This window comes from Salmo salar, chromosome ssa05 (genome assembly GCF_905237065.1).
Source record: "Salmo salar chromosome ssa05, Ssal_v3.1, whole genome shotgun sequence".
Classification (NCBI taxonomy): domain Eukaryota; kingdom Metazoa; phylum Chordata; class Actinopteri; order Salmoniformes; family Salmonidae; genus Salmo; species Salmo salar.
Window position 1 is genome coordinate 13,477,645 of NC_059446.1, and position 288,358 is coordinate 13,766,002.

The window sequence follows — 288,358 nt, forward strand, 5'->3', positions numbered from 1 at the left end:
TGGTGCGTCTATACCAGGAGTATAGCTTGGTGCGTCTATACCAGGGGTATAGCTTGGTGTGTCTATACCAGGAGTATGGCTTGGTGCGTCTATACCAGGAGTATAGCTTGGTGTGTCTATACCAGGAGTATAGCTTGGTGTATCTATACCAGGAGTATAGCTTGGTGTGTCTATACCAGGAGTATAGCTTGTTGAATAGCTTGTTGTGTCTATACCAGGAGTATAGCTTGGTGTGTCTATACCAGGGGTATAGCTTGGTGAATAGCTTGGTGCGTCTATACCAGGAGTATAGCTTTGTGTGTCTATACCAGGAGTATAGCTTGGTGTGTCTATACCAGGAGTATAGCTTGGTGCGTCTATACCAGGAGAATAGCTTGGTGTGTCTATACCAGGAGTATAGCTTGGTGTGTCTATACCAGGAGTATAGCTTGGTGAATAGCTTGGTGCGTCTATACCAGGGGTATAGCTTGGTGAATAGCTTGGTGTGTCTATACCAGGTGAATAGCTTGGTGCGTCTATACCAGGTGAATAGCATGGTGCGTCTATACCAGGAGTATAGCTTGGTGTGTCTATACCAGGGGTATAGCTTGGTGAATAGCTTGGTGTGTCTATACCAGGAGTATAGCTTGGTGAATAGCTTGGTGTGTCTATACCAGGTGAATAGCTTGGTAGGTCTATACCAGGTGAATAGCTTGGTGCGTCTATACCAGGTGAATAGCTTGGTGAATAGCTTGGTGTTTCTATACCAGGAGTATAGCTTGGTGAATAGCTTGGTGTGTCTATACCAGGAGTATAGCTTGGTGCGTCTATACCAGGGGTATAGCTTGGTGAATAACTTGGTGCGTCTATACCAGGAGTATAGCTTGGTGCTTCTATACCAGGAGTATAGCTTGGTGTGTCTATACCAGGGGTATAGCTTGGTGTGTCTATACCAGGAGTATAGCTTGGTGCATCTATACCAGGAGTATAGCATGGTGTGTATATACCAGGAGTATAGCTTGGTGTGTCTATACCAGGAGTATAGCTTGGTGTGTCTATACCAGGAGTATAGCTTGATGAATAGCTTGTTGTGTCTATACCAGGAGTATAGCTTGGTGTGTCTATACCAGGGGTATAGCAAGGTGAATAGCTTGGTGCGTCTATACCAGGAGTATAGCTTGGTGCGTCTATACAAGGAGTATAGTTTGGTGTGTCTATACCAGCGGTATAGCTTGGTGTGTCTATACCAGTAGTATAGCTTGGTGTGTCTATACCAGGAGTATAGCTTGGTGTGTCTATACCAGGAGTATATTTTGGTGTGTCTTTACCAGGGGTATAGCTTGGTGAATAGCTTGGTGTGTCTATACCAGGAGTATAGCTTGGTGCGTCTATACCAGGAGTATAGCTTGGTGTGTCTATACCAGGGGTATAGCTTGGTGTGTCTATACCAGGGGTATAGCTTGGTGAATAGCTTGGTGTGTCTATACCAGCAGTATAGCTTGGTGAATAGCTTGGTGTGTCTATACCAGGACTATAGCTTGGTGTGTCTATACCAGGGGTATAGCTTGTTGAATAGCTTGTTGTGTCTATACCAGGAGTATAGCTTGGTGCGTCTATACCAGGGGTATAGCTTGGTGCGTCTATACCAGGAGTACAGCTTGGTGTGTCTATACCAGGAGTATAGCTTGGTGCGTCTACACCAGAAGTACAGCTTGGTGTGTCTATACCAGGAGTATAGCTTGGTGCGTCTATACCAGGAGTACAGCTTGGTGTGTCTATACCAGGAGTATAGCTTGGTGCGTCTATACCAGGGGTATAGCTTGTTGAATAGCTTGTTGTGTCTATACCAGGAGTATAGCTTGGTGCATCTATACCAGGGGTATAGCTTGGTGCGTCTATACCAGGAGTACAGCTTGGTGTGTCTATACCAGGAGTATAGCTTGGTGCGTCTACACCAGAAGTACAGCTTGGTGTGTCTATACCAGGAGTATAGCTTGGTGCGTCTATACCAGGAGCACAGCTTGGTGTGTCTATACCAGGAGTATAGGTTGGTGTGTCTATACCAGGGGTATAGCTTGTTGAATAGCTTGTTGTGTCTATACCAGGAGTATAGATTGGTGTGTCTCTACCAGGAGTATAGTTTGGTGGGTCTATACCAGGTGTTTAGCTTTGTGGTTCTCTACCAGGTGTATAGATTGGTGCGTCTATACCAGGTGAATAGCTTGGTGAATAACTTGGTGCGTCTATACCAGGAGTATAGCTTGGTGTGTCTATACCAGGAGTATAGCTTGGTATGTCTATACCAGGTGAATAGCTTGGTGCGTCTATACCAGGAGTATAGCTTGGTTAATAACTTGGTGCGTCTATACCAGGAGTATAACTTGGTGTGTCTATACCAGGAGTATAGCTTGCTACGTCTATACCAGGTGAATAGCTTGGTGCGTCTATACCAGGTGAATAGTTTGGTGTGTCTATACCAGGAGTATAGCTTGGTGCGTCTATACCAGGTAGTATAGCTTGGTGTGTCTATACCAGGAGTATAGCTTGGTGCGTCTATACCAGAGGTATAGCTTAGTGAATAGCTTGGTGCGTCTATACCGGGTGAATAGTTTGGTGTGTCTATACCAGGAGTATAGCTTGGTGTGTCTATACCAGGAGTATAGCTTAGTGAATAGCTTGGTGCGTCTATACCAGGTGAATAGTTTGGTGCGTCTATACCAGGAGTATAGCTTGGTGTGTCTATACCAGGAGTATAGCTTGGTGCGTCTATACCAGGAGTATAGCTTGGTGTGTCTATACCAGGGGTATAGCTTGGTGTGTCTATACCAGGAGTATAGCTCGGTGAATAGCTTGGTGTGTCTATACCAGGAGTATAGCTTGGAGCGTCTACACCAGGGGTATAGCTTGGTGTGTCTATTCCAGGGGTATAGCTTGGTGCGTCTATACCAGGAGTATAGCTTGGTGTGTCTATACCAGGGGTATAGCTTGGTGTGTCTATACCAGGAGTATAGCTTGGTGCGTCTATACCAGGAGTATAGCTTGGTGTGTCTATACCAGGAGTATAGCTTGGTGTGTCTATACCAGGAGTATAGCTTGGTGTGTCTATACCAGGAGTATAGCTTGGTGAATAGCTTGTTGTGTCTATACCAGGAGTATAGCTTGGTGTGTCTATACCAGGGGTATAGCTTGGTGAATAGCTTGGTGCGTCTATACCAGGAGTATAGCTTGGTGCGTCTATACCAGGAGTATAGCTTTGTGTGTTTATAGAAGGAGTGTAGCTTGGTGTGTCTATACCAGGAGTATAGCTTGGTGAATAGCTTGGTGTGTCTATACCAGGAGTATAGCTTGGTGCGTCTATACCAGGGGTATAGCTTGGTGAATAACTTGGTGCGTCTATACCAGGAGTATAGCTTGGTGCGTCTATACCAGGAGTATAGCTTGGTGAATTGCTTGGTGTGTCTATACCAGGAGTATAGCTTGGTGAATAGCATGGTGTTTCTATACCAGGAGTATAGCTTGGTACGTCTATACCAGGTGAATAGTTTGGTGTGTCTATACCAGGAGTATAGCTTGGTGCGTCTATTCCAGGGGTATAGCTTGGTGCGTCTATACCAGGAGTATAGCTTGGTGCGTCTATACCATGGATATAGCTTGGTGTGTCTATACCAGGAGTATAGCTTGGTGAATAGCTTGGTGTGTCTATACCAGGGATATAGCTTGGTGTGTCTATACCAGTAGTATAGCTTAGTGTGTCTATACCAGTAGTATAGCTTAGTGTGTCTATACCAAGAGTATAGCTTAGTGTGTCTATACCAGTAGTATAGCTTAGTGTGTCTATACCAAGAGTATAGCTTGGTGTGTCTATACCAGGAGTATAGCTTGGTGTGTCTATACCAGGGGTATAGCTTGGTGTGTCTATACCAGGAGTATAGCTTGGTGGGTCTATACCAGGAGTATAGCTTGTTGAATAGCTTGGTGCGTCTATACCAGGAGTATAGCTTGGTGTGTCTATACCAGGAGTATAGCTTTGTGCTTCTCTACCAGGAGTATAGCTTTGTGCTTCTCTACCAGGTGTATAGCTTGGTGCGTCTATACCAGGGGTATAACTTGGTGCGTCTATACCAGGAGTATAGCTTGGTGCGTCTATACCAGGGGTATAGCTTGGTGAATAGCTTGTTGTGTCTATACCAGGAGTATAGCTTGGTGCGTCTACACCAGGGGTATAGCTTGGTGTGTCTATACCAGGGGTATAGCTTGGTGCGTCTATACCAGGAGTATAGCTTGGTGCGTCTATACCAGGGGTATAGCTTGGTGTGTCTATACCAGGAGTATGGCTTGGTGCGTCTATACCAGGAGTATAGCTTGGTGTGTCTATACCAGGAGTATAGCTTGGTGTATCTATACCAGGATTATAGCTTGGTGTGTCTATACCAGGAGTATAGCTTGTTGAATAGCTTGTTGTGTCTTTACCAGGAGTATAGCTTGGTGTGTCTATACCAGGGGTATAGCTTGGTGAATAGCTTGGTGCGTCTATACCAGGAGTATAGCTTGGTGCGTCTATACCAGGAGTATAGCTTTGTGTGTTTATACCAGGAGTATAGCTTGGTGTGTCTATACCAGGAGTATAGCTTGGTGCGTCTATACCAGGAGAATAGCTTGGTGTGTCTATACCAGGAGTATAGCTTAGTGTGTCTATACCAGGAGTATAGCTTGGTGAATAGCTTGGTGCGTCTATACCAGGGGTATAGCTTGGTGAATAGCTTGGTGTGTCTATACCAGGTGAATAGCTTGGTACGTCTATACCAGGTGAATAGCTTGGTGCGTCTATACCAGGAGTATAGCTTGGTGTGTCTATACCAGGGGTATATCTTGGTGAATAGCTTGGTGTGTCTATACCAGGAGTATAGCTTGGTGAATAGCTTGGTGTGTCTATACCAGGTGAATAGCTTGGTAGGTCTATACCAGGTGAATAGCTTGGTGCGTCTATACCAGGTGAATAGCTTGGTGAATAGCTTGGTGTGTCTATACCAGGAGTATAGCTTGGTGAATAGCTTGGTGTGTCTATACCAGGAGTATAGCTTGGTGCGTCTATACCAGGGGTATAGCTTGGTGAATAACTTGGTGCGTCTATACCAGGAGTATAGCTTGGTGCGTCTATACCAGGAGTATAGCTTGGTGTGTCTATACCAGGGGTATAGCTATGTGTGTCTATACCAGGGATATAGCTTGGTGCGTCTATACCAGGAGTATAGCTTGGTGCGTCTATACCAGGAGTATAGCTTGGTGCGTCTATACCAGAAGTACAGCTTGGTGTGTCTATACCAGGGATATAGCTTGGTGTGTCTATACCAGGAGTATAGCTTGCTACGTCTATACCAGGTGAATAGCTTGGTGCGTCTATACCAGGTGAATAGGTTGGTGTGTCTATACCAGGATTATAGCTTGGTGCGTCTATACCAGGAGTATAGCTTGGTGTGTCTATACCAGGAGTATAGCTTGGTGCGTCTATACCAGAGGTATAGCTTAGTGAATATCTTGGTGCGTCTATACCGGGTGAATAGTTTGGTGTGTCTATACCAGGAGTATAGCTTGGTGTGTCTATACCAGGAGTATAGCTTAGTGAATAGCTTGGTGCGTCTAACCAGGTGAATAGTTTGGTGTGTCTATACCAGGAGTATAGCTTGGTGCATCTATACCAGGAGTATAGCTTGGTGTGTCTATACCAGGGGTATAGCTTGGTGTGTCTATACCAGGAGTATAGCTCGGTGAATAGCTTGGTGTTTCTATACCAGGAGTATAGCTTGGTGCGTCTACACCAGGGGTATAGCTTGGTGTGTCTATACCAGGGGTATAGCTTGGTGAATAGCTTGGTTTGTCTATACCAGGAGTATAGCTTGGTGCGTCTATACCAGGGGTATAGCTTGGTGAATAACTTGGTGCGTCTATACCAGGAGTATAGCTTGGTGCGTCTATACCAGGAGTATAGCTTGGTGAATTGCTTTGTGTGTCTATACCAGGAGTATAGCTTGGTGAATAGCATGGTGTGTCTATACCAGGAGTATAGCTTGGTACGTCTATACCAGGTGAATAGTTTGGTGCGTCTATACCAGGAGTATAGCTTGGTACGTCTATACCAGGAGTATTTCTTGGTGCGTCTATACCAGGGATATAGCTTGGTGTGTCTATACCAGGGGTATAGCTTGGTGAATAGCTTGGTGTGTCTATACCAGGGATATAGCTTGGTGTGTCTATACCAGTAGTATAGCTTAGTGTGTCTATACCAGTAGTATAGCTTAGTGTGTCTATACCAGGAGTATAGCTTGGTGTGTCTATACCAGTAGTATAGCTTAGTGTGTCTATACCAGGAGTATAGCTTGGTGTGTCTATACCAGGAGTATAGCTTGGTGTGTCTATACCAGGGGTATAGCTTGGTGTGTCTATACCAGGAGTATAGCTTGGTGGGTCTATACCAGGAGTATAGCTTGGTGTGTCTATACCAGGAGTATAGCTTGGTGTGTCTATACCAGGAGTATAGCTTTGTGCTTCTCTACCAGGAGTATAGCTTTGTGCTTCTCTACCAGGTGTATAGCTTGGTGCGTCTATACCAGGGGTATAACTTGGTGCGTCTATACCAGGAGTATAGCTTGGTGCGTCTATACCAGGGGTATAGCTTGGTGAATAGCTTGTTGTGTCTATACCAGGAGTATAGCTTGGTGCGTCTACACCAGGGGTATAGCTTGGTGTGTCTATACCAGGGGTATAGCTTGGTGCGTCTATACCAGGAGTATAGCTTGGTGCGTCTATACCAGGGGTATAGCTTGGTGTGTCTATACCAGGAGTATGGCTTGGTGCGTCTATACCAGGAGTATAGCTTGGTGTGTCTATACCAGGAGTATAGCTTGGTGTATCTATACCAGGAGTATAGCTTGGTGTGTCTATACCAGGAGTATAGCTTGTTGAATAGCTTGTTGTGTCTTTACCAGGAGTATAGCTTGGTGTGTCTATACCAGGGGTATAGCTTGGTGAATAGCTTGGTGCGTCTATACCAGGAGTATAGCTTTGTGTGTTTATACCAGGAGTATAGCTTGGTGTGTCTATACCAGGAGTATAGCTTGGTGCGTCTATACCAGGAGAATAGCTTGGTGTGTCTATACCAGGAGTATAGCTTAGTGTGTCTATACCAGGAGTATAGCTTGGTGAATAGCTTGGTGCGTCTATACCAGGGGTATAGCTTGGTGAATAGCTTGGTGTGTCTATACCAGGTGAATAGCTTGGTGCGTCTATACCAGGTGAATAGATGGTGCGTCTATACCAGGAGTATAGCTTGGTGTGTCTATACCAGGGGTATATCTTGGTGAATAGCTTGGTGTGTCTATACCAGGAGTATAGCTTGGTGAATAGCTTGGTGTGTCTATACCAGGTGAATAGCTTGGTAGGTCTATACCAGGTGAATAGCTTGGTGCGTCTATACCAGGTGAATAGCTTGGTGAATAGCTTGGTGTGTCTATACCAGGAGTATAGCTTGGTGAATAGCTTGGTGTGTCTATACCAGGAGTATAGCTTGGTGCATCTATACCAGAGGTATAGCTTAGTGAATAGCTTGGTGCGTCTAACCAGGTGAATAGTTTGGTGCGTCTATACCAGGAGTATAGCTTGGTGTGTCTATACCAGGGGTATAGCTTGGTGTGTCTATACCAGGAGTATAGCTTGGTGCATCTATACCAGGAGTATAGCATGGTGTGTATATACCAGGAGTATAGCTTGGTGTGTCTATACCAGGAGTATAGCTTGGTGTGTCTATACCAGGAGTATAGCTTGGTGAGAAGCTTGTTGTGTCTATACCAGGAGTATAGCTTGGTGTGTCTATACCAGGGGTATAGCTTGGCGAATAGCTTGGTGCGTCTATACCAGGAGTATAGCTTGGTGCGTCTATACCAGGAGTATAGCTTTGTGTGTTTATACCAGGAGAAAAGCTTGGTGTGTCTATACCAGGAGTATAGCTTGGTGAATAGCTTGGTGTGTCTATACCAGGAGTATAGCTTGGTGCGTCTATACCAGGGGTATAGCTTGGTGAATAACTTGGTGCGTCTATACCAGGAGTATAGCTTGGTGCGTCTATACTAGGAGTATAGCTTGGTGAATTGCTTGGTGTGTCTATACGAGGAGTATAGCTTGGTGAATAGCTTGGTGTGTCTATACCAGGAGTATAGCTTGGTACGTCTATACCAGGTGAATAGTTTGGTGTGTCTATACCAGGAGTATAGCTTGGTGGGTCTATTCCAGGGGTATAGCTTGGTGCGTCTATACCAGGTGTATAGCTTGGTACGTCTATACCAGCAGTATAGATTGGTGCGTCTATACCAGGGATATAGCTTGGTGTGTCTATACCAGGAGTATAGCTTGGTGAATAGCTTGGTGTGTCTATACCAGGGATATAGCTTGGTGTGTCTATACCAGTAGTATAGCTTAGTGTGTCTATACCAGTAGTATAGCTTAGTGTGTCTATACCATGAGTATAGCTTAGTGTGTCTATACCAGTAGTATAGCTTAGTGTGTCTATACCAAGAGTATAGCTTGGTGTGTCTATACCAGGAGTATAGCTTGGTGTGTCTATACCAGGGGTATAGCTTGGTGTGTCTATACCAGGAGTATAGCTTGGTGGGTCTATACCAGGAGTATAGCTTGGTGAATAGCTTGGTGCGTCTATACCAGGAGTATAGCTTGGTGAATAGCTTGGTGTGTCTATACCAGGAGTATAGCTTGGTGTGTCTATACCAGAAGTATAGCTTGGTGCGTCTATACCAGGAGTATAGCTTGATGCGTCTATACCAGGAGAATAGCTTGGTGTGTCTATTCCAGGAGTATAGCTTGGTGCGTCTATACCAGGAGTACAGCTTGGTGTGTCTATACCAGGAGTATAGCTTGGTGCGTCTATACCAGGAGTATAGCTTAGTGTGTCTATACCAGGAGTATAGCTTTGTGCTTCTCTACCAGGAGTATAGCTTGGTGTGTCTCTACCTGGAGTATAGATTGGTGTGTCTATACCAGGAGTATAGCTTCGTGTATAACTTCGTGCGTCTATACCAGGAGTATAGCTTGGTGCGTCTATACCAGGGATATAGCTTGGTGTGTCTATACCAGGAGTATAGCTTGGTGAATTGCTTGGTGTGTCTATACCAGTAGTATAGCTTAGTGTGTCTATACCAGTAGTATAGCTTAGTGTGTCTATACCAGGAGTATAGCTTAGTGTGTCTATACCAGTAGTATAGCTTAGTGTGTCTATACCAGTAGTATAGCTTGGTGTGTCTATACCAGGAGTATAGCTTGGTGTGTCTATACCAGGGGTATAGCTTGGTGGGTCTATACCAGGAGTATAGCTTGGTGGGTCTATACCAGGAGTATAGCTTGGTGAATAGCTTGGTGCGTCTATACCAGGAGTATAGCTTGGTGAATAGCTTGGTGCGTCTATACCAGGGGTATAGCTTGGTGTGTCTATACCAGGAGTATAGCTTGGTGCGTCTATACCAGGGGTATAGCTTGGTGTGTCTATACCAGGAGTATAGCTTGGTGCGTCTATACCATGGATATAGCTTGGTGTGTCTATACCAGGAGTATAGCTTGGTGAATAGCTTGGTGTGTCTATACCAGGGATATAGCTTGGTGTGTCTATACCAGTAGTATAGCTTAGTGTGTCTATACCAGTAGTATAGCTTAGTGTGTCTATACCAAGAGTATAGCTTGGTGTGTCTATACCAGTAGTATAGCTTAGTGTGTCTATACCAGGAGTATAGCTTGGTGTGTCTATACCAGGAGTATAGCTTGGTGTGTCTATACCAGGGGTATAGCTTGGTGTGTCTATACCAGGAGTATAGCTTGGTGGGTCTATACGAGGAGTATAGCTTGTTGAATAGCTTGGTGCGTCTATACCAGGAGTATAGCTTGGTGCGTCCTATACCAGGAGTACAGCTTGGTGTGTCTATACCAGGGGTATAGCTTGGTGTGTCTATACCAGGAGTATAGCTTGCTACGTCTATACCAGGTGAATAGCTTGGTGCGTCTATACCAGGTGAATAGCTTGGTGTGTCTATACCAGGATTATAGCTTGGTGCGTCTATACCAGGAGTATAGCTTGGTGTGTCTATACCAGGAGTATAGCTTGGTGCGTCTATACCAGAGGTATAGCTTAGTGAATAGCTTGGTGCGTCTATACCGGGTGAATAGTTTGGTGTGTCTATACCAGGAGTATAGCTTGGTGTGTCTATACCAGGAGTATAGCTTAGTGAATAGCTTGGTGCGTCTAACCAGGTGAATAGTTTGGTGTGTCTATACCAGGAGTATAGCTTGGTGCATCTATACCAGGAGTATAGCTTGGTGTGTCTATACCAGGGGTATAGCTTGGTGTGTCTATACCAGGAGTATAGCTCGGTGAATAGCTTGGTGTGTCTATACCAGGAGTATAGCTTGGTGCGTCTATACCAGGGGTATAGCTTGGTGTGTCTATACCAGGGGTATAGCTTGGTGAATAGCTTGGTGTGTCTATACCAGGTGAATAGCTTGGTGCGTCTATACCAGGGGTATAGCTTGGTGAATAGCTTGGTGCGTCTATACCAGGAGTATAGCTTGGTGCGTCTATACCAGGAGTATAGCTTGGTGAATAGCTTTGTGTGTCTATACCAGGAGTATAGCTTGGTGAATAGCATGGTGTGTCTATACCAGGAGTATAGCTTGGTACGTCTATACCAGGTGAATAGCTTGGTGTGTCTATACCAGGGATATAGCTTGGTGTGTCTATACCAGGGGTATAGCTTGGTGAATAGCTTGGTGTGTCTATACCAGGGATATAGCTTGGTGTGTCTATACCAGTAGTATAGCTTAGTGTGTCTATACCAGTAGTATAGCTTAGTGTGTCTATACCAAGAGTATAGCTTAGTGTGTCTATACCAGTAGTATAGCTTAGTGTGTCTATACCAAGAGTATAGCTTGGTGTGTCTATACCAGGAGTATAGCTTGGTGTGTCTATACCAGGGGTATAGCTTGGTGTGTCTATACCAGGAGTATAGCTTGGTGGGTCTATACCAGGAGTATAGCTTGTTGAATAGCTTGGTGCGTCTATACCAGGAGTATAGCTTGGTGTGTCTATACCAGGAGTATAGCTTTGTGCTTCTCTACCAGGAGTATAGCTTTGTGCTTCTCTACCAGGTGTATAGCTTGGTGCGTCTATACCAGGGGTATAACTTGGTGCGTCTATACCAGGAGTATAGCTTGGTGCGTCTATACCAGGGGTATAGCTTGGTGAATAGCTTGTTGTGTCTATACCAGGAGTATAGCTTGGTGCGTCTACACCAGGGGTATAGCTTGGTGTGTCTATACCAGGGGTATAGCTTGGTGCGTCTATACCAGGAGTATAGCTTGGTGCGTCTATACCAGGGGTATAGCTTGGTGTGTCTATACCAGGAGTATGGCTTGGTGCGTCTATACCAGGAGTATAGCTTGGTGTGTCTATACCAGGAGTATAGCTTGGTGTATCTATACCAGGAGTATAGCTTGGTGTGTCTATACCAGGAGTATAGCTTGTTGAATAGCTTGTTGTGTCTATACCAGGAGTATAGCTTGGTGTGTCTATACCAGGGGTATAGCTTGGTGAATAGCTTGGTGCGTCTATACCAGGAGTATAGCTTTGTGTGTTTATACCAGGAGTATAGCTTGGTGTGTCTATACCAGGAGTATAGCTTGGTGCGTCTATACCAGGAGAATAGCTTGGTGTGTCTATACCAGGAGTATAGCTTAGTGTGTCTATACCAGGAGTATAGCTTGGTGAATAGCTTGGTGCGTCTATACCAGGGGTATAGCTTGGTGAATAGCTTGGTGTGTCTATACCAGGTGAATAGCTTGGTACGTCTATACCAGGTGAATAGATGGTGCGTCTATACCAGGAGTATAGCTTGGTGTGTCTATACCAGGGGTATATCTTGGTGAATAGCTTGGTGTGTCTATACCAGGAGTATAGCTTGGTGAATAGCTTGGTGTGTCTATACCAGGTGAATAGCTTGGTAGGTCTATACCAGGTGAATAGCTTGGTGCGTCTATACCAGGTGAATAGCTTGGTGAATAGCTTGGTGTGTCTATACCAGGAGTATAGCTTGGTGAATAGCTTGGTGTGTCTATACCAGGAGTATAGCTTGGTGCGTCTATACCAGGGGTATAGCTTGGTGAATAACTTGGTGCGTCTATACCAGGAGTATAGCTTGGTGCTTCTATACCAGGAGTATAGCTTGGTGTGTCTATACCAGGGGTATAGCTTGGTGTGTCTATACCAGGAGTATAGCTTGGTGCATCTATACCAGGAGTATAGCATGGTGTGTATATACCAGGAGTATAGCTTGGTGTGTCTATACCAGGAGTATAGCTTGGTGTGTCTATACCAGGAGTATAGCTTGGTGAATAGCTTGTTGTGTCTATACCAGGAGTATAGCTTGGTGTGTCTATACCAGGGGTATAGCTTGGCGAATAGCTTGGTGCGTCTATACCAGGAGTATAGCTTGGTGCGTCTATACCAGGAGTATAGCTTTGTGTGTTTATACCAGGAGAAAAGCTTGGTGTGTCTATACCAGGAGTATAGCTTGGTGAATAGCTTGGTGTGTCTATACCAGGAGTATAGCTTGGTGCGTCTATACCAGGGGTATAGCTTGGTGAATAACTTGGTGCGTCTATACCAGGAGTATAGCTTGGTGCGTCTATACTAGGAGTATAGCTTGGTGAATTGCTTGGTGTGTCTATACGAGGAGTATAGCTTGGTGAATAGCTTGGTGTGTCTATACCAGGAGTATAGCTTGGTACGTCTATACCAGGTGAATAGTTTGGTGTGTCTATACCAGGAGTATAGCTTGGTGGGTCTATTCCAGGGGTATAGCTTGGTGCGTCTATACCAGGTGTATAGCTTGGTACGTCTATACCAGCAGTATAGATTGGTGCGTCTATACCAGGGATATAGCTTGGTGTGTCTATACCAGGAGTATAGCTTGGTGAATAGCTTGGTGTGTCTATACCAGGGATATAGCTTGGTGTGTCTATACCAGTAGTATAGCTTAGTGTGTCTATACCAGTAGTATAGCTTAGTGTGTCTATACCATGAGTATAGCTTAGTGTGTCTATACCAGTAGTATAGCTTAGTGTGTCTATACCAAGAGTATAGCTTGGTGTGTCTATACCAGGAGTATAGCTTGGTGTGTCTATACCAGGGGTATAGCTTGGTGTGTCTATACCAGGAGTATAGCTTGGTGGGTCTATACCAGGAGTATAGCATGGTGAATAGCTTGGTGCGTCTATACCAGGAGTATAGCTTGGTGAATAGCTTGGTGCGTCTATACCAGGGGTATAGCTTGGTGTGTCTATACCAGGAGTATAGCTTGGTGAATAGCTTGGTGTGTCTATACCAGGAGTATAGCTTGGTGTGTCTATACCAGGAGTATAGCTTGGTGCGTCTATACCAGGAGTATAGCTTGGTGCGTCTATACCAGGAGAATAGCTTGGTGTGTCTATTCCAGGAGTATAGCTTGGTGCGTCTATACCAGGAGTACAGCTTGGTGTGTCTATACCAGGAGTATAGCTTGGTGCGTCTATACCAGGAGTATAGCTTAGTGTGTCTATACCAGGAGTATAGCTTTGTGCTTCTCTACCAGGAGTATAGCTTGGTGTGTCTCTACCTGGAGTATAGATTGGTGTGTCTATACCAGGAGTATAGCTTCGTGTATAACTTCGTGCGTCTATACCAGGAGTATAGCTTGGTGCGTCTATACCAGGGATATAGCTTGGTGTGTCTATACCAGGAGTATAGCTTGGTGAATTGCTTGGTGTGTCTATACCAGTAGTATAGCTTAGTGTGTCTATACCAGTAGTATAGCTTAGTGTGTCTATACCATGAGTATAGCTTAGTGTGTCTATACCAGTAGTATAGCTTAGTGTGTCTATACCAGTAGTATAGCTTGGTGTGTCTATACCAGGAGTATAGCTTGGTGTGTCTATACCAGGGGTATAGCTTGGTGGGTCTATACCAGGAGTATAGCTTGGTGGGTCTATACCAGGAGTATAGCTTGGTGAATAGCTTGGTGCGTCTATACCAGGAGTATAGCTTGGTGAATAGCTTGGTGCGTCTATACCAGGGGTATAGCTTGGTGTGTCTATACCAGGAGTATAGCTTGGTGCGTCTATTCCAGGGGTATAGCTTGGTGCGTCTATACCAGGAGTATAGCTTGGTGCGTCTATACCATGGATATAGCTTGGTGTGTCTATACCAGGAGTATAGCTTGGTGAATAGCTTGATGTGTCTATACCAGGGATATAGCTTGGTGTGTCTATACCAGTAGTATAGCTTAGTGTGTCTATACCAGTAGTATAGCTTAGTGTGTCTATACCAAGAGTATAGCTTAGTGTGTCTATACCAGTAGTATAGCTTAGTGTGTCTATACCAAGAGTATAGCTTGGTGTGTCTATACCAGGAGTATAGCTTGGTGTGTCTATACCAGGGGTATAGCTTGGTGTGTCTATACCAGGAGTATAGCTTGGTGGGTCTATACGAGGAGTATAGCTTGTTGAATAGCTTGGTGCGTCTATACCAGGAGTATAGCTTGGTGTGTCTATACCAGGAGTATAGCTTTGTGCTTCTCTACCAGGAGTATAGCTTTGTGCTTCTCTACCAGGTGTATAGCTTGGTGCGTCTATACCAGGGGTATAACTTGGTGCGTCTATACCAGGAGTATAGCTTGGTGCGTCTATACCAGGGGTATAGCTTGGTGAATAGCTTGTTGTGTCTATACCAGGAGTATAGCTTGGTGCGTCTACACCAGGGGTATAGCTTGGTGTGTCTATACCAAGGGGTATAGCTTGGTGCGTCTATACCAGGAGTATAGCTTGGTGCGTCTATACCAGGGGTATAGCTTGGTGTGTCTATACCAGGAGTATGGCTTGGTGCGTCTATACCAGGAGTATAGCTTGGTGTGTCTATACCAGGAGTATAGCTTGGTGTATCTATACCAGGATTATAGCTTGGTGTGTCTATACCAGGAGTATAGCTTGTTGAATAGCTTGTTGTGTCTTTACCAGGAGTATAGCTTGGTGTGTCTATACCAGGGGTATAGCTTGGTGAATAGCTTGGTGCGTCTATACCAGGAGTATAGCTTGGTGCGTCTATACCAGGAGTATAGCTTTGTGTGTTTATACCAGGAGTATAGCTTGGTGTGTCTATACCAGGAGTATAGCTTGGTGCGTCTATACCAGGAGAATAGCTTGGTGTGTCTATACCAGGAGTATAGCTTAGTGTGTCTATACCAGGAGTATAGCTTGGTGAATAGCTTGGTGCGTCTATACCAGGGGTATAGCTTGGTGAATAGCTTGGTGTGTCTATACCAGGTGAATAGCTTGGTACGTCTATACCAGGTGAATAGCTTGGTGCGTCTATACCAGGAGTATAGCTTGGTGTGTCTATACCAGGGGTATATCTTGGTGAATAGCTTGGTGTGTCTATACCAGGAGTATAGCTTGGTGAATAGCTTGGTGTGTCTATACCAGGTGAATAGCTTGGTAGGTCTATACCAGGTGAATAGATTGGTGCGTCTATACCAGGTGAATAGCTTGGTGAATAGCTTGGTGTGTCTATACCAGGAGTATAGCTTGGTGAATAGCTTGGTGTGTCTATACCAGGAGTATAGCTTGGTGCGTCTATACCAGGGGTATAGCTTGGTGAATAACTTGGTGCGTCTATACCAGGAGTATAGCTTGGTGCGTCTATACCAGGAGTATAGCTTGGTGTGTCTATACCAGGGGTATAGCTATGTGTGTCTATACCAGGGATATAGCTTGGTGCGTCTATACCAGGAGTATAGCTTGGTGCGTCTATACCAGGAGTATAGCTTGGTGCGTCTATACCAGAAGTACAGCTTGGTGTGTCTATACCAGGGATATAGCTTGGTGTGTCTATACCAGGAGTATAGCTTGCTACGTCTATACCAGGTGAATAGCTTGGTGCGTCTATACCAGGTGAATAGGTTGGTGTGTCTATACCAGGATTATAGCTTGGTGCGTCTATACCAGGAGTATAGCTTGGTGTGTCTATACCAGGAGTATAGCTTGGTGCGTCTATACCAGAGGTATAGCTTAGTGAATATCTTGGTGCGTCTATACCGGGTGAATAGTTTGGTGTGTCTATACCAGGAGTATAGCTTGGTGTGTCTATACCAGGAGTATAGCTTAGTGAATAGCTTGGTGCGTCTAACCAGGTGAATAGTTTGGTGTGTCTATACCAGGAGTATAGCTTGGTGCATCTATACCAGGAGTATAGCTTGGTGTGTCTATACCAGGGGTATAGCTTGGTGTGTCTATACCAGGAGTATAGCTCGGTGAATAGCTTGGTGTTTCTATACCAGGAGTATAGCTTGGTGCGTCTACACCAGGGGTATAGCTTGGTGTGTCTATACCAGGGGTATAGCTTGGTGAATAGCTTGGTTTGTCTATACCAGGAGTATAGCTTGGTGCGTCTATACCAGGGGTATAGCTTGGTGAATAACTTGGTGCGTCTATACCAGGAGTATAGCTTGGTGAATTGCTTTGTGTGTCTATACCAGGAGTATAGCTTGGTGAATAGCATGGTGTGTCTATACCAGGAGTATAGCTTGGTACGTCTATACCAGGTGAATAGTTTGGTGCGTCTATACCAGGAGTATAGCTTGGTACGTCTATACCAGGAGTATAGCTTGAGTGCGTCTATACCAGGGATATAGCTTGGTGTGTCTATACCAGGGGTATAGCTTGGTGAATAGCTTGGTGTGTCTATACCAGGGATATAGCTTGGTGTGTCTATACCAGTAGTATAGCTTAGTGTGTCTATACCAGTAGTATAGCTTAGTGTGTCTATACCAAGAGTATAGCTTAGTGTGTCTATACCAGTAGTATAGCTTAGTGTGTCTATACCAAGAGTATAGCTTGGTGTGTCTATACCAGGAGTATAGCTTGGTGTGTCTATACCAGGGGTATAGCTTGGTGTGTCTATACCAGGAGTATAGCTTGGTGGGTCTATACCAGGAGTATAGCTTGTTGAATAGCTTGGTGCGTCTATACCAGGAGTATAGCTTGGTGTGTCTATACCAGGAGTATAGCTTTGTGCTTCTCTACCAGGAGTATAGCTTGGTGTGTCTATACCAGGGGTATAGCTTGGTGTGTCTATACCAGGAGTATAGCTCGGTGAATAGCTTGGTGTTTCTATACCAGGAGTATAGCTTGGTGCGTCTACACCAGGGGTATAGCTTGGTGTGTCTATACCAGGGGTATAGCTTGGTGAATAGCTTGGTTTGTCTATACCAGGAGTATAGCTTGGTGCGTCTATACCAGGGGTATAGCTTGGTGAATAACTTGGTGCGTCTATACCATTAGTATAGCTTGGTGAATTGCTTTGTGTGTCTATACCAGGAGTATAGCTTGGTGAATAGCATGGTGTGTCTATACCAGGAGTATAGCTTGGTGCGTCTATACCAGGTGAATAGTTTGGTGCGTCTATACCAGGAGTATAGCTTGGTGCGTCTATACCAGGAGTATAGCTTGGTGCGTCTATACCAGGGATATAGCTTGGTGTGTCTATACCAGGGGTATAGCTTGGTGAATAGCTTGGTGTGTCTATACCAGGGATATAGCTTGGTGTGTCTATACCAGTAGTATAGCTTAGTGTGTCTATACCAGTAGTATAGCTTAGTGTGTCTATACCAAGAGTATAGCTTAGTGTGTCTATACCAGTAGTATAGCTTAGTGTGTCTATACCAAGAGTATAGCTTGGTGTGTCTATACCAGGAGTATAGCTTGGTGTGTCTATACCAGGGGTATAGCTTGGTGTGTCTATACCAGGAGTATAGCTTGGTGGGTCTATACCAGGAGTATAGCTTGTTGAATAGCTTGGTGCGTCTATACCAGGAGTATAGCTTGGTGTGTCTATACCAGGAGTATAGCTTTGTGCTTCTCTACCAGGAGTATAGCTTTGTGCTTCTTTACCAGGTGTATAGCTTGGTGCGTCTATACCAGGGGTATAACTTGGTGCGTCTATACCAGGAGTATAGCTTGGTGCGTCTATACCAGGGGTATAGCTTGGTGAATAGCTTATTGTGTCTATACCAGGAGTATAGCTTGGTGCGTCTACACCAGGGGTATAGCTTGGTGTGTCTATACCAGGGGTATAGCTTGGTGCGTCTATACCAGGAGTATAGCTTGGTGCGTCTATACCAGGGGTATAGCTTGGTGTGTCTATACCAGGAGTATGGCTTGGTGCGTCTATACCAGGAGTATAGCTTGGTGTGTCTATACCAGGAGTATAGCTTGGTGTATCTATACCAGGAGTATAGCTTGGTGTGTCTATACCAGGAGTATAGCTTGTTGAATAGCTTGTTGTGTCTTTACCAGGAGTATAGCTTGGTGTGTCTATACCAGGGGTATAGCTTGGTGAATAGCTTGGTGCGTCTATACCAGGAGTATAGCTTTGTGTGTTTATACCAGGAGTATAGCTTGGTGTGTCTATACCAGGAGTATAGCTTGGTGCGTCTATACCAGGGGTATAGCTATGTGTGTCTATACCAGGGATATAGCTTGGTGCGTCTATACCAGGAGTATAGCTTGGTGCGTCTATACCAGGAGTATAGCTTGGTGCGTCTATACCAGAAGTACAGCTTGGTGTGTCTATACCAGGGATATAGCTTGGTGTGTCTATACCAGGAGTATAGCTTGCTACGTCTATACCAGGTGAATAGCTTGGTGCGTCTATACCAGGTGAATAGGTTGGTGTGTCTATACCAGGATTATAGCTTGGTGCGTCTATACCAGGAGTATAGCTTGGTGTGTCTATACCAGGAGTATAGCTTGGTGCGTCTATACCAGAGGTATAGCTTAGTGAATATCTTGGTGCGTCTATACCGGGTGAATAGTTTGGTGTGTCTATACCAGGAGTATAGCTTGGTGTGTCTATACCAGGAGTATAGCTTAGTGAATAGCTTGGTGCGTCTAACCAGGTGAATAGTTTGGTGTGTCTATACCAGGAGTATAGCTTGGTGCATCTATACCAGGAGTATAGCTTGGTGTGTCTATACCAGGGGTATAGCTTGGTGTGTCTATACCAGGAGTATAGCTCGGTGAATAGCTTGGTGTTTCTATACCAGGAGTATAGCTTGGTGCGTCTACACCAGGGGTATAGCTTGGTGTGTCTATACCAGGGGTATAGCTTGGTGAATAGCTTGGTTTGTCTATACCAGGAGTATAGCTTGGTGCGTCTATACCAGGGGTATAGCTTGGTGAATAACTTGGTGCGTCTATACCAGGAGTATAGCTTGGTGAATTGCTTTGTGTGTCTATACCAGGAGTATAGCTTGGTGAATAGCATGGTGTGTCTATACCAGGAGTATAGCTTGGTACGTCTATACCAGGTGAATAGTTTGGTGCGTCTATACCAGGAGTATAGCTTGGTACGTCTATACCAGGAGTATAGCTTGGTGCGTCTATACCAGGGATATAGCTTGGTGTGTCTATACCAGGGGTATAGCTTGGTGAATAGCTTGGTGTGTCTATACCAGGGATATAGCTTGGTGTGTCTATACCAGTAGTATAGCTTAGTGTGTCTATACCAGTAGTATAGCTTAGTGTGTCTATACCAAGAGTATAGCTTAGTGTGTCTATACCAGTAGTATAGCTTAGTGTGTCTATACCAAGAGTATAGCTTGGTGTGTCTATACCAGGAGTATAGCTTGGTGTGTCTATACCAGGGGTATAGCTTGGTGTGTCTATACCAGGAGTATAGCTTGGTGGGTCTATACCAGGAGTATAGCTTGTTGAATAGCTTGGTGCGTCTATACCAGGAGTATAGCTTGGTGTGTCTATACCAGGAGTATAGCTTTGTGCTTCTATACCAGGAGTATAGCTTGGTGTGTCTATACCAGGGGTATAGCTTGGTGTGTCTATACCAGGAGTATAGCTCGGTGAATAGCTTGGTGTTTCTATACCAGGAGTATAGCTTGGTGCGTCTACACCAGGGGTATAGCTTGGTGTGTCTATACCAGGGGTATAGCTTGGTGAATAGCTTGGTTTGTCTATACCAGGAGTATAGCTTGGTGCGTCTATACCAGGGGTATAGCTTGGTGAATAACTTGGCGCGTCTATACCATTAGTATAGCTTGGTGAATTGCTTTGTGTGTCTATACCAGGAGTATAGCTTGGTGAATAGCATGGTGTGTCTATACCAGGAGTATAGCTTGGTACGTCTATACCAGGTGAATAGTTTGGTGCGTCTATACCAGGAGTATAGCTTGGTACGTCTATACCAGGAGTATAGCTTGGTGCGTCTATACCAGGGATATAGCTTGGTGTGTCTATACCAGGGGTATAGCTTGGTGAATAGCTTGGTGTGTCTATACCAGGGATATAGCTTGGTGTGTCTATACCAGTAGTATAGCTTAGTGTGTCTATACCAGTAGTATAGCTTAGTGTGTCTATACCAAGAGTATAGCTTAGTGTGTCTATACCAGTAGTATAGCTTAGTGTGTCTATACCAAGAGTATAGCTTGGTGTGTCTATACCAGGAGTATAGCTTGGTGTGTCTATACCAGGGGTATAGCTTGGTGTGTCTATACCAGGAGTATAGCTTGGTGGGTCTATACCAGGAGTATAGCTTGTTGAATAGCTTGGTGCGTCTATACCAGGAGTATAGCTTGGTGTGTCTATACCAGGAGTATAGCTTTGTGCTTCTCTACCAGGAGTATAGCTTTGTGCTTCTTTACCAGGTGTATAGCTTGGTGCGTCTATACCAGGGGTATAACTTGGTGCGTCTATACCAGGAGTATAGCTTGGTGCGTCTATACCAGGGGTATAGCTTGGTGAATAGCTTGTTGTGTCTATACCAGGAGTATAGCTTGGTGCGTCTACACCAGGGGTATAGCTTGGTGTGTCTATACCAGGGGTATAGCTTGGTGCGTCTATACCAGGAGTATAGCTTGGTGCGTCTATACCAGGGGTATAGCTTGGTGTGTCTATACCAGGAGTATGGCTTGGTGCGTCTATACCAGGAGTATAGCTTGGTGTGTCTATACCAGGAGTATAGCTTGGTGTATCTATACCAGGAGTATAGCTTGGTGTGTCTATACCAGGAGTATAGCTTGTTGAATAGCTTGTTGTGTCTTTACCAGGAGTATAGCTTGGTGTGTCTATACCAGGGGTATAGCTTGGTGAATAGCTTGGTGCGTCTATACCAGGAGTATAGCTTTGTGTGTTTATACCAGGAGTATAGCTTGGTGTGTCTATACCAGGAGTATAGCTTGGTGCGTCTATACCAGGAGAATAGCTTGGTGTGTCTATACCAGGAGTATAGCTTAGTGTGTCTATACCAGGAGTATAGCTTGGTGAATAGCTTGGTGCGTCTATACCAGGGGTATAGCTTGGTGAATAGCTTGGTGTGTCTATACCAGGTGAATAGCTTGGTACGTCTATACCAGGTGAATAGCTTGGTGCGTCTATACCAGGAGTATAGCTTGGTGTGTCTATACCAGGGGTATATCTTGGTGAATAGCTTGGTGTGTCTATACCAGGAGTATAGCTTGGTGAATAGCTTGGTGTGTCTATACCAGGTGAATAGCTTGGTAGGTCTATACCAGGTGAATAGCTTGGTGCGTCTATACCAGGTGAATAGCTTGGTGAATAGCTTGGTGTGTCTATACCAGGAGTATAGCTTGGTGAATAGCTTGGTGTGTCTATACCAGGAGTATAGCTTGGTGCGTCTATACCAGGGGTATAGCTTGGTGAATAACTTGGTGCGTCTATACCAGGAGTATAGCTTGGTGCGTCTATACCAGGAGTATAGCTTGGTGTGTCTATACCAGGGGTATAGCTATGTGTGTCTATACCAGGGATATAGCTTGGTGCGTCTATACCAGGAGTATAGCTTGGTGCGTCTATACCAGGTGTATAGCTTGGTGCGTCTATACCAGAAGTACAGCTTGGTGTGTCTATACCAGGGATATAGCTTGGTGTGTCTATACCAGGAGTATAGCTTGCTACGTCTATACCAGGTGAATAGCTTGGTGCGTCTATACCAGGTGAATAGGTTGGTGTGTCTATACCAGGATTATAGCTTGGTGCGTCTATACCAGGAGTATAGCTTGGTGTGTCTATACCAGGAGTATAGCTTGGTGAATAGCTTGGTGTGTCTATACCAGGTGAATAGCTTGGTAGGTCTATACCAGGTGAATAGCTTGGTGCGTCTATACCAGGTGAATAGCTTGGTGAATAGCTTGGTGTGTCTATACCAGGAGTATAGCTTGGTGAATAGCTTGGTGTGTCTATACCAGGAGTATAGCTTGGTGCGTCTATACCAGGGGTATAGCTTGGTGAATAACTTGGTGCGTCTATACCAGGAGTATAGCTTGGTGCTTCTATACCAGGAGTATAGCTTGGTGTGTCTATACCAGGGGTATAGCTTGGTGTGTCTATACCAGGAGTATAGCTTGGTGCATCTATACCAGGAGTATAGCATGGTGTGTATATACCAGGAGTATAGCTTGGTGTGTCTATACCAGGAGTATAGCTTGGTGTGTCTATACCAGGAGTATAGCTTGGTGAATAGCTTGTTGTGTCTATACCAGGAGTATAGCTTGGTGTGTCTATACCAGGGGTATAGCTTGGCGAATAGCTTGGTGCGTCTATACCAGGAGTATAGCTTGGTGCGTCTATACCAGGAGTATAGCTTTGTGTGTTTATACCAGGAGAAAAGCTTGGTGTGTCTATACCAGGAGTATAGCTTGGTGAATAGCTTGGTGTGTCTATACCAGGAGTATAGCTTGGTGCGTCTATACCAGGGGTATAGCTTGGTGAATAACTTGGTGCGTCTATACCAGGAGTATAGCTTGGTGCGTCTATACTAGGAGTATAGCTTGGTGAATTGCTTGGTGTGTCTATACGAGGAGTATAGCTTGGTGAATAGCTTGGTGTGTCTATACCAGGAGTATAGCTTGGTACGTCTATACCAGGTGAATAGTTTGGTGTGTCTATACCAGGAGTATAGCTTGGTGGGTCTATTCCAGGGGTATAGCTTGGTGCGTCTATTCCAGGTGTATAGCTTGGTACGTCTATACCAGCAGTATAGATTGGTGCGTCTATACCAGGGATATAGCTTGGTGTGTCTATACCAGGAGTATAGCTTGGTGAATAGCTTGGTGTGTCTATACCAGGGATATAGCTTGGTGTGTCTATACCAGTAGTATAGCTTAGTGTGTCTATACCAGTAGTATAGCTTAGTGTGTCTATACCATGAGTATAGCTTAGTGTGTCTATACCAGTAGTATAGCTTAGTGTGTCTATACCAAGAGTATAGCTTGGTGTGTCTATACCAGGAGTATAGCTTGGTGTGTCTATACCAGGGGTATAGCTTGGTGTGTCTATACCAGGAGTATAGCTTGGTGGGTCTATACCAGGAGTATAGCTTGGTGAATAGCTTGGTGCGTCTATACCAGGAGTATAGCTTGGTGAATAGCTTGGTGCGTCTATACCAGGGGTATAGCTTGGTGTGTCTATACCAGGAGTATAGCTTGGTGAAGAGCTTGGTGTGTCTATACCAGGAGTATAGCTTGGTGTGTCTATACCAGGAGTATAGCTTGGTGCGTCTATACCAGGAGTATAGATTGATGCGTCTATACCAGGAGAATAGCTTGGTGTGTCTATTCCAGGAGTATAGCTTGGTACGTCTATACCAGGAGTGCAGCTTGGTGTGTCTATACCAGGAGTATAGCTTGGTGCGTCTATACCAGGAGTATAGCTTAGTGTGTCTATACCAGGAGTATAGCTTTGTGCTTCTCTACCAGGAGTATAGCTTGGTGTGTCTCTACCTGGAGTATAGTTTGGTGTGTCTATACCAGGAGTATAGCTTCGTGTATAACTTTGTGCGTCTATACCAGGAGTATAGCTTGGTGCGTCTATACCAGGGATATAGCTTGGTGTGTCTATACCAGGAGTATAGCTTGGTGAATTGCTTGGTGTGTCTATACCAGGGATATAGCTTGGTGTGTCTATACCAGTAGTATAGCTTAGTGTGTCTATACCAGTAGTATAGCTTAGTGTGTCTATACCATGAGTATAGCTTAGTGTGTCTATACCAGTAGTATAGCTTAGTGTGTCTATACCAGTAGTATAGCTTGTTGTGTCTATACCAGGAGTATAGCTTGGTGTGTCTATACCAGGGGTATAGCTTGGTGGGTCTATACCAGGAGTATAGCTTGGTGGGTCTATACCAGGAGTATAGCTTGGTGAATAGCTTGGTGCGTCTATACCAGGAGTATAGCTTGGTGAATAGCTTGGTGCGTCTATACCAGGGGTATAGCTTGGTGTGTCTATACCAGGAGTATAGCTTGGTGAATAGCTTGGTGTGTCTATACCAGGAGTATAGCTTGGTGTGTCTATACCAGGAGTATAGCTTGGTGCGTCTATACCAGGAGTATAGCTTGATGCGTCTATACCAGGAGAATAGCTTGGTGTGTCTATTCCAGGAGTATAGCTTGGTGTGTCTATACCAGGAGTATAGCTTGGTGTGTCTATACCAGGAGTATAGCTTGGTGCGTCTATACCAGGAGTATAGCTTAGTGTGTCTATACCAGGAGTATAGCTTTGTGCTTCTCTACCAGGAGTATAGCTTTGTGTGTCTATACCAGGAGTATAGCTTGGTGTGTCTATACCAGGAGTATAGCTTGGTGTATAACTTTGTGCGTCTATACCAGGAGTATAGCTTGGTGTGTCTATACCAGGAGTATAGCTTGGTATGTCTATACCAGGTGAATAGCTTGGTGTGTCTATACCAGGAGTATAGCTTGGTGCGTCTATACCAGGAGTATAGCTTGGTGAATAACTTGGTGCGTCTATACCAGGAGTATAGCTTGGTGTGTCTATACCAGAAGTATAACTTGCTACATCTTTACCAGGTGAATAGATTGGTGCGTCTATACCAGGTGAATAGTTTGGTGTGTCTATACCAGGAGTATAGCTTGGTGCGTCTATACCAGGAGTATAGCTTGGTGTGTCTATACCAGGAGTGTAGCTTGGTGCGTCTATACCAGGAGTATAGCTTAGTGAATAGCTTGGTGCGTCTATACCAGGTGAATAGTTTGGTGTGTCTATACCAGGAGTATAGCTTGGTGAATAGCTTGGTGCGTCTATACCAGGGGTATAGCTTGGTGTGTCTATACCAGGAGTATAGCTTGGTGCGTCTATTCCAGGGGTATAGCTTGGTGCGTCTATACCAGGAGTATAGCTTGGTGCGTCTATACCATGGATATAGCTTGGTGTGTCTATACCAGGAGTATAGCTTGGTGAATAGCTTGATGTGTCTATACCAGGGATATAGCTTGGTGTGTCTATACCAGTAGTATAGCTTAGTGTGTCTATACCAGTAGTATAGCTTAGTGTGTCTATACCAAGAGTATAGCTTAGTGTGTCTATACCAGTAGTATAGCTTAGTGTGTCTATACCAAGAGTATAGCTTGGTGTGTCTATACCAGGAGTATAGCTTGGTGTGTCTATACCAGGGGTATAGCTTGGTGTGTCTATACCAGGAGTATAGCTTGGTGGGTCTATACGAGGAGTATAGCTTGTTGAATAGCTTGGTGCGTCTATACCAGGAGTATAGCTTGGTGCGTCCTATACCAGAAGTACAGCTTGGTGTGTCTATACCAGGGATATAGCTTGGTGTGTCTATACCAGGAGTATAGCTTGCTACGTCTATACCAGGTGAATAGCTTGGTGCGTCTATACCAGGTGAATAGGTTGGTGTGTCTATACCAGGATTATAGCTTGGTGCGTCTATACCAGGAGTATAGCTTGGTGTGTCTATACCAGGAGTATAGCTTGGTGCGTCTATACCAGAGGTATAGCTTAGTGAATATCTTGGTGCGTCTATACCGGGTGAATAGTTTGGTGTGTCTATACCAGGAGTATAGCTTGGTGTGTCTATACCAGGAGTATAGCTTAGTGAATAGCTTGGTGCGTCTAACCAGGTGAATAGTTTGGTGTGTCTATACCAGGAGTATAGCTTGGTGCATCTATACCAGGAGTATAGCTTGGTGTGTCTATACCAGGGGTATAGCTTGGTGTGTCTATACCAGGAGTATAGCTCGGTGAATAGCTTGGTGTTTCTATACCAGGAGTATAGCTTGGTGCGTCTACACCAGGGGTATAGCTTGGTGTGTCTATACCAGGGGTATAGCTTGGTGAATAGCTTGGTTTGTCTATACCAGGAGTATAGCTTGGTGCGTCTATACCAGGGGTATAGCTTGGTGAATAACTTGGTGCGTCTATACCAGGAGTATAGCTTGGTGCGTCTATACCAGGAGTATAGCTTGGTGAATAGCTTTGTGTGTCTATACCAGGAGTATAGCTTGGTGAATAGCATGGTGTGTCTATACCAGGAGTATAGCTTGGTACGTCTATACCAGGTGAATAGTTTGGTGCGTCTATACCAGGGATATAGCTTGGTGTGTCTATACCAGGGGTATAGCTTGGTGAATAGCTTGGTGTGTCTATACCAGGGATATAGCTTGGTGTGTCTATACCAGTAGTATAGCTTAGTGTGTCTATACCAGTAGTATAGCTTAGTGTGTCTATACCAAGAGTATAGCTTAGTGTGTCTATACCAGTAGTATAGCTTAGTGTGTCTATACCAAGAGTATAGCTTGGTGTGTCTATACCAGGAGTATAGCTTGGTGTGTCTATACCAGGGGTATAGCTTGGTGTGTCTATACCAGGAGTATAGCTTGGTGGGTCTATACCAGGAGTATAGCTTGTTGAATAGCTTGGTGCGTCTATACCAGGAGTATAGCTTGGTGTGTCTATACCAGGAGTATAGCTTTGTGCTTCTCTACCAGGAGTATAGCTTTGTGCTTCTCTACCAGGTGTATAGCTTGGTGCGTCTATACCAGGGGTATAACTTGGTGCGTCTATACCAGGAGTATAGCTTGGTGCGTCTATACCAGGGGTATAGCTTGGTGAATAGCTTGTTGTGTCTATACCAGGAGTATAGCTTGGTGCGTCTACACCAGGGGTATAGCTTGGTGTGTCTATACCAGGGGTATAGCTTGGTGCGTCTATACCAGGAGTATAGCTTGGTGCGTCTATACCAGGGGTATAGCTTGGTGTGTCTATACCAGGAGTATGGCTTGGTGCGTCTATACCAGGAGTATAGCTTGGTGTGTCTATACCAGGAGTATAGCTTGGTGTATCTATACCAGGAGTATAGCTTGGTGTGTCTATACCAGGAGTATAGCTTGTTGAATAGCTTGTTGTGTCTTTACCAGGAGTATAGCTTGGTGTGTCTATACCAGGGGTATAGCTTGGTGAATAGCTTGGTGCGTCTATACCAGGAGTATAGCTTTGTGTGTTTATACCAGGAGTATAGCTTGGTGTGTCTATACCAGGAGTATAGCTTGGTGCGTCTATACCAGGAGAATAGCTTGGTGTGTCTATACCAGGAGTATAGCTTAGTGTGTCTATACCAGGAGTATAGCTTGGTGAATAGCTTGGTGCGTCTATACCAGGGGTATAGCTTGGTGAATAGCTTGGTGTGTCTATACCAGGTGAATAGCTTGGTACGTCTATACCAGGTGAATAGATGGTGCGTCTATACCAGGAGTATAGCTTGGTGTGTCTATACCAGGGGTATATCTTGGTGAATAGCTTGGTGTGTCTATACCAGGAGTATAGCTTGGTGAATAGCTTGGTGTGTCTATACCAGGTGAATAGCTTGGTAGGTCTATACCAGGTGAATAGCTTGGTGCGTCTATACCAGGTGAATAGCTTGGTGAATAGCTTGGTGTGTCTATACCAGGAGTATAGCTTGGTGAATAGCTTGGTGTGTCTATACCAGGAGTATAGCTTGGTGCGTCTATACCAGGGGTATAGCTTGGTGAATAACTTGGTGCGTCTATACCAGGAGTATAGCTTGGTGCTTCTATACCAGGAGTATAGCTTGGTGTGTCTATACCAGGGGTATAGCTTGGTGTGTCTATACCAGGAGTATAGCTTGGTGCATCTATACCAGGAGTATAGCATGGTGTGTATATACCAGGAGTATAGCTTGGTGTGTCTATACCAGGAGTATAGCTTGGTGTGTCTATACCAGGAGTATAGCTTGGTGAATAGCTTGTTGTGTCTATACCAGGAGTATAGCTTGGTGTGTCTATACCAGGGGTATAGCTTGGCGAATAGCTTGGTGCGTCTATACCAGGAGTATAGCTTGGTGCGTCTATACCAGGAGTATAGCTTTGTGTGTTTATACCAGGAGAAAAGCTTGGTGTGTCTATACCAGGAGTATAGCTTGGTGAATAGCTTGGTGTGTCTATACCAGGAGTATAGCTTGGTGCGTCTATACCAGGGGTATAGCTTGGTGAATAACTTGGTGCGTCTATACCAGGAGTATAGCTTGGTGCGTCTATACTAGGAGTATAGCTTGGTGAATTGCTTGGTGTGTCTATACGAGGAGTATAGCTTGGTGAATAGCTTGGTGTGTCTATACCAGGAGTATAGCTTGGTACGTCTATACCAGGTGAATAGTTTGGTGTGTCTATACCAGGAGTATAGCTTGGTGGGTCTATTCCAGGGGTATAGCTTGGTGCGTCTATACCAGGTGTATAGCTTGGTACGTCTATACCAGCAGTATAGATTGGTGCGTCTATACCAGGGATATAGCTTGGTGTGTCTATACCAGGAGTATAGCTTGGTGAATAGCTTGGTGTGTCTATACCAGGGATATAGCTTGGTGTGTCTATACCAGTAGTATAGCTTAGTGTGTCTATACCAGTAGTATAGCTTAGTGTGTCTATACCATGAGTATAGCTTAGTGTGTCTATACCAGTAGTATAGCTTAGTGTGTCTATACCAAGAGTATAGCTTGGTGTGTCTATACCAGGAGTATAGCTTGGTGTGTCTATACCAGGGGTATAGCTTGGTGTGTCTATACCAGGAGTATAGCTTGGTGGGTCTATACCAGGAGTATAGCTTGGTGAATAGCTTGGTGCGTCTATACCAGGAGTATAGCTTGGTGAATAGCTTGGTGCGTCTATACCAGGGGTATAGCTTGGTGTGTCTATACCAGGAGTATAGCTTGGTGAATAGCTTGGTGTGTCTATACCAGGAGTATAGCTTGGTGTGTCTATACCAGGAGTATAGCTTGGTGCGTCTATACCAGGAGTATAGCTTGATGCGTCTATACCAGGAGAATAGCTTGGTGTGTCTATTCCAGGAGTATAGCTTGGTGCGTCTATACCAGGAGTACAGCTTGGTGTGTCTATACCAGGAGTATAGCTTGGTGCGTCTATACCAGGAGTATAGCTTAGTGTGTCTATACCAGGAGTATAGCTTTGTGCTTCTCTACCAGGAGTATAGCTTGGTGTGTCTCTACCTGGAGTATAGTTTGGTGTGTCTATACCAGGAGTATAGCTTCGTGTATAACTTCGTGCGTCTATACCAGGAGTATAGCTTGGTGCGTCTATACCAGGGATATAGCTTGGTGTGTCTATACCAGGAGTATAGCTTGGTGAATTGCTTGGTGTGTCTATACCAGTAGTATAGCTTAGTGTGTCTATACCAGTAGTATAGCTTAGTGTGTCTATACCATGAGTATAGCTTAGTGTGTCTATACCAGTAGTATAGCTTAGTGTGTCTATACCAGTAGTATAGCTTGGTGTGTCTATACCAGGAGTATAGCTTGGTGTGTCTATACCAGGGGTATAGCTTGGTGGGTCTATACCAGGAGTATAGCTTGGTGGGTCTATACCAGGAGTATAGCTTGGTGAATAGCTTGGTGCGTCTATACCAGGAGTATAGCTTGGTGAATAGCTTGGTGCGTCTATACCAGGGGTATAGCTTGGTGTGTCTATACCAGGAGTATAGCTTGGTGCGTCTATTCCAGGGGTATAGCTTGGTGCGTCTATACCAGGAGTATAGCTTGGTGCGTCTATACCATGGATATAGCTTGGTGTGTCTATACCAGGAGTATAGCTTGGTGAATAGCTTGGTGTGTCTATACCAGGGATATAGCTTGGTGTGTCTATACCAGTAGTATAGCTTAGTGTGTCTATACCAGTAGTATAGCTTAGTGTGTCTATACCAAGAGTATAGCTTAGTGTGTCTATACCAGTAGTATAGCTTAGTGTGTCTATACCAAGAGTATAGCTTGGTGTGTCTATACCAGGAGTATAGCTTGGTGTGTCTATACCAGGGGTATAGCTTGGTGTGTCTATACCAGGAGTATAGCTTGGTGGGTCTATACCAGGAGTATAGCTTGTTGAATAGCTTGGTGCGTCTATACCAGGAGTATAGCTTGGTGTGTCTATACCAGGAGTATAGCTTTGTGCTTCTCTACCAGGAGTATAGCTTTGTGCTTCTCTACCAGGTGTATAGCTTGGTGCGTCTATACCAGGGGTATAACTTGGTGCGTCTATACCAGGAGTATAGCTTGGTGCGTCTATACCAGGGGTATAGCTTGGTGAATAGCTTGTTGTGTCTATACCAGGAGTATAGCTTGGTGCGTCTACACCAGGGGTATAGCTTGGTGTGTCTATACCAGGGGTATAGCTTGGTGCGTCTATACCAGGAGTATAGCTTGGTGCGTCTATACCAGGGGTATAGCTTGGTGTGTCTATACCAGGAGTATGGCTTGGTGCGTCTATACCAGGAGTATAGCTTGGTGTGTCTATACCAGGAGTATAGCTTGGTGTATCTATACCAGGATTATAGCTTGGTGTGTCTATACCAGGAGTATAGCTTGTTGAATAGCTTGTTGTGTCTTTACCAGGAGTATAGCTTGGTGTGTCTATACCAGGGGTATAGCTTGGTGAATAGCTTGGTGCGTCTATACCAGGAGTATAGCTTGGTGCGTCTATACCAGGAGTATAGCTTTGTGTGTTTATACCAGGAGTATAGCTTGGTGTGTCTATACCAGGAGTATAGCTTGGTGCGTCTATACCAGGAGAATAGCTTGGTGTGTCTATACCAGGAGTATAGCTTAGTGTGTCTATACCAGGAGTATAGCTTGGTGAATAGCTTGGTGCGTCTATACCAGGTGTATAGCTTGGTGAATAGCTTGGTGTGTCTATACCAGGTGAATAGCTTGGTACGTCTATACCAGGTGAATAGCTTGGTGCGTCTATACCAGGAGTATAGCTTGGTGTGTCTATACCAGGGGTATATCTTGGTGAATAGCTTGGTGTGTCTATACCAGGAGTATAGCTTGTTGAATAGCTTGGTGTGTCTATACCAGGTGAATAGCTTGGTAGGTCTATACCAGGTGAATAGCTTGGTGCGTCTATACCAGGTGAATAGCTTGGTGAATAGCTTGGTGTGTCTATACCAGGAGTATAGCTTGGTGAATAGCTTGGTGTGTCTATACCAGGAGTATAGCTTGGTGCGTCTATACCAGGGGTATAGCTTGGTGAATAACTTGGTGCGTCTATACCAGGAGTATAGCTTGGTGCGTCTATACCAGGAGTATAGCTTGGTGTGTCTATACCAGGGGTATAGCTATGTGTGTCTATACCAGGGATATAGCTTGGTGCGTCTATACCAGGAGTATAGCTTGGTGCGTCTATACCAGGAGTATAGCTTGGTGCGTCTATACCAGAAGTACAGCTTGGTGTGTCTATACCAGGGATATAGCTTGGTGTGTCTATACCAGGAGTATAGCTTGCTACGTCTATACCAGGTGAATAGCTTGGTGCGTCTATACCAGGTGAATAGGTTGGTGTGTCTATACCAGGATTATAGCTTGGTGCGTCTATACCAGGAGTATAGCTTGGTGTGTCTATACCAGGAGTATAGCTTGGTGCGTCTATACCAGAGGTATAGCTTAGTGAATATCTTGGTGCGTCTATACCGGGTGAATAGTTTGGTGTGTCTATACCAGGAGTATAGCTTGGTGTGTCTATACCAGGAGTATAGCTTAGTGAATAGCTTGGTGCGTCTAACCAGGTGAATAGTTTGGTGTGTCTATACCAGGAGTATAGCTTGGTGCATCTATACCAGGAGTATAGCTTGGTGTGTCTATACCAGGGGTATAGCTTGGTGTGTCTATACCAGGAGTATAGCTCGGTGAATAGCTTGGTGTTTCTATACCAGGAGTATAGCTTGGTGCGTCTACACCAGGGGTATAGCTTGGTGTGTCTATACCAGGGGTATAGCTTGGTGAATAGCTTGGTTTGTCTATACCAGGAGTATAGCTTGGTGCGTCTATACCAGGGGTATAGCTTGGTGAATAACTTGGTGCGTCTATACCAGGAGTATAGCTTGGTGAATTGCTTTGTGTGTCTATACCAGGAGTATAGCTTGGTGAATAGCATGGTGTGTCTATACCAGGAGTATAGCTTGGTACGTCTATACCAGGTGAATAGTTTGGTGCGTCTATACCAGGAGTATAGCTTGGTACGTCTATACCAGGAGTATAGCTTGGTGCGTCTATACCAGGGATATAGCTTGGTGTGTCTATACCAGGGGTATAGCTTGGTGAATAGCTTGGTGTGTCTATACCAGGGATATAGCTTGGTGTGTCTATACCAGTAGTATAGCTTAGTGTGTCTATACCAGTAGTATAGCTTAGTGTGTCTATACCAAGAGTATAGCTTAGTGTGTCTATACCAGTAGTATAGCTTAGTGTGTCTATACCAAGAGTATAGCTTGGTGTGTCTATACCAGGAGTATAGCTTGGTGTGTCTATACCAGGGGTATAGCTTGGTGTGTCTATACCAGGAGTATAGCTTGGTGGGTCTATACCAGGAGTATAGCTTGTTGAATAGCTTGGTGCGTCTATACCAGGAGTATAGCTTGGTGTGTCTATACCAGGAGTATAGCTTTGTGCTTCTCTACCAGGAGTATAGCTTGGTGTGTCTATACCAGGGGTATAGCTTGGTGTGTCTATACCAGGAGTATAGCTCGGTGAATAGCTTGGTGTTTCTATACCAGGAGTATAGCTTGGTGCGTCTACACCAGGGGTATAGCTTGGTGTGTCTATACCAGGGGTATAGCTTGGTGAATAGCTTGGTTTGTCTATACCAGGAGTATAGCTTGGTGCGTCTATACCAGGGGTATAGCTTGGTGAATAACTTGGTGCGTCTATACCATTAGTATAGCTTGGTGAATTGCTTTGTGTGTCTATACCAGGAGTATAGCTTGGTGAATAGCATGGTGTGTCTATACCAGGAGTATAGCTTGGTGCGTCTATACCAGGTGAATAGTTTGGTGCGTCTATACCAGGAGTATAGCTTGGCGCGTCTATACCAGGAGTATAGCTTGGTGCGTCTATACCAGGGATATAGCTTGGTGTGTCTATACCAGGGGTATAGCTTGGTGAATAGCTTGGTGTGTCTATACCAGGGATATAGCTTGGTGTGTCTATACCAGTAGTATAGCTTAGTGTGTCTATACCAGTAGTATAGCTTAGTGTGTCTATACCAAGAGTATAGCTTGGTGTGTCTATACCAGGAGTATAGCTTAGTGTGTCTATACCAAGAGTATAGCTTGGTGTGTCTATACCAGGAGTATAGCTTGGTGTGTCTATACCAGGGGTATAGCTTGGTGTGTCTATACCAGGAGTATAGCTTGGTGGGTCTATACCAGGAGTATAGCTTGTTGAATAGCTTGGTGCGTCTATACCAGGAGTATAGCTTGGTGTGTCTATACCAGGAGTATAGCTTTGTGCTTCTCTACCAGGAGTATAGCTTTGTGCTTCTTTACCAGGTGTATAGCTTGGTGCGTCTATACCAGGGGTATAACTTGGTGCGTCTATACCAGGAGTATAGCTTGGTGCGTCTATACCAGGGGTATAGCTTGGTGAATAGCTTATTGTGTCTATACCAGGAGTATAGCTTGGTGCGTCTACACCAGGGGTATAGCTTGGTGTGTCTATACCAGGGGTATAGCTTGGTGCGTCTATACCAGGAGTATAGCTTGGTGTGTCTATACCAGGGGTATAGCTTGGTGTGTCTATACCAGGAGTATGGCTTGGTGCGTCTATACCAGGAGTATAGCTTGGTGTGTCTATACCAGGAGTATAGCTTGGTGTATCTATACCAGGAGTATAGCTTGGTGTGTCTATACCAGGAGTATAGCTTGTTGAATAGCTTGTTGTGTCTTTACCAGGAGTATAGCTTGGTGTGTCTATACCAGGGGTATAGCTTGGTGAATAGCTTGGTGCGTCTATACCAGGAGTATAGCTTTGTGTGTTTATACCAGGAGTATAGCTTGGTGTGTCTATACCAGGAGTATAGCTTGGTGCGTCTATACCAGGGGTATAGCTTTGTGTGTCTATACCAGGGATATAGCTTGGTGCGTCTATACCAGGAGTATAGCTTGGTGCGTCTATACCAGGAGTATAGCTTGGTGCGTCTATACCAGAAGTACAGCTTGGTGTGTCTATACCAGGGGTATAGCTTGGTGTGTCTATACCAGGAGTATAGCTTGCTACGTCTATACCAGGTGAATAGCTTGGTGCGTCTATACCAGGTGAATAGGTTGGTGTGTCTATACCAGGATTATAGCTTGGTGCGTCTATACCAGGAGTATAGCTTGGTGTGTCTATACCAGGAGTATAGCTTGGTGCGTCTATACCAGAGGTATAGCTTAGTGAATATCTTGGTGCGTCTATACCGGGTGAATAGTTTGGTGTGTCTATACCAGGAGTATAGCTTGGTGTGTCTATACCAGGAGTATAGCTTAGTGAATAGCTTGGTGCGTCTAACCAGGTGAATAGTTTGGTGTGTCTATACCAGGAGTATAGCTTGGTGCATCTATACCAGGAGTATAGCTTGGTGTGTCTATACCAGGGGTATAGCTTGGTGTGTCTATACCAGGAGTATAGCTCGGTGAATAGCTTGGTGTTTCTATACCAGGAGTATAGCTTGGTGCGTCTACACCAGGGGTATAGCTTGGTGTGTCTATACCAGGGGTATAGCTTGGTGAATAGCTTGGTTTGTCTATACCAGGAGTATAGCTTGGTGCGTCTATACCAGGGGTATAGCTTGGTGAATAACTTGGTGCGTCTATACCAGGAGTATAGCTTGGTGAATTGCTTTGTGTGTCTATACCAGGAGTATAGCTTGGTGAATAGCATGGTGTGTCTATACCAGGAGTATAGCTTGGTACGTCTATACCAGGTGAATAGCTTGGTGCGTCTATACCAGGAGTATAGCTTGGTACGTCTATACCAGGAGTATAGCTTGGTGCGTCTATACCAGGGATATAGCTTGGTGTGTCTATACCAGGGGTATAGCTTGGTGAATAGCTTGGTGTGTCTATACCAGGGATATAGCTTGGTGTGTCTATACCAGTAGTATAGCTTAGTGTGTCTATACCAGTAGTATAGCTTAGTGTGTCTATACCAAGAGTATAGCTTAGTGTGTCTATACCAGTAGTATAGCTTAGTGTGTCTATACCAAGAGTATAGCTTGGTGTGTCTATACCAGGAGTATAGCTTGGTGTGTCTATACCAGGGGTATAGCTTGGTGTGTCTATACCAGGAGTATAGCTTGGTGGGTCTATACCAGGAGTATAGCTTGTTGAATAGCTTGGTGCGTCTATACCAGGAGTATAGCTTGGTGTGTCTATACCAGGAGTATAGCTTTGTGCTTCTCTACCAGGAGTATAGCTTGGTGTGTCTATACCAGGGGTATAGCTTGGTGTGTCTATACCAGGAGTATAGCTCGGTGAATAGCTTGGTGTTTCTATACCAGGAGTATAGCTTGGTGCGTCTACACCAGGGGTATAGCTTGGTGTGTCTATACCAGGGGTATAGCTTGGTGAATAGCTTGGTTTGTCTATACCAGGAGTATAGCTTGGTGCGTCTATACCAGGGGTATAGCTTGGTGAATAACTTGGTGCGTCTATACCATTAGTATAGCTTGGTGAATTGCTTTGTGTGTCTATACCAGGAGTATAGCTTGGTGAATAGCATGGTGTGTCTATACCAGGAGTATAGCTTGGTACGTCTATACCAGGTGAATAGTTTGGTGCGTCTATACCAGGAGTATAGCTTGGTACGTCTATACCAGGAGTATAGCTTGGTGCGTCTATACCAGGGATATAGCTTGGTGTGTCTATACCAGGGGTATAGCTTGGTGAATAGCTTGGTGTGTCTATACCAGGGATATAGCTTGGTGTGTCTATACCAGTAGTATAGCTTAGTGTGTCTATACCAGTAGTATAGCTTAGTGTGTCTATACCAAGAGTATAGCTTAGTGTGTCTATACCAGTAGTATAGCTTAGTGTGTCTATACCAAGAGTATAGCTTGGTGTGTCTATACCAGGAGTATAGCTTGGTGTGTCTATACCAGGGGTATAGCTTGGTGTGTCTATACCAGGAGTATAGCTTGGTGGGTCTATACCAGGAGTATAGCTTGTTGAATAGCTTGGTGCGTCTATACCAGGAGTATAGCTTGGTGTGTCTATACCAGGAGTATAGCTTTGTGCTTCTCTACCAGGAGTATAGCTTTGTGCTTCTTTACCAGGTGTATAGCTTGGTGCGTCTATACCAGGGGTATAACTTGGTGCGTCTATACCAGGAGTATAGCTTGGTGCGTCTATACCAGGGGTATAGCTTGGTGAATAGCTTGTTGTGTCTATACCAGGAGTATAGCTTGGTGCGTCTACACCAGGGGTATAGCTTGGTGTGTCTATACCAGGGGTATAGCTTGGTGCGTCTATACCAGGAGTATAGCTTGGTGCGTCTATACCAGGGGTATAGCTTGGTGTGTCTATACCAGGAGTATGGCTTGGTGCGTCTATACCAGGAGTATAGCTTGGTGTGTCTATACCAGGAGTATAGCTTGGTGTATCTATACCAGGAGTATAGCTTGGTGTGTCTATACCAGGAGTATAGCTTGTTGAATAGCTTGTTGTGTCTTTACCAGGAGTATAGCTTGGTGTGTCTATACCAGGGGTATAGCTTGGTGAATAGCTTGGTGCGTCTATACCAGGAGTATAGCTTTGTGTGTTTATACCAGGAGTATAGCTTGGTGTGTCTATACCAGGAGTATAGCTTGGTGCGTCTATACCAGGAGAATAGCTTGGTGTGTCTATACCAGGAGTATAGCTTAGTGTGTCTATACCAGGAGTATAGCTTGGTGAATAGCTTGGTGCGTCTATACCAGGGGTATAGCTTGGTGAATAGCTTGGTGTGTCTATACCAGGTGAATAGCTTGGTACGTCTATACCAGGTGAATAGCTTGGTGCGTCTATACCAGGAGTATAGCTTGGTGTGTCTATACCAGGGGTATATCTTGGTGAATAGCTTGGTGTGTCTATACCAGGAGTATAGCTTGGTGAATAGCTTGGTGTGTCTATACCAGGTGAATAGCTTGGTAGGTCTATACCAGGTGAATAGCTTGGTGCGTCTATACCAGGTGAATAGCTTGGTGAATAGCTTGGTGTGTCTATACCAGGAGTATAGCTTGGTGAATAGCTTGGTGTGTCTATACCAGGAGTATAGCTTGGTGCGTCTATACCAGGGGTATAGCTTGGTGAATAACTTGGTGCGTCTATACCAGGAGTATAGCTTGGTGCGTCTATACCAGGAGTATAGCTTGGTGTGTCTATACCAGGGGTATAGCTATGTGTGTCTATACCAGGGATATAGCTTGGTGCGTCTATACCAGGAGTATAGCTTGGTGCGTCTATACCAGGTGTATAGCTTGGTGCGTCTATACCAGAAGTACAGCTTGGTGTGTCTATACCAGGGATATAGCTTGGTGTGTCTATACCAGGAGTATAGCTTGCTACGTCTATACCAGGTGAATAGCTTGGTGCGTCTATACCAGGTGAATAGGTTGGTGTGTCTATACCAGGATTATAGCTTGGTGCGTCTATACCAGGAGTATAGCTTGGTGTGTCTATACCAGGAGTATAGCTTGGTGAATAGCTTGGTGTGTCTATACCAGGTGAATAGCTTGGTAGGTCTATACCAGGTGAATAGCTTGGTGCGTCTATACCAGGTGAATAGCTTGGTGAATAGCTTGGTGTGTCTATACCAGGAGTATAGCTTGGTGAATAGCTTGGTGTGTCTATACCAGGAGTATAGCTTGGTGCGTCTATACCAGGGGTATAGCTTGGTGAATAACTTGGTGCGTCTATACCAGGAGTATAGCTTGGTGCTTCTATACCAGGAGTATAGCTTGGTGTGTCTATACCAGGAGTATAGCTTGGTGCATCTATACCAGGAGTATAGCATGGTGTGTATATACCAGGAGTATAGCTTGGTGTGTCTATACCAGGAGTATAGCTTGGTGTGTCTATACCAGGAGTATAGCTTGGTGAATAGCTTGTTGTGTCTATACCAGGAGTATAGCTTGGTGTGTCTATACCAGGGGTATAGCTTGGCGAATAGCTTGGTGCGTCTATACCAGGAGTATAGCTTGGTGCGTCTATACCAGGAGTATAGCTTTGTGTGTTTATACCAGGAGAAAAGCTTGGTGTGTCTATACCAGGAGTATAGCTTGGTGAATAGCTTGGTGTGTCTATACCAGGAGTATAGCTTGGTGCGTCTATACCAGGGGTATAGCTTGGTGAATAACTTGGTGCGTCTATACCAGGAGTATAGCTTGGTGCGTCTATACTAGGAGTATAGCTTGGTGAATTGCTTGGTGTGTCTATACGAGGAGTATAGCTTGGTGAATAGCTTGGTGTGTCTATACCAGGAGTATAGCTTGGTACGTCTATACCAGGTGAATAGTTTGGTGTGTCTATACCAGGAGTATAGCTTGGTGGGTCTATTCCAGGGGTATAGCTTGGTGCGTCTATTCCAGGTGTATAGCTTGGTACGTCTATACCAGCAGTATAGATTGGTGCGTCTATACCAGGGATATAGCTTGGTGTGTCTATACCAGGAGTATAGCTTGGTGAATAGCTTGGTGTGTCTATACCAGGGATATAGCTTGGTGTGTCTATACCAGTAGTATAGCTTAGTGTGTCTATACCAGTAGTATAGCTTAGTGTGTCTATACCATGAGTATAGCTTAGTGTGTCTATACCAGTAGTATAGCTTAGTGTGTCTATACCAAGAGTATAGCTTGGTGTGTCTATACCAGGAGTATAGCTTGGTGTGTCTATACCAGGGGTATAGCTTGGTGTGTCTATACCAGGAGTATAGCTTGGTGGGTCTATACCAGGAGTATAGCTTGGTGAATAGCTTGGTGCGTCTATACCAGGAGTATAGCTTGGTGAATAGCTTGGTGCGTCTATACCAGGGGTATAGCTTGGTGTGTCTATACCAGGAGTATAGCTTGGTGAAGAGCTTGGTGTGTCTATACCAGGAGTATAGCTTGGTGTGTCTATACCAGGAGTATAGCTTGGTGCGTCTATACCAGGAGTATAGCTTGATGCGTCTATACCAGGGGAATAGCTTGGTGTGTCTATTCCAGGAGTATAGCTTGGTGCGTCTATACCAGGAGTGCAGCTTGGTGTGTCTATACCAGGAGTATAGCTTGGTGCGTCTATACCAGGAGTATAGCTTAGTGTGTCTATACCAGGAGTATAGCTTTGTGCTTCTCTACCAGGAGTATAGCTTGGTGTGTCTCTACCTGGAGTATAGTTTGGTGTGTCTATACCAGGAGTATAGCTTCGTGTATAACTTCGTGCGTCTATACCAGGAGTATAGCTTGGTGCGTCTATACCAGGGATATAGCTTGGTGTGTCTATACCAGGAGTATAGCTTGGTGAATTGCTTGGTGTGTCTATACCAGGGATATAGCTTGGTGTGTCTATACCAGTAGTATAGCTTAGTGTGTCTATACCAGTAGTATAGCTTAGTGTGTCTATACCATGAGTATAGCTTAGTGTGTCTATACCAGTAGTATAGCTTGGTGTGTCTATACCAGGAGTATAGCTTGGTGTGTCTATACCAGGGGTATAGCTTGGTGGGTCTATACCAGGAGTATAGCTTGGTGGGTCTATACCAGGAGTATAGCTTGGTGAATAGCTTGGTGCGTCTATACCAGGAGTATAGCTTGGTGAATAGCTTGGTGCGTCTATACCAGGGGTATAGCTTGGTGTGTCTATACCAGGAGTATAGCTTGGTGAATAGCTTGGTGTGTCTATACCAGGAGTATAGCTTGGTGTGTCTATACCAGGAGTATAGCTTGGTGCGTCTATACCAGGAGTATAGCTTGATGCGTCTATACCAGGAGAATAGCTTGGTGTGTCTATTCCAGGAGTATAGCTTGGTGCGTCTATACCAGGAGTACAGCTTGGTGTGTCTATACCAGGAGTATAGCTTGGTGCGTCTATACCAGGAGTATAGCTTAGTGTGTCTATACCAGGAGTATAGCTTTGTGCTTCTCTACCAGGAGTATAGCTTTGTGTGTCTCTACCTGGAGTATAGTTTGGTGTGTCTATACCAGGAGTATAGCTTCGTGTATAACTTCGTGCGTCTATACCAGGAGTATAGCTTGGTGTGTCTATACCAGGAGTATAGCTTGGTATGTCTATACCAGGTGAATAGCTTGGTGTGTCTATACCAGGAGTATAGCTTGGTGCGTCTATACCAGGAGTATAGCTTGGTGAATAACTTGGTGCGTCTATACCAGGAGTATAGCTTGGTGTGTCTATACCAGAAGTATAACTTGCTACATCTTTACCAGGTGAATAGATTGGTGCGTCTATACCAGGTGAATAGTTTGGTGTGTCTATACCAGGAGTATAGCTTGGTGCGTCTATACCAGGAGTATAGCTTGGTGTGTCTATACCAGGAGTGTAGCTTGGTGCGTCTATACCAGGAGTATAGCTTAGTGAATAGCTTGGTGCGTCTATACCAGGTGAATAGTTTGGTGTGTCTATACCAGGAGTATAGCTTGGTGTGTCTATAGCAGGAGTATAGCTTAGTGAATAGCTTGGTGCGTCTATACCAGGTGAATAGTTTGGTGCGTCTATACCAGGAGTATAGCTTGGTGTGTCTATACCAGGGGTATAGCTTGGTGTGTCTATACCAGGAGTATAGCTAGGTGTGTCTATACCAGGAGTATAGCTTGGTGTGTCTATACCAGGAGTATAGCTTGGTGTGTCTATACCAGGAGTATAGCTTGGTGTGTCTATACCAGGAGTATAGCTTGGTGAATAGCGTGTTGTGTCTATACCAGGAGTATAGCTTGGTGCGTATATACCAGGGGTATAGCTTGTTGAATAGCTTGGTGCGTCTATACCAGGAGTATAGCTTGGTGCGTCTATACCAGAAGTATAGCTTTGTGTGTTTATACCAGGAGTATAGCTTGGTGTGTCTATACCAGGAGTATAGCTTGGTGTGTCTATACCAGGAGTATAGCTTGTTGAATAGCTTGCTGTGTCTTTACCAGGAGTATAGCTTGGTGTGTCTATACCAGGGGTATAGCTTGGTGAATAGCTTGGTGCGTCTATACCAGGAGTATAGCTTGGTGCGTCTATACCAGGGGTATAGCTTTGTGTGTTTATACCAGGAGTATAGCTTGGTGTGTCTATACCAGGAGTATAGCTTGGTGCGTCTATACCAGGAGAATAGCTTGGTGTGTCTATACCAGGAGTATAGCTTAGTGTGTCTATACCAGGAGTATAGCTTGGTGAATAGCTTGGTGCGTCTATACCAGGGGTATAGCTTGGTGAATAGCTTGGTGTGTCTATACCAGGTGAATAGCTTGGTACGTCTATACCAGGTGAATAGCTTGGTGCGTCTATACCAGGAGTATAGCTTGGTGTGTCTATACCAGGGGTATAGCTTGGTGAATAGCTTGGTGTGTCTATACCAGGAGTATAGCTTGGTGAATAGCTTGGTGTGTCTATACCAGGTGAATAGCTTGGTACGTCTATACCAGGTGAATAGCTTGGTGCGTCTATACCAGGTGAATAGCTTGGTGAATAGCTTGGTGTGTCTATACCAGGAGTATAGCTTGGTGAATAGCTTGGTGTGTCTATACCAGGAGTATAGCTTGGTGCGTCTATACCAGGGGTATAGCTTGGTGAATAACTTGGTGCGTCTATACCAGGAGTATAGCTTGGTGCGTCTATACCAGGAGTATAGCTTGGTGTGTCTATACCAGGGGTATAGCTTGGTGTGTCTATACCAGGGATATAGCTTGGTGCGTCTATACCAGGAGTATAGCTTGGTGCGTCTATACCAGAAGTACAGCTTGGTGTGTCTATACCAGGGATATAGCTTGGTGTGTCTATACCAGGAGTATAGCTTGGTGAATAGCTTGGTGCGTCTATACCAGGAGTATAGCTTGGTGCGTCTATACCAGGAGTATAGCTTGGTGTGTCTATACCAGGGGTATAGCTTGGTGTGTCTATACCAGGAGTACAGCTTGGTGCGTCTATACCAGGAGTATAGCTTGGTGCGTCTATACCAGGAGTATAGCTTGGTGCGTCTATACCAGGAGTAGTTACCAGGTGTAACTACGCCATTCAATCCTGGACAGATTTGTTTGGTGGAAAATTCTCAATTTGGGTAAAAACACACTCCAGGCCACTCTGAATATCTAAAACTAGATAGACAGTATGTAATTATAATGGACATATATAACTAGATAGACAGTATATAAATTATAATGGACATATATAACTAGATAGACAGTATGTAAATTATAATGCGGTAATCAGTTTTGAAATAACTGCCCTTTTTTGGCCCGCAAATTGATTTTGTCAAACAAATTGGAAAACCAAAATTCTGTGTGGATCTCCATTGAATTTTGAAATCCCGATTTGGCCCTCAAGCCCAATGGTTTGCCCACCCCTGCTCTACACAAAGAAGCAGTTTTCTGAGAGCAACCTCTGACCCTCCTTTCCTCCTCCTCTCCTCTGTGTGTGTGTGGGGGGGGGGTGACCTTAGTTCCAGCCCTGACCTCTACCTCTGTTCCTCACCTCTCCTGGACTTAAAAACCTCACCTTGGCCTGTTGTGGTGACAGGATCCATTCACACACTAGTCTCTCTGCCAACCTTACACAAGGACAAGAGTGGCTAGTGCCAGTTTCACTCATTTACCAACTACAACGTCTAACACTCGTTCAGTCAGTTGTTCACCACACCTTCCTTCACTCTAGCACTCCGTCACTTACAGGGGAAAATGACAGGCAATCAAGAGTGGGCTGAACACACCACACCACAGGGTTCCCACGGCACAATATAGTTAGAACAGACATACCGTGGAATCCCTGACCTCTTTCTGCTTGTCTTCATACTCCGTAAAACCACCTCTCTTTCTCTAATGAACAGAAATGCATTGATTCTTAGATTTAACATCCCCGTCACGTTTAACATCGATCCTCTGATCCACAAAGTTTTTCTTTTCTAATCCGATAGATGTTTTTTTGCTTGTTACATTTTTTTTTTAAAGTTATTAAATGACTCTATAGGGTACTTTCCATACCTGTCGGTCTGCCAGTCTGTCTGTGTAAGGCCAGAGGAGACTAGTGAATGAATATTCTCTTATCTCTGCCCTGACATCCCCAGCGAGATTACAACTGATTACTTCATTAATGATTTAACCAGGGAATTAGAATCCTATGGATTTAACTCTTTGAGGTGCAGCCTACAGACAAAATGTTAAAGGCTTTGTTTTAACACTAACAGATTCTAATCGATGATATTACATAACGATACACATTGAACAGTTATTTACGGAATAGAACAGCGATGGGAGTAACTGACAGGCAGGTCTAACTGAGCCCTTACTTAGACCAGTTCTCAAACCTCCTGCTTTAGGTTCAAACATCCGTTAAAGTCCACTGGCCAGTGCGGCTTCAGATTGCTGGTCTGAAGGGCTGCATCACAAATGGCACCCTAGTTTTTATATATTTCCTATGGGCCTTGGTCAAAAGTATTGCACTAAATAGGGAACAGGGTGCCATTTGGTATGGAGAGGGGGCCCTTAGGTTATCAGGAGTAAATATTAGCCATATCTCTGGCCTCTGCAGCTGGAGGAACTGCCAGGCTGAGATTTAACCTCTCAGCCCTGACCCTGTCAACACCTACTAGAGCAGGGCAATGAGAGATTCTAGATGTACACACACTAGAGCAGGGGAGTGAGAGATTATAGACGTACACACACTAGAGCAGGGAATTGAGAGATTCTAGACATACACACAATAGAGCAGGGGAGTGAGAGATTATAGACGTACACACACTAGAGCAGGGCAGTGAGAGATTCTAGACATACACACACTAGAGCAGGGGAGTGAGAGATTCTAGATGTACACACACTAGAGCAGGGCAGTGAGAGAGATTCTAGACGTACACACACTAGAGCAGGGCAATGAGAGATTCTAGATGTACACACACTAGAGCAGGGGAGTGAGAGATTCTAGACGTACACACACTAGAGCAGGGAATTGAGAGATTCTAGACATACACACAATAGAGCAGGGGAGTGAGAGATCTAGATGTACACACACTAGAGCAGGGGAGTGAGAGATTCTAGACATACACACACTAGAGCAGGGGAGTGAGAGATTCTAGATGTACACACACTAGAGCAGGGCAGTGAGAGAGATTCTAGACGTACACACACTAGAGCAGGGGAGTGAGAGATTCTAGACGTACACACACTAGAGCAGGGGAGTGAGAGATTCTAGACGTACACACACTAGAGCAGAGGAGTGAGAGATTCTAGATGTACACACACTAGAGCAGGGGAGTGAGAGATTCTAGACGTATACACACCAGAGCAGGGCAGTGAGGGAGATTCTAGACGTACACACTCTAGAGCAGGGGAGTGAGAGATTCTAGACGTACACACACTAGAGCAGGGGAGTGAGAGATTCTAGACGTACACACTCTAGAGCAGGGGAGTGAGAGATCTAGACGTACACTCTAGAGCAGCGGAGTGAGAGATCTAGACGTACACTCTAGAGCAGGGGAGTGAGAGATCTAGACGTACACTCTAGAGCAGGGGAGTGAGAGATCTAGACGTACACTCTAGAGCAGGGCAGTGAGAGATCTAGACGTACACTCTAGAGCAGGGCAGTGAGAGATCTAGACGTACACTCTAGAGCAGGGGAGTGAGAGATCTAGACGTACACTCTAGAGCAGGGCAGTGAGAGATCTAGACGTACACACTCTAGAGCAGGGGAGTGAGAGATCTAGACGTACACTCTAGAGCAGGGGAGTGAGAGATCTAGACGTACACTCTAGAGCAGGGGAGTGAGATGGCGCCGAAGAGGATGGCTGACGTTTTACATGCTCCTGACCAATTGTGCTATTTTTTTTAATATTTTTTTTCGCGTTGTTTGTAACTTATTTTGTGTATAATGTTGCTGCTACCTTCTCGTAGGACCAAAAATAACTTCTGGACATCAGAACAGCGATTACTCACCACGAACTGGAAGAAGCTTTTTCCTTTAACAAGTCCGACGAGATTACATTCCTAAAATCAGTTTGACCAAATTTGTACCAGCATGTCACATGCAACCAGAGGAAAAAAAACTCTAGATCACCTTTACTCCACACACAGAGATGCATACAAAGCTCTCCCCCGCCCTCCATTTGGCAAATCTGACCATAATTCTATCCTCCTGATTCATTCTTACAAGCAAAAACTAAAGCAGGAAGCACCAGCGACTCGCTCAATAACAAAGTGGTCAGATGACGCGGATGCTACGCTACAGGAGTGTTTTGCTAGCACAGACTGGAATATGTTCCAGGATTCATCCAATGGCATTGAGAAGTATACCACCTCAGTCATCGGCTTCATCAATAAGTTGTCCTCACAGTGACCGTACGTACATATCCCAACCAGAAGCCATGGATTACATGCAACATCCGCATCAAGCAAAAGGCAAGAGCTGACGCTTTCAAGGAGCGGGACACTAATCAACGAACCATCAAACAAGCAAAGCATCAATACAGGATTAAGATTGAATCGTACTACACCGGCTCTGGCGCTCATCGGATGTGGCAGGGCTTGAAAACTATTACGGACTACAAAGGGAAACCCAGACGCGAGCTGCCCAGTGACGCGAGCCTACTAGACGAGCTAAATGCCTTTCATGCTCGCTTTGAGGCAAGCAACACTGAAGCATGAATGAGAGCACCAGCTGTTCTGGATGACTGTGTGATAATGCTCTCGGTAGCCGATGTGAGCAAGACCTTTAAACAGGTCAACATTCACAAAGCCGCGGGGCCAGATGGATTACCAGGACGTGTACTCAAAGCATGCGCAGACCAACTGGCAAGTGTCTTCACTAACATTTTCAACCTCTCCCTGACCAAGTCTGTAATACCTACATGTTTCAGGCAGACCACCATAGTCCCTGTGCCCAAGGAAGTGAAGGTAACCCGCCTAAATGATTACCTCCCCGGTAGCCAGTAGCCATGAAGTGCTTTGAAAGGCTGGTCATGGCTCACATCAACAGCATCCTCCCGGATACCCTAGACCCACTCCAATTCGCACACTGCCCCCACAGATCCACAGATGACGCAATCTCAATCGCACTCCACATTGCCCTTTCCCACCTGGACAAAAGGAACACCTACGTGAGAATGCCGTTCATTGACTACAGCTCAGCGTTCAACACCATAGTGCCCACGAAGCTCATAACTAAGCTAAGGACCCTGGGACTGAACACCTCCCTCTGCAACTCGTTCCTGGACTTCCTGACGGGCTAACCCCTGGTGGTAAAGGTAGGCAACAACACATCTGCGATGCTGATCCTCAACACTAGGGCCCCTCAGGGGTGTGGACTTAGTCCCCTCCTGTGCTCCCTATTCACCCACGACTGCGTGGCCAAACACGACTCCAACACCATCATTAAGTTTGCTGACGACACAACAGTGGTAGGCCTGATCACCGACAACGATGAGACAGCCTATAGGGAGGTCAGAGACCTGGCAGTGTGGTGCAAGACAAAGGAGCTGATGGTGGACTACAGGAAAAGGCGGGCCGAACAGGCCCCCATTAACTTCAACGGGGCTGTAGTGGAGCAGATCGAGAGCTTCAAGTTCCTTGGTGTCCACATCAACAACAAACTATCATGGTCCAAACACACCAATACAGTTGTGAAGAGGGCACGACAAAACCTTTTCCCCCTCAGGAGACTGAGAAGATTTGGCATGGGTCCCCAGATCCTCAAAAGGTTCTACAGCTGCACCATCGAGAGCATCCTGACCGGTTGCATCACCGCATGGTATGGCAACTGCTCGGCATCTGACCGTAAGGTGCTACAGAGGGTAGTGTGTACGGCCCAGTATATCAAGCTTCCTGTCATCCAGGACCTATATAATAGGCGGTGTCAGGGGAAAGCACATAAAATTGTCAGAGACTCCAGTCCCCCAAGTCATACTGTTTTCTCTGCTACCGCACGGCAAGCAGTACCGGAGCATCAAGTCTAGGACTAAAAGGCTCCTTAACAGCGTCTACCCCCAAGCCATAAGACTGCTGAACAATTAATCAAACGGCTACCAGACTATTACATTGACCCCCCCATTTGTTTTGTACACTGCTGCTACTCTGTTTATAATCTATGCATAGTCACTTCACCCCTACCTACACATACAAATTACCTCAACTAACCCGTACCCCCGCACATTGACTCAGTACCGGTACCCCCTTTATATAGCCTTGTTATGTTATTGTGTTACTTTTTAGTTTATTTGGTAAATATTTTCTTAACTCTTCTTGAACTGCACTGTTGGGTAAGGTCTTCACTTGTTGTATTCGGCGCATGTGACAAATAAAGTTTGATTTGAGACAGATTCTGGACGTATACACACTATAGCAGGGCAGTGAGAGATTCTAGACATACACACACCAGAGCAGGGCACTGACAGGGATCATGGACACACATGTTTGAGTAAGTTCAGAGCTGAGAAAGGAACCTTTTTAGTTTCCCTACACAGCGGTACTTTGTCATTCTGAAAGGAGGGATGACGAGAGTCTGATGTGAGGATAGACCTCTCCAGATCTTTCAGACAAGTAGCGTATTGAATGAAACCCTTCCCTTCACATCCCTCTATTCCGCTCATCTCTTCACCTCTTTCCTTCTCTGCACCATTCACCAGATCACAGGCAGCAGCCGTAGTGAATGGTGCTGAATGGATCCCTTCCCTTCATCCCTCTTATTCACCCCTTCCCTCGTTCCCTGCACTATTCTAACGAGCAGCCATTGATTGGAGGTTCTCTTTAGCGCTGTGTTTAACATAGAGGCCTCCACAGTCTTTCATCTACTGCCAGAATCTCCTATAAACAGCCATGGACTCCATCTCTCCCTCCTTCTCTAGACAGACAAACTGATTGCTACCAGCATGGGGGAGCTGTGCCCTGCATAACTTGTAACAGTAGGTAGAAGATAAACAATGTAGAAAGAAGATGGGAGTGATATACGGAATGATACACTAGTTAGAATATCAAAAGTGGAATGGAAGTTGTTCTTTGATTTTCTATTGTTGATTCGATAGTCTGTTAACAGTGGCTACGCACTCACAATATATACACACTCTACACAGGCTGCGCAACCCATTAACAGTAAGACACCAGCTATATACACTGAACACAGGCTGCGCAACCCATTAACAGTAAGACACCAGCTATATACACTGAACACAGGCTGCTCAACCCATTAACAGTAAGACACCAGCTACATACACTGAACACAGGCTGCTCAACCCATTAACATTAAGTGTATAAAGCTGTTATCTTAAAGGCAAAGCAGCTGTGACAGTGTCCTAACAGGGCCACCCTTCCAAACTTCATCTTGTTGACTCATGAGAAGAACAGAACGTGAGAAGCCTGCACTTCAAAGGCTACTCTGACTGACACTTGATATGCAACAAGAGAACCCAAACATGTTGGTGTCTGGGATTTATGTGCCTATATAGTTCATGGGGCCCTGGCCAGTAGTGTAGGGAATAGGGTCTTTCATTTCTAAGGAAACAACACCCCCTTGTGGCAATGAGTAGCTGTGGTTAAATAAACTAAAAATGGTTTCATTTCAAACAATGTGAACTGATTAAATAAAAATCACAGCACTCATGTCGAGTTGGTTTACTTTTATTCCAAAAGTGACTGTCTCCAGACAAGTAAAAATCTGACTGTGAGTGACAATAGGATGGGGAACAAACAATACCACAGAAGAGTGTGTGTGTGTGTGTGTGTATGTACGTACGTACGCACGCGAAAAGATTAACACACACAAATGGCCAAAAAGGAAAAACACAAAATGAAAATAAAGCTTGATGTTTGTTTTATATACAGGAAGGTTCAAATAAAGGAATTATACCAATGTAGTGGTAGTAAGTGACAAAACAAAAGCCACAGTCATTTTTACTCCAAAATATTTACTTACATAAAATAATAATTAGGTAAAACACACACAGGCTGTTTGTATCTACTTCATCGACCTCACATCTGGACCATCTCGAATGTTCTCTGTCGTCATAACAACCCCAATAATCACCTTTCATGGCTACCTCTGACATGGAAGAAAGTTGTGAGAGAAAACAAATGTAGGCCCTTTCCAGAAACAACCCCAAGCACCCTAGTGTCACGAGGCCCAACCAAATCTCATCTACATAATCTTTCCGGGGCTACCTCAAGCCTAACCCCTAGGTGCTAGTGTAGATCTATAGTAATTTGATGGGTATAAGCAATACGATAGTAGCTTCACCATTTACCTCTGACAGACTAGTTGGGATGAAGCCAAATTGCTTATACCTTACCCATTCCTATCAGATATACACAGGCGCCTTAGAGAGTCTAGGTATATAAGCATAGAATGACTAGAATGGGAAAAAGTGCCCCTTAGGAATTACTAGAATGAAATTGATATTGTCTATTTCTATGGGGCTGGGGCAGTTTCTGGACAGGGCAGTTGATTTCCTTCCACTATAGCATGTTTAAGGCTCAGGCATGGAATGATTACAAAGTAGATAGATTTACCTCAGTAGACAAAACATTTAATTAAAACTTATGGACGACATAATAGTTCATGTCACATTTAAGCTTTGTCTAGCTGCCAGAGTGCTGCTACTGTTGAAAAGTGTCCCAAATGGCACCCTATTCCCTATATAGTGCACTACTTTTGACCAACGCCCATTGGGAATATAGGGCCTGGTGAGGGCACTAGGGAATAGGGTACCATTTGGGATGAAAACAATCTCAACCTTTCTATAGGACTATAATGATGACTGGTTTTTAGTTACACAGTTTTATATTGTTTCGCAACAGGTCATTATTATTACTCATGGATGTTGAAAACCTTAAAGCTGAAATTTCACAAGCCAGATTTATTTTCTCATAATGAGTCTCATCCAAACTAATTTACACGTAGGAAAAACGGTAGAAACCCCAAGACATTAAGAAAAAAATAATAATACAAATGTAAAAATCTTCCGCCACCTGACTACCCATGCTTTTCATTTGAAACAGTTTTACACATTTCTGAAACATTAACTTTTTAGGTTGAACATTTTAATAAAAAAAAAAAAAAAAAGCACAGTTATAAAATCAGCACCGATTCATATATAACTTTATTTAAAATTTAGAGATAGCTATTTCAACACTAAATATGCTGGATTTTCTGGAGATGGAGAAATGTATTTTCTGTGTATTAACGTGCTGCTTGCTTGTCTCAGTCAGCACAGTGGTGGAACTACCAGAGAGAAAATCACCTCGCTGTCCATTGGGAGAGAAAACTCTTTGGGTAAGCTTCAGGACTTGTGTGACAGCCTAGTTCCTTGTTAAAACACTTTTCGCTGCATACCAAATGGCACCCTATAGAGCACTATTTTTGAGATGCATCCTGGGCCTCTTCACAGGAACTACTGGGGTCCTCAGTCAGACTGTATCCAACAACCACAGAATGGAAACAGTACCCACACATTTAGATGTGACGAAGAGACCTTACGGTCCAAACGTTGCAAGAAACTATACTGAAGCATGGTGTTATATCTACTTGTTTCGTATGAAGGAATCTGCTCTTGGAAAATGGTTGTGCCCTTTACTTAGGCCAACGGTTGGATGTGTGTTTCTACATCCACGACTCATACAGCTGATCTATTCAACAGGTCACCAACTGAACCACCAGCAGTCATCATCACAACCACAGAACCAACAGATTCTGACAGTCCAACATGGAGGAAAGGAAAAGTAAAAAACTGAAAATAGCATAAAGACCATGTCCATCCACTACTACTACAGCACAGCTAGCTAGCCACCTTTCCTACTAACAAACTGTTTATAAATTACTAGACCACACCGGGTTACTGACTATACTAGCATAGAGACAGGGTTAGAAGACATTTAAAAATCTCATTCCATCTCCATTTGGAAGAAAAATAAAACATTCTAGAATAATGGAACTTTCTTCAGACTAAATGTCGAGGATTCCTTTAGGTTTGAAACTGGTTTGCCACTAACTGAAAGGGGAAAAGCTTACCCAAGGATTATAAAAGTATTTTGTTTTCATTCAGTCCCCTCTGAGCAAGCAACACTGTGTGTGTGTGTGTTAGACCATGGAGTATAAACCAGAGAAGACTTCAGATCCGCATCTTAACTTCTCCATAAATACAAAATGCCTCTCCTCTTCGTCTACAAATACCAGTTTAAAACATGGACACTCCAAGGACCTGCAGAGACAAAAGTGATCATTACACATCTGTAAAAGCACTTAGCAACAACATGTCTTACGTGTTACTATAGTGAGGCTAAACCAACCTCCCAGATCTCATGTCGACTATTGGAAGTCTGGAGAACTTCAGTATTGGATTGTGTTTTAACGTAGCGCTGGCAGTCAAAGCTTGTGTTTGATTAGCTCGGAGTAGAAATTAAACATTGGATAGACTCGGAGTAAAATTGTGTTTCCCCTAAAGAGGCATTTCCTTGATTTAGCTTATTGTTTCAGTAGCCTATGAGGAGTTAGTTTGTATGTTATGCATACTAGCTTGTTGCATCACTAGACCACTGTACTCCACCCCTTTTAATCGTCTTCCTGAGGAGAACTTCCCCAGGCTTTCCAACAGAAAAAGCTCAAAAGGAATGTATTCAACCAAATGATCTTCCACATTTAACCCAAACCCTCTAAATCAGAGAGGTGCGGGGGCTGTCTTAATCAACGTCGGCGCCCGGGGATCAGTTATTGGGGGTCGGCTCGTATTTTCGGACCAGCAAGCTTTTGGTTACCGGCCCAAAAGTTCTTAACCGCTAGGCTACCTGCTGCCCCAGAATGTGTAAAGCCTGGGCTTCCAAGGCTAATATTACTATAAAATCAGAGGTTGGAACCTAAATTATTTTCCAATCATTCAGTTCTGAACAGAACCATAATTGTTTGTTACGTTCCACTGTTCTGACCAGCAAAATCAAGTTCTGAACCGGTTCAAAACCTAAACTAAGTAACGGTTTATATCGCTCCTTTCTGAAATTCATTTATTTTTACATTTAGTGAGACATTAAATTACTTCACCAATCATGCAGTGCGGACAGAGCAGCTTGCTATGGAGAAATGAATACATTAATCTGAAAAAGGGGCTTCCGCATTTAACCCAACCCCTGAATCAGAGGTGCGGAAGGCTGCCTTAAATCGACATCCACGTCTTCGGCACCCGGGGAACGGTGGGTTAACTGCCTTGCTCAAGGGTAGAACAACAGATTATTACCTTGTCAGCTGAGAGATTCGATCGAGTAACCTTTCGGTTACTGGCCCAACACTCCTACCCGCCAGCCTACACACGCAATGATTTACAGCCGGCAGACACACTGGGTGCCAGCTGGAATTGTCAATGTAATGCATCTCAATAGGAAAATTATGATTGTACATAATATAGAAACCTAATAATCTACAAAATGACTTTGTAATTTCAATGAAGTGTATTCATAACATCTTAGCTTTTATAATAAATTAAATGTAATTACAATGTTACATTAGTTTCTTTTAGTTGTATTATTATTTTTTTATTCTGCAGCTTTTTTACCAGATTTTTACCTTGTCAGCTCGGGGATTCGATCTTGCAACCTTTTGGTTACTAGTCCAACGCTCTAACCACTAGGCTACCCTGCTGCCCCAATAAAATAGAAAAACTCTTATTTTCTGGTGCTCCTAAATTTAAGTTGAGAGCACCAGTACAACCAATGAAAATGTTTCATTTAGAGCACGGTGTATGTATAAGGAAGAGTATTACTATAAAGTAATAATGGTTGAGTAGAAGAGAAGAGTTACTTACAGACTCGTCCATGATAGAACCAGGGTCAAAGTAGTCTGGTTTCAGCTCTGATCTCTCTCTCCTGTTCTTAGAGGGGGGCTGGAGAAAGGAGAGAGAAACAAATATGAAATGATTTCAATTCTGCTTATATGAGCCGATTGTGATAATTACACACTGAATAAAAAAAAATAACGCAACAATTTTAAAGATTTTACTGAGTAACAGTTCATATAAGGAAATCTGTCAATTGAAATACATTAATTAGGCCCTAATCTATAGATTTCACATGACTGGGAAAACATATGAATTTGTTGGTCACAGACACCTTGAAAAAAGGTAGGGACGTTAATCAGAAAACTATTCAGTATCTGGTGTGACCACCATTTGCCTCATGCAGTGTGACATCTTCACATAGAGTTGAACAGGCTGTTGATTGTGAGCGTTGGAATGTGGTCCCACTAACGGCTGTGCGAAGTTGCTGAATATTGGCGGGAACTGGAACACACCGTCATACACGTCGATCCCAGAGCATCCCAAATATGCTCAATTGATGTCATGTCTGGTGAGTATGCAGGCCATGGAAGAACTGGGACATTTCTAGCTTCAAGGAATGGTGTACAGATCCTTTCAAAACATGAGGTGATGGATGAATGGCATAACAATTGGCCTCAGGATCTAGTCACGGTACAGTGCATTCGGAACGTGTTCAGAGTTCACTTTTTTCAACATTTGGTTACGTTACAGCCTTATTCTAAAACGTATTTAAAAAAATGTTTCTCAATCTACCCTATGATGACAAATCAAAAACTGCTTAGAAATTTTACCAAATGTATAAAAAAAACAAATATCACATTTACATAAGTCTTCAGGCCCTCCTGTTTCCATTGATCATCATTCAGATGTTTCTACAACTTGACTGGAGTCCATCTGTGGTAAATCCAATTGATTGGACATGATTTGGAAAGACACACACCTGTCTATATAAGGTTCCAGTTATTTTTTTTATGTTGGTAGTTTTACCCCCTTTTTCGTGATATCCAATTGCGATCGTCTCATCGCTGCAACTCCCCAATGGGCTTGGGAGAGGCGTCCTCCGAAACATGACCCGCCAAGCCGTGCCACTTCTTAACACCCGCTCGGTTAACCCGGAAGCCAGCTGCACCAACCTGTCGGAGGAAACACCTTTCAACTGACGACCCAAGTCAGCTTACAGGCGCCCGGCCCGCCACAAGGAGTTGCTAGAACTCGATGAGCCAAGGAAAGCCCCCCGGCCAAACCCTCCCCTAACCCGGACGACGCTGGGCCAATTGTGAGCCCTATGGGACTCCCGGTCATGGCCAGCTGTGACACAGCCTGGGATCGAAACCCAGGCTGTAGTGACGCCTCAACACTGCAATGCAGTACCTTAGACAGATAAGGTCCCACAGTTGACAGTGCATATCAGTGCAAAAACCAAGAAACTGATGTTCACTGACAGAGCTCCAGAGTTTCTCTGTGGAGATGGGAGAAACTTCCAGAAGGACAACCATCTCTGCGGGACTACAACAATCAGGCCTTTATGGTAGAGTGGCCAGACGGAAGCCACTCCTCAGTAAAGGGTACATGAGAGCCCGCTTGGAGTTTACCAAAAGACACAAAGAAACAAGATTCTCTGGTCTGATGAAACCAAGATTCAACCCTTTAGCATGAATGCCAAGCATCACGTCTGGAGGAAACCTGGCACCATCCCTACCATGAAGGATGGTGGTTGCAGGATCATGCTGTGGGGATGTTTTTCAGTAGCAGGGACTGGGAGACTAGTCAGGATCGAGGGAAAGATGAGCGGAGCAAAGTACAGAGAGATCCTTGATGAAAACCTGCTCCAGAGCGCTCAGGACCTTAGACTGTGGGGAAGGTCCACCTTCCAACAGGACAACAACCCTAAGCACACAGCCAAGACAACACGAGTGGCTTCACGACAAGTCTCTGAATGTCCTTGAGTGGCCCAGCCAAAGCCCGGACTTGACCTGATGAAACATCTCTTGAGACCTGAAAATAGCTGTGCAGGGAGAAACTCCCCAAATACAGGTGTGCCAAGCTTGTAGCGTCATACCCAAGACGACTCGAGGCTGTAATCACTGCCAAAGGTACTTCAACAAAGTACTGAGTGAAGGGTCTGAATACTTCCGTTAAATGCGATAGTTTTATTTTTAATACATTTGCCAACATTCCTAAAAACCTGTTTATGCTTTGTCATTATGGGGTATTGTGTGTAGATTGATAAGGGAAATGTAAAAAAAAATATATATATATATATTTTAGAATAAGTAACAAAATATGAAGGGGTCTGAATACTTTCTGAATGCACTGCATCTCTGTGCATTCAAATTGCCATCGATAAATTGCATTTGTGTTTGTGGTCCGTAGCTTATGCCTGCCCATACCATAACCTCACCACCATGGGGCACTCTGTTCACAACATTGACATCAGTAAACTGCTCGCCCACACGACACCATACACACTGTCTGCCATCTGCACATTTGAAACAAGGATTCATCCGTGAAGAGCACACTTCTCGTCTCCAGTGTGCCAGTGGACATGGAAGGTGAGCATTTGCCCATTGAAGTTGGTTACGACTTCCAAATTCTCTATAGCTGGGTGTACACTACACAATTTCATTCCCGATTTAGCTGTTCCAGACACGTTTTCGAGATCAGAGACAAAAAAAAAAAAACATGTTGCCCACTCCGGGAGGCGCGGCCCACACAGACGCTCGTTTAATGTGAGCAGGTTAGAGACGCAATCCGAGGGCTATCGATCTCGACTTTCAGCTGTGCCAGACGTCCCAATATTTTCAAATGTTTTGATTTTATCAGCACAAAATCTTCCATGCTCTTGTAGTGTGAGATGTGCAACGGAAATGAGCAATTGCCAATAAGAGATCGCCAGAGAAGAACCCAGTGAGATGACGCTGCTTCATATCACCCAGAATGTGTAGACTCTCGAAGGAGCCATGACTACTACTAAACTCAGCAAAAAAAAAGGTCTCTTTTTCAGCACCCTGTCTTTCAAAGATAATTTGTAAAAATCTTCACAGATCTTCATTGTAAAGGGTTTAAAAACTGTTTCCCATGCTTGTTCAATGAACCATAAACAATTAATGAACATGCCCCTGTGGAATGGTTGTTAAGACACTAACAGTTTACAGAGGGTAGGCAATTAAGGTCACAGTTATGAAAACTTAGGACACTAAAGAGGCCTTTCTACTGACTCTGTCCCTGCTCATCTGCGTGAATGTGCCTTAGGCATGCTGCAAGGAGGCATGAGGACTGCAGATGTGGCCAGGGCAATAAATTGCAATGTCCGTACTGTGAGACGCCTAAGACAGCGCTACAGGGAGACGGGGTGGACAGCTGATCGGTCTCGCAGTGGCAGACCACGTGTAACAACACCTGCACAGGATCGGTACATCCGAACATCACACCTGCGGGACAGGTACAGGATAGCAACAACAACTGCCCAAGTTACGCCAGGAATGCACAATCCCTCAATCAGTGCTCAGACGAGGTCGACCGATTAATCGGAATGGCCGATTAATTAGGGCCGATTTCAAGTTTTCATAACAATCGGAAATCGGTATTTTTGGACGCCGATTTGGGCGATTTTTATTTTTTTGACCTTTATTTAACTAGGCAAGTCAGTTAAGAACACATTCTTATTTTCAATGACGGCCTAGGAATGGTGGGTTAACTGCCTTGTTCAGGGGCAGAACGACAGATTTTTACCTCGTCAGCTCGGGGATTCAATCTTGCAACCTTACGGTTAACTAGTCCAACGCTCTAACCACCTGCTTTACATTGCACTCCACGAGGAGCCTGCCTGTTACGCAAATGCAGTAAGAAGCCAAGGTAAGTTGCTAACTAGCATTAAACTTATCTTATAAAAAACAATCAATCATAATCACTAGTTAACTACACATGGTTGATGATATTACTAGTTTATCTAGCCTGTCCTGCGTTGCATGTAATCGCTTAGGTACACGTTGCTCCAACCATAAACATCAATGCCTTTCTTAAAATCAATACACAACTATATATTTTTAAACCTATATATTTAGTTAATATTGCCTAGTAACATGAATTTCTTTTAACTAGGGAAAATGTGTCACCTCTTGCAACAGAGTCAGGGTATATGCAGCAGTTTGGGCCGCTTGGCTCGTTGCGAACAAATTTGCCAGAATTTTACGTAATTATGACATAACATTGAAGGTTGTGCAATCTAACAGGAATATTTAGACTTAGGGATGCCATCCGTTAGATAAAATATGGAACGGTTCTGTATTTCACTGACAGGAAAAACGTTTTGTTTTCGAGATGATAGGTCATTGTGGTCGAATCCGGAAACTAAGGCTTGTGTTTCTGTGTGTTATGTAATAATGAAGTCTATGATTTGATAGAGCAGTCTGACTGAGCGATGGTAGGCAGTAGCAGGATCGTAAGCGTTCATTCAAACAGCACTTTCGTGCGTTTGCCAGCAGCCCTTCGCAATGCATTGTGCTGTTTATGACTTCAAGCCTGTCAACTCCCAAGATTAGGCTGGTGTAACCGATGTGAAATGGCTAGCTAGTTAGGCGGGTGCGCGCTAATAGCGTTTCAAACGTCACTCGCTGAGACTTGGAGTAGTTGTTCCCCTTGCTCTGCATGGGTAACGCTGCTTCGAGGGTGGCTGTTGTCGATGTGTTCCTGGTTCGAGCCCAGGTAGGAGCGAGGAGAGGGACGGAAGCTATACTGTTACACTGGCAATACTAAAGTGCCTATAAGAACATCCAATAGTCAAAGGTATATGAAATACAAATCGTATAGAGAGAAATAATCCTATAATTCCTATAATAACTACAACCTAAAACTTCTTACCTGGGAATATTGAAGACTCATGTTAAAAGGAACCACCAGCTTTCATATGTTCTGAGCAAGGCACTTAAACGTTAGCTTTCTTACATGGCACATATTGCACTTTTACTTTCTCCAACACTTTGTTTTGCATTATTTAAACCAAATTGAACATGTTTCATTATTTATTTGAAGCTAAATTGATTTTATTGATGTATTATATTAAGTTAAAATATGTGTTCATTCAGTATTGTTGTAATTGTCATTATTACAAATAAATACATTTTATTTTTAATTATTTTCTAAATTTTATTTATTTATTTATTTATAATTAAATCGGCCGAGTAGTCGGTATTAGCTTTTTTTGGGGGGGGGGGATCCTCCAATAATCGGTATCGGCGTTGAAAAATCATAATCGGTTGACCTCTAGCTCAGACTGTCCGCAATAGGCTGAGAGAGGCTGGACTAAGGGCTTGTAGGCCTGTTGTCCTGGACTGAGGGCTTGTAGGCAGGTCCTCACCAGACATCACCGGCAACAACGTCGCCTATGGGCACAAACCCACCATCACTGGACCAGATAGGACTGTCAAAAAGTGCTCTTCACTGACGAGTCGCGGTTTTGTCTCACCAGGGGGGGATGGTCGGATTTGCCTTTATCGTCAAAGGAATGAGCGTTACACCGAGACCTGTACTCTGGAGCGGGATCGATTTGGAGGTGGAGGGTCCGTCATGGTCTGGGACGGTGTGTCACAGCATCATCGGACTGAGCTTGTTGTCATTGCAGGCAATCTCAATGCTGTGCGTTACAGGGAAGACATCCTCCTCCCTCATGTGGTACCCTTCCTGCAGGCTCATCCTGACATAACCCTCCAGCATGACAATGCCACCAGCCATACTGCTCGTTCTGTGCATGATTTCCTGCAAGACAGAAATGTCAGTGTTCTGCCATGGCCAGCGAAGAGCCCGGATCTCAATCCCATTGAGCACGTCTGGGACCTGTTGGACCAGAGGGTGAGGGCTAGGGCCATTCCCCCCAGAAATATCCGGGAACTTGCAGGTGCATTGGTGGAAGAGTGGGGTAACATCTCACAGCAAGAACTGGCAAATCTGGTGCAGTCCATGAGGAGATGCACTGCAGTACTTAATGCAGCTGGTGGCCACACCAGATACTAACTGTTACTTTTGATTTTGACCCCCCTTTGTTCAGGGATACATTATTCCATTTATGTTAGTCACATGTCTGTGGAACTTGTTCAGTTTATGTTTCAGTTGTTGAATCTTATGTTCATACAAATATTTACATGTTAAGTTTGATGAAAATAAACCCAGTTGACAGTGAGAGGACGTTTCTTTTTTTTTGCTGCGTTTAGTATGCGTTTGTACTTGCCTTTAAATCAGAGCCAAAGTGTCAAACTGTTACAGCTCTGAAGTTCACAAGCAATGTTATTCAATTCAACTCAGTATGGCAAGCATGAATGTCTGACTGAAAATGTTTGAGGTTGCTTTGAGCCAGATTGTTGTAACTACTTTAAATCTACATCACATCATGTTTTTGGCGAGACAGCGTGCTATGGAGAATCCTCACGACCAAGTGAAGAATCCTGCAGTGTGTGACCTACCGTCCGTGCCACATCGTTCAGTGTGCGCACCACTACGTCGGCAAGACAACAACAAACTGGGGAGATTAATGTGAGAGGTTTAGCGATGTTAGGATTTTTAAAGTCGTGTTGTGTACACCTGGGTTAAAACGACGTTTGAGGTAGCTTATTGTACAGAAATGAACATTAGATTCTCTGGCAACAGCTCTGATGGACATTCCTGCAGTCAGCATGCCAACTGCACACTCCCTCAACTTCAGACAGCTGAGGCATTGTAGAAAATTACAGAACATTTCTGGGATCTTTTATTTTAGCTCATGAAACCAACATTTTACATGTTGCGTTTATAATTTTTAAATATTGTTTTTTTCAGGATATTTCGGGTTTCTTGACAGAGATCTTTGTGGATCACCACATAATTCGCTGTAAAAGGTTTCATAAACCAAATGCCATATTTGTAGTAAAAGGTCAAAGGTCTCACCAGGTCGATGTCCATGGTGTCAAAGTCCATGCCCTCGTTGAGGTCTTCCATACGACCCTCTGACGACATCATCACATCCTCTACGATAGGCTCCTCATCCTCCTCCATCAGCCCTGTACCACGCCGACTACACACACACCATCATTAGTACAAACTACCATCAATTTAGAGTAGCTGTACATCAACAAATGGTTAGTCCACAAACAGATATGGAAAGGAAGTAGCTCTTATATGGCCTGTTGCAGGTTGGTCCTGAGCTCAGGGTTAGGGAGGGATGGGTATGTGTGTGTGTGTGTGTGTGTGTGTGTTCTTACATGGCCTGTTGCAGGTTGGTTCTGAGCTTGGCGTAGTTCATGGCTCTCTCCTGCTGCTGACGAACCTCCTCCTGCTGCCTCTGAGCCAGCATCCACGTCACCTGGGTACTACAAACACAGACAACAATAAGTTAAATAACCACACTGGTGGTTCAGGTAGCTATACGCCGAGAGAGAGGAGAAAGAGAGAGAAGGAAAAAGAGAGAGAAGGAAAAAGAGAGAGAAGGAAAAAGAGAGAGAAGGAAAAAGAGAGAGAAGGAGAGAGAAGGAGAGAGAAGGAGAGAGAAGGAGAGAGAAGGAGAGAGAAGGAGAGAGAAGGAGAGAGAAGGAGAGAGAAGGAGAGAGAAGGAGAAAGAAGGAAAAAGAGAGAAGGAGAAAGAGAAAGAAGGAGAAAGAGAAAGAAGGAGAAAGAGAGAGAAGGAGAAAGAGAGAGAAGGAAAAAGAGAGAGAAAGAGAGAGAAGGAAAAAGAGAGAGAAGGAGAGAGAAGGAGAGAGAAGGAGAGAGAAGGAGAGAGAAGGAAAAAGAAGGAAAAAGAGAGAGAAGGAAAAAGAGAGAGAAGGAAAAAGAGAGAGAAGGAAAAAGAGAGAGAAGGAGAAAGAGAGAGAAGGAAAAAGAGAGAGAAGGAAAAAGAGAGAGAAGGAGAAAGAGAGAGAAGGAGAAAGAGGGAGGCGAAAGAGAATCTTACTTGTAGTCGATGGGTGTCTGGTGGAGTTGTGGGGTTTGCGGGAGTGTGTGAGGGTGAGGATGCTGCTGGGAGTCTGAAGGGAGGGCATACACTCCCATGTAGCTGTCGTCTCTCCCCCGTTTGGCCTCCTCCCTCATGTCCCCTGGTCCTCTCATCATGGTAGAGGTGAGGTGGGGGGAGGGCATCATCACGGGAGTCTGCATGCTCTGGTGCTGCCACGACATATCTGTACTGCTGCTACTGCTGTCCTCAGCTAGAGAGAACACACACCGTTAAACACACACACACACACACACACACACACACACACACGGCCATCCTGGTGCTGTAGCTACCTTCAGGGAGTTTCCTCTTGGCTGCAGCGACGGTAGCAGTGGGAGTAGCAGCCTTGGTCTTCTTGGATCTGACCGACGACCCTCTGGAGGAGTAGCCGGAGACCACAGACATGGTGTCATCGTCCCCGCCAGCCTGCAGGGAGTTCCTGTAGGAGATGAGCGGTAGCCAGCAGTCGTCTCTCTGGAGGGCCATCTGGAAGGTCATGAACCTCTCCAGATACATGTGACTACAGGGGAGAGAGGAGAGATGTTACACACACTGAACAAAAACATAAAACGCAACATAAAAAGTGTTCGTCCCAGGTTTCATGAGCTGAAATAAAAGATCCCAGAACAAAAAGCTAATTTCTCTCAAATTTGTTTACATCCCTGTTAGTGAGCATTTCTCTTTTTCCAAGATAATCCATCCACCTGACAGGTGTGGCATATCAAGAAGCTGATTAAAGAGCATGATCATTACACAGGTGCACCTCGTGCTGGGGACAATAGACTACTAAGACGTGCAGTTTTGTCACAGCACAATGCCACAGATGTCTCAAGTTGAGGCAGCATGTAATTGGCATGCTGACTGCAGGAATGTCCACTAGAGCTGTTGCCAGAGAATTGAATTTCTCAAACATAAGCGCCTCCAATGTTATTTTCCAGAATTTGGCAGTACATCCAACCGGCCTCACAACAGTAGACCACGTGTAACCACGCCAGCCCAGAACATCCATATGCCTTTTCTTCACCTGTGGGATTATCTGAGACCAGCCGCCTGGACAGCTGATGAAACTGAGGAGTATTTCTGTCTGTAATAAAGCCCTTTTGAGGGGAAAAACTCATTCTGACCGGCTGGGCCTGGCTCCCCAGTCATGTGAAATCCATAGATTAGGGCCTCATTTATTTAAATTGACTGATTTCCTTATATGAACTGTAACTCTGAAATTGTTGTGTTTATATTTTTGTTCAGTATACATAACACACACAACTAAACAAAGTCATCTGGAAGGTCCTTATGGTCATGTGTCTGGGAGGGGACAGTCCCCGTATCCTGCCTCGTGACATATCATGAGTCATCACTTACACAGACATCAGTTACCACACACACACGTCTGATTAGGAGAGGCAGAGGCGTGTACTCACACAGTCCTCTTGTCCTGCCTCATTAGTTTGGAGGAAAACTCTGAGAGGATGTCTAGGAAGGCCAGGTGAAGAGGAGGGTTGCCCTCTCCCTGAGGACTGGGCTCCTTAAATGCAAACTCTATACCATCCCTGAGGGGGGGAGGGGGAGGTAGGTAGGGAGGGAGAGGGGGGGAGAGGAGACCATTTTAGTTCAGAAAATGGGAGGTATCTAACAGCATATACATATACACATACATACATTAACTAGTCCTATGTACAGCTCACATTCATCATATGCTAATCATGTTCAGTAATTGTAATCATATTAAAAAGCTGAAGTATTTCTTATCTGCTGGTTATGTCAGTCTTGTGTACAATAAAGCTACGGAGAAAGAGATCAGAGGAGACTGACTTGTGCAGCATGGCGATAGCGTCTCGTGTTTTGACCTGGTCCAGACCGAAGGTGAGAGAGAAACGTCTGGCCAGCTCCTTGATCCCACAGAACGCTGAGGACGAGCGGTCAAAACCTGTCCCCAACTCTGACAACATCTCATGGAATAACTGGAGGAGACAGGGAAGAGAGGGCAAGACAGGGAAGAGAGGGCAAGACAGGGAAGAGAGGGCAAGACAGGGAAGAGAGGGCAAGACAGGGAAGAGAGGGCAAGACAGGGAAGAGAGGGCAAGACAGGGAAGAGAGGGCAAGACAGGGAAGAGAGGGCAAGACAGGGAAGAGAGGGCAAGACAGGGAAGGGTGAATAAATGTGTGGAATAAAGACATGGTTCTTTCAATCTGATTGGTTCCACAAAGGCTGGCCTGCAGTCTGGAGATCAGGAGATCTAGCTTGACTAAAACAGTGTGTGTGTGTGTGTGTGTATAACCCACCTGTTGTAGACTGAGGATGAGTGTCTTGGCACATTGGATCTTGTCTATCTGTCTGGTCTTAGACATGGTCTCCTTGATGATGTCACCGTAGTCATTATAATACTAGAGAGAAGAAGACGGTTCAGCCACAAGTCAGAGTCTCTTACAGGAAATAAAACAGGACTTCAGGTCATTTGCAACCAAGCAGTAGACGGGATGTCTCCGGTAATGATCTGGTGTTTAATGAGTGTCGTAGGCAAGGAGAAGTGATAACCATATAATCTATGGAATGGGCGTCCCTATTCCAGTCAACCATGGGATAACGTGTGGACTGACAACCATTGCGAGTGTACCCATGAGTTTAACAGTCAAACTGCCAGGGTTAGAGGCCCTTTCTAACGATTCTATTTCTCTGGTCGTAACTGTGTAAAGCGTTTCTCCATTCTCACCCTCATGTACTGCTTAAAGATGTCAGCGCCAGTGTTCATCTCTACTACGTTATAGATGATAAGTTTACAGTAGGCTGCCAGGAGGTTACGTCTCTTGTGAAGAGCTTCTATCTTCGCTGCCTCGTCATCCTGCTGGCCATCTGTACATTCAACATAACAGATAAATAGTTAGACAGCCAGTCACAGAGCTCTTATCTAGAGCTTCCACCTGGCTGACCATTTAAAAAGGTAGAGCCAGGTACACACATCACAGGACCAGACAGTAATGTTTAGCAGGGTCTCATTTGGCCATCGCTAACCAACAAGAGCTATTTTCAAGTGAAAATAAGCAACCTGCTAGAAAAGACTGTAGCGGTGTGTGTGTGTGTGTAGTGGTGTGTACCTGTGCTGCAGTTGTCATCGTCCTGGTCTATAAAGACATGGTGCAGTATGAAGGACAGTAGTTCTGTCTGTAGCGAGTCATCAGGACTGTAGACCAGAGGCTCCAGCTGCTCTCTGCCTCCAGAGACCATCTGATGACTAAAGACCAGCAACACATCACACAGGATGGTGAACGCCTGGGGAGAGAGAGATGGACTGTTGGTTATCAGTGGTCTGCCTCCCGGGGATTCTGAGCATTTAAAATCACTAGGATGTGAATAGCTACAGGACAGTACCTGTTCCTTTACGGTTGTGTTGACGTTGGTGAGGTAACGCTGACACATCAGACAGAACATCCGCATCTGTTTCCTCAGGCTCACCAGCTCCTCCTACAAAACAATCTTATGTGATCAACACATCATCCGAGGGAACATCCCTCAAAAGACTTGCTGTATAAACCTTCACTGCCTCCCCAATGCCATTTTCCTAGCTACCAGATAACACATAAATGAATGAGAAGGTTCTGCATACCTTTCTGTGGCTGCCCTCTGAGACCTTGGCCAGGTGCCACAGGACAACGTAGTGGGTACACTGTAGAGCATGGACCACTATCTGCTCTGGCATGTCACCGTTCTCAATACCCGTGTTGAGCAACTTGAAGTTACTGCTGAACAGATCCCACTGGGACAGGTCATGGGCACTGGGGGAAGAGAGTTAAGAATGTCAGGAGAGCCAGAGAGAGAGAGAGCCAGAGAGAGAGCCAGAGAGAGAGAGAGCCAGAGAGAGAGAGAGCCAGAGAGAGAGAGAGCCAGAGAGAGAGAGAGCCAGAGAGAGAGAGAGCCAGAGAGAGAGAGAGAGCCAGAGAGAGAGAGCCAGAGAGAGAGAGAGCCAGAGAGAGAGAGCCAGAGAGAGAGCCAGAGAGAGAGAGCCAGAGAGAGAGAGCCAGAGAGAGAGAGCCAGAGAGAGAGAGCCAGAGAGAGAGAGCCAGAGAGAGAGAGCCAGAGAGAGAGCCAGAGAGAGAGCCAGAGACAGACAGACAGACAGACAGGATAGAGACAGAGTTTTCTTTACTTGTGGAATGCTGTGATTCTCTTGAGAGTAGACAGGACCTGGTAGGCATCATCATCATCAGGCTCCTCACCCTGAACACAGAGAGACCAGTATCATTATCAACCACACACAGAGACAGATCAGTATCATTATCAACCACACACAGAGACAGATCATTATCAACCACACACAGAGACAGACCATTATCAACCACACACAGAGACAGATCATTATCAACCACACAGAGAGACAGATCATTATCAACCACACACAGAGACAGACCATTATCAACCACACAGAGACAGACCATTATCAACCACACAGAGACAGATCATTATCAACCACACACAGAGACAGACCATTATCAACCACACACAGAGACAGACCATTATCAACCACACACAGAGACAGACCATTATCAACCACACACAGAGACAGACCATTATCAACCACACACAGAGACAGACCATTATCAACCACACACAGAGACAGACCATTATCAACCACACACAGAGACAGACCAGTATCAACCACACACAGAGACAGACCATTATCAACCACACACAGAGACAGACCATTATCAACCACACAGAGACAGACCATTATCAACCACACACAGAGACAGACCATTATCAACCACACACAGAGACAGACCATTATCAACCACACAGAGAGACAGATCATTATCAACCACACACAGAGACAGACCATTATCAACCACACAGAGACAGACCATTATCAACCACACACAGAGACAGATCATTATCAACCACACACAGAGACAGACCATTATCAACCACACACAGAGACAGATCATTATCAACCACACACAGAGACAGACCATTATCAACCACACACAGAGACAGACCAGTATCAACCACACACAGAGACAGATCAGTATCAACCACACACAGAGACAGATCATTATCAACCACACACAGAGACAGATCATTATCAACCACACACAGAGACAGACCAGTATCATTATCAACCACACACAGAGACAGACCAGTATCATTATCAACCACACACAGAGACAGACCAGTATCAACCACACAGACTGGTCCACTCCCCCTAATTGATGTAAAATGAAGACTGGTGGTAGAAAGTCCCTCTCTGGCCCAAACAGCTCTCACACCCTCTGAGCGCTCTCCCTCAATCCCCTCTCACCCCTTGTAGGAAGTCCTTTAACAGTCTGTTGATTGTCCACCGGTTCATTCTACCATCCCCTCATCACTCCCCCTCTCACCTCTTGTAAGAAGTCTTCCAGCAGTCTGTTGAATTTGTCCACCATTTCATCCAGAAGCTGTGACCTGGCGATGTCCACTCTGTTAAAGATGGTGAACTCCTCGTTGCAGAGAGCGTGGTAGGTCTTCGAGCACACCTCCAGCACCTCTATGTCTGTGTGTTTCTCCACGATCTCCCTGATCTGACGCAGCAACGCCTCCAAGTGCTAGAAGAAGAGGGAGTCAGGAAATATGTTTTACAGACGTCTTGCAGTGTTATGTATTTCATATTTCACAGTTGTCATTGTGCTGCACAGTGTTTTGAATTAGACTACAGCGTAGGGCCGGGGGTTAGAGTTTGAATTAGACTACAGCGTAGGGCCGGGGGTTAGAGTTTGAATTAGACTACAGCGTAGGGCCGGGGGTTAGAGTTTGAATTAGACTACAGCGTAGGGCCGGGGGTTAGAGTTTGAATTAGACTACAGCGTAGGGCCGGGGGTTAGACCTTCTCTAGTCGTCCTGTGGTGTAGATATCCAGGTCGAAGAACTGAGGGAGCTGCAGCAGGTTGGTCACCTTCTCTGTATCTATGGAGTACTGAAACAAAGAGAGGCAGCACACTCACACACAGTACTGCATGCAGGGGAGACACGTTTATTAGAGAGGGTGAAGGTGTAGTGTCCTACCTTGGCCAGCAGAGGGGGTAATGTCACAGCAAACAGCTCTGTCATTCTGGTCCTGTCATCAAGCTGGGTCTTCTTCTCCTTCGCTGTCATCACCTGGCGGGAGAACAAACACCATTGTAAATACAACCCATGTTTATTTATTTTCCCCTTTGTACTTAAACTGTTTGCACATAATAAAACTTTACATAGCCATGACATTTAAAATGTCTTTATTCTTTTGAAACTCGTGAGTGTGATGTTTACTGTTCATTTCTTATTGTTTATTATCCATTTCGCTTGCTTTGGCAATATAAACATACCTTTCCCATGCCAATGAAGCCCATTGACTTGAGAGACAGAGAGAGTTCCCTTTTCTGACCAGTCTAGTGTCTTACCCTCTTCCCAGTTCCGCGGCCTACGGGTGGGTGGCACTCTGCAGCCTGGCGCACCGTACACAGCATTATCTCTATGAGAGCCGTCTCCTGTCTGTCTGTCAGGGCTACACACACCAGATATATTACAGACAAGATATAGAGGTTATGGGTCAGAGGTCAAGTATAGAGGTCAGAGGTCATACCTTCCTCCCCTGGCACAGGGTCGTCCAGTAGCAGGCTGGTCATACACTCCCAGTCCTTCAGTAGGTCTGCTCCACTCTCCCACAGAGAGTCCACCAGGTACGCAGCATGCTCATGAAGCTGGAATACACACGGGAGAGATAAGCAGGGGAAAGGTATTTCTCCCAGTGAGTCTTATAAGTAAGCAGCATGTTCATAGAGGTAGAGACAGGGTTGTGTGTGTGTGTGTGTGTGTGTGTGTGTACCTCGCTCTCCAGGAAGAAGAAAACAGTAGTTTTGATGAGGTTGGCGTTGGGGCTTTGTCTTCCTCTCCTCTTGGGGGCGCCCTCCTCTTCCGGCTCCCGCGTACTGAAGAGTCTGGAGAGCAGAGTCACGAGTATTAGATTTAGAAAACTATATCAAAGGACCCTAAATATACAAAAGTATGTGGACATCCCTTCAAATTAGTGGATTTGGCCATTTTAGCCACACCCGTTGCTGACAGGTGTATAAAATCGAGCACACCGCCATGCAATCTCCATAGACAAACATTATGGTCTAGTGCTACAAGGAAAGACCTAAAACTGTAGCTGGCCCAGAACAGAGCAGCACGTCTTGCATTGTAATCAGAGGGCTGATATAAATACTATGCATGCCAGTCTCTCTTGGTTAAGAGTTGAAGAGAGACTGACTGCATCACTCCTTTTTATAAGAAACAATGTGTGGAAAATACCTAATTGTTTGCATAGTCAACTTACACACAGCTCTGGAAACACACACTTTCTACACCATACATGCCACCAGGGGTCTTTTCACAGTCCCCAGGTGCAGATCAAATTCAACAAAGTATACAGTATTATATAGAGCCATTATTGCATGGAAATCCGTTCCATCTCGTATTGCTCAAGTGAACATCAAACCTGGTTTCAAAAAACAGATAAAGCAACACCTCACAGCACAACGCCTCTCCACTATTTGACCTAGATAGTTTGTGTATAGACATGTAGGCCTTTAAAAATAAAATAATTGATGTAGTTCTGTCCTTGTCTATTAATGTTCTGTATTATGTCATGTTTCATGTGGACCCCAGGAAGAGTAGCTGCTGCTTCGCAACAGCTAATGGGGATCCTAATAAAATACCAAAGCGTCCGCTGGAGTGGTGTAAAGCTCGCCACCATTGGACTCTGGAGCAGTGGAAACGCGTTCTCTGGAGCGAGGAATCACGCTTCACCATCTGGCAGTCCGACAAACTAATCTGGGTTTGGCGGTTGCCATGAGAACATTACCTGCCCCAATGCATAGTGCCAACTGTAACGTTTGGCGGCGGAATAATGGTCTGGGGCTGGGCCCCTTAGGGTTCAGGCTAGGCCCCTTTGCTCCAGTGAAAGGAATTCTTAATGCTACAGCATACAATGACATTCTAGACGATTCTGTCCTTCCAACTTTGTGGCAACAATTTGGGGAAGGCCCTTTCCTGTTTCAGCATGACAATGCCCCCGTGCACAAAGCGAGGTCCACTCTGGTTTGTCGAGATCTGTGTGGAAGAACTTGACTGGCCTACAGAGCCCCCTGACCTCAACCCCATCAAACACTTTTGGGATGAATTGGAACGACCTCACCAATGCCCTTGTGGTTGAATGGAAGCAAGACCCCGCAGCAATGTTCCAACACCCAGAAGAGTGGAGGCTGTTATAGCAGCAAAGGGGGGGGGGGGGGTACTCCATATTAATGGCCATGATTTTGGAATGAGATGTTTGACGAGCAGGTGTCCACATACTTTTGGTCATGTAGTGTATATAAACCTCACTTATAGGCACTAGCCCAGCCTAAATAAAACAGACAAGGAATGTGTCCGCGCCAGAAAACCATACCCCAGATCTACCAACCTCAAGTTCCTACTCTCTCCTTCTCACACCCCTTTCTCCCCCTGCCTGCCTCGCTCTTTCTAACCCATCCACCTTCCTCTCTTCAGCTCTGCTCCCTCTCTCTCTTGCGGTTCCAGGGAAGAAACCAGACATGGGGTTTTAGCATCACATTTGATTGATTGATAGGACTTAAGAGAAAATAAATACATGATAGAAGAATGTGTGACAACAGATTAAATAAAAAATTAAATGAAACAAATCCTACTTCTTGAAGAGGAACTCCCCGGCTGCTATGGCGACCGGTCGGTGGGCGGAGTAGACCAGGTGATAGACGCTCTCACAGTCCTCCGGGCTCAGTACCTCATCTGTACTACTGTAATACACATACAATCCCCCGGGCTCAGTACCTCATCTGTACTACTGTAATACACATACAATCCCCCGGGCTCAATACCTCATCTGTACTACTGTAATACACATACAATCCCCCCGGGCTCAGTACCTCATCTGTACTACACACACAGTATAGATTAAACACAGATAGCTGAACTGTAGCAACTTACTGTAGTACCAGAGTGAGCAGTTTTATTGCTTGTACTGCGACATCATACTCCTTGTCCAAAGTCATGGAGACAATGCGGTCCTGTGAACAGAGGAAATTACAAAGATTTCAGATACTCAAAATCAACAGGGCATAGTAGTGGTTCAGCCAGGAAATACCTCTACTCAAAACCGCTGGGGCCACCCATATGAAAACTCATCAATGTACTACTGGTAAGTCGTTTTGGATAAAATAGTCTGCTAAATGGCATTTGTTATGAAAATTGAGCCTTGAGGTAACTAGTTGTAGTGTGTTGATGTGTCCACCAGGTGGCGCTCTGACCTTGAAGCGGCTGGTGAACAGCTCCAGTCTGGTGTTCAGTTCTCTGTTGTAGTAGAGACCCTGCAGCGCTGTCAAACATTTCAGACGCACCTCGCCTTGCTACACACACACACACACACACGTTGGAATTACACACACTTCTAACACACACATACAAACTCATTAGAATTGCACACACTCCTAACTCAAACACAACACCTTGCTGACAAGCGCGCACACACTCTCCCTCACCTTGTCGTGCATGGTCCAGCCTACGTATTTCAGGTAGCTGTCGTTGAGGAAGGCGTCACTGTACAGCTTCATCCACATTCCAATCTCCTCTATAGTGATGGCTCTGATCTCTGCTATCGCATCACTAACACAACACACAACCTTCATCATCCTCATCATACCCTCTATACAAAGGGATAATGTATCTCAAATGAAATCCATCCTATTTATGATCATTACTATGATGGGAACAATGGACAGGCCACGTACCGATATCGGTGTACAAACACACCCTTGAATATAGCATTCATCATGTTTTCAATTTCGTCCTGATTTTCTTGAAGCTGAAATTAGAACAAGAAATCAGGTAAGATAACATTGATCAGGGTTCATCAGGCTGAACTTACACCAACAAAATCAAGATAACCAAACATTACAGAGAGATAGCTAGTATAGTTAGGAAGGCACTGAGGAGAATAATTACACAGTGGTTCATGTGGTTCTGGTGGGGTGGTATTAGTAGGAGGAGACAGCAGTGGTTCATGTGGTTCTGGTGGGGTGGTATTAGTAGGAGGAGACAGCAGTGGTTCATGTGGTTCTGGTGGGGTCGTATTAGTAGGAGGAGACAGCAGTGGTTCATGTGGTTCTGGTGGGGTGGTATTAGTAGGAGGAGACAGCAGTGGTTCATGTGGTTCTGGTGGGGTCGTATTAGTAGGAGGAGACAGCAGTGGTTCATGTGGTTCTGGTGGGGTGGTATTAGTAGTAGGAGACAGCAGTGGTTCATGTGGTTCTGGTGGGGTCGTATTAGTAGGAGGAGACAGCAGTGGTTCATGTGGTTCTGGTGGGGTGGTATTAGTAGGAGGAGACAGCAGTGGTTCATGTGGTTCTGGTGGGGTGGTATTAGTAGGAGGAGACAGCAGTGGTTCATGTGGTTCTGGTGGGGTCGTATTAGTAGGAGGAGACAGCAGTGGTTCATGTGGTTCTGGTGGGGTGGTATTAGTAGTAGGAGACAGCAGTGGTTCATGTGGTTCTGGTGGGGTCGTATTAGTAGTAGGAGACAGCAGTGGTTCATGTGGTTCTGGTGGGGTGGTATTAGTAGGAGGAGACAGCAGTGGTTCATGTGGTTCTGGTGGGGTCGTATTAGTAGGAGGAGACAGCAGTGGTTCATGTGGTTCTGGTGGGGTGGTATTAGAATGAATGATCGGGCAGATGGAAGCCCAGTGGGACATAGTGTTATGTAAACTAGGACACAGCCATTGATGCCAGCTCAACCACAGGGCCTAGTAGAACCCTTTAACTCTCCCTGTCTGATTGCAGGCTAACTGACTCGTTAAGCTCCTACAGCATGTCTTCAAGCATCCTCATCTCTAAATGTAATACATCATCTGATTGGAAAACAACTCTCACGAAGCTCCTGCACCTGGGTAACTTGTCTGTGAAGAGAGAGTGTTTTAGAAAGCACATTCTGAGAAGCAGCGAGAGCAGACAACCCTAAGGAAACCGTGAGCCAAACTAACCTTAAACCAAAGGCCCAAGAAGCCTTACCCAGTTCCCCAACACCAACCCAGGAGGAGCCTAACTCTGACCTCATCCCTCTCACCTCTTTGCGTTTCTGCAGCAGTAGCTCTAGCCGGTCATTGGCTCTCTTGGCGACATTCTTGTTTCTCTCTGTCTCGTACTGCCGCTGTGTGTTGTCCATGTTGATGCTCAGGTTCAAAGCTACATTCACCAGGGCTGTCATCAGTTTCATGGCTATTTCACACACACACACACACATATACACAGTTAATCAGCGTACCCGTGTGCCCAGGGAAGACAGAAATAACCGACTAACACAGACAGACATATCCCCTCACCTCACCCACTCTATTACCTGCCAGGGTGCTGGTGTGCCTGAAGGCTCGGACCTGTGAGTCCGACAGTCCGGTGAGGAGCGATATGACCGTGTCCATGAGGTACTCATCATAGATGATGCTGTACTGACACTGTCTCACCAAGACAGCAATGAACTCACAGAAACTGCCCTTAAACTTCTTCCACAGTGGACCTGCCATGGTCAGAGGATAGTCTCCGCTGTCCTATAGAGGGGGGGGAGAGAAGGTTTATGGGAGTTATGGCTTCACTATTGCATGCAACTCAAAGGGTAATGACATCTAAAACTGAACCAATCAAATGGTACATTTCAGGTGACCGACTAAACTTTAACCCAGAGTGATGCACCTACCACGTCTCACACACACACACAACCTACCTCGTCAAACTCCTCTGTCATCCTCCTGATGATCTCAGAGTTCTGCATGTTTCGGAACATCTCTCCACTGACCACTCCTTTACAGCCAGAACACTGGATGAAGAAGTTGATCAGGTCTAGCAGAGCCATGTCCCTGTCGTTTTTATACGCCTCAATCCAGTCATCCACCACAGACTGCAGCCAGGACAAACAGCAGCAGAGTTAGACAATAAATACAACTAACATACAGTCACTGTGTTTCAACTCTAAAAAAGCTGTTCTGGTCATTAGATAATCAAGAAGTGTTGATAATCAAATAAACTATTGGCCTGTTAAAGGCAAGCCACTTCTGTGTGTAGGCTCACAGATACACTATGTGTTTCACACACTGTAAACGTTACAAACACTATATATATATATAAAAAATATTTTTAAAAATTAAAATATATAATAAAAAAATAAATACAAAATAAATAAAAATAAAAAATAAAAATCGGGCACACAGTCATGTAATCTCCATAGACAAAGATTGACCATATCCATAGCCTTACTGAAGAGCGCAGTGACTTTCAATGTGGCACCGTCATAGGATGCCACCTTTCCAACAAGTCAGCGCGTCAAATTTCTGCCCTGCTAAAGCTGCCCCGGTCAACTGTTATTGTGAAGTGGAAATGTCTAGGACCAACAACGTTGCGAAGAGGTAGGCCACACAAGCTCACTGAACGGGATCGCCAAGTGCTGAAGCATGTAAAAATCACCTGTCCTTGGTTGCAAGACTCACTACCGAGTTCCAAACTGCCTCTGGAAGTAACATCAGCACAAAAACTGTTCGTCGAGAGATTCATGAAATGGGTTTCCATGGCCGAGCAGCCGCATACAAGGCTAAGATCACCCTGGGCAATGCCAAGCGTCAGCTGGAGTGGTGTAAAGCTCACCGCCATGGGAACAATGAATTGCGAGCCAACCCTAATCGCCCAGCGTCAGTGCCCGACCTCACTAATGATTTGTGGCTGAATGGAAGCAAGTCCCCGCAGCAATGTTCCTACATCTAGTGGAAAGCCTTCCCAGAAGACTGTAGGCTGTTATAGCAGCAAAGGGGGGTCCAACTCCATATTAATGCCTAAGATTATGGAATGAGATGTTCGACGAGCAGCTGTCCACATACTTTTGGTCAAGTAGTGTATACACACACACACCTGCATGGCGCTTTTGCCCATCTTGACAACCTCGAACAGCATCAGGTTCTCCATGCCATTCTCCTGGTAGTGGCCGTTCATCCTCCCTGCACCCCCCACTCCCTTCCCTCCTTTACCCTTCTCTCCTGCCGCCTTCTTCCCCTTTTTCCCCCCCTGGGATGGAGGGAGTGGTGGAGAGAAAGAGAGTTGAGAAAAGTCAATAAAGGTGTAAACAGCATAATACTTACTAATATTACGTGGTGTGTATACAGTAGCTTGAGGATGAAGTGAATATTACGTGGTGTGCATTGATGGGTTGCATGTTATGTCAGAATATTGTTTTGAACGTTCATTTTGGACTGATGCCCGACTGAGCACTCTACTTAATGCATCATCAAAGAGCACTGATGAAGATTTCATAAAAAATGCATTACATTGGCTTGGAAATACAATGACATTCCAGGGGGGGGTCAAATAATTAGTAGGAAAATCTTTTGATGATACCAGATTGACTTTAGATGCAGTATAACGTTAGCTAGCTAGCTAACATTGAGGGGAGGCCATCAGATTTCAGCTCGCTAACGTTAGCATTGCTAGCCATTTTTGGCAAACTTTTCTAGCTAATAACATTGCCATCTGTTTAAAGTAAATTTGACGACATGATAATGCTGGAAAAGTTGTTTCCTAATATATTTGACTACTTTACCAATGTCATGGTATTTCCAGGCACTATAGTGTAATTTAGAATAAACAGTAGTTAGCCTCTATCCAGAATGACTGGGCTTATCACCACTTTAGGACACCGCCGATAGAGGACAGCTTGTGAACATTCATAACAATGGCATGACCAAGACAGAGGCGGAACCTATGAATAGTGTGAGGAAGAGGTCCTAATATTATGTTGAGGTGTATAGAGAGAGGAAGAGGTCCTAATATTATGTTGAGGTGTATAGAGAGGAAGAGGTTCTAATATTATGTTGAGGTGTATAGAGAGAGGAAGAGGTCCTAATATTATGTTGTGTATAGAGAGAGGAAGAGGTCCTAATATTATGTTGAGGTGTATAGAGAGAGGAAGAGGTCCTAATATTATGTTGAGGTGTATAGAGAGAGGAAGAGGTCCTAATATTATGTTGAGGTGTATAGAGAGAGGAAGAGGTCCTAATATTATGTTGTGTATAGAGGGAGGAAGAGGTCCTAATATTATGTTGAGGTGTATAGAGAGAGGAAGAGGTCCTAATATTATGTTGAGGTGTATAGAGAGAGGAAGGGGTCCTAATATTATGTTGAGGTGTATAGAGAGAGGAAGGGGTCCTAATATTATGTTGAGGTGTATAGAGAGGAAGAGGTCCTAATATTATGTTGAGGTGTATAGAGAGAGGAAGAGGTCCTAATATTATGTTGAGGTGTATAGAGAGGAAGAGGTCCTAATATTATGTTGAGGTGTATAGAGAGAGGAAGAGGTCCTAATATTATGTTGTGTATAGAGAGAGGAAGAGGTTCTAATATTATGTTGAGGTGTATAGAGAGAGGAGGGGGTCCTAATATTATGTTGAGGTGTATAGAGAGGGGAAGGGGTCCTAATATTATGTTGAGGTGTATAGAGAGAGGAAGAGGTCCTAATATTATGTTGAGGTGTATAGAGAGGAAGAGGTTCTAATATTATGTTGAGGTGTATAGAGAGAGAAAGGGGTCCTAATATTATGTTGAGGTGTATAGAGAGAGAAAGGGGTCCTAATATTATGTTGAGGTGTATAGAGAGAGGAAGAGGTCATAATATTATGTTGAGGTGTATAGAGAGAGGAAGGGGTCCTAATATTATGTTGTGTATAGAGAGAGGAGGGGGTCCTAATATTATGTTGAGGTGTATAGAGAGAGGAAGAGGTCCTAATATTATGTTGAGGTGTATAGAGAGAGGAAGAGGTCCTAATATTATGTTGAGGTGTATAGAGAGAGGAAGAGGTTCTAATATTATGGAACCTTGAGTAAGGTTACTCTTAGTCGTGATATATTGGCGATGTAACAAAAACCCCCGGAGGTGCCTTATTGCTATTATAAACTGGTTACCAACGTAATTAGAGCAGTAAAAATAAATGTTTTGTCATACCCGTGGTACACGGTCAGCCAATCAGCATTCAGGGCTCAAACCACCCAGTTTATAATATGTAGTATATAACATGGGGAAGAGGTTATAATATGCTGTGGTGTAGAGCTTGAGGAAGACGAGGCCTGGTCGTACCTTTCCTTTGGTTGGGTTGATACTGACATCAGGAGCCTCAGAGAAGTCTGTGTCTGAGGAGAAACGGGTGTCCGAATCCCTGGCAAAAACACACACACACACACATTAGAAACAGTCTGCTGAATGCCGGTTGACTGACACACACACGGAAGTAGCCACTTACTGAGGATAGTGGAACTCTGACGGTAACTCTGGTGCTGCTATCATTTCTCTATCATGTCTGACCCAACTCAAATAAGAACAGACCTCAGATCCTCAGTGTCCACAAGGCAGTGGAACGGTAGCATAGGACCTGGAGGAGAAAACAGAAGGGGAAGAGAATACATGGGTATTGGAGTTACATTCAGAGAAGAGAGCATCCTGACTGGTTGCATCACTGCCTGGTATGGCAACTGCTTGGCCTCCAACCGCAAGGCACTACAGAGGGTTGTGCGAACGGCCCAGTACATCACTAGGACCAAGCTTCCTGCCATCCAGGACCTCTATACCAGGCAGTGTCAGAGAGCGGAAGGCCCAAAAAATTGTCGAAGACTCCAGCCACCCTAGTCATAGACTGTTGTCTCTGCTACCACACGGCAAGCGGAAGCGGAGCGCCAAATCTAGGTCCAAGAGGCTTCTAAACAGCTTCTACCCCCAGGCCATAAGACTCCTGAACATCTAGTGAAATGGCTACCCAGACTATTTGCAGTGACCCCCCCCCATTTCTTTACACCACTGCTACTCTCTGTTGTCATCATCTATGCAGTCACTTTAATATCTCTACCTACATGTACATACTACCTAAACTAACCGGTGCCCCCGCACATTGACACTGTGTCAGTACCCCCCTGTATATAGTCTCGATACTGTTATTTTATGGATGCTCTTTAATTACTTGTTGCTTTTATCTCTTATTCTTATCAGTATTTTTTTTTTTTACTGCATTGTTGGTTAGGGTGCTCGTAAGTAAGCATTTCACCTGTTGTATTTGGCGCATGTGACTAATACAATTTAATTTGAGAGGAGTTGTATGATAACCTGCTGCTGAACTTCTACAACATACACATTGCATCCCCTGAACAGGCCTCAGTATCAGCCAGTGGCTCTTCACACAGACCAAAAAACGAAAATACTGCTTTCACATGGTAACACGGGGCGGGCTCTATCCCTCCTGTGAGCCGATTGGCTATCTCACTCCTTGGTTTACAGGAAACATCACCCCAGGGCTTGACATTGGAACGGCCCCCCATGACCATATAAAGGAGAGTTCAATTCATCCTCCGTTAGAGATCCTAACCAATCAGAACAAAGTATTAACACTAGTGGACATATTACAAAACAAACAGCAGGGAGCAGAGAGTGGGATACTCAACCAAATTACGACATTAACAATACATATTATCTAATAGTTCATTTTTATATATAAAAATGAATCAACAATATTGTTAATACTAGCATGTCGTCAGGACTGGTTTTGGGCTACAGGAGGCCAAAATGAGCCTAGCAGCGACCGTATCCTGGGTGTGTCTTAATTACGATCGGGACATACTGTACTATGGATTACAGTAGGAGGTGTGTCAATCAGCTAATGAATTGTAAGGACCAACGAGGAATCAATTGCATTTGACTGTACAATAAAATTGCTCGTGTGTGTAAGTAACCGGTTTATGCTTTTTTGCAGGTTGTAAAAAGCTTTTTTGGGGGGAGAAGTGGGGCATCTTTACCCTCATCAACCAGTGAGATGTAAGGAATGGGAAATAGATGGATTCAAATCTCAACTTTAAAATGCCACATAGCTGAGTACTTTATCCCATGGTCTTGAATTAGAACGCGTGACTTCCAATACACATTCGACAATTCCAATGGACATTCGACTTATTTCATGTTATCTAATTGCCCAATGCCACTCTTGCAAGCTAAATTCATACATAATGTGTTTGACATTGGCTCAGCTACAACTGCATTGCCAAGCAATAAAACAGCATCAGCAAGCAACATCCTGTGTTTCCTATTGCACAAGCGGAGACACTCGCGAGACAGTATTCGCTCTGGCTGGTTGACTAGAGAGGAAGCCTTGAAGATGGGGACTGAAAAAGTGGCGCCAAACCCGGGTGCCTGGGCAACACAAAGCACGTTAAAACTATATTAGCGATAGCTAACAACGTCGAAATAACCGACGGAGAGCATCCTGAACAAGGCTAGCTACCGTTGGCTAGGTAGTATGACAGCCGCTCTCTTGGGCTTGCTCAGTGACGGCCACTGTCCAGAATTGACACCAATATTATGTCGAGAGGTTGTCCGGACTGGCTTGCCAAGGAGCTAGCCAGCCAACGAAGCTAGCTAGCTTAACATCATCAGCTGTCATCAGAACGTCACCCTTTACGTACATGAAAATAACAACTTGCCTTCTATGGCTAACATTAAACCAAGAGTTAAAATTGTATCCTTCAAGTAACGGTAGTACCCACTTTTCTGTAAACTAACTAGTTACAGTTCAAACAGGGCAAAAACACTCGGGAAAATCTCAATTTTGACTGGATAGCTAACTAACTAACGTTAGCTTAGCATAGCTGCAGATTAGCTACCATTCTCCATCTTGTTATGTTAGCTAGCTAGTTTCCTGGCTAGTTAGCTAATTAGCCATGGTAACATTAGCTATCCTAGCCCGTTACCTGCAATCGAACGGAGTTCGGATAGCCAGCCATATTATCAATAAAACGGTTGATATTTAGCTAGCTAGCTAATACGGAGTGGCCCTCAAAGTTCATGTAAATATCTAAATTAGCTTGTTTATACAACATACTTGTTGTGGAGCAACAATACAACCATTTAGTTACATAAAAACACCTCGTCCCTACGTCCTCCATCTTGCCTCGGGAGTTCCGATACGTTACCTACCTAACGTTAACTCCCCAACAGAACAACATTTATTGGATGTAAACAAACAGTTTGTTATATATTAGCTTAGCTAACTTGCTAGATACGTTTCAGTGAAATGGGTCTACTTTCGGCTGTGTAACACAGATTCACGATAAACTAGACAAAAAAAGTAGCTTACAGCGCCAGCGGCTAGCTTACGACTTTCCGTAGCTAGCAGCCTCCGCACTTCTAGCCTATGTTAGCTAGCTAGCATAAGAAGCTAGCTACCAACAAAATTGCTACAAACCAACTAACTTCGAGATTCCACTCCGCCATTTTATAACTTACCCCGTTATTCAATTTATTTCCAAACGAGACACTACTTTGTTGAGTCGTTGTCTGTTCTTGTTTTGATATTACCACGATTTCCGCAAATGAGTTTGAAACTGGCGGTCAGAGGCGGTTTTGGACGCTCTCTCACCCCGCCACTTGCTCCGTAGTAGGGTTTGTTGTTTCGACGATGAGGGGGAAGGAAAACTCTTGGTGCACAGCTGCCCCCTAGCGGCCAGATGAAATACTTCCGATTCCCCGTGACCGTAAGTGATCTGACATCTAGCGGTTATTTACAAGCTGTGCAGCTGCCAGCTACCAGTAAGTACGTGACAGATGGGGGTTGGATGGCCCTACTGCTGAGTTTCTAAACATAAAGGCGCAACATCGTAAGACTTCCGGATACGCTTGCAAAGACCAAACCGACCAGGCCAGGGTTTGGGGTTTGATACAGGGGTCATGTCCCCACCACATTCTGAAATTGACTTTTTGCCCCCCCACAGTTTTATCATTGCAATTTGATACAAAAAAACGGCAATGGTGTACTTTAGGACCATGCGGACGCCTCCGAGCGGTCGGGTAGGCTGTTTGGAGTGGTCAGCAGGCTGTATTTAGGATGAAACAGACACCACAGAGTTGTCTGACAGGCTGTGTGAAGGCAAAGCTTCTGGAAGGCTGGCTGGACCAGCACAGGAGAGTTGAGCTTAGGTCAGTGTGTATGTGTTGCGCTCATTCACCGAGTTGTAAAAGCAAGCAGAGCAGAAACTGGCTGCTCATTAGTTTACTGATTTAGCTGTCAAGGTAACTGCTGTTTAACTTAACATACATTTTTTAAACTATTGTTTATTTGCAGCGCTGAGCTAGTATTGTAACTGCCATGTAATGTTACCTAATGTTTCATTCCCTCATAACTGAGGTAAATATATAAGCTACACTAGCTAGTAACTACCACAGCCAGATCAGCTTTAGCCTCTAGTTATCTGTCAGATAGTAATAATCGCCACCTCATATCGCTATCTAACAGCTGTTGTTTGTATGGAAATGTTTTGTAGCCTTTGTTTTGTCCCGTTTCAGAAGTAAATGAACTTGGCTAGCTTTCTCCAGTTGGTGTACTGTTAGAGAGAGCTGGCCAAAAGTTGGCTAACTTTAGCTATTATTTTTGCCTCAATCACACTAGACCTGAATCAAACGATGAAACCAGATGGCCAAATGATTGAAGACTGATATTCTGACATTCTTTTCATTGCAGCGTGAGTTTTATTAGTATTTATTATTAATGTTATTGATCTGTCAGTTTCCCTAGCTAATTCCCTACTTTTCACACTGGCACAGTAATAAACAGCTCTAACATTACAGGCTTCACTGTCATGGTGCACAGTAGAGATCTGCGCAGAACTGATTTCTTCATCCTGCTCCCACCACACCCGCTGGCTTTCGGTCTGACTCCTACCAGCTACTGCAAGAACTGGTCCCAAAAACAACCGAAGTCCCGCAATATAATTTTTTACATGCTGTTTAGACCAGGCACAAAGATGCATCCGTGTGTTGATTTTGTACATCCACACCAGACGCAATCCAGACACGCAGGTTGAAATATCAAAACAAACTCTGTCCCAACTATATTAATTTGGGGACAGGTCGAAACAAATTCAACATTCATGGACATTTAGCTAGCTAGCTTGCTGTTGCTAGCTAATTTGTCCTGGGATATAAACATTGGGTTGTTATTTTACCTGAAATGCACAAGGTCCTTTTTTTCTGTATCTTTTTAGAATTTGGACCCATTTTGAGTCACACAAAATAGTGTGTTCTCTACTCAGACATTTAATCCACAGATAAAAGGGGAATCTAATAGTTTCTAGTAAAATCTCCTCCTTCAGTAGTTGTAGTAGTAGCAAAGATTTTTATAACTAAACCAAGATAGACCACAGCCTGTTGTTTTAAATGGGAACAAATGAGTCATAGTGGGCAGAACAAGCAAGGAGGTGGGCAGAGCCAAGCACAAGCTAGCGAGATCCTATTGGCGCATTCTAGCATACATTTGCATATTTCAGTTAGGGAACGCCTACTCTGTGAAGTGTGTGTGTGCAATAACTCAATTCTCCTTTGCACGGCTCCTAAACAACCCAATTTTTAAAAACTTTGGCAAAGGGTAAAGTCTACAAAACTTAGTCCACTCTGTTCATAACAGATTCTAGTTTTGGGAACAGAAAACGCTATTGAGATGAAATGTTTCATCGATGAGAAAATTAGCAGAATGTTGGCCAAAATCCATCTCTTTCCATCTTCTCCCCACTGCAGGCCACTGGGCTTCCTCTCACTACCAAATATGGTAGTGAGTGGAAATGCCAAATGGATGCTTCACATTTATACATCCGGGGAGTGAAATATCTGTCTCATTGTTCTATCTGTGGTGGTAGTTTTTTTCTTCTTCTGTGGACTTTATATGTCAGTTGGCAACCAACTTTAAGTTGCATTACCACCACCAACTAGATTGGAGTGTGGACCTCAAGTTCTATTTTAGCGCCTGCCTACGCAGACTGTCTTTGACACGCTCGAGCAGTTTAGATGAAACGATTGAATAACATGTATGTGTACATTTATTTTGCAACACTCCCATTGTGGTGGGGTCACAGCATGCTGACCACACCACTCTCGTTACATGTGTGAGTGTTGCAAAATAAAGGTACACATACATGTTTTCAATAATTTCATCCAAACTGCTCGCTCAAGTCAATGAGCGTCTGCGTAGTCAGTGAAACTGAGTTACATGCACTCAGAAATGTCATTCCTCAAATAAAGGTGTAAAACACAAAATGAGACATATTTGCATATAGTCTTGTGAAGGCTGGCTGAATTCTGTCAAAGAGTTCTTTTATCTCATCATGACTACAGATTCTCCCTTCTCCCTGTTTTTGTTTGCTTGAAAATGTTGATACTGGAGAATGTTATCTGAAGAAACTGTAACCAAGCATTTATAGCGGCTAAGTAATGGATTGCCATTAATTGGAAGGTTGGTTATCCTTCCACAGTGTCAACTTATGTATCATTAGATTTAATTTGTTACAAGATTAAGGGTAACTGGGACACTTTCATAAGGTCTGGATGCCTTATATGGAATACAGTAGGATTAAAGGACTCTGTATTGAAAACATGGCCACGTCAGGGGAAATACCTATTTAGGCAATACCTAGCTGCTGGGCTGCTCAGTCCTGGCCCTGGGGGTCTGCCGTCCTGTGGGTTGTCACTCTGGCCTGGGCCTAACACACCTAAAACCAATAATGAATGTTTCACTAAGATCCTAAAGCTGAGTAGGGTGTATTGGGTTGGGGCGCTGCAGGGTGGTGGACCCCTAGGGACAAGACGGGGTGACCCAGCTAAATTGTGTGCAAGTAAAAAGACCTCTACAGTACTATTAGTCCTATGAGATTAATTATATGGAGGATTGCTGTTTCTGTGTTTTAATATATATTTGAGGTGTATGTGTGTTTTTTTGTTTGTAAACCATTTCCTTGGGAATTAAAACAATTAAAGGTGTGAACTGGGAAGGAAATTGTGTTGGGAGAGAGTTGAGTTATTAACTAGACTGGTGGGGGTTGGGCGTGCAGGCAGCTCGGGCTGGCTGGTCGGTCTGGCTGAAATTTGATATAGAGGATGTCTTAATAGAAATAATCAAAAGTCTGTATTTTTTCAAGAATCGTTAATCTTTTAGGCTATTGGTTAAAGGTGCAACACAATATTTTTTTTTGTAATTATCTTTGATCTAGTTTAGTCTTATTCATCACTTAAACATATTTAATAATGAGCTCTTACCTAGCTTGATGACTGTGGGAATTTTTGCTTACTTTTTGTTCTACATAGAGACGGCAAAAAAATGTAAAAATGTTTTAAAAAAAAAAAATGTAAAAAAAATGTAAAAATTCAGGAAATAAACTTTAGATGCCCCAAAAAATTCTGGGGGAGGACCCTCAGAACCCACACCAGGTTATGTCCCCTCCACTTCTAAAACCAAAGTGGCACCCTTGGTTTGAGAAGTCAATGAGAGAAGTGAACAATTCTTCCTTAGTTGTTCATTTTCTCGAAATCTAAAGACACAACCTAGATTTGAGCCAATGTCTTGAGTAGTTGAACATGTTATTACTCCAACCTCGTGAAAGTGACAAACTGACACGTTTTCATTTTCGTTAAAAAAAAAGTTAAATCGAAGGAATGCCTTTGATTTGACGGCCTGCACTTACGCAGTTCGGCTCGAGACGACCGTTAGACCCAATGACGGGTTTTTGTGCATGAGTTTAGCTTACCAATGTCGCCATGACATCACCTATACGTACGGATTTCTATTGGAGAAGCAGTTTCTGCCTATCTTCATACTGTACTATCTTTGGCCCTGCAGTCAATGCAGTGGTCGCATCTCAATATTAGGTGAATCTCAGTTGCATTTCCTTGACTCCCCATGTCCTCTCTTCTCACCTCAAAATCCATTGGAGAAGGTCAGAAGGGAGGACATGTGGAATCAAGGAAATCTAATTGAGATTATCCCATTGTGGGAGGAATAATCTTCCTCCTTCCTTCCTTTCTTTTCTCCTTTATTAGAACTGTTTCAGATTCTGAAGACACATATAGTGTAAGACAGTGTTTCCCAACCCTGGTCCTTGAGTACATCCAACAGTACACAGTTTCGTTGTAGCCCTTGACAAACACACCTCTTAAACTCAGTGAGGGCTTGATGATAAATTGAATCAGATGTGCTTGTCCAGGGTTACAATAAAAATGTGTACTGTTGGGGGTAATCGAGGACTAGGGTTGGGAAACACTGGTGTAAGAAATGGCAGAGACCTATTTTGGGACTTTCACCTATCTGTTTCTTTTATAGAAGTGGGGATGAAGGAAAGCAGACAAGGTGAGGAAGTCATTTTAGACGATTGACATGTACCCGAAGAGGGTAGTCACTAATCTAGATACCAGTATCTCTGCCTGGTGTTCAAGAAGATCACAACCGGCCGTGATTGGGAGTCCCATAGGGCAGCGCACAATTGGCCCAGCGTTGTTAGGGTTTGACCTGGGTAGGCCGCCATTGTAAATAAGAATTTGTTCTTAACTGACTTGCCTAGTTAAATAAAGGTTAAATAAATAAAAAAGTAGTGTTAGTAATGTTAGTAGCCTTAGTAATGTTAGCAGTGTTAGTAGCATTAGTAATGTTAGTAGCGTTAGTAATGTTAACAGTGTTAGTAGCATTAGTAATGTTAACAGTGTTAGTAGCATTAGTAATGTTAACAGTGTTAGTAATGTTAGCAGTGTTAGTAGCATTAGTAATGTTAGTAGCATTAGTAATGTTAACAGTGTTAGTATCATTAGTAATGTTAACAGTGTTAGTAGCATTAGTAATGTTAACAGTGTTAGTAGCGTTAGTAATGTTAACAGTGTTAGTAGCGTTAGTGTAACAGTGTAGGTTTCGTCCCTCTCTTCGCCCCAACCCGGGCTCGAACCAGGGACCCTTGCACACATCAACAACTGACACCCACGAAGCATCGTTACCCATCGCGCCACAAAAGCCGCGGCCCTTGCAACGCAAGGGGAACAACCACTTCAGGTCTCAGAGCGAGTGACGTCACTGATTGAAATGCTATTAGCGCGCACCACTGCTAACTAACTAGCCATTTCACATCGGTTACATTAGTAATGTTAACAGTGTTAGTAGCATTAGTAATGTTAAGTGTTAGTAATGTTAGTAGTGTTAGTAGTGTAAGTAATTTTAACAGTGTTAGTATTATTAATAATGTTAGCAGTGTTAGTAATGTTAGTAGTGTTAGTAATGTTAGCAGTGTTAGTAGCATTAGTAATGTTAGCAGTGTTAGTAGCATTAGTAATGTTAGCAGTGTTAGTAGCGTTAGTAATGCTAGCAGTGTTAGTAGCATTAGTAATGTTAGTAGCGTTAGTAATGTTAACAGTGTTAGTAGCATTAGTAATGTTAACAGTGTTAGTAGCATTAGTAATGTTAACAGTGTTAGTCATGTTAGCAGTGTTAGTAGCATTAGTAATGTTAGTAGCATTAGTAATGTTAACAGTATTAGTATCATTAGTAATGTTAACAGTGTTAGTAGCATTAGTAATGTTAACAGTGTTAGTAGCGTTAGTAATGTTAACAGTGTTAGTAGCGTTAGTAGTGTTAGTGTAACAGTGTAGGTTTCGTCCCTCTCTTCGCCCCAACCCGGGCTCGAACCAGGGACCCTTGCACCCATCAACAACTGACACCCACGAAGCATCGTTACCCATCGCGCCACAAAAGCCGCGGCCCTTGCAACGCAAGGGGAACAACCACTTCAGGTCTCAGAGCGAGTGACGTCACTGATTGAAATGCTATTAGCGCGCACCACTGCTAACTAACTAGCCATTTCACATCGGTTACATTAGTAATGTTAACAGTGTTAGTAGCATTAGTAATGTTAAGTGTTAGTAATGTTAGTAGTGTTAGTAGTGTAAGTAATTTTAACAGTGTTAGTATTATTAATAATGTTAGCAGTGTTAGTAATGTTAGTAGTGTTAGTAATGTTAGCAGTGTTAGTAGCATTAGTAATGTTAGCAGTGTTAGTAGCATTAGTAATGTTAGCAGTGTTAGTAATGTTAGCAGTGTTAGCAGTGTTAGTAATGTTAGCAGTGTTAGTAGCGTTAGTAATGCTAGCAGTGTTAGTAACGTTAGTAACGTTAATAATGTTAGCAGTGTTAGTAATGTTAGTAGTGTTAGTAGTGTTGGTAATGTTAGCAGTGTTAGTAGCATTAGTAATGTTAGCAGTGTTAGTAGCATTAGTAATGTTAGCAGTGTTAGTAGCATTAGTAATGTTAGCAGTGTTAGTAATGTTAGCAGTGTTAGTAGCGTTAGTAATGTTAGCAGTGTTAGTAGCATTAGTAATGTTAGCAGTGTTAGTAGCATTAGTAATGTTAGCAGTGTTAGTAATGTTAGCAGTGTTAGTAGCGTTAGTAATGCTAGCAGTGTTAGTAACGTTAGTAACGTTAATAATGTTAGCAGTGTTAGTAATGTTAGTAGCGTTAGTGTCATTGTTAGCAGTGTTAGTAATGCTAGCAGTGTTAGTAGCATTAGCAGCGTTAGTAATGTTAGCAGTGCTAGCAGTGTTAGCAGCGTTAGTAATGTTAGTAGCGTTAGTAATAGCAGCGTTAGTAGTGTTAGCAGCATTGTTAGTAGTGTTAGCAGCGTTAGTAATAGCAGCGTTAGTATAATTAGTAATATTTGTAGCGTTAGTAATAGCAGCGTAAGTAGCGTTAGTAATGTTAGCAGCATACATGAAAGTACAGATATTTTTAAAAACATGATTTATTTTCCACTTTTGGTCAAACAGGAGTTGCACTGAAGTGCAAAGGAAAGATTAATTTCAAAATAACATGATTTAAAGAGGTACAATATTTTGATGTGATCGCCACAACTAAATCACATAATGAAGTGGATATCAGTTATGCCATTATACCTAAATAATGGAAATTGATCAAAGTATACAATTCATCCATTTATTCACAGAGCACACATAATGAATCATACAAGTGAAAGCATACTAGTTGGCCTAAGGAACCTACGTTTGGGAACCCTCAGGACTTCTATTTCAGAAACCTGTAATTTGCAAACTAACGAGAAACGCATGATTTGCAAACCAATAAGGAAAGCCCAGTCAACAACTTCATAATATTAAGAGAAATGACAAAAACATGGAAATGGCATAATAGTCTGAATAAAGAAAATATACACACAATAAGTAAATGAAACTATTTGAAAAGGCACTGTTGATAACTGCAATGGTAGATCATGGTCCTGTACAGCAGAAGTATCAGAACTGTGGGTAGATGGAGTACAGCCATGGACAAAAAGTTGCATGTTTGACTCACATCGGGACAACAGTATCATTTTAGCTAACCCTATCCCTTTTCTTAACCTTTACCTTGTTTTCCTAACCTGCTACGTACATTTTCCTAACCTTCGTTAGTTCTGCTAACCTGCTATGTAAAGTCCCTTCTGTCTGTAGCTGTACTCCATCTAGTCTCAACCTTAGTTTCTCATCTTGGTTCGAAGATTCAGAGGCCCATTGCCTCTTGGGTATTGTATCAGTGAGCGAACACTACATCACATAACAAGGAAGTGTCTGTCATTATCTTTAAAACAATAATTGAAAAATAAAATCACCACACCTCTCATGATTCTCTTATTCATATTTACAGTGGTCCTCCTCAAATATAATATATCTTTATGTACATTTGTAGTAGGAAAGCATGTGTTAATAAAATAATTGAGAAGGTAAAGCAGCATTGCCATTTAAAAAGAGTCTCATCCTCTTGGGCCCACATTCATTAAGCATCTCATATTAGGTGCTGATCTAGGATAACTTTTGCCTTTTAAAACATAATGAGTAAGAGACAGGACCTGGTCCTAGGTCAGCACTCCTGCTCTGAGACGACAATCCCTGACACCAGGTTGCATGTTAGGAGATGTAGGTCTTGATCTTCTGTGTAATGGCTCTACAGCAGATGGGACACTTGTCAAGGGCCTGGGAACACTCCTTGCAGACGACCAGGTGCCCACAGGGGATGAAGACGATGCAGATGTCTCTGTCCATACACACTTTGCACTGTTTCTCCCTCTGCAGCTTCCGTAGCTTCTCAAGGGGATCCTCGTCTGAAATAGGGGAGAAACAGCAGTTGGTAACCGAGCACAATGAAGTACTTAGAACACTGACCAACACAGCTCGATTATGTTTTGGGGGCGGCAGGTAGCCTAGTGGTTAGAGCATTGGGCCAGTAACCGAAAGGTTGCTAGATCGAATCCCCGAGCTGACAAGGTAAAAATCTATCTTTTTGCCCCTGAACAAGGCAGTTAACCCACTGTTCCTAGGCTGTCATTGTAAATAAGAATTTGTACTTAACTGACTTGCCTAAATGAAGGTTAAATATTATATATTTTTGTATTGTTCCTTCTATAGCCAAGCCTCATGTAGACCTACAGTGTGAATAGCATTGTTACTGGATAAACAAGGTCAAATTGCAAAATCCTGTGGAATAAATTCAGGAATTTGACTTACACTGTAAACCTCAATAACAGTTTTAATAGACCAGTGCCCTGATAAAATGATACTAGCAAGCAATGCTAAGAGTTTCCCCCTTATGAGACACATACCATGGTTCTCTGCTGTCCCTGCGTCGCTGTCAGGGTCTCTGTTAAAGCAGTCCTGCAGCAGAGTTTCCATGGTGGAGTAGCCTGTCCCATCCCTGCGTATCCTCTCCTGTATAGTCCTCTCTACCAAGGCAGGCTCCAGACCCATCTCCACCGCCTTCTGGGCATTGGCTGACTGCAGCACCTCTGTAGAGAGAGGGAGGAGACTGAGCATGTACTAGTAGGTGATGGAAATAGCACCCTGTGAGAGAGAGAGAGATATAAGTACCAGTCAAACATTAGGACACACCAACTCATTCAAGGGTTTTTCTTTATTTTTGCTATTTTCTACATTGTAGAATAATAGTGAAGACATCAAAACTATGAAATAACATATGGAATCATGTGGTAACCAAAAAAAATTAAAAATAAGTGTTAAACAAATATTTTATATATTTTATATTTGAGATTCTTGAAAGAAGCCACCCTTTGCCTTGATGACAGCTTTGCACACTCTTGGCATTCTCTCAACCAGCATCATGAGGTAGTCACCCGGAATGCATTTCAATTAACAGGTGTGCCTTGTTAAAAGTTCATTTGTGGAATTTCTTTCCTTCTTAATGCGTTTGAGCTAATCAGTTGTGTTGTGACAAGGTAGGGGTGGTATACAGAAGAGCGCCCTATTTGGTAAAAGACCAAGTCCATATTATGGCAAGAAGAGCTCAAATAAGCAAAGAGAAACGACAGTCCATCATTACTTTAAGATATGAAGGTCAGTCAATCCGGAACATTTCAAGAACTTTGAAGGTTTCTTCAAGTGCAGTCGCAAAAGCCATGAAGCACTATGATGAAACTGGCTCTCATGAGGACCGCCACAGGAAAGGAAGACCTAGTGTTACCTCAGAAATTGCAGCCTAAATAAATGCTTCACAGAGTTCAAGTAACAGACACATCAACAGTTCAGAGGAGACTGCATGAATCAGGCCTTCATGGTCGAATTGCTGCAAAGAAACCACTACTAAAGGACACCAATAATAATAAGAGACTTGCTTTGGCCAAGAAGCATGAGCAATGGACATTAGACCGGTAGAAATCTGTCCAAATTTGTTCCAACTGCCATGTCTTTGTGAGACGCAGAGTAGGTGAACTGATGACCGCAAGTGTGGTTCCCACCATGACGCATAGAGTAGGAGGTGTGATGGTGCTTTGCTGGTGACACTGTTGGTGATTCATTTAGAATTCAAGGCACACTTAACCAGTCTGGCTACCACAGCATTCTGCAGCAATACGCCATCTCATCTGATTTGCGCTTAGTGGGACTATCATTTGTTTTTCAAACAGGACAATGACCCAAAACACACCTCCAGGCTGTGTAAGGGCTATTTGACCAATCACTCAACCTCAACCCAATTGAGATGGTTTGAGATGAGTTGGACCGCCGAGTGAAGGAAAAGCAGCCAACAAGTGCTCAGCATGTGGGAACTCCTTCAAGACTGTTGGAAGAGCATTCCAGGTGACGCTGGTTGAGAGAATGCCAAGATTTTGCAATGCTGTCATCAAGGCAAAGGGTGGCTACTTATAAGAATCTCAAATATATTTTAATTTGTTTAATACTTTTTTGGTTACTACATGATTCCATATGTGTTATTTCATAGTTTTGATGTCTTCACTATTATTTTACAATGTAGAAAATAGTAAAAGTGAAGAAAAACCCTTGAATGAGTAGGTGTCCAAACTTTTGACAGGTACTGTATATATAATCTAACAATACCTTTAGCTAAAGTTCCAAAACTCTAATGAATAAAAAAAAAAGTGAAAGGGGAACAACTTTACAATGTTACATCAAAAAAATGGTTTTACCTGTCTCATGACTTGAACATCCATTTAAGTGACTTGAAGCCTGGGAAATCAATAGAAGGAAGGAATTTGATATGGTAGGAGTCATGCAAGGATGGGTGCAGTTTAATATGTTTGACCACAAGTTTAGGGGTTAGAGGTCAGGGTTAGGAGGATGAAGTCTTGGAGACATACAGCATTGTTCCAGCCTGAACCTTGTAGCTGAACGCTGCTGACAAACTCCTGTCCTTTCTCTGCCAGTAGAAAACTGCACCTGGATTAAAACATGACACGCAATGTTAGTGACAGGGAAAAGAAGCATGCATATGGTTGTTTACTTTCTACTTGTGAGTGTGTGTGTTTTTACCCAGGATAGTGTTTGGCGTGCTCCTCCCAGGGATCCTCGTCCTGCTGCCAGCCCTTCAGACCTCCACCACAGCGGAAACAGCCCACATGGTCTGGTGTACCTGCACCAACACACCAACACACACACACGTTAGGATATATACCCGGTCCTTTCCATATCAACTCCTCCCTGGCCCTTTTACCATAGCAAGTAATAGTAAGCATGGATTGTATATATGAATTGTACTTTTCTCACAGCCAAAGCTCTAGTCTACACCGCTCCCAGGTCTCACCTGTGTTGTAGAAGCCTGCTCTGGCCAGCCTCTCGTGGTCAATAGGGTGCTGGATTCCTGCAAAGCTGCCTAGCCTCTCCTCAAAGCTCTGCATGGATGCCTGAGGACCCGGGCGTGGCCTGGTCTCCCCCACCTCCCTCCCCCCCTGAGAGGGGAGGTTCCCCACATCATGCCCCAGGATGAAGAAGCAGTAGGGGTAGTGTTTGGAGTGCTCTCCCCACGCAGTGTCCCCGGCCTCCCAGCCTTTCAGCATCCTTCCACAGCAGAAGCACTGCACCTGGTCTCCCTCCCCCAGATAGAAGAGCCCCGCCTGGGCCAGCTCTCTAGGTCGGACCGGGGATGTGGAGGGCCACGGGCCGAAGGTGTTGAACCGGGAGTCTTCACTGGCCATGTGCGGGGCCATGGGGTAGGTGGTATCGTCTACCACCTCTCCCGTCCTCAGGCGGAACTCCATGTCCTCAGCGTCTTCGTTGTAGGAGGTTTCATTGGTCATCATGGCACCTTGAAGAGAGTTAACCCTGGATCGATGGGTGCAGCTCAGGAACTTACAGGTGGGGGAGACCTGAAACGTTGCAACAGTAGTATGATAATTTGGCAGAAACAAGAGATAATGAAAAAATATATATACAAAAAAGTTTTGGGCATCATCGTCATCCCCCTTTCATCCTCACCTCCACGTGCCTCTCCACGGGTGCGTCACCTCCACACCAGTTCTCTACAGTCTTGTGGCAGCTGAAGCAGCGCACCTTGTCGGCCTGTCCCGTGAAGTAGAACCCAGCGCGGGCCAGCCTCTCCGCTGACACCTGCTGGGCCAGGAGGGAACCCCGGAACGAGTCCAGCCGCATGTCCATCATGGACCAGTCTATTGCATGGTCCGACTCCATATCACTGTCTCTCCCGGGGCCTGACATCACGACACAGGGCTGGGCTGGGCTGCCTAGGATGAATGAGCTGAAAAAATAGATATAAAGTCATTTCCGGAGGCGCTAGTGAACAAGCTATCAGGAATCTGAACAGACACCATGTAAATGCAGAAGTTTGACAAGAGACAGCATTGTATTTCCTAGAGTACCACTAGATGGCAATATGCACATTGCTATGGTCACATGAAGGCGTGGCTGTTACATGTGAGGGGTGGAGAGGCAGGAACAGGCTCTGGAATATGTTCTCACACTACCAGGCCGCCCTGCTCACCACAGGAATACATAGACCATAACACATACACAAAGTGAGCACACAACGACACACACAGCTAAATGTAACGAACACTATTTTAAGTGAGCACTGGCCTCAGTTTTCCATTCGTTCCTATGATCAACAATGCTCAGCATTTCGTAGGAAAGGAGTTACATAACGCTTACTTTGTGAAGTGAATCAATCAGCCCTCTTTGAGTAGTGTGTTGCAACACAATCAATACCCAGCCTTATCAATGTTGGGCTACTGTAGGCTAGGCGTTATGCTACTTTCACACCACACATCCCCACCAACATGGAGGATCAGGAACCGTTGTCAGAACAATCAGGTATTTCACCGCAGGCTGTATTCACCAATCAAACCATGATCCAATCCCATCATTGTTCCTGCTATCAACAGTAATGCAATCAATTACATACAGTACATCGTTGCCATGCCTTGTGTTAGGATAGATAAGTTGGCTAAAGCAGCAACAGACAGCCACCCAGGCTACCAAACATAGAACGATCATTCCTATGGAATAGAAATTGGCTACTGTCTATGCTAACAATCAACCAACCAATATTGGTCATGCTGGTTTTAATATTTTGTATACCTGCCATGTCCATCGCAGCAAGCAAGGCAAGTTTCAGACTTAAACGTTCAGTTAGACTGGAGGTTGTCATGGTTTCTCAGGCAACACTCTCACACTAACATGAACCTGCCATATTGCTGTGAAAACAGATGAGTAAATATGTGATGATGTCCTAGGAAAATGTTCTGTACCCACTCATCCCATGCTCTCCCTGACAGCTCCAAAAGGCATCATGTTCATGCCATCATCATAAACAGGGCCCTGAGCATAACATATTCTTGACTATGAACTGGCTAGCTTTTCATGATTGTATAACTATAACTACAGTTTAGTACTTTTATATGTCGCCCATCTGTTACTGATCAGAGCTAAACTGAACCTTAAACCTCAATGCACAGGAAGGATAGATATGGATGGATGTGGCACCACTTGGTTGAACGACAGCAATAGGCTGATCATACATGTGCAAAGTGCATGCCAAGGGGTCTGGATGACCTTTTCCGCACACTAGCGCCGTGCCATTGGTTCAAACTCCAATCTGACTCACCGTTCCCACTCAATCGCAACAGTCAGATGGACACATTGGGGGGGGGGGGGTCACGTAAATTCTGGAAAGTTCACAGGCTCTTGTTTGTGTCTATAGTCAGACAAAAGCGCCAAACATAAATATAGGTTGACGCGGATCGCAATGTGCTGCCGATTGTCCTGTTTGACAGTTGAGTATTTATTCTGCTGGGCATGGATGCGCGCTGTCAGGGATTACCACTCTTCCAATGATATTTAGGACATAGTTAAATAAAACAAAAACATTGTCTAATAACGAAAACAAATAAAGCCAACGTTAAATGTCTATAATGCACTTTGATCAGTCGATATTGAGCTGTTTCGCCATAGACAGTAACGTAACACGACCGACGAGCTGTCAACCGTAACAGTTGAAAATGCATGCAAAGACATACCCAATACAAATACCTTAGAAAAGCTTGGATGTCACCTAGTGCCTCTGAGGTATTGGATGCTGCCCGTCTCCTTTCCAAATAAGATAGATCGCCAATATTTTTTGACCAGACTATTTAACCATGGTTTGGGGAAGTCAGTTCAGCGTCGGTGTTGTTCTGCGCACCAGTAAAGGGGCGGCCCACCTGACCACCATTGTGGAAATAGATCGTTTATGACGTAGGAAGAAAAGGGGGGAAGTATGGGGAATTCGTGCTAGTTTTGCTGCGTTCAAGCTGAAATCAGAACTAGGAAACTCTGACATTTCTGACTTGCTAAATGGTTGAACGGAGCACGTGTATAACTACAACCAAATTTATAACTACAACCAAACGTAACTGTCAAACTTATTCCACAGAGGACAGAGTGTCTGTGGGGTTTCGCTCCTCCCTTGTACTTGATTGATGAATTACGGTCACTAATTAGCAAGGAACTCCCCACACCTGGTTGTCTAGGGCTTAATTGAAATGAAAAACCTGCAGACACTGGGCCCTCCATGGAATGAGTTTGACACCTCTAAGTAGGCAAGTTCTAGTTCCCACTAGTACTTGAACGCGGCATTTCCATTACATTGGGGTCGAAACCCATCACTGCGACCTGTATGCTCTTGTTGGCTGGCCCTCACTACATATCGTCACCAAACCCACTGGCTCCAGGTCATCTATAAGTCTTTGCTAGGTAAAGCCCCGCCTTATCTCAGCTCACTGGTCACCATAGCAACAGCCACCCGTAGCACCGCTCCAGCACGTATATTGCACTGGTCATCCCCAAAGCCAACACTTCCTTTGACTGCCAATCTTCCAGTTCTCTGCTGCCAATAACTGGAACGAATTGCAAAAATCTCTGAAGCTGGAGTCTTATATCTCCCTCTCTAACTTTAAGCATCAGCTGTCAGAGCAGCTTACTGATCACTGTACCTATACACAGCCAATCTGTAAATAGCACACCTGACTACCTCATCCCCATATTATTACTTACCCTCTTGCTCTTTTGCACTCCAGTATCTGTACTTGCACATCATCATCTTCACATCTATCACTCCAGTATTAATGCTAAATTGTAATTATTTTCGCCTCTAGGGCCTATTTATTGCCTACCTCCCTACTTTTCTACATTTGCGCACACTGTACATATATTTTTCTATTTTTCTTTTCTTTTGTGTTATTGACTGTACGTTTGTTTATGTGTAACTCTGTGTTGTTGTTTTTGTCTCACTGCTTTGCTTTATCTTGGCCAGGTCGCAGTTGTAAATGAGAACTTGTTCTCAACTGGCCTACCTGGTTAAATAAAGGTGAAATAAATAAAATAAAAAATTATAAATGAGAAATGAGTAATAGGCTGTTTTGATGAAAGTGGATGTATGGACAGGGATGTAGGCTATACCAGAGAGGAAGAGGCGAAGCGAGAGGGTTTAATCCAACCAAAACTGAAGTGAGGAACTTTTGTATGAAGATCAATGAGTGTCGAATTTGGTCAACAAAAAAATGTAATTGCTAATTTGCTAGGTGAGGCTTATTTGATAGAATATATGTTTCATAATGGCTAGGTTGTTATGACTGCACAGTTATAAGTGGACGCACGTGGCGTCTCGGGAAACTTTGAAAAAAATATATATATTATTGGAGTTGTGCTTGTTGTTCACACCTATTTGCCCTCTCATTGACTAGAATGGTCACACCTCGCCACCCTTCCATGTTTGAGGACATGTATTTCCATTGTTAGAGCAGTCACTCGACCATCTTGTCAATATAATAGATACTTTGACTATACATTGACTTTCAATAAGGGAGGCAAAAGGGCCAGGGCTGCTTTTTATTTTATATGCTCAATCCAATTATCCACCATTTGTTTCTCCCAAGTCTACACACACAGAGCGAGAGAGATTTTGTAAACCCTGACCAAAACAAAAGTGATATGGGAAGAATATGGGCATTTCTGTGGTTTTAAAGGTGAAACGGCACAGATCCTTCTTTCTAAACCACCCCAGACTTTCTGTGAAGTTTACACATTAGGCCTATGTGACATCGGAAATGTGATGCTGTCATTTATTTCCATTTTTGGAGTTGTTCATTAATCCAAACATCCTTCTACCCAAAATGTATTTTTATGTCCGATTCAATGAACTCAAATAGCCTTTAATAATTATTATTTATTACATTTCTACAGTGATTTTCATAGAATCTCAAAGCTCTTCAAGAGCAAAAAACAAACAAGCTGTCACATCCTGACCATAGAAGGGTGTTATTTTCTATGGTAGAGTAGGTCAGGGCGTAACAGGTTTTTTTCTATGTTTTATATTTCTATGTTTAGGTTCTAGTTTTGTATTTCTATGTTGGGGTTTTATTTGGGATGATCTCCAATTAGAGGCAGCTGGTCCTCGTTGTCTCTAATTGGAGATCATACTTAAGTAGGTGTTTTTCCACCTGGGTTTTGTGGGTGATTCATTTTGAGTTGTGTATGTGTTCATCACTGCGTCATGTTTTTTTTATTTTTATATATTCAATGTATTTATGTATTGCATAGTTTCACAGTATAAATAAAATGTGGAACGCTGCACTTTGGTCCTCTTCTCCTTTCGACAACTGTGACACAAGCAATATTTCATGACAGGTCAACCAATAGAGGCCAGGTCTTTGAAAGCTGCATCCTCAGAAGAGCGGGTCAGTTTATTTATGGCTTGAGTGGAGACAGCTGGTCAGAGGACGGTAGATGATGGAGTCTGCTGATGATCTTGTAGAGGGCAAGTCTGGGAACCAGCCTGAATCTTATACAGCGCTCGACTTGGACTGAAATAGGTGCCGGTACTCATTTTGGGTGTCGGTACTGTTTACAGTTTAGGTGCAGGAGCTCAACAATACGTTTGAGCTAATATTCTACAAGAGGAACAGGAGCTCAAGCAGTAGAACATTTGAGGTGCAGTTATTCAGCTCCTGCCCAAGAAAGCACAGCTCTTATAGCCACTGGAGTTCTCCTCTTCCACTCTGTATCAGCCACTTGGGTGATGCCTCAGCAGCTCTGTGTGCCAGAAAACTGATACCTAGTCAGTTGTACAACTGAATGCCTTCAACTGAAATGTGTCTTCCGCATTTAAACCTCTTAAGGATCTGAACCTTTTTTTAATCTTCGCCTAAAATGACATACCCAAATCTAACTGCCTGTAGCTCAGGACCTGAAGCAAGGATATGCATATTCTTGATACCATTTGAAAGGAAACACTTTGTTTCACAAGTTTGTGGAAATTTAGATTTTGGCTACTAGATGGCAGTAGTGTATGTGCAAAGTTTTAAACTGATCCAATGAACCATTGCATTTCTGTTCAACATGTATCAAGACTGCCCAAATGTGCCTAATTGGTTTAATACATTTTCAAGTTCATACTTGTGCACTCTCCTCAAACAATAGCATGGTATTATTTCACTGTAATAGGTACTGTAAATTGGACAGTGCAGTTAAATTAACAAGAAATTAAGCTTTCTGCCCATATCAGATACGTCTATGTGCTGGGATTTATTTTGTTACTTACTTAGAACATCCGCACATCCAGGTACTTTCCACAAGTGCTGGAGTTGTAGGCAAACTCATGGAAAACACCGCACACTGCTTTTCATTCTCCCAGGTGAAATGTATTTACAACGTTTCGACCCTTAGGTCTTCATCAGGCATCCATATCCCAGGTGGGGGTGGGAGGTCCTATATATAGGGTCAGTACTCAGTGACGTCACTTCCTGAAACAGGAGGTAAAAAATGTATAACATAGTTTTTCAATATTAACATTCAATGTAGCAAAATATGTGATCATACACAGAGAATGTGATCAATATTTATAGTAATATACATACACATACAATATTCAATTAGGATTTAAAAAATTATAATAATTTGAATTATCGAAACTATAAAAATGGTTTCAAGTCAAACTCCTCATTAAGGCCAAGAGGAGACAGCGTGTTCAGCCTGTGGATCCAGAAAGATTCCCTTTGAAGAAGTTTCCTCTCTATGTCCCCTCCCCTGCAGGACATCTTGACCATTTCTATTCCAATGTATCTCAGAGAACTAATAGGAAGTCCAGCTTGTACAAAATGAGTTGCAACCATATTTTTTGTCTCACCTGTCCGTATATTTCTGCGGTGCTCACTGATCTGTGTCTTAAGGCTTCTACAGGTTTTCCCTATTTAAGACAGACCACAAGGACATTTCAACATGTAAATAACATTGGTGGACATGCAAGTAATCAGGCCCTTGATCTTAAATATTTGTCCTGTGCGGGGGTGGGTAAATGAGTTGCATTTGTACGTAAAGCTGCATTGAGCACATTGGCCACATTTGTAATTACCCTCGGGAATCCAAAATTGTTTTCCCTTTTCTCTGGAGGGTAATCAGATTTAACCACAATATCTCTCATGTTTGGAGGTCTTTTAAAAACCATACGTGGGGGATATTTAAAAATGGGTTTCAATTGTGGGCCAGTATCAATAATGTACCAGTGCTTCCTGATAATGTCCTTAAATGCCTTCCCCAATGGTGAGTATTGGGTAAAGCATGATGGGACATGTTCTACTTTTTCTTTTTCTTTTGGTTTTAGGCTTTCCAACTGTGTTAGTCCTTCAAAACGATCATTGGCATGTTTTACCCAATTGTCTTTGTACCCCCTTTCCTTAAACCTTTATGTGAGGTCCGTTTCTGATAAGAGGCATCAGAGCTGCATATTCTTCTGATACGACTGAATTGACTTATAGGGAGTCTTTTAATTAATAAGTGGACGTGGATGAAAGCTGTCACCTCTAAGGAGGGTATTCCTGTCCGTAGGTTTCCTATAGAGATCTGTAGAGAGGGAGGTTTGTCCTTAATAACCATCACATCAAGAAAACTGATTTGTTATAGGTCATAGTTAATGCTGAAATGAAGGTGTACATTCATAGAGTTTAGATAAGCATGGCATTCCAAAAGTTCTTCCTGGGTGCCACGAAAACGTCACCAAATATCTCAGAATTAGGAGAATATTGGAGAGAAAAGGGTTAACCCTTTTAGCTAACCCTTACCCTAACCCCAACCTTAATCCTTTATTCTAACTCCTACACTTAACCATAACCCTAACCCCTAGCCTTGCTAATGTTAGCCAGCTACCTCGCTATAACGTAACAAATCCTACATTTTGCAAATTTGTAACATATTGTATGTTTCGCGAATTTATAACATATTGTATGTTTTTCGAATTCGTAAGATATTGTACGTTTAGAAAATTAATACATACCATATAAAGGGCAACATATAATATTAAATGGGGCACCTCGATTTACATACATAATAATACGAAATGCTCTGAGACCAGGTTGCCAGCCTAAGCACAGAGCTCCTGTAAATCTGTACATATTGAGTTATTTTGTCGGTGTTTTTTACATTTATTTTTAACAGTGAGTTTTTATTGCATATACAGTGCTTTTGAGCCACGGATTTACAGATTGACTGACAAGTTAACACTTTTTGGCTTGGCTAACTAGCTTGCTGGCTAATATTTTTGTTTGAAAAATGCATCTGGACAGTACCAGCTTTTTTGTTTCACCTGGCTGCCAATTCCTGATCTTCTGAGAACATCATTTGAGGAGTTGCCTGAAGTGTGAGAGGAATGAGAGAGAGAGAGGAATACAGCAGTGCTGATGCAGAGGGATGATAGTGAGGATGACTAGCAGGTAGCCTAGTGGTTAGAGTGTTGGGCCAGTAACCGAAAGGTTGCTGGATTGAATTCCCGAGCTGACAAGGTAAAAATCTGTCGTTCTCCCCCTGAGCAAGGCAGTTCCCCAGATGTCGATTAAGGCAGCCCCCCGCACCTCTCTGATTCAGAGGGATTGGGTTAAATGCAAACCTCTACGGGTCGGTGTCCCCCTAATGCTCTACCCAGCACCAATTGTATTGTGGACTTGGCTGAACTTGTACTAACCTCCAACTATTTTCTCTTCAGAGGAGACTTCTTCCTCCAGACCAAAGGGACAGCAATGGGACCACTATGGCTCCTAATCATGCTAACCTATATCTAGGAATGTTTGAAAAACAGGTGGTGCTGAATCCAGAACTTAAGTAACCATCGGTCTTATGCAACCATACCAAACATAACATCATACTAGTTTCAGTGTCCCGGATGTACTTTTACTATGTTACGTCTAGTCTATTAGACCAGGCTGAGGCTGCTACTAGGGCACCATGACAACTACAGAACTCTTGTTTTTACATATGGAATCAAATCAAATCAAATGTATTTATATAGCCCTTCTTACATCAGCTGATATCTCAAAATGCTGTACAGAAACCCAGCCTAAAACCCCAAACAGCAAGCAATGCAGGTGTAGAAGCACGGTGGCTAGGAAAAACTCCCTAGAAAGGCCAAAACCTAGGAAGAAACCTAGAGAGGAACCAGGTTATGAGGGGTGGCCAGTCCTCTTCTGGCTGTGCCGGGTGGAGATTATAACAGCACATGGCCAAGATGTTCAAATGTTCATAAATGACCAGCATGGTCAAATAATAATAATCATAGTAGTTGTCGAGGGTGCAACAAGTCAGTAACACAAGAGTAAGTGTCAGTTGGCTTTTTCATAGCCGATCTTTGAGAGTATCTCTACCGCTCCTGCTGTCTGTAGAGAGTTGAAAACAGCAGGTCTGGGACAGGTAGCACGTCCGGTGAACAGGTCAGGGTTCCAGCAGGTCTGGGACAGCAGGTCTGGGACAGGTAGCACGTCCGGTGAACAGGTCAGGGTTCCATAGCCGCAGGCAGAACAGTTGGAACTGGAGCAGCAGCACGGCCAGGTGGACTGGGGACAGCAAGGAGTCATTAAGCCAGGTAGTCTTGAGGCATGGTCCTAGGGCTCAGGTCCTCCGAGAGAGAGAAAGAAAGAAAGAAAGAGAGAATTAGAGAGAGCATATTTAAATTCACACAGGACACCGGAAAAGACAAGAGAAATACTCCAGATGTGACAGACTGACCCTAGCCCCCCGACACATAAACTACTGCAGCATAAATACTGGAGGCTGAGACAGGAGGGGTCAGGAGACACTGTGGCTCCATCCAAAATAAATGGAATGTTGAATCATTTACATATACATTTACGTCATTTAGCAGACGCTCTTATCCAGAGCGATTATTTAATCTTCTGATTTAATCAAGCTCATTGTTTTCCTTTTCAATTTTGGAAATAAGTTTAGGTGACAAGCTGATGGGTCAGAACCTCTGCTCAAATATCGACTATATTATAACGCACCTTAGAATTTGTAAATGTGCGCCAGAAGCGCACTCAGACCTGAGACCTATCCAATAGGCCCGAAGATGCGCCTCAAGCAGCAGATCCTTCTGCAGTTGATGTGGAACAGGAGATCCTACAGCGGGCCTCAATGTGTACCATACATCCGCGACATCAGACAGCTGCAAGTTGAGAGCTTCAAGTTCCTTGGTGTCCACATCACCAACAAACTAACATGGTCCAAGCACACCAAGACAGTCGTGAAGAGGGCACGACAAAACCTATTCCCCCGCAGAAGACTGAACAAATTTGGCATGGGTCCTCAGATCCTCAAAAGGTTCTACAGCTGCACCATTGAGAGCATCCTGACTGGTTGCATCACTGCCTGGTATGGCAACTGCTCGGCCTCCGACCCCAAGGCACTACAGAGGGTAGTGCGTACGGCACAGTACATAACTGGGACCAAGCTTCCTGCCAACCAGGACCTCTATACCAGGCGGTGTCAGAGGAAGGCCCTAAAAATTGTCAAAGACTCCAGCCACCCTAGTCATAGACTGTTCTCTCTGCTACTGCATGGCAAGCGGTACTGGAGTGCTAAGTCTTGGTCCAGGTGGCTTCTAAACAGCTTCTACCCCCAAGCCATAAGACTCCTGAACATCTAATCAATTGGCTACCCAGACTTTTTGCCTTGCCCCCCCCTTTTACCCTGCTGCTTCTCTCTGTTATCTATGCATAGTCACTTTAATAACTCTACCTACATGTACATACCGGTACCCTCTGTATATAGCCTCGCTATTGTTATTTTACTGCTGCTCTTTAATTGTTACTTTTATTTCTTATTTTTTTAATTAACTGCACTGTTGGTTAGGGCTTGTAAGTAAGCATTTCACTGTAAAGTCTACACCTGTTGTATTCGGCGCATGTGACAAATAACATTTGATTTGATTCTACCTTTGTAGGTGAAACCGAGATTCCCGAGGGTCTGATCACCGGTGACATCTCCACGGCAACGGGCATCTCGCACAGCAGACACACCTGGAGCGTCATTCACGCAGGAGGTCAGAGAGGATGCGTCCCCTGGAATTACAAACTACTGTTCTGCTGTAGCGGTGTCTCCTCACTGCAGCCTTCAGGGGAAATATTTGAAGAGTGGTGTGGCAGTTTGATGGAAAACTATGGGAAATGTTCAATAGTGGTGAACATTCAAAGCTGGAGGTCGCCAAGAAAAGGCAACAGTTGTAACTCGAGTTTCGCGGGGTATGTTCGACACCTGCCTGAGGCCTCGGAGGATCTCATGCCCATGACCTGCTGCCTGGCAGTGGCGCACACCCACACGCACGAGCTTCTTCAAATCCCATTCCAGTGCACACACCTGAGCCCTGATATGGTTTCCGACCAATGACCGGCCCTCTACAACTGAGGCACTCTACATAAATACATCTTTTGGAACGAGCTATTGGAGAGAACTCTGAAGATCAGCAAGAGGAAATGAGAGGAAGCCTCGTCTCGAGTTAGGATGAATGAGAATCATTACCTAAATGACAAACGGTGACAAGGGGTTAATTCAGACTATATAAAACAGATGCACATTACATTGATAATGTACAGTAGTGATTGAGGAGGAGCAGGAACCGTGCTTGAACCAATAACCTTGCAGTATGGGGTGAGTGCACTATCCTGTGCCATAAAGGTTCAGACCTCTTGGCAGAGACCATAGCACTAACATCACATACTTTTACCAAAAAAAGTCCCTTAGCCAAACACTGACACGTTCAGATTCACAACCAAAATAGGAATTTAATGTAACTTGTTACAGATTATCAATTGAATTGGAATCAAATGAATGCAATGAACTTACTACAAAATCACATTACACATCCAGACAGTGAAACATGTTTTAAATAGGCCTGAATATTAACATATGTAGTTGAGGTGATTCATTTAATCAAGTTGTTAAGACACCAACTTATTACATCTTTTTTTTTTAAAAGCAAGGTTTAAGAAGCTGAATTTCTAGAACAGTTTCAAACTTCATACAACATAGGTTCCTCTGGTAAGTAGCTGTAGGGTATTATCATGGTCAGTCTCTGAGATACATCCAGTCCAGTCAGAAAAGCTCTTTCCTCCAACAAAAATGCTGCCATACAGACTGCATCTCAATAGTTCAGTGGCCTCCTCTCACTCATCTACACTGATCTGGAACTGGACTGGTGGAAGTAACCCTCCCCCCGGACTGGAATATAGAGGATAGGTCAAAGCAATATGGAAGAGTTTATCCTGTTTTCTCAAATCAGTGCAGATGAAGGTGAGATGAGAAAGGATGGAGAGATGAGAAGCCCATTTAGACCACGTCGACTGGATCTTCTCGCTGCTTCAGTGTGTAGTCAGATGGATCAGACGTTTCCTCCTACGATCCTCCGCAGCAGAGTGGCCAGACCTCCTTTAGAGATCTGTAATGGCGTCTTCTCCTCCTTGTTCTCTATGTAGATGCTGGCTCCGTTCTCCACCAGGAGTTTAGCTGCCTCGACACGCTCCTCGTCACACGCCAGGTGGCTGGGGGAGACAAATATTTAGCATGGTGTAAAAAGTGTAGAAAACAGCATCATCAACACACAGACACAAACATTAAGCACAGTAAAACACACAGCATCTAGAACACAACTTCAATACACACACACTCCAGTGCTTACAGTGCAGTGTTTCCCTCCGAGTCCTGTATGTTGGTAGAAGCGCGCTGTTGAAGCAGCAGCTTGATCAGACGGCAGTTGCCCTTGCTTGAAGCTCTGTGTAGGGGAGTAGACTCCAGTTTATCTGTGACATTAGGGTTCGCTCCACTCTCCAGCAACAGGAGGGCGATCTGTGAAGAAGACCAACCATTTGCATTATCACTCAACATAACGTTATACCGTTCTTATTTTCTGCTTTAATAGCTGCAGAACTATTGTAGCCAGGGGAACATAGTTGGTTCTGGCAGGGATTGAACTAGCAACACTCAATCCCTAGACGGAGCTAATGGCCCCTGTGCCAACTAACTAACCCACTTGGTATTGAGTAAACCAGATTACTTCAGAACAGTATCTGTCTAACATAGTGGACCCAGTGTTGGTGTACCTCATATCTGTCCTTGGAGGCAGCATAGTGCAGAGGGGTGCAGCCGTTCTGGTTGACTGAGTTCAGCTGGGCTCCTTTGTTTATCAGTGACTTCACTATCTCCTCCCTGCCTGCAGATGCTGCGATGTGGAGGGGAGTCCAACTGACCTGGGGACAAGGACAAGAGATGAGACATCACTTTCAGATGGACAGTAACAACTTATTCTTCTAGGATAGTCATGTAGTGATAGAGGGAGTAACTGAGCAGGCATGAACCAGAGGCTCAGTGGTTAGAGTAAGTGTGTCTCCTGTAACATACAGGTCCAGTGTCTCCAGACCTCTTGGCAGAGGCCGTAGAAATAGATTTGTGTGTTGGGGAAACTACTACCACCTGTTCATCTGTACTAATACACTATAGTGATATTCAATAGATCAAACATCTACAGTACTTACAAGATCAATTTAAGATACAATTATTGCAACACAGCAAGTCAATATAATTGTACAATGTTGCAGACAATGACTTTTCAATATTTACATCATCTTGTGGGTTGACTTCCACCCCCAAATCCAACAGAAACTCAACGATCTTGACGTGTCCAGCCGAGCAGGCCCAGTGGAGAGCGGTCCTTTGGTCCTGGGAAAGGGGAAGAACACAGGCGACCAGATGAATAAGGAGGGGGACATGTGGATGTATTAACAAATGTACCTAGCTAATTGACTGACTGCTGCCTGAAGCAGATAGCTCTGGTAATGTATTTCAAGTGATGATCATTTACCTGGTCCGTTTTGCAAGCGAGCGATTTATCCGTTAAAATACATTTCTTTAATTTGTCAAATTCACCAGTGAAGGCTAAATTACAGACTTCCACATTTGAAACAGTTTGCTCCATCATGAAAGATCTAGCTCAACTCACTAAGCGGTAAATTGGACTGAAATAAACATCAACATGACTCAGGAAATTTACCTAGGTTCTATTTCCGGTGTAAATGCGCGTAATTTGAGCTTTCAGAATAAAAGCTCCCAGCAGCATGGCGGGAATTTTGCTCCATTATTGTTAGAGGGATTGTTAATTTTTTAAAGGAAACGTCACATCTGTATCAAGTAAAGAAAAAGCAAATGTCCTAGGTGGTGCATTTACAGTGGTTCATAGATGTGAGGAGGAGACGGGGAAAATTTCAATGAGTATGGAGAGTCCGGAGAAGCTATGGATGCAGAGTTCTTTATGTTTTAGATGACAAGGGTGTTGGAGGGCTGCGGCAAGACAACTCCTGGAGAAGATAGTGTGTATTCTGTGATGTTTAAGCACGCACCAGACAGTGTGTTGGAAGCAGTGTTAGGGTTGTATTTTAAAACAAAATTATTTAACTAGGCAAGTCAGTTAAGAACAAATTCTTATTTTCAATGACGGCCTAGGAACAGTGGGTTAACTGGGGCAGAACCACAGATTTTTACCTTGTCAGCTCAGGGATTTGATCTTGCAACCTTTCGGTTACTAGTCCAACGCTCTAACCACTAGGCTACCTGCCGCCCCGAAAGGTGGTGTGGAGGACTGGGGGGATTCCTGCTGGGTGGACACGTGCGGTTGTGTTACCGTTTGTAAAACCAGGTAAAGATCCTGCTAGGGCGGGCAGTTATAGGCCTATCGCTCTGACATCCAACATGTGTTCATTTATGGAAAAAATGATAGTGAGTAAAATGGTAGAATGGTAGAATGAGTAGAATGGTGTACCTCTTGGAAGTCAGGGGTTTGATGAGCGTAGTCAGAGTGGGTTCAGGAGAGGGAGGTCTGCCATGGATTTCCTGGTTACAGTTAGTACAGAGATAACCAAAGCCCTGACAATAAAAGAGGTGATGAGTGTTGTGTATTTTGACATTGAGAAAGCTTAAGATGCCATGTGTAAGGAAGGGTTGTTGATCAAATTGAGTGCATTGGGGGACGTCTGTATAACTGGATCATGGACTTCCTGTTCGATCGAGCCATAAGGGTGGACTCAGAACTGTCAATGGAGTATAAAGTGGACAATGGTATTCAGGAAAGTGTGGTTAGTCCGGTGTTGTTCACCCTGATGACAGATTACATATTTAAGGAGGTGGGACAGGAAGTGGGTGTGGCCTTGTAATCCGATGATCTGGCTGTATGGAAGAGAGGTGGAGATGTCAAATATGTGATGAGGAAGATGCAAGAAGCTGTCGGAGTTGTGGAAGATTGGTCTAACATGGGGGCTTAGGATGTCTGTGGCCAAGTCCTGCTTTATGGTGTATTCTAGGAGGAAGATTAGGATGTCTGAGTTTAAGTATATAGGTATGTGGTTTGATAAGAGGCTTACATGGAAGAGACATGTTGAGCATATTGAAATGAAGTGTAGGAAGGTGCTGAACCTCATGAAGGCAGTGGCAGGATATGATCGGGGGTCAGATAGACAAACACTGTTGTATATGTCTCAGGCATTGATCAGCTCATCTTTGAATTATGGGTGTTTTGTATATGGATCGGCAGTCAAAACAGTACTACAGCGCCTGGATAGATACAGTCAAGGGCCCTGAGATTGTGTGTGGGTGTCTTCAGGATGACACCTGTTGAGGCATTGCAGGTGGATGGTGGGGAACTGCCACTGAGAATAAGGTGGGACTAACTTGGCTTAGTGTACTGGGCGAGGTTGAAATGGAGTTCAGAAGGACATCCTGTGGTCATGGCAACTGGGGAATGCTGGGAGTGAGGAGTGGGGTTAAGCAGAGGGCGTACGGGTGGACAATTGGGCAGAAGATGGTTGAATATGGACTGGGGGAGAGAGAGAGAGGGTCGGCAATAGCATTGGGGAACGTTCCTCTGTTGCTTTTTCCGAAACCAAGTGTAGACGTGGACATGATTGAGGGCAGGAGAGAATGGGGTGAGGACGTGAGAGATATATAGAGACTATATATATTTAGTTTTTTAAGGATATATACAGATGGTTGAACGGATCCAGTCAGTGGAAGAGTGGGGGCAGGGGTGTATATCCCAGATTTCAATGTTAGAGCATGTAAGTGGTTAACTGATTATGTGTCAGTGTGTGCGGCCGAGTTGATGGCCATGATTATAGGTTTGAGATGGGTGAAGGAGGTGAAACCACTCAGAGCGGTGATCTGTTCCGATTTGGCTGCAGTGTCGAGTAGTGAGCTGAGTGGGGATAGATATTCAGGTCCTTGATCCAGGAAAAAGGCTTGATCTTTGGCAAAGGAAGTGGGATGCTAGCAGTAAGGGGAGGGAATTATATTGCATGCACCAATCAGTAATGAAAGAAGTGGGGAATATGGGAAGTAGGAGAGAGGAAGTTGTGTGTAGTAGATTACAGTTTGGGCACACAGATTCGAAAGCTAGGTTGTGGATGATAGGGAGACATGAAACAGGTCTGTGTGATGAGTGGAGCATGTCTGAAGTAGATAGGGAGAGATTCTGTGAAAGGGTTTGAAAGGCTGCACGGGGTTTGGGTGTTGTAGTGGAAGGAGGGAAGTGGATTTCAGGGCTCTATTTCACTTTCTTAAAGGAACAGGACTAATGAAGCGAATTTAATGAAGGTTGGCTGTGACTGGCCTGACACTCCAGTACAGTAGGTGGCGCTGTAGACACCTTAAACGTTGGATGCGATCTGCCAACCCAATCCCAAAGAAGAACCCCCCTAGCAAAAGTAACGTTTACCGCAAATGACTTTTATTTTGATGAAACATTATCTATGACCAGGGGAAGTAATTACATCACACGCTCGTCGACCCAAAAATATTTTGAGTCACACACATTTTCATAAACATCGTGCTTTTGAAGTTGAATGCTGTGGTATTTTGATATCCCTTAAATGTAGAAATTGCCTTTTGACGACGAGGAAAGACAACAAAAAGTCTACAGCGATGGCTGCAACAGTTGTAAGTTTATCTTCTAGCTATCTAACTACAATAAGCTAACCTCGTGTTCTTTATTGTAGTTACGTTTTTAGTCGTTGGGTTATATATTTGTAGACGCATAGCTACACTACAAACCCTACATGTGAACAGCGGTGTACTGATCACAAAAGCCACTGGGGCAGCCAACGAGATTGGACAGTGAAACTGGGTTTGAACCAATGAATTATATATACACCATTGGTTAGAACCAGCAACACTGTCAGTTATGATATACTTTGTCCCTGAGGGGTAATTTACATTTTAGTCATTTAGCAGACGCTCTTAGCCAGAGCGACTTACAGTAGCGAATGCATACATTTCATACATCTTTTTTCGTACTGGTCCATCGTGGGAATCGAACCCACAACCCTGGCGTTGCAAACACCATGCTCTACCAACTGAGCCACACGGGACCACATAACAGAGTGCTGCTGCTTCCACATAAATTCATAGAATCAATTGATACAGCGTACACCCCCATCCCTCCCCACCCACACAAAAAGTAAATAAATTCATGCCAGGCAAGGCTGCAGTTTCACATGGTGAAGGCCTACAGGCACTGGAACGGCCACCTACCTACAGGCCTTCATCATGGTGAACTGCCACCCACCTACCTACAGGCCTTCATCAGTGAACTGCCACCCACCTACCTACAGGCCTTCATCATGGTGAACTGCCACCCACCTACCTACAGGCCTTCATCATGGTGAACTGCCACCCACCTACCTACAGGCCTTCATCATGAACTGCCACCCACCTACCTACAGGCCTTCATCATGAACTGCCACCTACCTACAGGCCTTCATCATGAACTGCCACCTACCTACAGGCCTTCATCATGAACTGCCACCTAGTGACAGCCTTACAGCGCAAGCGCACTATTACCACCTGTGCCATCATTTTAATTAGACCTGAGGATGACTGGTCTCCCTGTAACCCAGGGGTGGGCAACCATCAAGTCATTTCAAAATTCAGCAGAGTCAAAATCAATTTGTGGGCCAAAAAAAGTCCCATTATAATTTACTAGTCTATCTAGTTTTAGACATTCAAGAGTGGCCTGGAGTTTTGACTGAATGTGCTCGCTGGCTGTACATTGCCCTCCCTTGCTGTAACACAGCGGCAGGATCGCTGTGGTCTGACTCAGATTCTATTGAAGTAAATGATTTCTAGAATTACATTTTATCTGACTATTCCCCCCCCAAAAAAAATCTAAGGCATATCTCTATTGACCAAGTTGTCAATGGCTGTCATTCAATCACACCTCTTGTCCCTTCTCTAGGATTTCAGGACCCACGTTGATGCGTCATGCAGGTATTCAGAGGAGTTTACCAACATATATTATGACTGCATGGACAAGAAAAGAAGGGTAGGTACTGAACCATACTGGTTACACAGGTACAAACACCTCCCTTGGTGTCCCTACTTTGGAAAACACTTCTTTGTGGGTTCCTTAAAAAAAAAAAAAATCTGTAGATAAACAGTTGGCTATCTTTCCCCAGAACTTGATGCGGCTCTACCTGGACAAAGCGACCCTGGTTTGGAACGGGAATGCTGTGTCAGGGCAGGCTGCTCTCGGAGAGTTCTTTGAGTCACTTCCCTCCAGCGAGTTCAGTATCCAGACTCTGGACTGTCAGCCAGTGCACGGTGAGATTCTTTCCCACAATTAGAATTTTCAAAACTGGGATTTATTCAGTTACAATGTAAACAATGATTGACTCATTGCATTATACATTCAATTAAAACATGGGGAAAATGTTTAATGGAGGTAAATAGACCCATAAAATATAGAAAGATTATAACATTGACGCTAAAGAGCATGTACTTCTCTATATGATATCACTTAGAAATACTTTGATTTATCCACCATTTGGCAATTACACTAATCCTGTTTTTTGATAAGCTTGGATTCATTGAGATGTTAAATTGACCTTGCTGCCTAAAAATTTATAATACTGACATTTGCAACCCAAAATGTATAGTAGTCCAACTTTTGCCTCTTTCCACCATCCTGAAAACACAATGTGATCTTGCGTGAGCAGGTTTGTGGAAAGAGGCCAATACCATTTTCCCATACAGAACAGGCAACCCAGGGCCAGACCACGCTGCTGGTGGTGACGGCAGGACAGGTGAAGTTTGACGGTCAAAAGCAGCGCTACTTCAATCAGAACTTCCTCCTCACAGCCCAGTCCTCACCCACCAGTGACCAGCCTGTCTGGAAGATTGCCAGTGACTGTTTCCGCTTCCAGGACTGGAATAGCTGAGGGCTACTTTAATCTACTTTCAGGGTCGTATTCATTTGGGCACACAATAGCAAAACAAATTTCAACGGGCTACAATGACAAGTTTGACGAGTACAACCCTGCTTTAAGATTTAGTTGGTAAATCTGCTACAGCCCACTTTCTTCAAAGTTATTGTATGTTAATGAAGGTACTCTTGTAATAAAAATAAAGACTTAAGCACAAAGTAGTCAAATACAAAACATTTTTATTCACCACAATGTCCTTTAAAGCATGTGACCCCCAGAACTGAATAAGTAACCATTTTTCACACAGTAGTTAGAGAAAGAAAATGGACTCCTAAATGTTAATTAGGCCTTTTTGTTATGAGGATACTAATATTTTCACATTGCTTTGAGTATTCAGGTAAAAATAGTCTATCCTCCTGGCCAAATAATCTATTAAATAGCTGCTATTTTAAGTTTCCTGAGTGACGTTTGGTGCGACAAAAGCAAAACAATACAACATTTTTGGGAAAAAACGAATTGTTAAAGTCAATGCTTATTTAGTCTTAAAATATACCTTGGCTTTTCTAAAGCAATGGATGGCTAACATGCTTCTAAATAAATATAACCAAACTTGAACAGACACTGGGAAGTGAGAGCAGGGAAAGGCACAGTAATGTCAATACTGCCATCTTACCACTAGAGGGCAGTACAACTGTCTCAACTACATAACATGAGAAATAGATGGACTGAGGAACAAAGTATTTACAGAACACACAGCGAGAAATACATCCGTTACAAAACGGGTACAAAGAGCTTAGGCTGGAATGGCAGGTAAGCGTTGACTGTTTCCCTTTCCGCAATGTTCCATTTGTTTGTCGGTGAAAGTAGTGGAGTTTTCTATAAACACATTTCTATAAATGCTGGATCAGCTTCAAGTTTGATTTCCCAATAAATAATTTACCATCTACAGTTCAGACTCAGTGTCTTCTAATGACAACAATTGGAGGGCAGAACTGGACGTGCTTGAGTGCAATGTTTTTTTACAAGTACATTATTAGCACAAATAACTGTCTAATAGGGATATTCTTTACACACACACTAAGAACAGTAGCCTGGGTATCGAACAGTTTCTGTTGAACAACACTACAGCTGCATCCCAAATTACACCCTATTCCCTTTACAGTGCACTACTTTTGACCAGAGCACATAGGACTCTGGTCAGAAGTAGTGTACGACGTAGGGAATAGGGAGCCACAAGACAACAAAGTAAGCTGAAGCAGAAACATGACTGGCACCGACTGAGGCTACATAAACTAACAGCAGACTGTTGGCGACTTTGGCTTAGGTCAGGAGTAGCCAACCCTACTCCTGAACAGCTACACAGTGTGGATGCTTTTGCTCCAGCCCTACTCTAACTAACACCAAATTCAACTAATTGGCTGCTTGTAACCAAGACCTTGATTAGCTGAAATCAAATGTGATACAGCAGGGCTGAGCAAAGGACTGCACACCCTGCATCTCAAGGCTTGCACCCCAAATGGAACCCTATTCCCTATATAGTGCACTACTTTTGACCAGAGGCCTATGGGCATTAGATGAAGTTGTAGGTCATTACATTACGGTCTCCCATACATCCTCTCTATGTGCTGGAGATAGTGGTTCTTTAACTCTTTTCTCTTCAGCTTGAAGGCATCAGTCACCAGTCCTGTCTCAGGGGTCCAGGGCTCTGGGCTGAGGTGGACCTTGACTGGGATCTCAAACCTCTGGAGTTTAACTAGGAGGGAGAAGGAAGGGGAGGTAAAGAGAGTGAAAGGTCATTACAAAATCTGTTTTCCATTAACTTGTCCATTTCTTTTTTTGTCAACATTTTTGAAGTTTGCATAGAAACTTGTTGCAACAATTGTCTGCCATGATGCATTTCCCTTAATGTCACACCTATAAAAACAGTTGTCAAATACAAATGTGGTTAAAGTGTTTCAATTATCCTATTAGGCAAATTGGCATTCATAAAGTGGCAACATCCTGTGTAGAACCCCCACAAAACCTAGCGGTCAAACAGTGAAATGGTTCCAAGCCTTCATTTTTCCTAAAGGGGATTTTAGAAACACTTAATAAGGGCTGTGTTTTGTGTAGACTTACACGGTTATCAAAACGTCACACCAGGGTAACGCTCTCTCGGACAAGGTGACTATCTATATTCTTTATGATAGCCACATTAGCATTACAATTTTGGGGGGATAAATACAGGCTACTATATTAAGTCACCTTGTCCTAGAGATTCAGTTCTCAAAATGTCCTCCCAGGGTAAGCCTACACGAAACACAGCCCTTGTTTTAATTGTTTCTAAAATCCCATGTGGAAAAACGATTGGAACCATTTCCCCGTTTGACCGCTAGGTTATGGGTATTATGACTCATACTGTGGTACTCGATGCCCTGCCCACCTATCTTTAACATCTCAGGGACCCTGAAAAAAAAATCAGCATGGCTAGAATGCAAGAATTGACTAATATTTGCCATATTCTAATACAGTAATTCTCATGTGCCTACTTACACCGTGGCTATAACTTGCACTCACGCAGGCCTAGCTGGTCCGAAACAATTTGATGGTGAAACTTGAAATTGCAGTGTGAAGCAATTCAGGCATTCTTGAAAGTCAAGAAACACATTGTTGAAGAAATAGATTTTTCAAGCAGTAGGCATTTAGAATGAAATAAGTTGTGCTTTAAACGGTCAGTGACGTTTAAGATGAAGGAGGACACTTTCAGGAGCATGGCCTTATTTCTATTACAGCATATTGGATGACTCATTCATATTCCATTCACCCAGTTCAATGTAACATTGATAGGTTTAGGCTACTACATGACTCTTATTTTCCCTATACCCTGCACACTGGTCAAGAGAAATTTGAGGCAACAGTGACATTCAATATCACATTGCACACTCTTGCCTGCATCTAGCTGATCTAGGATGTAATCATTAGTCCAACAGTTGCAAACGAGAGTTATTGGACAAATTCAGGTCATGTTTATCCCCGTTTTGTTACGTTTGCGTCCCTTTATGAAAAGTCTTAACAGAATTCGTGGAATGAATACACCCTTGATCACTCAAATGCAGTTCACTTTCATAGCAGCCATGTTATATTCCTTCTATGCGCTCCTCTCCTCCTTCACTTGAGGACTTCAATGCACAGCAGCTGTATGTGACCAGGCGGAAAAAAACCGTTCCAAGCCAAACCGCTACACACAACCTACATCGTTGTCACCATAGTATTGTTGACAATGTGCATGCTGCTGAAGTGGCATTGGAGGGCCAGTAGGAGGCACCCTTTCCTCTGGTAAAAAATAATTATATCCCAATGCACCAGGGCAGTGATTCGGGACTTTAACCGGGTGTCCTGACTCTCTGTGGTCACTAAAGATGCCATGGCATTTATCGGAAGAGAAGTAGGGGTGTTAACCCTGCTGTCCTGACTGAATTCCCAATCTGGCCCTCATACCGTCAGTCATCTTATCTTCCCCAGCTTACAATTGGTTCATTCATCCCCCTCTGCCCTGTAACTATTCCCAGGTCATTGCTGTAAATTAAAACGTTTTTTTTTTAGCTAAAGTAACATAGTCAGCTAATAGAGCTAACATGTTAGTAAACCCACTACAATCATGCAGTAACGTTAGTGTACAGTCAGTAAGCGGTTGCACCGGCGGGCCCCAGTGGCAATAGATTGGTATTACTAAAAACTTACCTTGACTTGGAAGATTCCCAGTGTTGTGTTGGATAGTCATAGACAGCTAACATATCATCCCTCTGTTTGAGCAGGGTGTTTCAGTGGGCTAAACTAAAAAATCTAAAAAAATCTTTATTTAACTAGACAAGTCAGTTAAGAACAAATTCTTATTTTCAATGACGGCCTAGGAACAGTGGGTTAACTGCCTTGTTCAGGGGCAGAACGACAGATTTTGTACCTTGTCAGCTCGGGGATTCTATCTTGCAACCTTTCGGTTACTAGTCAAATGCTCTAACCACTAGGCTAGAGCTAGCTAAGTAAGTGAAAGAAGCTTATGCTTTCAGTACTAGATTCATTCTCTGATCCTTTGATTGGGTGGACAACATGTCAGTTCATGCTGCCAGTGCTCTGATAACTTCCGGAGGATGACCTCCAGCCCGTCATAATTAATGTGTAAGTCTATGGAATGGGGAGAGAACCATGAGACTCCTAGGTTTTGTATTGAAGTCAATGTACCCAGAGGAGGACAGAAGCTAGCTGTCCACCAGCTACACCATGGTGCTACCCTACAGAGTGCTGTTGATGCTACTGTAGACCTTCATTGCCAAATATATGTGTGTTAATCAATTGTTTGGTGACGTGATTATATTTAGTATAGTTTTATCTAAAGGATAACTTTAAATGTTATACAATTTTCATTTTTATGAAATTCACTGAGGATGGTCCTCCCCTTCCTCCACTGAGCAGCCTCGACTGGTGTACTCAGTATGTATCCTGCCATCATAATTTATTAGAAAAACAGTTTCATTTGTCACAATAAAACAAGTTCGACAATAAAAATCTGTTCTTTAGAAAATGTATCCATTATACACCGCAACCTTTTTTTGACATTGTCGCATGAACCTAGGTCGCTGGAAACCTGCCCAGTGAGACGAAAGCAACCCGAACATCTAAATCTAATGGACATCAGGGTTGTGTTCACTAGACCAAACATAAGAAAACAGACTGAAACCTTTCCCAATAAGAAACCCTTGTTTATGTTGCCAAACGGTATGGCCTAATGAATAGGACCCAGGGGTTCTTACTTGAAGTGGCCACCTCTTTGATCTCCTTCAGCACCTCCTTCTCCATGGCAGGGTGAGTGCACACCTCCTCCCAGCTCCCCTCCACTCCCCTCTGTCTAGCCAGCTTAGTCAACATCTTCTGGTTGGGTACCACAACACTGATCACATAGTTCTGCTCACTGCAGGGGTTAGAGGTAAGAATGGATCCAATGTCAGAGTTCATGGGTTAGAAGCACCCCTATAGACTGAGAACTGGAGTTACATGTTGCCAGTAAGCACAGATCTAAGACCAGTTCACACTCTGCAAATGTAAACCACAACCACTAGAGGCTGAGAGGTAAAACTGGGCTAGGGCTCACCTGTTAGCGTAAGCACAGATGTTGTCGATGAGGGAGCAGTTCTTCAGAGCAGCTTCTACTTTCCCCAGAGAGACGTATTCCCCAGCCTGGAGCTTCACTAGGTCCTTCTTACGGTCTAACGAACAATAACACACACACACAATGCAAGATATTGCTTTAAATTAATTTACAGATGCTTTTCATTTTTTAATATTTGGCCACTAGATTAGAACGTATATGCCAATGATGGAGAAGGAGAAAAATCCTCCAACGCACACCCATTCCACACCCACATTACACACCCACTATCTGCAGACATCCGTCAGGGTGGATCTCTCCTATGTCTCCTGTACAGAACCACCTCTGACCCTTCTCGTCCACAAAGTAGTCCTGGCCGTTACTCTCGTTCCTATAGTAACCCATAGTGATGTTAGGCCCTCCAATCAGAATCTCCCCTCGGGGGTGAGGTTTGTCCTGATTGGTGTAGCCTCCCTCCAGCCAGTCCCTGAGTCGGATCTCACAGCAGATGACAGGAGCTCCAACTCTACCCGTGCTGTTGTCTGCCACTGGACAGGGGGAATAGAGGAAACAACCTTTAGTTATGCAGTTAAAGCAAAGGCTTTCCATACTACCCGCCCTCCTCACTCCATACCCTCCCGGGGCGCCGAAGACGTGGATGTTGATTAAGGCAGCCCCCTGCACCTCTCTGATTCAGAGGGGTTGGGTTAAATGCTGAAGACACATTTCAGTTGGACAACTGACTAGGTACCCCCTTCCCCTTACCCTCGGTGATAGTGCCAGCTCCACAGGTTTCGGTCAGTCCGTACCCCTGGCCCACAGGACAGCAGAAACATATGTTCATAAACCTCTGTGTGGCGGAGGAAAGCGGAGCACCTCCAGACAACATCAGCCTCACCCTGCCGCCCAGCAACTTGCGCACCTTACTGAACAGCAGCCTAGACACACAGAAAACTGTAAACACACTAATACACTAACTTAAAGTACTTCTGTTTAATGTATGATTCCCTATCTGGATACATGTGTTGTTATTCTAGGTGATTTACACTGAATCATTTAACATGCGAATAATACTTATTCTCCAGGTTAATGTGATCGTCAGAAAACACATTTTACTACATATCACATGTTAGTAAGGTATAAAGTGTTGTTACACGTTGCAGAGAGGAGCATCGTAACCCCTCTTGACCTGCTCCAGTTTGTAGTTGTATCCCAGGTTGAACAGCGTCCTCTGAATGTAACTCATCTCCCCAACCTTACTCATCACATTCTTATTGATGCGGTCCAGGATTTCCTGTTCAAACAAACAAACAACCGGTACAGTAGACCACAGAGCAATATGTGTTGTCTTACCGGTACAGCAGAACACAGAGCAATATGTGTTGTCTTACCGGTACAGCAGAACACAGAGCAATATGTGTTGTCTTACCGGTACAGCAGAACACAGAGCAATACGTGTTGTGACAAAAAAAAATGACTAGGTTGTTATAATACTGTTTATGCATCAAATAAGGGTTGATGAGCACCCTCTCATGTGTCTTTGGTTTGAGCTGACAATTGATTGACTTGGTGATAGAACTAACAGCTGGCATTCCATAGACAGGATGTGGAGTGGTTGTAACTGGGACAGAGAGGAGTAGAACAAAGGCCACAATGGTTCTTAGACATCCTGGCATCTGAGAAATTAGGCCAGGGTCGGGAGTTAAGATAACACCAGGTGCAGATAAAGACAGAATGAGCCCAGGGTGGCTTATGATGCCCCTTGATCTTCATGACTAAGCATTTTAGTAATCCTATATAAGATGTCTGTTTTTTCATTATTAGTTAGGCTCTCAGCCTAACAGTCAAGACTGTTGGGCTGACGGTTTCATTATTGCAATAATTAAATCGATATTAAATAAAGATGATTGTTCAAAGAAATGACCAAGTCTCTCTCAGTACTGAATTTCCACGACAGTCGTCTTACCGGTACAGCAGCCATTAGAGTTGGTTTCAGCACAGAGCTGTCTCCTCTACTTCCTCTCTTTATCTTAGTGGACTAGAGAGAGAGGAGAGGACATCAACATAGGACTGGATGAAGAGGCTTAAAATATCTTCAGTGACAGTATGGAGACAGAATAACAGGGGAACCACTGATTAAATCAAGCGTTCATTACCTGGTCAGAGAGTGTCTGAGGGGAGGAGTAACCGATGGGACAGCCGTACGCCATGCAAGAGATTTCTGCTGTCATTTCCAAAACATGGGCCAGAGGCAGGTAGGCTATGTAGGTGTCTTTAGGCCTGAGGGAGAACATGGTTAGCATTAGGGTCAGAGGTTTAAGGGCAGGTAGGCTATTTAGGAGTCTTTTGGACCGAGAACAGCTACATTATAATACTGCATGGGGTCAGGGATTTGAGTAAGGTTTTTAGAGAGCAGGTATGTTATGTATGTGAAGTTAGGTCAGGGGCAAAGAACAGGGTTAGGAATACAGTTAGAGCAGGGGTTCTCAAAGTGGGGTCTGCGGACAGGTATACGGTACCAGTCAAACATTAGGATACCAACTCATTCAAGGGTTTTTCTTTATTGTTACTATTTTCTACATTGTAGAATAATAGTGAAGACATCAAAACTATGAAATAACATACGGAATCATGTATTAACCAGAAGAAATAAAAAGTTTTAGACAAATCAAAATATATTTTATATTTTTGAAAGTAGCCACCCTTTGCCTTGACAGCTTTGCACACTCTTGGCATAAATGTTATTTTATTTAACCAGGTAGGCTAGTTGAGAACAAGTTCTCATTTGCAACTGCGACCTGGCCAAGATAAAGCATAGCAATTCGACGCATACAACAGTTACACATTGTTACGTTCCCCAGTTTCTGTGTTGTGGTTTGTGTATTTTCATGTATGCATTTCAGGAAATGGCTTCCTGAAATTCTCTCCAAGCAGCTGATTGGTCGGCCCCTATTGCTGATTGGAGAGCTGACCCCGCCCCTGGACGCAGCTGTCTCCAATTACCAACTCCTTCTGAAGCTATATAAGCCAGTGTTCTGTTCCTCAGAAGGCAGAGGATTGCTGAGACAGAAGGCTGATGGATCAGCAATGATGGGAAGTTTGAGAGCACTCGATTTAATCTAAACAGTAAACAAAAAAGTTTTGACCTTAACCCGTTCGGCAATTTCATTGGTCTAATGAAAGCTTCATGCCGCCAAAAAAACTGAGTACCTCACAGAATGTGTTTTTTTTTAAGAAAAAAAAATTGAAAGTGGGAAAAATCCATATATTAGCCACGTCATTGTTTAAGCCGCGAGGTTCAAAGTCTGGGGAAAAAAGTTGCGGCTTATAGTCCGGAATTTACGGTACGTGTGTTATTCTGTTTCATTTGTTCCCAGGGGGGAAGGGGAAGGCACCTAGGGAGTGCTTAGGCAAGAGGCCCACGGGCATACATAACCCATAGTAGTTTACCATCTATGCACACTAGGAAAGACCTGGGCGGACCATCCCGTCTTTTGGTTAGTGCACCAGGTGGTGCTAGTTAAGTAGTGGGTAGGCAGGTAAGGTAGGAAAGGGGGCTTGGATATTTACTTTCTTTGGTTCCGTCCAGCCCCTTTTCCCCAAAAATTACCGTGCGACGGAATAAATTCCCTGTAAACGGTAATTCTCTGCCTTTTGTCATCCTTACTCACACCTACAGTCCATACCGTTTTCACACCACGGAGAGTTGAGTTGTAGCAGGGTGTTGCGTTCCCTCTTACTACAGGCGTGCGTAACACACATGGAATAAACAAAACATAGTCAATACAGTAGAAAACAAAAAGTCTATATACAGTGAGTGCAAATGAGGTGAGATAAGGGAGTTATGGCAATAAATAGGCCATGGTGGCGAAGTAATTACAATATAGCAATTAAACACTGGAATGGTAGATGTGCAGAAGATGAATGTGCAAGTAGAGATAGTGGGGTGCAAAGGAGCAAGATAAATAAATACAGTATGGGGATGAGGTAGATAGCCCATCTATGTACAGGTGCAGTGATCTGTGAGCTGCTCTGACAGCTGGTGCTTAAAGCTAGTGAGGGAGATATGAGTCTCCAGCTAATTAAAAAAAATAAAAAAAATTGCAGTTTGTTCCAGTCATTGGCAGCAGAGAACTGGAAGGAAAGGCGGCCAAAAGAGGAATTGGTTTTGGGGGTTACCAGTGAAATATACCTGCTGTAGTGCGTGCTGCAGGTGAGTGCTGCTATGGTGACCAGTGAACTGAGATAAGGCGGGGCTTTACCTAGCAAAGACTTGTAGATGACCTGGAGCCAGTGGGTTTGGTGACAAGTATGAAGCAAGGGCCAGCGTACAGGTCGCAGTGGTGGGTAGTATATGGGGCTTTGGTGACAAAACGGATGGCACTGTGATAGCAAATTGGATGCAGTCTGAGTAGAGTGTTGGAGGCTATTTTTTAAATGACATCGCCGAAGTCGAGGATCAGTAGGATGGTCAGTTTTACGAGGGTGTTTGGCAGCATGCGTGAAGGATGCTTTGTTGCAAAATAGGAAGCCAATTCTAGATTTATCTTTGGATTGGAGATGCTTAATGTGGGTCTGGAAAGAGAGTTTATAGTCTAACCAGACACCTAGGTATTTGTAGTTGTCCACATATTCTAGGTCAAAACCGTCCAGAGTAGTGATGCTGGACGGGCGGGCAGGTGCAGGCAGCGATCAGTTGAAGAGCATGTATTTAGTTTTACTTGCATTTAAGAGCAGTTGGAGGCCATGGAAGGAGAGTTGTATGGCATTGAAGCTCGTCTGGAGGTTAGTTAGCACAGTGTCCAAAGAAGGGACAGAAGTATATAGAATGTTGTCGTCTGCGTATAGGTGGATCAGAGACCCACCAGCAGCAAGAGCGACATTGATGTATACAGAGAAGAGTCAGCCCAGGAATTGAACCCTGTGGCACACCCCATAGAGACTGCCAGAGGTCCGGACAACAGACCCTCCAATTTAACACACTGAACTATCAGAGAAGTAGTTGGTGAACCAGGCGATGCAGTCATTTGAGAAACCAAGGCTGTTGAGTCTGCCGATAAGAATATGCAACACTGTTGATGACAACGATGCAGTTGTCACTTTGCTTCTTAATATATATCAACTAGCATTCTATAATTACACTAGCTTGTTTCTTACATCTGCAAACAGCTAGTTTGTCTAGTCTTAGCAAGTTGTTCCTAAATCTTGTTAGCCGCTAATGCTAATCGCTAGCTAATAAAATGTACTGAGTAAGAGCAAGCGTAATTAGCTTTACAGCCTGATAATACCAGTGATTGTGTAGACCTAAATCAGCATGTTTGTGCAACAGTGTCTTCTAAATTGAAGAGGTAAACGCAAAGCAAGAATTTGTTAGCTACATGAAGTAGCTAAGAGAAAACATTAGGTGTTTCCTAGGGGACCCTATATCGACACATTAGTTCCTACCCTGTCACAATAACTGCTCCCTGGCATTTTCATTCGTTGTCATATTAAAAGTGCCCAGTATTATATTCTAACTATATAATTACAATAGAAATTCTATTCCCATGATTCCAACAGTTAACCCAAGTGTATTGCTCTAAATCGCAAGTCCAATTGCAACATTTGGTTAAAAATAAGGCCCAGATTACTTGCCCATATCATGCAGCCCTACATGGCAGCAAGGAAATGATCTAAAATGCAGAAATGGAAAATTATTACTTTTTTGGGGTTGAAGTTGAACAGTATAAAACAATCAGAATGGAGAAAGACCCGTTGAAATCACTTAGAATATATGTTTTCCCACCCTAGGGTCATGCACTACTCACAAAACAAATGTAGAAATTGTATTATTAAAAAAACATAAGTCATACCGTCAATTTTTTTTCAAAACACTATGATATAATATTTTGGTCATGTCGCCCAGCCCTAAGTGGGACTACCATTTGTTTTTCAACAGGACAATGACCCAACACACCTCCAGACTGTGTAAGGGCTATTTGACCAAGGAGAGTGATGGAGTGCTGCATCAGATGACCTGGCCTCCACAATCAACCGACCTCAACTCAATTGAGATGGTTTGGGATGAGTTGGACCGCAAAGTGAAGGAAAAGCAGCCAAAAGGTGCTCAGGATATGTGGGAACTCCTTCAAGACTGTTGGAAAAGCATTCCAGGTGAAGCTGGTTGAGAGAATGCCAAAGCAAAGCTGTCATCAAGGAAAAGGGTGGCTATTTGAAGAACCTAATTTAGATTTTTTTAAACACTTTTTTGGTTACTACGTTATTTCATAGTTTTGATGTCTTTATTATTGTAGAAAAGTTCGAAAATTGTAAAAATAAAGAAAAATCCTTGAACGAGAACATGTCCAAACTTTTGACGAGTACATTTTTTTGTCGTTGAAATGAACAATTAATTTTGTCTCAGGGATCCGTGGAATAAGTTAAGAGTGTGTAATACAATAATATTAATCTAGAATGTATGTTCTTAACCCTGGGCTACATGGGCCTAGGAGGCTCACAGGGATATTGGTATCCACAGTACTCCAATTAAATATTGTTGTTTTCCTCCATAAGTGCAGTGTAATTTAAAAACTGCAAAGTTCTCTGCCTAATGAAAAAATGTGTAGAATTGCAGGATATTAGCTTTAAAGCGGCAACAACAAAAATAATCTGTCCCATGACAAAATCTTTAGAATTAGAGGAATTTCGCTTGAAAACTGCTAAATGTTCTCGCCAAGTCCAAGAGGCGTTCCTTCCCAGGGCCCGATACGTGGTTCGTTCGGCCATGCACTGCCGATATTATAGTAAAACTCCTTGTATGCCATTTTTTATCTCACTCGAGTTGTGTTGTGATTATGAGGGGGTCCCTGATATGCTATCAAAAAGAGTTTGAGAACCCCCGAGTTATGGGTTAAGGGGGTGCCTCAGAAGGCAGGGAGGGAGAGAGCCCATTCTCCCAACGTAAAACTACTAAACCCAACTGTCACTCACCCCAGGCCAGGGATGCGTTCACACTGTCCGGTCATTCCAGCAGTGAGGTTGCTGTGGACGACCATGACTCCTTTGGGTCTGCCTGTAGAACCACTGGTGTACATCACTACAGCCAGGTCTGATGGCTGAGGACTCACCACCGGCTTAGCCACTGTAACAGAGACATTGGTTGGTTTAACAGGTCTCACTTCACTGTAACAGACACAGCCATTGGTTCAACAGCTCTTACACACCAGATTTGGTCAAATAAGATAGTTAGTTGAATCAAGTGTTTTAGTGCTGGTATGGACCAAAACCATGCTCTAACATTACTTGTCATTTCCATAGCGTTTCTCATGCAGAACTCTGGTGTTACTCACAGTTGTCAGGCTGTGACCCCAGCTCCTGTACTGATGCCATGCTGTGGATGGTGAGACCAGGTGGGTATCCCTCTGTACTGACCCTCCTCTGGTCTACAGAGATGATGTGTTTCAGCTTGGGGACCTGAGAGAGAACACCCTATGACGAATAGAGGGAGGAGAAAAGTTAATTTAGCTAGTAGAAAGGCATCCCTGTCTGTGACCCCACTCTTCGAGGGCTTCTCTGGGGAAGTTTGGATATGTAAAAAACCTACTTCCAATTCAGACACGTGACTTAGCTACAGTTGGCAAATAGTCTCAGACAATTGCAACACATATGTAAGACTAAAAATGGAGGCTAGTTGACACATACGTTTACTACGGAGTGTACAAACATTAGGAACACCTTCCTAATGTTGAGTTGCATCCTCCCTTTAACCCTCAGAACAGCCTCAATTCAGCCGGACATGGACTCTACAAGGTGTTGAAAGCGTTGGTTCTAGCTCACCTTCAGTTTGGTCTCCAGTAGTTCTGTGCTGGTGATGAGGTGTGTGACTCCTGTCTCTTTCAGTCCAAACGCCACCGCCTCCTCTCCCAGTGTCGCATAGAACGTCACCACTGTGTAAACACAGAGCAATGTCAATGCACTTTGGACATTGTGTTACGGTCATTTTCTACCTCTTATTCTTGCACAATACTTCCTGGACTGATTGGGAATTTGGCACATTCTTGAATGATGTACATCCTAATTCTGTTAATTGGGTACATGACAGGGTACTGAACTGACGGGGTACTCTGAATTTGTTATGTGCTGACCTGAACAAAATGTATTCCCATGTTAGTGTACAAAAGGCATTCTAATATAATACAATGTACCTCTATTTAAAGAGGTCTTTATATGTTATAGATATCCCAACACCAGGCCAACATGACTATGATTAATCAAACTTTCTGGAAAGAAAGCCCTGTTGCTGTTTAGTTGGCTAAATCTGGTCATGTTGAGCCTTCCATCTCCTCCCAGAACACACCCTATTCCTTATGTAGTGCACTACTTCAGGTAAAAAGTAGTGCACTACGTAGGTAGGGAATAGAGTGCCATTTGGGAAAAAGCCCCAGGGTACAGTACTCACATGGGAAGTTGTATCTGAAGCAGGCCTGAGCAGAGATCATCCACTCAGCTCTCGTCTCACAGAAGATGGCAACCATACTCTTAGGCTGCTGGCCCAGTGCTGCCAACCCACTGCCCAAGTAACTCACTACAGAGTCTACCTGCTGGTAGGACAGCCAGCAGTACTCCCCCAGAATCAGCTGCAAGAGAGGAGACAATGTCACCTGTTCATCGATTTTAATTTTTGTAATTTGGCAGGCGCTCTTCTCCTATTTGAATACAGGAAGAGTGTGCCTCCTTGTTTATTTTAGGTCAGCTAGAGCTGGGTGAAGATAATGTGTTGCGAAGAGGCAGCTTTATGTATACATATGTAGCTTCATTTGAACTGAGCACAACAATAGGCATTTGTGGCACACGTGTGTAGCATTAACGCCTCGTTCAAATGCTAGTCGGAACTAAGAAACTGACATTTCTAACTGGTTGTAGTTATACACGTGCCACGTTCAACCAGTTAGCAAATCGGAAAATTTCAGAGTTCCGACTAGCGCGTATACGCGGCATTACGACAGCCGTATGTAGCATTACGACAGGCGTATGTAGCATTACGACCTTTACATTTTAGTCATTTAGCAGATGCTCTTATCCAGAGCAACTTACAGGAGCACTATGGCAGGCGTACGTAGCACTATGGCAGGCGTATGCATGTAGGTTACCTTCTTAAAGACTTTTCCGCTGGGCTGGGGCTCATTCTCCTCACTCAGTACCTCTCTTGTCCCTAGACAGTCAGAGTCCCCAAAGCGCTGTACGGCTTGCTGGAACAGTTTGTCCAGCGTGTCTTTCCCAGGGAAGTCTTCTGTGGCCAAGCTCTGGAAGCGGTCTACACAGCGGTACGGCCCCTCGGAGAGGCCGGAGGTGGAGCGAGCCTTGACCCGTGTGGCCTGGGTTCTCTTCTCCCCAGCCCTGGTGAGGTAGTACCAGGGCAGGAAGGACAGGAGGGAGTACAGCCACACCACGAGGTGGAGGGGCAGGAGGAGCAGGGAGTGGAGCTCTGATTGGTGGAGACCCATATTGGGGGGGGGTTAAATGTCAGGTAAAACCGGAGAGGAGATGAGCCTTATCGATGCCGAGGATCCAGAGACAAGTAGGGGCTTAATTTAGGCTGATGCCGTCTGGTTCCAAGTCCACTCAATCCAAACAGAGTAAGCCTAATGTTGGAACACAATAAAAGGTATTAATATATGTGAGGAAAAAGGGTAAGTGAAAACAAACAGAGCAGTGATGGTCAGGTTGGATCTATCAATAACATCATTAGGATTCTCTTGTCTACTTGTTCTAGACCGCTTGTCATTTTGACAAGAGGGTTTCTACACCGAATGGTAGTTTACTACTACAGTATGTCACATGCCGGAGGCTTCATTATCCCATTCAACATTATATTTTCCTGAACCCCTTACTCTAACCCTAACTCTTAAGCCTAAAATAGCCTTTTTATAAGTGAGAACCGGCTAAATGTTCTCACTTCTCTGATTTTTGGTTGATTTACGGTTTTGCGCTGACTTTTGGTACTCACAAGTATGGTCAAATGTGTATAGACACACACGGCACCTCTCTCCCAGTGCTGGCTCTTGCTCCCTAGGTTAGCTGTCCTATGTGAAGACAGGGTGCAGCCAGAGTGTGGAAACGAACTTTGCCTTCACTCCTCCAATGCCTGAACTACCTCTCCCTGTGAAGAACAACCAACTACTGTGCTCTGGGTCCTCATATAGGCTACTCCGGCTGTGTCTTATTAACTAGCTTCCTTTCCTTGAGTCCTCTCCATGATCACTGATCTGGTAGAGTAGGGCAGGACAGGTGGTAGCAAAGCGGTGGGAACACACCCAGTATACTCTCCTGAAGGAGATGAGGAGAAGAAGCCACGACAGTGTTGAGACCCAGCCCCAGTAGCCAGTTGACTCACTGACCAATGTCCACAGCTCAGCCAACTGAAGATGGAGCCAGTCTCGACCAATGATATCTTCCCAGCTCACCCCACGATGAGCTGATCAGGGTCAGAGTACTGGGGTACTCCTGGTCACGCTGACTGCTCTTTAAGCCATCATAACTGGCAAAAACAACAAACCTGGATAGCATCCTTTGACTGGACTATACACTGACAAGTGGACTGGAGAGACACAGACACAGAGCTGAAGTCACAGTGTTGTTGCCATACACAGAAGTCATGATCTAAATGTGGACAAGATGATTTTCCTTCATCTTATGAATCCAGGCTAGGCATGAGACTAGGCGATCTATTTATATGGGTCGTGATATCATGTGACGCAGCCATCATACAGCAGCAGGCAACGGGTGGGTATAATTTGTGGAACGTTCGACCAGGAATCTGTTCCAAAAACTTAATAAAGAACAATTTTGACAACAAACAACGAATACAAAGTAGCATGATGACCTAACTAACTAGCTGCCGAATAGACATCAACTCACCACGTAGCTTATTCTTAATGTTTGTCATTAGGCTACCAGAGTGAGGACAGACATTTTTCAGGAATAAACGTGGTGAGTGAAAAACGTATTGAAATAAGCCCACTCCCTACCCGGTATCTTATTCTGTTGCTATACAACTTTGTATGCGTTGTTTGGTGGCAACCTTATGTTTATGTTAGTTTCCTGTTGGAACGTTCCACAAAGTATACCCACCCACAAACATCATTTGGTTAAAAAAAAGTTGCCACCTGATTGCAGTCAAATTTGCACATCAACAGAGAACACAACTTTGCTCTACTCAGGTGCAATTCAACGCTGCTTTCTGCGAGTAGGCCAGGCTGTTGGTAAACCGAAAACATAAACGACTGAAAGTGACACTGCTTAGTGTTCAAATTCCCAAATTTGACAGACAGCCCAGAGGGCCACACGCATTACAAGAACTAGTTTCAGTTCACTGACGTTGCAAGTAAACATATTTTGATCTTCAAAATAGACATTCTACGTGCTTTCATTTTAGCAGTCGACTATGTTAGAGATGAATGCAGACAGATATTTATATTGACCATTTAAATTAGCCTCAATTATCTACATACGGATTACATTGTAAATAAGATTACAGCAGCCAGCTAGCAATTGACACCCATTTACCTGGCAAGCTCACAACATTCTTACCTTCAGCAGCCAAACCCGATCAGTCGATCTCTCTTGCCGGAAAGAATTGACCGAAAGTTACCTTTTTGTGATCTCCGCCAGAAAGGGAACCCGGAAACAATACGTCATCTGATTCCATATTTCTGGGCCAATGAGCTGTCGAAGAGGGATTCTTACTTTTAGGTTCTTCTTTAAATTAGTTTCATTATTGAATTTATCTAACTTTAGGTTATTCAATTACTTGGAATGTAAGTGGTATACCGTTGGTTGCATGATTGAAAAGCGAGGTAATGTCAAACATTAATTGTATCATGTTTGTTCTGAAAGCAGTGGACAACTTTGTATCCGAAGTACATTTCTGCAACAAACTCAATGGGCATTCATTCACATACATTTTATAATGTTTGTTTAAATGACGACCAGTGTAAAAAGTACACCACTTTTTATTAGCTACAGACAGGAGTACATACATCTTAATAGCCTGTGTCTCTTTACAGTGCATTTCATTGTTAGCTTTTGTTGTGCCATTACCAGGACATGAAAAACATTATGCAAGAAAAAAAACATGTTTTTTGGGGGATTGTGCTATCTCATCTGAGAGAAAGCAGTGTCCCAATGTCAACGTGAAGAGTAGTGGATCTTTCCTTCGGGTCATTCTTCTTCGATGGGTTTTAACGGCGGTTGGCATCCAATGTTAATGGTGCATTAACCAGCCTTCGGGTCATTTCTTCCCTTCCACCATGATGATGTGGTAGCCAAACTTGGTCTTGACGGGGGGGTCTGTGTAAATGGGTTTGTCCATGGTGCTGTTGGGTAGGGCGAAGGCAGCGTCCTGGAAGGGTCCGGTCATAGACCCTCTTATCATCCAGCCCAGATCACCCTGTCACAACCAGGATAACACTACAGTCAATATTGCCACAGTCACACAAAGGCTAAAACATAAGTCAGACACTGTTGCAAAATTTTTTGCAATGGAAACAATTCACAACAAAATGGGAAATTCGTATCTATTGGACAGATTCAGGTATGTCACTCCCATTTCATTGCTTTTACGTCTGTCTGGTTCCCAGAGTAAACGGTTTCCGTTGCAAAAAGTTTTGCAACAGACCAAAATGTTCCACAACAGTCTGCGACTAATGAATATTCCCCCGGTTCTCTCACCCAAACAACAATATTGAAAAACTGTAGACAGCAAGTCAGAGGATGCCATCCAGTGGACCTTTTAGGTACTAGCAGACAGCACCCTATACATGATAAACCAATAGGTTCATGTATGTTCGTTGGTGCATGGGAACTGCTCTCTTACCCCTTGTCTGGCTTTGTCTTCACTGTACTGTGAAGCCACTTCACTGAAGCGAACCCCAGCCTTCAGTTTCTCCATCGCCTCCATACATTTACCATGTTTTTCACACAGGATATGTCTGACCTGGGGAATACGTTAAAACAGCATAGTCAGTCAATTTAACTAGCTGTCTATACTTACATAAGAACACGAACACAGACAGTGTAGCTAAAGACTATATGGTGTAGCATTGCATAGAGTAGCTAACATAGCTAGCCACCTTAACAGAAGTGCCTCCTTTAATCGTCTTCTCTTCCTTTTTTTCTTTGTCTCCACCCCCTGCAGCAGCTCCACCTGAATGATAACATTCAACATAATAACATGACTTACATGGAGATATCTAACGTTTCCTGGCTGCTTACTAATTTCCACTGAACTGCACACAGGCTGTGTTGTACAGTTGGCTAGCTAGTTAGCATGTTTCTCAATCCAACATGCTTTGTCGATTTAGTGAAGAATAAACAGACCTTTGCCTCCCTTGGCACCTTTCCCTGTCTCCTTGCCACCTTTCCCTGCCTCCTTGCCACCTTTCCCCTTAGGTGGCATTCTTGAAAATACCCTTTACTGAAAATGAATTGGACAACTGGAAAGAGAACTGCCAGCTACCACAAGGCAAGCTTGTCTTCTTCTTCGGTGGGGTTTATCGGCGGTTGACATCTAACGATATGGTGCATTACCTCCACCTACTGTACTGGAGTGTGGGCCAGAGACACGGATATGCTCAAACCTACCTTGCCAGCCCGGTTGCTCTTAAAAAAGATACAATATTTTAGACTATATCTAATGACGGAAAGTCTGTTCAATCCAAGATTACAACCAAAAGGACTACAGCATTACCACAAAAATAGAGGAGGCAGGTGGCAGCGGGAGGAGGTAGGGAACCGGTCTGTCTGCAAAATATATAGGATCAAAACTCGCAGAGGAATACAAATAGCGTAAAGAGGAAAGTATAAATAGTAAAGTATGCTTCAGTGGGTCTCACTGGGTGAGAGACTGTTAGATGACTAATGTGATGTAGATGTTGAGCGGCTTCACTGCAAGTTTTAATATTAATATATATATATATTTTTACAAATAAGAAAAAAAAGTATGTTCTACTCAATATACTCTGTAAACTCATTTCCTGTATCCCCTTCTCCCTCATACCAGATCTCAGCCTCTCTTTTTCCCTCTGATACTGCCCACACTGTAGCAATACATGCTCCACTGTCTCTCTTTCCTGGCAACAATCACACTTTCCTGTTGGATGCTTTCCTATCACATTTAAGGTCTTATTCAACCGGATGTGTCCCACCCTTAATCTTGTAAAATAGCCTCCTCTCTTCTGTCCCTTCCTGCCGTCCTCCCCTCCCCGACTTTCCTCTGTACTTGAAATAAATGCCTGCCCTTAGCATCTCTATTCCACTGCCCTGCCATCTCTGCACCATCAGTGTCCATATCAGGCTTTTTGCCTCTGCCTTGCTCATTGAAACTACAACATCAACATCCCCACTACTAAGTGCTTGTTTAGCCAGTACATCAACTGCCTCATTCCCCTCCACCCCAACATGGGCTGGGACCCAAATCTCTGTAACCCATCTGTCTAATCCTGCCATGGGTTTGCAACACCTCATAATGCAGGTCTCTGCTACATGACCTAAAGGACTGAAGACTCATCAACACTGCACATGAATCAGATCAAATAACTACTCTGTCTGACTTGACTTCCTCCACCAACTGCAAGGCCAACAGTATGGCCATCAGCTCCGCCATATATACAGCCAGATGATCTGTAATACATTTCCTGACTGCCACCCCACATTCCTGAACTACAAATGCTGACCCAGTACGTCCTTGGATCTTTTGAACCATCTGTGTAAATGGCCACAAATTCCTGATACACAGTATCCAGACATCTATTAAACAAATCAGATGGATCAACACCCTCCGTATCTTTCTGTAGTCTCTCCAACACTTCTAGATCAACTACTGGAGGCGGGAGTAGCCATGGTGGATTTACAGGAATAGCTACCGTTGGACTAAACTCCCTTCCGTACAGTGCCATCTCCTTCGCCTGGGTATTACCCACCCACCCAAAGCTTGCGTTCTGTCTTCACTCATGTTCCCAGCATGCCTGCAAAATTCCTTTTGCAGGATGAGACCCAATGTCCCTGTAGGTTGACCCAATAATTCTTTGTCAGCTGCTGTCTCCTAATCTGCAATGGCATCTTCACCTGTAGTGCAGCCACTGGGGAGGTCAGAAATGCCCCACTACATATTCTGAAAACACCCTAAAGTTTCTAAAACTGTTTGAATGGTGTCTGTGAGTATAACAGAACTCATATGGCAAGCCAAAACCTGAGAAGATTCCAAACAGGAAGTGCCCTCTCTGACCATTTCTTGGCCTTCTATACCATCTTTATCGAAAACAGAGGATCTCTGCTGTAACGTGACATTTTCTAAGGCTCCCATAGGCTCTCAGAAGGCGCCAGAACGTTGAATGATGACTTTGCAGTCCATGGCTGAAAAACAGTAGCGCATTTGGATAGTGGTCGATCTGAGAACAATGAGACGGGCGTGCGCGTGCACGTGAAGAGTCCATTTGACATTTTCAGTCTTTGAACGAAAACAACGACTCCCGGTCGGAATATTATCGCTGTTTTACGAGAAAAATCGCATAAAAATGTATTTTAAACAGCGTTTGACATGCTTCGAAGTACGGTAATGGAATATTTTGAATTATTTTGTTACGATACGCGCGGGCGCGTTACCCTTCGGATAGTGTCTTGAACGCACGAACAAAACGCCGCTATTTGGATATAACTATGGATTATTTGGAACCAAACCAACATTTGTTGTTGAAGTAGAAGTCCTGGGAGTGCATTCTGACGAAAAACAGCAAAGGTAATCCAATTTTTCTTATAGTAAATCTGAGTTTGGTGAGTACCAAAGTTGGTGGGTGTCAAAATAGCTAGCCTGTGATGGCCGGGCTATCTACTCAGAATATTGCAAAATGTGCTTTCACCGAAAAGCTATTTTAAAATCGGACACCGCGATTGCATAAAGGAGTTCTGTATCTATAATTCTTTCAATAATTGTTATGTTTTTTGTGAATGTTTATCGTGAGTAATTTAGTAAATTCACCGGAAGTGTTCGGTGGGAATGCTAGTTCTGAACGTCACATGCTAATGTAAAAAGCTGGTTTTTGATATAAATATGAACTTGATTGAACAAAACATGCATGTATTGTATAACATAATGTCCTAGGAGTGTCATCTGATGAAGATCATCAAAGGTTAGTGCTGCATTTAGCTGTGGTTTTGGTTTTTGTGACATTATATGCTAGCTTGAAAAATGGGTGTCTGATTATTTCTGGCTGGGTACTCTCCTGACATAATCTAATGTTTTGCTTTCGTTGTAAAGCCTTTTTGAAATCGGACAGTGTGGTTAGATAAAGGAGAGTCTTTAATATGGTGTAAAATAGTCATATGTTTGAAAAATTGAAGTTTTCAGATTTTCGAGGAGTTTGTATTTCGCGCCACGCCCTATCATTGGATATGGAGCGGTGTTCCGCTAGCGGAATGTCTAGATGTAAGAAGTTAATCATTTCCAAGTGACACAAACCTGAACTTGTGTAGGACATTGACTATGCATTTTTACCAACCAATACAGCTATGTATATGTTTTGGGAAGACATGTTTGTACTAATTAAAATCTATTGGAAATGTACTTATAATGGGAACATATATGTAATAAATGTATTATTTTTTATAGTGAACCTGTGGTTGCGCCAGCAATATAATCTAAACTGAGTCAGATGTGGACGTAAACAAGCCAGAATTAAAACAGAAAGATAATGGTGGTGCAAGGCCAAGGGGAGTTAATCATTTACATAGAAAGGAGGGAACATGTCTGGTGGAAATGTATAAATATTGATGTTTTGAACAAGAGAAGTCAGTCGTTCCATGGAATTGCTCGGCTTCTGTTACTTTTATAATAAAGTATTTTTGAATTTACAAGTTCCGGTATCTGAGAAATATTTGATTCAATATTTCCACGACATAAATGGAGAGCTTGCCAGGAGTGGCTACAAGGGACCAGTGAATGGTGAAACTTTTGTAGCTGATGTCGGGTCTTCTGGGCGAGTCTCACAAATGGGTGGCCATCCTATTATTATTAGGTAAGCTCAGTTCTTACTTATAGTTAATGTTTGTGTGATTTGCTTCTGGAGTTCTGCCTCAGCAATAGAAGCACCAAGTAGGTCTCTCTTGGTTTTCGCTTTTGAATTCAATAACTGCATGCATGAATGTTAAGAAAAAGCTTTGGGGGTTACAATTGTTAAATAATAAGTAGAAATATTTGTGTGAGCATTGTGGATTGGGAGTTGTATGCCTCATTGGTGTCAGGTAGCTCAGTTGGGTAGGGCCGTTCACTTGCTGTGCTCAGGTGGTTCATTTGACCCGCATGATTGGCCTGTCTGAGTAGGGATTGTTTTGTCTGATTCTATCTAGCAGGACGCATCTGTTTCAGGATCTGTCTGAGTTTGTGTGCAAACACAGCCCATTCAGCTTGATCAGGTTGTCCGAGTTGGGTGTGTCATTCAGTTCGTCCCACTCGCCGGACCATTCATCTGGGTAACTTGTCCAATCTGGTTCGGTGCATCTGTTTGCCCTGGCTGATTGGTCTGCTTGGTTCGGTTTGGGGTAGCTACTGTCTGTCTGCACGGTCAGCACAAATAAATAGGAAAATCCTACGGATACCGCTCCGACTCAATTTAGCGGAGGTCTGCCTGGGGGAGTGTATAACCTACAATATCGCTTTGACGCGATTTGGCAAAGGTCTGTTTTGATAGGTGTAAATCCTGTATAAATACTGCACCCTGTGTTGAGGAAGTGCAGCAGGGGCAGAGCTGAATTTACAGGTCGTTTTAGGGAAAATGTAAATAAAAGTGTGAACGTGAGTGTGAAAGTTGCCTGTCCTTGGGGAGAGGGGATAGCACACCCTTCCTGTGACATCACTTAAATGTGGCTTGACAGGAAGGACGCATCCGATCCCGCGCTAGGAGAGGCGAGTGTAAATGATACATGAATGACTAATGAAATTGCATAATATTAGAAGTATGAAGTAATTCATATCTTCAGGAACCATCATCCACTAATTAGAGAGGAAACAAAAAAATCACATACTGAGCTACATGTTCAAGAACTATCATTTACTACCTAGAGAGGAAACTAAAAACCGTATACTGAGCTGTATACAGTAGTAACATAGATATAATAACATTTGAAACCATACTACAATCAGAGACAGTGAGAATATACGCACATAAGGTGACAGGAAACATAATACATTTGGGAGTAGAATTGAAAGAGTAACGTGGATATCAGTGGGAGGAAACAGAGTGTGTTCAAGCTGTCCGTGGCTTAATGGAGCCTTAGGAAAATATAGCCCAGGAATAACAGGGACACATGTTAGACTAGAGAAAAGGGAGTGGTTTTAAGTGGGTGGATAGTACAGCAAAAATAAGAGATAGTACAGATATTATAAATAACTAAAAACTAGAAATAAGGGTATCAGTAACAATAGGACAAGTAGAGAAAACAATACATAAGAAGTAGAAGAATAACAAGCAGCAAAAATGAGTAAAACACCAGTAGAAATTCTAGGGGCTAGGCATCCCCAATGCAAAGAAGAAATAACAAAAACATCTATGAAATGGGAGAAACGGACACGGAAAATGAGTACCAAATGGCCAGCGGAGGGAACATTGGATGTCTCGGTGTGTGAGGAGATGGAAACCCTGATAAAAAAAACGCAAAACAAATGACACAGGAAAGAAAAGAAAAAAGAAAAGAGAAAGAGAACAAAGTGATGAAAATGTTTAAAGAAGAAGGATTGCTGAAGAGCATGAAAACAGCAAGAGAAACACTGAAAAAGGATGACGAAAAAACAAGTACAGAAAAGGTGGAGTGGGTTACCGACCCTCCACCGTACACCAATGTACAATTCCCGATGGTAACAAGGATGATGGAAATAATGGGAGAAGTAGAGTGTGGAGAAGAGAGAGATGTTTCCCCCACACTTTCTTTAGAGAGAAGAAAGAACTTGGAAAAGAACTTGGAAAAGATCATGGAGACTGAGCGCGGTGCAGGAAGAAATCTGGAGAAGATTAACTGTTATGAAATGTAATGAAATGCAAACAGCACCGGCCCTAGCAGCCCCAGATTACACAAAACCATTTTCGATATATTTAGCAAATAGGTGTCACGTCCTGATCAGTAAAGGGGTTATTTGTTATTGTAGTTTGGTCAGGACATGGCAGGGGGTGTTTGTTTTATGTGGTTCGGGGTTTGTTGGGATATGTATTTATGTAAGAGGGGTGTTTGTTTTATGTGTTCCGGGGTTTTTGGGTAATGTTCTTGTTTTGTATTTCTATGGTTTTTCTATGTTGTGTATTTCTTTGTTGGCCTGGTATGGCTCTCAATCAGGAACAGCTGTACATCGTTGTTGCTGATTGGGAGTCATATCTAGGTAGCCCTTTTTTCCACCTGTATTTTGTGGGAAGTTGTTTTTGCACTGCTGTGTGTAGCCTGCGTTACTGTGCGTTCGTTAGTTTTCTTGTTTTGTTTTTTCAGTGTTCAAATAAAAGTTAAAATGAGCACTCAACCCGCTGTGCCTTGGTCCACTTCATACGACGCCCGTTACAATAGGTGTGATAGATATGCAGCAGCATTACTTAAGCAGGGTACATGTAGTGGAAGAAGGAAACAGACAATTGCATAATACAGTACTAAATCAGATCCAGTAGCTCAAGTTTATCCACCGTGTTACCAAGTGGTGGCAGCATTACATTATGCTTATGATAAAGTGTCAACCATAACTATGGGATATCCTGTGACAATAAACACACATCATAAGATAGTGGAGCTGATAGAACAAATTTGTATTAACTAATGCAAAAACTTTGGATTACATGACCCTTATCCAGATGTCTCAATTAAAAGATGTACTACTGTCAATCCAGCTGAAAGAGTTCCATTATAATTTGAAGGGAAAGCACATGATTGTGTAGCAGAATCTCCAACGTTTACCAAATTGCGTCCGGATCTTAAATCTATACCATTGCTAGACAGAGAGGGAAGTGATTTGGAAAATTACTTTGTAGATGGCTCCTGTTATAAAGTAGAGGTCAACCGATTAATCGGAAATCGGCCCTAATTAATCGGCCATTCAAGTTTTCATAACAATCGGTGTTACGGATACAGGTAGTGTGTATCCTGTATGTGTATTTCTTTTCTCTCCTTCTCCTCCTCACAGGTGGCAATCATCATTCCCCAATCAATCATCAATCAGAAGACACCTGCTCCTTTTTCATTACCCTATCACATCCCTTTCCCTTGGTTTAAAACCCCAGTCAATCTCTTTCTGGAGTTCAATCTCACTCTCTGTAGCTCGATCTCTCTGTGTTGAAATCTCGCTGTGTCTCAAGCTCTTGCTATCGCTCTGTCTTTGAATACAGATCGTTTGTTTGTTTTGCCCATACATGTCACATTTGTCCGGTACCTGTGAGTATTGTTTTGTTGTGGTGCATGACTGTTTGTTTGTTAGTGGGAAAAGGGGTACCAAGACAAGTCGCCCATAAGCATACACTACCCGTAGGTAATTGTCTAAATACCCTAGTTAGAACTGGGCGGACCACCCACTGTATTTTTGGTTAGTTAGCTAGCTGTTATTGAAATAGGCTAGTCTAGCTTAGGGGTGTTTTTGGAATATTGTTTCTTTCCTTGGGTCCAGCTCAGCCCCTTTTCTCACACCCCATTACTGTGTGTTTAGAAATAAACCATTAGTATTAGACGGTACATTTAAGTTGTCTGTGGTTATTTGTTCTCACTGTTACTTTATCACTATTATGATTTGCATGAGTTATGTTATGGGTCTCGTTGCCATCCCCCCTAGACTGCAGAGACATCCCTCTAGTGGTGTGGGGGCTGTGCTTGTGCTTTGGCAAAGTGGGTGGGGTTATATCCTGCCTGTTTGGCCCTGTCCGGGGGTTTCATCTGATGGGGCCACAGTGTCTCCTGATCCCTCCTGTCTCAGCCTCCAGTATTTATGCTGCAGTAGTTTGTGTCGGGGGGCTAGGGTCAGTCTGTTACATCTGGAGTGTTTCTCTTGTCTTATCCGGTGTCCTGTGTGAATTTAAATATGCTCTCTCTAATTCTCTCTTTCTCTCTTTCTGTCTTTCTCTCGGAGGACCTGAGCCCTAGGACCATGCCTCAGGACTACCTGGCATGATGACTCCTTGTTGTCCCCAGTCCAACTGGCCATGCTGCTGCTCCAGTTTCAACTGTTCTGCCTGTGGCTATGGAACCCTGACCTGTTCACCGGACGTGCTTGTTGCACCCTCGCCAACTACAATGATTATTATTTGACCATGCTGGTCATTTATGAACATTTTAACATCTTGACCATGTTCTGTTATAATATCCACCCGGCACAGCCAGAAGAGGACTGGCCACCCCTCATAGCCTGGTTCTTCTCTAGGTTTCTTCCTAGGTTTTTGGCCTTTCTAGGGAGTTTTTCCTAGGGAGTTTTTCCTCGCCACCGTGCTTTCACATGCATTGCTTGCTGTTTGGGGTTTTAGGCTGGGTTTCTGTACAGCACTTTGAGATATCAGCTGATGTACGAAGGGCTATATAAATAAATTTGATTTGATTCGTAACAATCGGTACTCAGTATTTTTGGACAATGATCATGGCCGATACCATTGCACACCACGAGGAGACTGTGTGGCAGGCTGACTACCTGTTGTGCGAGTGCAGCAAGGAGCCAAGGTAAGGTGCTAGCTAGCATTAAACATATCTTATAAAAAACTATCAATCTTAACATAATCACTAGTTAAAACCTGTTAGGGCTAGGGGGCAGTATTTGCACGGCTGGATAAAAAAATGTACCCGATTTAATCTGGTTACTAATCCTACCCAGTAACTAGAATATGCATATACTTATTATATATGGATAGAAAACACCCTAAAGTTTCTAAAACTGTTTGAATGGTGTCTGTGAGTATAACAGAACTCATTTGGCAGGCAAAACCCTGAGACATTTTCTGACAGGAAGTGGATACCTGATGTGTTGTATTACCTTTAAACCTATGCCATTGAAAAACACAGGGGCTGAGGAATATTTTGGCACTTCCTATTGCTTCCACTAGATGTCACCAGCCTTTACAAAGTGTTTTGAGTCTTCTGGAGGGAGATCTGACCGAACAAGAGCCATGGAACGATGATGGCCCATTAGACACCTGGCGCGCGAGTTCATGTTGGGTACCCTCGTTCCAATACGTTATAAAAGAGAATGCATTCGTCCACCTTGAATATTATTCATGTTCTGGTTAAAAAAGGCCCTAATGATTTATGCTATACAACGTTTGACATGTTTGAACGAACGGAAATATATTTTTTCCCCTCGTTCATGAAGTGAAGTCCGGCGGGCTTAGATCATGTGCTAACAAGACGGAGATTTTTGGACATAAATGATGAGCTTTTTTGAACAAAACTACATTCGTTATGGACCTGTGACATCTGATGAAGAGAATCAAAGGTAATGGATTATTTACATAGTATTTTCGATTTTAGATCTCCCCAACATGACGGCTAGTCTGTATCGCAACGCGTATTTTTCTGGGCGCAGTGCTCAGATTATTGCAAAGTGTGATTTCCCAGTAAGGTTATTTTTAAATCTGGCAAGTTGATTGCGTTCAAGAGATGTAAATCTATAATTCTTTAAATGACAATATAATATTTTACTAATGTTTTCTAATTTTAATTATTTAATTTGTGGTGCTGACTTGACTGCCGGTTATTGGAGGGAAACGATTTCCTGAACATCAATGCCACAGTAAAACGCTGTTTTTGGATATAAATATGAACTTGATAGAACTAAAAATGCATGCATTGTCTAACACAATGTCCTAGGAGTGTCATCTGATGGAGATTGTAAAAGGTTAGTGCATAATTTTAGCTGATTTTATGGTTTTGGTGACGCCTGTCTTTGAATTGGCACAACATTACACACAACTCTTGTAAATGTACTGTCCTAACATACTCTAAATTTATGCTTTCGCCGTAAAACCTTTTTGAAATCGTAAAACGTGGTTAGATTAAGGAGATGTTTATCTTTCAAAGGGTGTAAAATAGTTGTATGTTTGAAAAATTTGAATTTTGACATTTATTTGGATTCAAATTTGCCGCTCTTGAAATGCACCTGCTGTTGGAGTGCACCACGGGTGGGACGCTTGCGTCCCACCTAGGCCATAGAGGTAACTACACATGGTTGATATTACTAGTTTATCTAGCTTGTCCTGCGTTGCATATAATCGATGCGGTGCCTGTTAATTTATCATTGAATCACAGCCTACTTCGCCAAATGGGTGATTTTGCAAAAAAGCACTGTCGCACCAACGTGTACCTAACCATAAACAACGCCTTTCTTAATCAATACACAAGTATATATTTTTAAACCTGCATATTTAGTTAATATTGCCTGCTAACATGAAATTGTTTCACTTCTCTTGCATTCTGTGCAACAGAGTCAGGGTATATGCAGCAGTTTGGGCCGCCTGGCTTGTTGCAAACTGTGTATAGACCATTTCTTCCTAACAAAGACAGCCTACTTCGCCAAACGGGGGATGATTTAACAAAAGCACATTTGTGAAAAAAGCACAATTGTTGCACGAATGTAGCTAACCATAAACATCAATGCCTTTCTTAAAATCAATACACAATCTTTTTTTAAACCTGCATAGAAATTAATGTTAGCAGGCAATATTAAACTAGGGAAATTGTGTCACTTCTCTTGCGTTCATTGCAGGCAGAGTCAAGGTATATGCAACAGTTTGGGCTGCCTGGCTCGTTGCGAACTAATTTGCCAGAATTTTACGTAAATATGACATAACATTTAAAGTTGTGCAATGTAACAGCAATATTTAGACTTATGGATGCCACCCGTTAGATAAATGTAACAGTCTTCGTCATCTGAAGAAGATGAATCATCGGACCAAAACTCAGCGTGGTAAGTGTTCATGATTATTTTAATAACTGAACACTAAAACAAAAATAACAAAGAGAATACTGAAACAGTTCCGTAAGGTGCAAACACTAAACAGAAATTAACTACCCACAAAAACCCTGTGGGAAAAGGCTACCTAAGTATGGTTCCCAATCAGAGACAACAATAGACAGCTGTCCCTGATTGAGAACCATACCAGGCCAAAACAAAGAAATACACAAAACATAGAAAAGGGCACATAGAATGCCCACCCTAGTCACACCCTGGCCTAACCAAAATAGAGAACAAAACCCTCTCTATGGCCATGACAATAAAATATGGAATGGTTCCGTATTTCACTGAAAGAATAAACATTTTGTTTTCTAAATGATAGTTTCCGGATTTGACCATATTAATGACCTAAGGCTCGTATTTCTGTGTGTTATTATATTATAATTAAGTCTATGATTTGATAGAGCAGTCTGACTGAGCGGTGGTAGGCAGCAGCAGACTCATAAGCATTCATTGAAACAGCACTTTACTGCGTTTGCCAACAGCTCTTCGCAATGCTTCAAGCGTTGCACTGTTTATGACTTCAAGCCTATTGTTAGGTTGCGTCAATCGAATCTGGTATCAAAACAGAATTTAACACTAAGTCACTGAATATATTCTCAGCTTTTTATTATAGTCAAGCGATAAATGGTAAATGCAATCTTCGTATATACGGGTTCACTGTAACACCTCGCAGGGCAAACACAGAACTGTTCAAACACAAAGTTATTTTTTAATACTCTGACAGAGATAGTTCCCGCTCAGAGCGAGCCTGTCAGAGTAGAGGCTGAGCGTGGTTTAGACTTGCTCAGCCTATCGCAGGCGCACAGGCTGGTCCCAGCCCCTTGGCGCATCACTGTTGCCAGGCATAGTTGTCTTCCAGCTTATCTTCGTGTGTGTACCCGAGAGTCAGACACCCAAGGACAGTGCCTGTTTTTATTGCTACAGTTATTCTCCCCTCTATCAGTTCCTCACGTACACCTGTCCTTGAGCGGCTTCACAACCAGGCAGTGTGTGTGTGTGTGTGTCACGAGTCTCCTCAGCCTACACCCTTGCTGCCCAGCAACCCTCCAGTTAGTCACATCTATTATATGTTGCTCAATCTATGTTAATACAATACAAACCTGTTATATTTAACATTAATGTATTCATAAGCTATGCACCACAACTAGTTTAAGAAAATATAACCCAACACTATCAACTCCCGCTATTAGGCTGGCAATACTAAAGTACCTATTAGAACATCCAATAGTCAAAGGTATATGAAATACAAATGGAGAGACATAGTCCTATAATAACTACAACCTAAAACTTCTTACCTGGGAATATTGAAGACTCATGTTTAAAGGAACCACCAGCTTTCATATGTTCTGAGCAAGGAACTTAATCATTAGGTTATTTACATGGCACATATTGCACTTTTACTTTCTTCTCCAACACTTTGTTTTTGCATTATTTAAACCAAATTGAACATGTTTCATTATTTATTTGAGACTAAATTGATTTTATTGATGTATTATATTAAGTTAAAATAAAAGTGTTCATTCAAATCAAATTTATTTGTCACATACACATGGTTAGCAGGTGTTAATGCAAGTGTAGAGAAATGCTTGTGCTTCTAGTTCCGACCATGCAGTAATATCTAACAAGTAATCTACCAATTCCACAACAACTACCTTGTACACACCTACCTTGTAAAGGAATGAATACGAATATGTACATAAAAATATATAAATGAGTGATGGCCGAACGGCATAGGCAAGATGTAATAGATGGTATGGAGTACAGTATATACATATGAGATGAGTATTGTAGGGTATGAAAACATATAAAGCAGCATTGTTTAAGGTGGATAGTGATACATTACATCAGGATGGCAAGATGCAGTAGATGGTATTGAGTACAGTATATACATATGAGATGAGTAATGTAGGTTATGAAAACATTATATAAAGTGGCATTGTTTAAAGTGGCTAGTGATACATCTAATTACATCAAGATGGCAAGATGCAGTAGATGGTATGGCGTACAGTATATACGTATGAGATTAAAGCTTCCAGCTTTGATGCACCTGTACTGACCTCACCTTCTGGATGTTAGCGGGGTGAACAGGCAGTGGCTCGGGTGGTTGCTGTCCTTGATGATCTTTTTGGCCTTCCTGTGACATCGGGTGGTGTAGGTGTCCTGGAGGGCAGGTAGTTTGCCCCCGGTGATGCGTTGTGCAGACCTCACTACCCTCTGGAGAGCCTTCCGGTTATGGGCGGAGCAGCTGCCGTACCAGGCGGTGATACAACCCGACAGGATGCTCTCGATTGTGCATCTGTAAAAGTTTGTTTGTTTTTGGTGACAAGCCGAATTTCTTCAGCCTCCTGAGGTTGAAGAGGAGCTGCTGCGCCTTCTTCAACACGCTGTCTGTGTGGGTGGACCATTTCAGTTTGTCCGTGATGTGTACGCCGAGGAACTTAAGTCTCCACCCTCTCCACTACTGTCCCGTCAATGTAGATAGGGGGCTGCTCCCTGAAGTCCACGATCATCTCGTTTGTTTTGTTGACATTGAGTGCAAGGTTATTTTCCTGACACCCCTTCCGAGGGCCCTCACCTCCTCCCTGTAGGCCGTCTCGTCGTTGTTGGTAATCAGGCCTACCACTCTAGTGTCGTCTGCAATCTTGATGATTGAGTTGGATGTGTGCATGGCCACGCAGTCGTGGGTGAACAGGGAGTACAGAAGAGGCCTGAGAACGCACCCTTGTGGGGACCCAGTGTTGAGGATCAGCGGGGTGGAGATGTTGTTACCTACCCTCACCACCTGGGGGCGGCCCGTCAGGAAGTCCATGACCCAGTTGCACAGGGCGGGGTCGAGACCCAGGGTCTCGAGCTTAATGACGAGTTTGGAGGGTACTATGGTGTTAAATGTTGAGCTGTAATCGATGAACAGCATTCTTACATAGGTATTCCTCTTGTCCAGATGGGTTAGGGCAGTGTGCAGTGTGATGGTGATTGCGTCGTCTGTGGACCTATTGGGTCGGTAAGGAAATTGGAGTGGGTCTAGGGTGTCAGGTAGGATGGAGGTGATATGGTCCTTGACTAGTCTCTCAAAGCACTTCATGATGATGGAAGTGAGTGCTACAGGGCGGTAGTCATTTAGCTCCGTTACCTTAGCTTTCTTGGGAACAGGAACAATGGTGGCCCTCTTGAAGCATGTGGGGACAGCAGACTGGGATAAGGATTGATTGAATATGTCTGTAAACACACCAGCCAGCTGGTCTGCGCATGCTCTGAGGATGCGGCCGTGGATGCCGTCTGGGCCTGCAGCCTTGCGAGGGTTAACACGTTTAAATGTTTTACTCACGTTGGCTGCAGTGAAGGAGAGCCCGCAGGTTTTGGTAGCGGGCCATGTTAGTGGCACTGTATTGTCCTCAAAGCGAGCAAAAAACTTGTTTAGCCTGTCTGGGAGCAAGGCATCGTGATCCGCGACGGGGCTGATTTTTCTTTTGTAGTCCGTGATTGGCTGTAGACCCTGCCACATACCTCTTGTGTCTGAGCCGTTGAATTGCGACTCCACTTTGTCTCTGTACTGACACTTAGCTTGTTTGATTGCCTTGCGGAGGGAATAGCTACACTGTTTATATTCGGTCATGTTTCCGGTCACTTTGCCCTGATTAAAAGCAGTGGTTCCCACGTTCAGTTTTGCGCGAATGCTGCCATCAATCCACGGTTTCTGGTTGGGGAATGTTTTAATAGACGCTGTTGGTATGACATCACCGATGCACTTGTTAATGAACTCGCACACTGAGTCAGCGTATTCGGCAATGTTGTTGTTCGCAGCAATGCGCAACATTATCCCAGTCCACGTGATCGAAGCAATCTTGAAGCGTGGAATCCGATTGGTCGGACCATCGTTGAACAGACCTGAGGGTGGGAGCTTCCCTGTCTATAGGCTGGGAGCAACGAAATGGAGTCGTGGTCAGCTTTTCCAAAGGGAGGGCTTGGGAGAGCCTTATATGCGTCGCGGAAGTTAGAATAACAGTGGTCTAGGGCTTTGCCCACCCTGGTAGCACAACTGATATGCTGATATAATTTGGGGAGCCTTGTTTTCAGATTAGCCTTGTTAAAATCCCCGGCTACAATAAATGCAGCCTCAGGATATGTGGTTTCCAGTTTACATAGAGTCCAATTAAGTTCTTTCAGGGCCGTCGATGTGTCTGCTTGGGGGGGGGGATATACACGGCTGTGATTATAATCGAAGAGAATTCTCTTGGTAGATAATGCGGTCGGCATTTGATAGTGAGGAATTCTAAGTCGGGTGAACAAAATGACTTGAGTTCCTGTATGTTGTTATGATCACACCACGTCTCGTTAATCATAAGGCATACACCCCCACCCTTCTTCTTACCAGAGAGATGCTTGTTTCTGTCGGCGCGATGCATGAAGAAACCAGGTGGCTGTACCGACTCAGATAGCGTGTCTCGAGTGAGCCATGTTTCCATGAAACAAAGAACGTTACAGTCTCGGATGTCTCTCTAGAATGCTACCCTTGCTCGAATTTCGTCTACCTTGTTGTCAAGAGACTGGACATTGGCGAGTAGTATGCTCGGGAGCGGTGCGCGATGTGCCCGTCTACGGAGCCTGACCAGAAGACCGCTCTGTCTGCCCCTTCTGCGGCGCCGTTGTTTTGGCTCGTCGGCTGGGATCCGATCCATTGTCCTGGGTGGTGGGCCAAACAGAGGATCCGCTTCGGGTAAGTCGTATTTCTGGTCATAATGTTGGTGACTTGACGTTGCTCTTATATCCAATAGTTCCTCCCGACTGTATGTAGTAAAACCTAAGATTACCTGGGGTAACAAATAACATTACAGTTACAACATTACAATGTAAGAAATAACACATTAAAAAAGCAAAATACTGCATAGTTTCCTAGGAACGCGAAGCGAGGCAGCCATCTTTGTCGGCGCCGGAAGTTACCATTCAGTATTGTTGTAATTGTCATTATTACAAATATATATAAAAATCGGCTGATTAATCGGCAGCGGGGTTGAAAAATCATAATCGGTCGACCTCTATTGTAAAGACTATACAGGGAACCATGCAGGGTATGCAGTGGTAAGAAATCAGGGAAAATATTTCATAGAGGAAAAATTGGAGTATTGTCCTCAACCATGTTCAGCCCAATTGGCAGAACTTAAGGCATTGACTGCAGCATGTGCTCTAGGGAAAGGAAATACAGTTAATATCTATACTGATTCAGCTTACGCAAATGGTGTATGTCGTTTGTTTGGTACAGTTTGGATTTAAGAAAAGTGATGGTACCTCCATTCAACATCACGCACAAATAGTTAAATTAATGACAGCATTGATGTATCCTAGGAAGTTAGCGATAATAAAATGTCAGGCACACAAAAAAGGAAATAATGCAGCAGATGAAGCAGCTATAAAGGCTTCTAAATGTATTGTTCCAATACTAACAGCACTAACAGCAACAGCATCTTGTATCCCTACCATCATCTACTGACCTAATTCAAATCCAATCTTAAACTGGGATTTATGAACAATCTATGTGGAAACAAAGGGGGGCCCCTATTGACAGGAACAGGGTATGGAAATCCCATGATGGAGCCATAGTAGCATCTACTACCTCGTTGAATTTGCTTTTAACGATGCACATGATCTAGATCATTGTGCAAGGGGGAGGTAATAAGAAATGTAAAAACAAGGATACTGGTCACCATACCTACAGGCAACAGTAGATGAAGTATAGTCAAAATGTGAAATATGTGTGCAAAATAACATACACAAAGGTGTTAACTACACCCATAGGCCACATACCGGTCCCAGAAGGACCGTTTCGACACATTATAATGGATTATGTTGATATGATGAAACCAGTGCGTGGCAAAAGATACATACTAGTTATTATAGACAGGTTTAGCAGATGGATAGAATCAATACAATCAGCAGATCGGAGATCAGGAACAGTAATAATGTTTCAGAAATCAGCTCAGATAATGGATCAGCATTTGTGCAAAAAATCATAAAATTGATAATACAAAAATTAAGAATGAAGCAAAAGACTGGGATGTGTTTATCATCCACAGTCACAAGGGAAGGTTGAAAGGGCAAATTGAACCCTCAATGCTAAGATAAATAAGATCTGTGCAACTTCAGGGCTTAACTGAGTAGATGCACTACCGCTTGCTTTAATGAGCTGTCGCATGGCTTAGCATCCCAATTCCATCCCTAGCAGAAGTTCAGAGGTCCGTCTCAATCAGGAGAATCAGACCTCTACCAGAAATAGCACTCTGTGGATGGACCCATCATCAGACATTGAGAGAAGTAATCTGGGACTCAGAAGGGTGCAACCTAAAAATAAACAAAGGAGAAGCTAATTGGCTGATTACCATGGAAAAGCGTGACCTAAAGGAAGGAGAAGAATACATAATAGAAATAGTTAGTCACACTATTCCCTTCAGTCCATTTAGTGCTATCATCCAGATTGATCCCACTCTGGAGCCTTTGACGGAAGAAAAAACAACAGCAGTAACAGCTGCAGTGAACACAACAGCAGTTACAACCCAGCTACAGTCCACTGCTATTACGAAAAAGTCAGAAACATCAGAATCAGGTTGGTTCCTCCAAAATATTTGGAACCTTCTAAACAACCCCAATAGTCTAAGTCAAGAAAAGGGCACTGTTACTCCAATTGGTAATTTAGCCCCAGAACTGCACAAGGACAAATCGTTGGAGGAAGTAGAAACAAATGACTGGTATAAGTGGTTCAGTATACAGCAACAAAACATGGGATGGACAATTGTATATTGTGTAGCAAATCCCCTTTGGCAGATCTATTAATAGTACCTGAACCTGCAACATTTGAAGAATTTGCAAAATGGGAACATGATTGATGTAATCAGAGAAAATACTACAATCCTTTGTGTAATATAGAATGCAGGTTAGCCTTGGGTAGGAAAAGGTAGGAGTTTATTAAACAACACTTTTACGGAAGAAAATAAGTGTGTCACATATTACATAAGAACTGAAATAAATGGACCCCAGAATGAAAGGAGTACTGTTGTGAAGGGAAAATATGAATGTTTCTTTAGCCATGTAGATAATGGGATAGATGTAGGAAACACTATGGTTGAATGCAAAACAATCTGGGTGTTGGAAACTGCAGAAGTTCGAAAATTTGATGAAAAAGGACTAATTATGCATCGAAGGGAACCATGCGGTAATATAATTGAAATAGGACCATCTCTAACAATGTTAACCTCTTACATCTAGACGTTCCGCTAGCGGAACACCTGCTCCAATATCCAATGATAGGCGTGGCGCGAATTACAAATTCCTCAAAAATACAAAAACTTCAATTTTTCAAACATATGACTATTTTACAGCATTTTAAAGACAAGACTCTCCTTTATCTAACCACACTGTTCGATTTCAAAAAGGCTTTACAGCGAAAGCAAAACATTAGATTATGTCAGCAGAGTACCAAGCCAGAAATAATCAGACACCCATTTTTCAAGCTAGCATATAATGTCACAAAAACCCAGAAGACAGCTAAATGCAGCACTAACCTTTGATGATCTTCATCACATGACACACCTAGGACATTATGTTATACAATACATGCATGTTTTGTTCAATGAAGTTCATATTTATATCAAAAAACAGCTTTTTACATTAGCATGTGACGTTCAGAACTAGCATACCCCCCGCAAACTTCCGGAGGAATTTGCTAACATTTTACTAAATTACTCACGATAAACGTTCACAAAAAGCATAACAATTATTTTAAGAATTATAGATACAGAACTCCTCTATGCACTCGATATGTCCGATTTTAAAATAGCTTTTTGGTGAAAGCACATTTTGCAATATTCTAAGTACATAGCCCAGGCATCACGGGCTAGCTATTTAGACACCCGGCAGGTTTAGCCTTCACCAAAATCAGATTTACTATTATAAAAGTTTGATTACCTTTTGTTGTCTTCGTCAGAATGCACTCCCAGGACTGCTACTTCAATAACAAATGTTGGTTTGGTCCAAAATAATCCATCGTTATATCCAAATTGCGGCGTTTTGTTCGTGCGTTCCAGACACTATCTGAAAGGGTAAATAAGGGTCGCGCGCATGGCGCAATTCGTGACAAAAAAAATCTAAATATTCCATTACTGTACTTCGAAGCATGTCAACCGCTGTTTAAAATCCATTTTTATGCCATTTTTCTCGTAAAAAAGCGATAATATTCCGACCGGGAATGTCCATTTAGCTAAACAGAGGAAAGTAAACAAAGCTTTCGGTCGACGCGGGCACGAGCCTGAGTCTCACAGTACTGTAACCAGCCACTACCCAAACGCGCTACTTTTTTTCAGCCAGAGCCTGCAAAGCCACGATTCAGCTTTTTACCGCCTTCTGAGACCCTATGGCAGCGGCAGGAAGTGTCACGGGACAGCTAAGATCCTCACTCTTCAATAAACAGAGACAAGAAGAACGACACCTTGTCAGACAGGCCACTTCCTGAATGATACCTTCTCAGATTTTGGCCTGCCATATGAGTTCTGTTATACTCACAGACACCATTCAAACAGTTTTAGAAACTTTAGGGTGTTTTCTATCCATATGTAATAAGTATATGCATATTCTAGTTACTGTGTAGGAGTGGTAACCAGATTAAATCGGGTACGTTTTTTATCCAGCCGTGAAAATACTGCCCCCTAGCCATAACAGGTTAAAAAACCAAGACAGAGGTATAGCCGACAGTTTCTGGATGTGTGGGTAGAACAAACTCTTAAATGTTTCACCAGAGAGCTGGACTGGACTATGTGTTTTGGTTAGAGCAATACAACAGGTGACCATTATAAAATATCAACAGGATCAGTCTGTAAAACAGAGTAAAAAGAGCCTATGAATCAGATCCAAAGGTATACCTAGATGCAATAGGACAGCCTAGAGGAGTTCCTAATGAATACAAAGCAAGAGATGAGATTACATCAGGATTTGAATCAATATTTCTGTGGATAACACCTAATAAAAACTTAGAGTGGATAAATTATATTTACTATAACCAACAAAGATTCATTAACTATACAGACTTGGCATTGACAGCCTTAGGAGAACAGGTACACGCCACTAGCAAAATGACATGGCAGAATAGACAGGCTTTGAATTGGCTCCAAGCTGAGAAAGGTGGAGTCTGTGTAATGTTCGGAGACGAATGTTGTATCTTCATTCCCAATAACACTGCACCAGATGGATTGTTCACAACAGCTATGACCAAACTTAAAGGATGAAGGTAAAAGACAACGCTGGATTTGATACCCATGCTTGGGATTGGCTGGACTTAACTTTGGGAAAATGGGGAGTAATGTTTGCAAAAATGGCAATCATGATAGAAGTCGCACTGGTGGTAATGGGAATCATTTTTTTGCTGTGTCCTACCTTTGTTGAAATCTCTTTTGGTTCAAACTACAGTGAAACAAATGGCGATAGGTATTTACAACCCACCGGTGGTAGTAAACCCTGTGCCTGGAGCTTCTTTTCATCAAAGAAGTTCATGAATTTATCACTGCTGAAGTGAAAGCCATCTTCTCTTGGGGAATGCTGCTTTTTAGTTAGCTTTGCGACAGTATCAAAAATACATTTGTATCGTTCTTATTCTCCTCAATTAAGTTGGAAAAATAGGATGATTGAGCAGCAGTGAGGGCTCTTGGATACTGCACGGTACTGTCTTTCCAAGCTAATCGGAAGTCTTCCAGTTTGGTGTAGCGCCATTTCCGTTCCAATTTTCTTGAAGCTTGCTTCAGGGCTCTGGTATTTTCTGTATACTAGGGAGCTAGTTTCTTATGACTAGTTTCTTTCTTGTTTTTAGGGGTGCGACTGCATCTAGGGTATTACGCAAGGTTAAATTAAGTTCCTCAGTTAGGTGGCTAACCGATTGTTGAACTCTGATGTCCTTGGGTAGCTGGAGGGAGTCTGGAAGGGCATCTAGGAATCTTTGGGTTGTCAGAGAATTTATAACATGGCTTTTGATTATCCTTGGTTGGGGTCTGAGCAGATTATTTGTTGTGATTGGAAACGTAATAAAATGGTGGCTCGATAGTCCAGGATTATGAGGAAAAACATTAAGATCCACAATATTTATTCCATGGGACAAAACTAGGTCCAGAGTATGACTGTGACAGTGAGTAGGTCCAGAGACATGTTGGACAAAACTGACTGAGTCGATGATGGCTCCGTAAGCCTTTTGGAGTGGGTCTGTGGACGTTTCCATGTGAATATTAAAGTAACCAAAAATGTGAATATTATCTGTCACTACAAGGTCCCATAGGAATTAAGGGAACTCAGTGAGGAATGCTGTATGCGGCCCAGGAGGCCTGTAAAGAGTAGCTATTAGGGTTGCCAACTGTCCCGTATTAGCCGGGATGTCCCTTATATTGGGCTAAATTGGTTTGTCCTATACGGGTCCTCTCTTGTCCCATATATTCATCCAATCACAGTACAGCGTAAACGCGCCAATTCCTGCAAAGTAATTTCTGTTGTTGTTCGGTCAGTTTGGCATATTAAGGCAATATGGATAAACCTGCAAAAAATAAAAGACTGTGCAGCTACAACAAACAACGGGAAGCACAAAAGACGTATGTTAAGGCTGTCAGTGGTGACTCGACGAAAGCATTCTGTACTTTATGCCGTCCGGAATTCTCAATTGACCATGGGGGGAAATGACCTAACTCAGCAAGCATCCACAGAAATGTACAAGAAGGCCACGCTAGCTAAAGGTGCTAGCAATATCGGTGCATTCTACTGCGGAAAATGACAAAATCGCGGCAAGTGGAGCCTCATGTGTACCATACGGTTAAACATGGACTCAGCTAGAACAGCACCATGTCGTGATCGCGTTTGGTGTGGGGGGACAAAATACATTTATGTACGATGGCGTACGCGCGCAGCCGGTTTGGGTTCCGTGCGCGTGCACCATTGTGCATAAATGTATTTTGTCCCCCCCACATGAAACGCGATCACGACACGCAGGTTAAAATATCAAAACAAGCTCTGAACCAATTATATTAATTTGGGGACAGGTCGAAAAGCATTAAACATTTATGGCAATTTAGCTAGCTAGTTTGCACTTGCTAGCTAATTTGGCCTATTTAGCTAGCTTGCTGTTGCTAGCTAATTTGTCCTGGGATAAACATTGAGTTGTTATTTTACCTGAAATGCACAAGGTCCTCTACTTTGCCAATTAAGCCACACATAAAACGGTCAACAGAATTGTTTCTAGTCATCTCTCCTCCTTCCAGGCTTTTTCTTCTCTTGACTTTACATTGCGATTGGCAACTTTCCTAAATTAGGTGCATTACCGCCACTGATCTCGTTCAACTTTCAGTCACCCACGTGGGTTTAACCAATGAGGAGATGGCGCGTGGGTATTTGCTTCTATAAACCAATGAGGAGATGGGAGAGGCTGGACTTGCAGCGCTATCTGTGTCAGAAATAGAACTGACTTCTATTTTAGCCCTTGGCAATGCAGACGCTCGTTGGCGCGCAATAATTGAATAATATAGATTTCTAAATTTATTTTGCAACACGAACGCATGCGACGCGAGCGGTGTAGTCAGCCTGTTAGGTGATCGTTCTCCTCTATATTATGAGTACAGCGACTGCAATTAGAAGGCATAATGTTAATGTTACTACTTAGCTTTGGCTGGTGGAGGTCCTGTAGAACCATGACCAGATAAAGTGTCCCGGTGAAAAAGTTGAATGAAAAAAAGTTGAGCGAGGGAAAATTTTTAAATATAAAACGGTAATTAAAAAGTAAAAACCATAAAGTTTTTTAGCAAAGTAACGCCAGCAACAAAACGCACAGCAGCACATAAACAAGTCCACAAGTTGTGACAGAACTGCTTCTGTAACCCATTCCTCTGACTGAGGAAAATGAATGGGCAGCGAGGCTCAAATGATGCATACATCTACAGTGTTGGAAAAAGTACCCAATTGCCATACTTGAGTAAAAGTAAACATACCTTAATAGAACACAACTCAAGTAAAATTGAAAGTCCCCCATAAGCTATACTGCCAGTCTATTACAAATCGGATTAATGCAACATACATGGTCCTCATCGAGCAATGCCCAGCCCCCCTAAGGCAAGGTGCTTGGTCATCCTGCTTCTGCCTTGTCATAAATGTGCACTAAATTGCACAGAAGTAACGCTTCGAACACACCGACTGTGTTATTGTGTTTTGATACACCAGAAGTACATTCATTTCCAATGGAACGCTGCGTTTTGCTTGCAGCATTGCGTTGCAGAGCGTTCTGTGTGGTGCATACGTTGGATTTATCGAATGTATGCATCAAATTGTATGCGTATACTTGACAGAAAGTAGCAAAATGTGAATGTTGAATTTTTGTTGCACACATATCCAGTAAAAAAAAATTGGGATAACATAATAAAAACAGTTTGACTGTAGAATTTCTTTACATTTTTTTATAGTATATTATTTATTCATGACATCCACAAATGAATTGTGAGAGCCTATAATATAATTTCCCTCAAACGCAGAAATGCAATAATAAATAGTCAAGATAGCAGAGTCGGCTCTTTCAACAATGAGACCAACGTTGAGGAAGGTGGTCTTGATCGCGCTGTTGGGCCGGGATCAGCCCCGCTGAAAGCGCAGGTCTGTGTGGGTCCAGAGATGGTTAAAGTCCCGAAAGCAGGCAGGGGAGTTCCACCGTCTCATTCAAGAGCTTCGACTGTTTGGAGAGGAATTCCGAAGTTACTTTCGTCTGGACCGAAGCCAGTTCGATCACCTGCTACAGATGGTTGGAGCCAGGATCGCCCGGATGGATACCAACTACCGGGAGTCCATCAGCCCAGTCGAACGCCTGGCGATTTGTCTCCGGTAAGCTACATTCTAGTACATTTTTAAAGCCTTTGATACCATAATTGATTGATATTTGATACATTGTTTTTATGTGCAACCTAGCTAGCTAAAGGGCTCTCTAGTTAATAGTCCCTATTTGACATCAGATGTACTTTTACAGAATGTTCATTAGGAATATAACTTTTCCAAAGTTGGTTTTTATAATCCTTCTTTAATGATGCAATGTTACCAAATGAAAATAAAGTTGAGGTGCCTTCTGCTCTGATGAAGGTCTTCTCTAGTCTTCTCCAGGACCAATTGTTGTTCTAGACCGTTACAGTCATTCATTACATTCTTATTGGACTCATTCAATTTTTGGTTCTAGGTATAATCCTTTGTGGAAAAGGTTATACATGGAACCAAAAAGGGTTCTACCTGGAACCAAGGAGGAAGACTGGAGGGCCATTGCTGCCGAGTTCCTGGAGAGGTGGAATTTCCCAAACGGTCTTGGCTCCATTGACTGGAAACATGTAGTAATCCAGGCTCCACCGTGCTCGGGTTCGCAATTCTACAACTACAAGGGTACATATTCAATTGTACTCTTGGCTGTAGTAGATACCATCTACTGTTTCTGTGTTGTCGATGTTGGTGCTTACGGCAAGGGAAGTGATGGCGGGACCCTCCGGGACTGCCTTCGGCCAGGCACTTCAGGATGGCACCCTGGAGATTCCACCACCTGCATCACTCCCTGGGTCTGAAGACCTGGGACCTGTTCCCACCTGTATCACTCCCTGGGGCTGAAGACCTGGGACCTGTTCCCACCTGTATCACTCCCTGGGGCTGAAGACCTGGGACCTGTTCCCACCTGTATCACTCCCTGGGGCTGAAGACCTGGGACCTGTTCCCACCTGTATCACTCCCTGGGGCTGAAGACCTGGGACCTGTTCCCACCTGTATCACTCCCTGGGGCTGAAGACCTGGGACCTGTTCTCCACGTCTTTGTCGGCGACGAGGCCTTCCCTTTGAGACCCAACCTCATGAGGCCATATGCTGGACGCCAGCTGCCATTGCCAAAGCCTGTAAGGATCTTTAATAAACGACTGTCCAGGGCAAGGTCAGTTGTTGAATGCGCCTTTGGGATTCTGGCAGCCCGGTGGAGAATGTATCGGAGAGTGCTTGGTCTCAGCCCCTCAAATGTCGATGCCTGCGTGAAGGCCACATGTGTTCTCCACAACTACCTGCGGAGGTCATTCCAGGAGCCACTCCGGATGGAGATGGGCACACCAAATTGTCACCTACCTGATGTCACCAGGGCAGGTGCCATCAACGCCCCCAGACAGGCACTCCAGGTGAGGGAGAAGCTGACCACCTACTTCTCATCGCCGGCAGGTGAAGACCCATGGCAGCATGCCGTGGAGTGAAAAAGCTCTTTTAAGAGCCCCCTAACACAAAGCTTATTTTAGGAACCATCCACCGTTGTCCATAATATTGCATTTTTCCCCAGATTACTTTATGTATCATTGTCTCTCTTCATTTGGAAGTTATATTTAAGTGAAATTTGAGAGTAAAAACCCCATCTTAACCCCTTCCCTCTCCCATTAATGTCAGTATTATACACACCTGGCATGGTACATCAGGTGAGCAGGAGGACTAATTAAGGTTATACGACATACAATAACAAAGGGAAAGGGTAACCTAGGGTCCATACAAATAGTACAGTTTACCACCATGTTCACTTGCCTGACAAAATACAGGTGGAAAAAAACTAATTAGGGAAGAGATTGTGTTTTTACTTTCATCTTGTCTTAGATCTGCAAAGGTGTAGGGAAGAAATAGGCAGATTAAGTCTAAAGGTGATATTAATAAACAAATGACTATGAAAACATTACAATTTAATAAGTTTTCAAGTACAGGAAAGAACATGACAGGTATGTGTGTTGTAAAAATGTTTAAAAAATAAAACTATTGAAAGAGGTGTGTGTGTGTGTGCGTGTAAAAATAAAAAAATGAATGTGTAGCTTGTAATCTGTAAGAGAACAACAAGAGCATGTTATTTTAGCACAACTGCAGACCGATACAGGGACTACTCATAAAGCCTAGACGTAGTAGAGGAACTGCAGACAGATACAGGGACTCTACTCATAAAGCCTAGACGTAGTAGAGGAACTACAGACAGATACAGGGACTACTCATAAAGCCTAGACGTAGTAGAGGAACTACAGACAGATACAGGGACTACTCATAAAGCCTAGACGTAGTAGAGGAACTTCAGACAGATACAGGGACTCTACTCATAAAGCCTAGACGTAGTAGAGGAACTACAGACAGATACAGGGACTACTCATAAAGCCTAGACGTAGTAGAGGAACTTCAGACAGATACAGGGACTACTCATAAAGCCTAGACGTAGTAGAGGAACTTCAGACATGGCCATAAAGGGCACTGGAGATCTGAAGTACAGAGAGGAGAGGTGTGTGTCTCTGTCTCTGAAAAAAATAAAAAAATAATGTGTAGCCATAACACAGCTAAACAAACAAATGGCCCCTGGATGTCATGGACCAGTCAATGGAACATAACTTCACAAAAAGTTTCAACACCCTGGTTTTCAAGTGGTTTTAAATGAAATAAATATATTCACCTTTAGTCTTGTAAGAGACCAACAAGAGCATCTGTGAATTCTCCGGTGTATGAGTTTCAATTCTGTCAATTCAGAAATCTATGTAACACTAATAATGAATGCTATCCTAAGACTTTATAAACAAATTACTTTATGAATTGACTGAATTTAAAGGGAACTGCCATGTGTGAAAGGAAAGGTACAACGAGGGAGGTCAAAACAACAACCAGACAACTCTTCCTGTCCTTCCTGTGAGCTGCTCGGCTAAATTGACTCCATCTCTGGAAGGGAAGAGAAAAACAACACATACAAGCTTAACATAATATAACCCCATAAAAGGTGAGATTTATGTTAACTAAATACTGCTGGTATAGTGTAGTTAGTGGCATAAATATAGGAACAGTGTGGTAAAGTTGGTAATACTTGCTGTTTACTCATGGAATTTGTATTTCAGATCAAAAGATGAATATGACAGGCAAATATTTAGACAGCAAACTGTTTTAGGATATTTTCTAACCCAGAAACAACAGCTATACATTTGCCTCATATTAATACTTTGATCTGAAATACCAATTAGCCTACATGAGTATACTGTAAAAATTAGAGGTTGACCGATTATGATTTTTCAACACCGATACCGATTATTGGAGGGCCAAAAACCCGATACCGATTAATCGGCCGATTCTTTTTATTTATTTGTAATAATGACAATTACAACAATACTGAATGAACACTTATTTTAACTTAATATAATACATCAATAAAATCAATTTAGCCTCAAATAAATAATGAAACATGTTCAATTTGGTTTAAATAATGCAAAAACAAAGTGTTGGAGAAGAAAGTAAAAGTGCAATATGTGCCATGTAAGAAAGCTAACGTTTAAGTGCCTTGCTCAGAACATGAGAACATATGAAAGCTGGTGGTTCCTTTTAACATGAGTCTTCAATATTCCCAGGTAAGAAGTTTTAGGTTGTAGTTATTATAGGAATTATAGGACTATTTCTCTCTATACGATTTGTATTTCATATACCTTTAACTATTGGATGTTCTTATGGGCACTTTAGTATTGCCAGTGTAACAGTATAGCTTCCGTCCCTCTCCTCACTCCTACCTGGGCTCGAACCAGGAACACATCGACAACAGCCACCCTCGAAGCAGTGTTACCCATGCAGAGCAAGGGGAACAACTACTCCAAGTCTCAGAGCGAGTGACGTTTGAAACGCTACTAGAGCGCACCCGCTAACTAGCTAGCCATTTCACATCGGTTACACCAGCCTAATCTTGGGAGTTGACAGGCTTGAAGTCATAAACAGCGCAATGCATTGCGAAGAGCTGCTGGCAAAACGCACAAAAGTGCTGTTTGAATGAATGCTTACGAGCCTGCTGGTGCCTACCACCGCTCAGTCAGACTGCTCTATCAAATCATAGAATTAATTATAATATAATAAACACACAGAAATACGAGCCTTAGGTCATTAATATGGTTGAATCCAGAAACTATCATCTCGAAAACAAAACGTTTTTTTTCTTTCAGTGAAATACGGAACCGTTCCGTATTTTATCTAACGGGTGGCATCCCTAAGTCTAAATATTCCTGTTATATTGCACAACCTTCAATGGTATGTCATAATTACGTAAAATTCTGGCAAATTAGTTCGCAACGAGCCAGGCAATGAACGCAAGAGCAGTGACACAATTTCATGTTAGCAGGCAATAGTAACTAAATATGCAGGTTTAAAAATATATACTTGTGTATTGATTTTAAAGAAAGGCATTGATGTTTATGGTTAGGTACATTGGTGCAACGACAGTGCTTTTTTCACAAATGTGCTTGTTAAATCATCACCCGTTTGTCGAAGTAGGCTGTGATTCGATGAGAAATGAACAGGCACCGCATCGATTATATGCAACGCAGGACACGTTAGATAAACTAGTAATATCATCAACCATGTGTAGTTAACTAGTGATTATGTTAAGATTGATAGTTTTTTATAAGATAAGTTTAATGCTAGCTAGCAACTTACCTTGGCTTCTTGCTGCCCTCGCGTAACAGGTAGTCAGCCTGCCATGCAGGCTCCGGGTGGAGTACAATGTAAGGCAGGTGGTTAGAGCGTTGGACTAGTAACCAGAAGGATGCAAAAACGAATCCCCCCTGAACAAGGCAGTTAACCCCTGTTCCTAGGCCGTCATTGAAAATAAGAATGTGTTCTTAATCTGACTTGCCTAGTTATATAAAGGTGTAAAAACAAACAAACAAAAAAAAAAAACGTCAAATCGGTGGCCAAAAATACCAATTACTGATTGTTATGAAAACTTGAAATCGGCCCTAATTAAATCGGCCATTCTGATTAATCGGTCGACCTCTAGTAAAAATGACCAACTTTACTTCACTGTTGCAACACTTATGACACTACCTGTGATGTGGAGGGGAAAAAACATACCATTGAACTCGGCTTGGAAAAGCAGCTGATACATTTTAACCTTGACTGCTGCTTTTCTTTGCTGAGGCAGCCTCTTCAGTGTTGACACCAGGCTCATGGCAAAGAGGGTCTCTTCATCCTCCTTCCTGTGAGCATCAGGTTGGGCTGCATCCCTCTCGACGGCATGGAGGAGCCTCTGCTGAAATGAGTTGAGTGGATCTGGGGGCTGGTACCTCCGATGACGCCTGGTTTGACGTTGTTCCTCTTCGTTTCTCTCTTTGTTTGTCTCCACGGCCACATCCTGTTCAACGAGGTCCTCAGTGGTCACTTCTGTGAGGTTCATAATAATCTCAGGTGGTCCTAGATCCAGAGGTCATTCCTCCATTTCATCATCTTCCATGGCTGCACCGGTGGTGGTCATACTTGTGGATCATGTAGACTTTGTAGAGGGTCTCGCTGCACCGGTGGAGGCGATGGTCTCACTTGTAGATGACGTTGAGGGTCTTGATGCACCGGTGGCGACAACACTTGTGGATGACGTAGTAGAGGGTCTGGCTGTAAAATTGCCATTCGTTGCCCTAGCCACAATAAATGGATCCAGAAAAGAATGTGGCAGAAGCGCCAAGGCTGCTGGCCTGAAGCTGCTGACCCAGACCTCTTCTTCTCTTTCTCTGCCCTTCTCTCTCTCTGATACCTGTCCCTGAGTCCTCTCCACTTCCTCCTACAGTCTTTTTCTACATAGACATGAACATGATAAGCCAAACCATTACCTAGCATAACTATAGTTATTAGATAGCCATCATGGACATGTCACCTACATGTCACCTACTGTAGTTATCTGACCAAATTATCAGGGGTACAGAAATATCTACCATTTCTATGACTATTTATCTGACATTCACACTCTTTCAAACATGATTATTTGGTAAAGTTATCAGGGGTAGTAACTAGCATAATTTATATGACTATTTCTTTCACATACACACCTCATTGGCTAGGTTAGCTAGCTAGCTAACTAACCACATCTAGCACAAGCTCACTACTAAACTGACCTGGCAATCCTACAATAGTGGACACTTGTCTACAAGCAGCATCTTTTGTGTTTATGTCCCTGTAGCTGTCAGCAGTTGTGTCAAAAAGACACGGTTTTGAGGATACTGCGAAAATGATTCTCTCCTCCATGTGTCCAACCGCATGCGACCATCTGCAAAAGATACCTGCATCAGTATAGTTGCCTAGCTGCGCGAAATGTTACGCAGCAGTGATGCAAAACGCAGTCGGTGTGTTCGAAGCGTAAATTCCTATAGGCACAATTTGATATTAAATAGTTTTCCAATGCATAATGATTTTAAAAAGCAATTTATGATGCTTCCTGAATGGGGTAAATTTAACATTTCAACTTCACTGGAAAAGCTTTTGAAGCAGGTGTTCCTAAAGCGTCAATATAAAAGCGCTATTATTTACCCAGTGGGCTGAGCCAGACTGTTACTATGGGAATCAGACTAAATGTAACAGATGTATATCGTATTCTCCTTGCGTTGTGTTTTCTCCTAATAAATCACATCAGCCAGTGGTACCAGTTGAGCATCATTTATTCCTGTTGTTAAATGAGAAACAGCACGGTAGTTGTGCAGGGCTTAACGATACTGATGGCTGTCGATGGCAAAATCCCTTGCATCACATTTTCATACTGGGTCACAAAATACAAAAATACAATAGAAAATATAACATGTGTAAATACCTGTTGTTAAATGAGAAACAGCACGGTAGTTGTGCAGGGCTTAATGATACTGATGGCTGTCGATGGCAAAATCTGTAGCATGAAGACAACTGTGTTAGCAGTGGGCTTATGTGACCATTACAACGGTGTATGCTAGCTAACACTTATCTACAGCAATCATATGCCAAAGCACATTCCAGAAAGCCCCTCAATCCCTAACAGGTACCATATACCCACACATGTATAAATCAGTAACGTACATCTAACTTGTACACATTGTAAAATATAAAATATAAAACAGTATTCAGAACGTGACCTAACCCTTGCATCACATTTTCATACTGGGAAGACCTGACGTTCGCGATCTCCCCCTATCTGCAAGCGGGGCCAATCACAACACACCTTATTGTCATCAGCTGAACCAACCAATACGAATGCTTGAACATTAAGTACACATTTCTTTAGAGGCAAGTGGAAACATAACCAACCCTGTTACATAAACACAAGGTGACGTTTGTTTTTGTGTGATAGTTTCTCTGCTGCATGTACTTGTACTTCACATCAAAGACATGGAATGCAACATTTTTCTCTCTCATTGAGATGACTGATAACTAATTAACATATTACTAACGATAATGGAAGTGTACGAGAAGATTCTGTGTCTGGGCAGAGGTGGAGCAACAGAAATATTCCTGATGAAGTACGCTGAGTCTAAGAGATTGCATGCAGTGAAAAGAATACAAGCAGACGACTCTGGCAAAACAAACACTAAAGAGGCCATACTACAAGAAGCTGAAATCCTCAGGAGGCTGAAGCACCCTCACACAGTGACCGGCACTGTGCAGGTGTAAAATATACTTTATGTATTTCACCGAAAATGTCTCATATGTATTTTAATTGAAGGTTCTTTTTTAGATGTATTATATTATTATCAAGAGTGAACTATTTTATTGTATTTATTTTCTAAATGGTGTTAATGCTGTGACGTCATCAACGGGAGCCATGTTTTACTCGTCAGTTTGCGCAGAGCGTGCTGAGGGGAGATATGTGTTATGTATGCTCCGGTGTTTTGAATTGCCATGTTCACAAATGCACAAGAAAAGACAAGCAAAGGTTATATCGTCTCTGATTAGTGTTGCATTACTGTTTATAGGAATATATATTCATGTGAATGGGGATAATGTTCGAGTGCAACATTGCAAGGCTAGCCCAGCTACCGTTTGCCTTGTTGCGGGAGAGGGTATCTTTCAGGTGCAGACATCGTGAGTTTTTTGATGATTTTCTCATGGGCATTCTGCGCTGTCTTTTATCAGGCACATATACTTGTATGGGAGTCTAGACGGCAGCATTAACTTTTGCCTTGTATTTGTATCTATTCCATGCAGTCATTCAAAGAGAGACAACCGGCATAATTGTGTCCAGAGCCTTGTCTTCCACCTACACCTTACCAGAACACAACGCAGAAAGGTACCGGTACAGAGCTGGTTACACATAGATCTACACAGTGGTGGAAAAAGTACCCAATTGCCATACTTGAGTAAAAGTAAACATACCTTAATAGAAAATGACTCAAGTGAAAGTCACCCAGTAAAATAATACTTGAGTGAAATTCTAAAAGTATTTGGTTTTAAATATAATTAAGTATCAAAAGTAAAAGTATAAATCATTTCAAATTCCTTATTAAGCAAACCAGATTATATTAAGCAAACCAGACGGCATCATTTATTTTTTTAGTTAGAGAAAGCTAGGGGCACACTACAACACAGACATAATTTACAAACAAAGCTTTTGTGTTTAGTGAATCCACTAGATCAGAGGCAGTAGATGACCAGGGATTTTCGTTTGAAAGTGTGTGAATTCTTCTCTGATAGACTTCAGTGTGTCAAATAGGAGGTCCTGTTGTCCGGGCCTCTGGCAGTGTCTATGGGGGTGCCACAGGGTTCAATTCTTGGGCCGACTCTTTTCTCTGTATACATCAATGATGTCGCTCTTGCTGCTGGTGAGTCTCTGATCCACCTCTACGCAGACGACACCATTCTGTATACTTCTGGCCCTTCTTTGGACACTGTGTTAACTACCCTCCAGACGAGCTTAAATGCCATACAACTCTCCTTCCGTGGCCTCCAACTGCTCTTAAATAGAAGTAAAACTAAATGCATGCTCTTCAACCAATCGCTACCTGCCCGCCCGTCCAGCATCACTACTCTGGACGGTTCTGACTTAGAATATGTGGACAACTACAAATACCTAGGTGTCTGGTTAGACTGTAAACTCTCCTTTCAGACTCACATCAAACATCTCCAATCCAAAGTTAAATCTAGAATTGGCTTCCTATTTCGCAACAAAGCATCTTTCACTCATGCTGCCAAACATACCCTCGTAAAACTGACCATCCTACTGATCCTCGACCTCGGCGATGTCATTTACAAAATAGCCTCCAATACCCTACTGAATAAATTGGATGCAGTCTATCACAGTGCCATCCGTTTTGTCACCAAAGCCCCATATACCACCCACCACTGCGACCTGTACTCTCTCGTTGGCTGGCCCTCGCTTCATACTCGTCGCCAAACTCACTGGCTCCAGGTCATCTACAAGACCCTGCTAGGTAAAGTTCCCCCTTATCTCAGCTCGCTGGTCACCATAGCAGCACCCAACTGTAGCACGCGCTCCAGCAGGTATATCTCTCTGCTCACCCCCAAAGCCAATTCCTCCTTCGGCCGCCTCTCCTTCCAGTTCTCTGCTGCCAATGACTGGAACGAACTACAAAAATCTCTAAAACTGGAAACACTTATCTCCCTCACTATCTTTAAGCACCAGCTGTCAGAGCAGCTCACAGATTACTGCACCTGTACATACATAGCCCATCTATAATTTAGCCCAAACAACTACCTCTTCCCCTACTGTATTTATTTATTGATTCATTTATTTTGCTCCTTTGCACCCCATTATTTCTATTTCTACTTTGCACTTTCTTCCACTGCAAATCTACCATTCCAGTGTTTTACTTGCTATATTGTATTTACTTTGCCACCATAGCCTTTTTTGCCTTTACCTCCCTTATCTTACCTCATTTGCTCACTTTGTATATAGACTTATTTTTCTGCTATATTATTGACTGTATGTTTGTTTTACTCCATGTGTAACTCTGTTGTTGTATGTGTCCAACTGCTTGCTTTATCTTGGCCAGGTCGCAATTGTAAATGAGAACTTATTCTCAACTTGCCTACCTGGTGAAATAAATAAAAAATAAATAAAAAATTGGAAAATGTTCCTGTCCTGCTAAGCATTCAAAATGTAAGGAGTACTGGGTGTCTGGGAAAATGTATTGAGTAAAATATACATAATTTTTACTTCACTACATTCCTAAAGAAAATAAAGTTGACAAAAATATAAAAAGTAAAGTACAGATACCCCAAAAAACGACTTAAGTAGTACTTTGAAGTATTTTCACTTAAGTACTTTACACCACTGCATCTACGTAGTCATGGACTACTGCAATGGAGGGCCACTGGATAATGGTCAAGGTTAGAAAGACAGGGGACTATTTCCTAGAGTGGATGATAATGGAGTGGTTGTACAGGTTACCATGGCAGTCAACTACGTCCGCCCAGCTAGAATCGTCCACCAGAACATTAAGACCTCCAATGTGCTTCTAGCTAAGAGAGGCGTGGTAAAGGTGGGGGACTTTTGGATATCCAAGATAATGACCAACACAGTGGATATGGCTCGTACCTGTGTTGGTACCCCCAGCTACCTGAGTCCAGAGCTGTGTCAGGACGGCCCATACAGTTCTAAGTCTGATGTCTGGGCACTGGGATGCTTGTTGTGTGAGATCTGTTCTGTCAGACCGCCGTTCTGCTCTATAAGATCATCAGAGGAGAGTACAGCCCTGTTCCCCAGACCTACTCAGACAGCATCACCTCTCTGGTCCCTCTCTGGACTTCCTGCCATCCAGGACCTCTATACCAGGTGGTGTCAGAAGAGTAGAGAAGATATAGTTAACTCACCTGCTAAACTACTAACCAACCAACCAAGTGCATCGATTTAACTCTTGTTCTTTCTTTACTTTTCAAGCACCGTCCACAGTTCCACTGCTTCCACGAGGGAACCAACCAAAACCCCATTCAGATTTCTGCTTACTTCACTTCAAGGTATTTTGAAGGAGGGTGTTCCCCTATCTTACCCACAGATGTTCACACTTCAAGGTGCTATATCTTGTCTACTGTTTTCAAATCTAATGTTATTTGTCACACGCACTGAATACAACAGGTGTAGTAGACCTCACTGTCAAACGCTTACTTACAAGCCCTTAACCAACAATGCAGTTTTAAGAAAAGAGTTAAAAAAAGATTGACTAAATAAAGTAAAAAAAGAAAAATAACAAACAATAATGAGGCTATATACAGGGGGTCTTCTGACACTGGTTAGTTGGTTGGTTAGTTAGTTGGTCAGTTAGTTGGTTAGTTAGTAAGATAAGCAAGACACCCCTAATCTATTCCTGTTCCATGGCATGGGTCTCAGGGATGCAGGAGTTGTTTCAGAGTATGGCTGCATATCCCAAATGGCACCCTATTCCCTATATAGTGCTCTACCTATTGGCCCTGGTTAAAAGTAGTGCTCAAAAGTAGTGCACTATATAGGGAATAGGGTTCCATTTGGGATGCATGGATGTTAGAGTATGAGATGGTTATTTCTGCTGCCTTATGATTTCCTGTCGTAAACTGTTTTCCTTTGCATCATATTCTCATCGAGATCCATTCACACATCCCCATGATGAGGAGAGGACTTTCAGCAACACGTGGAGGACAATGTAATTACATAAAAAGCGTATTTATTGCTAAAAGTAGAACCAGCACATTTCGGCATTTGGCCTTTATCATGTTTTTTTTAAGCTATAACGTGCTGGTTCTACTTTTAGTAATAAAGAAGCTTTTTTATTTAATTCCATTGACTTCCAAGTGTTGCTGAATCTCCACTTCAGTTTGCTCCTCAATTCATGCACCTTGGTTGGAAAGCGAGGCAACAGCAGTGATCCCTTCCCTTTGCACATCTCAGTGAGGACAAACAGACACAAACATATTGCACATAATAATAATGATCAACATTTGATACAGAGGTGGAGGGAACAACGTTCTGTCCTGCCCTCTACTGGCCAGAGAGGAAATGAGCTGTTCAGCTATTGGAGGTTATGCATCATAGGAAGTGTACGCAACCAATGAATTGCACTACATTTTGGTTAAAACTCAGTCTGTGACCATTTTGGTTTGATAATCCCCTAAAATGTCCTTCACACCTCATAGGTTTTATTTAGCTCAGCTGTGACCACACCACTGGAGTTGCTAAACATTTAGCATCACTCATTCCTTCTACGCACATATAGGTGAGAGGTCACCAGTAAAGTCTGAAACATCTCTAATGGCACCCTATTCCCTATATAGTACACTACTTCTGACCAGGAGCCATAGCTCTATGGTCTAAACTAATGCACTGTTATGGAATAGGGTGTCATTTGGGAGGTATCCTCTGTCTCTGCTTGCTCATCATGGCAAGGGGGGAAAGCAGGTGGGTATATGGGGGAGGGGACGGCGTTTCCAGGTAACATTTTGATCTCCCACGTATTTGGAATAATGATATATCTTTAGATATCTAACGATGGATTGATCTAAGAAGTGAACAAAGTGAACACCTTCTATTGGTTGGGAATTTCACACACTGGGATGTGGTATTATCCATCCACGTCTCATGGCTCTATCTTCTCTATCAGTGGATATATCTCATGGTGAGGTCTGTGTGATAGACATAATTACGTGATGGGTTCAAGAAATGCATGTGTTGTAAGCGGAAATCTGTTGCAGGACTCATATCATCACACAATCTGACATCTTTCACGTTTCTTACACACACACACACACACACACACACACACACACACACACACACACACACACACACACACACACACGCGGGCGTAGGTACACACAGTAGCATGCAAGCAAAGAAGTTTGGTGGAAAAGTTCTATAGTAGAGACGAGATGGACAGGATGAGACATACTCACAACTCTCCTGTCTGAGTCATGAGAAAACTAGGGATGGCTTCCAATCATCACACTATCTGACATCAGAATCCCCCCCCCCTGCATCCTCCATATTCTGTACCTCCCCACTCATCTCTCTGCCCACACACTGATGGTGTGGAGACATAGGTAACTGACTGTTGACTGGAACTTATGGCACCTTTCCGATTCCAACGACTTTTATTACCAAGTCATCAGACGTAATAGGAATAATGATACGTTTAGACATCTGACTTTAAACTCAACATCTCAGCACCCAGAAGAACCAAATCAGATACTTCAATTTGATGTTTAACATTCAATAACAAAAACATTCAATGACGTCAGCCATTGTCACAGAAATCATGTGGTGAACATACCAACTTATTGGGGCATACTCCATTCAGATACATTGTATTGTAATGAATCGATTTTCTTTTTATGACCTCTTACCATGTGGCCTAGCTAGAGAATGGCCTTTTGGTTTGAGGGAGGGTGGGAGTTCTCTCTAGGGGTGAACCCTGTACAAACCACAACACTACCATAGCGGATTTAGAAAAGGCATTTGATAAAGTACGACTGGAATTTATATATAAAAGCCTGGATTTGTTAAACATTTCTGTGAGTCTCTTAGTCAATAGGCTAAAGTAATGTATAGCAACCCCAGGTGTAAAATGGTAAATAATGGCTACTTCTCAGAGAGTTTTGAACTGTCAAGAAGAATTAAACGAGAGTGTCTGTTGTTACCATATCTAGTCGTTATGGCCAAGCTATTACAATCAGAACAAATAAGAACTTTAGGCGATTACAAATCCAAGGCTTAAAAACAAAGGTGCCCATGTATGCCGATGACTCAAGTTTTATATTAAGTCCACAAGCTAGATCCCTGCAATGTCTCATTGAAGATCTAGATAACTTTTCTGGCCTGTCTGGACTAAAACCCAATTATGATAAGTGTACCATATTATGTATTGGATCTTTAAAAGACACAACTTTTACATTAACCTGCAGTTTACCTATAAAATGGGCTGATGATGAAGTAGACCCTTTGCTATGAGACTCAAAATTGACCTCAGGTGCATCCTGATTCCATTGATCATCCTTGATTGGAGTACCTGTGGTAAATTCATTGATTGGACAGGATTTGGAAAGGCACACACCTGTTTATATAACGTTTCACAGCCATGAGGACGATGGAATTGTCCCTATATTGTCGAGACAGGATTGTGTCGAGGCACAGATCTGGGGAAGGTTACCAAAAAATGTCTGCAGCATTGAAGGTCCCCAAGAACACAGTGGCCTCCGTTATTCTTAAATGGAAGAAGTTTGGAACCACCAAGACTCTTCCTAGAGCTGGCCGCGTGGCCAAACTGAACAATCAGGGGAGGAGGGCCCGATGGTCACTCTTACAGAGCTCCAGAGTTCCTCTGTGGAGATGGGATAACCTTCATGAAGAACAACCATCTGTGCAGCATTCCATCAATCAGGCCTTTATGGTAGAGTGGCCAGACGGAAGCCACTCCTCAGTAAAAGACACTTGACAGCCCACTTGGAGTTTGCCAAAAGGCATCTAAAGACTCTCAGACCATGAGAAACAAGATTCTCTGGTCTGACGAAACCAAGATTTAACTCTTTGTCCTGAATGCAAAGCATAACGTCTGGAGGAAATCTGGCACCATCCCTACGGTGAAGCATGGTGCACCATCATGCTGTGGGGATGTTTTTCAACGGCAGGGACTCGGAGACTGGTCAGGATCGAGGGAAAGATGAACGGAGCAAAGTACAGAGATCCTTGATGAAAACCTGCTCCAGAGCGCTCAGGACCTCAGACTGGGGTGAAGGTTCACCTTCCAGCAGGACAACAATCCTAAGCACACAGCCAAGACAACACAGGAGTGGCTTCGGGACAAGTCTCTGAATGTCCTTGAGTGCCCCAGCCAGAGCCCGGACTTGAACCCGATCGAACATTTCTGGAGAGCCCTGAAAATAGCTGTGCAGCGATGCTCCTCATCCAACGTGACAGAGCTTGAGAGGATCTGCAGAGAAGAATGGGAGAAACTCCCTAAATACAGGTGTGCAAGTTTGAAGCGTCATGCTCAAGAAGACTTGAGGCTGTAATCGCTGCCAAAGGTGCTTCAACAAAGTACTGAGTAAAGGGTCTGAATAGTTATGTAAATGTGATATTTCAGTTTTTTATTTTTTAATACATTTGCAAAAATGTCTAAAAACCTGTTTTTGCTTTGTCATTATGGAGTATAGTGTATAGATTAATGAGGGGAAAAAACAAACAATTGAATCAATTTTAGAATAAGGCTGTAACGTAACAAAATGTGGAAAATGTCAAGGGGTCTGAATACTTCTGGAGTGCACTGTATGGTGCATAGAAATCCAAAGAGGGTGTCCAGCAGAGAGAGGTGGGGTGGGCTGAGGGAAGCTGAGGGTTGGGATGTGGAATTGGAGACAAGTGGGAGGTGAGTTGCTGGGCGGGGATAGAATGACGGTCAAAGATAAAAGTACAGAAATAAAGTCAAAATAAAATAAAACTAAAAGCAAGTTTGAATGACACTGAGGGGCAAAGTTGTTACATCTGATGCATGTTTGCCTGAGGGCTGATGCCACGCAGGTGTTTGTACACATGCAAATACACACACTCATTCAAACGCACACATGTGCACATACACAGACATACGTCAAAGGAACATGTTGCCATACATGCACTAAAACGTATTCAGTGGGCCTTTATTTTATTATTTTTGTTGTCCTTGATGCCTTTTGTTTTTTGCATTGTTTTCTGTTTTTTCCTTTGTCTTTTGTTTATTTTGTTGGTTATTGGTGCATTGGGGGACAGGGGCTTGGGGGACGGGGGCTTGGGGGATCTTGGATGGTTGAGGGCAGCTCTCAGGGAACTGTGGGGGGGATCTTGGATGGTTGAGGGCAGCTCTCAGGGAACTGTGGGGGGGATCTTGGATGGTTGAGGGCAGCTCTCAGGGAACTGTGGGGGGGATCTTGGATGGTTGAGGGCAGCTCTCAGGGAACTGTGGGGGGGATCTTGGATGGTTGAGGGCAGCTCTCAGGGAACTGTGGGGGGGATCTTGGAGGGCTGGCGGTTGGGAGTTTTGGCCAGTGGCTGATAGGTCGCTGGTTCGAGTCCTTGTTTTTGACCTTGTGGGAGATCTGTCGACGTGCTCTTGAGCAGGGCTTTGACCCTGGTTACTTCAGTGGGTTTCTCTGGATGGGAGTCTGTTAGATGACTGTGATGTACAGTGAGGGGAAAAAAGTATTTGATCCCCTGCTGATTTTGTACGTTTGCCCACTGACAAAGAAATGATCAGTCTATAATTTTAATGGTAGGTTTATTTGAACAGTGAGAGACAGAATAACAACAAAAAAATCCAGAAAATCGCATGTCAAAAATATTATAAATTGATTTGCATTTTAATGAGGGAAATAAGTATTTGACCCCCTCTCAATCAGAAAGATTTCAGGTGTCTTTTATGCAGGTAACGAGCTGAGATTAGGAGCACACTCTTAAAGGGAGTGCTCCTAATCTCAGTTTGTTACCTGTATAAAAGACACCTGTCCACAGAAGCAATCAATCAATCAGATTCCAAACTCTCCACCATGGCCAAGACCAAAGAGCTCTCCAAGGATGTCAGGGACAAGATTGTAGACCTACACAAGGCTGGAATGGGCTACAAGACCATAGCCAAGCAACTTGGTGAGAAGGTGACAACAGTTGGTGCGATTATTTGCAAATGGAAAAAAAAACTGTCAATCTCCCTCGGCCTGGGGCTCCATGCAAGATCTAATTTTGTGGAGTTGCAATGATCATGAGAACGGTGAGGAATCAGCTCAGAACTACACGGGAGGATCTTGTCAATGATCTCAAGGCAGCTGGGACCATAGTCACCAAGAAAACAATTGGTAACACACTACGCCGTGAAGGACTGAAATCCTGCAGCGCCCGCAAGGTCCCCCTGCTCAAGAAAGCACATATACATGCCCGTCTGAAGTTTGCCAATGAACATCTGAATGATTCAGAGGACAACTGGGTGACAAGTGTTGTGGTCAGATGAGACCAAAATGGAGCTCTTTGGCATCAACTCAACTTGCCGTGTTTGGAGGAGGAGGAATGCTGCTTATGACCTCAAGAACACCATCCCCACTGTCAAACATGGAGGTGGAAACATTATGCTTTGGGGGTGTTTTTCTGCTAAGGGGACAGGACAACTTCACCGCATCAAAGGGACGATGGACGGGGCCATGTACTGTCAAATCTTGGGTGAGAACCTCCTTCCCTCAGCCAGGGCATTGAAAATGGGTTGTGGATGGGTATTCCGGCATGACAATGACCCAAAACACACGGCCAAGGCAACAAAGGAGTGGCTCAAGAAGAAGCACATTAAGGTCCTGGAGTGGCCTCACCAGTCTCCAGACCTTAATCCCATAGAAAATCTGTGGAGATAGCTGAAGGTTCGAGTTGCCAAACGTCAGCCTCGAAACCATAATGACTTGGAGAAGATCTGCAAAGAGGATCTGCAAAATCCCTCCTGAGATGTGTGCAAACCTGGTGACCAACTACAACAAACGTCTGACCTCTGTGATTGCCAACAAGGGTTTTGCCACCAAGTATTAAGTCATGTTTTGCAGAGAGGTCAAATACTTATTTCCCTCATTAAAATGCAAATAATTGTATAACATTTTTGACATGTGTTTTTCTGGATTTTTTGTTGTTATTCTGTCTCTCACTGTTCAAATAAACCTACCATTAAAATTATAGACTGATAATTTCTTTGTCAGTGGGCAAACGTACAAAATCAGCAGGGGATCAAATACTTTTTCCATCACTGTAGATGTTGAGTGGCTTCACTGCAAGTTTTACAGTTTTTCCCAATTGTTAACACACATTTGCTGAAACTACATCTCAGGTACTCAAAACTCTAAACACAAAACAGTTAGCCAATTTCCCCAAACCCCACAGACATCTTGCAAAATGAAACACAGCAATCAAAATCATGTACTCCCTGCTCAAATTAAGCAAATGAGACACACACACATCAAATGAGTGTAACTTAGTGACAACTGAGATCACACTGTGACATATTCAAAACATTGCTATCAGAACCAATTTCAGTGTAAAGACTTATATTTTGTTATACTGTATATTGTTTGTGTGTATTCAAACAAGAAAGGAACGCAAATGCAAAAAGAAGTTTTAAATTTACATTTTACATTTACGTCATTTAGCAGACGCTCTTATCCAGAGCGACTTACAAATTGGTGCATTCACCTTATGATATCCAGTGAAACAACCACTTTACGATAGTACATATATATCTTTTTTTTTTGGGGGGGGTTAGAAGGATTACTTTATCCTAACCCAGGTATTCCTTAATGAGGTGGGGTTTCAGGTGTCTCCGGAAGGTGGTGATTGACTCCGCTGTCCTGGCGTCGTGAGGGAGCTTGTTCCACCATTGGGGTGCCAGAGCAGCGAACAGTTTTGACTGGGCTGAGCGGGAACTGTGCTTCCGCAGAGGTAGGGAGGCTAGCAGGCCAGAGGTGGATGAACGCAGTGCCCTTCTTTGCCCTTCTTTGGGTGTAGGGACTGATCAGAGCCTGAAGGTACGGAGGTGCCGTTCCACTCACAGCTCCGTAGGCAAGCACCATGGTCTTGTTGCAGGACTCAAACAGCATACTGTAAGCACACATACAGTAAAAATGCAAACATACAGTAAATATATTTTGCATGTGCAAAGGAAGAAAAATAGGCCTATTTGTACTACTGTAATGTATGTTAGATGAATTGTACGGAATAGATGAAGAACCATGGTTGACCAGCCCCTCTCAAGGTCAAACCAGGGTTGACCACATGGTCCACCATAGTCGGCTGAATTTCATCAGAGATTACTCTCCTTGTTCTTGGTCTTCCTCTACTAAGTTTGCTTCCATTGTTCTCCAAACACAGGAGTACTCACCTGTGGCCTTTTTATCCATACAAAAGGTCTGATTGCAAAGGGTACATTTAAGCAGTTAGTGTTTGCACATATGAAGAGAGAAAGGGATCAATTGGTAATTGAGCTTAGCTTGTTGAACAGTGTTGCTTTTCATTTGCACACAATGCATTTTAGTTGTGAAGGTTGTGCCGAAGGTAGAGAATTGTGTGTTGTGTTTTGCTAAATGTTTGTTATAGAATTGCTATCTGTGTGTAAAGCAAAACATGTGCCAGTAGTATTGCAGAGTTACAGGGTTGGGTCATTGTGCCTCATGAGCCAGTTTCAGTGTGTAAACAATTGGAAAAAACTGTCATATTTATAAAAAAAAATATATATATATATATATATACACACTCTTTAAACAAATGTCTTGTTTCCCCTTCTCCCTCATACCAGATCTCTGATACTGCCCACACTGTAGCAATACATGCTCCACTGTCTCTCTTTCCTGGCAACAATCACACTTTCCTGTTGGATGCTTTCCTATCACATTTAAGGTCTTATTCAACCGGATGTGTCCCACCCTTAATCTTGTAAAATAGCCTCCTCTCTTCTGTCCCTTCCTGCCGTCCTCCCCTCCCCGACTTTCCTCTGTACTTGAAATAAATGCCTGCCCTTAGTATCTCTATTCCATACAGTTCTAAGTCTGATGTCTGGGCACTGGGATGCTTGTTGTGTGAGATCTGTTCTGTCAGACCGCCGTTCTGCTCTATAAGATCATCAGAGGAGAGTACAGCCCTGTTCCCCAGACCTACTCAGACAGCATCACCTCTCTGGTCCCTCTCTGGACTTCCTGCCATCCAGGACCTCTATACCAGGTGGTGTCAGAAGAGTAGAGAAGATATAGTTAACTCACCAGCTAAACTACTAACCAACCAACCAAGTGCATCGATTTAACTCTTGTTCTTTCTTTACTTTTCAAGCACCGTCCACAGTTCCACTGCTTCCACGAGGGAACCAACCAAAACCCCATTCAGATTTCTGCTTACTTCACTTCAAGGTATTTTGAAGGAGGGTGTTCCCCTATCTTACCCACAGATGTTCACACTTCAAGGTGCTATATCTTGTCTACTGTTTTCAAATCTAATGTTATTTGTCACACGCACTGAATACAACAGGTGTAGTAGACCTCACTGTCAAACGCTTACTTACAAGCCCTTAACCAACAATGCAGTTTTAAGAAAAGAGTTAAAAAAAGATTGACTAAATAAAGTAAAAAAAGAAAAATAACAAACAATAATGAGGCTATATACAGGGGGTCTTCTGACACTGGTTAGTTGGTTGGTTAGTTAGTTGGTCAGTTAGTTGGTTAGTTAGTAAGATAAGCAAGACACCCCTAATCTATTCCTGTTCCATGGCATGGGTCTCAGGGATGCAGGAGTTCTTTCAGAGTATGGCTGCATATCCCAAATGGCACCCTATTCCCTATATAGTGCTCTACCTATTGGCCCTGGTTAAAAGTAGTGCTCAAAAGTAGTGCACTATATAGGGAATAGGGTTCCATTTGGGATGCATGGATGTTAGAGTATGAGATGGTTATCTCTGCTGCCTTATGATTTCCTGTCGTAAACTGTTTTCCTTTGCATCATATTCTCATCGAGATCCATTCACACATCCCCATGATGAGGAGAGGACTTTCAGCAACACGTGGAGGACAATGGAATTACATAAAAAGCGTATTTATTGCTAAAAGTAGAACCAGCACATTTCGGCATTTGGCCTTTATCATGTTTTTTTTAAGCCAAAACGTGCTGGTTCTACTTTTAGTAATAAAGAAGCTTTTTTATTTAATTCCATTGACTTCCAAGTGTTGCTGAATCTCCACTTCAGTTTGCTCCTCAATTCATGCACCTTGGTTGGAAAGCGAGGCAACAGCAGTGATCCCTTCCCTTTGCACATCTCAGTGAGGACAAACAGACACAAACATATTGCACATAATAATAATGATCAACATTTGATACAGAGGTGGAGGGAACAACGTTCTGTCCTGCCCTCTACTGGCCAGAGAGGAAATGAGCTGTTCAGCTATTGGAGGTTATGCATCATAGGAAGTGTACGCAACCAATGAATTGCACTACATTTTGGTTAAAACTCAGTCTGTGACCATTTTGGTTTGATAATCCCCTAAAATGTCCTTCACACCTCATAGGTTTTATTTAGCTCAGCTGTGACCACACCACTGGAGTTGCTAAACATTTAGCATCACTCATTCCTTCTACGCACATATAGGTGAGAGGTCACCAGTAAAGTCTGAAACATCTCTAATGGCACCCTATTCCCTATATAGTACACTACTTCTGACCAGGAGCCATAGCTCTATGGTCTAAACTAATGCACTGTTATGGAATAGGGTGTCATTTGGGAGGTATCCTCTGTCTCTGCTTGCTCATCATGGCAAGGGGGAAAGCAGGTGGGTATATGGGGGAGGGGACGGCGTTTCCAGTTAACATTTTGATCTCCCACGTATTTGGAATAATGATATATCTTTAGATATCTAACGATGGATTGATCTAAGAAGTGAACAAAGTGAACACCTTCTATTGGTTGGGAATTTCACACACTGGGATGTGGTATTATCCATCCACGTCTCATGGCTCTATCTTCTCTATCAGTGGATATATCTCATGGTGAGGTCTGTGTGATAGACATAATTACGTGATGGGTTCAAGAAATGCATGTGTTGTAAGCGGAAATCTGTTGCAGGACTCATATCATCACACAATCTGACATCTTTCACGTTTCTTCACACAACACACACACACACACACACACACACACACACACACACACACACACACACACACACGCGGGCGTAGGTACACACAGTAGCATGCAAGCAAAGAAGTTTGGTGGAAAAGTTCTATAGTAGAGACGAGATGGACAGGATGAGACATACTCACAACTCTCCTGTCTGAGTCATGAGAAAACTAGGGATGGCTTCCAATCATCACACTATCTGACATCAGAATCCCCCCCCCCTGCATCCTCCATATTCTGTACCTCCCCACTCATCTCTCTGCCCACACACTGATGGTGTGGAGACATAGGTAACTGACTGTTGACTGGAACTTATGGCACCTTTCCGATTCCAACGACTTTTATTACCAAGTCATCAGACGTAATAGGAATAATGATACGTTTAGACATCTGACTTTAAACTCAACATCTCAGCACCCAGAAGAACCAAATCAGATACTTCAATTTGATGTTTAACATTCAATAACAAAAACATTCAATGACGTCAGCCATTGTCACAGAAATCATGTGGTGAACATACCAACTTATTGGGGCATACTCCATTCAGATACATTGTATTGTAATGAATCGATTTTCTTTTTATGACCTCTTACCATGTGGCCTAGCTAGAGAATGGCCTTTTGGTTTGAGGGAGGGTGGGAGTTCTCTCTAGGGGTGAACCCTGTACAAACCACAACACTACCATAGCGGATTTAGAAAAGGCATTTGATAAAGTACGACTGGAATTTATATATAAAAGCCTGGATTTGTTAAACATTTCTGTGAGTCTCTTAGTCAATAGGCTAAAGTAATGTATAGCAACCCCAGGTGTAAAATGGTAAATAATGGCTACTTCTCAGAGAGTTTTGAACTGTCAAGAAGAATTAAACGAGAGTGTCTGTTGTTACCATATCTATTCGTTATGGCCAAGCTATTACAATCAGAACAAATAAGAACTTTAGGCGATTACAAATCCAAGGCTTTAAAACAAAGGTGCCCATGTATGCCGATGACTCAAGTTTTATATTAAGTCCACAAGCTAGATCCCTGCAATGTCTCATTGAAGATCTAGATAACTTTTCTGGCCTGTCTGGACTAAAACCCAATTATGATAAGTGTACCATATTATGTATTGGATCTTTAAAAGACACAACTTTTACATTAACCTGCAGTTTACCTATAAAATGGGCTGATGATGAAGTAGACCCTTTGCTATGAGACTCAAAATTGACCTCAGGTGCATCCTGATTCCATTGATCATCCTTGATTGGAGTACCTGTGGTAAATTCATTGATTGGACAGGATTTGGAAAGGCACACACCTGTTTATATAACGTTTCACAGCCATGAGGACGATGGAATTGTCCCTATATTGTCGAGACAGGATTGTGTCGAGGCACAGATCTGGGGAAGGTTACCAAAAAATGTCTGCAGCATTGAAGGTCCCCAAGAACACAGTGGCCTCCGTTATTCTTAAATGGAAGAAGTTTGGAACCACCAAGACTCTTCCTAGAGCTGGCCGCGTGGCCAAACTGAACAATCAGGGGAGGAGGGCCCGATGGTCACTCTTACAGAGCTCCAGAGTTCCTCTGTGGAGATGGGATAACCTTCATGAAGAACAACCATCTGTGCAGCATTCCATCAATCAGGCCTTTATGGTAGAGTGGCCAGACGGAAGCCACTCCTCAGTAAAAGACACTTGACAGCCCACTTGGAGTTTGCCAAAAGGCATCTAAAGACTCTCAGACCATGAGAAACAAGATTCTCTGGTCTGACGAAACCAAGATTTAACTCTTTGTCCTGAATGCAAAGCATAACGTCTGGAGGAAATCTGGCACCATCCCTACGGTGAAGCATGGTGCACCATCATGCTGTGGGGATGTTTTTCAACGGCAGGGACTCGGAGACTGGTCAGGATCGAGGGAAAGATGAACGGAGCAAAGTACAGAGATCCTTGATGAAAACCTGCTCCAGAGCGCTCAGGACCTCAGACTGGGGTGAAGGTTCACCTTCCAGCAGGACAACAATCCTAAGCACACAGCCAAGACAACACAGGAGTGGCTTCGGGACAAGTCTCTGAATGTCCTTGAGTGCCCCAGCCAGAGCCCGGACTTGAACCCGATCGAACATTTCTGGAGAGCCCTGAAAATAGCTGTGCAGCGATGCTCCTCATCCAACGTGACAGAGCTTGAGAGGATCTGCAGAGAAGAATGGGAGAAACTCCCTAAATACAGGTGTGCAAGTTTGAAGCGTCATGCTCAAGAAGACTTGAGGCTGTAATCGCTGCCAAAGGTGCTTCAACAAAGTACTGAGTAAAGGGTCTGAATAGTTATGTAAATGTGATATTTCAGTTTTTTATTTTTTAATACATTTGCAAAAATGTCTAAAAACCTGTTTTTGCTTTGTCATTATGGAGTATAGTGTATAGATTAATGAGGGGAAAAAACAAACAATTGAATCAATTTTAGAATAAGGCTGTAACGTAACAAAATGTGGAAAATGTCAAGGGGTCTGAATACTTCTGGAGTGCACTGTATGGTGCATAGAAATCCAAAGAGGGTGTCCAGCAGAGAGAGGTGGGGTGGGCTGAGGGAAGCTGAGGGTTGGGATGTGGAATTGGAGACAAGTGGGAGGTGAGTTGCTGGGCGGGGATAGAATGACGGTCAAAGATAAAAGTACAGAAATAAAGTCAAAATAAAATAAAACTAAAAGCAAGTTTGAATGACACTGAGGGGCAAAGTTGTTACATCTGATGCATGTTTGCCTGAGGGCTGATGCCACGCAGGTGTTTGTACACATGCAAATACACACACTCATTCAAACGCACACATGTGCACATACACAGACATACGTCAAAGGAACATGTTGCCATACATGCACTAAAACGTATTCAGTGGGCCTTTATTTTATTATTTTTGTTGTCCTTGATGCCTTTTGTTTTTTGCATTGTTTTCTGTTTTTTCCTTTGTCTTTTGTTTATTTTGTTGGTTATTGGTGCATTGGGGGACAGGGGCTTGGGGGACGGGGGCTTGGGGATCTTGGATGGTTGAGGGCAGCTCTCAGGGAACTGTGGGGGGATCTTGGATGGTTGAGGGCAGCTCTCAGGGAACTGTGGGGGGATCTTGGATGGTTGAGGGCAGCTCTCAGGGAACTGTGGGGGGATCTTGGATGGTTGAGGGCAGCTCTCAGGGAACTGTGGGGGGGATCTTGGAGGGCTGGCGGTTGGGAGTTTTGGCCAGTGGCTGATAGGTCGCTGGTTCGAGTCCTTGTTTTTGACCTTGTGGGAGATCTGTCGACGTGCTCTTGAGCAGGGCTTTGACCCTGGTTACTTCAGTGGGTTTCTCTGGATGGGAGTCTGTTAGATGACTGTGATGTACAGTGAGGGGAAAAAAGTATTTGATCCCCTGCTGATTTTGTACGTTTGCCCACTGACAAAGAAATGATCAGTCTATAATTTTAATGGTAGGTTTATTTGAACAGTGAGAGACAGAATAACAACAAAAAAATCCAGAAAATCGCATGTCAAAAATATTATAAATTGATTTGCATTTTAATGAGGGAAATAAGTATTTGACCCCCTCTCAATCAGAAAGATTTCAGGTGTCTTTTATGCAGGTAACGAGCTGAGATTAGGAGCACACTCTTAAAGGGAGTGCTCCTAATCTCAGTTTGTTACCTGTATAAAAGACACCTGTCCACAGAAGCAATCAATCAATCAGATTCCAAACTCTCCACCATGGCCAAGACCAAAGAGCTCTCCAAGGATGTCAGGGACAAGATTGTAGACCTACACAAGGCTGGAATGGGCTACAAGACCATAGCCAAGCAACTTGGTGAGAAGGTGACAACAGTTGGTGCGATTATTTGCAAATGGAGAAAAAAAACTGTCAATCTCCCTCGGCCTGGGGCTCCATGCAAGATCTAATTTTGTGGAGTTGCAATGATCATGAGAACGGTGAGGAATCAGCTCAGAACTACACGGGAGGATCTTGTCAATGATCTCAAGGCAGCTGGGACCATAGTCACCAAGAAAACAATTGGTAACACACTACGCCGTGAAGGACTGAAATCCTGCAGCGCCCGCAAGGTCCCCCTGCTCAAGAAAGCACATATACATGCCCGTCTGAAGTTTGCCAATGAACATCTGAATGATTCAGAGGACAACTGGGTGACAAGTGTTGTGGTCAGATGAGACCAATATGGAGCTCTTTGGCATCAACTCAACTTGCCGTGTTTGGAGGAGGAGGAATGCTGCTTATGACCTCAAGAACACCATCCCCACTGTCAAACATGGAGGTGGAAACATTATGCTTTGGGGGTGTTTTTCTGCTAAGGGGACAGGACAACTTCACCGCATCAAAGGGACGATGGACGGGGCCATGTACTGTCAAATCTTGCTCCTTCCCTCAGCCAGGGCATTGAAAATGGGTTGTGGATGGGTATTCCGGCATGACAATGACCCAAAACACACGGCCAAGGCAACAAAGGAGTGGCTCAAGAAGAAGCACATTAAGGTCCTGGAGTGGCCTCACCAGTCTCCAGACCTTAATCCCATAGAAAATCTGTGGAGATAGCTGAAGGTTCGAGTTGCCAAACGTCAGCCTCGAAACCATAATGACTTGGAGAAGATCTGCAAAGAGGATCTGCAAAATCCCTCCTGAGATGTGTGCAAACCTGGTGACCAACTACAACAAACGTCTGACCTCTGTGATTGCCAACAAGGGTTTTGCCACCAAGTATTAAGTCATGTTTTGCAGAGAGGTCAAATACTTATTTCCCTCATTAAAATGCAAATAATTGTATAACATTTTTGACATGTGTTTTTCTGGATTTTTTTGTTGTTATTCTGTCTCTCACTGTTCAAATAAACCTACCATTAAAATTATAGACTGATAATTTCTTTGTCAGTGGGCAAACGTACAAAATCAGCAGGGGATCAAATACTTTTTCCATCACTGTAGATGTTGAGTGGCTTCACTGCAAGTTTTACAGTTTTTCCCAATTGTTAACACACATTTGCTGAAACTACATCTCAGGTACTCAAAACTCTAAACACAAAACAGTTAGCCAATTTCCCCAAACCCCACAGACATCTTGCAAAATGAAACACAGCAATCAAAATCATGTACTCCCTGCTCAAATTAAGCAAATGAGACACACACACATCAAATGAGTGTAACTTAGTGACAACTGAGATCACACTGTGACATATTCAAAACATTGCTATCAGAACCAATTTCAGTGTAAAGACTTATATTTTGTTATACTGTATATTGTTTGTGTGTATTCAAACAAGAAAGGAACGCAAATGCAAAAAGAAGTTTTAAATTTACATTTTACATTTACGTCATTTAGCAGACGCTCTTATCCAGAGCGACTTACAAATTGGTGCATTCACCTTATGATATCCAGTGGAACAACCACTTTACGATAGTACATATATATCTTTTTTTTTGGGGGGGGGTTAGAAGGATTACTTTATCCTAACCCAGGTATTCCTTAATGAGGTGGGGTTTCAGGTGTCTCCGGAAGGTGGTGATTGACTCCGCTGTCCTGGCGTCGTGAGGGAGCTTGTTCCACCATTGGGGTGCCAGAGCAGCGAACAGTTTTGACTGGGCTGAGCGGGAACTGTGCTTCCGCAGAGGTAGGGAGGCTAGCAGGCCAGAGGTGGATGAACGCAGTGCCCTTCTTTGCCCTTCTTTGGGTGTAGGGACTGATCAGAGCCTGAAGGTACGGAGGTGCCGTTCCACTCACAGCTCCGTAGGCAAGCACCATGGTCTTGTTGCAGGACTCAAACAGCATACTGTAAGCACACATACAGTAAAAATGCAAACATACAGTAAATATATTTTGCATGTGCAAAGGAAGAAAAATAGGCCTATTTGTACTACTGTAATGTATGTTAGATGAATTGTACGGAATAGATGAAGAACCATGGTTGACCAGCCCCTCTCAAGGTCAAACCAGGGTTGACCACATGGTCCACCATAGTCGGCTGAATTTCATCAGAGATTACTCTCCTTGTTCTTGGTCTTCCTCTACTAAGTTTGCTTCCATTGTTCTCCAAACACAGGAGTACTCACCTGTGGCCTTTTTATCCATACAAAAGGTCTGATTGCAAAGGGTACATTTAAGCAGTTAGTGTTTGCACATATGAAGAGAGAAAGGGATCAATTGGTAATTGAGCTTAGCTTGTTGAACAGTGTTGCTTTTCATTTGCACACAATGCATTTTAGTTGTGAAGGTTGTGCCGAAGGTAGAGAATTGTGTGTTGTGTTTTGCTAAATGTTTGTTATAGAATTGCTATCTGTGTGTAAAGCAAAACATGTGCCAGTAGTATTGCAGAGTTACAGGGTTGGGTCATTGTGCCTCATGAGCCAGTTTCAGTGTGTAAACAATTGGAAAAAACTGTCATATTTATAAAAAAAAAAATATATATATATATATACACACTCTTTAAACAAATGTCTTGTTTCCCCTTCTCCCTCATACCAGATCTCTGATACTGCCCACACTGTAGCAATACATGCTCCACTGTCTCTCTTTCCTGGCAACAATCACACTTTCCTGTTGGATGCTTTCCTATCACATTTAAGGTCTTATTCAACCGGATGTGTCCCACCCTTAATCTTGTAAAATAGCCTCCTCTCTTCTGTCCCTTCCTGCCGTCCTCCCCTCCCCGACTTTCCTCTGTACTTGAAATAAATGCCTGCCCTTAGTATCTCTATTCCATACAGTTCTAAGTCTGATGTCTGGGCACTGGGATGCTTGTTGTGTGAGATCTGTTCTGTCAGACCGCCGTTCTGCTCTATAAGATCATCAGAGGAGAGTACAGCCCTGTTCCCCAGACCTACTCAGACAGCATCACCTCTCTGGTCCCTCTCTGGACTTCCTGCCATCCAGGACCTCTATACCAGGTGGTGTCAGAAGAGTAGAGAAGATATAGTTAACTCACCAGCTAAACTACTAACCAACCAACCAAGTGCATCGATTTAACTCTTGTTCTTTCTTTACTTTTCAAGCACCGTCCACAGTTCCACTGCTTCCACGAGGGAACCAACCAAAACCCCTTCAGATTTCTGCTTACTTCACTTCAAGGTATTTTGAAGGAGGGTGTTCCCCTATCTTACCCACAGATGTTCACACTTCAAGGTGCTATATCTTGTCTAATGTTTTCAAATCTAATGTTATTTGTCACACGCACTGAATACAACAGGTGTAGTAGACCTCACTGTCAAACGCTTACTTACAAGCCCTTAACCAACAATGCAGTTTTAAGAAAAGAGTTAAAAAAGATTGACTAAATAAAGTAAAAAAAGAAAAATGAACAATAATGAGGCTATATACAGGGGGTCTTCTGACACTGGTTAGTTGGTTGGTTAGTTAGTTGGTCAGTTAGTTGGTTAGTTAGTAAGATAAGCAAGACACCCCTAATCTATTCCTGTTCCATGGCATGGGTCTCAGGGATGCAGGAGTTCTTTCAGAGTATGGCTGCATATCCCAAATGGCACCCTATTCCCTATATAGTGCTCTACCTATTGGCCCTGGTTAAAAGTAGTGCTCAAAAGTAGTGCACTATATAGGGAATAGGGTTCCATTTGGGATGCATGGATGTTAGAGTATGAGATGGTTATCTCTGCTGCCTTATGATTTCCTGTCGTAAACTGTTTTCCTTTGCATCATATTCTCATCGAGATCCATTCACACATCCCCATGATGAGGAGAGGACTTTCAGCAACACGTGGAGGACAATGGAATTACATAAAAAGCGTATTTATTGCTAAAAGTAGAACCAGCACATTTCGGCATTTGGCCTTTATCATGTTTTTTTTAAGCCAAAACGTGCTGGTTCTACTTTTAGTAATAAAGAAGCTTTTTTATTTAATTCCATTGACTTCCAAGTGTTGCTGAATCTCCACTTCAGTTTGCTCCTCAATTCATGCACCTTGGTTGGAAAGCGAGGCAACAGCAGTGATCCCTTCCCTTTGCACATCTCAGTGAGGACAAACATCCACACAGACACAAACATATTGCACATAATAATAATGATCAACATTTGATACAGAGGTGGAGGGAACAACGTTCTGTCCTGCCCTCTACTGGCCAGAGAGGAAATGAGCTGTTCAGCTATTGGAGGTTATGCATCATAGGAAGTGTACGCAATCAATGAATTGCACTACATTTTGGTTAAAACTCAGTCTGTGACCATTTTGGTTTGATAATCCCCTAAAATGTCCTTCACACCTCATAGGTTTTATTTAGCTCAGCTGTGACCACACCACTGGAGTTGCTAAACATTTAGCATCACTCATTCCTTCTACGCACATATAGGTGAGAGGTCACCAGTAAAGTCTGAAACATCTCTAATGGCACCCTATTCCCTATATAGTACACTACTTCTGACCAGGAGCCATAGCTCTATGGTCTAAACTAATGCACTGTTATGGAATAGGGTGTCATTTGGGAGGTATCCTCTGTCTCTGCTTGCTCATCATGGCAAGGGGGAAAGCAGGTGGGTATATGGGGGAGGGGACGGCGTTTCCAGGTAACATTTTGATCTCCCACGTATTTGGAATAATGATATATCTTTAGATATCTAACGATGGATTGATCTAAGAAGTGAACAAAGTGAACACCTTCTATTGGTTGGGAATTTCACACACTGGGATGTGGTATTATCCATCCACGTCTCATGGCTCTATCTTCTCTATCAGTGGATATATCTCATGGTGAGGTCTGTGTGATAGACATAATTACGTGATGGGTTCAAGAAATGCATGGGTTGTAAGCGGAAATCCGTTGCAGGACTCATATCATCACACAATCTGACATCTTTCACGTTTCTTACACACACACACACACACACACACACACACGCGCGTAGGTACACACAGTAGCATGCAAGCAAAGAAGTTTGGTGGAAAAGTTCTATAGTAGAGACGAGATGGACAGGATGAGACATACTCACAACTCTCCTGTCTGAGTCATGAGAAAACTAGGGATGGCTTCCAATCATCACACTATCTGACATCAGAATCCCCCCCCTGCATCCTCCATATTCTGTACCTCCCCACTCATCTCTCTGCCCACACACTGATGGTGTGGAGACATAGGTAACTGACTGTTGACTGGAACTTATGGCACCTTTCCGATTCCAACGACTTTTATTACCAAGTCATCAGACGTAATAGGAATAATGTTCACACCGCTAGCGGAACGCCTCGTCAATATCCAATGGTAGAGCGTGGCGCGAATTACAAACTCCTCAAAAATCCCAAAACTTCCATTTTTCAAACATATGACTATTTTACACCATTTTAAAGACTCTCCTTTATCTAACCACATTGTCCGATTTCAAAAAGGCTTTACAACGAAAGCAAAACATTAGATTATGTCAGGAGAATACCCAGCCAGAAATAATCAGACACCCATTTTTCAAGCTAGCATATAATGTCACAAAATCCAAAACCACAGCTAAATGCAGCACTAACCTTTGATGATCTTCATCAGATGACACTCCTAGGACATTATGTTATACAATACATGCATGTTTTGTTCAAAAGTTCATATTTATATCAAAAACCAGCTTTTTACATTAGCATGTGACGTTCAGAACTAGCATTCCCACCGAACACTTCCGGTGATTTTACTAAATTACTCACGATAAACGTTCACAAAAAACATAACAATTATTTTAAGAATTATAGATACAGAACTCCTTTATGCAATCGCGGTGTCCGATTTTAAAATAGCTTTTCGGTGAAAGCACATTTTGCAATATTCTGAGTAGATAGCCCGGCCATCACAGGCTAGCTATTTTGACACCCACCAAGTTTGGTACTCACCAAACTCAGATTTACTATAAGAAAAATTGGGTTACCTTTGCTGTTCTTCGTCAGAATGCACTCCCAGGACTTCTACTTCAGCAACAAATGTTGGTTTGGTTCCAAATAATCCATAGTTATATCCAAATAGCGGCGTTTTGTTCGTGCGTTCAAGACACTATCCGAAGGGTGATGCGCCGGCGCGTATCGTGACAAAAAAATTCAAAATATTCCATTACCGTACTTCGAAGCATGTCAAACGCTGTTTAAAATCAATTTTTATGCGATTTTTTTCTCATAAAATAGCGATAATATTCCGACCGGGAGACGTCGTTTTCGCTCAAAGACTGAAAATGTAAAATGGACTCCTCACGTGCAAGCGCCCACCCGTCTCATTGTTCTCAGATTGACCACTTACCAAATGCGCTACTGTTTTTCAGCTAGGGACTGCAGAGTCATCATTCAACGTTCTGCCGCCTTCTGAGAGCCTATGGGAGCCGTAGGAAGTGTCACGTTACAGCAGAGATCCTCAGTTTTCAATAAAGAGAGTGTAGAAGGCCAAGAAATGGTCAGAGAGGGCACTTCCTGTTTGGAATCTTCTCAGGTTTTGGCCTGCCATATGAGTTCTGTTATATTCACAGACACCATTCAAACAGTTTTAGAAACTTTAGGGTGTTTTCTATCCAAATCAAACAATTATATGCATATTCTAGTTTCTGGGCAGGAGTAATAAACAGATTAAATTGGGTACGTTTTTTTATCCGGCCGTGAAAATATTGCCCCCTATCCATAACAGGTTAAGAGTGTGCTCCTAATCTTAGCTCGTTACCTGTATAAAAGACACCTGGGAGCCAGACATTTTTCTGATTGAGAGGGGGTCAAATACTTATTTCCCTCATTAAAATGCAAATCAATTTATAACATTTTTGACATGCGTTTTTCTGGATATTTCTGTTGTTATTCTGTCTCTCACTGTTCAGATAAACCTACCATTAAAATTATAGACTGATCCTTTCTTTATCAGTGGGCAAACATACAAAATCAGCAGGGGATCAAATACTTTTTTCCCTCACTGTAGCAACCCCAGGTGTAAAATGGTAAATAATGGCTACTTCTCAGAGAGTTTTGAACTGTCAAGAAGAATTAAACGAGAGTGTCTGTTGTTACCATATCTATTCGTTATGGCCAAGCTATTACAATCAGAACAAATAAGAACTTTAGGCGATTACAAATCCAAGGCTTAAAAACAAAGGTGCCCATGTATGCCGATGACTCAAGTTTTATATTAAGTCCACAAGCTAGATCCCTGCAATGTCTCATTGAAGATCTAGATAACTTTTCTGGCCTGTCTGGACTAAAACTCAATTATGATAAGTTACCATATTATGTATTGGATCTTTAAAAGACAACTTTTACATTACCCTGCAGTTTACCTATAACATCAGCTGATGGTGATGTAGATATACTTGGTATTCATATCACAAAATATATAAATGAGCTCTCCTCCATGATTTTCAATAGAAAATGTGTAAAAATAGACAAGATCCTGCAGCCATGGAGAGGTAAATACCTGTCTATTCAGAGTGTGGTTAGAGTGTTGGGCCAGTAACTGAAAGGTTGTTGGATTAAATCCCCGAGCTTACAAGGTAAAAATCTGTTGTGCTGCCCCTGAACAAGGCAGTTAACCCACTGTTCCCTGGTAGGCCCTCATTGTAAATAACAATAGGTTTTTAACTGATTTGCCTAGTTAAATAAAGGTTAAATACAAATTAAGAAAAGCTCATCCCTTGATTAAAAATAGTCGCTTCTCAATTAAAAATGAAACCTTGTTCAAAGTATCTCTCTTTTTCAAACAGGCAATACAGAGCTGGTTACAATTTCAATTTCATCCCCCGGAAAAGATAGAGCAAATATTACAACAAATATGATGGTTGAACTCAAATTTACTAGTTGATATAAGACCTGTATTTATGGAAAAGAAAAGGTATTTTGTTTTTAAATATTGTACATTGGAACGGTAGAGTTATGTCTTTCATGGAGTTATCGGAAATGTGTGGGAATGTCTGCTCAATCCAAGATTACAACCAGTTGATTACAGCACTACACTAGAATATTTTTGGAGGCAAGTGACAGTGGGAGGAGGTAGAAAACTGCTCTTTCTGCCCAATATAAACGATCAAAAATGCCGGAGGAATAAAAATAGGATAAGTATGAAAGTGCCATACAGATTGCAAAATAGCTGGGAAGATATTTTTGATGTACCAATTCCATGGCATAGGGTGTATGATATGATATATAAAACGAAGCAACATTCAACACTTCGCCCTTTCATAAAAAATTATTGTACAGAATTATTGCCACCAACAAAAATGTTTAATATTTGAGGCACACAACCATTGCAGCTCTGCAGATTTTGCTGCGATGATACAGAATCAAAACACCATTTGTTTTGGTATTGCGCTCAGGGAGCCTGCTTCTCGTCTCAGGTTCAAGAATGGCTGAAAAAGCATAACATGAATAAATCATTTACCCATTGTTGGGAGACTTGGAGAGACCTTATTTGTCTTCACCTCGCAATTGGTGGATTCTCTTCGATTAGATTCATATTGTATGTTAAACATCACAGCACAGTTTAAAGATATCAGGTTCATAGAAATCCGAAGAGGATGGCCAGCAGAGATAGATGGGATTGGCTGAGGGAAGCTGAGGGTTGGGATGTGGAACTGGAGATGAGAGGGAGTGAAGTTGCTGAGTGAGGGGTAAAATGACGCTAAAAAACACACACACGTGTAAATATGAAAGTGCCATACAGATTGCAAAATAGTTGGGAAGATGTATTTGATGTACTAATTCCACGCACAGTTGACCTTGCTGCTTTAATTGTTGTCCTTGTCTTTTGTTCTACATTGTAGTTTTCCTTTTCTTATTTTTTGCCCCTCTTTTTTTCTTTATTTTTATTGGTCGTTGGAACATGGGCTGGGTAGTTGTTTGGTTGGGTTGGACGGTGGCTCAGAGGGGGTGGAGATAGGGGTGCTTTGGGGTTGGGGAGTTTTTTTGGGGGTGAACTGTGGGGGGGGGGTCTTGGATGGTTGAGCGTTGGGCCAGTGGCCTGAGAGATCGCTGCTTCGGGTCCCCGAGTCAACAGGGTGAAGGATCTGTTGATGTTCCCTTGACCTGATGACAGCATCTGATGAATGACTAAAATGTCATGTTGACCGGCTTCAATTCAATAAAAAAATCGATAAAATAAACCACTACCAAGGATGGGGAAGCCCTCTTACCCCCGATGTCATACCCATATTATCTGTATGACCTTCAATATCTTTCCAGCGCTGTGGTTTACCCATAGGACCGTTACTTTCCTCTCAAGATGACCATGTAAATCTATGTAGACCTTCGCTGGTAACCACAGTGACTCAGACCTGTCTGGGCCTCTCCACCCTGGTCTCTTATCTGCAGTCAGAGGATCTCATTATTTCACCCAGAGAAAAGATAGTCACCACAGCTAGCCTAACCACAGTGACTGACAGCTCTATGGGCCTTTCGACCCTGCTGTGTTATCTCCTACATCACTGATGATGATCTCTGTGGATTGGCAATACCGACGAGAAGAGCGGCTGTGCTACTTCTGCTGTGCTGTGAGAATGAACAAGGTGGCACAGTGATGCGTCACAAATTGCACCCTATTCCCTATATAGTGCACTACATTTGACCAAGGCCCATTTGGGACGTAGCCCCATATCTCTGGGTTAGAGCCAGGCTATATAGTTACTGTAGGCCTACTTCATGCCTCCATAGAAGGCAGACCTGGGTTTAAATAGTATTAGTATCATTTAATATATTTTATCTGTGCTTGATTGATCTTGCCTGGCTCAATGGACTGATAGAGTAGCCCCAATAATGCAACACTTCCCTAAACCCCGCCCATCTGGCATTCCAGGCAGGCCGGGGAAAACGCTCAAACTATTTTAGTTCTTTAGAATAATATTTGAACCCACTACCGCTACACGGACATATTAGTGAATTAATGTAATCATTCTAGACTTGGTTATGGGCCTGGGCATGCATGAGTAATAAGCAATTATATAGCAACTCTGAGGGCAAATGAAATTGGCACAAACACGTAAACACATCACAACAGAAACACATGAACACAGAACGACTGGCTGGTATCAGCTAGGGACGGAAGGCTGGGAGAGGGGAGAATTTAATCATCAGAATTTGTAATGGAAAAAATAATGAATAAAACATGTCATTTATTAGAGCATACTAATGGACACATACAGTACATGCATATGATTAAAGTACAGGAAATGTAGATGTAGTATCAATTTGAGTGTGTACTCTTCATATGAGATACAGTCAGACTCATAGAGGAGATGTGTGAGTGGGTCTAGTGCAAATGAAAACATCTCTTAGGTTCTGACAGGAAATCGGATTTAAACAGCAGAGATAACCATCTCATAGTTGCTTCCCAAATGGCACCCTATTCCCTATACGGGCCCTGGTAGAAGTAGTGCCCCGTAAAAGGAATAGGGTACCATTTGGAACACTGCCATGTGTCCTGACCAGGTTCATGAACCATGCAATAATCAAAGATTATATAGGCGGCAGCTGCTCAGATTCCTTTATCATTCAAATTATGCAATTGGAATTAGTTTAAGGTTGTGGTTAGTTTTTCAAATCTAGGCCCAACAGAGAATTCAACGAAGAAAGTAAATCTAACCCACGAGAGCTGTCACCATGTCCACATAGCATCAGAAGTGTGGCTGAGATGGTAGTCTCTGATAAGGTGTCATGGAGAGAGACCTCAGAAACTCTACTTCACATAGGGTATTAGTACGCTTCTCCTCGCACACTAGAGAAGACTGAGAAACCCCGCAGTTCTTCACTGGAAGGTGAATTTTACACCTGCAAGACTGACAGCTTGGGTGCGTCCGAAACGGCACCCTATTCCCTATATTGTGCACTACTTTTGACCAGGGACCATAGGGTGCCATTTCAGACACAGTCCCAGTGTGCAACTTGCCTGATCTGTGAAGTGCTGATGGTGGTTGGATGATGCCTAGAGTCATTTCATGGTAGATTTGTCTATTTGACAGATGTGCAATATGGTTTCAAGCATGGTCAGAGTGCTTCAAGCAGGCTTGAGAGGCACAGCAAAAGTCTGTCTGTGCAACCAGATAAATATAGTATCATCTTATCTTGGGGAGGCAGGTAACCTAGTGTTTAGAGCGTTGGGCCAGTAACCGAAAGGTTGCTGGATCAAATCCCCGAGCTGACAAGGTACAAATCTGTCCTGCCCCTGAACAAGGCAGTTAACCCACTGTTCCTAGGCTGTCATTGTAAAACATAATTTGTTCTTAACTGACTTGCCTAGTTAAATAAAGGTTCAATACATTAAAAAAAAAAAATCTCATTGAGGACCACTACTTCCTTTTGTAGCCTACAACTCAAGGTGCATCTCTGGGTCATCTCGCACAAGAGGCTAGAGGTCCACATCTTGAAAACTCCTCCACAAAACATTGTACAACCTATATTTACTTTTTGCTCTTTTGCACAAAAGTATTTCTACTTCCACATCATCATCTGCACATCTATCACTCCAGTGTTCATTTGCTAAATTGTAATTACTTCGCTACTATGGCCTATTTATTGCCTTACCTCCTCACGCCATTTGCACACACTGTATATAGACTTTTTCTATTGTGTTATTGACTGTACTTTTGTTTATGTGTAACTCTGTGTTGTTGTTTGTGTCGCACTGCTTTGCTTTATCTTGGCCAGGTCGCAGTTGTAAATGATAACTTGTTCTCAAAAGGCCAACCTGGTTAAATAAAGGTGAAATAAAAAAATAAAAAATCTCCACCACCTCATCTATAACCTCACAATGACCTTTCACCACTGAGTCAGACCGCTGTTTTGATGCTCTTTAAAGTACTCAGTACTCAGCCAGGTCTACTATCCTCTCTATAGAAGCACTCATCCAGGTCTACTATCCTCTCTCTCTAATTGGTTAAATAAAGGTGAAATATATATATTTTTTAAACAACCTATTAGAGCCTATATTTGATGAAAGCACAGTCCATAGCTTTGCCAGTGCAAGATCGGGATCACCATGTGCACCGGCACTCTAAAAAGACATCTGCTGGTCTGGAACGAGAGCGCAGCAGTTCTTAAAACCTCTCTGGGGTAGGTGGGACGGTAGCGTCCCACCTGGCCAACATCCGGTGAAATTGCAGAGCGCCAAATACAAAATACAGAAATACTCATAATAAACATTCCTAAAATATACAAGTGTTATACATCGGCTTAAAGATGAACTTCTTGTTAATCCAGTCGCTGTGTCGGATTTCAAAAAGGCTTTACGGTGAAAGCATACCATGCGATAATCTGAGGACAGCGCCCCGCTTACAAAATCATACACACATTTTCAAGCCAAGTAGAGGAGTCATGAAAGTCAGAAATAGCGATGTAATTAATCACTTACCTTTGATGAGCTTCATCTGGTTGTTGTCACAAGAGTCCCTGTTACACAATAAATGTTTGTTTTGTTCGATAAAGTTCCTCTTTATGTCCCAAAAACTTGTTTTGTTGGCGCATTTTGTTCAGTAATCCACTGTCTCAATGGCGGTCACAACATTCAGACGAATATATCCAAATAGTACCGGTAAAGTTCGTCGAAACATGTCAAACGATGTTTATAATTAATCCTCAGGTTGTCTTTTGTCAAAATAATCGGTAATATTTCAACCGGACAATAGCGTATTCAATAGAAAGGAAAAATAATGGAGGGCGCACTCCCGGTCGCATGCGCAAATAAGCTCTGGTACATCTCACTGTCCACTCAAATCAGGGGGTCTTTTTTCCTAATTTTTCAAAATAAAAGCCTGAAACCCTGTCTAAAGACTGTTGACATCTAGTGGAAGCCATAGGAACTGCAATCTAGGTCCTAACCATTGACATACTGTATAGGCAGGCAAGAGAAAAGTACCCACATCAAAAATATCCCACTTCCTGGATGGATTTTACTCAGGTTTGCGCCTTCCATATCAGTTCTGTTATACTCACAGACATTATTTTAACAGTTCTGGAAACTTTAGAGTGTTCTCTATCCACATCTACCAATTATATGCATATCCTAGCTTCTGGGCCTGAGTAGCATGCAGTTTAGTTTGGGCACGCTTTTCATCCGGACGTCAAAATACTACCCCCTACCCAAGAGCGGTTTTAACATCTTTAATAGGTTTTATTTTAACAAGACAAAATGTTGTTAACATACATGGTCCTGGACACAACAACATGAAACTATCCATCATAATCATCAAACATCTTTATCAGATTCATATATACGGGGCGGCAGGTAGCCTAGAGGTTAGAGCGTTGGACTAGTAACCGAAAGGTTGCAAGATCGAATCCCCGAGCTGACAAGGTACAAATCTGTCATTCTGCCCCTGAACAAGTCACTAGGCCATCATTGAAAATAAGAATTTCTTAACCTGTTGGGGGTAGGGGGCAGTATTGACACGGCCGGATAAAAAACGTACCCGATTTAATCTGGTTACTACTCCTGCCCAGTAATTACAATATGCATATAATTATTGGCTTTGGATAGAAAACACCCTAAAGTTTCTAAAACTGTTTGAATGGTGTCTGTGAGTATAACAGAACTGAGAAGATTCCTTACAGGAAGTGCCCTCTCTGACAAGATCTTGTTCTTCTTGTCTCTGTTTATTGAAGACTGAGGATCTTTGCTGTAACGTGACACTTCCTACGGCTCCCATAGGCTCTCAGAGCCCGGGAAAAAGCTGAATGATATCGAGGCAGCCTCTGGCTGAAACACATTATCGCCTTTGGCAAGTGGCCGATCAGAGGACAATGGGCTTAGGCGCGTACACGAGTCGACCCCATGCTTTATTTTCTTTCGTCTTTTTACCTAAACGCAGATTCCCGGTCGGAATATTATTGCTTTTTTACGAGAAAAATGGCATAAAAATTGATTTTAAACAGCGGTTGACATGCTTCGAAGTACGGTAATGGAATATTTAGAAATCTTTTGTCACGAAATGCGTTGTGCTCGTCACAACCCTTTCGGATAGTGTCTTGAACGCACGAACAAAACGCCGCTGTTTGGATATAACTATGGATTATTTGGGACCAAACCAACATTTGTTATTGAAGTAGAAGTCCTGGGAGTGCATTCTGACGAAGAACACCAAAGGTAATAACATTTTTCTTATAGTAAATTTGACTTTGGTGAGTGCTAAACTTGCTGGGTGTCTAAATAGCTAGCCCTGTGATACCGTGCTATCTACTTAGAATATTGCAAAATGTGCTTTCACCGAAAAGCTATTTTAAAATCGGACATATCGAGTGCAGAGAGGAGTTCTGTATCTATAATTCTTAAAATAATTGTTATGCTTTTTGTGAACGTTTATCGTGAGTAATTTAGTACATTTTTTGTAAATTCACCGGAAGTTTGCGGGGGGTATGCTAGTTCTGAACGTCACATGCTAATGTAAAAAGCTAGTTTTTGATATAAATATGAACTTGATTGAACAAAACATGCATGTATTGTATAACATAATGTCCTAGGTGTGTTATCTGATGAAGATCATCAAAGGTTAGTGCTGCATTTAGCTGTCTTCTGGGTTTTTGTGACATTATATGCTAGCTTGAAAAATGGGTGTCTGATTATTTCTGGCTGGGTACTCTGCTGACATAATCTAATGTTTTGCTTTCGTTGTAAAGCCTTTTTGAAATCGGACAGTGTGGTTAGATTAACGAGAGTCTTGTCTTTAAAATGGTGTAAAATAGTCATATGTTTGAGAAATTGAAGTAATAGCATTTCTAAGGTATTTGAATAACGCGCCACAGGATTCCACTGGCTGTTACGTAGGTGGGACGATTTCGTCCCGCCGACCCTAGAGAGGTTAACTGACTTGCCTAGTTAAATAAAGGTAAAATAAATAAATATATGAACGAATATCATCCCTGACCTGTGGTGGTGGTGATGGTGATGATGACACTGTGTTTTCCTTGATCTCTCCGAACCAGAGCCTGGTGTCTGGGCTGTTTCAGTGACATCACGGTTTCTGTACGTCCTCTCACAACAACTTCCTGTTTGATTGCCATAAAAAGCATTAATGTTGCTGATCTCTGCCATTCTCACTTCACACATTCTAAAGGGACCGACAGACCGAGAAAAACAGAGAGAAAGAGAGTAATTGACAGAGATCACAGTATGAAAATAATGAAGTTAGCTGTTGTTGTCATTGTGTTTCTCAACATGCTGCATCGCTGTCTGAGCAACAACTTACGCACAGAGATCCTGAAAGACTTGAGCAACCTCACTCCGGAGAACTTCACTTACGTAAGTATGCTGTAATAAGCTTAGTAATGTTCTTATCACTGGTAGTTAGTTGTGCCACAAATAGTACCCTAGTGTCTATATACTTTTGACAAAAGAAGTGGACTATATTTTATTTTTTATTTGTTTTATTTTACCGTTATTTTACCAGGTAAGTTGACTGAGAACACATTCTCATTTACAGCAACGACCTGGGGAATAGTTACAGGGGAGAGGAGGGGGATGAATGAACCAATTGGGTAAAAGGGTCCCATTTGGGACAGACATTTGGAGTTGAGCTCAAAGTTAAGCTCACTGACAGTAGTTGTCCATGTAAAGAGTTGGGTAGTGAGTTCCATACTATGTGCATCATCGTGGCTAGTCACAAACCGCAGGGCATTGGTTCAACGAGAGATTTTATCCAAAGTCAATAAATACACAGAGACCATGAGATAATTGGTGGAATTGTAATATACTGCCATTCTGATTGTAGTCTATGTCTATCTTATACTGTTTTTCTTCCATCATACAGCCAAAGCGATACCGAGTACCAACATTAAAAATGCAGGAGAAAGCAGTAAGTCATCTATCCTTCATCAATCTGCACACACACACATGCACACGCACACACGTTAGTGGTGAATGCATAACTTACACCTGTTGTCTGATCAAGTCTCCTCGTGTTACTTGCAGTGTGAGTGCCAGGGGATGTTTGCCACTGAGCTGAAGCATGTGGTCAACAAGGTGAAGGCCCGGACCGAGGAACACAAACCACTTCTGAACAGACTACAAAAGAACATCCAGGCTCTGCCTCAGATCTCTACCCCTGAGGTGAGTTTCTGAACACTGGCTGTTTTATACACAGTTTAGTGAAGTGTTTTGGACAGGTCAGTCCCTATGGGCCCTGGTCAAAAGTAGTGCACTATATAGGGAATAGGGTGCCATTTGCCTCTGTATAATACACACTCTCTGGATGCATCCTAAATGGCACTCTATTCCCTATATAGTGCACTACTTTTGACCAGGGCCAATTGGAATAAGGTGCCATTTGGGACTCTGTCACTGTTTGGCAGACGGTAGCATTCAGTTCAGGTCCAGCTCCGGCACAGTTCTGCTCACTCTACTTGTGCAGGTAGAAGTTAGTTCAGGGCACCGAATGCTGCGTACTAATGGCTCAATTATTTATATTTTAAAGGAGGCCAGTATCTGCCCCATGAAGGATAAGCTGCTGCTAACCCGTCCACCGAAGACTATTGTTCTAATAGCTTACAGACATTTCCTCCAGAACCTGAACGAAAAGGAATGTAAGTGAGATACTACCGTAGAGATAATTCGATTATCTCTATATTTTATAGAATGATCTCTTCGGGTAATATGGCCCATAAATATGCTGCATCTCTCTTCGGGTAATATGGCCCATAAATATGCTGCATCTCTCTTTGTGTAATATGGCCCATAAATATGCTGCATCTCTCTTCGAGTAATATGGCCCATAAATATGCTGCATCTCTCTTTGTGTAATATGGCCCATAAATATGCTGCATCTCTCTTTGGGTAATATGGCCCATAAATATGCTGCATCTCTCTTCGGGTAATATGGCCCATAAATATGCTGCATCTCTCTTTGTGTAATATGGCACATAAATATGCTGCATCTCTCTTCTGTGACAGAAGTAATGATTTATTTATAGACCATTCTCAGGTTTAGGTTGTTCATGTATTTTTTGATGTACTATACTTATTGATTGGATCACTCTGTTTTTATTGAAATATATTCAAATTTGAGTTATTTTTTAAATGTATTTAAACAAACATTTATTTGTTAAATTATTACTTTTGAATTATGTCTTAAAGATAACAGTCAATGTTCTTCCCATGGATGTTTGTAGTCAGACTAAAAACGTTTGCTTGATATACGGTACTATGTACTTCCATCATGAAAAGCATAATTGTTCTCAAATAAGATCATTTTATATTGAAATACAGAATGTTTCACATGAATGTACAAATTTTATACGTATTGATTATGTATTTATTCTATACTGGTTGAATGTAAATGAATCCTACATTTTATACTGTAAAGAACTTACATCAGTGATGTGCGAACAACTGTTTTTTTCTTATAGAAAATAAATATATATTTTTCAAAACTTTGCCTCATGAGTAATAGCAAACTAAAGATATCTGTACGGAGGACAGGAGTTTGTTCCTACAAACACGACCCAGGTGTCCAGGGTTCATTTGTCAAGTCCCTATCTGGAGAGATATCAGATACATACATACAATTTGTATTTTTCTGCGTGCAGTTTGCCAGTCTACAGGAACAGGTAGCATGTCATTTCAGCCTGTGGTGCCTGGCCTTATAGACATCTACCCACATCCAGAGGTTGGAGAGATCTTATCTCCTATGTTTAGTCTCACTATCTGAAGAGGACGAGGATTCACAGTTCGCACAAACGCACGCACACATATGCGATAAGATATCCCAAACATAACTTGTTTGTCAACCGTGTTGTCATGCTTTGAATAAGTCCACCAAAGATCTTGAATATTTTAAGTCTGCAGAGGAGTACAGGAAGACCAACGTGGGTTGCGTCTCAAATAGAACATTTTTCCTATTTAGTGGACTACTTTTGACAAGGGCCCATAGAGAATATGGTACCATTTGGAATGCGTATGTGGTATGAGTTCAGAGCAGGTTTATCATGTCTGCTTTTACAACATTCCTCTGTCAGATCAGTCTGTAGCTGCAGCTGAGTTGGTTTGACAGTCTTTAAACTTCTGTTGTGTGTCTCACTCTGATTTACTTATTTCTGTACTGTATCACTCCAGTGTTTAAATGTATTTATATAGCCCTTCTTACATCAGCTGATGTCTTAAAGTGCTGTACAGAAACCCAGCCTAAAACCTCAAACAGCAAGCAATGCAGCACGGCGGCTAGGAAAAACTCCCTAGAAAGGCCAGAACCTAGGAAGAAACCTAGAGAGGAACCAGGCAGGGGTGGCCAGTCCTCTTCTGGCTGTGCCGGGTGGAGATTATAACAGAACATGGCCAAGATGTTCAAATGTTCATAGACGACCAGCATGGTCAGATAATAGTAATCACAGTGGTTGTCGAGGGTGCAACAGGTCAGCACGGCCAGGTGGACTGGGGACAGCAAGGAGTCATTATGCCAGGTAGTCCTGAGGCATGGTCCTAGGGCTCAGGTCCTCCGAAAGAGAGAAAGAAAGAGAGAATTAGAGAGAGCATACTTAAATTCACGCAGGACACTGGACAAGACAGGAGAAATACTCCAGATATAACAGACTAACCCTAGCCCCCCAACACATAAACTACTGCAACATAAATACTGGAGGCAGAGACAGAAGGGGTCAGGAGACACTGTGGCCCCATCCGATGATACCCCGGACAGGGCCAAACAGGCAGGATATAACCCCACCCACTTTGCCAAAGCACAGCCCCTACACCACTTGAGGGATATCTTCAACCACCAAAGGCTGAGTATAGCCCACAAAGATCTCCGCCACGGCACAACCCAAGGGGGGGCGCCAACCCAGACAGGAAGACCAAACCCCTCCTAGCGACGGCATGGAAGAGCACCAGTAGGCCAGTAACTCAGCCCCTGTAATAGGGTTAGAGGCAGAGAATCCCAGTGGAGAGAGGGGAACCGGCCAGGCAGAGACAGCAAGGGCGGTTCGTTGATCCAGTGCCGTTCCGTTCGTCTTCACACTCCTGGGCCAGACTTCACTCAATCATAGGACCTACTGAAGAGATGAGTCTTCAATAAAGACTTAAAGGTTGAGACCGAGTCTACGTCTCTCACATGGGTAGGCAGACCATTCCATAAAAATGGAGCTCTATAGGAGAAAGCCCTGCCTCCAGCTGTTTGCTTAGAGATTCTAGGGACAATTAGGAGGCCTGCGTCCTGTTACCCTAGCGTACGTGTAGGTATGTACGGCAGGACCAAATCGGAAAGATAGGTAGGAGCAAGCCCATGTAATGCTTTGTAGGTTAGCAGTAAAACTTTGAAATCAGCCCTTGCCTTAACAGGAAGCCAGTGTAGGGAGGCTAGCACTGGAGTAATATGATCAAACTAGTCAGGATTCTAGCAGCCGTATTTAGCACTAACGGAAGTTTATTTAGTGCTTTATCCGGGTAGCCGGAAAGTAGAGCATTGCAGTAGTCTAACCTAGAAGTGACAAAAGCATTGATTAATTTTTCTGCATACTTTTTGGACAGAAAATGTCAGATTTTTGCAATGTTACGTAAATGGAAAAAAGCTGTCCTTGAAACAGTCTTGATATGTTCGTCAAAAGAGAGATCAGGGTCCAGAGTAACGCCGAGGTCCTTCACAGTTTTATTTGAGACGACTGTACAACCATCGAGATTAATTGTCAGATTCAACAGAAGATCTCTTTGTTTCTTGGGACCTAGAACAAGCATCTCCAAAAGAATGTGGTGATCGATGGTATCAAAAGCAGCACTAAGGTCTAGGAGCATGAGGACAGATGCAGAGCCTCGGTCTGACACCATTAAAAGGTAATTTACCACCTTCACAAGTGAAGTTTCAGTGCTATGATGGGGTCTAAAACCAGACTGAAGCATTCTGTATACATTGTTTGTCTTCAGGAAGGCAGTGAGTTGCTGCCCAAAGCTTTTTCTACACATTTTGAGAGGAATGGGAGATTCGATATAGACCGATAGTTTTTTATATTTTCTGGGTCAAGGCTTTTTCAAGAGAGGCTTTATTACTGCCCCTTTTAGTGAGTTTAGTACACATCCGGTGGATAGAGAGCCGTTTATTATGTTCAACATAGGAGGGCCAAGCATAGGAAGCAGCTCTTTCAGTAGTTTAGTTGGAATAGGGTCCAGTATGCAGCTTGAAGGTTTAGAGGCCATAATTATTTTCATCATTGTGTCAAGAGATATAGTACTAAAACACTTGAGTGTCTCCCTTGATCCTAGGTCCTAGCAGAGTTGTGCAGACTCAGGACAACTGAGCTTTGGAGGAATACTCAGATTTAAAGAGGAGTCCGTAATTTGCTTTCTAATGATCATGATCTTTTCCTCAAAGAAGTTCATGAATTTATTACTGCTGAAGTGAAAGCCATCCTCTCTTGGGGAATGCTGCTTTTTAGTTAGCTTTGCGACAGTATCAAAAATACATTTTTGCTTGTTCTTATTTTCCTCAAATAAGTTGAAAAAATAGAATGATCGAGCACCAGTGAGGGCTCTTCGATACTGCACGGTACTGTTTTTCCAAGCTAGTCGGATGACTTCCAGTTTGGTGCGGCGCCATTTACGTTCCAATTTTCTGGAAGCTTGCTTCAGAGCTTGAGTATTTTCTGTATACCAGGGAGGTAGTTTCTTATGACAAATGTTTTTAGGGGTGCGACTGCATCTAGGGTATTGCGCAAGGTTAAATTGAGTTCCTCAGTTAGGTGGTTAACTGATTTTTGTCTTCTGACATCTTTGGGTAGGCAGAGGGAGTCTGGAAGGGCATCAAGGAATCTTTGGGTTGTCTGAGAATTTATAGCATGACTTTTGATGATCCTTGGTTGGGGTCTGAGCAGATTATTTGTTGCGATTGCAAACATAATAAAATGGTGGTCCGATAGTCCAGGATTATGAGGAAAAACATTAAGATCCACAACATTTATTCCATGGGACAAAACTAGGTCCAGAGTATGACTGTGGCAGTGAGTAGGTCCAGAGACATGTTGGACAAAACCCACTGAGTCGATGATGGCTCCGAAAGCCTTTTGGAGTAGGTCTGTGGACTTTTCCATGTGAATATTAAAGTCACCAAAAATTGGAATATTATCTGCTATGACTACAAGGTCTGATAGGAACTCAGTGAGGAACGCTGTATATGGCCCAGGAGGCCTGTAAACAGTAGCTATAAAAAGTGATTGAGTAGGCTGCATAGATTTCATGACTAGAAGCTCAAAAGACGAAAACATCTGGGTTTTTTGTCAATTGAAATTTGCTATCGTACATGTTAGCAACACCTCCGCCTTTGCAGGATGCGCGGGTGATATGGTCACTATTGTAACCAGGAGGTGAGGCCTCATTTAACACAGTAAATTCATCAGGCTTAAGCCATGTTTCAGTCAGGCCAATCACATCAACAACTAAAAATCTCCACCACCTCATCTATAACCTCACAATGACCTTTCGCCACTGAGTCAGACCGCTGTTTTGATGCTCTTTAACCTCTCTGGGCCAGTGGGACGCTTGCGTCCCACCTACTCAACAGCCAGTGGAATCCCGTGGCGCGATATTCAAATACCTTAGAAATGCTATTACTTCAATTTCTCAAACATATGACTATTTTACACCATTTTAAAGACAAGACTCTCGTTAATCTAACCACACTGTCCGATTTCAAAAAGGCTTTACAACGAAAGCAAAACATTAGATTACGTCAGCAGAGTACCCAGCCAGAAATAATCAGACGCACATTTTTCAAGCTAACATATAATGTCACATAAACCCAAACCACAGCTAAATGCACAGCTAAATGATCTTCATCAGATGACACTCCTAGGACATTATGTTATACAATACATGCATGTTTTGTTCAATCAAGTTCATATTTATATCAAAAACCAGCTTTTTACATTAGCATGTGACTAGCATGTGACTAGCATTCCCACCGAACACTTCCGGGGGAATTTACTAAATTACTCACGATAAACGTTCACAAAAAACATAACAATTATTTTAAGAATTATAGATACAGAACTCCTTTATGCAATTGCGGTGTCCGATTTTAAAATAGCTTTTCGGTGAAAGCACATTTTGCAATATTCTGAGTAGATAGCCCGGCCATCACGGGCTAGCTATTTTGACACCCACCAAGTGTGGTACTCACCAAACTCAGATTTACTATTAGAAAAATTGGATTACCTTTGCTGTTCTTCGTCAGAATGCACTCCCAGGACTTCTACTTCAATAACAAATGTTGGTTTGGTTCCAAATAATCCATAGTTATATCCAAATAGCGGCGTTTTGTTCGTGCGTTCAAGACACTATCCGAAGGGTAAAGAAGGGTGACGCGCCCGGCGCATTTCGTGACAAAAAAATTCAAAATATTCCATTACCGAACTTCGAAGCATGTCAAACGCTGTTTAAAATCAATTTTTATGCGATTTTTCTCGTAAAGAAGCGATAATATTCCGACCGGGAAACCCTGTTTTCGTTCAAAGACGAAAAAATTAAAACATGGTGTCGGCTCGTGCACGCGCCCCAGTCTCATTCTTCTCAGATCGACCACTATCCAAATGCGCTACTGTTTTTCAGCTATGGCCTGCAAAGTCACCATTCAACGTTCTGGCGCCTTCTGAGAGCCTATGGGAGCGTTAGAAAATGTCACGTTATGCCAGAGATCCCCTGTTTTGGATAGAGATGATCAAGAAGGCCAAGAAATAGTCAGAGAGAGCGCTTCCTGTTTGGAATCTTCTCAGGTTTTGGCCTGATGCATATTCTAGTTACTGGGCAGGAGTAGTAACCAGAATAAATCGGGTACGTTTTTTATCTGGCCGTGCAAATACTGCCCCCTATCCCCAACAGGTTAAAGTACTCAGTACTCAGCCAGGTCTACTATCCTCTCTATAGAAGCACTCAGCCAGGTCTACTATCCTCTCTATAGAAGCACTCAGCCAGGTCTACTATCCTCTCTATAGCAGCACTCAGCCAGGTCTACTATCATCTCTATAGAAGCACTCAGCCTGGTCTACTATCCTCTCTATAGATGCACTCAGCCAGGTCTACTATCCTCTCTATAGAAGCACTCAGCCAGGTCTACTATCCTCTCTATTGAAGCACTCCGCCAGGTCTACTATCCTCTCTATATAAGCACTCGGCCAGGTCTACTATCCTCTCTATAGAAGCACTCAGCCAGATCTACTATCCTCTCTATATCAGCATTCAGCCAGGTCTACTATCCTCTCTATAGCAGCATTCAGCACTCAGCCAGGTCTACTATCCTCACTATAGCAGCACTCAGCCAGGTCTGCTATCCTCTATAGAAGCACTCAGCCAGGTCTACTATCCTCTCTATAGAAGCATTCAGCACTCAGCCAGGTCTACTATCCTCTATATTGCAGCATTCAGCACTCAGCCAGGTCTACTATCCTCTCTATAGAAGCTTTCAGCACTCAGCCAGATCTGCTATCCTCTATATAGAAGCACTCAGCCAATTCTACTATCCTCTATATACTGTTGAAGTCGGAAGTTTACATACACTTAGGTTGGAGTCATTAAAACTCGTTTTTCAACCACTCCACAAATTTCTTGTTAACAAACTATGGTTTTGGAAAGTCGGTTAGGACATCTACTTTCTGCATGACACAAGTCATTTTTCCAACAATTGTTTAGAGACAGATTATTTCACGTATAATTCACTTTTTCACAATTCCAGTGGGTCAGAAGTTTACATACACTAAGTTGACTGTGCAATTAAACAGTTTAGAAAATTCCGGAAAATGATGTCATGGCTTTAGAAGCTTCTGAATGATTAATTGACATAATTTGAGTCAATTGGAGGTGTACCTGTGGATGTATTTCAAGGCCTACCTTCAAACTCAGTGCCTCTTTGCTTGACATCATGGGAAAATCAAAAGAAATAAGCCAAGACCTCAGAATGAAAATTATAGACCTACACAAGTCTGGTTCATCCTTGGGAGCAATTTCCAAACGCCTGAAGGTACCACGTTCATCTGTACAAACAATAGTATGCAAGTATAAACACCATGGGACCACGCAGCCGTCATACCGCTCAGGAAGGAGACGCGTTCTGTCTCCTAGAGAGGAACGTATTTTGGTGCAAATCAATCCCAGAACAAAAGCAAAGGACCCTGTGAAGATGGTGGAGGAAACGGGTACAAAAGTATCTATATCCACAGTAAAACGAGTCCTATATCGACATAACCTGAAAGGCCGCTCAGCAAGGAAGAAGCCACTGCTCCAAAACCGCCATAAAAAAGCCAGACTACGGTTTGCAACTGCACATGGGGACAAAGATTGTACTTTTGGAGAAATGTCCTCTGGTCTGATGAAACAAAAATAGAACTGTTTGGTCATAATGACCATCGTTCTGTTTGGAGGAAAAAAGGGGGATGCTTGCAAGCTGAAGAACACCATCCCAACCGTGAAGCACAGGGGTGGCAGCATCATGTTGTGGGGGTGCTTTGCTGCAGGAGGGACTGGTGCACTTCACAAAATAGATGGCATCATGAGGAAGAAAGTTATGTGGATATATTGAGGCAGCATCTCAAGACATCACTTAGGAAGTTAAAGCTTGGTCGCAAATGGGTCTTCCAAATGGACAATGACCCCAAGCATACTTCCAAAGTTGTGGCAAAATGTTTAAGGACAACAAAGTCAAGGTATTGGAGTGGCCATCACTAACCCCTGACCTCAATCCTATAGAACATTTGCGGGCAGAACTGAAAAAGTGGGAAAATGGCTTAACTTCTTTGGGATGGGGGCAGTATTTTCATGGCCGGATAAAAAATGTACCCGATTTAATCTGGTTACTACTCCTGCTCAGAAACTAGAATATGCATATAATTAGTAGATTTGGATAGAAAACACTCCAAAGTTCCTAAAACTGTTTGAATGGTGTCTGTGAGTATAACAGAACTCATATGGCAGGCCAAAACCTGAGAAGATTCCATACAGGAAGTGCCCTGTCTGACAATTTGTTGTCCTTCTGTTGCATCTCTATTGAAATTACAGCATCTGTGCTGTAACGTGACACTTTCTAAGGCTTCCATTGGCTCTCTAAAGCCGCCAGAAAGTGGAATGGGGAGTCTGCTGTCTCTGGGCAAAGTACAGCAGCTCTGTTTGTGAGTGGTCAGCCTGGGGACAGTGAGACTGGAGATGCGCGGTCACGAGACTTCTCCATTTTTTTCTTTCAGCCTTTGAATGAATACAACGTTGCCCGGTTGGAATATTATCACTATTTTACGAGAAAAATAGCATAAAAATGTATTTTAAACAGCATTTGACATGCTTCTAAGTTCGGTAATGGAATATTTTGAAATGATTTGTCACGAAATGCGTTCGCGCGTCACGCGCGTCACCAGCCTCGGAGGTATTTGGATATAACTATGGATTATTTGGAACCAAAACAACATTTGTTGTTGAAGTAGAAGTCCTTGGAGTGCATTCTGACGAAGAACAGCAAAGGTAATCCAATTTTTCTAATAGTAATTCTGAGTTTAGTGAGCCCCAAACTTGGTGGGTGTCAAATTAGCTAGCCTGTGATGGCCGAGCTATGTACTCAGAATATTGCAAAATGTGCTTTCGCCGAAAAGCTATTTTAAAATCGGACATAGCGATTGCATAAAGGAGTTCTGTGTCTATAATTCTTAAAATAATTGTTATGTATTTTGTGAACATTTATCATGAGTAATTTAGTAAATTCACCGGAAGTGTTCGGTGGGTATGCTAGTTCTGAACATCACATGCGAATGTAAAAAGCACATTTTTGATATAAATATGAACTTGATTGAACAAAACATGCATGTATTGTATAACATAATGTCCTAGGAGTGTCATCTGATGAAGATCATCAAAGGTTAGTGCTGCATTTAGCTGTGGTTTGGGTTTATGTGACATATATGCTTTCTTGGAAAATGGCTGTCTGATTATTTGTGTCTATGTACTCTCCTAACATAATCTAATGTTTTGCTTTCGCTGTAAAGCCTTTTTGAAATCGGACAATGTGTTTAGATTAACGAGAGTCTTATCTTTAAAATGGTGTAAAATAGTTGATTGTTTGAGAAAATTGAATTGTGGTATTTTAGTTGGTTTTGTATTTTGCGCCGTGCGATGCCATTGGCTGTTGGCTAGGGGTTCCGCTAGCGGAACGTCTGTCCTCAACAGGTTAAGGACAACAAAGTCAAGGTATTGGAGTGGCCATCACAAAGCCCTGACCTCAATCCTATACAAAATTTGTCGGCAGAACTGAAAAGGCGTGTGCGAGCAAGGAGGCCTACAAACCTGACTCAGTTACACCAGCTCTGTCAGGAGGAATGGGCCAAAATTCACCCAACTTATTGTGGGAAGCTTGTGGAAGGCTACCCGAAACGTTTGACCCAAGTTAAACAATTTAAAGGCAATGCTACCAAATACTAATTGAGTGTATGTAAACTTCTGACCCACTGGGAATGTGATGAAAGAAATAAAAGCTGAAATAAATCATTCTCTCTACTATTATTCTGACATTTCACATTCTTAAAATAAAGTATATATAGCAGCACTCAGCCAGGTCTACTATCCTCTAGATAGAAGTGGTGTGTCATTGAAAATGGAACCATAGAACGTTTTAATTCCTCCCCACCTGCCACAGCAATTACTGGAGTGGAACATTTGGATGTCAATGTACATTATTTCTACAATAGTATGTGGACACCCAAGTTAGTTGATTTGTCTATTTCAGCCACACCCTTTGCTGACAGGTGTATAAAATCGAGCACACAGCCATGCAATCTCCATAGACAAACATTGACCTTAGATTGGCCTATACTCAAGAGCTCAGAGACTTTCAACGTGGCACCGTCATAGGATGCCACCTTTCCAACAAGTAATTTCGTCAAACTTCTGCCCTGCTAGAGCTGCCCCGGTCAACTGTAAGTGCTGTTATTGTTAAGTGGAAACATCTAGGCGCAACATCGGCTCAGCAGCAAAGTGGTAGGCTACACAAGCTCTCAGAACGGGACCACCGAGTGCTGAAGCATGTAATGAGTAAAAATCATCTGTCGTCGGTTGCAACACTGCCTCTGGAAGCAACGTCGACAATAACTGTTCGTCTGGAGCTTCATGAAATGGGTTTCCATGGCCGAGCAGCTTCACACAAGCCTAAGATCACCATGCCCAATGGTAAGCATCAGTTGGAGTGGTGTAATGCGCTCTGCCATTGGACTCTGATGCAGCTTTTGATCATGTAGTGTATTTATTCACTCATATTTTGAGGTAAGGTAGTAATAGTGTAATAGTATTGATATTGATTGCTAGTAAAGCTTAGAAATGAAGGATCAATGCTGATGAAAGACAATCGCTTAATCATTAAGTCAGCCTGAGCCTTGGTGTTCAATAAGAAATCGTGAACAATTTCACATGGAATATGAATCAAAGACAGCTAAGACGTCCTCTAAGAGATTCATTTCCATAGAGCCTCGTTCTTTCAAGACAACAAAGGGAGTCAGTCCTTCATTTTCACTTCATTTTCAGCGAAAGGTTGCTGGGTTGAATCCCTGAGCCAACTATGTGAAAAATCTGTCAATGTGCCCTTGAGAAAGGCATGTAACCTCATAGAATTAGGAATTATAATACTAGAATGTACACGAATCTTGTTATTATGGGATTAAGGTCAGCCATTGTGGTCAGGGAGTTTGTCAACCATGGTTTGCCAGTGCTGTGATAAGATATTGAGTAAAATGAATTGCTTAATTATTAAGTCAGCCTGAGCTGACGATGGCGCCGGAGGGTAGGGCTGCCGTCTTATCGGCTCTCAACCAATCATGCTATTTTGTTTGTTTTTTCGCATTGTTCGTAATAATGTTGCTGCTACCGTCTCTTATGACCGAAAAGAGCTTCTGGACATCGGAAATGGGATTACTCACCTCAAATTGGACGAGGAGATCTTCTTCAATGAGTCGGACGCGAGTGACATACTGCAGACTCCCGACCAGGCCCCATGATTCGCTGGAGAAGGAAACAGAGATTTTGAGGCAAAAGATCCGGATGCCTTCCGAGGATCAGGCGACGAGTGACTAATCTGCCCTTGCCTTCCATTCTGCTAGCTAACGTTCAATCGCTGGAAAATAAATGAAACGAACTGAAAGCACGTATATCCTACCAAAGGGACATTAAAAACTGTAATATCTTATGTTTCACCGAGTCGTGGCTGAACGACGACATTAAGAACATACAGCTGTCGGGTTACCCACTCTATCGGCAAGACAGAACAGCAGCCTCTGATAAGACATGGGGTGGGGGCCTATGCATGTATGTAAACAACAGCTGGTGCACGATATCTAAGGAAGTCTCAAAGTTTTGCTCGCCTGAGGTAGATTATCTCATGATAAGCTGTAGACAACACTATCTACCTAGAGAGTTTTCATCTGTATTTTTCATAGCTGTCTACATACCACCACAGAGCAAAGTTTGCACTAAAACCGCACTCAATGAGCTGTATTCCTCCATAAGCAAACAGGAAAACGCTCACCCAGAGGCGGCGCTCCTAGTGGCCAGTGACTTTAATGTAGGGAAACTTAAATCAGTTTTACCGAATTTCTATCAGCATGTTAAATGTGCAACCAGAGGGGGAAAAAATGATAGACCACCTTTACTCCACACACAGAGAAGAGTACAAAGCTCTCCCTTGCCCTCCATTTGGCAAATCTGACCATAACTCTATCCTCCTGATTCCTGCTTACAAGAAAAAATTAAAACAGGAAGCACTAGTGACTCGGTCTATAAAAAAAGTGGTCAGATGAAGCAGATTCTAAACTACAGGATTGTTTTGCTAGCACAGACTGGAATATGTTCCGGGAATCTTCCGATGGCATTGAGGAGTACACCACTTCAGTCACTGGCTTTGTCAATAAGTGCATTGAGGACGTCGTCCCCACAGTGACTGTACCGTATATACCCCAACCAGAAGCCATGGATTACTGCCAGCATTCGCACCAAGCTAAAGGGTAGAGCTGCCGCTTTCAAGGAGCGGGACTCTAACCCGGAAGCTTATAAGAAATCCCGCTATGCCCTCCGACGAACCATCAAACAGGCAAAGCGTCAATACAGGACTAAGATTGAATTGTACTACACCGGCTCCGACGCTCGTCAGATGTGGCAGGGCTTGCAAACTATTATAGACTACAAAGGGAAGCACAACAAAGAGCTGCCCAGTGACACAAGCCTACCAGACAAGCTAAATAACTTCTATGCTCGCTTCGAGGCAAGTAACACTGAAACATGCATGCAAGCATCAGCTGGTCCGGATGACTGTGTGATCACGCTCTTCGCAGCCAATGTGAGTAAGACCTTTTAACAGGTCAACATTCACAAGGCCGCTGGGCCAGACGGATTACCAGGACGTATACAGTCGTGGCCAAAAGTTTTGAGAATGACACAAATATTAATTTTCACAAAGTCTGCTGCCTCAGGTTGTAGGATGGCGATTTGCATATACTCCAGAATGTTATGAAGAGTGATCAGATGAATTGCAATTAATTGCAAAGTCCCTCTTTGCCATGCAAATGAACTGAATCCCAAAAAACAATTTCCACTGCATTTCAGCCCTGCCACAAAAGGACCAGCTGACATCATGTCAGTGATTCTCTCGTTAACACAGGTGTGAGTGTTGACGAGGACAAGGCTGGAGATCACTCTGTCATGCTGATTGAGTTTGAATAACAGACTGGAAGCTTCAAAAGGAGGGTGGTGCTTGGAATCATTGTTCTTCCTCTGTCAACCATGGTTACCTGCAAGGAAACATGTGCTGTCATCATTGCTTTGCACAAAACGGGCTTCACAGGCAAGGATATTGCTGCCAGTAAGATTGCACCTAAATCAAACATTTATCGGATCATCAAGAACTTCAAGGAGAGCAGTTCAATTGTTGTGAAGAAGGCTTCAGAGCTCCCAAGAAAGTCCAGCAAGCGCCAGGACCGTCTCCTAAAGTTGATTCAGTTGCGGGATCGGGGCACCACCAGTACAGAGCTTGCTCAGGAATGGCAGCAGGCAGGTGTGAGTGCATCTGCACACACAGTGAGGCAAAGACTTTTGGAGGATGGCCTGGTGTCAAGAAGGGCAGCAAAGAAGCCACTTCTCTCCAGGAAAAACATCAGGGACAGACTGATATTCTGTAAAAGTTACAGGGATTGGACTGCTGAGGACTGGGGTAAAGTCATTTTCTCTGATGAATCCCCTTTCCGATTGTTTGGGGCATCCGGAAAAAAGCTTGTCCGGAGAAGACAAGGTGTGTGCTACCATCAGTCCTGTGTCATGCCAACAGTAAAGCATCCTGAGACCATTCATGTGTGGGGTTGCTTCTCAGCCAAGGGAGTGGGCTCACTCACAATTTTGCCGAACACAGCCATGAATAAAGAATGGTACCAACACATCCTCCAAGAGCAACTTCTCCCAACCATCCAGGAACAGTTTGGTGACGAACAAGGCCTTTTCCAGCATGATGGAGCACCTTCCCATAAGGCAAAAGTGATAACTAAGTGGTTCTGGGAACAAAACATAGATATTTTGGGTCCATGGCCAGGAAACTCCCCAGACCTTAATCCCATTGAGAGCTTGTGGTCAATCCTCAAGAGGCGGTTGGAAAAACAAAACACACAAATTCTGACAAACTCCAAGCATTGATTATGCAAGAATGGGCTGCCATCAGTCAGGATGTGGCCCAGAAGTTAATTGACAGCATGGCAGGGCGGATTGCAGAGGTCTTGAAAAAGAAAGGTCAACACTGCAAATATTGACTCTTTGCATCAACTTCATGTAATTGTCAATAAAAGCCTTTGACACTTATGAAATGCTTGTAATTATACTTCAGTATTCCATAGTAACATCTGACAAAAATATGTAAAGACGCTGAAGCAGCAAACTTTGTGGAAATTAATATTTGTGTCATTCTCAAACCTTTTGGCCACGACTTTACTCCAAGCATGCGCTGACCAACTGGCAATTGTCTTCAATGACACTTTCAACTGCTCCCTGACCCAGCCTGTAACATCTACATGTTTCAAGCAGACCACCATAGTCCCTGTGCCCAAGAACATTAAGGAAACCTGCCTAAATGACTAGCGACTCGTAGCACTCACGTCTGTAGCCATGAAATGTTGGTCATGGCTCACATCAACACCATTATCCCAGAACCCCCCCCCACACCGCTGCTACTCTCTGTTATTATCTATGCATAGCCACTTTAATAACTCTACCTGCATTTACATAATTATCTCAATTACCTCGACATTGACTCTGAACCGGTACCCCCTGTATATAGTCCCACTATTGTTATTTACTGCTGCTCCTTAATTATTTGTTTTTCTTATCTCTTACTTTTTTTAAGGTATTTTCTTAAAACTGCATCACTGTAAGGTCTACACCTGTTGTATTCGGTGCATGTGACAAATATATTTTTATTTGATTTTGATTTGAAAATAATGAATTTGAAGAATGTATTTGCACTGTATGTTTGTTACATAGCTAGCCAGGCAGTTTAAGAGGAATGAAACCATGCATTTTTTCAAATTAACTGCTAATATGCAAACAATGCAGTCAATCCACAGCCATACACTGGCTGAAATCAGTTGATGACAGGACTTAGACAAGTTGTAATGTAACAGGTACTGATATTGTATCGTGTGATAGCACTCACAGCTTTCTAAGAAAACAAAATGTTGACATTTATGGTCTGTATATATTTTATAGGCTATTTATACAGAAAATTGGTATAAAACCAGTCTAAACTATATTTATATGACAATATGTCTCCCTGACTACTATGGTTACCATTTTCACCCCATCCCAGAAGGGATCTCTATGCTTAACCCCTAATTGCTCCTGTAAATCACTCTGGATAAGAGTGTCTGCTAAATGACTAACATGTCCGTGTAAATGGTTGACATGCTGATGTTTTCTGTTGGTTGTGAGTGAGTGATAATGTGCAATAAGACAATGATATGCATGGCTGATACATTCCTCACTAACTTGCTACAATAGCAGCAAAATAAGAAACGTGTGCTATTGTGTTCACTGTTTCCAGCAATCAGTAAATACTACTGCACAAAATTCTAAATCCCCACATCAGTGTCACACTGTGTACAATATATGTATTGTCACACCCTGATCTGTTTCACCTGTCTTGTGCTTGTCTCCACCCCCCTCCATGTGTCACCCATTTTCCCCATTATCTCCTGTGCATTTATACCTGTGTTTTCTGTTTGTCTGTTGTTTTTTTTAAACCTTTATTTAACTAGTCAAGTCAGTTAATAACAAATTCTTATTTAAAATGACGGCCTACCCCGGCCAAACCTGGACAATGCTGGGTCAATTGTGCACCATCCTATGGGACTCCCAATCACAGCTGGATGTGATACAGCCTGGATTCAAACCAGGGACTGTAGTGATGCCTCTTGCACTGAGATGCAGTGCCTTAGACCGCTGCACTACTCAGGAGCAGCAGACTGTTGCCAGTTTGCCTTGTCTCGTCAAGCCTACCAGCGTTTTTTCCATACTCCTGTTTCTCGTTAGTTCCTGTTTTTCTAGTTCTCCTGGTTTTTGAACATTCTGCCTGCCCTGGCACTGAGCCTGCCTGTGTCACAAGTATTGCCGTGTTGAAGGGAGGACCAATACGCAGCAGGAATGTGGATGCTCATCTTTTAATTAGATATAATGAAGCATACTTAAAAAACCAAGAAAGAGAAAGGACAGTTTCACAGGCTAAAGCAACAATACTTAGCAGTGCAAAATGTAACTACCCACAAATGACAAACCAAACACACACCTACTTATAGGACTCCCAATCAGAGGCAACTAGAAACACCTGCCTCCAATTGAGAGTCCAGCACCCAAACCTACACATAGAAAAACTAACCTAGAACATACTAATTCAGAAACATACACCCAAAACCCAGGAACACATAAATAACACACCCCTCTAAACCACAAACAAAAAAAACCCACCATACAAAACAAACATACCTCTGCCACGCCATGACCAAATATAATACAAATAATACCTAAATACTGGTCAGGACGTGACAGCCTGCCGTTCTGTACCTTACGGACTCTGATCTGGATTACTGTCCTCTGCCTGCCCTTGACCTGTCGTTTGCCTGACCCCTGTTTTGTAAATAAACTTTTGTTATTTCGAACTGTCTGCATCTGGGTTGTATCCTGAGGTCTGATATATATAAGATGTAGTCAATGAGGACTGTATAACAGTTATGATTTTTTTCACAATATTTCAGACATGCAGAGAATAAAGTTGGTTTACTCCTAAGTAACTTTGGGTTATTACTCAGTCATCATCTCTAACATTGTGACCTTCCATTATAGAGCTTTGCTTTGGTGTGGATTGAGGCCTATACATTCATATCAGGTGTGTTCCTCCATTTTATTCACCTTGCCTTATTTCTATCAAAAAGACTCCAGCAACTTCATTGTGGGCACATTTACTCTATTTCTTTCATGTTTTGGACTTTCTGGAGTATTTGCGTATTGGTATTGTATTGATATTGTATTACTGCACTGTAGGAGCTGCACCTGCTGTAACATCTGCTAATCTGTGTACATAACCAATAATGTTTGATTTGATTTGTAACATGTGGCTGGGACCGTGGATTGTCCCGCGTTTGTGGCTGTCTATATCCCTGCTCTTTGTTGTTTTCAATCTTCCCCGTGACCTGCCCTGTCTGGAACTGCGAGGAGTAACAGCCTAACCTACGTTGCTAGCTACCATGACAAAGACCAAAGCCGGCGGGAGTACCGTTGAGGACAGTGGTGTCTCTCCATCACAGATGAAGGATCTTTTAACCGAACAAAAAGACTTCTACAAGCAGTTGTTAGGACAACAAGAAAATAGCTTCAACTGTTTTGTCCAAATACTGGTGGAGTCAACTAATAAAAGAATGGACGACCTGACCAGAGAGGTCCAGGACCTGAAGAACAGCTTGCAGTTCTCCCAGGGTCAGCTTGATGACTTGAAAGGCGAGATGACAGCAATCTGTAAGTCATTGATAGAAGACATCAGTTCTGTGTGTGAATCCATGATAACAATGACAGATAAATCATGGGACAATCAAGGCGGAATAACATGGTCGTGGACGGAATTGCAGTATATCCACATGAGACCTGGACGGAGTCTGAGGACAAAGTGAGGGAAATGAGCTCTGAGAAATAGAAGATGGACAACCGGAAGATTGAGATGGAGCGCGCCAACAGGACTGGAAAATCCACCACTGGTCCAGGTGACAGGTCCAGGCCGATAGCGGTCAAATTCCTGAGGTTCAAGAACAAGGTAGCTGTTCTGGAACGAGCCAAGAACTTGAGAGGAATGTATATCTTCCTCAACGAGGACTATCCTGAAGCTGTGCGCCAGAAGCGGAAAGAACTTATCCCAGCCATGAAAGCTACCAGAGCTCGTGGGGACATTGCTTACATCCACTATGACAGGCTCATTGTCCACCCTCCCTCGCAGAAGCCTGCAGCACACACACACACACACACACACACACACACACACACACACACACACACACACACACACACACACACACACACACACACACACACACACACACACACACACACACACACACACACACACACACACACACACACCAATTGATTAATGGACTGCTGAATGTATATTTTTTTCTCTTGCTTTGTTTGCTCTTCCACATTATGTCTTTTCCATATTATGTCTATCTCTGATAAGCTACCCAGGAAAGGGCTGAAAATAGCCCATATTAATATATGTAGCCTTAGAAATAAGGTTAATGAAATCAATAACTACCAAATATCTGTCGTTCTGCCCCTGAACAAGGCAGTTAACCCACTGTTCCTAGGCCGTCATTAAAAATAAGAATTTGTTCTTAACTGACTTGCCTAGTTAAATAAAGGTAAAAAAATAAAATAACATTAGATAACAGTCATATATTAACCATTACTGAGACCAATACAAGGATATAACAGCAATACAAGGATATAACATCTTTAGAAGAGACAGGAATGCTTATTGGGGAGGTGTTGCTGTATATATTCAGAGCCATATCCCTGTAATGCTTAGAGAAGATCTTATGTCAAGTGTTATTGAAGTGTTGTGATTGCAGGCTCACTTGGCACATCTAAAGCCTTTTCTTTTGGGGTGTTGCTATAGGCCACCAAGTGCCAACAGGCATTATCTGAATAGCATGTGTGAAATGCTTGATAGTGTATGTGATGTAAACAGAGATGTCTACTTTCTTGAGGACTTGAATATTGACTGGTTTTCATCAAGCTGTCCACTCAAGAGGAAGCTTCTTACTGTAACCAGTGCCTGTAATCTGGTTCAGGTTATTAATCAACCTACCAGGGTGTTTACAAACACTACAGGAACAAGATCATCCATACGTATCGATCACATTTTTACTAATACTGTAGAACTTTGTTCTATAGCTGTATCCATACCCATTAGATGCAGTGATCACAGTATAGTGGCTATATCCAGGAAAACCAAAGTTCCAACAGCTGGGCCTAAAATAGTGTATAAGAGATCATACAAAAGATTTTGCTGGGACTCTTATGTGGATGATGTTAAAAATATTTGTTGGTCTGATGTGATTAATAAGGAGCATTCAGACACTGCACTTGATGAATTTATGAATTTGCTTCTTCCAATTATTGATAAACATGCACCTGTTAAACTGACTGTTAGAATTGTTAAGGCTTCATGGATTGATGAGGAATGTAAAAACTGTATGGTTGAAAGAGATGGGGCAAAAGGAGTGGCTAATAAGTCTGGCTGCACATCTGACTGGCTGACTTACTGCAAATTGAGAAACGATGTGACTAAACTCAACAAAAAGAAGAACAAAATCTACTATGAAGCCAAGATCAATGACATAAAGAATGATGGAAAACAATTTTGGAGTACTTTAAATCAAATTAGGGGCAGAAGACTAATCCAACTCTATCTTTCATCGAATCAGATGGCTTTTTCATCACAAAACCATTTGATGTTGCCAATTATTTTAATGATTACTTCATTGGCAAAGTGGGCAAACTTAGGCAAGAAATGCCAACAACGAACACTGAGCCATCGTATTCATTCACAAATAATGAAAGAAAAGTGTTGCAAGTTAGAATTTTCTAAAGTTAGCGTGGGAGAGGTGGAAAAATTATTGTTATTGGTGGGAAATCTACTGAGTATGGTATCTGACTCTATAGCCACTCCTATCTGTCATATCTTTAATCTGAGCCTAGAGGAAAGTTTTTGTCCTCAAGCCTGGAGGAAAGTAATTCGCTACCCAAGAGTGATAAAGCAGCCTTTACTGGTTCTAACAGCAGACCTATCAGCTTGCTGCCAGCTCTAAGCAAACTGTTGGAAAAAATGGTGTTTAACCAAATTCAATGCTATTTCTCTGTAAACAAATGAACAACAGACTTTCAGCATGCTTATATAGAAGGGCACTCAACATATACTGCACTGACACAAATGACTGATGATTGGTTGAAAGAAATTGATAATAAGAAGATTGTGGGAGCTGTACTGTTAGATTTCAGTGCAGCCTTTGAAATTATTGACCATAACCTGTTGTTGAAAAAATGTATGTGTTATGGCTTTTCAACCTCTGCCATATTGTGGATTCAGAGCTATCTGTCTAATAGAACTCATTGGGTTTTCTTTAATAGAAGCTTCTCTAATGTCAAACATGTAAAATGTGGCGTACCACAGGGCACGTCTCTAGCCACTCTACTCTTTTCTATTTTTAAGAATGACCTGCCACTGGCATTAAACAAAGCATTTCTGTCCATGCATGCTGATGATTCAACCATATACACATCAGCAACCACAGCTAATGACGTCACTGAAACCCTTAACAAAAAGTTGCAGTCTGTTTTGGAATGGGTGGCCAGTATAAACTGGTCCTGAACATCTCTAAAACTAAGAGCATTGTATTTGGTACAAATCATTCCCTAAGTTCTAGACCTCAGCTGAATCTGGTAATGAATGGTATGGGTGTTGAACAAGTTGAGGAGACTAAATTACTTTCCGTTACCTTAGAATGAGAACTGTCATGGTCAAAACATATAGTTTCAATGGATGTAAATATGGGGACAGGTCTGTCCATAATCAGAAGATGCTCTGCTCTTTTGACATCACACTCCAAAAAGCAAGTCCTGCAGGCTCTAGTTTTGTCTTATCTTGATTATTGTCCAGTCGTGTGGTCAAGTGTTGCAAGGAAAGACCTAGTTAATAATAAGGATCTCTACAAATCGGTGTCCCACCCTCGGGACGGTTGAACTAATGTGCGCTAATGTGATTAGCATGACGTTGTAAGTTACAAGAACATTTCCCAGGACATAGACATATCTGATATTGTCAGAATGCTTAAATTCCTGTTAATCTAACTGCACTGTCCAATTTACAGTAGCTATTACAGTGAAATAATACCATGCTATTGTTTGAGGAGAGTGCACATTTGGGGAGTCTTGATACAACATTTTGAACAGTGCAAATGCAATTGTTTATTGGATCAGTCTAAAACTTAGCACATACACTGCTTTGGCCAACATCTAAATTGCACCTGGTCTGGAATAATACATTATGGCCTTTCTCTTGCATTTCAAAGATGATGGTACAAACAAAATGCATGTTTTTTTCTTTGTATTATCTTTTACCAGATCTAATGTGTTATATTCTCCTACATTCATTTCACATTTCCACAAACTTCAAAGTGTTTCCTTTCAAATGGTATTTAGAATATGCATATATATCCTCCATTTTATTCACCATGCCTTATTTCTATCAAAAAGACTCCAGCAACTTAATTGTGGGCACATTTACTCTATTTCTTTCATGTTTTGGACTTTTTGGAGTATTTGCGTATTGGTATTGTATTGATATTGTATTACTGCACTGTAGGAGCTGCACCTGCTGTAACATCTGCTAATCTGTGTACATAACCAATAATGTTTGATTTGATTTGTAACATGTGGCTGGGACCGTGGATTGTCCCGCGTTTGTGGCTGTCTATATCCCTGCTCTTTGTTGTTTTCAATCTTCCCCGTGACCTGCCCTGTCTGGAACTGCGAGGAGTAACAGCCTAACCTACGTTGCTAGCTACCATGACAAAGACCAAAGCCGGCGGGAGTACCGTTGAGGACAGTGGTGTCTCTCCATCACAGTTGAAGGATCTTTTAACCGAACAAAAAGACTTCTACAAGCAGTTGTTACGACAACAAGAAAATAACTTCAACTGTTTTGTCCAAATACTGGTGGAGTCAACTAATAAAAGAATGGACGACCTGACCAGAGAGGTCCAGGACCTGAAGAACAGCTTGCAGTTCTCCCAGGGTCAGCTTGATGACTTGAAAGAGGAGAAAGGCAAGATGACAGCAATCTGTAAGTCATTGATAGAAGACATCAGTTCTGTGTGTGAATCCATGATAACAATGGCAGATAAATCATGGGACAATCAAGGCGGAATAACATGGTCGTGGACGGAATTGCAGTATATCCACATGAGACCTGGACGGAGTCTGAGGACAAAGTGAGGGAAATGAGCTCTGAGAAATAGAAGATGGACAACCGGAAGATTGAGATGGAGTGCGCCAACAGGACTGGAAAATCCACCACTGGTCCAGGTGACAGGTCCAGGCCGATAGCGGTCAAGTTCCTGAGGTTCAAGAGCAAGGTAGCTGTTCTGGAAAGAGCCAGGAACTTGAGAGGAACGTATATCTTCCTCAACAAGGACTATCCTGAAGCTGTGCGCCAGAAGCGGAAAGAACTTATCCCAGCCATGAAAGCTACCAGAGCTCGTGGGGACATTGCTTACATCCACTATGACAGGCTCATTGTCCACCCTCCCTCGCAGAAGCCTGCAGCACACACACACACACACATACACACACACACACACACACACACACACACACACACACACACACACACACACACACACACACACACACACACACACACACACACACACACACACACACACACACACACACACACACACACACACACACACACCAATTGATTAATGGACTGCTGAATGTATATTTTTTTCTCTTGCTTTGTTTGCTCTTCCACATTATGTCTTTTCCATATTATGTCTATCTCTGATAAGCTACCCAGGAAAGGGCTGAAAATAGCCCATATTAATATATGTAGCCTTAGAAATAAGTTTAATGAAATCAATAACTTGCAAACATCTGTCGTTCTGCCCCTGAACAAGGCAGTTAACCCACTGTTCCTAGGCCGTCATTGAAAATAAGAATTTGTTCTTAACTGACTTGCCTAGTTAAATAAAGGTAAAAAAATAAAAATAACATTAGATAACAGTCATATATTAACCATTACTGAGACCAATACAAGGATATAACAGCAATACAAGGATATAACATCTTTAGAAGAGACAGGAATGCTTATTGGGGAGGTGTTGCTGTATATATTCAGAGCCATATCCCTGTAATGCTTAGAGAAGATCTTATGTCAAGTGTTATTGAAGTGTTGTGATTGCAGGCTCACTTGGCACATCTAAAGCCTTTTCTTTTGGGGTGTTGCTATAGGCCACCAAGTGCCAACAGGCATTATCTGAATAGCATGTGTGAAATGCTTGATAGTGTATGTGATGTAAACAGAGATGTCTACTTGAGGACTTGAATATTGACTGGTTTTCATCAAGCTCCTTGCTTCAGGTCCTGAGCTACAGGCAGTTTGATTTTAGGCAAATATTGAAAAAAGGGGGCGGATCCTTAAGCTGCAGCTGGACCAGAACAGAGCAGCACGTCTTGCTCTTCATTGTAATCAGAGGGTTGATGTAAATGCTATGCATGCAAGTCTGTCTTGGTTAAGAGTTGAAGAGAGACTGACTGCATCACTTCTTATTTTCATAAGAAACATAGTCAACATACACACAGCTCTGACAAACACACACTTACCCCACCAGACATGACACCAGGGGTCTTTTCACAGTCTCCAGGTGCAGAACAAATTCAAGAAAGCGTACAGTATTATATAGAGCCATTATTGCATGGAACTCCGTTCCATCTCTTATTGCTCAAGTGAACAGCAAACCTGATTTAAAAAAAAATAGATAAAGCAACACCTCACAGCACAACGCCTCTCCACTATTTGACCTAGATAGTTTTTGTGTATGTTTTGATTTGTAGGCTACGTGTGCCTTTTGTAAAAATAAAATAATTGATGTAGTTCTGTCCTTGTCTATTAATGTTCTGTATTATGTCATGTTTCATGTGGACCCCAGGAAGAGTCGCTGCTGCTTCCCAACAGCTAATGGGGATCCTAATAAAATACCTACATATCTTGGCAATATCAGATTTTTTTTTTTACTTACTGTAATGTAAAATCATAACAGTCATCACAGTAGTACATTCAAGTTTATATCATAATTTTTGTTTCTCCTTTACAGACATACATTTTCTTTATGCAGTACTCAAATGTAGTAGACAAACCAGTTTACATGTCAAATCTATAGGTTAACCAAACATTTACATGATCATCAATTAATAAGAGCAATTTTTAAAAAAATTACAAAGAAGAAGATAATATAAAAAGTAATGTGAGCGTTGCATTGTGAAAGGCAATTACTTTATATGAACATGTATTTCAATGTGAAACGTATTTCTAGATTAAACACTGATTAAGTTTGGTGAAAAAGTGACTGTATGATTTTGTGTGTTGTTCTTAGCCAATTGAAAATGTACTTTGCCTTTTTAATGATCTGTTTTGAGTGTTGTACAAAGAATTGTGAAAATCTACCACAGACTTTTCATCAAAGAGCAGTATGTGCCTGTTTTAGCAGCCTGTTTTAGCTGCCTGTTCTAGTTGACAGACAGACACAACTGGGCCTATGACAGATATTGTCAAATTATTGAATTTTTTGAGAAGCAGGCAATTGATTAGTTGATGAACCGCAGTAGCAGGGGCTAAAACCGAGGTGCCTTTGGGTTGCACAAGAAAAGCACTTTATTCTGATCGAGAGAAACTGGGCATGTATCCCAAATGGCACCCTATTCCCTCCATAGTGCGGGACGTACTCGCGAGCTTGATGTGTAGGTGTAATGCTCGGGCGTCGTGGGTGAGGAATCAAACGCAGGAAGCAGCGAATACAGGGTAGTGGCTTTTAATGGGCCAAATGGCAAAAACACAAGCCACCCCAAACAGTGATGAGAGCGCACATAAAACAAAGTGCCCCAAACACAGGGGGAAAAACACAGTCGGCGCAAAACCAACGCACTAGCGCAAAAACACAACCAGGGTGTACACAAGCATACAACAGATAAACGCAATCCCGCACAAAGAAAAGGCGGACCAGCTAATATAAATAGCCCCGCAAATCACCCCCACTCAGAACAGGTGCACACAATCACAAACAGGGGAAAAACAAAAAGGGAATCAGTGGCAGCTAATAGGCCGGTGACGACGACCGCCGAGCGCCACCCGAGCAGGAGGGGGTGCCATCGTCGGTGGGAATCGTGACAATACCCCCCTCAGGAGCCGCGCGTCGACACCGGCCTCGAGGACGACCCGGAGGGCGAGGCGCAGGGCGATCCGGACGGAGGCGATGGAAATCCCTCAACATGGATGGGTCCAAGACGTCCTCCGCCGGCACCCAGCACCTCTCCTCCGGACCGTACCCCTCCCAGTCAACGAGGTACTGCAGGCCCCTCACCCAGCGTCTCGAGTCCAGAATGGCCCGTATGCTGTACGCCGGGGAACCCCGATGTCCAGAGGGGGCGGAGGGACCTCCGGCACCTCACCCTCCTGCAGGGGACCAGCTACCACCGGCCTGAGGAGAGACACATGAAACGAGGGGTTAATACGGTAATAGGAAGGGAGTTGTAACCGATAACACACCTCGTTTATCCTCCTCAGGACTTTAAAGGGCCCCACACACTGCGGCCCCAGCTTCCGGTAGGGCACGCTGAGGGGCAGGTTCCGGAACGAGAGCCAGACCCTGTCCCCCGGTACGAACACGGGTGCCTCACTGCGGTTGCGGTCAGCACTCCTCTTCTGCCGTCCACTGGCCTCCTTCAGGGATTCCTGGACGGCTCTCCAGGTCTCTTTGGAGCACTGTATCCAGTCCTCCACCGCAGGAGCCTCGGTCTGGCTCTGGTGCCATGGTGCCAGGACCGGCTGGTAACCCAAAACACACTGAAAGGGTGATAAGTTAGTAGAGGAGTGACGAAGTGAGTTCTGGGCTAACTCCGCCCAAGGAATGTACCTCGCCCACTCCCCTGGCCGGTCCTGGCAATACGACCTCAGAAACCTGCCCACCTCCTGGTTTACCTTCTCCGCCTGCCCATTACTCTCGGGGTGATAACCGGAGGTCAAACTGACCGAGACCCCCAGCCGCTCCATAAACGCTTTCCAGACCCTGGATGTGAACTGGGAACCTCGATCAGAGACAATGTCCTCCGGCACCCCGTAGTGCCGGAAGACGTGGGTAAATAGGGCAGTCTGCAGGGCCGTAGGGAGACCGGGCAACGGGAGGAGACGGCAGGACTTTGAAAACCGATCCACAACCACCAGGATCGTAGTGCTCCCCTGAGACGGGGGGAGATCTGTCAGGAAGTCTACTGACAGGTGCGACCATGGCCGTTGTGGAACGGGGAGGGGCTGTAACTTCCCTCTAGGGAGATGCCTAGGAGCCTTACTCTGGGCACACACCGAACAGGAAGAGACATAGAACCTCACATCCTTAGCTAAGGTGGGCCACCAGTACTTCCCCCGGAGACTCCGCACTGTCCTCGCCACACCTGGATGGCCCGAAGTGGGTAGCGTGTGCGCCCACCGAATCAAAAGATCACGAACACCGAGCGGCACGTACTTGCGACCCACGGGACACCGTGCAGGCACAGGTTCCAATACTAATGCCCGCTCGATGTCCGCGTCCACCTCCCATACCACAGGTGCCACCAGCCTAGACGCTGGAATGATGGGAGTTGGATCGATGGGCCAGTCCTCCGTGTCATAAAGACGGGACAGCGCGTCGGCCCTCGTGTCCAGGGAGCCTGGTCTATAGGAGATCGTAAACCTAAACCGGGCGAAGAACATGGCCCACCTTGCCTGACGCGGATTCAGTCTCCTAGCTGCCCAGATGTACTCCAGATTTCGATGGTCGGTCCAGATGAGAAAGGGGTGCTTAGCCCCCTCAAGCCAGTGTCGCCACACCCTCAAGGCTTTTACCACCGCTAGCAACTCCCTGTCCCCCACATCATAGTTACGCTCCGCCGAACTGAGCTTCTTCGAAAAGAAAGCACAGGGGTGGAGTTTCAATGGCGCACCCGAGCGCTGTGATAGCACGGCACCCACCCCAGCCTCGGATGCGTCCACCTCTACTATGAATGCTAGAGACGGGTCCGGATGCGCCAACACGGGTGCTTCGGTGAACAGCGCCTTCAACTTCTTGAAGGCTCCGTCCGCCTCCGTCGACCACTGCAAACGCACCGGCCCCCCCTTCAGCAATGAGGTAATGGGAGCCGCTACCTGGCCAAGACCCCGGATAAACCTCCGGTAGTAATGGGCAAAGCCTAAGAACCGCTGCACTTCCTTCACCGTGGTTGGAGTCGGCCAATTACGTACGGCCTTAACGCGGTCGCATTCCATCACCACCCCCATGGTGGAAATGCGATAACCCAGGAAGGAAACGGCTCGTTTGGAAAGCACACATTTCTCAGCCTTAATGTATAGGTCATGCTCCAGCAGTCTACCAAGCACCTTGCGCACCAGGGACACATGCGCGGAGTGGGTGGAGGAATATATCAGAATATCATCGATATAGACAATCACGCCCTGCCCGTGCAGGTCCCTGAGAATCTCGTCTACAAAGGAGTGAAAGACGGCTGGAGCACTCTTCAACCCATACAGCATGACGAGGTACTCATAATGGCCCGATGTGGTACTAAATGCGGTTTTCCACTCGTCTCCCTCCTTGATACGCACCAGGTTATACGCGCTCCTGAGATCCAGTTCTGTGAAGAACTTTGCTCCGTGAAATGATTCCACCGCCATAGCGATGAGAGGTAGCGGGTAACTAAACCCCACCGTGATCGCATTTAGACCTCTGTAATCAATGCACGGACGCAGACCTCCCTCCTTTTTCTTCACAAAAAAGAAACTCGAGGAGGCGGGTGAGATGGAGGGCCGAATGTACCCCTGTCCCAGAGATTCCGTGACATATGTCTCCATAGCCACCGTCTCCTCCTGTGACAAGGGGTACACGTGACTCTTGGGAAGCGCAGCGTTAACCTGGAGATCTATCGCACAATCCCCCTGTCGATGAGGTGGTAATTTGGTCGCCCTCTTTTTACAGAAAGCAATCGCCAAATCGGCGTATTCAGGGGGAATGCGCACGGTGGACACCTGGTCTGGACTCTCCACCGACGTGGCACCTATGGAAACTCCTAGACACTTCCCTGAACACTCCTCTGACCACCCCTGGAGAACCCCCTGTTTCCACGAAATCTGGGGATTGTGATCAGCCAGCCAGGGGACCCCCAGCACCACCGGAAACGCAGGCAAATCAATAAGGAAAAAACAAATCCGTTCCTTATGATTCCCCTGCGTCACCATGTCCAGTGGAACCGTAGACTCCCTGACTAGCCCTGACCCTAATGGTCGGCTATCTAGGGAGTGCACAGGGAAGGGAGAATCTATCGGCACTCGCGGATTGCCCAGCTTAATGGCAAGTCCGCGATCCATAAAGTTCCCAGCTGCGCCTGAATCGACTAGCGCCCTATGCTGGGAAGAGGGAAAAAAATCAGAAAACTAAATAGGTAAGAACACGTGACCAACAGGGGGATCTGGGTGAATCTGGTGCTGACTCACCTGGGGTGACCGAGAAGTGTTCTGCCTGCCCTCTCGACTCCCAGACTGGCTCTTCCAGCACCGGTCGGCCATGTGTCCTCTCCGACCACAGCTGGTGCAGGAGGAGCCACCTCCTCCGGTGCCCCTTGGCACAGCCCCCCCCACCTCCATCGGAGTAGGGGCGGGGGTGCACGGGGGTGGAACGGACAGGACCCTTTCCGAACGCCCGCGGGCAGCCAGCAGATTGTCCAGACGGATGGACATATCGATAAGCTCATCCAGGGACAGAGCGGTGTCTCGACAGGCTAGCTCCCTGCGGACGTCCGCCCGGAGACTGCACCGGTAATGGTCTATAAGGGCCCTGTCGTTCCACCCCGCCCCAGCAGCCAAGGTCCTGAACTCCAGCACGAAGTCCTGCGCGCTCCTCGTCTCCTGCCTGAGGTGGAACAGCCGCTCACCCGCCGCTCTTCCTTCCGGAGGGTGGTCGAACACGGCCCGAAAGCGGCGGGTGAACTCTGGGTAGTGGTCCCTCGCCGAGTCTGGACCATTCCAGACAGCATTTGCCCACTCCAGAGCTCGGCCCGTCAGGCAGGAAACGAGGGCACTCACGCTCTCCTCTCCCGAGGGAGCAGGTCTAACGGTGGCCAGGTACAGCTCGAGCTGGAGCAGAAATCCCTGGCACCCAGCCGCCGCTCCATCATACTCCCTCGGGAGCGCCAGACGAAGCGCGCCAGAGCCAGACGCAGTGGGAGGCGGAGGTGGCTGTGTCGGAGGAGCCTGAGGTGGAGAGAGGAGACCACTGGGAAGGGGGTTGGCCGCTGCTCCTGCTGACTCCATAGTCGAGGTGCGGGATTCTGTAATGCTCGGGCGTCGTGGGTGAGGAATCAAACGCAGGAAGCAGCGAATACAGGGTAGTGGCTTTTAATAGGCCAAATGGCAAAAACACAAGCCACCCCAAACAGTGATGAGAGCGCACACAAAACAAAGTGCCCCAAACACAGGGGGAAAAACACAGTCGGCGCAAAACCAACGCACTAGCGCAAAAACACAACCAGGGTGTACACAAGCATACAACAGATAAACGCAATCCCGCACAAAGAAAAGGCGGACCAGCTAATATAAATAGCCCCGCTAATCACCCCCACTCAGAACAGGTGCACACAATCACAAACAGGGGAAAAACAAAAAGGGAATCAGTGGCAGCTAATAGGCCGGTGACGACGACCGCCGAGTGCCACCCAAGCAGGAGGGGGCGCCACCGTCGGTGGGAATCGTGACAGTAGGCTAATGTGCTGACTAGACATTATTAAATTATCTTTCACAGGTCATCATTCACTAATTATTCTGATTGACTGACTGTCCTCATCTACCCACAGGTCAAATCCTTCACAGATAGATGGATTTATAGACATCCCTTCATCCATCCCTCAGTATTTTGCTCTCTCTCCATTAGGTTGCCTCAGTGATCTGCATCTGTCCTAGTGCATCTGGAAATAATCTGAGTTATCTCCCTAAATAACACTGAATACTAATTTTCTAAAAGGTTGAATACATCTTAATTATTCAGTAACACTTATTGAAGAAGAAACAGAAGTAGGAGGATACTCATCAATGAGGTTTGTAACATTTTCTGGAAGAGTGCCTAATTCACATTTTTATATAAATAAAAACAGGTGAAGATTGAGTAGAGATTACCGGATTTGCTCACATTTTCCAGACCGGACCGGATTCCAATAACAGAATTAAATGCGCATGCAGGGGGGATTAACCAAATGACAATCGTCTCATGTGGCGTCATCTTGTAATGGTCATTGTGACGTCACAGCACTGGTGAGAAACCTCTTGGTGCCTTTAGTGTTGCGGAGACGGGGAGAGAGAGTAGACGGGACTCTGAGGGAGAGCGGATAGACCGGACTCCGTTGAGGGCAGCGCTGCGCAAACGGAAGTGATTTTTGGGCACAACATCACAAATGGGTCACGGAGGTTAGGCCTAATCAACTGTCAAATCAAATGATCATTATGCCCCTTCAACCGTCGTTATTTATCTGATGGTCTGAAGTCAAGACCTAGGTCGGAGGTCGTCTATAATTACCCTTTTTTGTTTTCTTCTTCCTTTGACATGGATCGCGCTGTAGCATAGGTTACTTCCCCCAGCTTTACAGAGAGTGAACATAACTCAATCCCACACAAACAAGTTCTCATTAAAATTGATTCATTATACATTTTCCCAAAGGAATGTACTTTTGGAGAAGTGATGCTGCTCTTGGAAATCTCGAGGTTGCCTTGTCCTGAGTAAATTGGTGAGTAACTGCTTATTTGGAGCTGGCTGGATGTTAGATAATTGATCTAGTTGTAACCCACATTCATTTTCACAAAGCATCCTAGCTAGGTATGTAAAAACATACACTGGGAAACTAGAATAGAATTGAATCAAATTGAAAATGATTCTATAGACTAGAATACAATAGAATTTAATAGAAGAGAATATGACTTCATTGTCTAGTCAGAGAAATCTGATGCCACAGCACATGCCTGTACATTCTATGGTGTTAAAGCATGTGAAAACACCACAGATGCTAATTCCCTCTATCAAGGAACCCTGGAAATGCATGTGAAAACACCATGAGAAGCAATTTAACCTCTATCAAGGAACCCTGGAAATGCATGTGAAAACACCATGAGAAGCAATTTAACCTCTATCAGGGAACCCTGGAAATGCATGTGAAAACACCATGAGAAGCAATTTAACCTCTATCAAGGAACCCTGGAAATGCATGTGAAAACACCATGAGAAGCAATTTAACCTCTATCAAGGAACCCTGGAAATGCATGTAAAAACACCATGAGAAGCAATTTAACCTCTATCAGGGAACCCTGCATTTAAAAGAGGCAGAGTAACACAAGTAACACAACATGATTATTATTTAAAATACTGTAACTATTAAACAGACTAACTATTAAGGAAAAATAGACAATCTGGTTCCATTTTGAGAACCACTATGTGTATGCTCACACTGTTCATGATTTGACGCTGATGAGGCTACATTGTCTCCTCTTTTCCTCTCCAGTGCAGATGGTAGGGAGAGTCGCCTCGGTCGGCCTGACACCAGTGCAGATGGTAGGGAGAGTCGCCTCGGTCGGCCTGACACCAGTGCTGATGGTAGGGAGAGTCGCCTCGGTTGGCCTGACACCAGTGCAGATGGTAGGGAGAGTCGCCTCGGTCGGCCTGACAACAGTGCAGAAGGTAGGAGAGTCGCCTCGGTCGGCCTGACACCAGTGCAGATGGTAGGGAGAGTCGCCTCGGTCGGCCTGACACCAGTGCAGATGGTAGGGAGAGTCGCCTCGGTCGGCCTGACACCAGTGCAGATGGTAGGGAGAGTCGCCTCGGTCGGCCTGACACCAGTGCAGATGGTAGGGAGAGTCGCCTCGGTCGGCCTGTGACCAGTGCTGATGGTAGGGAGAGTCGCCTCGGTCGGCTTGAGACCAGTGCTGATGGTAGGGAGAGTCACCATCTGTCTGTCAGCTTGAGACCAGTGCTGATGGTAGGGAGAGTCACCTCGGTCAGCTTGAGACCAGTGCTGATTGTAGGGAGAGTCACCGTCTGTCTGTCAGCTTGAGACCAGTGCTGATGGTAGGGAGAGTCACCTCGGTCTGTCTGAGACCAGTGCTGATGGTAGGGAGAGTCACCTCGGTCAGCTTGAGACCAGTGCTGATGGTAAGGAGAGAGACCTTGGTCTGTCTGAGACCAGTGCTGATGGTAGGGAGAGTCACTTCGGTCAGCTTGAGACCAGTGCTGATGGTAGGGAGAGTCACCTCGGTCAGCTTGAGACCAGTGCAGATGGTAGGGAGAGTCGCCTCGGTCGGCCTGACACCAGTGCAGATGGTAGGGAGAGTCGCCTCGGTCGGCCTGTGACCAGTGCTGATGGTAGGGAGAGTCGCCTCGGTCGGCCTGACAACAGTGCAGAAGGTAGGGAGAGTCGCCTCGGTCGGCCTGACACCAGTGCAGATGGTAGGGAAAGTCGCCTCGGTCGGCCTGACACCAGTGCAGATGGTAGGGAGAGTCGCCTCGGTCGGCCTGACACCAGTGCAGATGGTAGGGAGAGTCGCCTCGGTCGGCCTGACACCAGTGCAGATGGTAGGGAGAGTCGCCTCGGTCGGCCTGTGACCAGTGCTGATGGTAGGGAGAGTCGCCTCGGTCGGCTTGAGACCAGTGCTGATGGTAGGGAGAGTCACCATCTGTCTGTCAGCTTGAGACCAGTGCTGATGGTAGGGAGAGTCACCTCGGTCAGCTTGAGACCAGTGCTGATTGTAGGGAGAGTCACCGTCTGTCTGTCAGCTTGAGACCAGTGCTGATGGTAGGGAGAGTCACCTCGGTCTGTCTGAGACCAGTGCTGATGGTAGGGAGAGTCACCTCGGTCAGCTTGAGACCAGTGCTGATGGTAAGGAGAGAGACCTTGGTCTGTCTGAGACCAGTGCTGATGGTAGGGAGAGTCACTTCGGTCAGCTTGAGACCAGTGCTGATGGTAGGGAGAGTCACCTCGGTCAGCTTGAGACCAGTGCTGATGGTAAGGAGAGAAACCTTGGTCTGTCTGAGACCAGTGCTGATGGTAAGGAGAGAGACCTTGGTCTGTCTGAGACCAGTGCTGATGGTAGGGAGAGTCACCTCGGTCTGTCTGAGACCAGTGCTGATGGTAGGGAGAGTCACCTCGGTCGGCCTGTGACCAGTGCTGATGGTAAGGAGAGAGACCTTGGTCTGTCTGAGACCAGTGCTGATGGTAGGGAGAGTCACCTTGGTCGGCCTGTGACCAGTGCTGATGGTAGGGAGAGTCACCTCAGTTGGCCTGTGACCAGTGCTGATGGTAGGGAGAGTCACCTCGGTCGGCCTGTGACCAGTGCTGATGGTAGGGAGAGTCACCTCGGTTGGCCTGTGACCAGTGCTGATGGTAGGGAGAGTCACCTCGGTCGGCCTGTGTCCAGTGCTGATGGTAGGGAGAGTCACCTTGGTCGGCCTGTGACCAGTGCTGATGGTAGGGAGAGTCACCTCGGTCGGCCTGTGTCCAGTGCTGATGGTAGGGAGAGTCACCTCGGTCGGCCTGAGACCAGTACTGATGGTAGGGAGAGTCACCTCGGTCGGCCTGTGACCCATCTACCTGTCTGTCTGTCCACAGGTCACATGAGATACAGAAGACAGAAGGACTCCTCTCACCCTGTACAGAGGCTGCAGTAGGAGATCTAAAACCTCTACTATCCCTGTGGGAATATGTGCAACCATCCACCTCTCCAGGACGAAGGATGTCAGAACTGATACAAAGTCTGGAACAATGCCAACCCCAGAGAGAGGCTGCCTAGAATGTCTTTTACCTTGTTGTTTTTTATTATCACGAGACACAAACAAACAAACTGTTATCAGAGATGTTTGTTTGGATGAAAGGGAGAAACCCCTAGAGGGCTTTCCTTCTGACCAGGTTCTTCTCTACACTATGAGCTGATTGACCCCTCTCTGCCCCGCCTCCACCCCCCCACACACACACAACTTGTCCCTCCCCTCCACCTCTCCCTCCCACCGACGATGGATCTGACGAATGACACCACGGTCATCACAGACAGCGACTTATTGGATGACTCCTCAACCCGTGTCCTGACTGGCTGTTTCCTCTCACTGCTCATCCTCTCCACGTTGCTCGGCAACATCCTTGTGTGTGCCGCCGTCACCAAGTGCCGTCACCTGCGTTCCAAAGTCACCAACTTCTTTGTGATCTCGTTGGCCGTCTCCGACCTCCTGGTCGCTGTACTGGTGATGCCGTGGAAGGCCGTGACGGAGGTCGCAGGGTTCTGGCCGTTTGGCTCGTTCTGCGATACTTGGGTGGCGTTCGACATCATGTGCTCCACGGCATCCATCTTGAACCTGTGTGTGATCAGCGTGGACCGTTACTGGGCAATATCCAGCCCGTTCCGCTATGAGAGGAACATGACTCCTAAAGTGGCGTTTGTGATGATCAGCGTGGCCTGGACGCTCTCCGTCCTCATCTCCTTCATCCCCGTCCAGCTCAACTGGCACAAAGCCCAGACCCTTTCCTCTACATCCATCACTACCTCCACAACTACCCCCTACGGCCTCCAGGCCCCCCCAGACTCCTCTAACCCTGTTGGGGATATCAACACACATCAGGCCCCCCGGGACTTTGACAACTGTCACTTCAGCCTGAACCGGACCTACGCCATCTCTACCTCTCTGATCAGCTTCTATATCCCAGTGATCATCATGGTGGTCACCTACACCCAGATCTACCGCATCGCCCACCGTCAGATCAGATGCATCGCCACCCTAGAACGAGCCGCAGAGAGCGCCAAGAACCGACACAACAGCATGGGAGAAGGCGGCGGAGAATCCAGCATCTCCGAATCGGAGAGCTCGTTCAAGATGACGTTCAAACGGGAGACAAAGGTCCTGAAGACGCTGACTCTGATCGTGGGCGTGTTCGTGTGCTGCTGGCTGCCCTTCTTCATCCTGAACTGCATGGTGCCGTTCTGTGAGCTGTCACCCCCCGGTGGCGCGGCCTCCTTCACCTGTATCAGTCCCACTACGTTTGATGTGTTTGTGTGGTTCGGGTGGGCCAATTCTTCCATCAACCCCATCATATATGCCTTCAACCCAGACTTCCGCAAGGCATTTTCTATCCTCCTGGGCTGCCACAGATTCTGTCCCGGAGATCACGGCATGGGCGCATTCAGTCTCAGTAAGAAGTGAGCTCAGAGCCTTAGAATTCCCAGTGGTAGTAATAAAAAACATACATGGACAACATCTGCTGAGACACTGGTCTCAGAAGAGGACCTACAGTACCAGCTGTCATGAACGTCAGAGAACAATAGCATGCCATTGTCTGGTGCATTGTATCGCCATAAGCAAGCAGTGTAAGCAGTACAACCTTGGTGTAAAAGGTTTGTTGTTGTCATTGAGGGTGCCGCCAACTTGTGCAGTGTCACTGGGCATAACTGAAATGGCACTGCAATAAGAGTCGAGTGACCCTTTGCAGTGTCCCTGACTGTGCAGTGAATGCAGTACGTTTAGTGACACATTGTCTCTATGGAGTAGAGCCCCAGACTCTGACCCAGTGATCCAGTGACTGCAGCCTATAGCGAGTCAGGACCCCAGACTCTGACTCAGTGATCCAGTGACTGCAGACTATAGCGAGTCAGGGCCCTAGACTCTGACCCAGTGATCCAGTGACTGCAGCCTATAGCGAGTCAGGACCCCAGACTCTGACTCAGTGATCCAGTGACTGCAGCCTATAGCGAGTCAGGACCCCAGACTCTGACTCAGTGATCCAGTGACTGCAGACTATAGCGAGTCAGGACCCCAGACTCTGACTCAGTGATCCAGTGACTGCAGACTATAGTGAGTCAGGGCCCTAGACTCTGACCCAGTGATCCAGTGAGTCCAGGGACTGCAGACTATAGTGAGTCAGGACCCGACTCTGACCCAGTGATCCAGTGACTGCAGCCTAGAGCGAGTCAGGGCCCCAGACTCTGACCCAGTGATCCAGTGACTGCAGCCTAGAGCGAGTCAGGGCCCCAGACTCTGACCCAGTGATCCAGTGACTGCAGACTATAGCGAGTCAGGGCCCCAGACTCTGACCCAGTGATTCAGTGATCCAGTGATTGCAGCCTATAGTGAGTCAGGACACCAGACTCTGACCCAGTGATCCAGTGATCCAGGAACTGCAGACTATAGTGAGTCAGGACCCCAGACTCTGACCCAGTGATCCAGTGACTGCAGACTGTAGTGCCCTTGGCCCCAGTAGAGATTAAAAAGGGTGAAGGATTTGATATTAAGACTGTGTGTGACAGAGTACAGGAAGAGAGAGAGTGGTGCTAACTATACTCTGAAATGGATAATCCACAGACTGGGCAGGCAACACACACGAACACGTACGCTCACCCACACACATACACACACGCTCACGCACACGCGCACACACATAGTGACCACTACAGATCTCAAACGTCATAGGGGTTTAAGACTCAAACCAAATCATATTTATGTATGAACATAAACATGTGAATCAATCCAGAAGTGACTTAGAAACTGCTCTACTGAAGCAGCTCGAACGATTTCAGACTGTCCAGTAGAGATTGATATTGTGTGCTTTATTGTGAATTTAACAGAATGTTAAAAAAGAGGTCACTTTATTAGAAAAGTGAAGAAATGTAATACAGTACTTCAAGAAAATATATTATTCTTTACAATGTCTTCTCTTGCAAACAGTAACTTTGATTGTGTTTTTGTTAAAGTTCCTACCGATACTGCCATTGTTTTAATTGATGGGGGAACACCAAATGACGGTCAACTGAATCATTTTTCTAATGATGGTAATGAAATTCAGAAAGCTTAAGGCTATTTCATAACAAACAACAATTTCATTTGGACCGCCATTTTAAATCCCTCTCCAAAGTGTTTTACCTTATTAATGAGCTACTCATCTTGCATTGTGTCTGTGGCTTTTCCAAAGCAATGCCAGGTGTCCCAACAAGCTCTCATAGTCTCACTGCAGAATGAGACGTTCAGCCACGTTCTCCAAACGTGTCAAATTTCGAAGTATTTTTCCTGCTGCTCTGTATCATTCCATTTCTACAAATGTCAACTTTCGAAGTTAAGGGTTAAGTTTAAACACTAATTTGGAATGGTTAAGGTAAGGGTTAAGGTTTTGGATAGGGTTCAAACATTAAGTTTAGACACTAACATGCTGACCAGACCGCTCGTGTGCTCGAGCCATCGCACGCATGTTGATTTTGTCCACCCACACCAGATGCGATCAGGACATGCTATTTGAAATATCAAAACGAACTCCGAACCAAGTATATTAATTTGGGGACAGGTCGAAAAACATTAAACATTTATGGCAATTTAGCTAGCTAGCTTGCTGTTGCTAGTGAATTTGTCCTGGTATATAATCATTAGGGATGGGTATCGTTAAGATTTTAACGGTATTACTACTCTTACCGATACTGCTTATCGATCCGGTACTTTAACGGTAATTCTTATCGGTTCTTTTTGTTATATTTTACAAAAAAAACCAGAAACAAATTAAGAACAGAATTAACATCGCTTTATTTTCTGAAATGTAAAATAAATATAATAAACAATTATTTACAGCAAAAGAAACAGCAATGTTTGAACAAATCACTATTATAGACTCCAATATTTTCCTGCAAAAGAAAAAACAGTGGTATAGAACAACATGGGTGGCGCCTGCAGGTAGGCTGCAACAGGACTAACAGTTCTTAGCAGTTCTTCTGGAGAAAGATAAACATATTTTCCTTCTCTGGCAGAAGTCGGGACCTCTCCTGGCTTATTGTGTTCCTGCAGTCGAAAATACCCTCTCGCTAGGGGTGGAGGAGGCTTGAGCACAGAGGTAGTTTGTTGCAATGTTTGTGAGGAGGGGCAGAGTAGCTCTCTTCTCCCACCACCACATCACAGGATCTTCAGCCATGCGGATGGGAGGCAGGCCTTTGTAGAGCTCGACCTCTAGGTCAACACGCTCGCTGAGGGTGAGGGACGAGGTGTCCTGTTGGATCGTCAATCCCTGTCCTCCTCTGAGAACAGCTCCACCAAGGCATTCCTTGTTTTGTACAATGGAGGGACTGTCTCCTCCATTTCCTCTCCTTCTCCTTCAGACTCCTCCTCCTGTTGCTGGTGCTCTGTGTCTGTCTGCTCTGGCTCCTCTGACAGCCCTGATGTTGCTCCTGTCACATCAGCCTCAACAGTTGTCTTCCTCAGCCTGTCCCAGATGGCGTCACTCAACGGCCTCCCTTTATATTTGGGGTCCATTGCTGCGGCCTCGTGCAGGAAGACTTGAATGTCCTCATCCTGATAGCGCTCGGAGAGGTTCTCCCACACCTTCTCTTTGATGGTTTCCACAAACATTGTATCTTCATGCTTCACAGTGAAGTGCTCTTCCAGTTTGTGGAGGATGGATATGATCTGTCCACAGGGGCATTCTTTTCACATAACACACACAGTGTGGATGTATGGAGGATTCTCATGAGCTGGACAAACTCCTCAGCCTTATGGAAGTCCTCATCCTTCAGGCGGTCCAGGTTGGCCTTGGTCAGAGCAAGTTCCATCTGGTCTTGAAATCAAGGATGAGTGAGTGTTGAGGAAGGCCTGAAACAACAAAAAACAACATTTAATTACTGCACACTTGAATATTGAATTAAATTGTTAAATGTGGGAATTTCTAAATAATACTTTAATAGATTGAACTGGCTTCTCACCAAGGAGCTGCTGCTTTTCCTTCAAGACTGTTTTGGACATCGAGGATCTCTTGAACCACATGACCAACTCTGATTGGGGCTGGACATCGAGGATCTCTTGAACCACATGACCAACTCTGATTGGGGCTGGACATCGAGGATCTCTTGAACCACATGACCACTGCTCTGATTTGGGCTGCCCATTTATCAATGGAAGTTATATGGTAGATTTTCTGTGCTGCCAGATTCAATGTGTGTGCAATCATCCTATTTTTAAGATGTGTAGCCTCTTGATGGCAACATCCATATTGCAAGCATTATCAACAGTCACAGCTACAGTCTTGCTCGGCTCTATCTCAAACTCTTCCAGAATGTCTGAGATCTCCTCTGCCACTACTTCGCCAGTTTGTGATTTGTACACTGCCCTGGTGTGGAAGACCTTCTGTTTTACACTGCCCTGGTGTGGAGGACCTTCTGTTTTACACTGTCCTGGTGTGGAGGACCTTCTGTTTTACACTGTCCTGGTGTGGAGGACCTTCTGTTTTACACTGCCCTGGTGTGGATGACCTTCTGTTTTACACTGCCCTGGTGTGGAGGACCTTATGTTTTACACTGCCCTGGTGTGGAGGACCTTCTGTTTTACACTGCCCTGGTGTGGAGGACCTTCTGTTTTACACTGCCCTGGTGTGGAGGACCTTGTACACTGTCCTGGTGTGGAGGACCTTATGTTTTACACTGCCCTGGTGTGGAGGACCTTCTGTTTTACACTGCCCTGGTGTGGAGGACCTTCTGTTTTACACTGTCCTGGTGTGGAAGACCTTCTGTTTTACACTGCCCTGGTGTGGAAGACCTTCTGTTTTACACTGCCCTGGTGTGGAGGACCTTCTGTGTTACACTGCCCTGGTGTGGATGACCTTCTGTTTTACACTGTCCTGGTGTGGAGGACCTTCTGTTTTACACTGCCCTGGTGTGGAGGACCTTCTGTTTTACACTGCCCTGGTGTGGAGGACCTTCTGTTTTACACTGCCCTGGTGTGGAGGACCTTCTGTTTTACACTGCCCTGGTGTGGAAGACCTTCTGTTTTACACTGCCCTGGTGTGGAAGACCTTCTGTTTTACACTGTCCTGGTGTGGAGGACCTTCTGTTTTACACTGCCCTGGTGTGGAGGACCTTCTGTTTTACACTGCCCTGGTGTGGAGGACCTTCTGTTTTACACTGCCCTGGTGTGGAGGACCTTCTGTTTTACACTGTCCTGGTGTGGAGGACCTTCTGTTTTACACTGCCCTGGTGTGGAAGACCTTCTGTTTTACACTGCCCTGGTGTGGAGGACCTTCTGTGTTACACTGCCCTGGTGTGGAGGACCTTCTGTTTTACACTGCCCTGGTGTGGAGGACCTTCTGTTTTACACTGCCCTGGTGTGGAGGACCTTCTGTTTTACACTGCCCTGGTGTGGAGGACCTTCTGTTTTACACTGTCCTGGTGTGGAGGACCTTCTGTTTTACACTGTCCTGGTGTGGAGGACCTTCTGTTTTACACTGTCCTGGTGTGGATGACCTTCTGTTTTACACTGCCCTGGTGTGGAGGACCTTCTGTTTTACACTGTCCCTGGTGTGGAGGACCTTCTGTTTTACACTGCCCTGGTGTGGAGGACCTTCTGTTTTACACTGTCCCTGGTGTGGAGGACCTTCTGTTTTACACTGTCCTGGTGTGGAGGACCTTCTGTTTTACACTGCCCTGGTGTGGAGGACCTTCTGTTTTACACTGCCCTGGTGTGGAGGACCTTCTGTTTTACACTGCCCTGGTGTGGAGGACCTTCTGTTTTACACTGCCCTGGTGTGGAGGACCTTCTGTTTTACACTGCCCTGGTGTGGAGGACCTTCTGTTTTACACTGCCCTGGTGTGGAGGACCTTCTGTTTTACACTGTCCTGGTGTGGAGGACCTTCTGTTTTACACTGCCATGGTGTGGAGGACCTTCTGTTTTACACTGCCCTGGTGTGGATGACCTTCTGTTTTACACTGCCCTGGTGTGGATGACCTTCTGTTTTACACTGCCATGGTGTGGAGGACCTTCTGTTTTACACTGCCATGGTGTGGAGGACCTTCTGTTTTACACTGTCCTGGTGTGGAGGACCTTCTGTTTTACACTGCCCTGGTGTGGAGGACCTTCTGTTTTACACTGCCCTGGTGTGGAGGACCTTCTGTTTTACACTGCCCTGGTGTGGAGGACCTTCTGTTTTACACTGCCCTGGTGTGGAGGACCTTCTGTTTTACACTGCCCTGGTGTGGAGGACCTTCTGTTTTACACTGCCCTGGTGTGGAGGACCTTCTGTTTTACACTGCCCTGGTGTGGAGGACCTTCTGTTTTACACTGCCCTGGTGTGGAGGACCTTCTGTTTTACACTGCCCTGGTGTGGAGGACCTTCTGTTTTACACTGTCCTGGTGTGGAGGACCTTCTGTTTTACACTGCCCTGGTGTGGAAGACCTAATGTTTTACACTGCCCTGGTGTGGAAGACCTAATGTTTTACACTGTCCTGGCTTGTGTAGTGCACTGTAACAGTAGATGGTGGTCCTGACAGAGGCTGGTCCACCTGTCTGATGTGATGGCCAGCTTTGGCACGTCCTTTAGCTCAGTGATCACAGCTCAGTGATCACAGCTCAGTGATTACTATTTGGGGTTGAGTGCCTTGCTCATCTCCCTACATTAAAAAAAAGAGTTTGTGTCAAATTATCATTATTGAATTATTGTGTTGTTGTGTATTGTATTGTGGAATGATGGGACTAACATACAACCCTTTTATACTACTATATCTAAACATTAATACAACTCAATATATACTGACAGAGTGTTACCTAAAGACCTTGGACTCCACTGTTGCAAAGGGGTGTAGGCCTTTCACTGTGAACTTGGTCATGGCTAGGTGGCTACCCGGCTACCCTCTCCTCAGTCATCCTCCCACTAGCTGCCAGCATGAAGGAGCTTTGGGCTTGTCTTTGGCTTGGAACAGAGGTATTAGAGGGAGGAGTGGGTTGGTTCATTGTAGCTGCAACTTTAACAAAAAAGTTGCAAGATCTTTAAATGGGTGATTGAATTTCTGAACGCACCCATAGCAAGAAAATCAACTGGCTAATGGTTCCTTTTGATCAGGAACCCATGTTCTCATAATCTAGTTAACTCAGTGTGTGGGATCTAGACTGCTAGCATACATACCTAACGTAGATCGAGGAGCTAGGCAGTCAAACTGTTTCTCTGCCTGTACATGATGCACTTTCCATAGATGTTTGGACAGATTGCTCATGTTTCTGCCCTTACGAGAAAAAGTAATGGTGCACTTGTGGCAATGAGCATCGTCAGCATCGACTCTGGTGAAGTGTAACCACCCTTTTAAACATTTTGTTCTCTCCGCCATCGTCACTAATTAAGAGCAGGGTCTTTTGTGTGTGTGTGTGTGTGTGTGTGTGTGTGTGTGTGTGTGTGTGTGTGTGTGTGTGTGTGTGTGTGTGTGTGTGTGTGTGTGTGTGTGTGTGTGTGTGTGTGTGTGTGTGTGTGTGTGTGTGTGTGTGTGTGTGTGTGTGTGTGTGTGCTGTAGCATGAGAGATCTCTCTTCTGGATTGGGAATAGAAAAAAATGCATCATAGACGAATGTCTTCATTTTATTGCAAATTAGAAACGGTTGGTGAGAAAATGTACAAGATAACGTTTATGTAGCAATAATAAATAGGACATGTCTTTTCTTAATTTCTCCAGTACCGAAAGCAGAACCCATAACGTCAGAGCTTATCCATACTACGGTCTTTCATAATTTAGCCCCGGGGCCCGTTTAATACCGGGTTTTGGTACCCATCCCTAATAATCATTGGGTTGTTAATTGATCTAAAATGCACAAGGTCCTCTACTCCGACAATTAATCCACAGATAAAAGGGTAAACCTAGAGTTTCTAGTAATCTCTCCTCCTTCGGTCTTCTTCTTCTGTGGACTTTATATGGAGGTTGGCAACCAACTTTAAGGTGCATTACCACTACCAACTGGACTGGAGTGTGGACCTCAGTTCATCTTTCAATCACCCACGTGGGTATATGCTCCTAAAACCCAATGAGGAGATAGGAGAGGCGGGACTTGCAGCGCATCAAGCGTCACAAATAGAATAAAGTTCTATTTTAGCGCCTGCTACGAAGACGCTCATTGACGCGCACAAGCAGTGTGGGTGCAATGATTGAATAACATGTGTGTGTAAATATATTCTGCAACACTTGCGCAAGCGACGCAAGCGGTGTGGTCAGCATGTCATTCTGAATGGTTAAGGTTAAGGGTTAAGTTTTGGGATAGGGTTCAAACATTAAGTTTAGGCACTCATTCTGAATGGTTAATTAAGGGTTAAGGTTTGGAATATGGTAATTTTATTTTTAAGTCTTCACAACTGGGATAAACAAGCAGCCTTCTAATCCAGAGTCATGAGTCATGGGATTACGGCCATCTGCCACCCCAGTCTACAACACCCTAGAAAAACCCAAGCCCACTTGATTGTAATAGCCACCCCAGTCCACAACACCCTAGAAAAACCCAAGTCTACTTGATGGTAATAGTGCTCACTGTTGCCCCTAGTGGCCGGTTTTGAAGGCATTTCTCGACGTCCTCAGGACATGGATAGACGTCCAGTTTCTACGTCAATCTTGAACGACCTCACTGGGTGGCCAGCTATTACATAGTCATTTTTAGGAATTTTTGAAAAACTTTTGTGTCATGTCTGAATTTCTTATAACAACTTTCCCTTCATTAACTAGAGGTGAAATGATTTCAAACAAACTACCGTGTGATTGTCATGAAACCGACATGGAGCCGAGAGTTGGAGTCTGTGTCCCAAATGACACCCTATTCACTATACTGTATAGTGTATTACTTTTGACCACGGCCCATGGGGCTCTAGTATAAAGTAGTGCACTATAATAGGGAATAGGACGCCATTTGTTTATTACCTCACTAAAACCAATAGTTGTTATCTAGACTGGAAGCATCTCATTGTAGATCCTATAACAGCTATGTGTCTGTGTGTCAGTATACAGCTATTCTTTCTGAATAAATATTATAGATGGGTTTTCATTTTCATCATATGGCCTCTATCTGCGGTAAATGTATTATTGCTAAGGCCTATCCCTGATCCTCACTGATTGGAAGTTCAGTGAAGTAGCTTTGTCCATAGGGCAGGAGCCTATCTCCTGTTTCTGTAGCGTGAGGCAGCTTGATGTACCACCCCCTGGACAGGGCACTAGTCTTTTGCAGGGCTCTACCCCCAATCCGTCATCTCCAGCCATAGTGAATAATGTGGATCACTGAATAAGAGTTAAAAGCAATAGTCACCGGAACGACATTCACTTTGGATTACAGGTTAGTCACTCTGAAGTTAATGTCATACCTCCAATGTTATTTAATCTGACGAGAGGAGCTCTCTGTTTCACGGCCAAAGCTTCCCTCATACTGTACTGTAGACAGTACACACACATACACACACACACACACACACACAACACGCATGCACACACACCACACACACACATCGGAGCACAGTTCAGCAGTGGGATGACAGAGCTGTCCAGTGTTCTGATGTAGGCTCAGTACTGCCCTTGCCTCAGTGTCAGCAGAATGTCCTGAAGCGTGCTGGGGGCAGTAATAGAGGGACACAGCAAGGGGACAGCAATTAATGTGATTGACATCATTCAGAGTGATGGCTGGTGCCCTGAACTGAACTAGTGAGGGAGGGATGGAGAAAGGGAGGGAGGAAGGAAGGAGGGGGAAGGGAGGCAGGCAGGGTGGGAGAGATACATTGATGATGATGACACCTGTTTCTGTCTGTTTCTCTGGGTCCATCTCAAGTAGAACCCTGTTCCCTATAAAGTTTGTCTGTTTCTCTGGGTCCATCTCAAGTAGAACCCTGTTCCCTATAAAGTTTGTCTGTTTCTCTGGGTCCATCTCAAGTAGAACCCTGTTCCCTATAAAGTTTGTCTGTTTCTCTGGGTCCATCTCAAGTAGAACCCTGTTCCCTATAAAGTTTGTCTGTTTCTCTGGGTCCATCTCAAGTAGAACCCTGTTCCCTATAAAGTTTGTCTGTTTCTCTGGGTCCATCTCAAGTAGAACCCTGTTCCCTATAAAGTTTGTCTGTTTCTCTGGGTCCATCTCAAGTAGAACCCTGTTCCCTATAAAGTTTGTCTGTTTCTCTGGGTCCATCTCAAGTAGAACCCTGTTCCCTATAAAGTTTGTCTGTTTCTCTGGGTCCAACTCAAGTAGAACCCTGTTCCCTATAAAGTTTGTCTGTTTCTCTGGGTCCATCTCAAGTAGAACCCTGTTCCCTATAAAGTTTGTCTGTTTCTCTGGGTCCATCTCAGACAAACTTTATATAACCCTGTTCCCTATAAAGTTTGTCTGTTTCTCTGGGTCCATCTCAAGTAGAACCCTGTTCCCTATAAAGATTGTCTGTTTCTCTGGGTCCATCTCAAGTAGAACCCTGTTCCCTATAAAGATTGTCTGTTTCTCTGGGTCCATCTCAAGTAGAACCCTGTTCCCTATAAAGTTTGTCTGTTTCTCTGGGTCCATCTCAAGTAGAACCCTGTTCCCTATAAAGTTTGTCTGTTTCTCTGGGTCCATCTCAAGTAGAACCCTGTTCCCTATAAAGTTTGTCTGTTTCTCTGGGTCCATCTCAAGTAGAACCCTGTTCCCTATAAAGATTGTCTGTTTCTCTGGGTCCATCTCAAGTAGAACCCTGTTCCCTATAAAGATTGTCTGTTTCTCTGGGTCCATCTCAAGTAGAACCCTGTTCCCTATAAAGATTGTATTTTTCTCTGTCTGCATTCCAAGTAGAACCCTGTTCCCTATAAAGTGCACTGCCTTTGACCAGGGCCCATAAGGTGCAATTTGGGATGCAGACTGTCTCTGTCACAGCCTCTCTTTCTCTCTCTCTCTCTCTCAGGCAAAGTCAGTCCTTTCAATATCCTGACCCAGAACCCTATAACACTTTTGTTGAGTGTAACGGCTGTCGGGAGAGAGAGTAGACCAAGGTGCAGCGGAGTTAGTGTTCATCTTGAAATGTAATTAGAACAAAAAGAGAACACTACAACTGAACAAAAACACGACAGCCAAACAGTCCTGTTAGGAAATGATCTAAACAGAAACACACTAAACAGAAACAATTACCCACAAAACCCAAAGGAAAAACATGCTCCTTATGTGTGACTCCCAATCAGCAACAACAAACTTCAGCTGTGCCTGATTGGGAGCCACACACGGCCCAAAACAAAGAAATACAAAAAACCTAGAAAACGAACATAGAACGCCCACCCAATGTAACACCCTGGCCTACCCAAAATAAAGAACAAAAAACCCTCTCTATGGCCAGGGCGTTACATTGAGTGAGTCTTTAGCCCCGTTAATACCTTTGTTATTTGGTACAATCAGAATGAAGACAAGATCAGGACACATGTTCGAAGCAGGAATAAACAAGGACGACAGGTGAACCTGAGTTCATGAGGCATCTATAAGTTATATTCTTTAAGAATCAATGGTTATACATAATTCATTTGAAAGTATTTTTTTTTACATTTAGTAACTGCAGATTTGCCCCTTTAAAGGAAGTGGATTTTCTATTACAATCATTCACCCCAGTAACTCACACCTCTCCACTTCCTCCCTCTTATGTCAAAGCTCTGCGGTGTGATCCCAAGGGGTGCCAATTCGCACCCTATTCCGTGTATAGTGCCGTGCTTTTGACCTATGGGTATACCATATACAGTGCCTCCTCACCAATCTACACACAATACCCCATAATGAAAAATCAAAAAACAGGTTTATAGAAATCTTTGCAAATTTATAAAAAAATAAAAAACAGAAATACCTTATTTACGTAAGCAGTCAGACCCTTTGCTATGAGACTCGAAATTGAGATCAGGTGTTTCCATTGATTATCCTTGAGATGTTTCTAGAATTTGATTGGACTCTACCTGTGGCAAATTCTATTGATTGGACATGATTTGGAAAGTCACGTACCTGTCTATATAAGGTCTCACAGTTGACAGTGCACGTCAGAGCAAAGACCAAGCCATGAGGTTGAAGGAATTGTCCGGAGAGCTCCAAGACAGGATTGTGTCAAGGCACAGATCTGGGGAAGGGTACCAAAACATTTCTGCAGCATTGAAGGTCCCCAAGAACACAGTGGCCTCCATCATTCTGTCATACCTTGTCTAGTTAAATAAAGGTTAAAGAAAAAATATATAAAACAATGACTGTCCTAGTGTGATCCAAATGGGCAGATCAGGTTTGCAATGAATAAACTTCTACCAGACCCCTCTCACCCGCAGAGGAGAGGAGGGAACTGGTGTGGGGGTTTTGACACCTCACGCCCTGTTGTAAATTTAAGTAGAAGAGGCTTCTCTTTTCCCCTCTAGTATTGGCAAAAGGAATGTACTTTGTTAACAGACTGTTTTCCTGTCAGAGAACTAATGTCATATTGGTTTTTATTTTGGGATGTCATTAAAAATGGTATAAAGCAAATACTGTAACTTGGAAAGTATATCCCTTTTATCTGTCAAGTTTCCATCCAATACATCGTGCATATAATGTAAAACATGTAGAAAGTATTTTTGTTAAGATAGGAATGTGATTTTAGGAGGTATAAGAGAATATATCCCTATAAACTGTTCATAGTAAGTAGCCACGCCCCGAGTGAGGTGTGTCAGACTGACAGAACCGTCCCCTTCGGACAGAGTGCTTTAAAGGCTTGGTAATGAAATTAACATTAGACCAGGAAACGTGAGGCGGGAGCTACACGTTTGAAATGGTTGGAACTTTGAACCTCAACACGAGGTGAAGAAATAAACTCACCTTCCTTTAGACCAGAAAGGCGGCGAGCTGCAACTCATGTCCAAAGTGATCAAAATCCTGAATACCGACACGAGGGGGAAAACAAACTCCCCTCTAAGACAATCACTGGTACAGCTGATTAGCTGTCTTGAGCCAAATATCTAGAAAGGCGATCTAAGTGAGACTATCCTACTACGCTCATCACCAATGGGAACCGTCGACATGGCTGGCTAGAGTGAACAACAGTAGAAGACGGGAAAGGGGAGACCCCTTTCGGACAATCAGAGCCATACAAGCTTGCTGCTGAAAGGCCAATAACCTTCCTAAGGAGGGCTGGTTCCGACAGAGATAAACACAGTGAACAAAGGCATTCACACGTGTATACATTCATGACTTCTTATTCCAAACGAGCAGCGGTTTGTGTGCAAAGTATATGATTACTGTGAGAATAGCTGTAAAATGTATCCACGATAAGTGTCCCTTTTTCTCACCCCCTCTTCAGTTTCTGTGTAACAAGCTTCCATATGAAACCCGATGGTCACTCTGACAGAGCTCCAGAGTTCCTCTGTGGGGATGGGATAACCTTCTAGAAGGACAACCATCTCTGCAGCACTCCACCAATCAGGCCTTTTTGGTAGAGTGGCCAGACAGAAGCCATTCCTCAGTAAAAGGCACATTACAACCCGCTTGGAGTTTGCCAAAAGGCACCTTAAGACTCTCAGACAATGAGAAACAAGTTTCTCTGGTCAGATGAAACCAAGATTGAACTATGTGGCCTGAATGCCAAGTGTCACATCTGGAGGAAACGTGGCACCATCCCTACGGTGAATCATGGGGGTGGCAGCATCATGCTGTGGGGAAGTTTTTCAGCGTCAGGGACTGGGAGACTAGTCAGGTGGAGGGAAAGATGAATGAAGCAAAGTACAGAGAGATACTTGATGAAAACCTGCTCTAGAGCACTCAGGACCTCAGACTGGGGTGAAGGTTCACCTTCCAACAGGACAACGACCCTAAGCACACAGCCAAGATAACGAGTGGCTTCGGGACAAGTCTCTGAATGTCTTTGAGTGGCCCAGCCAGAGCCCAGACTTGAACCCAATCAAACATCTCTGGAGAGACCTGAAAATAGCTGTGCAGCAACGCTCCCCATCCAACCTGACAGAGCTTGAGAGGATCTGCAGAGGAGAATGGGAGAAACTCCCGGAATACAGGTGTGCCAATCTTATAGCGTCATACCCAAGAAGACTTGAGGCTGTAATCGCTGCCAAAGGTGCTGCAATAAAGTACTGAGTAAAGGGTCTGAATACTTATGGAAATTTTACATGTCAGTTTTTTATAAATTAGCAATAATGTCTAAAAACCTGTTTTGCTTTGTCATTATGGGTATTGTGTGTAAATTGATGAGGGGAAACAAATATTTAATCACTTTTGTAATGTAAGAAAATGTGGAAAAAGTCAAGGTGTCTGAATACTTTCCAACATGCAGCAATTGTAACGATTTCACTGAGTTAGAGTACATATGAGTAAATCAGTCACTTGAAATAAATGTATTCGGCCCTAATAATGGATTTCACATGAATGAGCATGGGTGGGCCTGGGAGGGCATAGGCTCATCCACTGGGGAGCCAGGCCCAGCCAATCAGAATTAGTTTTTCCCCACAAAAGAGCTTTTTTACAGACAGAAATAGTCCTCAGTTTCATCAGTTGTCCAGGTGGCTGGTCTCAGACGATCCCGCAGATGAAGAAGACGGATGTTGAGGTCCTGGGCTGACGTAGTTACACGTGGTCTGCGGGTGTGAGGCTGGTTGGACGTACTGCCAAATGCTGTAAAATGACGTTAGAGGCAGCTTATAGTAGAGAAATTAACATTAAATTCTCTAGCAACAGCTCTGGTGGACATTCCTGCAGTCAGCATGCCAATTGCACTCTCCCTCAAAACTTGAGACATCTGTGGCATTGTGTTGTGTGAAAAAACTGCACATTTTAGAGTGACATTTTATTGTCCCCAGCACAAGGTGCACCTGTGCAATGATCCTGCTGTTTAATCAGCTTGTTGATATGCCACACCTATCAGGTGGATAGATTATCTAGGCAAGGAAACATTTTTACTAACAGGGACATTAACCATTTTGTGCACATTTTTTCTGAGAAATTATCTTTTGTGCGTATATAACATTTCTGGGATCTTTAATTTCAGTTAATGAAACATGGGACCAACACTTTACATGTTGTGTTTATATTTTTATTCAGTATCTATCCAGGTGAATCCAGGTGAAAGCTATGATCCCTTATTGATGTCACTTGTTAAATCAACTTCAATCAGAGTAGCGGAAAGGGAGGAGACAGGTTAAAAACTGCTTTAGGTATAACTTCCGGTGAAACTGGAGGGCACGCAATTCAAATAAATAATCATTAATATATTGGATTTTAAACATTTATGTACGTATATGTAACAGTTGTCTTCAAGAATGGACCAAGGCGCAGCGGGAATGTGGATACTCATATTTTAATTCAAAACAGTAAGGCATCCACAGGAAAAACAATAAACAAGACAGCAACAGTTTTGCAGGCTATCAAACGCAGTGCAAAAACAACTACCCACAACCCCAAAGCAAAACACACACTCCTATATAGGACTCCCAATCAAAGGCAACTCAACACACCTGCCTTCAATTGGGAGTCCCAATCACCAACACAACACGCCCTCTGCTGGTCAGGACATGACAATATAAGCGTCTTATATCGGCTGAAAGCTTAAATTCTTGTTAATCTAACTGCACTGCCCGATCTACAGTAGCTATTACAGAGAAAACATGCCATGCGATTGTTTGAGGACGGCGCCCCAGATCAAAATATTTTTCCACCGGCACAGGTTTCATACATTCACAAATAACGATGAAATATTCACTTACTTTAAAAAAATATTCCTCTGACTTGTCATCAAAAGGGTCCCAGCTATAACATGTAGTGCGTTTTGTTAGATAAAATCCTTCTTTATATCCCAAAAAGTCTGTTTAGTTGGCGCCATTGATTTGCGTAATCCACTTGTTCAACATGCAGAGAAAGGAATCCAAAAATCTACCCCTATACTTTGTTTCAACAAGTCAAAATACATTTCTATTTACTCCTCAGATACCCTAAAATGTAATCAAACTATAATATTTATTTTGGAAAGAAGTACGTTCAATAGGAAACCGATTTTAGCAAGTGCATAATGTCTTCATGGCGCTCGCAAACACGAATTTCCAAGACTGTGTCCCTCTACTAAAACTGATATTTCTTATTCGTTTTTGGAGTTACAAGCCTGAAACCTTGAACATAGACTGCTGACACCCTGTGGAAGCCATAGGAATTGCATCCAGGGAGCTAATTTTCAATATGACCTTTCTCTTGCAATTCTAAAAGGACGGTCTCTCAAAAAAAACATTCTGTTTGGTTTTTCTTTGGATTTCCTCCTACCATATATATTGTGTTATATTCTCCTACATTATTTTAACATTTCTACAAACATCAAAGTGTTTTCTTTCCAATGGTACCAATTATATGCATCAGGCTTCAGGGCCTGAGCTACTGGCAATTTATTTTGGGCACGTCATTCAGACAGGAAGTGGAGAAAAAAGGGGCCTAGCTCTAAGAAGTTTCAAAGAAGGATTTTTTAGGCCTTGAGAAATTGAGAAATGGATTGTGTATGTGTGCCATTCAGAGGGTGAATGGGCAAGACAAAAGATTTATGCCTTTGAACGGGGTTTGGTAGTAGTTACCAGGTGCACCGGTTTGTGTCAAGAACTGCAACCTTGCTGGGTTTTTCATGCATGTCACAAGTCAGATGTGTAGAGGTGAGGATGGAGTCAGGCGCAGGACACAGAACTGAGTAAAAATAACGTAATTTACTCCAAAAATCCACGCAGGGATAACAACACTAACACAACCAACTAACACAAAACATGAAACAATCACGCACAAGACATAATGAGAACCAGACGGTTAAATAGGGAAATAATCATAACATAATGGGAATCAGGTGTGAACAATTAAGACATAACAAATGGAAAAACAAAACGTGGATCGGTGGCAGCTAGAAAGCCGGTGACGAGGAGAGGCACCAACTTCGGCGGAAGTCGTGACAATGCACAACAGTTTCCCGTGTGTATCAAGAATGGTCCACCACCCAAAGTACACAACGTGACACAACTGTGGGAAGCATTGGATTCAACATGTGCATCCCTGTTGATGGAGGAGGAGTCAAAACGCAATTAAAGAGTTATCATTAATCAGTGTTCCTCTCGATTAAATGTGTATTATTCACCATGGAGCCAAAGCCATTAGAACTGCCTAGGAACTAATGCATTTTTAATGGCTACCAGGACAATAAGATAGCGGTAATGGAGATGCAGAGATGAAGTGGAGTGGCATGTTCTCTCTCTCTCTGACACACACACACACACACACAAACACACACTTAGACTGGATGTGGAGGGACGCTGCTGTCATGTTGATTGATCGCTGGAAAATAAAAGCTGAATGTCTATATCTGGATCTGATTTCCAAGGGAAAGACTTTTGAGTTGATTATTTTAGATTATATTTAGATTACTTTACCCTTTCTCTTCTCTTCTCTCTCTCTCTGGAGGGAGGGAGGGACTCACAGTATGGACACAGAAAAAAGTAAGAGACATGGAGGAGAGAGAGAAAAAAGAGATGGAGGAAAAAGAGAGAGAGACAGACAGACAGACAGACAGACAGAGGAAAAGAGAGAGTGAGAGACAGAGAAAGAGAGGCAGAGGAACAGACAGAGAGAGAGAGAGAGAGGCAGAGGAACAGAGAGAGAGAGAGAGAGAGAGAGGTGGAAGAAGACAGAGAGATGGAGAGACATAGACAGAGACGCTCACCAACCAAGAATTCACAAAATGGGACAAACACCAAATTGAGACTCTTCAAAAACATCTTCCATGTACAACGTAAAACACCAAATAATGCATGCCAGAGCAGAATTAGGACGATACCCGCTAATTATCAAAATCCAGAAAGGAGACGTTCAATTCTATAACCACCTAAAAAGAAGCGATTCCCAAATCTTCCATAACAAAGCCCTCACCTACAAGTACAGAGCAATAAAACTAGCAGTCAAGCTAGTCTGTTCACAAACACAAACAGACCCCACAGAGCCCCAAGACAGAAACACAATTAGACCCAACCAAATCATGAGAAAACAAAAAGATAATTACTTGACATATTCCAAAGAACTAACCAAAAAACTGAGCAAACTGGAATGATATATGGCCATAAACAGAGAGTTCACAGTAGCAGAATACCTGACCACCGTGACTGACCCAAAATTAAAGAAAGCTTTGACTATGTACAGACTCAGTGAGCATAGCCTTGCTATTGAGAAAGGCCGCCGTAGGCAGACCTGGCTCTCAAGAGAAGACAGGCTATGTGCACACAGCCCACAAAATGAGGTGGAAACTGAGCTGCACTACCTAGCAGGAGCCAAATGTATGACCATATTAGAGACATATTTCCCTCAGATTACACACACCCACAAATAATTCTGAAACAAATCAAATTTTGATAAACTCCCATATCTACTGGGTGAAATACCACAGTGTGCCATCACAGCAGCAAGATGTGTGACCTGTTACCACAAGAAAAGTGCAACCAGTGAAGAACAAACACCATTGTAAATACAACCCATATTTATCTGTCTATTTCATACTTCAACTATTTGCACATTGTCACAACACTGTGCATAGCCAGTATTATAAACTGGGTGATTTGAGCCCCGAATTGTGATTGGCTGAAAGCCATGCTATATCAGACCGTGTACCACGGGTATGACAAAACATGTATTTTTTCTGCTCTAATTATGTTAGCAATAAGGCATGTCGGGGGTTTGTGGTATATGGCCAATATACCACGGCTAAGGGCTGTATCTAGGCACTCCGAGTGCCTCCACACCCCTTGTGCCTTATTGCTTAAATATAACATTTGAAAAGTCTCAATTATTTTAAACTTGTTAGTGTAATGTTTACTCTTCATTTCTGATTGTTTATTATACTTGTCTATTCCACTTGCCAAAAAAGCCCTTTGATTTTAAATTAATTGAAATTGAGAGAAGAGGGAGAGGTGGAATGAGAGAGGGGGACAGAGGTAGATGTGGAAGGAGAGAGGGGGACAGAGGCAGAGGTGGAAGGAGAAAGGGGGACAAAGGGAATGAGAGAGGGGACAGAGGTAGAGATGGAATGAGAGAGGGGGAAACAGGTAGATGTGGAAGGAGAGAAGGGGACAGAGGGAATGAGAGAAGGGGACAGAGGTAGAGGTGGAAGGAGAGAGGGGTACAGAGTTAGAGGTGGAAGGAGAGAGGGGGGACAGAGGGAATGCGAGAGGGGGACAGATGTATAGGTGGAAGGAGAGAGGGGGACAGAGGGAGAGGTGGAAGCAGAGAGGGGGACAGAGGTAGAGGTGGAAGGAGAGAGGGGGACAGAGGTAGAGGTGGAAGCAGAGAGAGGGGGAAAGAGGGAATGAGAGAGGGGGACAGAGGTAGAGGTGGAAGGAGAGAGGGGGACAGAGGTAGAGGTGGAATGAGAGAGGGGGACAGAGGTAGAGGTGGAAGGAGAGAGGGGGACAGAGGTAGAGGTGGAATGAGAGAGGGGGACAGAGGTAGAGGTGGAAGGAGAGAGGGGGACAGAGGTAGAGGTGGAAGGAGAGAGGGGGACAGAGGGAATGAGAGAGGGGGGACAGAGGTAGAGGTGGAAGCATAGAGGGGGACAGAGGTAGAGGTGGAAGGAGAGAGGGGGACAGAGGTAGAGGTGGAAGGAGAGAGGGTGACAGAGGTAGAGGTGGAAGGAGAGAGGGGGACAGAGGGAATGAGAGAGGGGGACAGAGGTAGAGGTGGAAGGAGAGAGGGGGACAGAGGTAGAGGTGGAAGGAGAGAGGGGGACAGAGGTAGAGGTGGAAGGAGAGAGGGGGACAGAGGTAGAGGTGGAAGGAGAGAGGGGGACAGAGGGAATGAGAGAGGGGGACAGAGGTAGAGGTGGAAGGAGAGAGGGGGACAGAGTTAGAAGTGGAAGGAGAGAGGGGGCAGAGGGAATGCGAGAGGGGGACAGAGGTAGAGGTGGAAGGAGAAAGGGGGACAGAGGGAGAGGTGGAAGCAGAGAGGGGGACATAGGTAGAGGTGGAAGGAGAGAGGGGGGCAGAGGTAGAGGTGGAAGGAGAGAGGGGGACAGAGGTAGAGGTGGAAGAAGAGAGGGGGACAGAGGTAGAGGTGGAAGGAGAGAGGGGGACATAGGTAGAGGTGGAATGAGAGAGGGGGACAGAGGTAGAGGTGGAAGGAGAGAGGGGGACAGAGGGAATGAGAGAGTGGCAGAGGTAGAGGTGAAAGTAGAGATGGGGACAGCGGTAGAGGTAGAAGGAGAGAGAGTGGCAGAGGTAGAGGTGGAAGGAGAGATGGGGACAGAGGTAGAGGTGGAATCAGAGAGGGGGACAGGGGTAGAGGTGGAATGAGAGAGGGGGACAGAGGTAGAGGTGGAAGGAGAGAGGGGGACAGAGGTAGAGGTGGAATGAGAGAGGGGGACAGAGGTAGAGGTGGAAGGAGAGAGGGGGACAGAGGTAGAGGTGGAAGGAGAGAGGGGGACAGAGGGAATGAGAGAGGGGACAGAGGTAGAGGTGGAAGGAGAGAGGGGGACAGAGGTAGAGGTGGAATGAGAGAGGGGGACAGAGGTAGAGGTGTAAGGAGAGAGGGGGACAGAGGGAATGAGAGAGGGGGACAGAGGTAGAGGTGGAAGGAGAGAGGGGGACAGAGGTAGAGGTGGAAGGAGAGAGGGGGACAGAGGGAATGCGAGAGGGGGACAGAGGTAGAGGTGGAAGCAGAGAGGGGGACAGAGGTAGAGGTAAATGAGAGAGGGGGGACAGAGGTAGAGGTGGAAGCAGAGAGGGGACAGAGGTAGAGGTGGATGGAGAGAGGGGGACAGAGGTAGAGGTGGAAGCAGAGAGGGGGACAGAGGTAGAGGTGGAAGGAGAGAGGGGGACATAGGTAGAGGTGGAAGGAGAGAGGGGGACAGAGGTAGAGGTGGAAGGAGAGAGGGGGACAGAGGTAGAGGTGGAAGGAGAGAGGGGGACAGAGGTAGAGGTGGAAGGAGAGAGGGGGACAGAGGTAGAGGTGGAAGGAGGGAGGGGGACAGAGGTAGAGGTGGAAGGAGAGAGGGGGACAGAGGTAGAGGTGGAAGGAGGGAGGGGGACAGAGGGAATGAGTGAGTGGCAGAGGTAGAGGTGGAAGGAGAGAGGGGGACAGAGTCAGAGGTGGAAGGAGAGAGGGGGACAGATGTAGAGGTGGAAGGAGAGAGGGGGACAGAGGTAGAGGTGGAAGGAGGGAGGGGGACAGAGGTAGAGGTGGAAGGAGAGAGGGGGACAGAGGGAATGCGAGAGGGGGACAGAGGTAGAGGTGGAAGGAGAGAGGGGGACAGAGGTAGAGGTGGAAGCAGAGAGGGGGACAGAGGTAGAGGTGGAAGGAGAGAGGGGGACAGAGGTAGAGGTGGAAGGAGAGAGGGGGACAGAGGTAGAGGTGGAAGGAGAGAAGGGACAGAGGTAGAGGTGGAAGGAGAGAGGGGACAGAGGTAGAGGTGGAAGGAGAGAGGGGGACAGAGGGAATGAGAGAGGGGGACAGAGGTAGAGGTGGAAGGAGAGAGGGGGACAGAGGTAGAGGTGGAAGGAGAGAGGGGGACAGAGGTAGAGGTGGAAGGGAGAGAGGGGGACAGAGGTAGAGGTGGAAGGAGAGAGGGGGACAGAGGTAGAGGTGGAATGAGAGAGGGGGACAGAGGTAGAGGTGGAAGGAGAGAGGGGGACAGAGGTAGAGGTGAAAGGAGAGAGGGGGACAGAGGGAATGAGAGATAGGGACAGAGGTAGAGGTGGAAGGAGAGAGGGGGACAGAGGTAGAGGTGGAATGAGAGAGGTGGACAGAGGTAGAGGTGGAAGGAGAGAGGGGGGACAGAGGGAATGAGAGAGTGGGACAGAGGTAGAGGTGGAAGGAGAGAGGGGGAAAGAGTTAGACCTGGAAGGAGAGAGGGGGACAGAGGTGGAATGAGAGAGGGGGACAGAGGGTGGAATGAGAGAGGGGGACAGAGGTAGAGGTGGAAGGAGAGAGGGGGACAGATGTAGAGGTGGAAGGAGAGAGGGGGACAGAGGTAGAGGTGGAAGGAGAGAGGGGGACAGAGGTAGAGGTGGAAGGAGAGAGGGGGACAGAGGTAGAGGTGGAAGGAGAGAGGGGGACAGAGGGAATGAGAGAGGGGGACAGAGGTAGAGGTGGAAGGAGAGAGGGGGACAGAGGTAGAGGTGGAAGGAGAGAGAGGGGGACAGAGGTAGAGGTGGAAGGAGAGAGGGGGACAGAGGTAGAGGTGGAATGAGAGAGGGGGACAGAGGTAGAGGTGGAAGGAGAGAGGGGGACAGAGGGAATGAGAGAGGGGGACAGAGGTAGAGGTGGAAGCAGAGAGGGGGACAGAGGTAGAGGTGGAAGGAGAGAGGGGGACAGAGGTAGAGGTGGAAGGAGAGAGGGGGACAGAGGTAGAGGTGGAAGGAGAGAGGGGGACAGAGGTAGAGGTGGGAGGAGAGAGGGGGACAGAGGGAATGAGAGAGTGGCAGAGGTAGAGGTGGAAGGAGAGAGGGGGACAGAGGTAGAGGTGGAAGGAGAGATGGGGACAGAGGTAGAGGTGGAAGGAGAGAGGGGGACAGAGGTAGAAGTGGAAGGAGAGAGGGGGGACAGAGGTAGAGGTGGAAGGAGAGAGGGGGACATAGGTAGAGGTGGAATGAGAGAGGGGGACAGAGGTAGAGGTGGAAGGAGAGAGGGGGACAGAGGTAGAGGTGGAAGGAGAGAGGGGGACAGAGGTAGAGGTGGAAGGAGAGAGGGGGACATAGGTAGAGGTGGAAGGAGAGAGGGGGTACAGAGGTAGAGGTGGAAGGAGAGAGGGGGACAGAGGTAGAGGTGGAAGGAGAGAGGGGGACAGAGGTAGAGGTGGAAGGAGAGAGGGGGACAGAGGGAATGAGAGAGGGGGACAGAGGTAGAGGTGGAAGGAGAGAGGGGGACAGAGGTAGAGGTGGAAGGAGAGAGGGGGACAGAGGTAGAGGTGGAATGAGAGAGGGGGGACAGAGGTAGAGGTGGAAGGAGAGAGGGGGACAGAGGTAGAGGTGGAAGCAGAGATGGGGACAGAGGTAGAGGTGGAAGGAGAGAGGGGGACAGAGGTAGAGGTGGAAGGAGAGAGAGGGGACAGAGGGAATGAGAGAGGGGGACAGAGGTAGAGGTGGAAGGAGAGAGGGGGACAGAGGTAGAGGTGGAAGGAGAGAGGGGGACAGAGGTAGAGGTGGAAGGAGAGAGGGGGACAGAGGTAGAGGTGGAATGAGAGAGGGGGACAGAGGTAGAGGTGGAAGGAGAGAGGGGGACAGAGGTAGAGGTGGAAGGAGAGAGGGGGACAGAGGGAATGAGAGAGGGGGACAGAGGTAGAGGTGGAAGGAGAGAGGGGGACAGAGGTAGAGGTGGAAGGAGAGAGGGGGACAGAGGTAGAGGTGGAAGGAGAGAGGGGGACAGAGGTAGAGGTGGAAGGAGAGAGGGGGACAGAGGTAGAGGTGGAAGGAGAGAGGGGGACAGAGGGAATGAGAGAGTGGGACAGAGGTAGAGGTGGAAGGAGAGAGGGGGACAGAGGTAGAGGTGGAAGCAGAGAGGGGGACAGAGGTAGAGGTGGAAGGAGAGAGGGGGACAGAGGTAGAGGTGGAAGGAGAGAGGGGGACAGAGGTAGAGGTGGAAGGAGAGAGGGGGACAGAGGTAGAGGTGGAAGGAGAGAGGGGGACAGAGGTAGAGGTGGAAGGAGAGAGGGGGACAGAGGTGGAATGAGAGAGGGGGACAGAGGTAGAGGTGGAAGGAGAGAGGGGGACAGAGGTAGAGGTGGAAGGAGAGAGGGGGACAGAGGTAGAGGTGGAAGGAGAGAGGGGGACAGAGGGAATGAGAGAGGGGGACAGAGGTAGAGGTGGAAGGAGAGAGGGGGACAGAGGTAGAGGTGGAAGGAGAGAGGGGGACAGAGGTAGAGGTGGAAGGAGAGAGGGGACAGAGGTAGAGGTGGAAGGAGAGAGGGGGACAGAGGTAGAGGTGGAAGGAGAGAGGGGGACAGAGGTAGAGGTGGAAGGAGAGAGGGGGACAGAGGTAGAGGTGGAAGGAGAGAAGGGGACAGAGGTAGAGGTGGAAGGAGAGAAGGGGACAGAGGTAGAGGTGGAAGGAGAGAGGGGGACAGAGGTAGAGGTGGAAGGAGAGAGGGGGACAGAGGTAGAGGTGGAAGGAGAGAGGGGACAGAGGTAGAGGTGGAAGGAGAGAGGGGGACAGAGGTAGAGGTGGAAGGAGAGAGGGGGACAGAGGTAGAGGTGGAAGGAGAGAGGGGGACAGAGGTAGAGGTGGAAGGAGAGAGGGGGACAGAGGTAGAGGTGGAAGGAGGGAGGGGGACAGAGGGGAATGAGAGAGGGGGACAGAGGTAGAGGTGGAAGGAGAGAGGGGGACAGAGGTAGAGGTGGAAGGAGAGAGGGGGACAGAGGTAGAGGTGGAAGGAGAGAGGGGGACAGAGGTAGAGGTGGAAGGAGAGAGGGGGACAGAGGTAGAGGTGGAAGGAGAGAGGGGGACAGAGGGAAGGAGAGAGGGGGACAGAGGTAGAGGTGGAAGGAGAGAGGGGGGACAGAGGTAGAGGTGGAAGGAGAGAGGGGGACAGAGGTAGAGGTGGAAGGAGAGAGGGGGACAGAGGTAGAGGTGGAAGGAGAGAGGGGGACAGAGGTAGAGGTGGAAGGAGAGAGGGGGACAGAGGTAGAGGTGGAAGGAGAGAGGGGGACAGAGGTAGAGGTGGAAGGAGAGAGGGGGACAGAGGGAATGAGAGAGGGGGACAGAGGTAGAGGTGGAAGGAGAGAGGGGGACAGAGGTAGAGGTGGAAGGAGAGAGGGGGACAGAGGAAGAAGTGGAAGGAGAGAGGGGGGACAGAGGTAGAGGTGGAAGGAGAGAGGGGGACAGAGGTAGAGGTGGAAGGAGAGAGGGGGACAGAGGTAGAGGTGGAAGGAGAGAGGGGGACAGAGGTAGAGGTGGAAGGAGAGAGGGGGACAGAGGTAGAGGTGGAAGGAGAGAGGGGACAGAGGTAGAGGTGGAAGGAGAGAGGGGGACAGAGGTAGAGGTGGAATGAGAGAGGGGGACAGAGGTAGAGGTGGAAGGAGAGAGGGGACAGAGGTAGAGGTGGAAGGAGAGAGGGGGACAGAGGTAGAGGTGGAAGGAGAGAGGGGGACAGAGGTAGAGGTGGAAGGAGAGAGGGGGACAGAGGTAGAGGTGGAAGGAGAGAGGGGGACAGAGGTAGAGGTGGAAGGAGAGAGGGGGACAGAGGTAGAGGTGGAAGGAGAGAGGGGGACAGAGGTAGAGGTGGAAGGAGAGAGGGGGACAGAGGTAGAGGTGGAAGGAGAGAGGGGACAGAGGTAGAGGTGGAAGGAGAGAGGGGGACAGAGGTAGAGGTGGAAGGAGAGAGGGGGACAGAGGTGGAATGAGAGAGGGGGACAGAGGTAGAGGTGGAAGGAGAGAGGGGGACAGAGGTAGAGGTGGAAGGAGAGAGGGGGACAGAGGTAGAGGTGGAAGGAGAGAGGGGGACAGAGGTAGAGGTGGAAGGAGAGAGGGGGACAGAGGTAGAGGTGGAAGGAGAGAGGGGGACAGAGGTAGAGGTGGAAGGAGAGAGGGGGACAGAGGTAGAGGTGGAAGGAGAGAGGGGGACAGAGGTAGAGGTGGAAGGAGAGAGGGGGACAGAGGTAGAGGTGGAAGGAGAGAGGGGACAGAGGTAGAGGTGGAAGGAGAGAGGGGGACAGAGGTAGAGGTGGAAGGAGAGAGGGGGACAGAGGTAGAGGTGGAAGGAGAGAGGGGGACAGAGGAAGAAGTGGAAGGAGAGAGGGGGACAGAGGGAATGAGAGAGGGGGACAGAGGTAGAGGTGGAAGGAGAGAGGGGGACAGAGGTTGAGGTGGAATGAGAGAGGGGGACAGAGGTAGAGGTGGAAGGAGGGAGGGGGACAGAGGGAATGAGAGAGGGGGACAGAGGTAGAGGTGGAAGGAGAGAGGGGGACAGAGGTAGAGGTGGAATGAGAGAGGGGGACAGAGGTAGAGGTGGAAGGAGAGAGGGAGACAGAGGGAATGAGAGAGGGGGACAGAGGTAGAGGTGGAAGGAGAGAGGGGGACAGAGGTAGAGGTGGAATGAGAGAGGGGGACAGAGGTAGAGGTGGAAGGATAGAGGGGGACAGAGGTAGAGGTGGAAGGAGAGAGTGGGACAGAGGGAATGAGAGAGGGGGACAGAGGTAGAGGTGGAAGGAGAGAGGGGGACAGAGGTAGAGGTGGAATGAGAGAGGAGGACAGAGGTAGAGGTGGAAGGAGAGGGGGACAGAGGTAGAGGTGGAAGGAGAGAGGGGGACAGAGGGAATGAGAGAGTTGCAGAGGTACAGGTGGAAGGAGAGAGGGGGACAGAGGTAGAGGTGGAAGGAGAGAGGGGGACAGAGGTAGAGGTGGATTGAGAGAGGGGGACAGAGGTAGAGGTGGAATGAGAGAGGGGGACAGAGGTAGATGTGGAAGGAGAGAGGGGAACAGAGGTAGAGGTGGAAGGAGAGAGGGGGACAGAGGTAGAGGTGGAAGGAGAGAAGGGGACAGAGGTAGAGGTGGAAGGAGAGAGGGGACAGAGGTAGAGGTGGAAGGAGAGAGGGGGACAGAGGTGGAATGAGAGAGGGGGACAGAGGTAGAGGTGGAAGGAGAGAGGGGGACAGAGGGAATGGAGAGAGGGGGACAGAGGTAGAGGTGGAAGGAGAGAGGGGGACAGAGGTAGAGGTGGAAGGAGAGAGGGGGACAGAGGGAATGAGAGAGGGGGCAGAGGTAGAGGTGGAAGGAGAGAGGGGGACAGAGGTAGAGGTGGAAGGAGAGAGGGGGACAGAGGTAGAGGTGGATTGAGAGAGGGGGACAGAGGTAGAGGTGGAATGAGAGAGGGGGACAGAGGTAGATGTGGAAGGAGAGAGGGGGACAGAGGTAGAGGTGGAAGGAGAGAGGGGGACAGAGGTAGAGGTGGAAGGAGAGAGGGGGACAGAGGTAGAGGTGGAAGGAGAGAGGGGGGACAGAGGGAATGAGAGAGGGGGACAGAGGTAGAGGTGGAAGGAGAGAGGGGGACAGAGGTAGAGGTGGAAGGAGAGAGGGGGACAGAGGTAGAGGTGGAAGGAGAGAGGGGGACAGAGGGAATGAGAGAGGGGGACAGAGGTAGAGGTGGAAGGAGAGAGGGGGACAGAGGTAGAGGTGGAAGGAGAGAGGGGGACAGAGGTAGAGGTGGAAGGAGAGAGGGGGACAGAGGGAATGAGAGAGGGGGACAGAGGTAGAGGTGGAAGGAGAGAGGGGGACAGAGGTAGAGGTGGAAGGAGAGAGGGGGACAGAGGGAATGAGAGAGTTGCAGAGGTACAGGTGGAAGGAGAGAGGGGGACAGAGGTAGAGGTGGAAGGAGAGAGGGGGACAGAGGTAGAGGTGGAATGAGAGAGGGGGACAGAGGTAGAGGTGGAATGAGAGAGGGGGACAGAGGTAGATGTGGAAGGAGAGAGGGGGACAGAGGTAGAGGTGGAAGGAGAGAGGGGGACAGAGGTAGAGGTGGAAGGAGAGAAGGGGACAGAGGTAGAGGTGGAAGGAGAGAAGGGGACAGAGGTAGAGGTGGAAGGAGAGAGGGGGACAGAGGGAATGAGAGAGGGGGACAGAGGTAGAGGTGGAAGGAGAGAGGGGGACAGAGGGAATGAGAGAGGGGGACAGAGGTAGAGGTGGAAGGAGAGAGGGGGACAGAGGTAGAGGTGGGAGGAGAGAGGGGGACAGAGGGAATGAGAGAGTGGCAGAGGTAGAGGTGGAAGGAGAGAGGGGGACAGAGGTAGAGGTGGAAGGAGAGAGGGGGACAGAGGTAGAGGTGGATTGAGAGAGGGGGACAGAGGTAGAGGTGGAAGGAGAGAGGGGGACAGAGGTAGATGTGGAAGGAGAGAGGGGAACAGAGGTAGAGGTGGAAGGAGAGAGGGGGACAGAGGTAGAGGTGGAAGGAGAGAAGGGGACAGAGGTAGAGGTGGAAGGAGAGAGGGGGACAGAGGGAATGAGAGAGGGGGACAGAGGTAGAGGTGGAAGGAGAGAGGGGGACAGAGGTAGAGGTGGAAGGAGAGAGGGGGACAGAGGTAGAGGTGGAAGGAGAGAGGGGGACAGAGGGAATGAGAGAGGGGGACAGAGGTAGAGGTGGAAGGAGAGAGGGGGACAGAGGTAGAGGTGGAAGGAGAGAGGGGGACAGAGGTAGAGGTGGAAGGAGAGAGGGGGACAGAGGTAGAGGGAAGGAGAGAGGGGGACAGAGGTAGAGGTGGAAGGAGAGAGGGGGACAGAGGTAGAGGTGGAAGGAGAGAGGGGGACAGAGGTAGAGGTGGAATGAGAGAGGGGGACAGAGGTAGAGGTGGAAGGAGAGAGGGGGACAGAGGTAGAGGTGGAATGAGAGAGGAGGACAGAGGTAGAGGTGGAAGGAGAGGGGGACAGAGGTAGAGGAGAGAGAGAGAGAGAGAGAGAGAGAGAGAGAGAGAGAGAGAGAGAGAGAGAGAGAGAGAGAGAGAGAGGCATTTTTGCCCCATGTAAGGAGCAGCAACACAGCAGCAGGCCTCCCAGCAGAAATCAGAGCAGAGCAGAAACTTCCCTATTACGTGCCATAACTGGCACCCTATTCCCTATGTAGTGCACTACTTTTGACCAGGGCTCATAGCGCTCTGGTCTTAAGTAGTGCATAGGGAATAGGGTGCCATTTGAGACGAGTTCCTATGCTGTGCCCAGGCACATTATGTCTCTCTAGTCTTCTCCCTCATTTCCTCTACTTCCTCATTTTCTCACTCTCTCCTTCCCCACTTTATCTTCTTCCATTCTCTCTCTCTCGTTCCTCTCTTTCTCCTTCTCTCTATTTCTTCTCATTTTCTCTACTATCTCTCTTTTCTCCATCTCTATATCTCTCTTTCTTCCCTCTGTATTTCTAACTCTCTTTCTTCTTTCTCCTGGTTTGATGCAGGAGAAAAATATTTGAGCAGGCAGGCGGAGAGAGAGCGAGAGAGAGATTGAGCGAGAGAGAGAGTGCAGTGTAGATCTTTATGTTATGTTTGGTGCTGTTATGAAACATGCAGCGCTGTGAATAACAGAACGGATTTAGAACACTGACCTCTGTTTTCAAAGGACTCGGACATGCAAATTAGCTGACCTGTCTTTTTCCTTTCTCTCCTCTCAACCTCTCTATCAGCCTCTCTATCACTATCTCTATCACTATCTCTATCACTATCTCTATCACTATCTCTATCAACCTCTCTATCACTATCTCTATCAGCCTCTCTATCAACCTCTCTATCAACCTCTCTATCACTATCTCTATCAGCCTCTCTATCAGCCTCTCTATCAGCCTCTCTATCACTATCTCTATCACTATCTCTATCACTATCTCTATCACTATCTCTATCAACCTCTCTATCAACCTCTCTATCAACCTCTCTATCAGCCTCTCTATCAGCCTCTCTATCAACCTCTCTATCAACCTCTCTATCACTATCTCTATCAGCCTCTCTATCAGCCTCTCTATCAGTCTCTCTATCAGCCTCTCTATCAGTCTCTCTATCAGCCTCTCTATCAGTCTCTCTATCAGCCTCTCTATCAGTCTCTCTATCAGCCTCTCTATCAGTCTCTCTATCAGTCTCTCTATCAGCCTCTCTATCAGTCTCTCTATCAGCCTCTCTATCAGTCTCTCTATCAGCCTCTCTATCAGTCTCTCTATCAGCCTCTCTATCAGCCTCTCCATCACTATCTCTATCAGCCTCTCTATCAACTTCTCTATCAGTCTCTCTATCAGCCTCTCTATCAGTCTCTCTATCAGCCTCTCTATAACTATCTCTATCAACCTCTCTATCAACCTCTCTATCAGCCTCTCTATCAGCCTCTCTATCAGCCTCTCTATCACTGTCTCTATCAGCCTCTCTATCACTGTCTCTATCACCCTCTCTACCAGCCTCTCTATCAGCCTCTCTATCACTGTCTCTACCAGCCTCTCTATCACTGTCTCTATCAGCCTCTCTTTCACTGTCTCTATCAGCCTCTCTATCACTATCTCTACCAGCCTCTCTATCAGCCTCTCTATCACTGTCTCTATCAGCCTCTCTATCACTGTCTCTATCAGCCTCTCTATCACTATCTCTACCAGCCTCTCTATCAGCCTCTCTATCACTGTCTCTATCAGCCTCTCTATCAGCCTCTCTATCAGCCTCTCTATCAGTCTCTCTATCAGCCTCTCTATCACTGTCTCTCTCAGCCTCTCTATCACTGTCTCTATCAGCCCCTCTATCACTGTCTCTATCAGCCTCTCTATCAGCCTCTCTCAGCCTCTCTATCACTGTCTCTATCAGCCTCTCTATCACTGTCTCTCTCAGCCTCTCTATCACTGTCTCTATCAGACTCTCTATCACTGTCTCTATCAGCCTCTCTATACTTCTCTATCAGCCTCTCTATCACTGTCTCTATCAGCTCTCTATCAGGCTCTCTATCAGCCTCTCTATCAACCTCTCCTTCTCATCAGCCTCTCTATCACTGTCTCTATCAGCCTCTCTATCAGCCTCTCTATCACTGTCTCTATCAGCCTCTGTCTATCACTATCTCTATCAGCCTCTCTATCAGCCTCTCTATCACTGTCTCTATCAGCCTCTCTATCACTGTCTCTATCAGCCTCTCTATCACTATCTCTACCAGCCTCTCTATCAGCCTCTCTATCACTGTCTCTATCAGCCTCTCTATCAGCCTGTCTCTATCAGCCTCTCTATCAGTGTCTCTATCAGCCTCTCTATCACTGTCTCTCTCAGCCTCTCTATCACTGTCTCTATCAGCCTCTCTATCACTGTCTCTATCAGCCTCTCTATCAGCCTCTCTCAGCCTCTCTATCACTGTCTCTATCAGCCTCTCTATCACTGTCTCTATCAGCCTCTCTATCAGTCTCTCTATCACTGTCTCTATCAGACTCTCTATCACTATCTCTATCAGCCTCTCTATCACTGTCTCTATCAGCCTCTCTATCACTGTCTCTATCACTATCTCTATCAGGCTCTCTATCAGCCTCTCTATCAACCTCTCTATCACTTTCTCTATCAGCCTCTCTATCACTATCTCTATCAGCCTCTCTATCAGCCTCTCTATCACTGTCTCTATCAGCCTCTCTATCACTGTCTATCACTATCTCTATCAGCCTCTCTATCAGCCTCTCTATCACTGTCTCTATCAGCATCTCTAGTGCTGAATTGGCAGTTTTATTAAACAGACACGGTCATGTGTCAGACCAACTGAAGTACAGATTAGGGAGAGATCGCAGGCTGGACGGCTGGCAGTGGCGGGGTCTGAATGGTGATAAGGCTGATGATGCTAAACGCTAATCCACTGCCATTGTGGGTGAATGGAGATAACGCTAATGCTAATTGGCTATGTCTTGAAGCGGGGGTTAACTGCCTTGCTCAGGGGCAGAACAACAGATGTTTTACCTTGTCAGCTCGGGGATTCGATCCAGCAAACTTCCGGTTACTGGCCCAATGCTCTAACCACTAGGATTCCCACACACCCTGGGTGTCCTAGGTAGTTTGTGAGGATGCTCTCCGAGGAACTTAAAACGTTCCACCTTCTCCTCTACTGTCCCGTCGATGTGGATGGGGGGGGGGGGAGGCCCTCACCTCCTCCCTGTAGGTCGTCTCGTTGTTGTTGGTAATCAAGCCTACCACTGTGGTGTCGTCTGCAAACTTGATAATTGAGTTGGAGGCGTGCATGGCCACGCAGTCATGGGTGAACAGGGAGTACAGGAGAGGGCTGAGAACGCAAGCTTGTGGGGCCCCAGTGTTGAGAATCAGCGGGGTGGAGATGTTGTTTCCTACCCTCACCACATGGGGGCGGCCGGTCAGAAAGTCCAGGACGCAGTTGCACAGGGCAGGGTCAAGACCCAGGGTCTCAAGCTTAAGGATGTGCTTGGAGGGTACTATGGTGTTGAATGTTGAGCTGTAGTCAATGAACAGCATTCTTACATAGGTATTCCTCTTGTCCAGATGGGATTGGGCAGTGTGCAGTGTGATGGCGATTGCATCGTCTGTGGACCTATTGGGGCAGTAAGCACATTGAAGTGGGTCTAGGCTATCAGGTAGGGTGGAGATGATATGATCCTTGACTAGTCTCCCAAAGCACTTCATGATGACAGAAGTGAGTGCTACGGGACGATAGTCATTTAGTTCAGTTACCTTAGCTTTCTTGGGAACAGGAACAACGGTGGCCATCTTGAAGCAGACAGACTGGGATAGGGATTGATTGAATATGTCTGTAAATACACCAGCCAGCTGGTCTGCGCATGCTCTAAGGACGCGGCTAGGGATGCCGTCTGGGCCGGTAGCCTTGCGAGGGTTAACACGTTTAAATGTTTTACTCACATCGGCCATGTTGAAGGAGAGCCCACAGTCTTTGGTAGCGGGCCGTGTCGGTGGCACTGTGTTGTCCTCAAAGCGCGCAAAGAAGTTGTTTAGTTTGTCTGGGAGCGAGACGGCTGGTTTTCTTTTTGTAATCTAAAGACCCTGCCACAAACGTCTCGTGTCTCGAATCCGATTGGTCAGACAAGCGTTGGATAGACCTAAGCACGGGCGCTACCCTCTAGAGAGCATCCTGTTGGGCTGTATCACTGCCTGGTACGGGCTGTATCACCACCTGATACGGGGCTGTATCACCGCCTGGTACGGGCTGTATCACCGCCTGGTATGGGCTGTATCACCGCCTGGTATGGCAACTGCACCGCCTGCAACCACAAGGCTCTCCAGAGAGTAGTGCGGTCTGCACAACCCATCACCAAGGGCAAACTACCTGCCCTCCAGGACACCTACAGCACCCAATGTCACAGGAAGGCCAAAAAGAACATCAAGGACAACAACCACCCGAGCCACTGCCTGTTCACCCCGCTAACATCCAGAAGGCGAGGTCAGTACAGGTGCATCAAAGCTGGGACCGAGAGACTGAAAAATAGCTTCTATCTCAAGGCCATCAGACTGTTAAACAGCCATCACTAACATAGAGAGGCTGCTGCCAACATACAGACTCAAATCACTGGCCACTTTAATAAACTGATTTAATAATGGTAACACTAGTGACTTTTATAATGCCACTTTAATAATGTTTACATATCCTACATTACTCATCTCATATGTATATACTGTGTTTTATACCATCTATTGCATCTTGCCTATTCCGCACGGCCATCGCTCATCCATATATTTATATGTAAATATTCTTATACACACAATGTAAGGAGATGAAATAAGGTAGTCGTCGTGAATTTGTTAAATTACTTGTTAGATATTACTGCACTGTCGGACTAGAAGCACAAGCATTTCTCTACACTCGCATTAACATCTGCTAACCATGTGTATGTGACCAATAAAATTTGATTTGATTTGATTCCTGCCTGCCCAGCTAGCATCCGGCCCAGCTAGCATCCGGCCCAACTGTGTGTGTGGCTGCATGGGGAAGACTGGATCAGGGCCAAAGTGAGACTGATATGTCACCTTGTGTACTGTTGTAAACCATCTGCTGAAATACCTTGTAAACAATGTGGACAGACAAGTGAGCTAGCAACATGTATAGCCTCTTCCTCTAGCCCTCTACCCAAAGTCTAGCAACATGTATAGACTCTTCCTCTAACCCTCTACCCAAAGTCTAGCAACATGTATAGCCTCTTCCTCTAATCCTCTACCCAAAGTCTAGCAACATGTATAGCCTCTTCCTCTAACCCTCTACCCAAAGTCTAGCAACATGTATAGCCTCTTCCTCTAACCCTCTACCCAAAGTCTAGCAACATCTATAGCCTCTTCCTCTAACCCTCTACCCAAAGTCTAGCAACATGTATAGCCTCTTCCTCTAGCTCTCTACCCAAAGTCTAGCAACATGTATAGCCTCTTCCTCTAATCCTCTACCCAAAGTCTAGCAACATGTATAGCCTCTTCCTCTAGCCCTCTACCCAAAGTCTAGCAACATGTATAGCCTCTTCCTCTAGCCCTCTACCCAAAGTCTAGCAACATGTATAGCCTCTCCCTCTAGCCCTCTACCCAAAGTCTAGCAACATGTATAGCCTCTCCCTCTAGCCCTCTACCCAAAGTCTAGCAACATGTATAGCCTCTCCCTCTAGCCCTCTACCCAAAGTCTAGCAACATGTATAGCCTCTTCCTCTAGCCCTCTACCCAAAGTCTAGCAACATGTATAGCCTCTTCCTCTAGCCCTCTACCCAAAGTCTAGCAACATGTATAGCCTCTTCCTCCAACCATCGACCCAAAGTCTAGCAACATGTATAGCCTCTCCCTCTAGCCCTCTACCCAAAGTCTAGCAACATGTATAGCCTCTTCCTCTAGCCCTCTACCCAAAGTCTAGCAACATGTATAGCCTCTCCCTCTAGCCCTCTACCCAAAGTCTAGCAACATGTATAGCCTCTCCCTCTAGCCCTCTACCCAAAGTCTAGCAACATGTATAGCCTCTCCCTCTAGCCCTCTACCCAAAGTCTAGCAACATGTATAGCCTCTCCCTCTAGCCCTCCATCTGAATTCCATCAAAACCAATCAAGACTGTCTATCTTTGTGCATTCTAGTGTTTTCTGTGAACCCCAGGAATAGTGTCTGTATCTAAGATTATGGGCTTATTTAATCTTATTTAATCTCTTAAATGTTAATTCATTTTACACTGAATCTCTAACTCAGTATTCAGTCTGTAATTAAAATGTGTAATTATATTTTTACTCGTTTTGTTTTAATAGTGTCAGGAAATAGAAGAAGCATCCGGTCTACACACTCAGTAAATCCATCCCAGTCCCAGTGTCCTCTCCTCCTCTCCTCCTCTCCAGAAGTATGGATGCCATCTAATGTATCCATGTTGTGGATGAGGAAGAGGATTGGGACAGCTGCCAGCTGCCTGCACACTAGTTATCAACAGGGGAACAAGACGAGGAAGCTAGGACAGAGAAGAATCTCAAAAGTCATTCCTCAATTCCTATTGTCTTGTCCTCTCCTTCTGTGTCTCTAAAGGGGGTAGTGAGGGGACTATTGGAGCAGAGGTTTTGAGGAGAGAGGAACCGAAGAAGGTTTACCCTGACACAAGGACATAGAACACAGTGAGAGGTACGGAGCGATGCCAGGATAGTTGTAGAGGGGTGAAGGCTAGCTTATAGGGACCACCAGGGTGGCTGGTGAGGGGAGGTGGGTGAAGGCTAGCTTATAGGGACCACCATGGTGGCTGGTGAGGGGAGGTGGGCGAAGGCTAGCTTATAGGGACCACCAGGGTGGCTGGTGAGGGGAGGTGGGTGAAGGCTAGCTTATAGGGACCACCAGGGCGGCTGGTGAGGGGAGGTGGGTGAAGGCTAGCTTATAGGGACCACCAGGGCGGCTGGTGAGGGGAGGTGGGTGAAGGCTAGCTTATAGGGACAACCAGGGCGGCTGGTGAGGGGAGGTGGGTGAAGGCTAGCTTATAGGGACCACCAGGGCGGCTGGTGAGGGGAGGTGGGTGAAGGCTAGCTTATAGGGACAACCAGGGTGGCTGGTGAGGGGAGGTGGGTGAAGGCTAGCTTATAGGGACAACCAGGGTGGCTGGTGAGGGGAGGTGGGTGAAGGCTAGCTTATAGGGACCACCAGGGTGGCTGGTGAGGGGAGGTGGGTGAAGGCTAAATTATAGGGACAACCAGGGCGGCTGGTGAGGGGAGGTGGGAACATCTTGTCATCACTGTAATTGACGGTCAGTATAAAGGGATATAAAACACACTGGGTTTTGGAGTACAGGACAGTGGAGAGAAAGGAGCTACTGTAGCTAGGACCATGAGGACACAAGCATTCCTCCTGAGACCGGTTCATGTTAATACCCCGGAACATCTGGTCTGGGGCACCTTGTGGCATGAATCATCACTGTCATTCACAGTTAGCATAATGAGATGAAGAAATAAATAGAGATAAAGACAGAGAGAGAGAGAGAGAGAGAGAGAGAGAGAGAGAGTGAGAGAGAGAGGCTGAGAAAAAGAGAGATTGAGGGGGAGAGATAGACAGAGAGACAGGAAGAGAGCGGGTTAAGGCAAGAAATGGAGTCAGCTTTACACAAATGGGCTAGTAATAGAAATACTGAAACATTGATTAAAGCTGTGTGTTTGTGTGTGTGTGTGTGTGTGTGTGTATGTTGAAAGTCTCCAAACCCAATCCCTGTTCCCACACTCTGTCTCAGCTAGGTCTCACCAGGCTGCACACTAAGAGATTGCTGTGAGGGAAAGGATCCTTTTCAACTGTGCAGAGGCTTACTATGATTGTGAGTACACACACACACACACACACTGGGCTGTGGTCAAAAGTATTGCACTACGTAGGGAATAGGGTGCCATTTGGGATGTAGCCAATATGTAGCAGAGGAGGTTAAAAGGTTCTGAAAGTTGGACATGACTTTTTGTTTAGTTTTGTTAAAACTCTGCTTTAAGGGACAGGCCAGTGTCAACTGAATTAGAAACTCACATGTATATATTACTCTGGAGAGAATCAGACGGCAGAAGAGTGGCTATTTGTAGTTCAGCAGAGAGAGAGACTCTGCAGGAATCCCTGACCCTCTGGAAGGGGAGAGGTTCAGCAATCAGCTCTCACAGTCTCATGTCAGAATTAGACGTTCATCCATGTTTCTCAAACAAAACATTTGAAAGTGTTTGACTACTTCTCTGTATCGTTCCAAGGTTATTTAGGCCAAATCACCTTTCTATCACTGGATTGGAACATGCAACCTTTGGAATCAGAGGCAGATGCTTAGGCCCATTCCGCATAGCAAAAACAGAGCTCACGGTCGCCGCTTTCCCGGTCATTCATCCATCCATCCATCCATCCAGACAGACAGACAGACAGACAGACAGACAGACAGACAGACAGACAGAGAGAGAGAGAAAGAAAGAAAGAGAAAGAGAGACCACCTCCAGAGTAATATACTTGTTACAGTGAGTTGCTAATTCAGTTGACACTGGCATGTCCCTTGGAGCAGAGTTTTAACAAAACCAAACAAAAATCATGTCCAACCTTAAAGGTAGGATGTTATATAAATGATTAGGACTACCCAAACCCTGATCTCAGTATGCTGTGTTTCTGCTTCTTAAAGGGATGCTTCCACCATATAGATTTACATTTTAGTCATTTAGCAGACGCTCTTATCCAGAGCGACTTACAGTAGTGAATGCATACATTTCATACAATTTCATACATTTTTTTTTTTTTCCTGTGCTGGCCCCCCGTGGGAATCGAACCCACAACCCTGGTGTTGCAAACACCATGCTCTACCAACTGAGCTACAGGGAAGGCTGTAGCTCAGTTGAGAAGAGGACATGTTATTTCATGTTCTGTCACATCTCACATCACATCCTGTCTTCGTAATGTCTTTAACCTTTTAACCTCCTCTGCTATGTATTGTCTGCGTCCCAAATAGCACCCTGTTCCCTATGTAGTCTTCTACTTTTGACCATAGCCATTGGTAGGGCACTATAGGGAATAACAGGGTGCCATTTGGGGCTCATCCATGTCATTTTGTCTTGTCTGGATGATGTACAACATGTGTGTTCTCTACTGTACGCATAGAATTGAATAGAATTGAATCTCATAGGTTCAATCCATGGTCGAGACCAGACATGTTTTTCCATGATCCCACTGCTAGAGCGTGTGTGTGTGTGTGTGTTCACAATCATAGTGAGCCTCTGCAGTGTTGAAAAGGATCCTTTCTCCTAAAGAAATCTCTCAGTGTGCAGTCTGGTGAGTTTTATCCTGTCTGACGAGTGCCCCCCTCTAGTGTTTCAGCCCTAGACAGAATACTCTTAATCCTAACCTTTCATCCCAACACATAGACACACACAAAGATGAAGACAGAGAGAGAGAGGTAGATGGAGAGCGAGAGACAGACTGGAAGAAATGGTTCAGCTCTGTGTATCAGAAGAGAGGGGGGTGACAGAAAAGCCCACCACTCAAATATACTGTAAAGTACACACAGTAAAGGTACAAAAATATGTTTTGAGTAAAATAGTGTTTTTTAGACACTAAGGAAAACTTCCTGAAGTAGGGCATTCAAGGAGTTGGTTTGATGGGAAGTCGTGATGTCATCGGCCTCCCCCTTTGATTGAGGAACAATAGAGCACAAAAGAGGAGAGACCCATCCTCCAACTTGTGATGTCATGACTTAGCTGGACCACCTATTGAGAGGTGTCTTTTGTTAAACGGTAGGAAACATGAGTGTTTACTCACCAAAGTAACAACACAGTGTGTTCAGAGAATTAGTAACTTAGTTGTAGTCACAATCTGGTTACCTATAACTACAAACATAGTTATGTTTTTTTTTTTACATTTGCATATTAAATAACTTATTTCCAGATATCTTTGGAACTACCCACAATAAACTCTTTCTCAACGTCATATGGAGAATATACTCTGTGTTACTGAGTTTGAATGCTAGCTCGTTAGCTAGCTCAAGCTGGCTAATGTTAGCCACACCTCATGCTCTTTATGGACTTTGTGGCTGTGTTATCTAGTGGGAAAAAATTAGCACTGCAGGCTCTAGTGCCTTCTTGGGCTCAAAATGAAAGAGACAATCATAGCTGCTTGCTCTAATTGTGGAATAGTGGTAGCCTACTTCACAGAGAGCATGCCAAAAAGGTTACAAAACAAAAAGGAGAGTTCTTCGAAGAATAATTTAGAGTTCTTCGAAGAACCATTTAAAAGTGTTCTCTCAAGGAACCTCTTTTAATAGACCCACAAAGAACCTTTTGAAGAACATTTTGGGGTTAGTTTTTGAACTACCCCCCTCCTATTCTCCTTTTTGTTTTGTAACCTTTTTGGCATGCTCTCTGTGAAGTAGGCTACGGCAGTTTTGTAACTTTTTCCACCTTGGCTTAGTGCTAGCGCGCTAGCTTACGGAGATCTGGAATCTATCTTTTTGGAGATATTTTTGCTATAGCTATTGAATTTTCCCTGACTCTTAACATCGGATGGGCCCCAGCCGTCAATCTGTAAGTCTCTGCTCTTACCATCAGAAGGGCCCCAGCCATCAATATGTAAGTCTCTGCATTTTTGATGTGCGGTTATCTTTTAGTTGTGTTGTGTTAGTTGTGTTCTAACTGGTCTCCAGTAGTTGGGCTCTAGCATACCCACCATAGCTGTGCTTGTTGGCTAGGCTGGCTAGGCTAATAGCTAACATTAGTTGGCTAAATAGCGAATGTTAGCTGGCTGGCTAGCTTGCTGGCAAAGATTACTGCATATAGCAAAAAATAAATTACATTTGGTTAGAGGGAGTAATGTATTCCCAAACGTTGGTTTACTTTAATGTAGCTGTCAGCTAGGTGTTGATAACAACTGGCTGACTCATTCAGTGCTAATGTAACATTAGCAGGCTAGTTGGCTAGCAACCTTGCAAGTTGATTTGTAGCAATTCATAACATATTTACTTTTATGTTGGCTGAAAATGAAATTCAAACCAGTAGTCATGAGTGCAAACGGTTTGAAGTTATACATTTGAAGTTATTTCTGTTGGAGTTTACATTAAAAGGGAATAGGGAAGCTTGCCGGGCCCTTACATCACACAGCAAGAAAAACATTTTCCAACATGACTTTAGCATTCTTTAAGAATTCTGATCGGTTTTATGTAATCACTCCAAAAACAGAAAAGTGAAGGATTGGGACTTTTGATGCATAAACTAATGCAAATCCATATCCTCTATGGGCTAGGTGGGACGCAAGCGTCCCACCCGTGAGTGCACTCCATCAACAGCAGGTGCATTTCAAGAGCGGCAAATTTGAATCCAAATAAATGTCAAAATTCAAATTTTTCAAACATACAACTATTTTACACCCTTTGAAAGATAAACATCTCCTTAATCTAACCACGTTTTACGATTTCAAAAAGGTTTTACGGCGAAAGCATAAATTTAGAGTATGTTAGGACAGTACATTTACAAGAGTTGTGTGTAATGTTGTGCCAATTCAAAGACAGGCGTCACCAAAACCATAAAATCAGCTAAAATTATGCACTAACCTTTTACAATCTCCAACAGATGACACTCCTAGGACATTGTGTTAGACAATGCCTGCATTTTTAGTTCTATCAAGTTCATATTTATATCCAAAAACAGCGTTTTACTGTGGCGTTGATGTTCAGGAAATCGTTTCCCTCCAATAACCGGCATTCAAGTCAGCACCACAAATTAAATAATTAAAATTAGAAAACATTGGTAAAATATTATATTGTCATTTAAAGAATTATAGATTTACATCTCTTGAACGCAATCAACTTGCCAGATTTAAAAATAACCTTACTGGGAAATCACACTTTGCAATAATCTGAGCACTGCGCCCAGAAAAATACGCGTTGCGATACAGACTAGCCGCCATGTTGGGGAGATCTAAAATCGAAAATACTATGTAAATAATCCATTACCTTTGATTCTCTTCATCAGATGTCACTTCCAGGTATCACAGGTCCATAACGAATGTAGTTTTGTTCAAAAAAGCTCATAATCTATGTCCAAAAATCTCCGTCTTGTTAGCACATGATCTAAGCCCGCCGGACTTCACTTCATGAACGAGGGGAAAAAATATATTTACGTTCGTTCAAACGTTGTATAGCATAAATCATTAGGGCCTTTTTTAACCAGAACATGAATAATATTCAAGGTGGACGAATGCATTCTCTTTTATAACGTATTGGAACGAGGGTACCCAACATGAACTCGCGCGCCAGGTGTCTAATGGGCCATCATCGTTCCATGGCTCTTGTTCGGTCAGATCTCCCTCCAGAAGACTCAAAACACTTTGTAAAGGCTGGTGACATCTAGTGGAAGCAATAGGAAGTGCCAAAACATTAATCAACCCCTGTGTTTTTCAATGGCATAGGTTTAAAGGTAATACAACACATCAGGTATCCACTTCCTGTCAGAATCTGTCTCAGGGTTTTGCCTGCCAAATGAGTTCTGTTATACTCACAGACACCATTCAAACAGTTTTAGAAACTTTAGGGTGTTTTCTATCCATATATAATAAGTATATGCATATTCTAGTTACTGGGTAGGATTAGTAACCAGATTAAATCGGGTACATTTTTTTATCCAGCCGTGCAAATACTGCCCCCTAGCCCTAACAGGATATGTTACACATTTATGCTAGCTCTCAAAAATTCGGCATTCTCCCTACAGTTCTCAGCTGTTAGCTTCGCCCACGACTGGCTCATGTGAACTACAATCCCAATGCTGTGTTTTAATGTTTAGAAACCTCAATAATAATTGCTTGCAATACGGCCTTAGAAACAAACAAATGGCCCTTATCTTTCATCAGCGAGAAAGAATCCTTCAAATAAAAAAGATACACTGACTGTAGCAGTTACAGATCCATACAGCTATGGAGCCTCCATCCTACTAAACTACACTGTAGCAGTTACAGATCCATACAGCTATGGTGCCTCCATCCTACTAAACTACACTGTAGCAGTTACAGATCCATACAGCTATAGAGCCTCCATCCTACTAAACTACACTGTAGCAGTTACAGATCCATACAGCTACGGAGCCTCCATCCTACTAAACTACACTGTAGCAGTTACAGATCCATACAGCTACGGAGCCTCCATCCTACTAAACTACACTGTAGCAGTTACAGATCCATACAGCTATAGAGCCTCCATCCTACTAAACTACACTGTAGCAGTTACAGATCCATACAGCTATGGAGCCTCCATCCTACTAAACTACACTGCCCAAGTTATGCTTACACACAGGGGTTCGGACCATGCTGGATAGTTAATTAGCAGACCTCGTTTTCCGTCTGTTTTCTATAAACAAGTGATGATCAAGGGCTATGTTTATACTGCCTACCCTTTAAGTGTTCAATGAGGTGACAGTTAGACTGGAGTGTCACTTTAAATACATGTGTTCCTCCTCCCCAGTCACTGTAAGTCTCTCCATTCATCCCATTGTCATTCTATGAACAATGACATTCAGGACAAATCAGCTACACACTCTGAAAAGCAAAGGTTCCTGGAGTATCCTTTAGGGGTTCTTCAAATTGAAACTGTGAGGGAATCCCTATAAGTTCTTCGAAGAACCATTTAAAAGTGTTCTCTCAAGGAACCTCTTTTAATAGACCCACAAAGAACCTTTTGAAGAACATTTTGGGGTTAGTTTTTGAACTACCCCCCTCCTATTCTCCTTTTTGTTTTGTAACCTTTTTGGCATGCTCTCTGTGAAGTAGGCTACGGCAGTTTTGTAACTTTTTCCACCTTGGCTTAGTGCTAGCGCGCTAGCTTACGGAGATCTGGAATCTATCTTTTTGGAGATATTTTTGCTATAGCTATTGAATTTTCCCTGACTCTTAACATCGGATGGGCCCCAGCCGTCAATCTGTAAGTCTCTGCTCTTACCATCAGAAGGGCCCCAGCCATCAATATGTAAGTCTCTGCATTTTTGATGTGCGGTTATCTTTTAGTTGTGTTGTGTTAGTTGTGTTCTAACTGGTCTCCAGTAGTTGGGCTCTAGCATACCCACCATAGCTGTGCTTGTTGGCTAGGCTGGCTAGGCTAATAGCTAACATTAGTTGGCTAAATAGCGAATGTTAGCTGGCTGGCTAGCTTGCTGGCAAAGATTACTGCATATAGCAAAAAATAAATTACATTTGGTTAGAGGGAGTAATGTATTCCCAAACGTTGGTTTACTTTAATGTAGCTGTCAGCTAGGTGTTGATAACAACTGGCTGACTCATTCAGTGCTAATGTAACATTAGCAGGCTAGTTGGCTAGCAACCTTGCAAGTTGATTTGTAGCAATTCATAACATATTTACTTTTATGTTGGCTGAAAATGAAATTCAAACCAGTAGTCATGAGTGCAAACGGTTTGAAGTTATACATTTGAAGTTATTTCTGTTGGAGTTTACATTAAAGGGAATAGGGAAGCTTGCCGGGCCCTTACATCACACAGCAAGAAAAACATTTTCCAACATGACTTTAGCATTCTTTAAGAATTCTGATCGGTTTTATGTAATCACTCCAAAAACAGAAAAGTGAAGGATTGGGACTTTTGATGCATAAACTAATGCAAATCCATATCCTCTATGGGCTAGGTGGGACGCAAGCGTCCCACCCGTGGTGCACTCCATCAACAGCAGGTGCATTTCAAGAGCGGCAAATTTGAATCCAAATAAATGTCAAAATTCAAATTTTTCAAACATACAACTATTTTACACCCTTTGAAAGATAAACATCTCCTTAATCTAACCACGTTTTACGATTTCAAAAAGGTTTTACGGCGAAAGCATAAATTTAGAGTATGTTAGGACAGTACATTTACAAGAGTTGTGTGTAATGTTGTGCCAATTCAAAGACAGGCGTCACCAAAACCATAAAATCAGCTAAAATTATGCACTAACCTTTTACAATCTCCAACAGATGACACTCCTAGGACATTGTGTTAGACAATGCCTGCATTTTTAGTTCTATCAAGTTCATATTTATATCCAAAAACAGCGTTTTACTGTGGCGTTGATGTTCAGGAAATCGTTTCCCTCCAATAACCGGCATTCAAGTCAGCACCACAAATTAAATAATTAAAATTAGAAAACATTGGTAAAATATTATATTGTCATTTAAAGAATTATAGATTTACATCTCTTGAACGCAATCAACTTGCCAGATTTAAAAATAACCTTACTGGGAAATCACACTTTGCAATAATCTGAGCACTGCGCCCAGAAAAATACGCGTTGCGATACAGACTAGCCGCCATGTTGGGGAGATCTAAAATCGAAAATACTATGTAAATAATCCATTACCTTTGATTCTCTTCATCAGATGTCACTTCCAGGTATCACAGGTCCATAACGAATGTAGTTTTGTTCAAAAAAGCTCATAATCTATGTCCAAAAATCTCCGTCTTGTTAGCACATGATCTAAGCCCGCCGGACTTCACTTCATGAACGAGGGGAAAAAATATATTTACGTTCGTTCAAACGTTGTATAGCATAAATCATTAGGGCCTTTTTTAACCAGAACATGAATAATATTCAAGGTGGACGAATGCATTCTCTTTTATAACGTATTGGAACGAGGGTACCCAACATGAACTCGCGCCAGGTGTCTAATGGGCCATCATCGTTCCATGGCTCTTGTTCGGTCAGATCTCCCTCCAGAAGACTCAAAACACTTTGTAAAGGCTGGTGACATCTAGTGGAAGCAATAGGAAGTGCCAAAACATTAATCAACCCCTGTGTTTTTCAATGGCATAGGTTTAAAGGTAATACAACACATCAGGTATCCACTTCCTGTCAGAATCTGTCTCAGGGTTTTGCCTGCCAAATGAGTTCTGTTATACTCACAGACACCATTCAAACAGTTTTAGAAACTTTAGGGTGTTTTCTATCCATATATAATAAGTATATGCATATTCTAGTTACTGGGTAGGATTAGTAACCAGATTAAATCGGGTACATTTTTTTATCCAGCCGTGCAAATACTGCCCCCTAGCCCTAACAGGATATGTTACACATTTATGCTAGCTCTCAAAAATTCGGCATTCTCCCTACAGTTCTCAGCTGTTAGCTTCGCCCACGACTGGCTCATGTGAACTACAATCCCAATGCTGTGTTTTAATGTTTAGAAACCTCAATAATAATTGCTTGCAATACGGCCTTAGAAACAAACAAATGGCCCTTATCTTTCATCAGCGAGAAAGAATCCTTCAAATAAAAAAGATACACTGACTGTAGCAGTTACAGATCCATACAGCTATGGAGCCTCCATCCTACTAAACTACACTGTAGCAGTTACAGATCCATACAGCTATGGTGCCTCCATCCTACTAAACTACACTGTAGCAGTTACAGATCCATACAGCTATAGAGCCTCCATCCTACTAAACTACACTGTAGCAGTTACAGATCCATACAGCTACGGAGCCTCCATCCTACTAAACTACACTGTAGCAGTTACAGATCCATACAGCTACGGAGCCTCCATCCTACTAAACTACACTGTAGCAGTTACAGATCCATACAGCTATAGAGCCTCCATCCTACTAAACTACACTGTAGCAGTTACAGATCCATACAGCTATGGAGCCTCCATCCTACTAAACTACACTGCCCAAGTTATGCTTACACACAGGGGTTCGGACCATGCTGGATAGTTAATTAGCAGACCTCGTTTTCCGTCTGTTTTCTATAAACAAGTGATGATCAAGGGCTATGTTTATACTGCCTACCCTTTAAGTGTTCAATGAGGTGACAGTTAGACTGGAGTGTCACTTTAAATACATGTGTTCCTCCTCCCCAGTCACTGTAAGTCTCTCCATTCATCCCATTGTCATTCTATGAACAATGACATTCAGGACAAATCAGCTACACACTCTGAAAAGCAAAGGTTCCTGGAGTATCCTTTAGGGGTTCTTCAAATTGAAACTGTGAGGGAATCCCTATAAGTTCTTCGAAGAACCATTTAAAAGTGTTCTCTCAAGGAACCTCTTTTAATAGACCCACAAAGAACCTTTTGAAGAACATTTTGGGGTTAGTTTTTGAACTACCCCCCTCCTATTCTCCTTTTTGTTTTGTAACCTTTTTGGCATGCTCTCTGTGAAGTAGGCTACGGCAGTTTTGTAACTTTTTCCACCTTGGCTTAGTGCTAGCGCGCTAGCTTACGGAGATCTGGAATCTATCTTTTTGGAGATATTTTTGCTATAGCTATTGAATTTTCCCTGACTCTTAACATCGGATGGGCCCCAGCCGTCAATCTGTAAGTCTCTGCTCTTACCATCAGAAGGGCCCCAGCCATCAATATGTAAGTCTCTGCATTTTTGATGTGCGGTTATCTTTTAGTTGTGTTGTGTTAGTTGTGTTCTAACTGGTCTCCAGTAGTTGGGCTCTAGCATACCCACCATAGCTGTGCTTGTTGGCTAGGCTGGCTAGGCTAATAGCTAACATTAGTTGGCTAAATAGCGAATGTTAGCTGGCTGGCTAGCTTGCTGGCAAAGATTACTGCATATAGCAAAAAATAAATTACATTTGGTTAGAGGGGAGTAATGTATTCCCAAACGTTGGTTTACTTTAATGTAGCTGTCAGCTAGGTGTTGATAACAACTGGCTGACTCATTCAGTGCTAATGTAACATTAGCAGGCTAGTTGGCTAGCAACCTTGCAAGTTGATTTGTAGCAATTCATAACATATTTACTTTTATGTTGGCTGAAAATGAAATTCAAACCAGTAGTCATGAGTGCAAACGGTTTGAAGTTATACATTTGAAGTTATTTCTGTTGGAGTTTACATTAAAGGGAATAGGGAAGCTTGCCGGGCCCTTACATCACACAGCAAGAAAAACATTTTCCAACATGACTTTAGCATTCTTTAAGAATTCTGATCGGTTTTATGTAATCACTCCAAAAACAGAAAAGTGAAGGATTGGGACTTTTGATGCATAAACTAATGCAAATCCATATCCTCTATGGGCTAGGTGGGACGCAAGCGTCCCACCCGTGGTGCACTCCATCAACAGCAGGTGCATTTCAAGAGCGGCAAATTTGAATCCAAATAAATGTCAAAATTCAAATTTTTCAAACATACAACTATTTTACACCCTTTGAAAGATAAACATCTCCTTAATCTAACCACGTTTTACGATTTCAAAAAGGTTTTACGGCGAAAGCATAAATTTAGAGTATGTTAGGACAGTACATTTACAAGAGTTGTGTGTAATGTTGTGCCAATTCAAAGACAGGCGTCACCAAAACCATAAAATCAGCTAAAATTATGCACTAACCTTTTACAATCTCCAACAGATGACACTCCTAGGACATTGTGTTAGACAATGCCTGCATTTTTAGTTCTATCAAGTTCATATTTATATCCAAAAACAGCGTTTTACTGTGGCGTTGATGTTCAGGAAATCGTTTCCCTCCAATAACCGGCATTCAAGTCAGCACCACAAATTAAATAATTAAAATTAGAAAACATTGGTAAAATATTATATTGTCATTTAAAGAATTATAGATTTACATCTCTTGAACGCAATCAACTTGCCAGATTTAAAAATAACCTTACTGGGAAATCACACTTTGCAATAATCTGAGCACTGCGCCCAGAAAAATACGCGTTGCGATACAGACTAGCCGCCATGTTGGGGAGATCTAAAATCGAAAATACTATGTAAATAATCCATTACCTTTGATTCTCTTCATCAGATGTCACTTCCAGGTATCACAGGTCCATAACGAATGTAGTTTTGTTCAAAAAAGCTCATAATCTATGTCCAAAAATCTCCGTCTTGTTAGCACATGATCTAAGCCCGCCGGACTTCACTTCATGAACGAGGGGAAAAAATATATTTACGTTCGTTCAAACGTTGTATAGCATAAATCATTAGGGCCTTTTTTAACCAGAACATGAATAATATTCAAGGTGGACGAATGCATTCTCTTTTATAACGTATTGGAACGAGGGTACCCAACATGAACTCGCGCGCCAGGTGTCTAATGGGCCATCATCGTTCCATGGCTCTTGTTCGGTCAGATCTCCCTCCAGAAGACTCAAAACACTTTGTAAAGGCTGGTGACATCTAGTGGAAGCAATAGGAAGTGCCAAAACATTAATCAACCCCTGTGTTTTTCAATGGCATAGGTTTAAAGGTAATACAACACATCAGGTATCCACTTCCTGTCAGAATCTGTCTCAGGGTTTTGCCTGCCAAATGAGTTCTGTTATACTCACAGACACCATTCAAACAGTTTTAGAAACTTTAGGGTGTTTTCTATCCATATATAATAAGTATATGCATATTCTAGTTACTGGGTAGGATTAGTAACCAGATTAAATCGGGTACATTTTTTTATCCAGCCGTGCAAATACTGCCCCCTAGCCCTAACAGGATATGTTACACATTTATGCTAGCTCTCAAAAATTCGGCATTCTCCCTACAGTTCTCAGCTGTTAGCTTCGCCCACGACTGGCTCATGTGAACTACAATCCCAATGCTGTGTTTTAATGTTTAGAAACCTCAATAATAATTGCTTGCAATACGGCCTTAGAAACAAACAAATGGCCCTTATCTTTCATCAGCGAGAAAGAATCCTTCAAATAAAAAGATACACTGACTGTAGCAGTTACAGATCCATACAGCTATGGAGCCTCCATCCTACTAAACTACACTGTAGCAGTTACAGATCCATACAGCTATGGTGCCTCCATCCTACTAAACTACACTGTAGCAGTTACAGATCCATACAGCTATAGAGCCTCCATCCTACTAAACTACACTGTAGCAGTTACAGATCCATACAGCTACGGAGCCTCCATCCTACTAAACTACACTGTAGCAGTTACAGATCCATACAGCTACGGAGCCTCCATCCTACTAAACTACACTGTAGCAGTTACAGATCCATACAGCTATAGAGCCTCCATCCTACTAAACTACACTGTAGCAGTTACAGATCCATACAGCTATGGAGCCTCCATCCTACTAAACTACACTGCCCAAGTTATGCTTACACACAGGGGTTCGGACCATGCTGGATAGTTAATTAGCAGACCTCGTTTTCCGTCTGTTTTCTATAAACAAGTGATGATCAAGGGCTATGTTTATACTGCCTACCCTTTAAGTGTTCAATGAGGTGACAGTTAGACTGGAGTGTCACTTTAAATACATGTGTTCCTCCTCCCCAGTCACTGTAAGTCTCTCCATTCATCCCATTGTCATTCTATGAACAATGACATTCAGGACAAATCAGCTACACACTCTGAAAAGCAAAGGTTCCTGGAGTATCCTTTAGGGGTTCTTCAAATTGAAACTGTGAGGGGAATCCCTATAAGTTCTTCGAAGAACCATTTAAAAGTGTTCTCTCAAGGAACCTCTTTTAATAGACCCACAAAGAACCTTTTGAAGAACATTTTGGGGTTAGTTTTTGAACTACCCCCCTCCTATTCTCCTTTTTGTTTTGTAACCTTTTGGCATGCTCTCTGTGAAGTAGGCTACGGCAGTTTTGTAACTTTTTCCACCTTGGCTTAGTGCTAGCGCGCTAGCTTACGGAGATCTGGAATCTATCTTTTTGGAGATATTTTTGCTATAGCTATTGAATTTTCCCTGACTCTTAACATCGGATGGGCCCCAGCCGTCAATCTGTAAGTCTCTGCTCTTACCATCAGAAGGGCCCCAGCCATCAATATGTAAGTCTCTGCATTTTTGATGTGCGGTTATCTTTTAGTTGTGTTGTGTTAGTTGTGTTCTAACTGGTCTCCAGTAGTTGGGCTCTAGCATACCCACCATAGCTGTGCTTGTTGGCTAGGCTGGCTAGGCTAATAGCTAACATTAGTTGGCTAAATAGCGAATGTTAGCTGGCTGGCTAGCTTGCTGGCAAAGATTACTGCATATAGCAAAAAATAAATTACATTTGGTTAGAGGGAGTAATGTATTCCCAAACGTTGGTTTACTTTAATGTAGCTGTCAGCTAGGTGTTGATAACAACTGGCTGACTCATTCAGTGCTAATGTAACATTAGCAGGCTAGTTGGCTAGCAACCTTGCAAGTTGATTTGTAGCAATTCATAACATATTTACTTTTATGTTGGCTGAAAATGAAATTCAAACCAGTAGTCATGAGTGCAAACGGTTTGAAGTTATACATTTGAAGTTATTTCTGTTGGAGTTTACATTAAAGGGAATAGGGAAGCTTGCCGGGCCCTTACATCACACAGCAAGAAAAACATTTTCCAACATGACTTTAGCATTCTTTAAGAATTCTGATCGGTTTTATGTAATCACTCCAAAAACAGAAAAGTGAAGGATTGGGACTTTTGATGCATAAACTAATGCAAATCCATATCCTCTATGGGCTAGGTGGGACGCAAGCGTCCCACCCGTGGTGCACTCCATCAACAGCAGGTGCATTTCAAGAGCGGCAAATTTGAATCCAAATAAATGTCAAAATTCAAATTTTTCAAACATACAACTATTTTACACCCTTTGAAAGATAAACATCTCCTTAATCTAACCACGTTTTACGATTTCAAAAAGGTTTTACGGCGAAAGCATAAATTTAGAGTATGTTAGGACAGTACATTTACAAGAGTTGTGTGTAATGTTGTGCCAATTCAAAGACAGGCGTCACCAAAACCATAAAATCAGCTAAAATTATGCACTAACCTTTTACAATCTCCAACAGATGACACTCCTAGGACATTGTGTTAGACAATGCCTGCATTTTTAGTTCTATCAAGTTCATATTTATATCCAAAAACAGCGTTTTACTGTGGCGTTGATGTTCAGGAAATCGTTTCCCTCCAATAACCGGCATTCAAGTCAGCACCACAAATTAAATAATTAAAATTAGAAAACATTGGTAAAATATTATATTGTCATTTAAAGAATTATAGATTTACATCTCTTGAACGCAATCAACTTGCCAGATTTAAAAATAACCTTACTGGGAAATCACACTTTGCAATAATCTGAGCACTGCGCCCAGAAAAATACGCGTTGCGATACAGACTAGCCGCCATGTTGGGGAGATCTAAAATCGAAAATACTATGTAAATAATCCATTACCTTTGATTCTCTTCATCAGATGTCACTTTTTTGAACAAAACTACATTCGTTATGGACCTGTGATACACAGGTCCATAACGAATGTAGTTTTGTTCAAAAAAGCTCATAATCTATGTCCAAAAATCTCCGTCTTGTTAGCACATGATCTAAGCCCGCCGGACTTCACTTCATGAACGAGGGGAAAAAATATATTTACGTTCGTTCAAACGTTGTATAGCATAAATCATTAGGGCCTTTTTTAACCAGAACATGAATAATATTCAAGGTGGACGAATGCATTCTCTTTTATAACGTATTGGAACGAGGGTACCCAACATGAACTCGCGCGCCAGGTGTCTAATGGGCCATCATCGTTCCATGGCTCTTGTTCGGTCAGATCTCCCTCCAGAAGACTCAAAACACTTTGTAAAGGCTGGTGACATCTAGTGGAAGCAATAGGAAGTGCCAAAACATTAATCAACCCCTGTGTTTTTCAATGGCATAGGTTTAAAGGTAATACAACACATCAGGTATCCACTTCCTGTCAGAATCTGTCTCAGGGTTTTGCCTGCCAAATGAGTTCTGTTATACTCACAGACACCATTCAAACAGTTTTAGAAACTTTAGGGTGTTTTCTATCCATATATAATAAGTATATGCATATTCTAGTTACTGGGTAGGATTAGTAACCAGATTAAATCGGGTACATTTTTTTATCCAGCCGTGCAAATACTGCCCCCTAGCCCTAACAGGATATGTTACACATTTATGCTAGCTCTCAAAAATTCGGCATTCTCCCTACAGTTCTCAGCTGTTAGCTTCGCCCACGACTGGCTCATGTGAACTACAATCCCAATGCTGTGTTTTAATGTTTAGAAACCTCAATAATAATTGCTTGCAATACGGCCTTAGAAACAAACAAATGGCCCTTATCTTTCATCAGCGAGAAAGAATCCTTCAAATAAAAAAGATACACTGACTGTAGCAGTTACAGATCCATACAGCTATGGAGCCTCCATCCTACTAAACTACACTGTAGCAGTTACAGATCCATACAGCTATGGTGCCTCCATCCTACTAAACTACACTGTAGCAGTTACAGATCCATACAGCTATAGAGCCTCCATCCTACTAAACTACACTGTAGCAGTTACAGATCCATACAGCTACGGAGCCTCCATCCTACTAAACTACACTGTAGCAGTTACAGATCCATACAGCTACGGAGCCTCCATCCTACTAAACTACACTGTAGCAGTTACAGATCCATACAGCTATAGAGCCTCCATCCTACTAAACTACACTGTAGCAGTTACAGATCCATACAGCTATGGAGCCTCCATCCTACTAAACTACACTGCCCAAGTTATGCTTACACACAGGGGTTCGGACCATGCTGGATAGTTAATTAGCAGACCTCGTTTTCCGTCTGTTTTCTATAAACAAGTGATGATCAAGGGCTATGTTTATACTGCCTACCCTTTAAGTGTTCAATGAGGTGACAGTTAGACTGGAGTGTCACTTTAAATACATGTGTTCCTCCTCCCCAGTCACTGTAAGTCTCTCCATTCATCCCATTGTCATTCTATGAACAATGACATTCAGGACAAATCAGCTACACACTCTGAAAAGCAAAGGTTCCTGGAGTATCCTTTAGGGGTTCTTCAAATTGAAACTGTGAGGGAATCCCTATAAGTTCTTCGAAGAACCATTTAAAAGTGTTCTCTCAAGGAACCTCTTTTAATAGACCCACAAAGAACCTTTTGAAGAACATTTTGGGGTTAGTTTTTGAACTACCCCCTCCTATTCTCCTTTTTGTTTTGTAACCTTTTTGGCATGCTCTCTGTGAAGTAGGCTACGGCAGTTTTGTAACTTTTTCCACCTTGGCTTAGTGCTAGCGCGCTAGCTTACGGAGATCTGGAATCTATCTTTTTGGAGATATTTTTGCTATAGCTATTGAATTTTCCCTGACTCATAACATCGGATGGGCCCCAGCCGTCAATCTGTAAGTCTCTGCTCTTACCATCAGAAGGGCCCCAGCCATCAATATGTAAGTCTCTGCATTTTTGATGTGCGGTTATCTTTTAGTTGTGTTGTGTTAGTTGTGTTCTAACTGGTCTCCAGTAGTTGGGCTCTAGCATACCCACCATAGCTGTGCTTGTTGGCTAGGCTGGCTAGGCTAATAGCTAACATTAGTTGGCTAAATAGCGAATGTTAGCTGGCTGGCTAGCTTGCTGGCAAAGATTACTGCATATAGCAAAAATAAATTACATTTGGTTAGAGGGAGTAATGTATTCCCAAACGTTGGTTTACTTTAATGTAGCTGTCAGCTAGGTGTTGATAACAACTGGCTGACTCATTCAGTGCTAATGTAACATTAGCAGGCTAGTTGGCTAGCAACCTTGCAAGTTGATTTGTAGCAATTCATAACATATTTACTTTTATGTTGGCTGAAAATGAAATTCAAACCAGTAGTCATGAGTGCAAACGGTTTGAAGTTATACATTTGAAGTTATTTCTGTTGGAGTTTACATTAAAGGGAATAGGGAAGCTTGCCGGGCCCTTACATCACACAGCAAGAAAAACATTTTCCAACATGACTTTAGCATTCTTTAAGAATTCTGATCGGTTTTATGTAATCACTCCAAAAACAGAAAAGTGAAGGATTGGGACTTTTGATGCATAAACTAATGCAAATCCATATCCTCTATGGGCTAGGTGGGACGCAAGCGTCCCACCCGTGGTGCACTCCATCAACAGCAGGTGCATTTCAAGAGCGGCAAATTTGAATCCAAATAAATGTCAAAATTCAAATTTTTCAAACATACAACTATTTTACACCCTTTGAAAGATAAACATCTCCTTAATCTAACCACGTTTTACGATTTCAAAAAGGTTTTACGGCGAAAGCATAAATTTAGAGTATGTTAGGACAGTACATTTACAAGAGTTGTGTGTAATGTTGTGCCAATTCAAAGACAGGCGTCACCAAAACCATAAAATCAGCTAAAATTATGCACTAACCTTTTACAATCTCCAACAGATGACACTCCTAGGACATTGTGTTAGACAATGCCTGCATTTTTAGTTCTATCAAGTTCATATTTATATCCAAAAACAGCGTTTTACTGTGGCGTTGATGTTCAGGAAATCGTTTCCTCCAATAACCGGCATTCAAGTCAGCACCACAAATTAAATAATTAAAATTAGAAAACATTGGTAAAATATTATATTGTCATTTAAAGAATTATAGATTTACATCTCTTGAACGCAATCAACTTGCCAGATTTAAAAATAACCTTACTGGGAAATCACACTTTGCAATAATCTGAGCACTGCGCCCAGAAAAATACGCGTTGCGATACAGACTAGCCGCCATGTTGGGGAGATCTAAAATCGAAAATACTATGTAAATAATCCATTACCTTTGATTCTCTTCATCAGATGTCACTTCCAGGTATCACAGGTCCATAACGAATGTAGTTTTGTTCAAAAAAGCTCATAATCTATGTCCAAAAATCTCCGTCTTGTTAGCACATGATCTAAGCCCGCCGGACTTCACTTCATGAACGAGGGGAAAAAATATATTTACGTTCGTTCAAACGTTGTATAGCATAAATCATTAGGGCCTTTTTTAACCAGAACATGAATAATATTCAAGGTGGACGAATGCATTCTCTTTTATAACGTATTGGAACGAGGGTACCCAACATGAACTCGCGCCAGGTGTCTAATGGGCCATCATCGTTCCATGGCTCTTGTTCGGTCAGATCTCCCTCCAGAAGACTCAAAACACTTTGTAAAGGCTGGTGACATCTAGTGGAAGCAATAGGAAGTGCCAAAACATTAATCAACCCCTGTGTTTTTCAATGGCATAGGTTTAAAGGTAATACAACACATCAGGTATCCACTTCCTGTCAGAATCTGTCTCAGGGTTTTGCCTGCCAAATGAGTTCTGTTATACTCACAGACACCATTCAAACAGTTTTAGAAACTTTAGGGTGTTTTCTATCCATATATAATAAGTATATGCATATTCTAGTTACTGGGTAGGATTAGTAACCAGATTAAATCGGGTACATTTTTTTATCCAGCCGTGCAAATACTGCCCCCTAGCCCTAACAGGATATGTTACACATTTATGCTAGCTCTCAAAAATTCGGCATTCTCCCTACAGTTCTCAGCTGTTAGCTTCGCCCACGACTGGCTCATGTGAACTACAATCCCAATGCTGTGTTTTAATGTTTAGAAACCTCAATAATAATTGCTTGCAATACGGCCTTAGAAACAAACAAATGGCCCTTATCTTTCATCAGCGAGAAAGAATCCTTCAAATAAAAAAGATACACTGACTGTAGCAGTTACAGATCCATACAGCTATGGAGCCTCCATCCTACTAAACTACACTGTAGCAGTTACAGATCCATACAGCTATGGTGCCTCCATCCTACTAAACTACACTGTAGCAGTTACAGATCCATACAGCTATAGAGCCTCCATCCTACTAAACTACACTGTAGCAGTTACAGATCCATACAGCTACGGAGCCTCCATCCTACTAAACTACACTGTAGCAGTTACAGATCCATACAGCTACGGAGCCTCCATCCTACTAAACTACACTGTAGCAGTTACAGATCCATACAGCTATAGAGCCTCCATCCTACTAAACTACACTGTAGCAGTTACAGATCCATACAGCTATGGAGCCTCCATCCTACTAAACTACACTGCCCAAGTTATGCTTACACACAGGGGTTCGGACCATGCTGGATAGTTAATTAGCAGACCTCGTTTTCCGTCTGTTTTCTATAAACAAGTGATGATCAAGGGCTATGTTTATACTGCCTACCCTTTAAGTGTTCAATGAGGTGACAGTTAGACTGGAGTGTCACTTTAAATACATGTGTTCCTCCTCCCCAGTCACTGTAAGTCTCTCCATTCATCCCATTGTCATTCTATGAACAATGACATTCAGGACAAATCAGCTACACACTCTGAAAAGCAAAGGTTCCTGGAGTATCCTTTAGGGGTTCTTCAAATTGAAACTGTGAGGGAATCCCTATAAGTTCTTCGAAGAACCATTTAAAAGTGTTCTCTCAAGGAACCTCTTTTAATAGACCCACAAAGAACCTTTTGAAGAACATTTTGGGGTTAGTTTTTGAACTACCCCCCTCCTATTATTATTAATAATACGCAGAACAATAACAACAATAACACAATATATTAGTTGTCAGTGTTTATTATGATTTTAGTGGCAAAGCAGAATAAACAAGACGAGGTAAACCGAGCCCCAAGTCCCATGGGTATATCCTTCGGCGTGTTGATGTTAATGTGTTGATGTTCTCCGTATCCATAGCCAGAATGATTTTGCAGTGCATGGTGATCGAACAGGTTTCCTGTTATATTCAGAGGTGTAGGGAGGGTGGAGTCTGTGAATCCAAAAATAGTAATTATTCAGATTTTTAACAAAACATGCACATGACTGTGTTCATACCTTGGTTTTTGTGGTGAATGTGAATGAAAGAAAAATCTTTTGATAATGGTTTTCATACACATACCTTGTCCATAATGTAGAGGCCTCTGGGATTTTCATTGAAGAGGTAAGGGAGGAGGAGGATGGCTGCTGTGACTGAGTCCTATAAGGGTTTAGAGAAACCAAAATAAACTGTAGATGATGCATGTGATCTGCACAACATACCAATACCATACATACCTTTGTGTGCCTCCTGGTCAGTATACCTGCAGACTCAGACACACAGCAGTGAGAAGTTCAGTCATCTGCACCCAATGCAGCTATTTCCTTTATCATATTCTTACCTCTTTGTCTACTGATATCCATTGAATTGTGTACATTTTCTGTTTTAGAAATAATTTTAAAATGGAGAAAGTGTCAAACAACACTGCCATTTGTACAAATATGAAAAGATAGATGGTATCAACATAAAACAACATATATTTAGATCATACAAGGGAGAAACCTTACCTTAAATTGAGGAGATCTTTACATTTTTCAGTAAAGTGCCTACAAATGCTGTCATCTCAAATTCAAATCTAAATGTTTCAGTTAGGCAGTTAGGTTCCTGCAAGAACCCCTACCAACTAACAGGGTTCCTTGATGAAGCCCACCTCCTATGGGGGTTTTGGAATAACCTTTTGGGGGCATTTTTCAGTGCCAAGAACACTAAGGTTCTTCAATGAACTTTTAGGATCTTAGAAGAACCCTTGTTGAATCCCTAATTTTTAGATTGGGGTCAATATGAGTTAATGAGGGTCAAAGATTATACTGTAGACGTGTAGACAAGCCTGTCTCTGGGACAAATGCGTTAACAGCCAGTCAAATATATCAGCCATTTGTTCCCCCTTTATTATTGTCATACAATGTATAGAATCAGGGATATTGAATTACAATCCTGGGTAGTAAGGTCGAAACATTTCTTGTTTTCATTCTCTTCTTCTGATCAGGGGCTGAGCAGACCTGGGAGACCAGGTGAGGTGATGTCCCCTGGTGAAGAAGAGCTTTCCTGATCAGGAGCTGAGTCAGACCTGGGAGACCAGGTGAGGTGATGTCCCCTGGTGAAGAAGAGCTTTCCTGATCAGGGGCTGAGTCAGACCTGGGAGACCAGGTGAGGTGATGTCACCTGGTGAAGAAGAGCTTTCCTTTTTTCTTCTCACGTTTGCTGTTTCCATTTTTCTAAATATGTTTGCTGTGTCAACCTATCACGAGTGCTGTGTGATCAATTATTGAAGTGTGGAAAAATTAGTGTTAGTTTAATTTTAGGGCTGTGATTTTTTTTAAGTGGTTGCAACCTCTCGGCCAGGACCTCTCAACCTTGTTCTCAGCAGAGAGAAAGACGGAGAGAAAAGAAACAAGCGGCTGACTCGTACATGAGAGCGTTTGCAGCCTGAGGATGGGAAAAAGAGATGGAGAGATGAGAAAGATTCTATAGTGCTGTCACAAGCGTCGATGAAAGGGGACCAAGGTGCAGCGTGTAGAGTGCTCATCTTCTTTTTTATTTACTTACTAAGGCTGTAGGCTCCGGAAGCTCTGGACGGGGAACTGTCGCCGGAAGCTATGGACGGGGAACTGTCGCCGGAAGCTCTGGAAGCTCTAGACGGGGAACTGTCGCCGGAAGCTCTGGACGGGGAACTGTCGCCGGAAGCTCTGGAAGGGGAATGCGCACTGGAAGCCTAATGCGTGGGGCTGGCATAGGAGGTGCCAGACTGGTGACACGCACCTTAGGGTGAGTGCGGGGAGCAGGAACAGGACGTACTGGGCTGGACAGGCACACTGGAGGTCTGGAGCTTATAGCTGGCACACCCCGTCCTGGTTGAATGGTGACTGTAGCCCAGCACGGGCGGAGCGCTGGCACAGGGCGAACTGGGCTGTGCTGGAGAGTGAGGGCTGCCGTGCATAGAGCAGGCGCAGGGTAAGCTGGACCGAGGAGACGCACTGGCGGCCAGATGCGCTGAGCAGGCACACTCCTTCCTGGCTGAGTGCCAACTCTAGAACGGCAACGCTGCGGAGCCCGTACCGACTGCACCGGACTGTGCGTGCGGATGGGCGAGAGAGTGCGCATCACCCCGTAATGCATCGCTCGCCCCTCCGCACGCCTGCTCAGTCGTGCCCTCTCTGCCAGTACCTCCCTCCGGAATCTTGCGTCAAGCTCGGCGCTCGACTCCCTTCTCGGCTCCGGTTTGCTCCACGGCTCCCTCCGAATAGCCCGGGAAGTTAGGTCAGGGTTCCCCCCTGACCTTGCAACACTACCCTTATGCCCCCCCCAACATTTTCTTTGGGGCTGCCTCTCCACCTCCTGAATAGGAGGATACAACGCCTCGTACCTTTGTCGTTCCCTCTTCAACTCCTCCAGCTACGCCTTCGGGCGCTGGTACTCCCCAGCCTGGCTCCATGGACCCTTGCCCTCGAGGATCTCCTCCCACGTCCATGACTCGAGATACTTCTCCCGTTGCTCCTTCTTCCGCTGCTTGGTCCTTGTTTGGTGGGTGGTTCTGTCACAAGCGTCGATGAAAGGGGACCAAGGCGCAGCGTGTAGAGTGCTCATCTTTTTTATTTACTTACTAAAGTGAACACTTAAACGAAAACAATAAACGACAACCAACAGTTCTGTAAGGTAACCCAACTATACAGAAAGCAACCACCCACAAAACACAAGTGAAACGAACACAACTAAATATGGCCTCCAAACAACAACCAGCTGCCTCTAATTGGAGGTCATTGCCAAAAACCAACATAGAACTAGAATAAACATAGAAATATAAAATATAGAACAAAACCCCCAAAACACCCAAAACAAACACCCCCTGCCACGCCCTGACCATACTACAATGACAAATAACCCCTTTTACTGGTCAGGACGTGACAAGTGCATGGATCTGACAGATGGAAACAATAGTTCCATCTGTGACATTTGAGAAACAAACACCATAATGGTATTCTCTGGATGACCCGGATTCACAGAGAACAAACACCATAACGGTATTCTCTGGATGACCCGGATTCACAGAGAACAAACACCATAACGGTATTCTCTGGATGTCCCGGCCAGAGAAGGAACCTCTCTCTCTCTCTCTCTCTCATTATCTTGAATACAAATCATGCTCTTTCTCAGCAAAGGGTTCATTGAGTCAACGTCAAACTCCCTAATTAGACCGCTCCAGATCTGATAGTGTGGTTTCATAATGTTGTTTCTCCCTCCTCTCTCTTTCTCTCTCTCTCTCTCTACACCCCCCTCCTCTTACTCTCTCTGTTTCATAATCTCTCTCGAAGAGACCCAAAATACTAACCCAATAAAGATACGATCAGCTCCTGTGCACTGACATACAAACAAGCTGTCACAGTCTCATTGTTCCAAACATCAAATTTTGAAGTGTTACAGGTTAAGTTCAGGCATTAACTCTGATTGGTTAAGGCAGATGCTTACACCCATCCACCATCCCCGTACACAACACCCTAGCAAAACCTAAACATACTTGAAGGTAACAATGTTTACTGTTTCCACTAATGGCCGGTTTCCACGTCTCCC

At 44.0% G+C, this 288,358-nt stretch overlaps 8 protein-coding genes and 1 long non-coding RNA gene across 16 annotated transcripts; 4 read left to right on the top strand and 5 right to left on the bottom strand.

Moving 5' to 3' along the window:
* Positions 1-48,994: 48,994 nt before the first annotated feature.
* LOC106604302 (cohesin subunit SA-2) lies at positions 48,995-79,721 on the bottom strand. Its single transcript, XM_014198813.2, has 32 exons — positions 79,492-79,721; positions 76,469-76,597; positions 76,306-76,384; positions 74,091-74,243; positions 72,916-73,089; positions 72,538-72,742; positions 72,265-72,416; positions 70,935-71,008; positions 70,686-70,809; positions 70,455-70,553; positions 70,135-70,214; positions 69,837-69,944; positions 67,973-68,084; positions 67,730-67,847; positions 67,548-67,651; positions 67,174-67,266; positions 66,995-67,084; positions 66,513-66,716; positions 65,285-65,355; positions 64,745-64,913; positions 64,510-64,602; positions 64,236-64,410; positions 63,854-63,993; positions 63,426-63,527; positions 62,955-63,103; positions 62,564-62,692; positions 61,439-61,665; positions 61,104-61,356; positions 60,418-60,525; positions 60,104-60,230; positions 53,177-53,254; positions 48,995-51,586 (listed from the first exon to the last, which is right to left on the bottom strand). Exons 2-32 carry the CDS (start codon positions 76,510-76,512, stop codon positions 51,563-51,565), a joined length of 3,858 nt encoding a protein of 1,285 aa, XP_014054288.1. The 5' UTR covers positions 76,513-76,597; positions 79,492-79,721; the 3' UTR covers positions 48,995-51,562.
* Positions 79,722-79,770: 49 nt separating this feature from the next.
* LOC106604303 (uncharacterized) lies at positions 79,771-81,089 on the top strand. Of its 2 annotated transcripts, none has more exons than XR_001328647.2 (3): positions 79,771-80,274; positions 80,651-80,723; positions 80,830-81,089. It is a non-coding gene; the product is annotated as an uncharacterized lncRNA (long non-coding RNA). The 2 variants fall into 2 exon arrangements; XR_001328646.2 differs by having other exon boundaries at positions 79,771-80,181.
* Positions 81,090-86,977: 5,888 nt separating this feature from the next.
* LOC106604301 (E3 ubiquitin-protein ligase XIAP) lies at positions 86,978-97,509 on the bottom strand. 4 transcript variants are annotated; one of them, XM_014198809.2, is made up of 8 exons: positions 97,384-97,509; positions 91,767-92,046; positions 91,096-91,657; positions 90,825-90,924; positions 90,653-90,731; positions 90,482-90,521; positions 88,646-88,828; positions 86,978-88,147 (listed from the first exon to the last, which is right to left on the bottom strand). In XM_014198809.2, exons 1-8 carry the CDS (start codon positions 97,440-97,442, stop codon positions 87,954-87,956), a joined length of 1,497 nt encoding a protein of 498 aa, XP_014054284.1. In that variant the 5' UTR covers positions 97,443-97,509; the 3' UTR covers positions 86,978-87,953. The 4 variants fall into 4 exon arrangements, with proteins under 4 accessions (XP_014054284.1, XP_014054286.1, XP_014054285.1 ...); XM_014198811.2 differs by lacking the exon at positions 97,384-97,509 and adding an exon at positions 93,824-94,202; XM_014198810.2 differs by lacking the exon at positions 97,384-97,509 and adding an exon at positions 93,837-94,198.
* A 5,358-nt stretch (positions 97,510-102,867) lies between these two features.
* On the bottom strand, positions 102,868-105,138 carry psd10 (26S proteasome non-ATPase regulatory subunit 10). The gene is given in 5 exon segments (NM_001141034.1): positions 102,868-103,639; positions 103,777-103,943; positions 104,198-104,344; positions 104,715-104,813; positions 104,956-105,138. Coding segments are annotated over 5 exon segments (690 nt in total). The 5' UTR covers positions 105,073-105,138; the 3' UTR covers positions 102,868-103,479.
* Positions 105,139-107,810: 2,672 nt separating this feature from the next.
* nxt2 (nuclear transport factor 2-like export factor 2) lies at positions 107,811-111,289 on the top strand. Its single transcript, XM_014198808.2, has 4 exons — positions 107,811-108,077; positions 109,375-109,461; positions 109,595-109,739; positions 110,172-111,289. The coding sequence occupies exons 1-4, from the start codon at positions 108,063-108,065 to the stop codon at positions 110,354-110,356; spliced, it is 432 nt and encodes a 143-aa protein (XP_014054283.1). The 5' UTR covers positions 107,811-108,062; the 3' UTR covers positions 110,357-111,289.
* LOC106604299 (long-chain-fatty-acid--CoA ligase 4) lies at positions 110,564-127,138 on the bottom strand. Of its 2 annotated transcripts, none has more exons than XM_014198806.2 (14): positions 127,032-127,138; positions 124,592-125,083; positions 123,901-124,078; positions 123,279-123,388; positions 122,792-122,930; positions 122,433-122,583; positions 117,620-117,743; positions 117,430-117,501; positions 116,618-116,757; positions 116,229-116,401; positions 115,748-116,011; positions 115,467-115,581; positions 115,129-115,286; positions 110,564-112,094 (listed from the first exon to the last, which is right to left on the bottom strand). In XM_014198806.2, exons 2-14 carry the CDS (start codon positions 124,943-124,945, stop codon positions 111,937-111,939), a joined length of 2,136 nt encoding a protein of 711 aa, XP_014054281.1. In that variant the 5' UTR covers positions 124,946-125,083; positions 127,032-127,138; the 3' UTR covers positions 110,564-111,936. The 2 variants fall into 2 exon arrangements, with proteins under 2 accessions (XP_014054281.1, XP_014054282.1); XM_014198807.2 differs by lacking the exon at positions 127,032-127,138 and adding an exon at positions 125,449-125,707.
* A 299-nt stretch (positions 127,139-127,437) lies between these two features.
* pin4 (protein (peptidylprolyl cis/trans isomerase) NIMA-interacting, 4 (parvulin)) lies at positions 127,438-129,029 on the bottom strand. Its single transcript, XM_014198804.2, has 4 exons — positions 128,820-129,029; positions 128,573-128,646; positions 128,317-128,436; positions 127,438-127,890 (listed from the first exon to the last, which is right to left on the bottom strand). The coding sequence occupies exons 1-4, from the start codon at positions 128,896-128,898 to the stop codon at positions 127,732-127,734; spliced, it is 432 nt and encodes a 143-aa protein (XP_014054279.1). The 5' UTR covers positions 128,899-129,029; the 3' UTR covers positions 127,438-127,731.
* Positions 129,030-159,547: 30,518 nt separating this feature from the next.
* On the top strand, positions 159,548-195,116 carry LOC106604291 (serine/threonine-protein kinase ATG1). 3 transcript variants are annotated; one of them, XM_045717913.1, is made up of 9 exons: positions 159,548-160,311; positions 160,435-160,516; positions 163,127-163,203; positions 172,022-172,098; positions 180,856-180,931; positions 192,984-193,030; positions 193,539-193,583; positions 193,700-193,837; positions 194,202-195,116. In XM_045717913.1, exons 1-9 carry the CDS (start codon positions 160,221-160,223, stop codon positions 194,316-194,318), a joined length of 750 nt encoding a protein of 249 aa, XP_045573869.1. In that variant the 5' UTR covers positions 159,548-160,220; the 3' UTR covers positions 194,319-195,116. The 3 variants fall into 3 exon arrangements, with proteins under 3 accessions (XP_045573869.1, XP_045573870.1, XP_045573868.1); XM_045717914.1 differs by having other exon boundaries at positions 159,548-160,162; XM_045717912.1 differs by lacking the exons at positions 159,548-160,311; positions 160,435-160,516 and adding an exon at positions 162,468-163,021.
* Positions 195,117-227,753: 32,637 nt separating this feature from the next.
* LOC106604307 (D(1) dopamine receptor-like) lies at positions 227,754-231,157 on the top strand. Its single transcript, XM_014198818.2, has one exon. The coding sequence runs from the start codon at positions 228,145-228,147 to the stop codon at positions 229,321-229,323; it is 1,179 nt and encodes a 392-aa protein (XP_014054293.1). The 5' UTR covers positions 227,754-228,144; the 3' UTR covers positions 229,324-231,157.
* Positions 231,158-288,358: the final 57,201 nt, after the last annotated feature.

What these genes read in the sequence shown, in the direction of transcription:
- LOC106604302 (XM_014198813.2), bottom strand. Translation starts at nt 76,512, where the DNA reads ATGATAGCAGCACCAGAGTTACCGTCAGAGTTCCACTATCCTCA. An exon ending in GCCGCGGAACTGGGAAGAGG is followed by an intron (nt 67,267 to 67,547) that starts GTAAGACACTAG and finishes TTCTCCCGCCAG; the next exon opens with GTGATGACAGCGAAGGAGAA. An exon ending in AGGCAGGACAAGAGGACTGT is followed by an intron (nt 61,666 to 62,563) that starts GTGAGTACACGC and finishes TCTCCCCTGTAG; the next exon opens with TCACATGTATCTGGAGAGGT.
- LOC106604301 (XM_014198809.2), bottom strand. Translation starts at nt 97,442, where the DNA reads ATGAGTTTGCCTACAACTCCAGCACTTGTGGAAAGTACCTGGATGTGC. An exon ending in CACGCCAAACACTATCCTGG is followed by an intron (nt 90,732 to 90,824) that starts GTAAAAACACAC and finishes GTTTTAATCCAG; the next exon opens with GTGCAGTTTTCTACTGGCAG. An exon ending in ATGTTCAAGTCATGAGACAG is followed by an intron (nt 88,829 to 90,481) that starts GTAAAACCATTT and finishes CTCTCTCTACAG; the next exon opens with AGGTGCTGCAGTCAGCCAAT.
- nxt2 (XM_014198808.2), top strand. An exon ending in GCATGGACAAGAAAAGAAGG is followed by an intron (nt 109,462 to 109,594) that starts GTAGGTACTGAA and finishes ATCTTTCCCCAG; the next exon opens with AACTTGATGCGGCTCTACCT. An exon ending in GGACTGTCAGCCAGTGCACG is followed by an intron (nt 109,740 to 110,171) that starts GTGAGATTCTTT and finishes TTTCCCATACAG; the next exon opens with AACAGGCAACCCAGGGCCAG.
- LOC106604299 (XM_014198806.2), bottom strand. Translation starts at nt 124,945, where the DNA reads ATGGGTCTCCACCAATCAGAGCTCCACTCCCTGCTCCTCCTGCCCCTC. An exon ending in GCGGAAAAGTCTTTAAGAAG is followed by an intron (nt 124,079 to 124,591) that starts GTAACCTACATG and finishes CCTCTCTTGCAG; the next exon opens with CTGATTCTGGGGGAGTACTG. An exon ending in AGCTGGCACTATCACCGAGG is followed by an intron (nt 116,012 to 116,228) that starts GTAAGGGGAAGG and finishes CCCCCTGTCCAG; the next exon opens with TGGCAGACAACAGCACGGGT.
- pin4 (XM_014198804.2), bottom strand. Translation starts at nt 128,898, where the DNA reads ATGCCACCTAAGGGGAAAGGTGGCAAGGAGGCAGGGAAAGGTGGCAAG. An exon ending in AGGTGCCAAGGGAGGCAAAG is followed by an intron (nt 128,647 to 128,819) that starts GTCTGTTTATTC and finishes GTTATCATTCAG; the next exon opens with GTGGAGCTGCTGCAGGGGGT. An exon ending in AAGACAAAGCCAGACAAGGG is followed by an intron (nt 127,891 to 128,316) that starts GTAAGAGAGCAG and finishes TGGTTGTGACAG; the next exon opens with GGTGATCTGGGCTGGATGAT.
- LOC106604291 (XM_045717912.1), top strand. Translation starts at nt 162,639, where the DNA reads ATGGCAGTCAACTACGTCCGCCCAGCTAGAATCGTCCACCAGAACATT. An exon ending in TCTGCTTACTTCACTTCAAG is followed by an intron (nt 180,932 to 192,983) that starts GTATTTTGAAGG and finishes ACTTACGCACAG; the next exon opens with AGATCCTGAAAGACTTGAGC. An exon ending in TAAAAATGCAGGAGAAAGCA is followed by an intron (nt 193,584 to 193,699) that starts GTAAGTCATCTA and finishes TGTTACTTGCAG; the next exon opens with TGTGAGTGCCAGGGGATGTT.
- LOC106604307 (XM_014198818.2), top strand. Translation starts at nt 228,145, where the DNA reads ATGGATCTGACGAATGACACCACGGTCATCACAGACAGCGACTTATTG.